The sequence below is a fragment of the Oreochromis aureus genome, linkage group 7 (assembly GCF_013358895.1).
Source record: "Oreochromis aureus strain Israel breed Guangdong linkage group 7, ZZ_aureus, whole genome shotgun sequence".
Lineage (NCBI taxonomy): Eukaryota > Metazoa > Chordata > Actinopteri > Cichliformes > Cichlidae > Oreochromis > Oreochromis aureus.
In genome coordinates, this window is record NC_052948.1 from 59,267,241 (window position 1) to 59,495,272 (window position 228,032).

At 40.5% G+C, this 228,032-nt stretch overlaps 12 protein-coding genes across 16 annotated transcripts; 6 read left to right on the forward strand and 6 right to left on the reverse strand.

Annotated features, from left to right (window-relative positions):
• Positions 1 to 824: 824 nt before the first annotated feature.
• On the reverse strand, positions 825 to 17,492 carry ca5a (carbonic anhydrase Va). Of its 2 annotated transcripts, none has more exons than XM_031734214.2 (7): positions 17,014 to 17,492; positions 12,375 to 12,572; positions 11,341 to 11,459; positions 7,818 to 7,913; positions 7,592 to 7,654; positions 5,702 to 5,860; positions 825 to 4,555 (listed from the first exon to the last, which is right to left on the reverse strand). In XM_031734214.2, exons 1-7 carry the CDS (start codon positions 17,153 to 17,155, stop codon positions 4,385 to 4,387), a joined length of 948 nt encoding a protein of 315 aa, XP_031590074.1. In that variant the 5' UTR covers positions 17,156 to 17,492; the 3' UTR covers positions 825 to 4,384. The 2 variants fall into 2 exon arrangements, with proteins under 2 accessions (XP_031590074.1, XP_031590075.1); XM_031734215.2 differs by lacking the exon at positions 17,014 to 17,492 and adding an exon at positions 12,741 to 12,968.
• Positions 17,493 to 20,573: 3,081 nt separating this feature from the next.
• Positions 20,574 to 33,165, reverse strand: uba2 (ubiquitin-like modifier activating enzyme 2). Its single transcript, XM_031734280.2, has 17 exons — positions 33,025 to 33,165; positions 30,286 to 30,369; positions 30,105 to 30,175; positions 29,940 to 30,004; positions 29,749 to 29,849; positions 29,408 to 29,529; positions 28,524 to 28,591; positions 28,243 to 28,364; positions 27,762 to 27,861; positions 27,133 to 27,284; positions 26,149 to 26,242; positions 25,923 to 26,035; positions 25,342 to 25,497; positions 24,551 to 24,647; positions 23,736 to 23,841; positions 23,489 to 23,631; positions 20,574 to 21,902 (listed from the first exon to the last, which is right to left on the reverse strand). The coding sequence occupies exons 1-17, from the start codon at positions 33,163 to 33,165 to the stop codon at positions 21,700 to 21,702; spliced, it is 1,938 nt and encodes a 645-aa protein (XP_031590140.1). The 3' UTR covers positions 20,574 to 21,699.
• Positions 33,166 to 40,506: 7,341 nt separating this feature from the next.
• lcat (lecithin-cholesterol acyltransferase) lies at positions 40,507 to 48,964 on the forward strand. The gene is made up of 7 exons (XM_031734213.2): positions 40,507 to 40,896; positions 44,757 to 44,913; positions 45,140 to 45,255; positions 45,474 to 45,569; positions 47,357 to 47,581; positions 47,658 to 47,853; positions 48,145 to 48,964. Exons 1-7 carry the CDS (start codon positions 40,746 to 40,748, stop codon positions 48,506 to 48,508), a joined length of 1,305 nt encoding a protein of 434 aa, XP_031590073.1. The 5' UTR covers positions 40,507 to 40,745; the 3' UTR covers positions 48,509 to 48,964.
• Positions 48,965 to 54,078: 5,114 nt separating this feature from the next.
• Positions 54,079 to 63,829, forward strand: pla2g15 (phospholipase A2, group XV). Its single transcript, XM_031734211.2, has 7 exons — positions 54,079 to 54,413; positions 56,767 to 56,923; positions 58,066 to 58,184; positions 58,303 to 58,401; positions 59,554 to 59,778; positions 60,967 to 61,079; positions 61,890 to 63,829. Exons 1-7 carry the CDS (start codon positions 54,275 to 54,277, stop codon positions 62,289 to 62,291), a joined length of 1,254 nt encoding a protein of 417 aa, XP_031590071.1. The 5' UTR covers positions 54,079 to 54,274; the 3' UTR covers positions 62,292 to 63,829.
• Positions 63,480 to 69,357, reverse strand: usb1 (U6 snRNA biogenesis 1). The gene is made up of 7 exons (XM_031734212.2): positions 69,044 to 69,357; positions 68,225 to 68,364; positions 67,948 to 68,131; positions 66,800 to 66,853; positions 66,107 to 66,212; positions 65,708 to 65,788; positions 63,480 to 64,693 (listed from the first exon to the last, which is right to left on the reverse strand). Exons 1-7 carry the CDS (start codon positions 69,208 to 69,210, stop codon positions 64,586 to 64,588), a joined length of 840 nt encoding a protein of 279 aa, XP_031590072.1. The 5' UTR covers positions 69,211 to 69,357; the 3' UTR covers positions 63,480 to 64,585.
• A 2,150-nt stretch (positions 69,358 to 71,507) lies between these two features.
• Positions 71,508 to 76,927, forward strand: znf319b (zinc finger protein 319b). Its single transcript, XM_031734210.2, has 2 exons — positions 71,508 to 71,647; positions 71,736 to 76,927. The coding sequence occupies exons 1-2, from the start codon at positions 71,643 to 71,645 to the stop codon at positions 73,606 to 73,608; spliced, it is 1,878 nt and encodes a 625-aa protein (XP_031590070.1). The 5' UTR covers positions 71,508 to 71,642; the 3' UTR covers positions 73,609 to 76,927.
• Positions 76,928 to 79,547: 2,620 nt separating this feature from the next.
• On the forward strand, positions 79,548 to 94,518 carry csnk2a2b (casein kinase 2, alpha prime polypeptide b). 3 transcript variants are annotated; one of them, XR_005613796.1, is made up of 13 exons: positions 79,549 to 80,620; positions 80,994 to 81,105; positions 83,391 to 83,492; positions 85,627 to 85,677; positions 85,803 to 85,862; positions 86,680 to 86,763; positions 90,264 to 90,374; positions 90,465 to 90,566; positions 91,258 to 91,358; positions 91,873 to 92,021; positions 92,135 to 92,218; positions 93,872 to 93,955; positions 94,104 to 94,518. XR_005613796.1 is itself a non-coding variant. In XM_039614910.1 (12 exons), exons 1-11 carry the CDS (start codon positions 80,517 to 80,519, stop codon positions 92,209 to 92,211), a joined length of 1,053 nt encoding a protein of 350 aa, XP_039470844.1. In that variant the 5' UTR covers positions 79,548 to 80,516; the 3' UTR covers positions 92,212 to 92,218; positions 92,714 to 92,865. The 3 variants fall into 3 exon arrangements, 2 of the variants coding, with proteins under 2 accessions (XP_039470844.1, XP_031590069.1); XM_039614910.1 differs by lacking the exons at positions 93,872 to 93,955; positions 94,104 to 94,518 and adding an exon at positions 92,714 to 92,865 and having other exon boundaries at positions 79,548 to 80,620; XM_031734209.2 differs by having other exon boundaries at positions 93,872 to 94,518.
• An 18,636-nt stretch (positions 94,519 to 113,154) lies between these two features.
• Positions 113,155 to 145,382, forward strand: fa2h (fatty acid 2-hydroxylase). Its single transcript, XM_031734208.2, has 7 exons — positions 113,155 to 113,559; positions 134,146 to 134,271; positions 139,093 to 139,235; positions 140,739 to 140,839; positions 140,949 to 141,121; positions 142,507 to 142,759; positions 142,841 to 145,382. The coding sequence occupies exons 1-7, from the start codon at positions 113,281 to 113,283 to the stop codon at positions 142,906 to 142,908; spliced, it is 1,143 nt and encodes a 380-aa protein (XP_031590068.1). The 5' UTR covers positions 113,155 to 113,280; the 3' UTR covers positions 142,909 to 145,382.
• A 2,225-nt stretch (positions 145,383 to 147,607) lies between these two features.
• ano10b (anoctamin 10b) lies at positions 147,608 to 164,687 on the forward strand. Its single transcript, XM_031734206.2, has 16 exons — positions 147,608 to 147,749; positions 147,862 to 147,924; positions 151,306 to 151,568; positions 153,383 to 153,556; positions 154,466 to 154,603; positions 155,079 to 155,195; positions 155,367 to 155,483; positions 158,642 to 158,980; positions 159,073 to 159,255; positions 159,405 to 159,460; positions 159,548 to 159,622; positions 160,343 to 160,507; positions 160,696 to 160,887; positions 160,963 to 161,100; positions 161,180 to 161,296; positions 161,387 to 164,687. The coding sequence occupies exons 3-16, from the start codon at positions 151,313 to 151,315 to the stop codon at positions 161,408 to 161,410; spliced, it is 2,091 nt and encodes a 696-aa protein (XP_031590066.1). The 5' UTR covers positions 147,608 to 147,749; positions 147,862 to 147,924; positions 151,306 to 151,312; the 3' UTR covers positions 161,411 to 164,687.
• A 1,355-nt stretch (positions 164,688 to 166,042) lies between these two features.
• snrkb (SNF related kinase b) lies at positions 166,043 to 185,794 on the reverse strand. Its single transcript, XM_031734205.2, has 5 exons — positions 185,479 to 185,794; positions 182,995 to 183,351; positions 182,485 to 182,879; positions 171,471 to 171,612; positions 166,043 to 169,224 (listed from the first exon to the last, which is right to left on the reverse strand). Exons 2-5 carry the CDS (start codon positions 183,228 to 183,230, stop codon positions 168,102 to 168,104), a joined length of 1,896 nt encoding a protein of 631 aa, XP_031590065.2. The 5' UTR covers positions 183,231 to 183,351; positions 185,479 to 185,794; the 3' UTR covers positions 166,043 to 168,101.
• A 3,239-nt stretch (positions 185,795 to 189,033) lies between these two features.
• LOC116315775 (probable E3 ubiquitin-protein ligase HERC4) lies at positions 189,034 to 198,404 on the reverse strand. Of its 2 annotated transcripts, none has more exons than XM_039615249.1 (23): positions 198,061 to 198,404; positions 197,844 to 197,964; positions 197,530 to 197,606; positions 196,670 to 196,891; positions 196,481 to 196,572; positions 196,105 to 196,235; positions 195,866 to 195,990; positions 195,704 to 195,777; positions 195,510 to 195,625; positions 195,335 to 195,394; positions 194,993 to 195,095; positions 194,201 to 194,396; positions 193,936 to 194,084; positions 193,709 to 193,825; positions 193,423 to 193,521; positions 192,872 to 193,027; positions 192,641 to 192,781; positions 192,367 to 192,536; positions 192,108 to 192,171; positions 191,948 to 192,018; positions 191,668 to 191,851; positions 191,448 to 191,547; positions 189,034 to 189,831 (listed from the first exon to the last, which is right to left on the reverse strand). In XM_039615249.1, exons 1-23 carry the CDS (start codon positions 198,284 to 198,286, stop codon positions 189,614 to 189,616), a joined length of 3,012 nt encoding a protein of 1,003 aa, XP_039471183.1. In that variant the 5' UTR covers positions 198,287 to 198,404; the 3' UTR covers positions 189,034 to 189,613. The 2 variants fall into 2 exon arrangements, with proteins under 2 accessions (XP_039471183.1, XP_031590039.2); XM_031734179.2 differs by having other exon boundaries at positions 194,993 to 195,098.
• A 19,709-nt stretch (positions 198,405 to 218,113) lies between these two features.
• LOC116330526 (probable E3 ubiquitin-protein ligase HERC3) lies at positions 218,114 to 227,376 on the reverse strand. The gene is made up of 20 exons (XM_031752871.2): positions 227,134 to 227,376; positions 226,919 to 227,039; positions 226,718 to 226,794; positions 226,369 to 226,590; positions 226,123 to 226,214; positions 225,443 to 225,573; positions 225,117 to 225,241; positions 224,371 to 224,429; positions 224,098 to 224,212; positions 223,536 to 223,585; positions 223,213 to 223,320; positions 222,974 to 223,072; positions 222,469 to 222,636; positions 222,232 to 222,372; positions 221,958 to 222,127; positions 221,699 to 221,762; positions 221,539 to 221,609; positions 221,259 to 221,442; positions 219,895 to 219,997; positions 218,114 to 218,859 (listed from the first exon to the last, which is right to left on the reverse strand). Exons 1-20 carry the CDS (start codon positions 227,348 to 227,350, stop codon positions 218,642 to 218,644), a joined length of 2,535 nt encoding a protein of 844 aa, XP_031608731.2. The 5' UTR covers positions 227,351 to 227,376; the 3' UTR covers positions 218,114 to 218,641.
• Positions 227,377 to 228,032: the final 656 nt, after the last annotated feature.

Sequence of the window (228,032 nt, forward strand, 5' to 3'; positions counted from 1 at the left end):
AAATCACTTTTCTCCTTTTGGTTTTGATCAGTTGACAAGTTGTGAAATACATATAAGAATCAGATCAAAGTCTTTGTGTTTTTGTGAGTTTATTTGGTCTCATTCTTGTCAATCTTGTTTCATTGCTGTTTCAATAGGTGATTTTCATGGTTCTTCATTTTTATTCTTAGTTTTTTTTCTATTAGGGTTTTACCTTAAGACACTAATTAGCTGTGACAACAAGTCTGTTAACCACTACATCATCCATAAGCTTTAGAATTTCAACAGTGAGCCAAATATCTGGTAGTTAGTGTTGCATATTGGACCAATAAAATCGAAACTGGACCCCAAACTTCACTTGTCAGATATAGCCATTAAAAATTAGAACCAACACTACAAACACTGTGTGGATGAGCGATGGGGTCTAGCAGAGTTTCCAGCTACAGCTACTTGTCAACTAAAGCAACCGTGCTCCTAATTCTAAGTCTCAAAAAATTAAAGTAGTTTATTAAAATTTAAAAAAAAAAAAGGCCCAAACCTTGTGCAGTTATTTATTTATTTATTGTTTGGATCATGCTGTAAACATGCCCGTATCAGTGCTGAAGTTTGTTTTGTTGGAAGCGACTCATTTATGGAGTCATTCTCAAGTGGCTATTGGAGGAACTGCACTTTTTGAACTTTTGCAATTCAGCTGAATTTCATTTATACTGCACGGGAGATTGCTGCTTGTGAACGTCCTGTGACTTTGACAGGCTGTTTAGTATGCAGCTGACTTAAAGAAAAATAATTGAAATCATAAAATAAAATTTAAAAAAATAATAATAATACAAAGGTAGCACAGGAAGCATTTTTACATCACACGATACTTTATTATTTTACCTCATTTATTAACATCAGTCTATCTACAATCATGTTTCCATGCCCATGTTGCCACCTGAGGATCAGGAGGGTCTTCCAACATGCACTGCTGGATGGCCTAGCAGGGCCCCGCAGGGCAGGAATGTGGGCTACACACTCAACAAATAAACAGCTAAAATATGCACTGCATACAGTGTACACATCAGACACCTGCTAAAACATCACAGTGAGCTACAGAAGACTAGGAAAGATGAAGTAAAGGTGCAAAATATTTTTGTACAGCGGGACCTGTAGTATCTCTATGATTAGAAAAGCAGGCAATGATATGGATAAAAACACAAAAAGAGGAAGACTTTATATTCTATTAGATTTAACTGATGCAAAAATACATAAAATTTTTAGCAGTCAATCAAGAAAAGCACCAAAAACAGATTTCTAGTGCCTCAAACTTTGATAGAACAATCCATTTAAATAATCAGTCTGCACTGACTGAGCATGTGCATTGTAATATGTTAATATTGCAATTGCAATTTTTTAAAAAAGGCATAAGAAAGTAACAACATGAGTAAAAAGCCATGAAAAACCAAGGCAGATGATGGTGCACAATTCAAATACATCAATAAAATACAGCTGTACACGATGAAGGCAGCACTGGGTCCCTTGTCTCCCATGTTAGTACAATACACTGAACAAAGAAGAAGAAAAAACTCCAAGCACACCACCTCATCAAATTCCACTTCAACTTCACGCTAAAATCTTTTCTGTCTTCTGCGGGCCCCTCACTGTTTATCTAGCCAGTCTGCAGCCGTCACAACAATTAACATCACCCAGTGCACATCGTATCTTTTCAATACACGTCCACTGAAGTCCAGTCGCTGTGCAGCTTCGTGCTCTGCCTCGACTGGGGGGCCAACAGAGGACCGCTGGGGAGATGGAGCGGGGCGTTAAAGCCTCACGTGAACCTCGGTGCCAGGAGGAGGGCAAGTTTGGATAGTTGCATTGTTACAGAGGGATCATTAAGACAACCATGACCTCTCACCCCACTTCAGTGCAACTGTATGCCATTGGAGAAAACCTTTGCACACAGATGACGTTAGAAGTGGCCAGATATGGTGCGATGTTCCAGTTTGCAGGGCAGTGTTTGCAGTCCTAAAATAAGACCAATCTCAGAGCCAGACAAGTCTCTGCATGCGTGTCTCCTTCTATCGTTCCATCAGTACCCTCCTCTCTCAACTTTACCTCAAACTTCCTTTTAGCTTTCTAACATTGCTGCACAGTCCAATTTCATGCACTGCAGCTGCTGGACATGAGCCAAAGCATGACAACTGCCAAACCTTTCTAGATGATGTAATATTGCATTAAAATCGTTCCCGATTTCCAAACCTTTGTGTCCCTACACTGGATCTGCATATCATTTCAATTTATTCTAGTTTACATCTTTAAAGGGAAACTGCTATGCTTTTGCTCATATTCTGTCATATAATTATGCTAAAATCATGAATCCTCATATTCAGTTTTAAATGGTGCACTGGGAGACAAAAAACAGGTTTATCGCTGCTCTAAATGGCAGATATTTTTGCATAATAGGTCCCCTCTGGATAGGTTACAGGTAAAACTCAAATAGTGGAATCCTGGTATATAAAAATAAAAACATGCTGCAACATTAGAGGTAATTTATCCTCCTGTGACCTGCCCAAGTACATCCTGCAAAAGGTCTTTAGCTTTAAAATATCAATAACAATAATAATAATAATAATAATAATGATAATGTAGATCGGGCATTCTACATTACATTTTATGCTAAATATAACTGTAACTTAAAACCCCTTCCAATCCAAAAACAGCAGACTGATTTGTTCTGTCACATTAGTGCGATTAATCTTCTGTTAAAACACAACAACTGCACCACAGAGACTAATAAAGACAGCAGCTTCCTCCCAATTACAACTCGATTCATTCAGATTACCAGACAGGTGTACTATGAAGCAAGTTCAACATAGTCAGGCTTTCTTTGTGTTAGCTGGCTCAACAAAGCCTCAAACTCTGGTTAACCCAGCCTGCTGGCCTGCTTTATTCAGAGGTCAATAAAACAAACAGTGATGTTGCCAATAAGTCATAAGCTCAATGCTGAAGAAAACCTTTAATTCTGGGATTTTATATGCAAATACATATTTAGGTTACCATGACAGCTGCAACTTTAAAGCTTTTACATGTGCGTGCAGGTCTGATGCTGCCACATAGTGTAATGAAAGAGAGATCAGTGGAAATCAGTTTAGTTTTTGGCCAAGGCAAAATTAGCTGAGCTGACAACTGACTCTGCTGCAGACCAGGTTATGAGTTCGCCATAAGCAGGTATAGAGAGCAAAGAGAGCTTCCTTTGTAACACTGAAAACTAACTCCTTGTTTCATAGTACACCTGTCTGGGAGATAAGAGGGGAGCATCACAGTAAATATCAGCTGAGCCCCCACCATTTCTGAGAGTGACCACCAAACACTGTACCCGAGCTATAGCTGGGGGGATGAGATACTTTCCATCCTGTGAGGGGTAAGGGTGAAGCTGCCAAAAGCAGTGAGCCACGCAGAGAACATTTAAAGGCACGGTGGTTATAGTGTCTAATGGAGATCACTGTAAGCCAGAGTAAAGGAAGAGAACTGGGTGCACCAATGTGACACAGGTACACGCACTCTGGGTCAGTCAGGATGTATGTATGTGCTATAGTAACCAGGCATGATTGTGCGTATCAGCAACACAGGTTCTGTGCAGAAGAACCAAAGCTTAGAGTCACTTTTAAGACTCTTTAAATTATAGGATGTCCGAATCAAACAAAGATGTATAAAGTATAATATACAAGTATCTCTTTGTATCAGGAGACGACACTAAAGGTTTAAAATGTGTAGATGGAAAAAAACTAAAAACAAAAACACAAAACAGTAAATCCTACAACTTTAAGAATAAACTCTCTAAGTGGTAAAACATTGATGATTTTAGATATGTTGAGTATTTTACTGGGCAGGCACATTCCCCCTGACGGTTTGGTAAAATCTCCAGGGCATTGTGTTGTAAACTTACAGCAGCTCCTGCCTCCTTATAAGGATAAAAACATCACAGCAAGGAGATCAGAGCACTCTCTGCTGTAGCTGTGACCATGAAGTTTGTACCTGCAGCTCGGTGTGACTCCCTACACACAGCTGTAGCTACAAACTTTACATACAGTAACTGAAAAGACTGTAAATACAGAATAAATACCATTCTTATTAACATTATTTTTTCCCCACAGCAAGCATCCCTTATTGGCTTTTGGTCTGCAACAGTCAAACCAAATTGTAAAAGAAAATAAAAACCGCAACCAATCAGAAACAGGTGCCTACCCACCCCCACCCCCCCAGCCCCACACACGTTGTGCTACACTCTAAAAACCTGCTTCCAGCATCAGATGTTGATGAGCAACAACATGTTCTGACAGCATGAAGAAAGGAAAACAACAGAAGTGTGGACAGTGGTCACTGTGTGAGTTACTCTAAGAGAAGACGAAAGGGTCTAGCAGCATCAGTGGTTGTGCTTGTCGCCTTCAGCGGATGGCGCCTCCTTCAGGAAGGGACTGAAGGAGGAGCGGACGGCGCGTCCCCGGAGAGGCTGCTGCACACGGAAGTTGTTCACCATGCTCTTCTGCATATCTTCCTCGGCTGAGGTGAAAAGAAGGCTCCGGAAGACAGCCAACTATAGGGCGAGAGAGTCAGAGGTAGACAGCAGAGATTTATATCAAACTTCTTCAAAGGATAATCACTTTAGCTTCTGGGCAATTTCAACAAACTGCAAATCCTGATGCTGAAATGTTGCTGTGCTGGTTTTTATGGGTGTGGATGCAAATAAACACACCTTCACATAAACCTCAACTGTCATTGGAAACTACTACTGAAAGTTACCTTGAAAGAACAGTTGTTGCCAAAACACAACAGCACATCTCCAGAGGTTGGTGTGCAACTCAACTTAAAGTTGCACCAGTGATTCGTGCCCACCATGGGTGAGCATTAACTCTCATATAGCCATTCTCCACTAGTACTTGCTCGGGTCAGCTTGACTTATCTTAGTTTTCAGGGTTTCCCATTAGGTGGTACGTACTTTTTTTAGTACCTGCTCAGCTGGGATTCCAATCGATCTGAGGTGATCCGAAAATGTGACGTCAAGAGACTGCATGCCACCGATTGGCTAGTCAGTGGCATCATGAATCATTACAGCATCTCACTCACAAAAATCAAAAACGCCTTTTTTTTTCTTTTTTTTTTTTTTAACCTGGCAACGAGGGAAACAGCTACACAAAAAACACTACTTTGGTAGCAGGTATGCCATTGCCTCAACGTCCTCCACTGTTGTGGTGTTAGTGTCGCATACAAATGACTTCACAGGTCTTTTGCCCACAAGGTTGTTATAACAACCTCAGGCACATTAGGTCATACTCTATTGTAATGCCAAACATCCCAAACTGAGCCATGTTGAGTTGGCTGAGTCGGTACTAGTGGAAAAGGGTTAATAGTAGTCATGGCTAGCTAGTTAGCAACCAGTTCCACACATTTGGAACAGTGCTTATCCTCTATTTTTATCCCCACCCACTCAAACATGTTTTAATACAGTGTTCATTTACGTTTCTGCACTTATTTGTCTGTATTTGGTCTTAGGATGGACCACATCCTAACATGTTAAACCTTTTAACATCTTAGGATTTTAACAGAGGAAGAAGGATTGAAAAAAGGAAACAGACACCAACAATCACACTGCACATGAAAAATCGACCCACTGTTAAAAAGTCTAGCTTTAATAACATTCTTTACTTTTTTGTGGTCTAACTCTTAAAAACATCGTACTCACCTGGTCATGGCTGACTTCTATGTGCTGTTTCATAATGATCCAGGTAACAGACTCTGTCAGAGGAGGCGTGGTCAGAGAGCCATGGTACGTCCAGTAGTCATCTGTGTTGGTGGGTAACAGACAGCCAGGGTCGAACCGGTTAAACTCTACTACACTGTCCTGCAGAAGACCAAAGAAACAAATATTCAGTTAAAGCTTGTGGACTCTACTGGAGTAGCTTTGCATGATTCACACTTCAAATTGATCTTTAGTTCTGCCTGAAACAAGCCGTTTTAGCTCCTGTCCCTGTGAGTCAACATTTTTCTGGGTACATCTCAGATTCACAGCTTCCACTCAAAGCCATGTTGATATGAGCATCCGCAAGTGTAACAGTACACGTATATGACAAAAAATACACAACAGCAGATCTGTGGAAAATTGTAAAATATTTAAAATTGTTACACATTATATACTATATATATATTTATAATGTTATTCCTCTACCCCCCCCCTTTTTGCACATGTCGAGGATCGTGTCAGGATACATTTCACTGTGTGTTATACTTGTATAACTATGCATGTGACAAATAAAGAACCTTGAACCTTGAACCTTGAACACTGATTATAATACAAATATGCTTTTCTTTACTCCAGCTTCATTTCACAGTCAGATAAGTGATGATTCTAAATTGGTCATACATGTGAATGTGTGTGTGAAATGTTGTCTGTCTCTCCGTCTTAACTCTGTGACAGACTGATATCTTTCTGGCGTGTACCCTGTTCTCTAACCCTGTGACAGCTGGGATCAGTTCACTGACAGACTGATAAGTCAAAATATCTAATAAGTACCTCCACTTATCTTAACACTGCAACCATCAAGCTATCCATTATCCACTTTAAAATTTGTTTAATATGTGTTACACAACATCTGTTATCTAGCAAACACTTCTTATTATATTGTTGAACAAACATTGATATCAGACCTTATTAGTGATAGGCTGTGAAGTAGCAGCGATACAAAACAAGAGGAAAATACAATCTCCAATGAGTCACCTTCAAAAACTACAAACACAACTGTGAAAATATAATCACATCTCAGGACAGATCTATAATGACAGATTAACACGTTAAAATCAAGGGAAACACTATATCACACCACCACCATGAGCAGCTTGAACTGTTAACACGCATTGTGGCCCACGGATTTGTCTCATTATCACCAAATTCTGACAATCTGATGTGGGAGCAGAAATCATGATCTGTCAGGACAGTATGTCCTCCTTTCAAAATGAAAACTGTCTAGGTGTGGCAAATGTGTGCCCAATGTAGTCTTGGTTTCCTGTTCTAAGTTAACAGAGTACAGAGTGCTGATGCAACCTCCCACTTTCACATGCCATCCTCTACAGCTTTCCAACCACAGAACTGTAGCTTATTGAGGGTTTGTAATTTTCTGCCCCACTCTCTGAACTAGAATGTTGTTCATGGAAAAAAAGCAGACCAGAAAAAGCATCTCACTAATAATCAATAATTTCTGCATCAATAATCAATCCAAGGTTAAAAGCACTAAGCTCTTGTGTTTCCTCCCTGTTGATTCCTGCATGCGTTCTTTTCATATAGCGAGTTGCTTACATACACTACATTTATTAATGCACAGCTAGTGCAATTTACCTCATCTTCAGGTCCTTAGATGCAGTGAATACACAGCTACTGATTCGGTTTGACTTGGTGAAAAAAAAAATTGAAATTCTCCGTGTGAATGAAGCCTGAACCACTAGAGGGCACCACCTCCCTATAAACTGACAGCTACAGAATTGTTGGTCTGTGATGCTCTTTGTCAAAGGTAAATACACTTTCTCATTAAAGCAGAGAAAAAACACAACAGGTATACGCACATGTGTGTGTGTGACTAACCTTGTGTCTGATTGCAGGCAGAGCGTCCACCAGTTTCTGCAGCCCCTCGTGTCTCTTTCCCACCTATGCAAAGATTAGACCTTAATCTGGATTATCGTCACAGCACAAATCAGCTGGACGGCTGTTACCATTCTCTCACATAAACACACTGCTGAACACAAATCAAAAGTAGACTAAAACATTTTGGTAATTAGTTTAAGGATTTGAAAGACAGTATGTGATGTACCTTCAGAAAAACTCCGATGACCGCCAGCCCGTTATCCTCCATCACTGCCTCCTCAAACAGACTGTACTTGTCAGAGTTCCAGTGGACCAAGTGGAGCTAAAGCGGCACACAAAGCAAAGACATCATGAGTTTGTCTGTATGTGACCCAAACTGTAACAACTATAATCTCTTTGTCTGTTTTCCTGTTAAATCCTTCCTGCCTTCTTATATTTTCATTTGACCTAGTGCAAAATGTACAGCTTTATTAATTGTATTAAAATATGACACAAAAGATCCCATGAAGCTGTGGCTCATAACTGCAACTTGATACACACACACACACACACACACACACACACACACACACACACACACACACACACACCTGTGACGTATACATATTCCCAACACACACACACACACACACACACACACACACACACACACACACACACACTGGAGCTTCTTACATAAGCGTGCTTGAATGTAATGGAACTACATGAAAATAGATGTCCTATACACAGGAAAAATGTACGAGTCTGTAAACTCAGCTGCTGACAGACAAACACAAACTTCATGTTTGAGTCTGACTTTAGTGATATAAAAAGAATTAGAGAAACACAGCTGGATGAAAGAACAACAGCTGTATGCCTTAAACAGTGTAACGAGTTTTGCACAATGCTTAAACATTTGAAGAACAAACAATTCAAACAGGGTACATGAGTACATATAAAAGGACCGCAAACTAAGGCAATATTTGCGCTGTTTCAACAGCACACTGTTGTTTTTTCCATTACTCCTTCTCTCTGTTAACCCCTAAAGGACTAAAAACTGACTTATACTGAAGGAGGCACATGTAAGATTACAATAGTAAGCATAAAATACCTACATGACTAATCTCAGTTTTAGCTATGGGCAGCTGGAATTGTTACAAATATGTTTTTTTAATACTTCTCCGTTAAATCTACGTTCTAGTTACATCGTAAGCACAAAACCCTCTGAAAACCTGCAATGTGGCCTACCCTAACCCAACGCGCACCTCCCCTGGAAATATAACGACACATCCTGCAGCTATCGTGACGGGCCTCTGCAGTACTGTCAGTGTCTCTGATGCATTTGCAGTTACGTTTTTAACAGTTGTTCAATCAACAAAAAAAATCATAATAATTATCACCTCAATATAAGGACAAACAAATGTCAGGTAGTTGTGGGAACTATTGATGTCAGGAAACATATGAAGCAGAAACACCTGTGGGACAAATATATTCGTCTCTAAAAGTTAAAAATAAAATAAACTGAGCACAACAAAGACTGAGGACCCAGGAGGGGAATGAAGTCCCAGGTTTAAATTTGTTTCCCCCATGGGTAGCACCACATAACACAGAAACATGAGCACAAGATAACGGACAACATGTAAAAGTAGATTACGTCGTAGGCATGAATCTCCCAAAGTTTTATTGCAGAAGTTTAAATGAGCTGTTACACTGTCCACATTTTAACAGGTGTCAGAGGTACAGACCCACAGAGGTCAGGCAAAGAGGACTCAGGTGTGCAGACAACTGCTAACTCAGAGCATGACAATAGAAAAAATAAATAAATGTAAATTTAGACCCAAGAAAAACCTGCAAGGGTTAAGTTGAAAATTGTTATTTCACTCGGGGAAAAAATGTCAGAGACTTCATCTCAGTCGCATCTTTTCTTATTGGCCACATGCCACTGTGAGGAGGCTTGTTACTCTCTGTGTGTGTGTGTGTGTGTGTGTGTGTGTGTGTGTGTGTGTGTGTGTGTGTGTGTGTGTGTGTTGTATTAGCGATTAAACATGTGTGTTATGGAGTTTAGCTTTAGTTATAACATTCTTGTGTACTACACTTAGAGGAATGCACTGAATAAGCAGCCTACAACCTGAAAATAAACTGTACCCCTAATGAGCAATTCCACTTTTCTGTGGGAAATCTACATCATAACTTACGACTCCCCCCATACCATCAGAGATGGAGGCTTTGGAACTAAGCACTGATAACAGGCAGGATAGTCCTTCTCCTCTTTAGAAACAAATTTTCCAAAAACAATTTCATAATTTGATTTGTCTGATCAAAGGACAGTTTTCCTCTTTGCCTCAGTCCATTTTAAATGAGATTTGTTCCAAACAAGACAAGCATTTCCAGATCATGCTCATATATGGCTTCTTCTTTGCACGATAGAGCTTTAACCTGTGGATAACAAGGAATCTGAAAATTGTACATTTTCTCAGTTCAAACACATGATATATTGTTCTATTGTGAATAAAGTAGGGGTTTATAAGATTTTAAAATCCCTCTATTCTGTTTTTACATTTTAAAGAGCATCCCAACCTTTTTGGAATTGGGGTTGTAATATTACTTGAGTTGAGGCAAGCATCAATACAATAGTAGGTACAGTGAGGGGTTATGTAAAGATCCAGTGATGCAGAAAGTTATTGCAAATGACTGACAGCGAATTACCCTCCCCCTCCCCTCTCTCTCAATTACCTGCTTCTTAAGTAACATCTATGTGAGTTTCCATTCAGCGGCTCGTTAAACAATAACATACAGTGTGCAGTGCTTCTGCACTTAGCATGCTACATTAATCCAGCAACTGCAAGGTCAGGGCATTTTAAGCGTCAACAGAGTGTGTGCATAGGGGAACACTGCTGTTACAGGTATGAACACACTCATGTACTTGGTGGTGTTTTTATCTCAGGTGATGCTAATTTTGTGGCTTTTGTTAAAAAAAATAAAATAAAATAAAATCTTGTAAATCCAAAATCTGTAAAAAAAAAAAAACAATCTTATTAAAAAGCATCTAACATCTCAATTCACTGCACTGATGCTGAAGTCCATTCAGTTGGTCACTAATAGATGTACAACACACTATTAATAAGAGAGAACTAAAACAGTGCCTTTCAGGCTGACGTTTTAATGGTAAAGAAGTGGAATAATCTGCACTGGCTCAGTCACTTCCCCGATGTCAACCAGATGGAGCTGAACATCACTAAAAGCACAAAGACCCACAAACAACCACTGAAAGCAGCCACAGTGAAGGTTAGCAAAACACCAATAAGGAGGAAAGCCAGTCTTTAGTGACGTCCATGAAAAATAGGCACTTCTGTTATTGTTGTGCGAGTTTATCCTATTAAATTTAAAGCCCAGAAAATAAGGAACTGTGCATAAAAATAGCTGCATTTTGACATATTGTTATTATTGCATATAAATATTATTGTTCAACTGCTTAAATTAAAACCTTAGAGTTTCCAGGTGAGCCTGTCTTAGTTGTGTAACTGCAACTTGTATATGGTCAGCATAAATTACAAATCCCACAACACTAATCCTGTGCATACTTTCCAGTTTAAAGTAATATATAAATGTTACGAGCTCTTACATTGACCAGAGACATATTCAAACAACATTAGTGGAAATTAGTGCACATCAGAAGGGGACTTGGTGAAAATGATGGCTGTGAACATTTATGTGACCCCATGTTTTCCATGTGTTTGTGTTGGTGTATGGAGGTGGTAGCACTGCTGTACCTCAGCGGGGAACAGCTTCTTGTCCACAGTGTGCTCAGAGCCCCAGGCGTTGGTCTCACCCCAGTGGAAGTGGAACTGGCAAAGCCTAAATTTGTCTTCCAGGGGGCCTCCTTGTAGCGCTGCAACCAGAAAGTTCAAGGACATGAAAATCAGTGCATCAAACACGGATTCGTCCAGAGGAAATAGCTCATGTTTCAGGGAATTTTTAATTACTTGTTTCCTCCTTCAAAGGGTGGAAATTATCAGACAAAGACTGACTGTTCAGGAACAGGTTGTTCAGGGAGTAAATCTGACCTCAAACATCCAGGAAACATTAAAGTGAGAACGAGGCTATGAAAGAATAACTTTTTTATTGTCCTCACACTATCTGCGCACTGATAAGGCCTCTCTTTCTCCATATACAGCAGCATAAAGGTTTCTGTTGTCAAAAAAATAAAGGCTAAAGTTCTTCACAAAGTGAAGTTTATAAACCTGTTATTGTTCTCGCAGACTAAGCTTTAAAGCTTTTAATACAAAGACTGGCAGCATGTGACACCCTATAAAGTGTGTTGTTGTAATTTCACCAAAACATGATTTATATTTAGAACCTTAATGGGTAGTAAAGTTAGTGTTTTGGCGCACCCCAGTAATTATGCCAAAATGACACTTTAAGGACAGGGTACGTTCCACTTTTAAGGGTCAGCACAAACATACAAGTCACATGACAGCCCACATGGCACCTTTAAGTGCAGTATTGCTTACTGGATTTTCCTACATACAGAGTGCTCTTTAAGGGGGAGTGGAGGAAAGATAATCCCCTTGTGTAGACCAAAACATGCATTCCTACAGCTGAGATTTCCCTTAAATTCTTTCTGATTTTAATGGAAGCTACAGACCTGCTGCCATCTGAGCAGGCAAAAAAGAGGAACTTACATGGTACAAACTGTAATCTTACTTTCTAGGTTTCTAGGGAGTAATTACCTGAAGAACTTAATGTGTACTGTTCAGAGTATTTTAACTAAATATATACATGCAGATTACAAAAGAGTACTTACTGGACTTGTCTGTAGTGTCATCGTACTCGACCAGAAAGGAGTAACCGTTGTTCCAGATTTGTTGGCAAGTATGCGGGTCGTATTTGGTAACCAGAGGCTTCAGCTTTGAATCAAAGATGCTCTTTCGTACGACAATATCAATTGGAGACTGACGATCCCCTCCTGGTACCGCGAGGGGTCCCTGCCACATGGGATGCACTGAAGGAGATGAGATGAGAAGAAGAAGGAGGAAGAGGAAAATGTAAAAAACAAAAAAAACAAAACACAAGTTAGTGATATTAAAGATTATCGTTTTCCAGTCAGACTTAAAAATTCTTGACAAAGGGAACAGCAGAAAAGATTACCCAAAAAAAACATTAAACCTACTTTTCATGTTGCACTCCGCTGCTTCCTGCATTTTTGTAAAATCCATTATTTTTTTTAAAAATATTAAAAATGCTTCATAAAAAGAAGATTCAAATGGTGACAGTATTAGAAAGACAGGTACAATCCTTCTTCCCCGAGCTCTTAAAAGGAACTGACTGAAAAGTCAGCAAGTAAGCAATCTTACTTCCTTTTAGTCCACTTACTTTTTTTTTCCCTAAAGGAAATTACTAAATAAGAGAGAAGTGGGCCGGCTGTACAGAAAGTGACACGCGGAATGTCTTGGCACGCCCTCAGCTCGCCTCCACAGCAGGAGAACCTGACCAGGACCTCTGGCCAGTCAAACTGCACGCTCAGTCCAACATCTGTCAACAGACCTGACTTCTAATTACTCAAAGCTCTGCTTATTTTCTCTGCCTCCCTATTTATGTGTTATGCCTTTGCCATTGAAATACATCCAAAACTATTTAAAAAAATCTTTTCCTTAGAAGAAGAAAAGCACACACACAGTTTAAAAGACTATTTCACTCTTTTATCTGAACCCAGATCAACAAGAAAAAGAACATGCGCAGTTCATAGGGCACAAAGGCACTTCAGTCTTTTGTTTTCCGTATCATTCATTCTCTCCGGAGCCTAAGGTTTCTGCTGAGAGCCAAGCTCAACAGGTCCGACTGGGACATGACCTTCATCTTCATCGGATTTCAGCGGCTCCTCTTAGGAGAGTTGGCTGCCTGTCTCAGTTATTGCATGGACAATAACTGCTTCCAAAGCCATGCAAGCTCACACACTGCAATTATCAAGTTTATTGTTTATTTGGCCTTGAATCCATAAAAGGGACTCATTTCAGGAGCATATCACAAATCATTTATCCTAATTTAAATCGGGGTGGAGGTACCGAGCAATTGCTCGAGTTTTCCTGGCACAGAACAAGATGTTTATATCTTGCCTTGCAGACATCAGCGAATCTGCCAAGCTCGCATTTCATTTCCTGTAGATGCATCACAATAAAAGCTTCACAAATGCAGAAAAAAAAAAAAAGTCATACCATCCAATATGCAAGACTGGTAACTGTGATATGATAGTGTTGCTCCACATCCTGGACACAGGGACCTGAACCTTTTCAAAGACTTTCACAACAGTCTTGAGTAACCAGCCTAATAACATGTTCTGAGCCAATTAGTGTATTGCACCTCACTGGGGGACCATCACAGCTGAGCTCCAGTAACTCCTGCTACTAAACAGAAGAGTGCGCTCTGAGGCGTTCTTCTTAATTAGCAAATAATCTCTGATATAAGCGAGCTCGTGAAAATAATAGAGAATAATAATCTGAATGTTTTTAACAGGTTCTGGCAAATTAAACTTACAATTAAGGAATTAAAAAAGAATTAGAAATGAATGATTTGAGTAATATGTTACATAAATACTCCTCGCCGACTAAATGATTACTATGTATAATGGTTCTGAAAGAGGGAATGGTTTCAGCAAAAACAGTAAGAAAATACTGTTTTCTCTGTATACTCCAAAGACCTAAGTAACTCCAAACCTCTGCAGAGAAAACTTTGTGCCCTGAGCTGAGGCTTGCAGGTAGAATCTCTTTATGTTCAAGGTTGAGGTCTGGACTGAGCAAACCATCTGAACCCACTGAGGTGAAATTTTTACCCGACAGGCACTACTGAGGGAACAGAGTGCACCATTGTTCTGAAGCTGGCAAGATATCAGTATGCCTCCCTGCTACTTTTGTTAAGAGTATACAAAGAGTGAATGTGCCTTTACACAGAAAAGTACACAGATATCAAACTGAAGACCAAGCAACTAGCAAAAACGAAGAAATAAAAAAAATCCCACTTCAAAAAAACCCAAAGTCTTTTCTTAATGGTTTGTACAGACGCAGGAGGACACAACAAGCTGGTTAAAGTTAAATATAAACTCTAGTTTATTACAATGGTTGAACATAAAAGCTTTGCTGGAACGGACAGTTTTTCTACTCCCAAACAGCCAACTACTCATTTAAGTCTGACCAACAACATTATTTTTCTTCCAATAAGGAAAGAGCTGAGACCGATTTATTTTTATTTTAGGAACAAAAGACTCCACTTCAAGAGACTCGGCAGATAACCACAGCTTTCCACAAAAAAAACAAAACAAAAAAAAAAACCACACAAAATAATTGTGTAAAACAAACAAAATAAGTAAAAGTGTAGCACACCTGGCACATTTTTTAATATACATCCTTGAGCTTCAGCTGGACTTCAGTCAAAATTATAGTAAAAACTTTACCTTTTAAGATTTTTTTCCCTTTGACTATTTTTAAAGCTACTAGGCTGCTGTAGAACTATCACTTTTTAATACTTTCCCAGCTTTTGTGTGTGTGTGTGGGGGGGGGGGATCATCATGGCCTTGCAATATTGGTCCATTTGATTGACCTTTATTATTATTATTATTATCATTATCATTATCATCATTATTATTATTATGTATTTATTTTCAGTTGTTATAGACGGGACAGACATGACTGGGGAAATGAAGGAAGGAAGGAAGGAAGGAGGGAAGGAAGGAAGGAAGGAAGACAGAGGGGAACAGGGGAAGAGGGACAGTGAGAAAGGGCACTTAAAAAAAAAAAAAAATCACCTGGTTCACCTGTTGAGAGAAGAAAAAACAGAAGAGAAAACAAGCAAAAAGGAGAACAACATAATAAACACAACACTATCGCAATAATCTAGCTAACAGTAAATAACAGCAGCCAGCTGCGCCAGAGGGGACCGAGCCCCAGGTCCAGGGGCCAGAGGCCTGAGGGCCCCCCCGAACTGGCCCAACCGAGCCACGGGCACCAGGCCCCGCCAAGCAGCCACCGGGAGTGAGCCGGTACAGGTGACCTGAGCACCCAGCCCTGGACACCAAGAACCACCAACGCACCGACATCTGAGGGCATCAGCCACCGGCAGGGAGTGTGGTGAGGGGACATAGGCCTCCATACCTTGGAGGGCCTCGGACTTACCCAGGTTTAAAGTAGGTATATCTATTAATCCAAAATAATTCATATTCCTGTTCGTATTTTGATACATTTTTTCAAAGAAATTTTTGAGATGTCAAATTTAATTTTGCACAATCAAATAAGAAAAGGTGGCATACGGCTGTGAGAAGTACAGTCACGTGAATTTGATATATTTAATACTTTTAAGTATTTTGACAAATTTAAAAATAAATCATGTTCATATCCTCTCTTAGTAAATCCCCAGAAAACCTTTTATTTGTGACTATAGCACAGGTCACCTACTAACTATAAAAAGTAAGACAGCAGAAATAAATAACAAAAAGGAGAAATATATACAAAACAGAAAATAGAGTGGAGGCTGCGAATCAGGCCAACATCAGAAATTCCAATAAACACTCCTAAACGTTGTAGAAAGCCTACCCAGAAGAGTTTAAGCTGCTATAGCTTCCAAGGGTGGGCTGTCATCATATTAAACCTTATGAATTAATAATGAGATGTCATTCAAGTTTATATGCATGTTAAGGCAATCAAGCAATTACTTTTGCTTACTGCATTTTTAAATGTTGACTCTTGTACTTGGCTGGAGACAGCAAACAAGGCAATATTGACATTACCAGGGCGTGTTAAGGAAATTATTAAAACTGCTCAGACAAGCCTGGGTGGTTTAAAAAGTCTGTGGTCTCATGAAAATAAAAGGTGGTGACTCATTAGTTGTGTAACATGCGAATGTTGCATGTCACACATCTGCCAGGAGCACAAGTACATACTGTAATGTAACACGTGACATTTTTTAGATTTTTATGAGCTCTCAATAGGGATATGCATAGTGGAAATGGCGATGAAGGCGAAATTTCTTTTGTATGTAATGAAGTGCATACAAGTAGAAGGTATATAGGCCAAAGGGCGTCAAAGGACCCCGGTGTTGGGCACACCGATCAGCGGTAATCAATAGGTGTTTGGAAAACCTGGAGTCTGAACACTGCGGAGTCACCAGAGAGGCGACTGATCGAAATCCAGGGATGATCAAAGTCCAGCTCCAGGTTTGCACAGCTCCCCGCGGTGCTGGGGCATGAAAACAAAAGTGACCAACAAACGGTGCTGTGTGTGAGCCGCAATGAATGAAACAAGCCGACCACTGCCGAGCTGACACACACACACACACACACACACACACTGTGAGTGCTGCAGAGATCATCTGTGTGACAATGAGCAGCTGACCGCCGGCTAGCAGGCAGGATGCCCAGCTAACGTTACCACACATGCCTTATAAATAAAAGTACTCACTCTGAGACAGCACATATTTGCTTGAGCACGCAGTCAGGTTACATCCTCTGACAGGCGTTATCCGGTGACTCCTGGCTTGTCTGGCGAGCTGTCGGTGAATCTGTGAACCCAGAGGTCTAACCAGAGCCGAGAAAGTCACCATTTTAACCGAGTTAATGTTACCTGCTTCCCCGCAAACAGTTACGAGTCGAGCCGTTAGCTTTTAAACTCTCCTAAAGTTAGCTAGCCTGCTGAAAACAATATATCGGCTGGCTTCCCTCCTCCTCCTCTCGTGCCCTCCTACCGTTTTTCTGAAGGCGGGGAAAACAACACACACTCAAACTGTGACCGCAGAAAGCAAACAACACTCTATTAGGCTTTACAGTGAAGCAATAGCGCCAGAACAACACGATTAAACACACTTGTTCTCGGCGCACACCTTCGATAACCGATAACAGGGTCGTCGTTTGCGCCTGAGAGGTTGGCTGGGGAGGGGGTGTAGAGCGGACCAATCAGCGACGTCCTTTGATGGGCGTTAACGTGCACGATGACGTCGAGAGGAAGTACAGCCCCCTTTGATTAAATAACATTTCCCACGTGAGGAAATTTTTCTGGGATAAAATTACTTATATCTTTGAGCTTCCCTTTGAAAATGTATTGTTTTGGTTTCTTAAGATTCAGCGCTTGGAAAAGTGTAATTTTTTTCAGCCTCGCGACGTTTTAAAGTTTTGTATCTACAAAACAATTCAATATAATTCACTTTCTTTCTTACTACTATTATATTTATCAAGTCTTAGAGTTTCAGTACGACAAACCTTCATCAGATAGTTGTTTGATGAAGTTTTATATTTAAAAAAAATGTAATTTAAATGTAAAAAACCGAACAAACTATACATCAAGTCTATATTAACAACAGCAAACAACAAAGAAGCTCTTTGAATTTTTAAGTTGTGCTGGGTTTTTTTTTGTTTGTTTGTTTGTTTTTTTACTGTTTTGTATGGTGGCTTGTTTCTGACACCAGTTGTAAAAAAAAAAATAAATGTTTCTTTTGCCATCCATAAGATAAATTTTTGTGTTATTATTTTAACATTTGGATTTGAAATCTAAGATTTTGAGTTATTATCCAAAATTTTGAGTGGTTATTTCAACATTTCAAGATAATAACCTAGTGTTCTGACTCCTTTGGGGGAATATGTTCAAACCTGGCACAAACATTCATGAGGTGGGAGTCAAGTCAAAGGTCACTGACCAAACATGATTTAGGTCATTACTTGAGGATTAATGCACCAGTTATGAAAAAACATTTAATGCATGATTAATGGAATAAAATGAAGTGATGAAGTTTTACTTCTAAAAGGTCAAAGATCAAGTGTGGGCAGACAGTTTTCCGCATGTAAATTTTAATACTAACGGGGGAAGCTACTGTGTTTGCACCTCCATGAGGCTTACAAGGACCTTTTGTGCCACCACCTCAGTGACTGCGACTGTATGATTGCATTCATTGTTTATGCACACAAACCCCAGTTAAAATGCACCACACCACTCAGCACGAACATCAGAGTGCGCCTGAATGGTGTTGTTTTGAGCTTTCCTTGCAACAACAGAGTGGGACATTTTTAGGGATGCTTTCATGAACCTGGAGGAGTATACAGACTGTGACTGGGGATTAAGGATGTCCTCTCACTGACATCATACAGAGCCAAGAGTGGAAAAAGATGTCTGAAACTGAGCATTTAGAGCAGTGTAAGGACTGAGCTTTCAGCTCATATAGAATACTTGAACATTTTATTGACTTTATTTTCTGTCTCTTGAGTCATGGAGCAGTGAACCTTAATCTTCCTGTAGACACATAAATGTCCAATCTCTATTTGTTAGGCATAGTTTTCTTTAAAGTCTAGTTTAAAATAATTTATCCCTATCAACAAATCATACTATATAAACAACACATATTATTGTTTAGTATTTATTTTTTATCCTACATCTTTATATCCTTATCTTCATTTTCTACTGGAAACAGCGACATTTAATAATAATGCATTGGATTTATATAGCGCTTTTCAAGGCACCCAAAGCGCTTTACAATGCCATTATTCATTCATGCTCACATTCATACACTGGTGGAGGCAAGCTACGGTTGTAGCAACAGCTGCCCTGGGGCAGACTGACAGAGGCGAGGCTGCCATATCGCACCATCGGCCCCTCTGGCCAACACCAGTAGGCGGTAGGGTAAAGTGTCTTGCCCAAGGACAGAAAGGCCGGGGATCGAACCGGCGACCTTCCGGTTACAGGTGCGCTTCCCAACCCCCTGAGCCACGGTCGTCTTTGGGGGCGACCGTGGCTCAGGGGGGTCCAAACCCCAACAAGAGCCACAGCTAGAAACATCGACACATCGAGGTCTTCATAGAACAACATCTGTGGTCTTTCAGAGAGACATAACAGTCTTTGTCCCCCAAAACGTAGCGTGATTTGATCTAATCACGCTACGTTTTCTTAAACCTGTTTATAGTAAAGTCTAGTCTCTGTTTTGCATCACAGGAATTTGGCTCATGTATATCTCATTCCTTAAAGACACTGAGTACTTAGCACATATCCTGGAATAAGGGAAGGGTACAAAGCTACAGTCTCTTTATTTCATTTCTTTTATTCCAAATGCTAGTTTAATTTTTTTTTCATAATTCTTTGGGATGCTCCTCTTCAACACCCATACCCCATGGTCTAAATAGTAGTGGACCTATTGTGCTTTTCCAGATTTTCAGTCACATACATACTATTAGAATTATGGATCTCATATTACCACAGCCAAAGTTTGAGTTGATGATCACAATATGTGCCAGACATCCCTGTGAGCGTTTCCTTCACTTGGGCCTGTATGAAGCTATTGAGAGGTTATATCACTAATACAACCAACTCAGGCAACACGGTTATCATAGTTAACTACGATTCAATTCAACTGAATTTTATTTATATAGCACCAAATCACAAGTTGCCTCAAGGTGTTATACAAATGAAACTGAATTGAATTTTATTGCCCTAAAACTAAAAACTAGATGTAAAGAAGTACAACTAGATGTGAAAAATGCAAAGTAAAAACTGGACTTTTGAAAAATAAATAAATAAATAAATAAATGATGTTATCAACTTGGTAAACTAAAACAAAATAAAAAATATCCTTAATAAAGAAGAAATTTCCTCAGTTTTAGCATTTTTTAGTTTGGCAATGTTGTATCAAAGCTTGTCAGAGACTTTCATGGATGTGTTTATTGACACATGGCGAGCCAGCTGCTTTAAAAAGTTGTCTAAATCTTGCTTGTCATACAAACTCCATCTATCTGTTATCTTACACTTGTCCAGTTCAGGGAGTCCACTCCTGGTCTCAAAAAACTGGCCTCTCATTTCCTGAAATCCCTCCCGACATCTTCTGTGCTGTTGTGTTGGCTTATTGATATTTCTGAACCCTACACATATGAAGTGTTTAACCACAGAAAACCTCCTGGTCTGTTTCAGATATACTTTCCCCAATCAGGGTTTCCATTACCAGAAGGCAACAGATTCACATGGACACAAAGACCAGACAAAACAGGAAGCGTCTGCAATTTTTGAGTTTATTGTCTTCATCAAATTGGTCCAAAGGGCTCTCATAGCTTTTCAACAAGTCAGATCACAATAAAACATGAAATTATGGACACCAACACAGGGGTTAGACGGGAGAAGACAGCAGGTCACGAAGTGCCCGTGGCTCTCACGTTATTTAAGTGCAGGACACTGCTGCCAGACAACCCAGTTTAACCTCTGCAGCATCAAACAGGACAAACTGGTCAAACTGCTGCTCCGTTTTTTAACCGTTTCTAGACTTTGCTGCTCAAACAGAGCCAAGAAAAATAAAGAAACTGTAACATGTCTAACATTGAACTACTACTGCCTTTTGAAAGTGTACAGTTCAGTCATTGCCATTTCCCCAGGGAGGCGTGTTGGCTCGTCTCCGTGGCTGTTCGAGTAACTCGTTCTCTAAGAGCTGGACGCCTCACTGCGGTGAAGTGATGGAGGGCATGTTTACCTTCTTGGAGCCTAAACATATCAGTTCTAGAAAAGAGGTAGCTAACAAACACCCCTTGGCACAAATTCGCCATTAGTGCCTCTGTGCTTTACTGACCCGCTGACAGACGCCAACAGCACCTACAGGCCAGCCCCCGTCCACCCCCACCCAGACTGATTCAACACAACCTGCCCCCCCAAACCCCTCTGTCCCCATCTTCACAAAAACTGAGATCAATATTAGAACCCAAGAAAATGTTTTGGTTTTTTAAATCTTATTCCTTTGAAACTTGACATCAAAGCACAAAAACACCCTGACTTGTGTAGCATGAGAAATACAGTACGTTTATAAAAAAATACAAAAAAATGCACTTTTTGTTTATTTAACCAACAAGATAAGCAGAAGTGACATAACAGGAAGTCTATGTATTTTTTTTTCCTCAAAACTTTTTGTTTTTGTAGGATATATTGTAGGATCTATTTACAGCATCATGTCAGAGAGTGGAGGGAGTACGAAAGCACAAACACATTTGAGGGGAAAACTGTTGAAAGAGAAGCCCGGGTTGTAAACGGTTCTTCATGAAGGAGGTGTTCTATTTAAACCTACTGTCTGTCTCGAGTCAAAATGACGAGCAGTTAAAGAGTTTGCAGTCCCTCAGGAGAAGGGGAGGGGAGTTAGTCCAGAGCGATTATGTCATCGTCGTCATTGTTGTCGGCTGCCGATTGATCTGTCCGTGGGCGCTTGGTGGAGGTCTCGCCAGTTTCTGCGTCTGAGTGCTTCCTCTTCGTACCACTGGTTGCTGCTGCTGCTGAGCTGGAAGCTGCCCCATCCTCCTCATCAGAGTCGACTATCATGATGTCGTCATCCTCTGAGGGAGCTGAGATCGAAGAGGAAAAAAAGATACAGGTTTATTTGCACAACAGAGAACAAACTGAAAACAAACAACAATTGCCCTTTTAGACTGTAGTGTTCAAAAACAAGATAAATGCAATCAGTTCAGATTGATGATGAGTCAAAGATAACTGCTTTCACATGCCAACACGTAACCCAGGTTCACAAGCTTTTTCTGACCAAAAGGTGTGTGACTGTTAACCATTTTTATTTTTAAAAAATGAGCAGTTCATTTTGGTTGTTCAGCTACAATATGTCCACTTATCTTCACTAATTACTGCAGTGGTCACCTAAGGTCTGGAGCAGGACACAGCTCTCACATTATGCAATGTTGGAGGTGGATAGTGCTCCAATAGGGCCTGGAACGCCCCAAAAAGTATTGAAACAAAAAAAAAATTTAACTTTCCTTTTGGTGGAGCTGATGAGAGGGACACTTCAGTGTTCATTTTTATTCATAATGTAATTATAGAATCTGTGTGCTGTTTGATTATTTTAAAGTAAAACTAATCCATCACATATTTACAGTAAGGTAGTGACACTGACACTTGGTTGGTCTTTTTTCCATATTTTTAAAAATATGTATATGTATCATAATTTAAAGTCATGTTAGTAATTTACATAAAACTGATTAAGTTGTACATCCCACACATACTATAACCCATTCAGATCATTTAATAGATTGCATGGTTCCTTAAAGGCTGACTGTAGATTCTGTCTTTAAACATCTAACATGTAGGTTTAGCTGTTTTCTTTCCTGGAAACTTTGAGGTGTCATCAAGACCACTGCAAGAAAAACCCTCCACAACTACCAGTTTATTAAGGACTGACCTGTCGGCTTGAGGCTCAATGTCTGATGCAGAACTAAGTCTCTTGTAACTGCTTGTGTCAAAGTACATGTATATATAATTACAAAAGAACAGCAGAAATTTAACCTGAATGTGAGGTGAGCCTTTAGAGCACAAAAATAGCGTTCATGTAGGCAAAGATGTGCTCTGGACGAAGAAACTCAAGAGTTGTTTGGCCATCACAGTGATAGGCATGCTGAATTCATGTTTTCAGGAAAACACCCTCATGCCAACTGTGAGTCATGGTGGTGGAAATGTTACTGTTTGGGGTTGCTTAGCAGCCTCGCTGTGAGACAAACACCCAGAAGTCAATGGACCACCAAGGGTCGACTCAAAAAGAGGAAACCAAAGCTTATGCAATGACTTAGTTCAAGCCAAGAATCTCATCAAAATGTAGAAAAGCATACAGATGATGGCGCACAGGAAAACCCTGAAAGATCCTCAAACTGAAGTAATTTTGAATAAACTGGTCAAAATTCCCACCTTCAGATTCCGAGTTTCCTTCAAAGAACTTTTGGCTTCTCCAAATGTCGCACTATTAATATTTGTCTTGATTTGGACTGAAATATTTCTGAAATCTGTATCTGTAGGCTTTTCTGTAGGAGGATAAACATACTGAAAAAGTCCACAGCACTTCCAGAGGGCGTCACTTTATTAGCATTTTTACAATACTGTATGTTAACGCCTCCAGTCATGGCATTAGCATCGTGACCACTACAATGCTAACCTTTAGAGGATGTTGACGGCTGGGCGGAGTCCTTGTTGCCGTTGGTGATGCTGTTAACCTCTTCTTGGTTAGTCTGAGGGGGTGGAGCCTTATCCGGGGCTTCACCTACTACTTCGAATTCCACATCCCGCTCCAGGTCCTCACTGCCAATAAGGAGAGATGCACACACTTTTCAGCTTTGGTCCCTTAGAGAGACTGACCCTAAACTGTGAATTTCATTCATGCGTTCATGCACACAGGTACATACACGTGCAGGACATTAATGAGGAGTGTGTAGTCTTGGAGGAAGTCGTCAGCTTGGAGCCGGCTGCCGTTACGGATCCCAAAATCAGAAAGAAATTTGCTGTTGTTGGCTGTGAAGAGAAAGAACAAGTATAAATGTAAGGAGAATGCATTCCTGAACCTATAAAGACAGTAAATAACACAATTTCATAATTTAACTACCAACTTGTTAATGAAATTAACAAGTTGTTATCCAGAAGCTACTATATTCAAACAGTAGCTTCTGGATAACACTGTTTGTGGCAGTCAGAAGAGACTAATTTTAATGTTAGAGGGTAGCTTGTTAATGAAATTAACAAGTTACTATAAAACTATTAAAAAGTTATTATACTCTTTTCAAACACTGTATCAGTTTTATCATTAAAGCGGTTACAAATTGCCTACTAACTGAGATGTTTCTGTTTTTGCCCTGGAATGACGTTTACCTACAGACATCCTGACAAATGCTATTAGAGCGCCCTCCTCTGTCCATATGGACACTTTCCACTTACACTAAATGAAAAATAACTGCCATCTGTATCTCTATAGGTAGATATTCTCTTTAGCATACCTTTTTTTGTATTTCTGTCTTAAATGATCTTACTCTTGCCTGTTCCTCTTCTTTTGTTCTGGCCATCCAGTCTTTGCTTTTTACCATCTGTCTCTAGATCTCCTCTGAGATGTGATTACAACCATCACTTTCATCTTTTCTCCTCTGTCTTGCCTTTTCATCTACCCTCTAAAAGCCCGCGGGCTTAAAGTGACAAAGTTTTACATCGCCCCCGCCCCCTTCTTCCTTACCTTCCGTCTCTCCTTCCTCTGAGGAAATGAGGATGGTTCCCTTTCCATCTTCTATCTGAACATCTGGAGCCACCATACCAAACCTCTCCTTCACAATCTGCACAGAAAGACGAGGAACACAAAGTAATAAGTAAAAAAGTAAAACGACATCCAGTCATGAAAAAAACAAAAGACATTTTTGTGACACTTTACAATCCCATGTAAAACTAAATACATCCTTACTGCTTTCATAGGAATTAGAGTATAGTAGCAGCCAGGCGCTGATAATCATATGCACTTAATTGATTATTGACAGCAGTGTTTACTGAGCAGTAATACCTTCTTACTACCACATATATGAGCTTCAGTTCAGGAATAAAAATTTGAGTCTCGCCCAACAGTTGATCGTTTTAAGATATCACAAAGAGATGTCATATTCCATATGTCACATTTCTATGGGCCACTGAATTACAATGGAGGCAGTGAATTAAGGTTCTGGAGCTCTTTAGTTAGAGGCTTTTTCCCCATTACCTACAAATGCACTTAACCTGTTAGATGTAACTGAACTGACTCTAATCAGATTTCTGGGACCAAAAACTTTAAGCACCAGGAAAGATTCATCAGTGGGACAAGGTGTAATCTGTCACGGCAAGATTTTACGATTCTACAAAAGCATAAACTGACACAGTCGATACTGGAAACTGGTGCAGTCTGAACAAGGGAAAGGAAAGGTGTCTGACAGGATAAGCAATGCTCTGGAATGTTATCAATTAATGACATCTTCTTCGATACTGGACGTGCAGTAACATTACCTTGTCTTGCAGAGTGAGCACCATGGTTTTGTGCACGTTGAGTTTGACCGTGACTTCAGGTTTGCTGGCGCAGACGTAACAGTTAGCGCTGGGCGGGTCTAGCACGCAGGGAACCAGCAGCTTCTTCCTGAGATTGGGGCACTTGTTCAGGAAGATCTGATGCAAGAAAAAATAAGATGGACATAAAAAGAGGCTTACTATAGGAGCCGTGCTCTAGTTATGACAAACTCTGGTGTAGTGGCTCTTAACACAAAAAACTAGGCTGCTCTTTGTCGCTTGTGTATGAAAGTTGCACAGGACAATAACAAAAATATGCAGGCATAAAGTCACAACAAATATTCAACAATTTTTTCAACATTACACTTAAATATGCTCCCCATTCTAGGCTACTTTAGCAAATCACACCTTTTAGGAGGGTGAACATACTGGTCTATTACCACCTGTGGGTTGGACAAAATGCTAAAAGACATTTCCATCCAAGAGTGTGCAATAGATTTGGCATCTAAAGCTAAAGGCAGTGCGTACACAAGTGTCAAGAGTCATATATGATCCACTGCTAAAAAACATAACAGCTAACTGACCGTGCGACAGGATTCCAGTTCCCCAGATAAAATCTTGAGCCCCTCCAGCACGATGAGTCCAGCGATAACAGCATTGGTTGTGGCAATAGCTGGGATGATGTTACCTGCCATTGCTGAAGAGAAATTTACAAACACATTTAAATTTTTGGTACTGATTTGTGAATAAAAACTCTGACATGACTGTTTTGTAGCACAAAGGAAGCTCCTTCCTTTGTGCGTGACTTACACTTGACATCAAAGCGACTTTTCATGCTCATGCTGAAGATGTGCATACGCAGGTTGGCTGCTGCAGTAACAAAGTCCATGGCTGGAGGGTCATCCTGACAGGAAGAGGAGAGGGAGGCAGGTATTCATTATCAGTGTGCAACATTTCATTACATCTGCAGCAACTTTCTACTGGAGCACAGTCAGCTGCTTAAAGTAAATCGTATCTGCTGGCTGTCAGTTTGCAAAGCTATTCAGATGAATGTACAAAGTACAATTACTGTACTAACATACCGAATGAAACCTGCCCAGCAAGTGAAGCTCAGCAGCCAGGGATGACTATTAGAATGTGTACTTATTATGGCAGCCAGCAGAGGGCAGCACTACACTCACAACGCATACTCCACTGAGTGAATGGGCTGTTTTATGTCCAACAATTTTCACTCATTGTCTAAATACGTCTTTACTGTTTCTGCAATACAGTCATACTTTGTCATTTATTTAAAACACTGGCTACATGGTATGTTTGAGCATTTCAAAAAAAACATTACACTCAATTATCCTCATAGGTCCTGTTAAGCTCATTTCCAAGGCCGTACTTTTGGACTCTAGAGTAGCTTTGCATGAATAATCATCTACTTCATTGACTAAAACAAACAATTTTATCTCCTTTTCCTTCAAGCCAACCTACTTCTGACTGGCTCACACTACACAAAAATAGATTTGAACAGTAGGTTTGTTAGGCTTTTGTGTGCACTGCCAGAACTGTGTTCCTGGGATTAGGGATAGTCACTCTCATTGACATGACACGGAGCTAAGAGTAGAAAAAAAACAGACTGAGTATCCAGAGCAGTCTGACCTCATTTTCAAAGCTTTGGGCATGTTTCATACAAGCATCCAACATTTTTATAAGGAAAAATTAAGTGAAAAACTAATTAATTAATTAATTAATTAATTAATTAACTAACTAACTAACTAATAATTCACAAGAACGTCTTGTCTTTACCTTATCCCAGACCAGCTCAGCACCCTCACCCTTTTCCTGCAGCTGTGAGCGGAGCGTCTCCACGCTGTGCTGGAACAGCTGGCAGTAACCCCAAACATCCAGAACCTGCTGGTCCTTCAGACCTGAAGCTGGAGTCCCCTCCTTAGGACACTCTAAAGCCAAGAGAAACGCACACAATATTGCGATTAATGAAGCCTTTAAAGCAGCGACCCTTTTTATAATTAATATAAATCTGACATCTCGCAGTTATTTTCCTTGTGTAAGCGAACTGTAAACATGAGTAAATTCCTCCACAGGCTACACGCTGTGCAAACAGCTGTTCTTTATTACATGTGTCATGTGCTTTTGTTATGTTTGTGAGGACACAAAGAATATTTGTTTCATTTAAACTTACAGCTAATGTGCAGCTCAGTATCTTCCCAACAAAAAGAAGCTGGACATGTTCGGTAGTAAAACTTTTACACAAGTAATAAACTCACAATTTAAAATATTTGGAGTTCTTTTCTGTGTCTTCCTGACTCAAACAAAGTTGAAATATGGCCCCTAAACACACATGCACAGGCACAGGTAATGCCAGGTGATGCTGAAAGCCTGGATGGGGTTAAGCTCTGCGTGCATAGAGGACATACCACTGTTCTCTAGCTGGTGCCAGTCCAGAGGTGTAGGAGCTTTCCTCTTCTTCCATAACTTGTCCATGGTCAGAAGGTACATGATATCATCTTTGAACAGCTGGAAAAAAAAAAGTAGCAATCATAAACTACTCCTCTATGTCTGTGGTGATGCTATGCTAAATGACTAAACTCTGGTATTCCCAACATTTTCTGCAGCCCACATAAGGACAGAATGATCGCTTCCTCAACAGTTGTGTTCCTGACGACTAATCTGCTAGTTGCTTAAATGAGAGGGAAAAAAAACTAGAAAATTTAACTAGTCTAAAGGAAAACAAACAAATGTTTGCCAAACAAACTGTGTACTTCAGGTGTTATATGAAACCATTAATTCTTTTCCTCATTAATCTAACGTTTTAAATACGTTGAATAGCAAGGGCAACCACAAGTCTACTCAACATCTCGTGCGCATCCCATTTATACTCTCTTGCTTATTTATTACCTTGTTGAAGAGTTTGACGGGATCGTATCCGGTGGATCGAGCCCATTCCTTGGTGGAGACGCGCTTGATGTCCCCATCCTTATCTGAAGCAGTGGCACGAGCTGCCGTCTCTTCAGGATTCCCTTTTAACAGAATTCACAGCTTTTACACAGCAATTAATTTTAACCTCATCCTGCTGAGTGACCCAACAATCAAAAAGTATCCCCACAAAAACCAAAACAGGGAATTCAAAACTGAACTTATTGTGAATCCACATTAATGCCACCCTCTCTCTCACTTACATGCAGCCTCTGGGTCCGCTGTGTCCGGTGACACCTCTTGATCTGCATCTTCTTCTCCAAACAGTTGACTATAGTGGCAACATACACACAACAGAAGATGACATCATCACACAGCCTAGTATCCTCTAATGATTCTGAAAGATCATCTGATGGTTTAGAAATGGTCATATCTAGACTAGTGATTAACAACTGACAAGGTCCCATCTAATCATAAGACCTCATAGCACCAAGTCACTCCAACAGTGCACTTTGTTCTCAGACTGCTGATTTACTTTTGGTCCCTCAGATATTTGTGTGGGAGGCAGAGCCTTCAGCTTTCTGTCTCCATCCCCTTGCTCCCAGATGGTCACAGCAGAAGGCTGCCCCTCCTTGAGCCTGATTCCACTGGAGGATACTTCCTGTTAAAATTTAGTTTTTCCTTCACACTGTTGCCAGCTGCTTGCTTATAGTGGGTCGTCCGATTATTGGGTTTTCTTTGTATTATTGTAGGCTCTTTATCTTACAGTATAAAGCACCTTATGGGCGACTGTTGTTGTGATTTGGTGCTATATAAATGAAACTGAATTTAATCATTTTCAAACACGTGCATGAACAGTTTAATCGAGATCATTCTCTACTTTACATCCAATCATAACTGGAAAAAAGAAGATAAAACCATGTGCGTCAAAAACTGCATGCAGAAAGTGATCAGATCATGCAGAAAATATTTAGGGGTAGTGAGGCACAGTGAGATCACGTTTCATGATGTGTTTTTCACCTAACCTGTCGACTTCCTGCAAGATCAAGCCTGACAAAAGCCACTAATATTTGCTAAACTAATACGCAGAGTGCAATCAAATGTAACTTGAAGCCGAAGAACGCAGGTATAAAAGAACAAGCCTTACTTGAAGAGATATTTGGCCCAGACGATGCAGTGAATGGGCTCAGATGGCGTGTTTCTTATGGTGCATCCTGGGAAGGTTTTCTGTGCTGGTTTTGGCTGGCACTCGTAGCACTCTGTCATTCCCTGGGTAAGGAGAAGCAGAGAAGACACATGTTCACCGCCCTCCTTATGCTTTGCTCAAAAATCTGCAGCCCATATCAAAATCAAGGCCCTTCATGAATTTTAGTCTGGCCCCCCATTTCCCTTTGGGTTCTTGGCTACCTTACACACAATGTAAAAAAGAGCTGAAAGACATACAGTCATTTTGTTGGTTCTCTGTGTTGAAAAATATCGGTGTGCTACCTTCTTAATGACCGTGACTTGTCCCAGGTATCCAGCAGTGCCACTCTCTATCAGAGGGATATCAGCTGCCAAACACATCCTGTTGACATGGTTACGGGCAGCTGGAGAGGGAACACATGGTTTTATTTAGCTAATTTGAAAGCGTTAGCAGTAAAAGAAGATATTTCTGTATTCCTGTAAGGTGAGGGTACCTCTGTTATCCAGGGCGTTCATCACAAGCATGAATTTTCTGAAGAACTCCACATTGTAATCAGGGCTGTTAAGGAAAAAACAAACCATGATCAGTCCCATATCAGTACATTCTTGAAGGCGCGAACCTCAGACTGACCAAACTGTGAAAAAGAAAAGAAACTTACTTCATGATGCTGTCGTGGTACGCGGTGATGTTGGCACTGGGGCAGAACTGCAAGGCGCTCTCTTTGGCCACCTACAAGACAACAAGAGTAAGGGACAGATGTATAAAGTGCATACAGGACGTTTAAAATAGCAGCTCAGACAGAACTCTGCTGCCTGCAGGACCAGAGGTGAGTTACATACCTGTGCTTTAGACTTGCCTACATGCTTCTTCTGAAAGAGGAACTGACGGTTCAGGTTGCTGACATCAATTGTGTCCAAGTCAATCTGCCAAAATCAACAGGGTTGTAAAGTCAGTCGAGTCCAATCCAACAATCAAACACTTTTCTATTTGTTTGAACGAAAATGCCTGCTAGGTCACAACAAACAGGGACGAGTCAGTGCGACGATCAGAGGACTGCACAAGCATTTTAAACACTAAGAGAAACAAGTAATTCTCTGCTGAATGTCTGTCTTTTCATATAACTATTTTCCTGCATTTTGATTGTTTTAGATTTCCATTCATTTGTTTTGTATGTGCTGCGTTTGGATACAAAGTTAGAGAAGCAAGACTGAGATAGTTTGGACGTATGCAGGGGATAGATAGATATGGATATATTGGACAAAGGATGCTGAATATTGAGCTGCCAGGCAGGTGAGAGGAAGAGGAAGACTGCAGAGGTTCTGCACAAGGTTGGTGTGAGAGAAGAGGATGATAGGGAGAGGGTGAGAGAGTGTGCTGTGTGTGTATAGCACTGCTGCCAATTCAGTCGGTGACAAATAAAAGTTTCACAATGTTATCTCAATTCTAGCCAAGAGATTAATTGAATTATTTAAATAGTAGCTGGTTAACTACTACAGGATTACAGGCACAAGCAGCATAAAAACTTCACACAGGGTGTTTGCAGGTACCACTGAGATGATGACAGTAAAGTAAAAGATAACCAGAAGTTATCTTTTTAAGAGGGAGAGGCTGTAGTAGTCTTAACTAATGAAGTCTGTGCCAGATAACAAAAAAATGAAACTGTTTATGTGAAGAGCAAGGACAGAAAGGATGGATTCTACTTTCATAAATAAAATACTGCAGCGCCGGTTATGTTGGCTGCAGACATTAAAAGCACTCAGTCTCATGTTTGACTCTGGGAGACTGATACCAGCAGATAAGAGAGAAGGCGAGCACAGGCTCAAACAATGTCATCCAGAGTTTCCTGAGACAAACTAGACACTCCTGGCTTTTCTAGTTTACCATGTCAATGTCATTCTCAAATGTCCCCCAAATACAGGACTCCACACTCAAGAGACGGGTAAGCAAACCTGAAATCAATCTGCAGGTTCTTATTTGGTTGTATCAATTATAATGTTACCAAAAATATAATAATTAAATAAAAAAATACAATAGTGTAACCAGTGCAAACTGCTTCTAACAAGAACAGAATAAGGAGTGGGAGCAAACTTGAGACATCAGTCCAGAAGCCTCACAGGTCCTCAATGGTGACAAAGTTCAAGGCAGACCTTGTCACTGTGAAAAGGAAATGTCTGCGTTCCCACCACATTTACCCAGCTTCCTGAAAAGAAAGGCACTTGCCGAGGTCATGGAGGACTCTCAAAACACCGAAACCTACTTTTGGGTACTCTCTTATTCACAAAGGGTTGCCACAGTGGGTCAATCCACATTGTTTGATCAGATCTATCGCTTGTCAGGCAAATGTGTAAACTACTATTCTATGGACAGTGACAAAAGAAACAGAGGTCAGAGGGTGCCCTGACACAGACAAGATCTGTAATAGGCACAGTAATGCAGTAGTTAGAAATGTCCCCTCACAGCATGCAGGCTTCTGGCTGAGGTGACTGTGTTAAGTTTGCATGCTCTTCCTGTTTACTCTGGCTTCACAGTGAAAAGATATGCACATTATGTTAATTTATTATTCTAAACTGCCCATTGATTTGAGGTTGGTAAAGAGTTTTAAGTGTATAGATTATGATGCCCAAAGAATGCATGGTTAAGTGCCCTAAGTGTTAATTAATAACAACTTGATAATATAATAACTACGAGTCAATTAATATGAGATCCTTAATTGGTAGTTGATATAGAAGTAAGCTCTAATTGTTATACATAATGATATAATAAATCCCAACAGTTCCAAAGTGCTCTTGCCATTTCCATTTTCAGTAACACATATTTATTAAATCAATGTGGCGGTTGTGTTTTCACATCTTAGGTACAACAGTGTGATGACGATACAGCTTGGTGTTTTTCTCCTACCAGTGTTGTGAAATTTAAAGCCTCTATTTATTAATGTCAGATAGGCCATTTCTGCATTTTGCAGTTCAAAACTTGGTACAGACACTTTTGAAGGGGGTCCTTTGCCCTAAACCACAGAGTACGTAAGGGAGAATTTAATGCACAATTTAACAGCACTTTTTGAGCACCCATGAACTACTCACGCTCAGCTCCCAACCAGCACACACATACATTCTATGAATAAATGAATAAAGAAACTGAGCGTTCTGCGTTGATAGATACAGTGATGATGGTTTTTTTTTTTCCTATAATACACCCTCCATGGCTAAGCACGGAGATGTCCAAGCACCTCCATGGTAGCACACAGCCAGCGGTGCCCTTACAAAGAAGTTGACTGGCTAACTTAGCAGTGATAATGGCGCCAAACATCCCGGCAACATCGCTACGATCTCGTTCGACTTTTTTCCACCCTCACAGATAGATATCCTTGCCGGTCCACTTGACCCTGTCCACGCGGTGTTAACAAACCACCAGCGAGATAGTAATACAGCTCATCTTTGAATGCCACGTCTCAGGAATTAGCCTGAGCCCACACGTCTCCTCTTGACACCCTCATTGCAGCACAAAGAACCAGTTAGCATGCTAGCCGGCTAGCTACCAAAGACACAGCCACACAAACAAACAGCGTGAACGGGACGGACCACTTCGATGTTTTTGAAGCCGGTGAGTACAAGGTTCTTCAGCAGCTCGCAGCCGATCCCTCCTGCTCCCACTACCAGGATCTTGCAGGTGGAGATGGAATCAGCCAGCTCTTTTCGGAGGGAACCCACCAGTTGGACCATGTTGATGGCTAAAGACAGAACCTGCAGCTCCCGGAGGCTAGCGGTTAGCTTCTTCTTCTACACAACCCAAGACCCACCCACTTCCGGGTCACACACTTTTTCTTTTGTGAGAAAAAGTAGTAGTGTGTCATTTTAGCGCCCTCTTCCAAACGCCACTAGTATTTACGATATATAAGATAAAGCTTGGTTTGCAATTCCAGGCCTCAAGAGCCGGTGTCCTGCAGGTTTTAGATGTGTCCTTGATCCAACACAGTTGATTTAAATGGCTAAATTACCTCCTTAACATGTCTTGAAGTTCTGCAGAGGCCTGGTAATGAACTACCAGGCCTCTGGAGACCCAGAGGCCTGGTAGTTCCAGGGTGATATCTAAAACCTGCAGGATATCAGCCCTTGAGGCCTGGAGTTGCCCATCCCTATTATATAAGATATATATAAGATAAAGCTCCTTGAATAGCATTGTCTAAATCTAATTTCTTGTCATTTCATTATTATTTATACTTAACAGCAATTATCTTCTCTTTCCCCTCAACCCCAAATGCTCACTGCAGGTGGCTGCCCCTCGCTGAGACTAGTTGTGCCAGTGGTTTTTTCCTCTCTACTGTTGCCAAATACTTATTCATAGGGGGTTGTTTGATTGTTAGAGTTTCTTTCTAATATTGTAGGGTCCTTACAATACAGGGAGTGCAGAATTATTAGGCAAGTTGTATTTTTGAGGAATAATTTTATTATTGAACAACAACCATGTTCTCAATGAACCCAAAAAACTCATTAATATCAAAGCTGAATGTTTGTGGAAGTAGTTTTTAGTTTTAGCTATTTTAGGGGGATATCTGTGTGTGCAGGTGACTATTACTGTGCATAATTATTAGGCAATGTTACGTTCCCCCCGAAGGGGTCTAGGCGTGCGAGTGAGGGGACCAGTAACAAATGGGTCCAGAACAGAATGAAAGGAAAACAGACAGGTGTCTTTAGTAAATAAAATAGTCTTTATTATAAATAACCTTAACATAAAGAGCCGGCAACGCCGTTCTACCAATAACCCTTGGAAAAAGGAAAACAAAGGTTACAACAACAAAGAACACTCAAACAAAAACTCCACACCACGAGGAGGCACTTCCAGGGGCCCACAAGCTCGCCCTGTCACTAGCAGCAGCTAGCTTACTGCTGCCGAGGCCCACAAGCCCACACTACTCACTACTCAGAAGGAGGCTGTCTGTCCAAGACCTAGCACAAAACCGTGTAGAGCCACAGAGGGAAAAAGCCACCCTACTCACAGCTCATCCCCAGTTTAAATAGCCTCAGAGGTGATTGCTGCCTGGAGTCAGGTGGCAAACGAGGCTAATCAAAAGCAGCTGTGTCCTGGGGAGAGAGGAGAGTGAGAGAAACAGAGGGGGTAGGAGTGGCAAGAGAGGAGGAGGCGGGGAAAAAACACCACGCCCACACAAGGGCAGTTTCAGGAGGCCCAGCTAGGGCCGTAACAGGCAACTTAACAAAAAACAAATATATACCCATTTCAATTATTTATTTTTACCAGTGAAACCAATATAACATCTCCACATTCATAAATATACATTTCTGACATTCAAAAACAAAAACAAAAACAAATCAGCGACCAATATAGCCACCTTTCTTTGCAAGGACACTCAAAAGCCTGCCATCCATGGATTCTGTCAGTGTTTTGATCTGTTCACCATCAACATTGCGTGCAGCAGCAACCACAGCCTCCCAGACACTGTTCAGAGAGGTGTACTGTTTTCCCTCCTTGTAAATCTCACATTTGATGATGGACCACAGGTTCTCAATGGGGTTCAGATCAGGTGAACAAGGAGGCCATGTCATTAGTTTTTCCTTCTTTTATACCCTTTCTTGCCAGCCACGCTGTGGAGTACTTGGACGCGTGTGATGGAGCATTGTCCTGCATGAAAATCATGTTTTCTTGAAGGATGCAGACTTCTTCCTGTACCACTGCTTGAAGAAGGTGTCTTCCAGAAACTGCAGCAGGACTGGGAGTTGAGCTTGATGCCATCCTCAACCCGAAAAGGCCCCACAAGCTCATCTTTGATGATACCAGCCCAAACCAGTACTCCACCTCCACCTTGCTGGCGTCTGAGTCGGACTGGAGCTCTCTGCCCTTTACCAATCCAGCCACGGGCCCATCCATCTGGCCCATCAAGACTCACTCTCATTTCATCAGTCCATAAAACCTTAGAAAAATCAGTCTTGAGATATTTCTTGGCCCAGTCTTGACATTTCAGCTTGTGTGTCTTGTTCAGTGGTGGTCGTCTTTCAGCCTTTCTTACCTTGGCCATGTCTCTGAGTATTGCACACCTTGTGCTTTTGGGCACTCCAGTGATGTTGCAGCTCTGAAATATGGCCAAACTGGTGGCAAGTGGCATCTTGGCAGCTGCACGCTTGACTTTTCTCAGTTCATGGGCAGTTATTTTGCGCCTTGGTTTTTCCACACGCTTCTTGCGACCCTGTTGACTATTTTGAATGAAACGCTTGATTGTTCGATGATCACGCTTCAGAAGCTTTGCAATTTTAAGACTGCTGCATCCCTCTGCAAGATATCTCACTATTTTTGACTTTTCTGAGCCTGTCAAGTCCTTCTTTTGACCCATTTTGCCAAAGGAAAGGAAGTTGCCTAATAATTATGCACACCTGATATAGGGTGTTGATGTCATTAGACCACACCCCTTCTCATTACAGAGACGCACATCACCTAATATGCTTAATTGGTAGTAGGCTTTCGAGCCTATACAGCTTGGAGTAAGACAACATGCATGAAGAGGATGATGTGGACAAAATACTCATTTGCCTAATAATTCTGCACTCCCTGTATAAAACACTCTGAAATGACTGTGGTTGTGAAATGGTGCTATATCTTTTTCAGACTCCAGAATTGAATCCATTAAAATGGATATACTACTAATTAAAAGTGTAATTCAAACCAATTCAACTTTATGGGACAAAATGTTATCAAGATAAATTGATATAAAACTTTGCGGTCAAAGAAAAGTGGAACTAACTTGTCTTAGAGACTAGAGAGGTGCTGGTGTAATGCATGACACGACTAAGGACAAGGAAGACTTTGATAACACACACACACACACACAAACACACACACACACACACACACACGCACACACACACAGGATAACAAGGAGATGGGAAACAGGTGGGAACACAGCCAAATAACAAAATGACTGTGGAAGAAGTTAAAGTAGACACATGATACAGACAAAAACAGTCACTAAAATAGAACAGTCAGTGAGTCACAACTGAATAGGGAGACAAGACTAACATGACACAAGATAAACACAGAGACGAAGACTAAGTCAGAGATAAGGGAGGTGGGAATAAACAGGGACCCAAGGAATAAAGCGGAAACCAAAACACCAAGAACAGAACTAGACATGAAACTAAATCCTGATTCAGTAAAAGGACTAGATGTTACAATCCCTGCATTGCTTTAAATGGAGAAAATCTTGAGGGATGGCTGTTATGAGGAAAGGCAGCCCAGAAACTTTACCAGCGGCACACATCGTTGTGTGCCTCAACTTTCAATGTTTTACCCAGGCTAATCTGCCTTTTCTCCTTGGTTAGGTTCAGGGATTAGAGATCTGATCTACATTATCATATTAAAATTTGGGACAGATCGTCAGTAGTGGACTTTGGTTTCATCGGGTGTTTCGGCCATTATCACTAGACACCCTCATCCAAGGAGGCCCTGCCAGGTTTGATCAGGCCCCGGAGTGTGTCACTGGTTTATGCTAAATTGTTATTTCTTCTTTCTCCTGTTTAGTTTTCTACAGTTTATTTTCTTCTATCTATTCACTGCAATTTAGAAATAATACTTACCTCTTTAACATTTATGGAGCCTCATTTCTTCAAAGGGATAGAAAAGGTGATAGAGAGAAGTACGACAGGAGGGACAAGATAGAGGAGAGCCGGAAGGGGGGCGCCCAATCTGGCTTCCCACACCTCCCCGCCGGATCGAGCCGTATGCTCTACCTCCCCACTGCCTCCCAGAAAAGGGAAGAAGAGCAGAGGGGAGAAGAGCGGAACATTTTTTTTTCCTAATCTTTCATTCCTCCTGTTGGTTTCACCACCATGAGCTTAACTACAGAATCTGATCTTTCCTACCTTCCATCTTCCTTTCCCTTGCTGGAAGTGGTTGGCTGGACTCAGTGTTGGAAGATTCTGTCGGCTGTTTCTGGATGGGCTCTGGGCTGGAACATGGTGTTGATTGTGGCTGGCTTACATCTATACACAAATCTGTTGCTAGCTGTTGAGGGCTAAACTCCAAGCTAGGGGCTGATATTAAACGGCTGGGCCCTGAGCTAGAATCTAATATTGGGTGTGCCTGGCTAAGCGCTAGACTGGGAACTGCTACTGGCTGGATTTGACTGAGTTCCAACCTGGAGACTATGGGGGAGTCTGTACGACAATGAACTTCGATCAGGGTGCTGATACCCCGAGGACTGTGGGGATTCTCCTGCCTCTGGGCTTCAATCAACGGATTTCACCTACTTCTTAAAAAGTATGTGTCAGTGCGAGGCCCCTTTCTCAGCTCGCTGAGGCACTTCTTCCTGCCTTGGTGGATTTTAAGGCCCATGTCAGTTGTTAGTTTTGACCAGCCACAAATGCAGTTTTGCAGCTTCTTTCCTACCATCATTGATGGTCCATTATTTGCAATGTTGGTTGATCTATTTGGCATTGGTGCCGTTCCGTGGTTCGTTGCCATTAAATCCGTCCGGAAAGGGTCTTCTTCCGCCCTTGCTCTCACTTACCCTAGTGGTATCTTCTCCTTTGAGATTTCCGTAGTAATATTGGGTGTACCCAAGTACGCTAAAAAGCGCTGGGTCCTGCTGCTATGAGGCGCTAACCCACACCAGCCCCATTAGGGTCTATTCCCTCTCTTTCCAGGCTGTCATCTGGTCTTTCCCTGATTGTCAGCTGCCCTTTCGCAGCGGTCACTGGATCACTCCAGAGTTCTGATTCAGTAAAAGGACTAGATGTTATAATCCCTGCATTGCTTCAAATGGAGAAAATCGTGAGGGATGGCTGTTATGAGGAAAGGCAGCCCAGAAACTTTACCAGCGGCACACATCATTGTGTGCCTCCAGTTTCGGTCTTTTACCCAAGCTAAAATATAATTAATCCAGAACCCAGAAATATGATCTAAAGATAGTATTAACTAAAAAAAGAAAAACTAATGCTGGGTCGAATATACAGGGACCATGACACAATTTGTTTTACAAAAATCTGTAATGAATTTGTGTTAGGAATGAATTAGTAGATCCATTCCTACTTCTTCGCAGTTTTTTCTCTTTTTTTGTTTGCTCAAATTCTCATGTTTATGTTGGTGTCAGGGAAATTCCAGGTGGAAGGACATATGAGGATATGACCAGTGTCCTACTTAACGTGCACAAACATTTACAATAATGTACCTTCTGTGGTGACCTGACATGGACAGGTTAACAGTGGGGTGCAGCCTATGAGTGGATTGTGTAACTGACTGAAGCACAGTTAGGTGGACAGAATGTATTGTGACCAGGATGTTGTGATGCTCAGACAAAATTTTTGCTGAAACAAATATTTTTTTGTAATTTATTTTAAACATCTCCAGCTTATGACTGAACAATCAACTCAGCTGTCAGGCTAAAGAAGTTTGTAACTTAAGTGATTATGGAGAGATTTTAAAGTAAGAATCAAGATCTTCAAATTAATGCAATATTTTAGACGAAGCCAGTGAAGCTGTTGAAGGACAGGAGTAGTATATTCTGTGGAAGGGATTCTGGTAATGACACAAGCAGCTAAAGTTATGAAGAAGTTTGTGTGGTAAGCCAGAGATGATAGAATGTCAATAATCAATACTGGATGTAACCAGAGGACGTACAAGAACAGCAATACTGTTACCTGTAAGGCAAGGATGTAGCCGATATATATACAATATACATAATACACATATCAAGTGATATTATTGATATGTGTTTCAAAACTTAAGATGCTTAAAAAACAATACCTAAGCTCTTAACATGGGAGGAAGGCGAGATTTTAGAACATCATACAGAGAGAATTTATCCAGGACAGTTTTGGTTTCTACCCGAATAACTTCTGTTTTGTGTCTGTTTAATTTAAGAAAATTAGTAGACAACCACGATTTAATGTCGAGTAAGCAGTCAGTGAGAAAAGAAGTCGGAAGGGTCAAACTAGGCTTAGTGGATAAAGCTGGATGTCATCAGCATAGGAATGAAAATGAATACCAAAATTCCTAAAAATGTTACCTCAAGGTAAACGATAAATAATAAATATTTGGGGGCCTAAGACAGAACCCTGGGGAACACCACTGACATATGGACAAGCCTGTGAACAAGAAATATTTCCACACAAACGTCCATTTGTTCCTCCAAATACTGGATTTTACAAGGAATGCGAAGGAAGCAGTAGCTGAAAATTTTTTTCTGGGTTGTTGTTTTTTTGTTTGTTCTTTTACACCGACATCTAATATCATGGCTCATACTGATAAATAGACAGTACTCAGCAGGATTTGCGAAGGGAAGTTACCTTTTTTGTAAGTATATTTGACGTTATTCTATCTAAATTATTATCAGCTATTATCATTTGCAGTCCTTTTTTCCAATTAAAATATTTTTATAGAATTGTGATGTCATATTTGTTGCAATTTCTGTCAAAAATGACATTTTTCGGGTCATTGGGACTTTACATCTACTGGGGTTATATAAAAGTCACTTTGCCAAAAAACTGATTGGGGATCTACCTTAAGACTAAAATGTTCTTTCTGGCTCAGAACGACTTATGATTTATTTATCCAGGTTAAACGGCTTGTTGACAGTAAAACTGTGTTTTTTTGAAGAGAGATCTGGCCAAGAGGGTAGCAGAAATTGGAGGACACAGAATAAGTGATTTCATTATTTTAAAAATAACTCCTTAAATCCTGTAGACTATAAGATAATTACCTAAAATAAATAAGGATACTGGACATTTTAAAAATGTAAAACATCAGGAATAACCTTTTGGGGGCAGATGATCATTTTTATATTAAAGTCTTTTGGAAATCTCTCTGTGCATACACTCAAAGCTGGTCTGTGAAGAGAAGTGGGATACGCTCACTTCAGCTTCACGTTGCAGACTTCACATTTGGCTTTGTTTGCTTTAATTATTTTAATTTGAAAAAAAAAAAGATTTCAGAACATTTTCATTAAAAAAAAAAATAAATTCTTTGTCAATCGTTTGCCTTCTGAGGCGTAAATAAACACACGTAGGAGGGATCGATAGGGCAGTGTACCCGTAGTGTACACGTTTTATTTGCTCCTGCATGCCACTCTGACCAGACACTCTTAGTGTAGACCTTGAGAGAATTAAACGTGGTCCCCGCAGCACTCAGCAGTCCAGGACGTGTGGATGCACTTTTACTTCAGAGATGGTAAACACAGGGTTTCCTCTGGTGTGACCTCGCGTGTTTTCTTCCCGGCTGGCCCGCCTCTGCCTCCGCCTCCTGCTGCAGCGCACAGACTGAGCTCCGTCCAGAGCGCCACAGCTGCCCGAAGGAAAAGATGGGATCCGCAGGACACTTGAGCTCAGTGCTGCTGCTTGCATTTCTGCTGGGGCTTCATCACTCCTCAGGTTTCTGGATCGTCAACGTTGTCTTTCCTCCCCCAGCCAAACCTAAAGTACCCAGCAACAGCACTCCTCCGCTTATTATCGGTAAGTACAGGGTCTGTCTGTTTGTAAGATGTATGGAAGATTAAAATATACTGCTGTGACATATTCCCGAGAAATATTGTTGATTTAGCTGGACATCTATGCGGGAACATGCAGCACGAAGGTCCAGTACAGTCGGGGGGTGGGGAGATTGGGGGGTTGCTGATAAGCTGAGTGCTGTGTGTTTTCAGGCCACACACAGCACTCTGTACATTTGACCCTGCAGGCTATTTCACTGTTTCCTCATCAGGAAAGCTTTAGGGACACAAAACGTGATTTAGTGACTGTGCTTTGGATAAACCTCCACGCTCCAGCTGAAAGACTATTAAACCTGTTATTTTCCTACATATAATTTAAAATAAAACGTCCTCTCTACCTCAAGAGTTCTCCATCTTTTTTTTTTCTCATTAAAAATTCTCAGTTTCCAACCAGAACCCTCAAGCCCATCCACTATTTACAAATTTCTTTTAAAATTCAGCTTGCCTTTTTATGAAATCTCAAACATCCAGAGAGAGACATTTTGGCCTCTGCATTTGAAGAAGTGGTATTCTTATTGTCTTTGATATTGATATGATGATGTTTAAACACTGGACTGACCAGATCGTGGAAGAACTGCCGTGTACACCGTGCAAATAGTGTAGCTGCTCCTCCTGTGGGTCAGGGGTCAGTTTTGCAAATTCAGAAACAGATCCAAATATTTGCATTTCACAAAACTGTCTGCTATGTCAAATACACCTTATTTGTGTGAATTCTGGGTAAATTAAGGCTAAAAGAGAACATGTGACCACATCAAGGTAATCATCGTAAATCACCCCGGGATAAAATGTTGCCATTTTGGTAGGTTTTGGGCTATTAGAAATCAGATGATGTTATCCCTTTTAGGCTTACACTGTACCATTTTCCCCTTCCCGCTGCTTGTGACTCACAGTTAGTCAAAAGGTCATGGTCCAATCAGGGATTTGTGCAGTTTACTGCACAGGAACTCCCAGTAACGGACAGGCAAACAAAATGAGGAGATTTTGACTAAAAAGAGATAAAGAAAATGCTTTGAGTTCTACATCGATTGCTTTAAATGAAACAATCGACTGACTCAAAAAGCAATGTGACTAAACAGCACTAACAGTTTTTTGGGTTTTTTTTTTTTTGCCTGTCCCGTTTGGATCTTTAGCCATCAGAATTTATTGTCTGAAGGCCAAGAAAGATGCCAAGTGGATTTACTTTACCAATTGGATCATCATGGCCTTGCCATATTGGTCCATTTGATTGACCTTTATTATAATTATGTATTTATTTGATTTGATTTTTCGGTTGTTACAGACGGGACAGACATGACTGGGGGATAGGACAGGGAGGAAAAAATGAAAGAAAGAGAGGGAGAGACAGAAAAATAGAGGAGAGAAGAGATGGTGAGAAAGGGGGGAAGAGAGAAAAAAAGAAAGAAAAACAAACAAAACACCTGGATCACCTGTATGGGGATAAGAAAAAACAGATGAGAAAACAAACAAAACAGAGCAACATAATAAATACAACACCATCACAATAAACTAGCTAACAGTAGATAACAGTAGATACTAAATATTACATGTCATTGTGCAGTAAGCAGGATCGACAGCGCACAATGTGCTTTGAGGTAGCAGCCAAGAAAGGTGTAGCTTGTGTCTGTGAAAACCCGTGTGTACACCCGTGTGCACACCTGTGTGGACAGGTGCGCTTGTATTCAAAAGATATCTCCATGTAATGATCTGCTAGGGAGTGTGGGGAGCCATAGCCCCATCCCCCAGGGCATGAAGCAGGTATGGAGGAGATCCAAGCACTAACAGTTTTACCCATGACTTCAATATGATTTTGTGAAAATAGTAAGTGAAAGAAGTGAAAGAGATCTCCAAAAGTTGAATCTGTTCATCTGGACGTAGCGTTTTGTGGGAGAAACGTTTCGTCACTCATCCAAGTGACTTCTTCAGTCTCAGCTGACTGCAGGTTTCCCCAAACCTTATAAACAGTACATTTGCATAATGACATTATGTCATTATGCAAACAGATTCAACTTTTGGAGATTTACTTTCCTGGATGATTGAGAATGCATCAAGACGAAGTGAAAGAGATGGTTGTAGAGATGTCCCTACCTATAAAAAAAGGCAGATTACTGTCAGCTCGTTTCAAGAAAGACTGGTAGGTGTCAACCGACAGTTTTGACAAGACCTTAAAAGTGTTCAGCGAGAGTAGAAGTACCAAAGAGTCAAACTGAAACACCTGCAGAAATCTCTGCAACTTCCTGAAATATATCTTTAACACTGAAAAAGAATGGTGGTTATGGAAGGACACATAAGGAAGCAACCACTCAAAATAAAAACAAAAACAAAAAACAAACAAAGAAAAACAAAAAACTATTGCTGAAATTTTAAAGTTTGCAAAATGCCACCTCGATGTTTCACATCACCTATTTAGCAGTGTCTTGTGTGCAAAGATGCTAAGTTTGAAGGAATAACGGCAACACATCATTGCAACTCTAAGGCATGGTGGAGGGAGCATCATGACATGGGCCCTGTACTATGAAGCAAGTTCAACATAGCCAGGGTAACTTTTCTTTCTCTGGCTTCAGCATTAGCAATCAGGCTAAGCTGTCGATCAAAGGTGATTATGAGCTTGATAAGTTAACCCAGGATTTATTGATCTAAGTATGAGTGTGTTCCTATGAAAGGGGCGATATCTGGGAGCAGAGCAACTGATTTTACAAAATCAGGCAAAACTGTTATTATAAGAGGTTAAACACATAATACAGACTAAAGGCAGCGATGTGAGCGTCAGAATCAGACAGTAAATTACAGCACTGAAAACACCTAAAGTATGTGTTCGTGCTATAAGTGCTCTTTCATTAAGTCATAAAAGAATCAGATGTATTATAATTGTTATTGCTAATATTTAGATAAGCAAAAGATAGTTTTAGTTTTTATTATTTTCCGCTGCAGCCCTGGTGATGTTTAAAAGTCTGAGAGCAACCAAAGAATAAACCTCAGACCTTCCCAACTGCAGATGTTTCCTTCTTAAAGTGAAAATGAGATCATTAATATAACAACATTAGATAAATTGGATTACACTGTTTGTTTTTGTTTTGTTTTCTAAATTGTAGTGTGGTTTTTATTTCCAACTTAAATTATACAACTCTTTAATGTGGCAGGAAATTCGCTTATCAACATCTGGTCTCAGGATCCTCCAGAGCAAAGCAGCTGCGCACATTTTTTAATTGCAAAACAGGAGACAGAACATTTACAGGATATCAAGGAGAAACAGAAAAACACAATAAGACAGAGTGTAGCTAGGAGTTATTATAGCTTTGTATTTTCTAATTAGTTTTTATTTTTTATTTTATTTTGACCTTTTGTTTTGAATTCTGGTTAGTTTCAGATGGTTTCCAGACTGAGTTTTCTGAGTTTTCCAAGTTTACAAAATTCTTTTTTAAAAGTGTAGTCTTTATTTTTATTTCCAATGACCAGTGATCTATAGCAGTGGTTCCCAGCTGTCTCAGCTGGTGACTCTTCATAATACAAAAAGTCATTTTGCAAACTCTTATCACAGCTTTAATTAATGAATAATCTCTCTAATCTGATTTCTTTCAGTTTAATGAAATGATTCCTCGGTTTCATATTGTATCCCACCATAGAGCTTCTGACTCCCTCTGGTGACACTCACTCATTTATGACAGCTGTCTGGGAAGTCCATCAGTTCATCAGTTCCTTGATGCACGGTTGATAGAAGTTTGCTGAACTTTGGCAGCAGTTTGCAGTGCTGTGTATTGGTCCCACTTTTTCCTGCAGCATAATTAACATTTGACACAATGTTGTGTTTGCATGTGCCCTCGTGCTCAGTACCGGGGAACCTGGGGAACCGTCTGGAAGCCAAAATAGACAAGCCAACGCTGGTCCACTGGCTGTGCTACAAGAAAACTGAGAAATGGTTCCCGCTGTGGATCGACCTCAACATGTTCATACCCATAGGTGTGGACTGCTGGATCGATAACATCAGGTGAGACCTGCTGTCTGCTCTCACGTCCCACTTTCAAGCAGCTTAACAACACCTTTGATCTACGACTTTGACTTATTGTAGGTGACAGCTGAGGAACAGACTCTCATGCTTTATGTTTACGCTTGTCGGTTTTGTTTATCTTTAGTCCGATTTTTGCATCACTGAATACATTTTTTGCAGAATTTGAAAACTTAGTCATGTGTCTTCACGTTTGTGCGTCCTCCAGACTCGCTTACAACAGGACAACTCGGCGGTCATCCAACTCACCCGGGGTGCAGGTGCGAGTGCCTGGATTTGGGCAGACCTATTCCATTGAATATCTTGACTATAACAGACTGGCTGGTGAGAAAAATACATCTGTGTTGGTAAACTGGTAAATTTGGGGGACTAGTTTCTGACATCTTTTCATGTATTTCTACACTGAGTAACAGAGAAATGTTTAATGGTCATGAAGGCAAAAATATAAAAGAACATACTCAACATGCTGTGTAGCCCAGTGCTTTATTTCCACACTAGATTTGGACTCTTAAACTGACTGAGTCTGCTGCTGTTCTCTGAAGGTTACTTTTACACCATGGTGGAACATCTGGTCAACGTGGGCTACATCCGAAACGAGACCGTCCGCGGAGCACCGTATGATTGGAGATTAGCTCCTAGTAAGTCTGGAAACTGTACGCTCCTCTTCAGTGTCACTGGTTAATAATAGAGCCTTTTTGAGATTATACCCAGCACACATTTAATAACTGTGTTATTTTTATGTTAAGAGAGAAAGCATGGTGCTTTGCATGTGTTTGCTTATGAGTATTCAAAAGATGTTTGCTGAGCAGCTCAGCTTATGCTGTTTTTTTTTTTTTTACTAATTATGTCACGCAGGGGCTTCAATGATAAAAATCTACATTACTAAAGAAGATTAACTTATGCTTTTATTTAATTATATATTGAAGTCACTTTACTTTCTTTGTTTTTAATACGATAGGACCAATTTTGAGATGTGCTTCCTAGTATAGTACAGATAATTGTGATAATTACTCGGACTTTTGATGTCTCCCAACTTCTGAGAAGAAAACTCTTCACTAGAAACTTTAACAACTATATGCTTCACTATGTTCATCAGCAAGTTGCTGACTTTAGTGCTGGAAAGGTGAGTTTGTTATGTCAGTGGGAGAAGCTGGATTGAACCAAGTGATGAAGTTGTGGGTCGAGTTACATTATAAATACTAGTATATGCTGATGCTACAGTATTGTACACCCCATGATTTGGTAGCGTGTAGCAACAATAACTTCAAGTATTTGTTTTCTGTGTGACTTTGTTAGATTCTTACATTGTTGTAGAGGAAGTTTGGCGCACTCTTCACATTATAACAACTCTTCTTGAAGTTTTTGGGCAATTGTTTTTGATGTCCTGCCACATTTTAATCAGGTTGAGGTCAGACAAATGGCTTCACATTTGACTCTAGAATACTTCTATATACAGAGTTCATGGTTGACCCAACTACTGAAAGGTACCCAGGTGCTATGGCTGCAAAACAAGTCCAAATCATCACCTCTCCACCACCACTGGATTCAGTTGTACACATTTAATATGAGGGATTTGTGCTGATATGTTGTATTTGGTTTATGCTACATGTGATGCTGTGCATTATGGTCCATATCTCCACTTTGGTCTTATTTGTCTAAAGGACATTGTTCCTGAGGTCTTTGCTCAGATGCAACTTTGCAAACCTAAGAAGAGGCTTTCTGTTGGCAATCAAGCCACACTTGAACAGCCTTTTTTTAACATGCTGACTGAGACCTGTAGAGTCTGAGATGTAGCTCTTGGGGTAAATTTGCTGGCATGTAGATATCATGAATGTTTTCCTGATGGACTTCAGACTGTATGGAAATGGCCTTATTGATTATTGCTGATATATTTCCTCCTTGTCGTTGTGTTAACACGCATGTGAATGCTGCAGACCAGCAAACTGCCAAAATCTCAATAATCAAATGCTCTGATTAGCAGCACCTGGCTGCTACTTATCCTATTAATTCCTCTGGAAGTAGAATGAGTGTATTTTGTTTTTTGGTTTAGCTTTTTAAAAATATATATTGACGGGTTGCTTTTCATCTGAGGTTGCAGTTACCTCATTTTAATACCCGCTAAGGACCAGGTGATTTTTATTTACCAGCTGGTTCTTAGAGCTAATCCTAGGAGGGGCATGGATTTGCTTTTAGGACACCAAAACTCTAAAACAAACTCACTAGTTTTTATTCACACACTGGCTGTGAGTAAATTTGGTGTTGCATGTCCTGATTGTGGCAGCAGGTTCTCAAGGTATTTTGACCACATGCGGGCAAACTGTAATTATACTACATAATGACGTTTGATGTGCACTTAATCACATGCACTTCTTAAAGTTCTTGCTGTGAGCCTGTAATGTTTTTGTTTCCCCTCGTCCCCCCACAGATGAGAATGCGGAGTACTTAGCAAAGCTGCAAAACCTGGTTGAGGAGATGTACAACCAGTACCAGGAGCCTGTCTACCTGCTGGGACACAGCATGGGATGCCACTATGTCCTCTACTTCCTCAACCAGCAGTCTCAAGCCTGGAAGGACAAATACATCAGAGGCTTCATTTCACTAGGAGCGCCATGGGGGGGTGCAGTAAAAGTACTCAGGGTCCTGGCTTCAGGTAATGATAAAAACGCACAGAACAGAATACAGATGAAGGGGCTAGAAAGTGGATGTGAACCTGAAACTTTTTACAGGAGTAAATGATGGCCTCTCGATGATTTCGAACCTAAAGATCCGGGAGGAGCAGAGGATGGTGACCACCAATGCGTGGATGCTTCCTGTAGAGGGCATCTGGCCAAGTGACCATGTTTTCATCTCCACGCCAACCTTTAACTACACTACAAAGGACTACCAACGGTTTTTCAAAGACATTGATAACGAGGAAGGATGGTAAGAAACAGTTTGGTTGGTTTTTAGAGAGTCTTGATTGCCAAAAGTTAAAAAAGCAGACCAGAGATTGTATAGTACCAGTGGTCATCTGTATTTACTGCTTTACCTCTCCTTTGAGAGCAGAAAGTGTGAAATTTCTGGGCTATTTGTCCTCTACTTCTATTTCTATATAAATTGTAGCATCTTGCTTTTTCTTGAACTATACCTTTTTAGCATATAGATCAAATATTTATCTTTTTGGTGTATTTTTTCTAATAGCAAACAATGATCATGCCCTCTTGTTGGCTCCAGGTATATGTGGGAGGACACCAAGAACCTCACTAGTGATCTCCACCCTCCTGGCGTTGAGGTGTGGTGTATGTATGGCATGGGCCTTCCAACTGCTGTAACAAACATTTATGACGAGGTCTTTCCCAATGGGGACCCAGTGGACTTTGTTTATGCCGATGGAGACGGCACGGTGGACAGGTTCAGCATGAGTCTATGTAAACGCTGGGTGGGGAAGCAGGAGAAGCCCGTCCATATCACGGAGTTCAGAGGGCTGTTCCATCTGGATATGGTGTTTCACGAAAAGGTGCTCGACCAAATCCAGGACATCCTGGAGGGCAAATCGGACACACCCACAGAGGTTGATGTCAGAACTGACACTGAATAGAGGCATTCACAAGTTTGAAGCCATTTACAGTGCTGGATTCTCACATAGGTGACTTTTGAGCCAGATCAAACATCAAGCTTAAAACAAATATCAGTACCTTCTCTTATCTCAAGTAGGTACAACAGCTCAAAACCAATCTGGACTTGGAGAGAATCTATCCCTGACCCCCCCCAGCAAATAGTCCTGACCACTTTATCTTAACTAAACGCTGCTGACTCAACAATGTGGGTTTTAACCCTGACCTGATTATTACTACACTGAGGTCATGTATTTAGTTACCTTAAGTCTGAAACTTGGTGGGAATTATGGAAATATAATAATCACAGTAATTAAAAATGTAGTAAGAAATTTTTATGATGGTTTTAGTTTTCTTGTTTTCATCTATGTCCTCCTGTTACATCATCATTATCATTTTATTATTTTCATGCATAAAGACCCAATAAATATGAGACATTTTGTTGTGTGAGATTATTGGATTATTCCCTCAGAAAATTTATTTTTGATAAGTTATGAGCAATGATCATGAATATTTTTGAAGTGCTGTTGTGTAAGCGGCCGTCTGAATGGTTCACCTTAAAATTACAGCATTTAAGGTAACAAAAGTCCACCTGTGTGGGTCACTTGTTTGGTTCCAGTACAAAAGTCAAGTCTTTATCTCATCTGTTCGACAGCATCTGCTGCTGAGGCCTTTTGACTCGCTGAAGTTGCGTTACAGCATATGGAGGACCACAAGAGCCACGCACATCGAAATAAAGATTTCTGTGCTTAAATAATGAATTGTAGAATAAATTCTGCATTTGTAAATTCATTTTTGAATTCCAATTTAATAAACTGCATTTCAAAATCCTTTTTACAATTGCACTTTAATAAACTGCATTTCAAAATCCATTTCCCTTTCCTGTTCGCTCAGGGATTAACTTCTGGATTAGCTGCTGGATTAGCTGTTGGATTAACAACTTCATTTTAAAAATCGTGCGGCCATTCAAATTAGCCACACCGTGGGATGTAAGGAGCTCTCTGATTGGTTGGACAGACACAGGCTGTCTGCTTGGATTTTTCTAGCTCATAGCTTCGCCCTGCTACGAAGCGTGTGTGCTTGTACAAAGGCCGTTCAGCCTCGGGATTTACACTCGGCTCGACACGGATATGTGATGAATGAAGGGACCCTGCAGCGAAACGGAGAGTTAACCTCTGACTGAGTGCCTGTTTTCACAGTCTGACCACCTGTTGAAGGTAACGTGCTAACATGGCTAACGCTAGCATCACCACACGTAGCCCCATTATTTTAAGGTCATCTTAGCTTATGAAAGTTTTACGTCGCAGCTGTACGAGCTAGCTACGTGTTTTGTAAGCTGCTGTGCTCTTCACAAATAAAGCTGGAAGCAGCTCAGACTGTTAGAACCAGCACTGAGGCCTGTTACATTTATACAGTGTTAGAGCAATGGCTGCAACCTACAGCCTTTAAACTAGCGATTAAAATGCTGACAGTAAACTCGTCAGTCCAGATGTTACCACATTACTTTATGATACTTAGAGTTAAAACAACTGAGACAGGCTGATTAAAATAACAGCTGTCAGTTCTCTCATTCAACATATAAAGACTGGAGATCACACTACTGATTTCAGTTCATTTAATATGTGAGTGCACAGATTCATTCTCAACTGGACATAAATGATAATAATAATAATAATAATACATTTTATTTGAAAGCGCCTTTCAAAACACTCAAGGTCACTGTACACAGTAGAGTAAAAAGCAACATAAAAGCAAAGAGTTTACACAATCATAAAACATAAACAAATTTAAAATAGCCGAATGGAGAGGTTACGTGGGATAAGCTATTTTGAACAAGTGGGTTTTGAGTTGGGACTTAAAGAGAGAGAAGGAAGGTAGAGATATTTCTTAAATCAGGAGGTAGGGAATTCCAGAGTCGAGGAGCAGAGCAGCTGAAAGCCCTGCTCCCCATGGTGACAAGACGGGGAGAGGGGACGGAGAGTGAAAGGGAAGAAGAAGATCTGAGACAACGAGATGGGGCGGTGATGTTAACCAGATCAGAGAGATATGGAGGAGAGAGATGATGAATAGCTTTAAATGCGTACAAGAGTATTTTGAAATTGATACGATACTTGACCGGGAGCCAGTGAAGCTGCTGCAGAACAGGAGTGATGTGCTGGATAGAAGGGGTCCTGGTGATGATACGGGCAGCAGAATTCTGGATGCGTTGAAGCTTATGGATGGATTTTTGAGTAAGACCAAAAAGAAGTGAATTACAATAATCAATCCGGGAAGTAACAAGGCTATGGACAAGAATGGCAGTGGCATGTGGGGTGAGAAAAGGACGGAGACGATTAATGTTGCGCAATTGAAAATATGCAGACCGAGTGACATTATTAATGTGTGAATTGAAAGATGGAGTACTGTCGAGGATGACACCCAAACTTTTCACAGAGGAAGAAACGGAGACCGGCGAGTTATTGATAGTAATAGAGAAACTGTTGGTTCTGGATAATGTTGATTTAGTGCCTACTAAGAGGAGCTCGGATTTATTACTATTGAGTTTAAGAAAATTAGAAGAGAACCATGAATTTAGTTCAGCTAAGCAGAGGGTGAGGGAGGATGGGGGAAGAGCAGAATCAGGTTTAGTGGACAGATAAAGCTGGGTGTCATCGGCATAACAGTGAAAATGGATATTGTATTTACGGAAAATATGTCCAAGCGGTAGAAGGTAGATAATGAAAAGAAGGGGCCTCAGGACAGATCCCTGGGGCACACCAGTGGTCAGAGGAAAGGGCTGAGAAGTAAAGGATTTGAGTTGAATGAACTGAGTGCGATCAGACAGGTATGATTTAAACCAGGCTAGTGGAGTATGGGAGAGACCGATGGAGGCTAGCCTACTGAGAAGAATGGAGTGAGAAATAGTGTCGAAGGCAGCGCTCAGATCAAGGAGGATAAGAATGGAAAGTAAACCGGAGTCAGCTGCCATAAGAAGATCATTGGTTATTTTTATAAGTGCTGTTTCAGTGCTATGGGAGGGGCGAAAACCAGACTGGAACTGTTCATACAGATTATTATTAGTTAAATGTGAGTGGAGTTGTGTGGCAACTATTTTCTCAAGAATTTGATCAAAGGTTGTATATATGATGAATTCATCAAATTCCAGCCTCTAACACAGTGCGCTAAATCTTAGCTTTGAATGTCCAGTATATTCTAATCAGTGCAATTTAAGCATTCACTGAACCTACAGTATCCATACCTGTGTGGCAAATGTGTGGTAAAGACACAGATAATGAAGTTTAATTATTAATGCAATATACATCATGAAAAACGAAAGCTGAAATTGATTCAGTTTAGTACTTTTCTCTGTATGCTCTGTGATTATAAAGGCGTTAAATTCTGCGATATATACTGTAAATGATTTTCACAGAAGTCTTAAAGTACTTAAATCACTGCTGATAGTCTGGTTGTTTATATTTTCACGTTTTTGTGTCTGTAGGGCTGTTTGATGACGATTTGGACTCCTCTGGGAGATGAGGACACACCCACATCTGTTCCATACTGCAGCCATGGATGGTGTTACATCTCTGAGTCAGCTTTGGGCCATCACACACGCTTCGTAGCAAGGTGAAGCTATGAGCTAGAAAAATCCAAGCAGACAGCCCGTGTCTGTCCAACCAATCAGAGAGCTCCTTACATCCCACGGTGTGGCTAATTTGAATAGCCGCACGATTTTTAAAATGAAGTTGTTAATCCAACAGCTAATCCAGCAGCTAATCCAGAAGTTAATCCCTGAGCGAACAGGAAAGGGAAATGGATTTTGAAATGCAGTTTATTAAAGTGCAATTGTAAAAAGGATTTTGAAATGCAGTTTATTAAATTGGAATTCAAAAATGAATTTACAAATGCAGAATTTATTCTACAATTCATTATTTAAGCACAGAAATCTTTATTTTGATGTGCGTGGCTCTTGTGGTCCTCCATACCAACCAGGTGTTGTGCCAAAATAGTTGCCCCCGTCAGAAAGTGCCTTCCCATCCTGCAACTGCAGAATTTTGTAAGGATCACATAATTCTAATCTTTAGATAAAGCTAAGATTCATAGACAAATATATATTATTATTCTTTGTTTTCAGGAGTCATCGTGCATCTATTATGTACAAGCAGTATAAATAAAAGCTTCCTCTGCTGGTGGATATTTTACACTGATGTCACACTGAATCTGTAAAATAATAGTTTAGAGTTAAAATAAGATTTCAAAGGAACTCTAAATAACTTGATGCCAGCATCACACTGTTTTTCCCTGCAGAGGGACATTGATTTGTCTTGTCACATGTTTCACATGTTTTTTAAAAAACAGTTTATACTGTATACTGCACTTATTACTTTACTCAAGACCCCACATTATCATATCACTTCAACAGATAAGTTTACTCTCAGACTGCTGGTTTACTTTACTTGTGGTTCCTACAATAATTAAAAGTAGAATGTATCAGGGTGAGGACACTTGTGGCAAAGACTCCACTTGTGTGGGATGTTTGTGTCACAAACTCCAGCTTGGCATATGTCTCTCTTGTGTTCTGGATCGAGCTCTAAAATGCTTGGGGGGGGGTACAATTTATGAAAGAGAGGGTATGGGCAGGTGTAAAAGTCATGCAATGTTTATTTGCGATTTATAATGTGTTAAAAATAATGAAGTTAACAAAAGAAAAATGTGGGGGAGGAGGACCAGGTGGTTGAGCCAAATCAAAGAAATTAATAGTGCCTACAACTTCTCTAAAGGTCAAGTCAACCAATGCTCAAACAAAAAGGCCCATCTACACAAGGGGTCAGTCAAAACCACACGAGAGGTATCAACCGCACAACCTAGTGTTTCTAATAACTGTTGCTCTGTTACATATCTACAGGGTACCCCCAAGCTTACCTGTCCAGCCTCCTAACACAAACATTCTATTCACACACAAAAACTACTAAGTCACAGAGAGCCAGAAGCAGCCTCAGCTGGCCAGGGAGGTGCCCTTTTGTAATGATCCCTGGCGAGTTGGCTTACTCGCCAGGGATTGGGCTTACTGTGCCCAGATCAGCTAATAGATGTATGCCAATTAAATTTGAATGGGCCAATAGGTGGAAGCTCTACACCTGGAAGACAAGAGAAACAGAACAACAACAGTGCCACTTATTGTGGCATAAAACATAGGCTTTCAAAACCTCAGCTAATTTGAATAACTGACAGGTACAACCACGTGATCTAAGAGGTTGGAGTTGGACTGACTTGTTAAGGAAAAAGATCTTTATTTTTATTTTTAAGTTGTTTTTTAATGTATTTGCTAAATAAAACACATTGTGGTAGAAAAGAGAGGATGGATTATATGGATTATATGGATAGAAAGAGGGGACACATTTTGGTAGTGTATAGTTTAAGGTAAATAATCATCCAAACGGTACAATTAATATATTGATATTAATATTATTATTTCCTCTACTTGTAGGCATATCAGAAATAAGAAGCTTGCAGAACAGTGGACGCTTTTACTTTGAAAGAGGTGGCTCCTCCTACCCCTCCTGAGGATGGCGGGGGGGCACTTTCTTAAAGGCGTAACTGTTTTTTGCTGGACACCGTTTGCTCTTAAAATCCGGAACTCGTGATCATTCCCGTTGAGTGCTCGTCGACAGAGGTAGTTTACCCGCAGCTGTGGGCTTAGCAGCAAACCGCAGCCGGCTCCACACACCGCGGAGGTATTATGCTCTTCAGGCTATGAGATATCAGGAGTCATGGCGGGTTGGCACCGGGTAACTGCCTTCTGTGTCGGGCTTTTATTAATGCTGTTGTCGGCACCCAGCTCCGAGAAACCGGCGGGGAAATGTCTCGGCGAAAAGCCTCGTTCACCCCCCAAACCCCCGGTCGTCCTCAGTAAGTGTTTCCTTCATCAGTTTATTTCTTAGTTTGTCTTCTGTTGCCAAATAGTTGCACAACTTGCTGTCATCTCTCAGTTAGCTAATCGGCAGCTGGCGATTTCGAAAGGAGACCAAACTCCATTTAAAGGGGGTCAGATTTAAGTTCTCCTGATGTTTATCAGCCATCATGTTAACTTAAAAATAATTCTGTATTTATCATTATACTACTTGGCAAGTCTTCAATTCGGCTACAACATATTACACATAAGTCAATTCATTTTGAACTTTTGTAAATGATTGGCCTGTTGTTGTGGTTGTCATCATCTGCCAAAACAGAGAAATCCTCGTGTGTGCATCTCGGATTTCAAGACTCTTATGATCAGATAATATGACGTTTCATTATTATAGCTGTGCATTATCAAAATAAACTCTAAAACACGTTCCCACAATAAATGCCGAGTTAAAATTTGCTTTCAAGCGAGGCGTCCTTAAATTGTTGGATTCTTTAACGAGGGTTGGTTCGATTTACTTAAGAAATAAGAAAGCGGCTATCTTCATCTATCTGAAAACAAAAAAACACATATAACTGCACTGCTGTGGACAAGACTGACTGATTAACGTTATTTGAGGAAAGATTTAAACCTGCCAGCTGTGTGTCTGTGCGTGTGTGTTAAAGTGTAATTGTTTACAGCTCAGTCATCAGGTCATATGACTGAACGCGACTCTTCATCTCAACAGCCAATCAGCTCCTCCAGACGCTGAGGGAGTCTCTCCTCATACCTTTCTGGGCCATGTAACCTTTAGGAGTGACTTTGAAATAAATAAGAATAAAAAACGAAATGGTTTTACTTCAAAATCTTATTTTTTTTTTTCATTTCATGTTTTGTACATGTTTGGCTGTACTGTAGATTTCTTCTTTTTTTTTATACAGCTTACAGAAGGGAAAGCACAGGTGTAGTGACTTGTGTTTTATTCAGCTGAAACCTTCCCTGTCTTCTGAATTTAAGCATAGCTTGTTAAGAGTTGTAATTACACCTGTACACATTACAAGTACTATGTCTGGCATTAAAATGCCACAGCTGACAGACAGGCAGGGGTAGATTAGAAAGAAAAGAGTGCAGTGGGAAAAGGAGAAAGATGAGTGCCAACTGCTGCATTTTTGATTTAAAAACACAAATGGCACTTGAAAGACAGAAGGGGGGAAAAATAAAAATAGATATGATCGTGTGAGTGTCATGAAACACATTTTATGAGGAAGAGAAAAAACCACAATGCCAGAGGCAGAGAGGCCCAGAAGACCGGGGCCATTTGTTCCCCCCTCCTCGCCCTGATGCCAAGGGGCAAGAGCCCCACACTATCGGAGGTAACTGGGAGTTGACTCCTCCAGAGGCCGGCCATGCCGTCACGAGCTGATGACGGTCCCAAGGACGAGGGATTTTCAAGACACATCTGTATCTGCAGCCTCTGGCACCCCAGTAGTTCTTGTTCGGATTTTTGTCAGAAGGGAATTTTTGTTCCTTCACCATATGTATTACAGTTTCACATGATCACTCAGCTTTGCTGTTTCTGATTCAGATTTTGTGCTAATTTGAAGTAGTCCCAGTATCTGTGTGGTTTACAAAATCACTTACTGCAAGCACCGTATTGGCGTTTTGGGGACTTCTCCTGACAGATCATATGTCCTAGCTGACAACTGCTGACATCTGGCTGAAGCCATGAGTTTTTTTTTTTTTTTTTTTGTTTTTTTGCAACTCTGTTTTTAGATTTTATTTTTCCTCATTTATTTAACCAGTGGGTCATCCGCCTTGGTCAGTTGTGGCTTGCTTCACACAGACTGCAGTTTTCCCTCTTAACGTCCACCCGTGTGGAACCTGTGTGCGGAGACTGAGCGTCCCTTTGACACAAGTCTTTAAAGGATATATTTGTATTCTACTTCATGGACTAGTCATGAACTAGAATAAAAGTACAGTTCCCATGATGTCCACCTATAGTTTTGATTAAAGTGTCACTGGGGAAGTTCTGGGAAGGTTTTTGGAGTATGGGAACAGTAATACAAACTCCTCAATTGCTTCAGACCAAAGGCTGAATTGCAGCTGAATGTCTAAAGCATGTTTTTAAAATGATTGTACAGTCAGATGTGATGCATGCATGATGAGACTGACTACTCTGCTGGATCCATGGCTTACTAACTGATGCCTAATGCCAGATTAAATTTCTGTAGTTCATCCACTCCACTGAACAAGGTCTTCTGATTTAGAGTAATTTGCACAGCTTCTATATGGTTACATAAGTGCATGTTAATAGTCTAGAGGCTAAGTGCTGATCAATGTCCCTGATAAGTGAATCATTGCTAATGTTGCTCGTTGCAGTTCCAGGAGATCTGGGAAACCAGCTGGAGGCAAAGCTGGACAAACCCACTGTGGTCCATTACATCTGCTACAAGAAGACTAACACATACTTCACACTGTGGCTCAACCTGGAGCTGCTGGTGCCTGTAGCCATAGACTGCTGGATAGACAACATTAGGTGGGTGTCGATGCCTGAATTTGTCACATGAAGAAGAGAAAAGTACTGTTTGTCAGTCGCTGAATTAATTACCATTAACCAAGTTGCCCCTTTTATTGCTGTTTTTCTTCATTGATTGTAAAAAATATGAAATCTTAATGTGCTGTTTTTTGGTGGAGAAATGCTGAGGTGCCAATACCTGGATAAGATAGTCCTCGGCTTTATCAACAAGGTCTCTAGGATAACAAAGTGCAATCTGCTCAAAAATATCAGGAATTGAGTAAACTTGTACTTTATCATTCTTATGACTGTACTAAAGTAAAACATCTGGAGAGAGACGGTGTAAGAAAAATTCTTACTGTAGTCCTACTTTGGACTCAGATTAACTAATCCGGGTTGGTTAAATCGATCATGGGAATTTTAACCTGACTTTATTTGTGCTGAAATTTATTTTCACAAAGCATGAGCTTTTATTTTGAAATCAAAGCAATGGGAATAGATGATGTAAGCTTCAATCGGTTCTCACGTGACTGAATGATTTTCTCCAAGCAGCACATTTGTACTGCAGCTTGACCAGGTTACCAAGTTTTCAAGGGGTGATTGTATCCCATTATTGTGGCTCTGTGACTTCAGATCATGCCAATACCACTTTCCATCTCTGCTGTAGAGATCCCTGGAGAACAAGTGCTTATATTTGCCAATGTTGTTAGTGATCTTCACTTACTGTCATTCCAGTTTTGTTGGAAAGCATTCCTTATTTACCCACATTTCCAAAAAGGGATGGAAAGTGCTGAAGGAGTCAGCCCTACAGACACATAACAGAATTATTAACTGGAAAGTAAAATGACAGTTGGGGTTACAGCAGGGTACCTCCACTTGTAGCCTCTATAGTACAATGTAATGGCGGATTTCACTCGAATAAGGAACATGACCAAATGTAGCTATAGCATTTAAAGCTTGGCATGTTCCCAGATGCTCATTTCTGCTTTTCATACCAAACATCTTTACTTTCATCTGCGTTGTATATCTACAAACCGCACACATAACGGAGACCTAAAATGGGAAGTGTTTCTGTTGCCTCGTAAAGTGCGTGCGCGTGTGTCTTTGATTGACCGCAGATGCAGAACTGAGATAAATTGAATATTGCAAACTTGTGTGTGCAGGCTGATCTACAACCAGACCACACACACCACCTCTTCCCCACCAGGTGTGGACATCCGCGTCCCTGGGTTCGGGAAGACCTTCTCATTGGAGTACCTGGATCCCAGCAAACGCAGTGTGGGTGGGTTAAACGCCCACATTTTTTTGATGTGCTCTCACTGGGACCAGATTTTGTTGCTGATCAAATTTACTCTAATACCATATTTAATGCTTAATGTTTTCTCGTATGTGTGTTGCAGGAATGTATTTCTTCAGTATAGTGCAGGCACTGGTAGACTGGGGTTACACCAGAGATGATGATGTCAGAGGAGCACCCTATGATTGGAGGAAAGCGCCCAGTAAGCTACCACACTTGCAAAACCAGGCGGAAACATGGCCAGAAGTAGTGCATATATAAATAAATAAAATTAAAAATCACAAAACTGACAAGGGTAACAGGTGTATTTCATATATTTACTGGAACTGCTTTGCTCCAGTTCGCCTTTCAAAAGTTGATTCTTCTACCAGAAACCACTTGAGTTTTGGTTTCCAGCAGTTGTGAAGATAATGATGGGGATTAACATTATTAGTTGTATATTTTCTGCCCTTAAACGGGGTCAAATTTCCTTTTGCATCCATGCCCAGAGTGCTTGAAGTGAGCGTGTCATGCAGACCCACGTCCACTGTTTATTTTTGAGCAGGTGTCTTTAAAAAAGGTGCCTCATTTCTGTCATTCCTCCATAGACCACTTTTGTGGTTGTAGACCATTGTGATATAAGAACAGGCCAAGCATTCACCCCAGGTCGACTGGCGCTCTCGATTTCCAAATTGGCAACTGCAGTCTGCCTTCTTATATTCTAAGTCTAACTGTACCAGAATGGAGTGAAGCCACCACCAGCTCATTCGTATTTCAGTCCACAGTCTGTTAGAAACAAGACTGTTCAGGCGTGATGACCTGTGGTGTCTTGGACATGTGATATTTCAACTAGCTTATTACACAAGCATTAAAGATCTATATGCAGCCAGCTGTTTTGCAGCAACACATGAGTGACTCCTCAACATTTGGTTGGCCGGGACTTTCCTTAGTTTTCTAATTAACTAGTCTTATGAAGTGATTGCATAACTCTTGACATGCGTCTCTTTACTGGAACAGAAGGACATATAAAGCACAGTAGCCAGTATTTTGAAGAACATGTTTGTGCTATAAAGCAGCTGACACATTTGTCATGCACTGCATTTCTGCTTTCATGCCCTGCGCATAAAAAAAGCCTTGGAAGGTTTAAGTCTTCCAGGATGGCTTCGTCTCTTGAAAAAGTAGACTTGTGTAGAAGTGGATGTGAGAAAATGGTTTAAACCGGGAGGCCTGACTGGGATTTCTGCAGTGTGTCAAATTTCTTCTCATACTAAAGATTTGCCGTCTAATTAAAACAGCAAGAATTTTGTTTGTTTTACAGCCAGTGAGTGTCAGAACATTTTGTGTGTGTCATCATCTGCTCTCGTCTCTTCGTCAGATGAGAATAAAGATTATTTCTTGAAGCTGCAAAATATGATTGAAGAGATGGTGGAGAAGGCCGGTGAGCCTGTGGTGCTCATAGCGCACAGCATGGGCAACCTGTACACTCTGTATTTCCTCAACCAGCAGCCACAGGCTTGGAAAGATCGGTACATCAAGGCTTTCGTCTCTCTCGGAGCGCCATGGGCCGGCGTAGTGAAGACCTTGCGTGTGGTCATCTCTGGTAAGAGACGAACTGGCATTGCAAAAACAGTACTGATGTACATGTTGGTGATTACCCAGCACAATCACAAACTCTGTGCCTCGGCACCAGAATACTGTGAACAGAACATTTCTGGATCAGAAATGCTTTAAAAAAAAAAAAAAAAAAAAAGTCTCATAATTGGCTTATTTGTGCATAAAATTAAAACTGAGGTTCACAATGTAAAATCAGTCGTCTCCAGTTAAAATGCTGTACGTTGGTAATGTCTAATATAGAGAGGTTGTTCAACCAGCTCACAGTTGGCCACTAAAGATTAAACATTTACAGATGGGAATATTCAGACATATTAGATATATTTGACTATATATTTAGATATGTTACTGCAACAACTGTCCTGCTAATTGAACCAGCTTCCTCATTCATAGTTAGTTCTATGCAAACTATTTAATATGTATAATTAATGCTGAACTGTAGCATCTTAATCACAATTATCAGACATTTGCTGCTGTAATTGGCCAAAGATTCAGAATGAGAATCCCTGCTGTGCACCAAATTGAGGGCCCTCAAAACTACATCAGCAAAATGTAGTTTGACTGGTTTCTTTCTAATAGTTTAATCATTTACAAGCACAATGCAGTCACTAAACCACAATAGTTCAAAGAGCAGATGCAGTTAGAGGTCTTCAAACTAAAAATGTGTGAAAAATAAAGATGGATAACATTTGTTTTTGCATGTTAATCTACATGTTTTTTGCATTTTTGGAAATTCAATAATCAGCTAGAAATAAATCAGTTAAGACCCTCTTCGTGTAAACTTCAAACATTTATTTGTCAAAGAAATGTCTGGTTTTACAAAGGATATTAGGTTGTAACTGAATTTTACAGGCCAGTGTATTGGTTTATTAATGCCAGTCCAAGTCTAAGATCTACACTGGAGTTTACAGGAATTTAAAATTCTCTGCAACGGCAGTCTTCCACTCTTTGCTCTCCTGCTAGCCTACTCGAGAAATGTTCACCAAACTAAACCTGAAACTGACAACAAATATTTGAAATAAAATATCTTCTGCAAGAGCATCCCGACCAAGAGACTGAGGACTGCGGTGTATATCAGGTGTTTGCCAGGACATGCTTCCTTTTTCTAAGTCACCACTCAACAAAAGCTTTAGCTGTCTTTCAATTCTCCATCCTTTATTTCTGTTCCACTTTCTAGGTGATAATGACCACATCCCAGTGATCAGCCCGCTCAGGATTCGCTCCCAGCAACGTTCTGCTGTCTCCACCAACTGGCTGTTTCCCTTTGTCCGCTCCTGGCCCAAAGATAAGGTGTGTGTTTGTTTAAATGGGAATTAATTTTTCCTTCTATGTCAACATAAAGGTTTTCCTGACACGTTAGAGCAGCTTTACAGTAACGGTTGGTGATGTAGCTTTAGATTTAAGAAAGCTGTTGAACAGTAAGCTGTCACTTCATGCTGAGCTGTACGTCTGTACCCACACAGTAAACACTTCTGTTTGCTGCAGCATTGTGGCGGCTTCACCATTGTATTGGTACAGGGAAGCCAGACAGTCTGATGCAGAAAAGCAGTTTCAGTTTCAACACGCACTACCGCTCATCCCAAAGTCTAGTTTGTCTTATTTGTGCTGGTGACCACTGAACATGACTTTACTTTAGATAATGTGCACAGACGTATCAAAAGTGCCCAGAGGTATTACACGATGGCTGCCCAGTAGTGACACCTCTACAAAGCCTTTGGTTTAAAAGGTAGACGAGGTAAAGGGCTTGTTTCAGGTCATGCATGAGCTGATGGGTTGCATCAGTGTAAATATAAACGTGCAAAGGTATTTGAGCCAAGAGTAAATATGAAGCAGACATGAATATAAGTCCACATTAAACAAAGGGATTTGTCAAGAGATGCATCAGAAGCCTCTGTGTACATTTTTTTTGCAGCGAGCCAAGAGGGAGTGGTGACTATCAGATCAAAAATGGGGTAAATTAAAACTAAAAATTGCTCCAGGAATACTGTTGGTGGTTTTATTGGACTTTTGGCACCATTAAGCTGGCATTGCTAACAGACTGAGTATGATGACTTTGTTGTAATCATCAGAGGTGACCAAATCAAGTGTTTCCACCTCCAGGTCTTGGTCCAGACACCTACCGCCAACTACACTGTGCAGGACTACCATCGACTCTACTCTGACATCAATTTTGAGGATGGCTGGATGATGCAGCAGGACACAGAATCGCTGGTGGCTGACTTTACACCCCCTGGCGTGCCTGTCCACTGTCTGTACGGTGTAGGCATTCCCACCCCTGAAGCATTTCAGTACTCCGAAAAGTTCCCAGACGTGGACCCCACAGTGGTGAGCGGCGAGGGGGACGGGACGGTAAACCTGCACAGCGCCCTCCAGTGCAAACGCTGGATAGGAAAGCAGAAGCAGCCTGTGATGTTGGTCGAACTTCCACAAAATGAGCACGTTAACATGCTGCTCAATGTGACAACTGTGGACTATATTAAGAAAGTGGTGTTTTCTCCGTGATGCTGGCTGGCAGGCAGACTGCTCTGCTCGCCTTACACTGACGCACGGAGCCAGACGGGAACTGACGTCTCACCTGTCTGAACAATGATTGCCAAATATTCTCCGGTTATGCCGCAATGCTCAAGGAAAGTATTAAGGTTCTTTAGGACAAATGCAGGATGATATTTTTTTTCAAATTGATTTTTATAGCTGTTACTCTAAAGTTGTAACTCTACATGCAAAGATTTTAACTAAATTCACATGTGCTTTAATAAATGAGCGATGTTTTGATCTTGAATGAGATTTCTGACCTCCGTTTGACTGTATTGTGGTACAATTGTAACTAACTAAAGCATTACTGTATTTATAGCCTTTTCATTCCAGCTGATTATTATTTTATTTTTTTTTTATAAATCCTGGCTTTTTCAAAATTTCATCTTAGCTGTATATCGCTGGTTGTTAGTATTCATGTTACAAAAAGTGCATGCTGAAGGATTAGAACCATACTCATCCGACTTTTCGTTTTCAAAGATGGTTGAATTTGATGTGTTCTTGGAGTAAAGACTTCTCCTTTCTCCAATTTAAGCCTTCAAACTGTTCCTGAGGAAAGATGACACACTATTGGTCATAAGACAGAGTTAAAATCTACCAAATGTACTTTGGTGTTTTTAAACTTTTTAACTGATTAGTGATTTAAAAAATTGTTTTATCGGTGAAACTTTTCCAATTGGGTCTTATGAGGACAACTTTATTGGCTTACAAAACTCATAAAGTGGCCAAAGCAACATAAAATCTACCCTAAGGCTCAGATTTACCAATCAAAAAACTCTTTGTGAGGCTGCATGTAAGGCAGAAAGTGAACTGAGGGATCAGTGCAGTCTAGAGACCAGCCCGTGTGCTCGTAGGACACATGTTGCTCTTGTCGTCCTGCTAGTATGGGACTGTTTCATCATTTAAAGGTGGCACTTCTGCCTAATACTGAAAGCTTTTCTGGTTTAAACTTTAAATTCATATGAATCAGAGGAGTTTGTACCTCAAGGCACTTCACACTGGAAAGTCAGTAAAATAGAAGTCCAATAATCAGACAATCCTTGATAAGCAAGCATTGGATGACAGTGGAGAGGAAGAAATCCCTGTTTAACAGGAAGAAGGCTCCAGGTTAGGTTTGCAAAAGCCATGATTTGGCTTAAAACTCTTTTTTTTTTTGTAAACCTTCGTTTCCTCAGACAAACACTAGAGGTCTCCCACACATGACACTGACTTTACAACTGATTGTTTACATTTGTGGGTTTAAACTTTACTCTGTGCAGACGTATCAAAAGGTCTGTTTTGGGTTTCTCTCAGAGGGTGAGCCCAACCAGGGCTGGCCAGTCTGGGGAAGAGGGCCCCCTTCTGACTGTGTCTGGTACTGATCACACTGAATGCCATCATTTAAAGAGCTGATGCTTTTTGAAAATCTAAGATGGTTTGTTCAGGACAAAGATTTGATTTTAATAAATCCTAAGACTTTTGTATACATCAGGACAGAATGATTCAATAAATTAGTTCTTGACACTGGATTTCATGCTCTGAAGCTTAATTACAGCCACCAGGGGATGACTCAAGACCATGAGATGGGTTTTTCTTTTGTGGATGTGAAAAGTTAAAAATCAAATAATCTGTTCTGACGTGACTGTATTGTGCCATGCTGCCCCTCACCGGACCAGACCAAGATGATCTACTTATTCACGTGCTGCCTTCTATTCATTAAATTCTTTCAAATATTTGCAGTGAATCCCTGTTGTATACCTTACTCTAAAGCTCTGTTTTATTTTCTCCATGTATGGATGTTGTATAGGAAGATTAGGACTATGTGATTTATATGATCAAGTCAGGCGCCCACACAACCTTTGCTCTAACCACAGGAAGCCCCATTATTTCTGTTTGCCAGGGGGAGCCAATCAAAAATGTACAAAAACATGGAGCTAAAATTTAAAACGTACAGCTGTGACACTTGAGGTTTCTATGCTGACTAAATCCACAACTTCCCTGCAGCGACGCAGTAATGCATATGCCATAATTCTTCAGAGCTCTCACCGCTGTCCCATACGTAATGGAAAAGTACGAAAGAAGTAACAGCTTTATTTAAATACATAAAACATTTCAATACTTTTGCAGTTAGCCGTGATTGTGTTCGTTGGGGTGTTCCAGGAGTTTTTAAAGGACTTTAAAATGTTAGCATTTCAGTGAACACTGGAGTCAGAGCTGAGGTAACGAGTCTTCCTCATAGCTGTGCAAAGACAATATCAGCTTTACTCCATTAGTCACTTCATGTTTTAGGATTCCAGAGGAAAGCGGAAAGTCTTGTTTCCCGTCCTGCAGCGAAGCTCCGAGCAGTCCAGCCTCAACACAAATGGTCTGTCTTCATGGTCGTCTACTAGACTCTACAACATATTAAAAAAATAAAACAAATTCAGTTACATCTACTGCAGCTGGGCTAAAGAACCTGTGCTCTAATTTTGTTAAAACAGAGTTTGATAACTCCAAAATGAAGGAAACTCTGAGTCTTCTGCTCCAGAAAGAGGGTTAACTTTAACTTAAATTCAGTCAGTTACCTCGGGAATCTGTTAACCTAACCTGCTCGCTGTTGGGTTTTCTTCAACCTGAGTCTCTCTGAGCTCCCCTCTCATCGAGCCTGAAGCAGCTGACTAAAGTGTAACACCTTTTCATTCGTATGTTGATACTAAAGCACATACCAGAACACCTTATTTCACGCATGACCAAGGACACACAGATCTTTGGACACGTTTGGATTAATTTTCCAAAACTCTAAAACTCTGTGGCATTACGGCAGCTCAAACAATTACAATACATAACTAAAATATTCCCTGTTTAAATGAAGCATATGTGAAATACAGGATTACACTACAGTATATCCAGTTTTATCTTATCAATAAGTAACTGTGAATGCTCCTTTTATCCGAGCTTCACTGATAACTTGTGAAAAGCCAGACTGCTGACCAATCCTTGTTTAGTAGATCCTTTACAGTGAAAGGCAACGAGCTGACAATAAAGTAACAAAAATGAAGAGAAACTGATTTTGTGTAATTACTGCTTGGCCACTACAGGTTTTCATTTCCCTGTCTGGGTATAAAGTGCCATTTCTCACAGACAGGAAATGAATACGGTATATCAGCACTGATGTGTGACCCACTATTATCATATTTTTAAGAATAATTCAAACACATTTCAGTCAGACTGGTTCTTATCTGAGATATACTGAGTTTATTAATCACACCTGGACTCGCCTTGCTATGACAAGCAGTCTGGGCCCTTAAAATCAACTAAAGACAACTACAAAAGATTAACAAATTAGGAGGGACAAAGAAATCCTATAAAGATAACATAAACAGATGTCAGTGGTGGGATTTAGGAAAAATCACAAGTTGTCCGAGTACCTGCAGCTCCTGCATGCACTCCTCCATCTGCACTGTCTGGTCTCCCACACACCAGGCCAGACTCACGTGGAAGGATGGATCCTATGAAACACATTAAAGAACATTATAGGCTCTTTCAGTGCTTTTTTTCTAAAGATGAGATTATAAAATTATTATTATTATTTTTTTAAATTGGCTGTTTGTTCTCTGATGTGTCATATTAAAATTTCTGCTCGGTATCTGTGTTTAACACCACGCCTGCCCTTCGATCAGAATGAAAAGGCCGGTGCAAATGAGGAACATTGCGCTCAGTAATCAGGATGCTGCATTTAATATGGCATTACTAGTTCTACTACATTCAAAATCATCACACGATAGCTGGTAAAGCTGCAGATTTGTATGTGTGTGTGTTTAACTGACCTTATAGAAAGTCTCCAGGCGAAACTCTGTCATCGTCCTGTCAACAGTTCGGATCAGATCCAACAACTGAGCATGCCCAGTTGACACTTCCATCCCCAGGAATGTCCTGCAGGCAAAACACACACACACAGAAACTGGAGCAGCATACTTTTTGGCAGCAGATCTGAACGTTCTGTGCAACAATGACAGTATGTGTAAAGTATGAGGACCGTTACACATCCAGTTTGATGATATGCTAAATGTTATGTTTTCCCCTAGTTGGCTGATCTGGGGTGGTTTTTATTTCCTTGTTGAGGAATGCAGCTGTGAGCTGCAGCAAAAGTGCCGCTAAGTCACATATTTGACTTTCAGCTGTCCAGGATCGATGTCTATCCACCTTCAAGTTTAGGTGAAGGAACGCTTCTTTGAACATTTGCTTTCACATTCTAATCTTCTTTAGTTGCATGGTCACCTCTTTACTTCTAATGTTCACAGACATCTAAACGTTTATCCTAAAATCTAGATGATCTCACAATCAACATCGAACCACGTGGAAGCGCTTCTGTGCAATTTTGTGGCTTCGTCTCGAACAAAGCTCAGCCAGCATGTTTTATCAGGACACATGACAGTGAGCTGGTGTCAATGTGCTGAAGCTGCGTAACGGTCCAAATACTTACAGTTCGACCTGAGTTCGGATTAAAAACTCAACTGTACCTCGTTTTCTCTGCATTAGAGTACACGCGCAGTCTCCCTGCCGAGCACACGAACCTGGCGATGAGCAATACAACCAAAATGAGTGCGTCACCAGAGTTATAGATAACTGCATTTTTCTGCACGCTGTTTCTTTTATTTTTTCTCTTTTTACCATCTGGTCTTTTGATTTTAGCTTTTTAAATGTTAAAACTCTTTTGCATCTTATAAAATACTGCCACCTTACTTACCACTACATTAGTGTTGTCACAATAGCAGAACTTCTCACTTTGAAAGCTTGACATTTGAAGCAGGAAAAATGCAATAATACTTCAGATTTTTATTAAAATTAAATTTAATATAGCTGTGCCATGACGACAAGGTGCATTTTAATGTATTAGCACCAAGATAACAAACTGCTATTAAACTAAAAATTTGGCAGTCACAAGTCATTAACCCATGAGTGGACTTATTTAATACAGCTGATAATCCTGTATTTGAAACCTAGATTGACCTAGATTTACAAAATCAACAATTTCTTATTCAATCTGAACCAAAATGAGTGACTGAGTCCATAAACTCAGCAGGGAAGTGTTTACAGAAGTATGTTTTCCCATACACTTCTATAGGACCTGAGTCTTTTTTCCCCCACAGTTATCGCCATCTAGTGGCCTAAAGATTGAATGCAGCTTTTTAGGCACTCTGCCTTCACTTTTCCTACACAGAAGTGCATCCATGTTTGTTTGTTTGTTTTTTTTACCATCTGTGATCAAATTCACACAGAAGCTTCTGGGGGATGAAGCCAACACAGAGGTACCAGAAGCTGCAGTTCCTCCAATGGCCACTTGAGGGTGGCTACAAAAGCAAACCAACACCCACTGAGTCCCATGTTAAAATGCCCAACTTCAGAGATCAAATCTAGATGTTTACAGCCTGGTACACAAAATGTTTTTGACTCTATAAATTATATTTTCAATGTATTTAACAAGTCATTCATCTGGGTTTTTGTTAAGGTTTAAAGTTAAGAGTTTGACAAAAACTAAACTGGAGGCTTTGAGAAAAAGCAGAGCTGGACTCTACACATTAAAAAAGAAGCCCTCTTTTTGACATCACTGAAGTAAATAATTAATCCATGTCATTATAAGAAATAAAACAAACAAACAAAAAACAACCTTTTGCAGCCTGTAAGGCTTGACTTGAGGCTCTGTGTGAACGGCTGGATCCAGTGGTGTCTGAGCACCACTGTCTGGGACAGGCTGAGGTGGAACTCATCCTGCGCAGTCAAAACCACACCCCGGGCACCTGCTGCCGAGAGAATCCCATCCAACAGCTCCCCAAACTCTTCCTCAGGATGATCTGAGGAGACAGAGAGCAAAGCAGACACGAGGTGAGAAATCAGGACGTCATCTTCGTTGATCGGTCATCTGCTGTACACAGTGACTGCCTTACATGGGAAATAAACGTAGCTAGCCCAGTTTCCTCTTTCATGCTTGAAGGAGCGGATGCGTCCACCATGAAGAGAGCTGTCTTCAGTCTGTGAGTCCACCTCGTCTGGAAACATGGCCAACACACAGCCAGGGAGAGGCAGTCTGCAGAAAGCACAGCCAGGATGGAGTAATTCTTTTTACCCGACACGCTTTAATATAATTTATATTTTCCTCAGCTGTGACGTAAAGAATTCTGGGTGTCCTGGGAAAAACGGTCACTTTTGTTATTGCTTGATTGAACAATTATTTGCTCCATTTTAAGTTATTTTATCTGAAAATTGTGCCTTATAATGATGCAAAGTTATGTTTTTTGATCTTTTGTCTGCGTGAAAAATCCAAAGAGAGACACCTTAAAATCATGCTTGACAAAGGAAAGCATCAAATCCTCACAATTAAAAAGTGGGAAAATAACAGTTACGTAATTATTTTAAAAAGTTCATAGTCTTCAATTATAAAATCGTTTTGGTTTTTGTTCACTGTTTATGATTTCTATAGATATTATTGACCTTCACAGTTTATGTAGTTAGGTCAGTTTCGTGCCAGTGACGAGAACCTCAGTTTTTATGACTATTCAATTTGAGAAAGTTGCAGGAAAACCAGGTTTTGATGTCTTGGAGGCAAACAAAGAGGCAGGTGGATAGGAGAGGTATGAAATAACATGCCTATACTGATTTATTGTGTTACGTATTTATTTATAGATTGGGCAGGTTTGGTCTTCCGTAGCTCAGCTATATCACCAACGCTAACACCCGAGAGAGGGTTACACAGCCACGAGACACACCTTGATTTGGGGCCCTCTTCCTCAGTTTTGGGTTTCTTCCTCGTTGGCAAACCATCATCTTCCTCTTGGCACTTTCGGCAGGTAGTTTCACTCTGATTTTTGTCTCCTTCAGCTTCACCGCCAGCCTCACCGTCGTCCTCCGAGCTGCTGCTGTAGCCAACCAACATTTTAAACTACCTGATATTCCGCCACATTATTTGAAATAAAAGATCAACTCACGGCAGCACGTATAACTTTTAAACCATGCACATAAGGAAGGTGCCTGCCTTCCAGCGCCTTCTGCGCTTCACTTCCGATATAAACAACCTGTTGTAACCATAAATTAGGTTCCGGTGTAACATAACGCCTGCTGTAAATCAGTTCCCCCTTTCGATGGTTTGTGGATTAAAGAAAATGTGTAGGTATGTAGTGTATCAGCTGTGTGTGTTATGTGTATTAATGCACTGTGAGCTATTCGGAACAAAATATACCAAGTTTAAAAGAGCCATTTATAAAATATCACATTTTTTCTATTCTTTAAAGCATAGATGCGGAACAGGGAGAACAGTTTTTGCTAAATCTTACATTAAAGCCTTTACACACTGGGCTCTATGCTTGTGTGTGTGCGAGCGAGCATGCCAATTAACTCTTGCTTTATTCATGTTCCCGTGCGCGCGGGCAGAGGCTCAGTAGCTAGTCGATAGCAGGCTAGCAACTTCTAACAAAATGCACATCTTTCCGTGAGCCGCGAGGATGCCCTAGGAGTCGGACGCACGTTTACGTGAAATGATGCTGTTTGCGGGGCTGATGGTGAAATCGCGGGAGAATTTCCGCGTGTTTTAATGAGCCGCAAATCACAATTTTTTCGCCCCCTCGGAGCCACAGCGCTTGAACAAGAGAGCATCCGAGCACCTTTTTGCGGATGTGAGGAAGGGACCCAGCGCTATTTATGGGGAGCAGCTAACCTACGACCATACAGAGAATACTCAGCAGGCTTGACTGGACGCTCCGGGTATGTAAACCTGGCATTTTCCCATCGTTGTTTACATGCAGGGCTCGTATAACAAGCGTGTCGCTGTTGCTGCTGCCTGGCTCTTATTTTGCTGTGGCTAGCCTGCTAATCTCCATCTCCTGTGGATGCGTTAGCAAGTGGCTAGGCTAGGTAGCTAAGCTAACCTGGTTACAGTGATCTTTGCCTGGAGACGAGAAACATTATAATGCGCAGACGCTGCTTTCCACTTTTTACCGCGAGTCGTTGGGGATTTAGTTTCGTACATAGAGAGGGGAGGGGACTTCACCGCCACTATAATACCATTTATATATAAGCCGGCTTTAATCTTTGCGATCTAAGTGTGTATGTTAATGAGTTCACTTGCTGCTGCTTTCACAGACGTTGCATATCTTCAAGCACCCTCCTAATTGCGCTGGCCTTTCCCTCACCTTGACCAGTATCATTGATCTCGTTGTCATTTCCATGAATATATGCTTTCTGAAGAATAAATGTGAGTGATGGTCTAATGATGACTGCAATGAAAGAAAGTGCCCACATGTGTAGTTTAGAGGTCTACCCGCACAGTCTGGCATTCACCTGTTTTAAACCTCACATCAACAGCTTTGCTTCTCTTAAATCTACAGTGATTGCTGAAGCTAGTGCAAGAAGCTCACACAAGCAAATGAGCAGTTTTTACTGAGCAGATATTGCCCCATCACAGATGGACTCATAAAGCTCATCCCATTTTCTGCTTGAACATCTACAGTTTGCCAAAGGATTTCACGATCCAAAGTTTGGACATATCTAATGATTGCTGTAAATTTTTAGCTTCATATAGCAAATACTTTAAGATTGCCTCAGATTTCAAAGTGTGAAAATGTTTGAACATAAATAGCTAAAAACTATTGAAGATAAAAGCCTGATATTTTTCCAGCCTTTCTTACCATAAAAGAAAATCAGGAACTGTAATTTGGGACAGTGGTATAAAAAATGTCTCACTAGTTAAATATGAAAACCAATTCAAGCAGACCTGTAAAGTCTCATATTTGAGCCCTTCTCCTCCTCCTTTTGTTTACTCCCTTTCATTTGCCTCCATCTCACCCTCCTCTGTCACAACAACCCTCTGCGTGTTCTCCTTCACTAAATGAACCTCCTTTGAGTTCTTCCTTTCTTCCTGCCTGCAGCTCCATCATCAATGCCCAGTACATCCTCTATCCCTTCTCTGCAGATGTCCAAACCATCTCAGCCTTGCCTCTCTAACTTCTCTCTCCAAACCGCTCAACCCTACCCGTCCCTCTGATGTACTCTGATGATGTACTGGTGTAGGTCTGGCTTTAAATTTTGGTTAAACATATAAAGACTGAACAGATTGTTCAGTCTGGGTGTAGGGCTGGAATCATTAGCTTAAAAACATTATTATCATTACTGAATGTCAGTTGCAGTGTTTGTTATAACCCACTTTAATTCTGTTTTTATACAGATACCACCTGAAGGCAAAGAATAAAGTGAAAGTAGTTGATTTACCTTTACTTCTTCACACACCTGGTCATCTTTTCTCCTTGGCACCTGGCTGTTTTCTCACCTGCATCTTCACCAAGCAGCCTTTGCATTCCGGTGCCAGCTGCAGACATGGAGTGAGTTTATGTTTCATTTCTCCTTCACAAACACAGAAGCTTTTAGCTTGTACTTTGAAATACCTGTTGCTCTCCTCTCTTCCTTCAGTTGGGCCACACCAGCTGCCAAGCTCAATCCTTACACTCGAGCCCGCATGACAGAAGCCTGGCAGCAGCATGCAGTTGCACCACCTCAGGTTGTCCACACCATCCCTCCGGGCGCTGAGAACGCATTGGGCTGTGCTGTGTATGGTATCGTGCTGCAGCCAGACACTACGTCGCTACAGCAGCAGCAACAGCAGAGCCAGCATGGACAGCACAGCCAGCATGGACAGCAACACAGTGGGAGTCAGCAGCATGGAGGTGGGCAGCACAGTCAGCAGCAGCACCCTGCCCAGGCCCAGCAGACGTCCCTTCAGGTTGGGACAGAGGGAGGGCACAAGTGTGGGGCTTGTGGACATGATATCTCCCACCTGGCAAACCCACATGAACATCAGTGCATGGTGACTCAGGACAGGTCATTCCAGTGCACTCAGTGCATGAAGATTTTCCACCAGGCAACAGACTTGCTGGAGCACCAGTGTGTTCAGGTGGAGCAGAAGCCGTTTGTGTGCGGGGTGTGTAAGATGGGCTTCTCCCTGCTCACTTCTCTTGCCCAGCACCACACATCGCACAACAGCACCAACCCAATGAAGTGTTCGATATGCGAGAAGACCTACCGGCCCGGCTCTTCTGGCAGCGCTACACCAAACTCCTCAAGCAGCTCCCAGCAGCCCAGCAGTGACGGGGCGTCAGCCAGCAGCAGCTCGTCCATTCTGCCGTTCCCCTCGGCCCGGGACCGGCCCTACAAATGTTCTGTGTGCCAGAAAGGCTTCAAACACCTCTCAGAACTCACCCGGCACGAGAGGGTTCACACAGGGGAAAAGCCCTTCAAATGTGACACATGTGACAAAGCCTTCAGCCAATCGTCACACCTGCAGCACCACCAGCGAACACACAGCAACGAACGTCCATTCAAGTGTGCTGTCTGTGAAAAGAGCTTCAAGCACCGCTCCCACTTGGTGCGCCACATGTACGTGCACTCGGGTGAGCACTTGTTCAAATGCAACTTATGTGAACTGCACTTCAAAGAGTCTTCAGAGCTCCTTCACCACCCTTGCCACCCGCAGGGTTCTCGGCCGTTTCGCTGTGCCACCTGTGGTAAGGGTTTCAAGCGGCCATCTGACCTTCGCCAGCACGAGCGCACGCACTCAGAGGAGCGTCCGTTCCACTGTGACGAGTGTCAGATGAGTTTCAAGCAGCAGTATGCACTGGTGCGCCACAGCCGCACTCATAAAGACCCCACAGACCGCCCATTCAAATGCAATCTGTGCGACAAGGGTTTCATGCAGCCCTCTCACCTCCTTTACCACCAGCACGTCCACGGCATGGACAACTTGTTCAAGTGCGCCTCATGCCAGAAGGAGTTCAGCCAGTCAGGAGAGCTGCTCAGGCACAAGTGCGGGGAGTCGTCCAACAACTCGCCTGACAAGCCATACAAATGTGACGTTTGCGGCAAAGGCTACAAGAAGAGTTCCACGTTACAGCGTCATCAGAACTCGCACTGCCAGGAGAAGCCCCTCAAGTGCTCGCTCTGCGACCGCCGCTTCCTGTCCTCTTCAGAGTTTGTGCAGCATCGCTGCGACCCATCACGGGAAAAGCCACTGAAGTGCCCTGACTGTGAGAAACGTTTCAAGTACTCATCGGACCTGAACCGACACCGGCGCGTGCATACAGGCGAGAAACCGTACAAGTGTGGTCATTGCAATAAGGGCTTCAAACAGCGCGAGCACTTGACCAAACACCAGAGCACGCACTCCAGAGAGGGTCAGTTCAAGTGTGTTTGGTGCGGAGAGCGTTTCAGTGATTTGGGCTCTTTGCAGGACCACACGGTGCAGCACACGGCAGATGGAGGGGGTTACCCTGTGTCCCAGTGCATATAAACCCGTGACTTCTTAGTTTGAACTTTTGTCTGTCCCTTCTGGGCTATTTATTCAGCCTAACGTTAACCACACTTTCAGGAGAGTCCTGAATTGTTGTATTCATTCCAACAGTGCTACATCAGTTAATGTTACTCCAAGTCTTGTCATTCCAAAAAAAATGAACATCTTCTTAAATCTGGTCCTTATTTTTATAAACCCAACCCTTACCACAACCGCTTAACTCCCAGGAACAAGTGCCATATCACAGGTTGATCTAGCAGATCCACCCTAATTTCCTCCCCTCAGAAATGAGCAGAATCAGAATAAGAAGCATCCCCGTTACATCGGTAAAAAGTCAGACAGCATTTGTTGTTTTTAAAACAGTTTGGTAGGATGTTTAAAAGAGTAGTGAGTGAATTCATCAGGCTGAGTCATCACCTTTAGTATCCACTAAAGTGGAGTCCTCTTGTTTTTCTTCTTCTCCCCTCTTGCTACTATAGCCCTTTTCAAACATGGGATGCAAAGCATTTCATTAATGTGACAAGGTGATAGCAGATTGTCATTCAGGCATAGGTCATATTTACGTTATTGGCGCCCATGGTCTCATTCAGACATGCATCAGACCTATGGTACTCGTGCAAAATCTTTTCATACCTCGAGAAAAAAAAGCTTGAGTGTCATCAGTATTGACTCCAGACTTTTGATTCTTCTCTCTGTGTGCTGCAGCAGAGAGATGTTTCTTCTGAAATTGGAAAAGCAGAAGAGCATCACAGAGGAATTATTTAACTGTAATTCTAGAAACTAGAATCCGACTTAAAGAGATCAAATGTTTTGTACACAATGAACTGAGGAATTCAAGAAGTCACGTGTGTAATCTCAGTTAATGTGTGCACTTGTCTTGTATCAAAACTGATACTTAAGAGTTTACGAGGTCTGATCTTGTAGGATTGCCATTGCGATTTTTACATAAAAGTGACCCGAGTGCTCGTTTACATGAAGTCTACTCATTTCGACGGTGTCAGTTTAATGGAAAAAAGCTGCATGTCTGAAATGGGTTTGTGATGAGTGCTCTTGGCCTCTCTTCAGTTTCTCCCTCTCTCATTATTCCCTACATCTTTCCTCTGCTTCCTGCGCTTCCTGACTCAGCCTGTCACTGTTTAGTATCAGAGGTTTGCAAAGTGTGACTTTCCATACCGCCCTCCAAGACACACATGCACTCACTTTAATATCTTTGGGTAAAGAGTGGTCTGAAATGCTTTGGGTATCCTTAACCTCCATTTTTATTTTTACTCTTCTTATTAAAGAAGTGGCCGGGAAAGCCTCATTTTACACCAATTAGCAATAACACAGCAGCCAAAGGTGTTGACCCAGTGTGTTGGAACAATTTCAATCCACAGAGGCCCCACAGGCCCCCAAAGATCTGCTGCCAAAGTCAGAGCTTTTTTTGGCACCACGAGAGGCTCCGATGCAGTATTAGGCTGGCAGTTTTAATGTTATGGCTGATCGGTGTATGTGAAGTGAAACGGCATTGGGGATTTAGGAATGCATGGTCCTACGGTTAAATAATTCTATGTGTGGACAGTAAAAAGCTACACCCTGTGGTGTGTAGGCTAATCAACCAGCCCAGATTTAAGTCTGTAAAAGCTCCAGCTGTTCTAATCCTTCAATACAGAAAAATATATTTCACACTAATGTACTATTCCTGCAGAGGTCAGTGCTGTCGTGCATTTAAAAACGTCAAAGTCTCTCATCCTCATCCTGTATATAACTCTGGATGTGTGGGTGTGCTTAGCCAGATGAGTTGGAAATGTCTTTCTTATGAAAATAGGTATTGAAGAGCTGTTTTTGTATTCTTGCTACTTTTTACCACGTGAAATGTTATGAAAAATGCTCTTTTTTTTTTTTTTTTTTTTTTTGTATTTCATTGCCATTTTTGTAGTCCATGTAGTGACTGTGCCAGTGTGTCGCGAGGAGTCTCAAAGAGAAACCCGCACATGAGTCTGAATGCGTGAATGTAAACGGTGTTCTGTCAAACAGGGAAATTCAGACTGAAGTGAATTGTAGTAGAATTCTTTCAACCAACCTGCCTTTTTCTAATTTTTTTGTTATTACTGTTGTTATTACTAACTGTACTGGTCTTTGTGAGAGCTGTTTCTGCAGGACTGTCCTGCAGCATGTGTTGAATAATTTCCATGGTTTGAAAGACCTGTTAAATCTGTTTGTCCTGCTACGTACGACGTCGTGTCTGTCAGGGTGGGTTTATTACCAGAGAGAATGGCTCCTTCCTCTCCTCTGAAAGCTATGAGATTGTAGTTGTGCTAAAGTGTCCTGGAACACCAGTTAGTTTACATGTTGGCTGTGAACGCTGTGAATGCTCGATTCATGGTTTGAGTGCAGTATTGAAAAGAACAGAGTACACACTGAGGAGACAGAAGTAACTTTATTTTTTTAAATTCTAGCTTGCAGTTCTTTTCTTTTTGTTTTCGCCTTAAAAGTGGGGCCGCCTCTGCCTCCTCTACTCCTTTCTGTTTCTATCCACCATCATTATTATTATTATTATTATTAATTTTATCATTAAGTATTTTTTTTAATTTTATGAATCTGGCATTGAACGATGTTCAGAACAAGGTGGATTTGAGGTTTAAATAACAAAAGTACTGTAAGTTGTTTGTTTTTGTTTTTGTTTTTTTAATTAATGTTATTTGAATTGATATGAATATCTGTATTCCTGGAGGGAGAGACCAGGGCCTTGGGGTAGGTGTGCCACAGCTTTGGAAATGCAGAATTACTATGACACACACATACACATCAGGAATCACTGGGGCTGGGTTCATATTTTGCCAAGAAACGCAAGTGCGCAAGGACTTGTTAATCGGTGCTGACACATCATTAGATGTGTATAATAGAATATAGTTGCTCAAGTTGCAGAATAAGGACCTCACTTATGTGTATTATTAATAATAATAACAACAACGTACAAATGTATGTTCAAAGCCAAAGATTAACCTAATGCCAGCCAGGCAGCACTGTTACAGTGATTAGCACTCCTGACCTTGGCTGCCTGGATGCATTATTTTATTTCTTTTTTTGTTCACCTTTTTTGTCGTAGAGTACTGTTTGGGTCGGACCAAAAATTACAGTGAGGAAATCTTCAAAATCAAGGGGGGTGGGTGAGTTTTTAAAAATTTGTCATATCTGACGAGCAAAGAGAGGAAAACATTTTGTACAAGCACAAATGATTACCCCCTACCCTCCTGCAGTGAAAGGCCAGTAAAGGCACCAGTTAACCCACCCGTTGTTTTCTGTTCCCTTTTCAGTTCCAATAAATAACCCCGTCAGACCCTGGTGTCTCTTGCTCTCTGCATGCTTGCCGTGTTAGTTCCTGTGTTTCTGTCCTTGGGAACCGGTGTTACCAAGCCCTTCCTCCACACAGCGCCATTCCCTCCGATAGCATTTCTTCTTTCTTTTTTTTCCCCCAACCCCCCCTCCCAAATTGTACTGTAGTTCATGTGAATGATGTTGAAAACAAACCTTTGAAAAGAAAAAAACTTTGTTGCGACATACAGTACGTGTACATTCATGCTAAGATTATCTGTATGTATGTAGCATTCAATTACAAACAGCACTAACAAATAAAACTTTTTTTCCATTTATAAATCTATAAGATTAATGAAGTTATTCAATCAGGAAATCAAGTTAGTTTGGGGAAACTAGTAGCAGAGGGGCAATCATGCTGATACACTTTATTGCCAAAGGTATTCATCATCACTGAATTCAGGTCCACTGCAGTTGTTGAAGTGGAAGGATAAATATGGAAGATTTATATTTATTAGGATTGTCTTGCATAGCCCTCAAAGCCCATCGGTATTTTGGAACTAAAGCTTTCCTGGAATTCGCACGTTCACCTTGTTAGATACCGAGAAGCCCTTTGACTGTGTCAAAACCTGTTTACTTGTCCATCTGAAAATTTCAGTTTTTCTTAGTTAAAATAAAAATCTGAAATCCATTATGTCAAATTATTAGACCATTTCATTTCAATTACCATTCAGACATTACAAATGTTATATAATTCTCAATTTAGTTCAGCACATGCAGCTGCAATCACTGGGGAAACCGCCGACTCGACAGCTGTCCAGATGACGATCATCGATTTGCTGAAACAGCTGCTGTTTGCAGAGTGCTGTACGGAAGCATATTAATAGTATTATGCACCTTCTACCCTATTATGGTAGGAGACACTCCTGAACCAGAGATGTCAGAAACGTCATACCTGGGCCAGGGAGAACAACATCTGGATGTGGACCTCTCAGATGAAGGAACAGAGAGGTGTCATGTGAATGTCCTGCACTCTGTGATAATTTGTGGTGCAGTGTGGTGTTGGTGGTTGGTCAACTCCAAAGTCAATAAAGTGTCTACAAGGACTTTTTTAGAGAAATTAATGCTTTAAAATCTTTGTAAGAGCTTTATGGAGACAGCAATTTCCTTTCAGCTTCTACTCATAATGCCAAAACTGCTACGAAATAGTTTGGTGACCATGTTATTACTGTGCTTGATTGACCAGCCAGTTTACCATCACCTGAACTCCACAGAAACTCTGTGGAGTATTGTCCAGAGAAAAATGAGAAACACCCAACCCAAAAATACAGATGAGCTGAAGGCTCCTATCAAAGTAACCTGTAACACCTCAGCAAAGATTGCCTCCATGCCACACTGCACTGATGCAGTAATTCATGGTAAAGGAACCCCAACCAAGTACTAAGTGACCACACTTTAGAATTGGAACATTTCTTTATCAGGAATCCTTTTTTGATTAATACTGAATTTCTGATTTTCAATCCATAATAATCAAAATTAAAACAAAAGAAGCCTTGATAGGTCTCATGAATATAGAATATATATTCATCCATGAAAATATATGAAATTTACCAGACGTTTTCTGCTTCAGGTGTAAAATACTATTTCATATTACGTTTGAAATAGCTGTTTTTTTTTTTTTTCAATCATGTTCTAATATGTTTCTTTCTTACATGAAAGAAACGCATTAGAAAGCATAGCAAGGTTGTTATTATTACTCATTAATTAACAAAAAATGGAGAATATTATTGTAGAACTATTATAAAATACTATTGTGTAATATTCATATTCTTTAAGAAAATTCATGCTACCAAGTTCAAATTTAAGGCCAGAATTGAACTCAAAAGGGAAAATAGAAACAATGAATTGTATTTCATACTTGAGACAACTCCAATTCATATGAGACAAATTTCATTAAAACAGAGTGAACAGGAAGGGTGGCAATCTGAAAACTGAAGGTTGCTTTTGAAGAACCTCCAGGGGACCTTCAAGAATGTTCCCAGATGTTTCCCTAAAGGTTATAAAAAAAACTTAAGGGAACCTCCAGGGAAAGTCTCCTAAAGGTTCCCCGAAGGTCATATTTTGAAGAATGTTCTAAAAGAGTAATATTAAGGGAACCTCATGGGAACATTCCCTGGAGATTAGTTTTAGAGAACCTTTAGGGGACTTTCTAAAGGTTCCCCCTCAGGTGACCTCCAGGGAATGTTTCCAGATGGTTCCCTAAAGAGTCTACAAAAATAAACTTCAGTGAACTTTTAAACAATGTTCCTAGAATTTTCTCAAAAATTTGACCTTCAGGAAATTAAAGATTGTTTCTTGAAGTTCTCCTGAAGGTTGCGCTTTGCTGGGTGAAACTGTGAAAACTTTACAATTTTACAAGTGCGCTCGGAGAGCATATCTAGTTTTAGGAAAGTGATAGAAGCAACTAAAATCTAACGACTTCTGCCTTAGAGAGGTAGTTTTTGCACCTTGCTTACAAACAGACGAGACGACACCTGTTACATACCGGAGTCAGCTGTTTTTTTTTTTTGTTTGTTTTACTTACTTTTGCCCTCCGTTTTTAAATAGTTGAGAAATCCGTCACATCCTTTTCACCAGGGGGCGCTGTGGCCCGGCTATCCACTGGAAGGTCTCGTTCCTCATTCTCACCCCGGCAGCCAGCGGCTTTCACATCCGGGCGGCTCTCTTGCGCCTCTTCAATCGCAATCCGCTTCCCTTCCCTGCGCTCTCGACTAGGGGAGGTCCGCAGGTGCAGAAGAATCCCCTTGAATCGTGGGGTTTCCGTGAGCGTGTGGCACCGGGCCTCCGAGGCGCTGCTTACCCCGCACAGCCGATCGCACATGACGCTGTCTCCGCCGATGGTGGTGCACGGCGCCGAGCGCTCCCCGTCGGTGCGACATCCTCGCGCTCAAGTAGCATCGCAGGCTACCGTTAGCTAACATCATCGATCTCTCCGCTACTCCACCCCCTGCTCTCCCCGAGATCGATCCCCGCTGTCGATCCATCACATCGGCTTTCGGTTGATAGCGAACACTGGCCCACGGTGGGCACCCCTCATTCCCGGACCAGCGCAGGAAGGCCGCCTGTTTCCCCTCGGATTTGGGGCCCGCAAAGAGCAACGTTAGCCTCGGAGTTTAAACCCGTGATTTTTAGACCACCGACCTCCTTTCCAGCCCCCTCTGTGGCCTTTCAGGGGTCCGGTTCTTCTCTACCTCAGTGCCCCGATGCTTCCCCGTCCCTGTGTGTAACCTCAGCTGCTATTCACTCCGAGCTCCACCACCCCCTCCCCGTCTCTGCTGCTTCTATTAACCCCACCAAGGAGTACTGCTCGGCGGGCAGTGACTGCGGCTTTTCCCGGCGGACATCCCTGGTTTTCTCATCATTCGTGCCTCCACTTTTCTCACTCTGGTTGCTTTTCTCTGCACGATAGCTGGCTGGCCAGCTCCGCTTAACACCCACGCACGTTATCCCCATTCATACAACCCCCCACCCCCCACCCCATATTAGTCTGCCATCCATATCCCAGCAGATCTCCGTGACAGGCGCCCCACGGCACCCGAGCCACGGGTCTCGCCATGCCGGGTCCGGTGGCCGGTAGCAAAGCCCGTGTGTACGCAGACGTCAACACGCTGAAGACCCGCGAGTACTGGGACTACGAGGCCCACGTACCCAACTGGAAGTGAGGACATTTCTGATTACTGCAGCGTGCATGATAATCGTATGATAACGGATATCTGTGGAGGGGAAATGTGGCAGATGGGCGTCTATTATTATACATTTAGCTGTGAGGGTGTGATGACACCATGTCTCCCAACCTTCAAACCTGCTGTTCTTCACTGTCTGACACTTTCCTCCTACTTACCTCCATCTCCTTCACCTATCCAGCCTGACTTGTATAACATTTTGGCTTGGTATCAGAACCAGAAGTCAGCGGGTAGAACATTTAGAATCAGCTTATAGATTGGCTTAATTGCATGCTGAATCTGAAAAATATATATATATATATATTTTCCTCCATCCTCACACTCCTGTTTTTCTGGCTGTCCCTATAGCAACCAGGAGGACTACCAGCTGGTTCGAAAGCTGGGCAGAGGGAAGTACAGCGAAGTGTTCGAGGCTATCAACATCACCAACAATGAGAAGGTGGTGGTCAAAATCCTGAAGGTGAGCAGACTGACTGCGACACCACTGCCATCATGGGCATTTTTATTACATTTTAAAGAATAACTATTATTTAATAATATTTTATTGCCAAATATATCTGCAAACACTGTTACAGAGCCTTACACTTGCAATGCCACCAGTTGTGAAAAGCTATTAGATACATACACAGAATGTATATAAAAGGTGGGGGAATTCTGTGTAATGGTGTATGCATTCGCCTATGCTAAAGATCCTCAGTTCGATCCCAACAGGAAATAAGTCTCTCGGGCATTGCATTAAGTCAGATATGTGGATCTACCTGCCGCAGTGATCCCTTGTGAATAGGGGACCAGCTAAAAGTAGCTTTTAGTACTTAGATACTACACTATACTAAAACTTGTTATAGCACATTTAAATCCATATAAGATCATTCCATTAAAATGCTCCTAAATCAACAGCACAAATGAGGGTGAGATAGCTGTTGGCTACAGCTCTTTGTGTTGGGGTGCATTTCACCCCAACACAAAGAACTGTAGCCAAACTGTCCCCAGCTCACATTAGTTGTTTCTAAAAGGGATTTTAGCTCTTGAGAATAAAACAATCTCCTGTAGCACAAAGCAAACATCCTTATTTTTGCTGTAAAGTTGGGTAATTTAACATGAAAGCCTTTTGGGATTGACTTACTTCTGGAACAGGCCTCAAGTGACCATTTGAGGAACTGTAGTTTTTGGCCATGGAGATTTCTGCTTCAATTAATGTGAATTTTAAGAAAACCTCAAAGCAGAGTGTGACCAGCTGATGATGTATGACCGCATAAATAATTTTTAAATTAATGAATAATGAAGATATAGCTTGTTTTAGTCTTGAGTATTTTCTGAATAATTAGCCTTTTGCTAGGCTAGGCGGGTTATTCCAAACATCCCTTTCCCTGAGTATGTTTCCACCTCCTCCTGGAAGATCCTGAGGTGCTCCCAGACCAGATGAGACGTCCAGTTTCTCCATCAAGTTCTAGGTCAGTTGGGCGTGCCCTGAAAACCACCAAAGGAAGGAGCCTACCAGGCTTGGGGCAACAACTCTTCCCCCATCATTTTCCAGCAGAGAAACCTGGCCTCAGTCTTGGTGTTGCTGACTCTCATCCCAGCTGCTTAAATGAACCTGAAGACATAATTCTTAAAATTCTGGCAGCGTGAAAGGATTATTTGTTTTGTCTTAAACCCTGCTAATGTGCTGAGACCGTGGAAGCTGAAAATAGATGCACCTTAGCTTTCCAGTTTCCCTGCATTTGTCAAGTTTAGATTACATGTTTGTTGAATTAGTGATTTAAAAAAACTCCAACATTAGAGTCCAAAGTGAGATGTTTGATTTTTTTTTTTTTCCCTGACAAACATTTTGCCAGATGGGGAAAAAAACAACTTGGGCTGCTCTGCCCGATCGCCTAAACAGCTAGTGGGCCAGTGATGGCAGCTCTGGGTCACTCAATCACTGCTGATCTGGAGCTAATTGCAGCCCTGCAGTTAAGCCAGCGAGCAAAGCCCCCTGCTGCTTTTGGAAAATCCCAGATGAAGATTAACGAAGTTGGTGCCAGCAGGATGACGACGAGTGGTTACTGTGCTGCAGAGAACTGCCAAACATTTGCATCACATCAGTAATAAATATAATTGACAATAAAGGCAAATACGGGAAATAACCAAACTCCTTAAATCAGGTGCTGACACAAAGCTCCATTTGTAAGACGTAGGAGGTGCTAACACTAAAACCGGCTTGGATTGACTGGCTCTATTACTCCTGCCTCACTACTGGTGGATTAAGCTAATTGAGTACACAACATTCACATATCCAAGTCATTTGAGCCCTGCTTAAAAACAGCCAGTAGAGTCTTCTTTTTTTGCTCGGATCACAGCATAAAAATCTAGATTTTTAGCTGTTGACCCTCCGATTGATTTGTTTTTCTCTTGTCACAGTTAGTAGTCACTATTTAACATGATTACTAAACACCTATATGACTAAGTGCAAGAGGTCTAACCCCTAAAAAACTTGAGTGATGCCTGTGACAGATGAGGATTAGCTGACAGTCACTTAAATGGAAACCTCAGACTGAGTGAAGCTAAGAGATGCTGAAGAATGCAGCAGCAGCGACAGTGCAAGCAGAGTCAGCAGATACGAGGCTGGAGTGAGAAGAAGCAGCAGGGCAGCAAACCTTTCAGATTTTACATCTTTTCTTCTGCTGTTTTCATTTATTCTGAGACTGCTCTGTTAAATCTTTTTATTTAATCTGGCTGTTTTGTTTTTGTTCATGCTTGTTTTAGCCGGTCAAGAAGAAGAAGATCAAGCGAGAGATCAAAATCCTGGAGAACTTGCGAGGCGGGACCAATATCATCCGACTGGTGGACACAGTGAAAGATCCGGTGGTAGGCTTGCTAATAGCATGTTTATGTTTTTATTAAGTGTCAAAATGAATCGAGATGTAAAACTAGGGCTAGAGTATGAGCAGCCACATATGTCAGCCAGAGATGCAGCTACTAGATTAAAGCTCCGTCTTTCTGCCCTCTTTGTTTCCCTCAAGAAAACAAACTGTCCCAAGCTCACAGCATTGTGAATAATTATGTTTATATTAAGTCTTTGATTTAATGTCAGTCAAATAAGGGATGCGCCATTCTCACTGTTACTTTCCCCCAGATTAAAATGAGTAAACTGGGCTGACTGGAACCATTTTTTTCAGCTACAAGTAGGTGTCAGTTTAGAGCCTGCAGTGTTTACCTTGAATACTTCCAAGACAGCCATGTTGTTCTTCCCATTGTATGTTTGGAAAATTGCTGCACTTCTTGGTGAATTGCATTTGCTGACTGTCTGTGAGTGGAGAAGTGTGAAACTAATGGCACACACTGTTGTATAATTATTATAGCCAGTTCCCTCTTGTTTTGTTTTCTTTCGGGGCGGTGTTGAGCCAGAAGGAAGCAAATGCTAGTTGCTTTGGTTAGAAATATGCAACTGTAGGTTTTCTGGTTGCATCACACAGAAATGCATGTAAAGGATGATTTGCTTCGCCTCGTAAGTGCTCCAGCACCACTGAAAAGGTGAAGACGTTCAGTTTAGTGATGAAAATGATCTAAAGTGAGGCTGTTGTGGCGTTTCATTTGCCTCGGAAGATGGATGGTTAAGCTGGGAGTGAATTTACTCTCGAACTGTATTCCAGTAGTGAAGTTGGGAAAAGCAAGGAAAACATGATTTGCTTTGCTCCTTAGTGAGATCAAGCCCTTTGTGCATCAGTAGATATACAACACGGTGCTCTTTTTGTGCTTAAAAATGCGCTGCAGCACATTCACGGATAGTGCCTGTGCCTGATCAATGCTCTGCGTATGGCTCATTTAGCGAGTCACAAATGCGCTGCTCTGACTCGAAATCCGACTTCAGGGGAATTGCAGTTGAAAACTGGGAAGTTACACTTCAGCTGGAACTCAGTGTAGCGTATGAGCTAGTGGCTACAGCTGCCTGTGTCAGCACTGAAAACAACCATGGTCTCTATCATGCTAAATTCTATACATCAGTTTAATTAAAACGCATGAGTTATAAAACAAAATAAATAAATAACGTCCACAGTCGTCATAAAGGGGTAAAGTAGCCATAGAAACCAGCGTCATCGTCATAGCAAGCTTGTTTCCCTGCTGCTGTAAAGTTTGATATTTTAACACGGCTGGCTGTTTGAACTCACTCACTTCTCTTTTGTTTTGTGTTTGCCTCAAGTGGCCATTTGAGGAACTGCAACTTTTCCTTTTAGCACATGGATCGCTGGTTTATTGTGGCATTGTGTGCTCACCTGAGCATTAGTTTGTTCGCATGACAAATACAGCAGGAAGCCACTTACGACATCGTTGTCTTTAGCAGGTGCGATGATAAAGTTAAGAGAAATCCTGGACGTTCTATAAATGATAGACTCTGTGTCGGCACGAGAAACAACATAATCTTATAATTCCAGTTTTGCTGTAATTACCGTGTGATTGTTTTGGTTCTCAGCTTCCCATCGGACCTAAAATTTGTGGCGTTTTAATTTTTGTTTTGCAGTCAACAGAAGTGTTATCTGTTTCTATATTCTGTATTTTCAATCTGAAATCCACCGCGACGACCAGACTGGATATCTCCTTTTTACAATTTTCTGAGCTGGGACACATCAACCGACCAGGAAGGAAGGATATTTTTAGGCAGTGGAAATGCTCTGACTAAGCCAGGAGGCCTTGTTCCAGTGCAGCGGTGGGAACCCTGCGGGTTGTTCCTGTGAACTTCATTGGGTTAGAAAATGATCATTGTATGCACAGCTTTTTGAGTGCATGGCTCAGTATCAGGGATGATTCAAATGGTTGTTTCGTTCATCCTGTTTGGGTTGAAATCACACGGTGGGGGCTGCCAGATCATTGGTAATCAGGTGATTGAATCAGAAATGAGTGTTTTTCTGATTTATATATTTTTCTCTCTGTGGTGTTAATTGGTTTTTTTTTCCTCCTGATTTCTCTCCACACCCTTCTCATGCTCTCTGTGGTGGCTGTATAGTCCAGAACGCCAGCACTCGTCTTTGAATGCATCAATAACACAGACTTCAAGGTACAATCCTCGCCTCTTTCCTTCATTGCTCTGTGCCAAGTCTCTCATAGCTGTGTTGCAATCAGTAAGGCTGAAAGAGCAGCAAACCCCAGTGCTTATTTGTGTTATTTTTTTTCCCCCTGCAGGAGTTGTACCAGAAGTTGACAGATTACGATATCCGTTTCTATATGTATGAACTACTGAAGGTGAGGCCTCTCAGCTTTAGCAAACATCGCAGTTTTGTTTTGGATGCTTACATTATTTTACTTTACAGAAACAAAATTATTTCACAAAAACCAAAAACTACCAGTGTCAATATTGTTAGCCCCTCGTCTCCTGACCAGTTCTGATGGTATTCTGGCACGGGCATTGGTCTTCAGTTCACCCCGCAGATTTCAAGTCAGGGCTTTGTGCAGGCCAGTCTGTAACGTTCACGTCGGTCTTCTGGAAGTGGTTCTTCATCAGGAGCTTCATATGTTTTGGGTTGCTGTTGTGTTGGAAGACAAAGCGACGACCCAGACCAAGTTTCACTCCTGACTGCTTGAGGTTTTCTTTGAAAATCTTCACAGATCCTTCTTCCTTTTCTTGATTCCTTCCACCTTGACGAGATTCCCGGTTCCAGACTCTCCAACCTCCGCTGTGGGGACGGTGCTCTTCCTCCAAATATAAGCAGTGTCTCTGACCAAAGTCTAATCTGACTTGTAGTATACATAATCTCTCTTTAGGTCAGAAAAGTTTTTATATTGTGTGCAAATTGGATGATTAACCTAATTTTACAAGCTTTGAGTATTACCAAGTTAAAGGACGTCATTTCACAGCAGTGTGTTTTGTTATGGCTCAATAAAAGGGTCAATTTTTCAGGGGGCTAATAATATTTCTGTTATTGTGTGCAAATAGAAATAATTAATGCTGTCTAAAGAAAACTCGTGAGTTTAGAAATGCTATCTTGAAAATCTGTTGTTCTGTTTACAAAAAAAAGCACTTTAATACCTTTTTATGGTTGTGTGTATGTGTGTGTGTCAGGCTCTGGACTACTGTCACAGTATGGGAATCATGCATCGTGATGTCAAACCTCACAACGTGATGATCGACCACCAGTTGAGAAAGGTAGGCAGTGCTCTGTGTAGTCTTATTTTGTTCTCCCCTCACACCCCCACGCTCTGTTTTCAGTCCCTCCCCCTCCCTCACTGGTTATTTTCACCGCGGCTTTTCATTCCCATCTTTTGTTATCTCTCCTTTTTCTTTTTTTTCCCGTTTTGAAAAGGAGTTGTTATTGCATTAGCGTGGGCTTTCAAATACGCAGCGTCCCTGCGCGAGTGCATTAGGCATGAGAACCTTAAAATAAACACAGATGTAATTTCCATCTACGTAAATGTCAGGCTCACTGCACACTGTTGGTGCATTTTCATTAGCTATTAGAATCAGATAATTAAAGCGTTTATGATCAGCAGTCTGCGGATGCCTCAGGTCACTTTTTATAGGTTATGATGTTACTTAAAAAACAAGACCTTCCCGACTCTCTTGGTTGCTTCTGACAGCATGTAGTCCTACGTGTATGTGAAGGACTGTGGATCTATTTTCTGTTGAGAGTCGCTCGCTCCCGAGTGCCTTTCTCAGGAGCGAGAAAGACACTCTGTCTCGCTTTTCTCTCTTCCACTTCCAGCCTGTGAGGAGTGAGCAACACTAACAGAAAGGAAATCCACTAATCAGCACATCACAAACACCATAACAAATCAAAAACTGGTCTGTTTTAACTACTCACAGCTTTAGTGACTTAAGGTTAGGCGGCTCGCTGCTACACTGGTTAGAGATTATGTAAATACATGAAGATAGATACTTTGATCCCACAGGGGAAATAATTGTTTAACAGCAGCAGGGTAAATAATAAAAATAGTACAACCTCCAATAATTAAATGTAGTTAAAGTAAAAGTGCTGCGGGCTTATACTGAGAGAGTGCGAAAGCTTTATAGATGGAACAGTGATAAAATGTGGTTAAACTAAAGAAGAGTAAAAAGTAAGACTGAGATTGTGCAAAGTGAATTAATAAATATGTACACGATAATGAAAGAAGCAGTCTAAAGTCTGCCTGGACAAATTTTTGGGCATGCTACAGTCAAGTGTTAAAATGAGTCCTGTGGGAAAAACCAAGTGCGCTCTTACTGCTTCCATATGAATTATGAGGATAAGTAGCAGAATGCACCTGAGTGGTCATCAGCAAATAGCAGCACTTCTATTAAAACAGACATTTTTTGCAGTGTGCTGGTCTGGAGCATTCAGGTGTATGAGTGCACCTGAATGGTCTGTATCAGATCATGCAAACTACATACATAATTACAAACCCACAGGCTACATCTCAGTCTACAGGCCTCAGTCAGCATGTTAAAGGTTAAGGTTCATGACAGCACGATTAGAAAAACATTGACTCAAGTGTGGCTTGTTTGGAAGGGTTACCAGGAGACAGTATGGTGGCCCTGAGAGGTCAAACAGACTGCAACGTAGGAAGACACTAGCAAATAGAAAAACTGCAAAAGCTCACAAACCACAACGGAAAACAACTAAAGAAAAAAACAAAGGTGGGGGCGTGTTTCTGGGGACCCAATAACGTTACGGAACAGTGGGCGAAGTGGCATGCTAACAGTAAACGGCTAATAGCAAACATGTATGTACAGTATTATATGAATAATGTGATTAAAACACACATTGCATCTTTTCTCATTCACAGCACTGTTGAACCTTCTGCTGCCTTTGAGTCTTTTTGTTTCTGTCACTTCTGCCGCTGGTCCGTCAAGTTATTGTGTCCCCAGAAACACTTTCTATTGTGCTAAATTCAACTTGTGTTGTGTTTTGTGTGCTTTCGCAGTGTTTGTCTATTTGCTGTTGGTTTCTTAAGTGGCGGTATATTTGACCTCTCAGGGCCACTGTAAGAAAGGCTGTTGTCTATAAAAAAGAACACGGCAGCATGGTTTAGGTCTGTAAAGTTGAATCAGATGAGATCGAAGTGAAAATGCTTGGTCACAACGTACAGCAACACATTTGGTGAAAACCAAAGCCAACATATCAGCTCAAATACTTCATATGCACTTTGGCGACAGTGGGAAGGAAAAATGTGAAGCGATTTGTCAATTTGGCCCAAATTAGAATAGACCAATGATCTCAAGCACAGCAGAATTGCTGAAAAAGAAAAGAATCAAGGTGCTGCAATGCTCCAGTCAAAGTCCAGACCTCAACCTGATTAAAATGTTGTGGCAGCACCTTAAGAGAGCCATGCATAAACAAATACCTGCAAATGCACTGAACCAACACTGAGAGGAAGAGAGGGCCAAAATTCCTCCACAGCAATGTGAGAGACTGGTGAAGTCATCAAAACATTAAAATTCCTGTATGCTCAGAGCAAAGTGATATTTAACTCTGACACATTTGGCATTTACAAGCCTTCACCGGGAAGTTAAATACATTTAATGCCCCAGAAAGCCTGTTTTCTAATAATGTACTCACAATAGGAATCATTGACTAGTTTGACATTTTTACATTTTAAAGCCAGTAATATCTATATATCAGATAACAAATTACATGTTTTATTTGTTTACATCATGTTTTTTTGTGAAAGCAGTAGCAGATCCTGTTTCCTGATTGAAAACAATTCGGTTTTTAATGTTGCAACTTAACATGTAGGTCGAACCGCAATCTTGAGTTTACTCAGAAACAGCAGCGTCGCGAGAATAAAATCTGATGACAGAAGGAAAAAAATGGGTTGCTGCAGAAGTGACAGAAATCAAATTCATCAAAAAATGTTGCCAACAGTTAACATAACAAAAATATCCAAAGGATGTCATCCTCTGTCAGTCAGGCGTCTCAAAGGCACGCAGGGGCTTCCAGTGATACAACAAGGAAACGAGCAGCAGTGTGAAGCTGAAATGCAGAAATCTGAGTGCAGCAGACGAAAAGCCGACTTCCCCTTGAAACGTGGAGATGCTCGGAACAAGCAGAGTGTGGACTTGAAGCCAAAAAGCCTTTTCTCTGAAATGGCAACAAAGTGCTCAAACTCAGCTATGCACACAAAGCTGGAGAGCAGAAAAATGGCAGCAGGGAGTCAAAATTTGAAGTACTTGGTTTGAACAGACCGCAGTTTGTTCAGTGAGCTGGAGGGCACTACAAGGACGAGTTTCTGCAGGGAACAGTGAAGCTTAGTGGAGGCTACGCTGGGCAGAATAAGTGCTCTGTGGAAGGAAATTCAGATGGCAGGTTTCTGTTTATTACAAGAAAAGAAAAACAGACTGTAAGATGTCCAGTAGGGGGCAGCAGGCTCATATAGATGTGACTTCACCCAATTTACCCTGTAGAGCAGGGGTCCCCAATCCCAGTCCACGAGGGCCGGTGTCCCTGCAGGTTTTAGATGTGTCCTTGATCCATCACAGCTGACTTAAATGGATAAATTACCTTCTCAACATGTCCTGAAGTTCTCCAGAGGCCTGGTAATGAACTAATCATGTGATTCAGGTGTGTTGACCCAGGGTGAGATCTAAAACCGGCAGGGTCGTGGACTGGGATTGGGGACCACTGCTGTAGAGCATTAACAGGATGTGTCTCTGCTGTGTGTGTTTTTTAGCTACGTCTTATAGATTGGGGTTTGGCAGAGTTTTACCACCCGTCCCAGGAGTACAACGTCAGAGTGGCCTCGCGATACTTCAAAGGCCCCGAACTCCTCGTGGACTACCAGGTAACACACACACTGTTTTCTCACATGTGGATAATTGAGATGTCTGTCTTTTCCTCATCTGCAGTGCTGTTTGATGATTGTGTGTTCCAGATGTATGATTACAGTCTAGACATGTGGAGCCTGGGCTGCATGCTGGCCAGTATGATCTTTCAGAAAGAGCCCTTCTTCCACGGACAAGACAACTACGATCAGGTGCCTGTCACACAAATTTTTTACGAGATGAGACAAAAGAGTAAAGATTAAAAACTGATTTCATGCACACTTGCGTTAAAAAACTGAGAGGGTCTGCCTCGGCTCATGGCACAAACACACAGCTGATTGTGGTGTCCTTTTGCTCAGCTAAAGGTACTTTTTGTAATTACTTTTTGTAAAATGTAATTAAAACTTTCACCACCAGGGGTCCTCATTTTACCAGAAAGTTTCAGTGCAGTTGCTCATTCATAGAGTCTGATTTGGCTTCTGTGGGGAACCTTTGTAGGGCCTACGATGTAACCTCCGTCATAGGCGATGTAGTGAGATCGTGTCCTGATGTTTCATATGTGGCACTAACTTATAAACCAATAAAATGCTGGGACTCCTTTTCCCTCTATGGTTTCTGCTTTTTTTGTTGTGGGCAGCTGCAGTGACCCGACACGTAGTTACATTTCTTGGAGGTGTTCGTCATGTTGAAGTGTAGGGTTCAGTGCTTTTTGTTGCTGAAGCATAATTGGGCATAATAAATGCAGTAATGGGTCTGAGTTTCCCACAGTTTGGTAGCATAGACTGTATATTAACAGATGGAGGTAACCACTGTTTTAAAGCTTGTGTGTTACAGTCTTAATGTTTTGGAAAGTGTTAAAAGTCTGCTTTGACGTTTATGCTCTTCCACTGTTGTTTCTTCCAGCTGGTGCGAATTGCCAAAGTCCTGGGGACAGATGAGCTTTTCGGCTACCTGCGTAAATACCACATTGAGCTAGACCCACGCTTCAAGGACCTCCTGGGACAGTAAGTTCACTCAGCTGCTTGGATTCCCTTCACTTGAGAAGCGCTGTCAAGTTTATTTATACATTAAGATGACAGAGTTGACCAAATTGCTGTACATTAAAAGTATATTGTCTCAAGAAAAATGACACGAAAATCTAGAGAAAGACAATCGGTCAAGTCATAAAAGACAATAAAATGAAATAAAACAATAAGGGAAATAAAATGAAAGCAAAACAACAAAAACAATAAATAAATAAAATGTAATTGTGTATAAGGATGCTACACTTGATCCAAATGCCAAGAGGAATAAATGTCTTGTTAATAAAGATTTAAATGTGTGTACCGTCTGAGCTGTACGGATATGGAGAGATGGATTATTCCATAGACCTGGTGGTAAGAGCAACTGGGTAGGTGACCTCAGAGTAGTTACAGGTGTGTGAATGTGACGCAGCTCCAGTCCGTTTAGCTTTAAAAGTTTTTTAAGTGCGTCCTGAGGGGAGGGTTGGAAAAAATGTTTGTCGTAATTTGTCTGCAGGCAGAGCAGGAAGCGCTGGGAACAGTTTGTGCAGACGGAGAATCAGCACTTGGTGAGCCCCGAAGCTCTGGACCTGCTGGACAAGCTGCTACGATACGATCACCAACAGAGACTGACCGCCACAGAGGCCATGGAGCACCCCTACTTCTGTAGGCATAACCTGTGTTTTTTGGGTTTAAAGACTCTAAATCAAAAGGAAATCTATTATTCTCAGAGATATTCTAGATTTTAAACATGGTTCCCTTTCCCCTCGCTCCTGCAGACCCTGTAGTGAAGGAGCAGTCTTTGTCGAATTCTGACAGCAACATGGTTTCCAGTGGCAACACTACAGCGCGATGAAACACAGGTAGCGGCTTAAAGAACATCATCAGAACTCATCAGTGAGGAGTTCAAAGCACACACAGAAGTCCAAACAATAATCAGATGAAGTTTTCATGCGTTAGGTGCTTCCTCGGATTTTAAGTTTAATTTTTTGCTGTAGAAAGAAGTTTTTTTTTTTCCCACGTGGAGTGTACAGCGGATGTTAATGTTTTTGTCACTTTTTACGTAATCAAACTCAAATTAATGTTAGTACTTCCAAGCTTTAAACGCTGCATGGTCGTACTCTCTCCCGCACTCCATATTATACATGTGTCTGTTGCTGCCACGGACGTCGCACGCTGTCATTGTCATGAGACACTCACAAACAAAATCACAGTTTAGTAAGGCAGCATGCTTATGGGAAAGTAACAGTAATCTAATTATTTTTTTTGCAATAATAACCCCTTACTTTACTCGTTACTTGAAAAAAGTAATCAGATTACTGCCCATCTCTTGTCCCTGTGGGGAAATTTAATTTCAGCGAAAGTCACCTGACGTCTGGATACATCGCATAAAAGCAGTCGTCATAAAGCGGACAGAATACAGACACTCTTTGCATCGTAGGCCAGACCAGCTGAGTAGCCTGTCTGTTGCTCTTATTGGCTTCAGTAAAAAATAAATAAATTAAAAAAAGTGAGTTTGGACCTTTTTTTTTCTTTTTTTTTTAATAAGGAGGGACAATAGTACCATGCAGACAGTAGTAGATTTAAGGAAGAGGCAAGTGGATGCCTCACATCACTCACAATATTGTTTGCCTTGCTCCACACACGATCCCTATAGATGCTTTCTAAGCTTGGTAATGCAATTCCCACCAACTTACCAGCTATTGATCCCGTCTGTCTAATTGGCTTTTCTGTGACTCAGAGCAACCTCCAAACCAATAAATGATACAGAAAGTCAACACACTTTCAATAAAAGCACAGTAGAACATGTGCAGCATATTGGAATCCACCTTTCCCGGGCAGACGGTCCAAACTTTTATTAACACATTTTAGATGCTCTCGCGACTCCCAAACATTAAAGCAAACCCACTGTCCGTTTACCGCCATATCCAAAATTAGCTAAAAAGGTGGATGCACATTTTAAATGTGGCCAAAATCTTCAGTAATGAGGTAACGAGGAGTTTGCACAAGGTAATCCCCAGGAGCCAAAAGCTCAGGTTGGCTCTGTGTGATGTCAGTGTCTGAGAAAAGTGGACTAAAACAACTCGTTTGGGGTGGAGGATGACCTGAGGGCCTGCAGTAGGCCCCAGAATCAGATAAATATGGAACTAATTAGAAATTGGTAGCTAGTGGTCGTGGTCAGTATTATCTTACAAAGTGTTTCGGTCAAAAATTCAGGCATTAGCGCTACGGCTGCCAGTCACGAATGAGCAAACTGCCGCGTGCTCTCAGTGTAGTTTTACAAACGATGAAATTCTCGTGTTACTAAATCACATGGCTTTATTATCAGCACAACACCAGTGTGTTCATGTTTGTAATACATCGATAACTCCTTGTTGATATCACAGCCTGATTTTGAGTGTGTCTGTGTCTTCTGCTTTAAAGAAGCCTTGAAGCGAAACGTCCGTGAGTTGCTGCTGTAATTGATTCGACTCCTCTCACCGATGCTCACAGTCGTTCTTTGTCTCTCTTCACAGAAGCAGAAAAAGAAGTTTGTTACCTCAACTTTGTACCCGGTTGTGACAGTGACTTTGACAAGTGTACAGTGACAATGGATCAAAGTAACTCTGACCAGTTACACACTCACAGATACACACATCAGTGCAAGCACACCTCTACATGTACAAACACAGATGCAGACGTGTATACATAAACCCTCCTCCTCTGTATCAGTCTGTGATTGGCTTGTCCTGGTTCCCTGTCCAGCAGACCTGACCAGTGAGCTTGAAGCTGCTCCACCCCCTCCACCCATTGTCCCCCTCAGCTGGTCTCTGTCCTCACAGCTCAGTTTCATGTTGGCCAGTGAAGACAAACTACAATTCAGTCCCTCCTCCTCCTCTTTCTGTCCAGCCCTCCTTTATAGCGCCCCCTCTTTGTTTGCATCAGCATGGAGAATGAACAGGAGCGTGAACCTGTACAGGTCCTGCCCCCGACCCCCAACCTGTCTGTCTCCTCCCTGTTTTTTCCTCCCCATCCTCTTCCCCAGCAGACAGACAGGCGTCTTAGCACTACTCCAGATCTGAAAGTGGCATGGTGGACTCTCTCTAGATAGAATGATGATGATGATGACGATGATAATAATATTAATATTAATGAAAAATAAATGATTTTTATTTAGATGAACTGCACGCGTTGTGAGTGATTTTTACTGCTCATTTGTTTTGAGTTGGGGTGACATTTAGTATGAATATTTTATATTTTGGTTAATAAAGGAAAATGTTAAAGGGTTCCAGTTTACCTAAAACACGCAAGATGGCCTTTAACCAAAGATATTTGGGTATTAAAACAACATGTGGTGAACAACAACTGTGCAGTGCACTTAGTTTTGATGGATAAAAACCAATATTAAGGTATTTTAAAGTTACTTTAGCTCGGGATGTTAAGCTCTACACTGTGTGTCACACAAAGCCCTCTTTGATGTTCAAAGTCAAATATTTGCCAATTGATTAGACTTAATGAAATTTAGTGTTTTTCATTGTACAAAATTACACGGAAAATTTACATGTAATCAAATTACTTCCAAGTCAGCATTTTGGGCCGACTTTCAGGTAGACTCCCTCTGTCCAGCCGCCGCCTCCAACTCTTCTCAGGAGATACCGAGCGTGTCCTGGGTGTGTTAAAGGAAATGGAAACCTGCACTCGGCGTTGTAAGAGGACACAAACTCAAAGTCGGTCAGTTAATCAACAGAAGTGATGAAGACGTTTGTGCAGTTAGCAACACAAACTTTTAGATAATAGAAAAAATGTAATTTGATGCTTGGGGTTGAAAAAAACACCTTCATTGAATTTTTAGTTTTACAACATCTCAAAACATTTTCAGTTCAGTAAAACGCTTTTTGCATGTTCATCATTTCATGTGATCATATTAGAGTATAAAAGTCTTTAACCACCACCCCTCATTTGTTGCATTTTGCTTCCAAAGAGCCAGACTTTGTATTTTTTTTTAAGTGGTTTTGAGCAACTTTTCTTTGGACACTGGCTGCCTTTTCACTCATTTTCAGTCCAGTCCTTATAGCTGATCAAATAACCAATTTTAAAATCTATCTTCAAGCACTTTGTTACTATCAGGTTGTCACAAAATACACAATTTGTTCCCATTTCTTTAGTGAATTTATGAAAAATACCAAAGGTAACCTAGTTTGAAGTTGTGATTCTCAAAGAGCTATTAGCCAAAAACTTTGTATGTCGCAGCATGGGGGGCAGTGTGTCCTTAAAAATTGGAGGAAACCTTTCCTGATGAAGGAAAACAAGGAGAAAAGGTTTAGTGATCCCAAGTTACACCAGAACTGGACTGTAAATCAGTGACAACAGGTCTTATGGAGCGATGTGCTGTATTTCCATATAGGTTTTCAATTTTCCTAGCAAAATATAAAGAAATGAAGGGTAGCTCCAAAGATTTGCACAGTGCTATATGTAGTCCCATTGCTACCGTTTAGCTGATGAGGGGGTATGAGCCTTAATCTTTTGCAGCCTGGTCACTAACTTGTCCTCTGCTGTTGGTGTTGTCCATGAAAGTGTGCGCATTTCTTTGTGTAAAAAAAACAAAAAAAGTCGGAGAAAGTAAAACCAGTACAAGCTGAAAAATACGTAAAGTATTCAAAGCATTGAGGAGGACTGCAGTGGCATTATAAATATTTGCATATTCAACACGTTTGACATTGCAGTCACTCACTCACCATCACAAATCTGAAATGCTGTTATTATTCTTTTCAATACTGTGCTAATAAATTGGTTTGATTAGCCAGCAGAACCCTGATATTGCTTCAAATTCACATGACTTTGTCATAGTTAAAACACATGCTCCGGCAATATGTCTGCTGCCTGTGTCTGAAGGGCTGCAGGGAGTTATGACTTGCAAATTATGCAAATCTCAATTTGGTGCCCAAAACAGGAAAAGTCACGTTTTCCTGCATGTTTCAAGATAACACGGAGACAAAATTTTCTTCTGTTCCTCATCTGTTGGCGTTCACTATATAACATTTTTGAAAACATAACATCAAAAGGTTCTGAGAATCTGGAGAAATCAGGAAGACTTTCAGAAATTACAGTTCACTGTGCCATCCACAAATCCAGGTTATAGCTCTATCATGCAAAGAAGAAGCCATATGTCACAAGTCCAGGAAAGGCACTGTATTCTTCATCCTGATTGTCAACACTCAGTTCAAAACGCCGCATATTTCATGGTATAGGGGTGCAGCTTGCACATCTGGAAAGGCGCCATCATTGCTGAACAGTATATACAGGTTTTAGCATCTCCAAAAGCTGCAGCTCTTGTGGGGTGCAGTGGTCAGTATCTACTCAAAGTGGTCCAAGAAATTAACAGTGCTGATCCAGTGCAGGATCATGTGGGGTCGAAGTTACTGATGCATGTGGTCCAATTGAACAGACAAATAGCAGAAAAAGTTCATGATGGTTCTGATAGAAAGGTATCAGAGTACACAGTGCATCGCAATTTGTCGCATATGAGATGAAGGTGCACCGATGCTGACCCCTGTCCACCACCGAAAGTGGCGACAATGGTCACAACGACAGACAACAACAGGAATGCAAGAAAGTGGCCTGATCTGATGAATAATGTTTTCTTTTACATCCCGTGGATGACTTGGTGGGTTTGCATCGATTACCTGGGCATCACCTGGCACCACGTACGCTGTAGACCACGTACACTTATGGTACCGTACTCCCTGATGGATGCGACCTCTTTCAGCCGGATAATGTGCCCTGCCACAAAACAAAGATGGTTCAGAAACTGACACAACAATGAGTTTGAGATGTTGACTCGGCCTCCAAATTCCCCAGATCCCAGTCCAATCAAGCATTGGTGGGATGTGCTGGACAAAGCAAGTCCAATCCATGGAGGCTCCACATTCACAACTTACAGGACTTAAAGGACTTTATTGGTACGGACTTGGTACCAGATACCCCAGCAAACCTTCAGGGGTCTAGTGGAGTCCATGCTTCCATGGGTCAAGGCTGTTTTGGCAGCAAAAGGTGGACAAATACAATATTAGACAGGTGGTAATAATAAGATGTCTGATTGGTGTATGACAAAAGCATGGCTTCATAGTAAAAAAAAATAAGTCTGCGTTCCCCTGACTGGCCAAACCTTTCACCATTTGGTGCATCAATAAATGCAAAATACATCAAAGAAGAACCAGGACAGTTAAAGCGCTAGAATCCCGAATCAGACAACATTCCTCCCACAAAAGTTCGGCAGCTTGTCTCCTCAGTTCTCAGACTTACACAGACTATTGTTTATTAAAAGATGCTACACAGTGCTAACTTTGAGATATTTGTTGCCATCAAATTCAAAATTACCATTTTTTCTTTAAATTGTACATTTTCTACATGTTTTCTATTGTAAATGAATACCGGTTTTATTTAGCATTGTTTTCAGAGATGAAATATGAGATTGTGGTACAGCACAGTTAGGGGACACCAGTCTATTTGACCTGTTGTTTGTTTATTTAATGTTAAACCTGTACAATGAATGATTGATCTTAATGTATAGCTGTCTTTTACAGGTCACCAGCATTAGCTGCTGTTGTTGTTGTGTCCAGGTCTGAAGTATTGGCTTTCTTCTTATACTGAAAAACGGAAGGCTTCCTGTCCTACAACCTGACTCCTCGCTCACGTTCGGTTACTCTCCAACACCAACACACACATCAAACTTTTAACAGTAGTGTTGTGTGATCAGCGGTGGCCACTGTCCACTCTCTTTGTCCACACACACATGCTCGTGTGCAAATGTACAGGTGACCTGTAGTTTCCACATTATTTAGCCAGCAAATGAATAATTCTGGGCTGTAAACAAACAGCGAGTTCTGAACTTTGTGATCCTTTCACAGTGACTACTTTTCCATCTGACTGCCTTTCTGTTGGTTCACGCGATACCCTTCATCAACATGTTTACTTTTACAAAGAATCTGGTTCTTCTTTTCTTTGAATAATATGAACACTTTAGCCTCTTTAGTCAAAAACATATTGTGGCTTCATATGACACCTTTTGGGGATTGACAGTTTCAAAAAATTCTAGAAATAAGATGCAATTAATAAAGTGAGCAATGGCAGAATTCCATTTATCTACAGCAGTCCTAATATTGTGTAGGTTAGCTCTGTCACATTGTAGAGCCTTACTAGACTCTTTAATAGAACAAAGTCACTGTTAATCTCATTAATTACAGCCATGCTTTTATTGCTAAAATGATACCTCACAGATTTTGTTTCTTTGTGTGTTGTGTTCATAAATTACATATTGCTTCACATCTTTGCTGCAACCCACATTTGCACGTCACTCTTGAACTACTCCGGATGTTATACTGGTCAACAGAGTGCTGAGCGTAAAAGCCAAGCTCTCGATTTACAGGTCGATCTATATCTCTACCCTCAGCTATGGTCACGAGCTCTGGTTAGTGACCACAAGGTAAAGGTTGCGGATGCAAGCAGTAGAAATTAGCTTCCTCTGAAGGGTGGCTGGTCTCTCCCTTAGAGATACAATGAGGAGCTCAGCCGTCCGGGAGGGGCTTAGAGTAGAGCTGCTACTCCTCCACATCGAAAGGAGCCAGTTGAGGTGGTTCGGGCATTGGATTGGGTGCCTCCTGGGTGAGGTGTTCTGGGCATGTCCCACCTGGAGGAGGCTACGGGGCACACCCAAGACATCCTGGAGAGATTATATCTCTTGGCTGGCCTGGGAACGACTCGATTTTCCCCGGATAAGCTAGAGAAGGTGTCCGGAGAGAGGGAGCTCTGGGCTTCTCTGCTTAGGCTACTGCCCCTGCGACCCGGCTCCGGATGAGCAAAAGGAAAAGGATGGACATGAGTGTTTCCCCAAAAGCATCCAATGCTTAAGATCAGTAATTAAGCCGTCTTACTTTAAAGGTGCAATAGGGCGCTGTGTGACAGTCTTGAGTCACTCCTACATCTCTTTTTACTTTGTTTCTTAGAATTCAGACTTCCTGGCTCCTGGCTTTGTGAAGCTCTTTCAAAGTTTTCACTCGTTTTCAGTCCAGTCTGTGTACCTGATCACTTTCAAAGGAATGTTTTTTTTTCTTTGTTTGTTTTTGAGCTGTTAACACTGATCAACACTGATCAAAACTCAAAAGAAAGACGTGGCAGCAGATGAACAATACCTGAAAGTAATTTCTTTAATAAATAGGAAAGAAATGTAGCAAAGACCTGACACAGGACCTTAGAGATCACGATCACTGGATTAAAAAGCAAAAAGTGTTTTCTGGTTAGCACTTCTCTAAGATGACTCTGTATGAGCCTTTCATTCAGCATCATGACAGAATAATTCGAAAAAGACTGAACAAGAGTGGCTTGTTCAAAGGGCTGTTTTTGCACAACAAACATTGCAACAAACATTGCAGCAATCTTTAGGTTTTTAAAGTTGCATCCGAACAATGTCCTTTGGACAGATGAGACCACAGTGGAAGCATTTGGCCATAATCCAATGCCACATTTGCAGAAAACCAAGCACAGCATGTCAGCAGAAACACCTCATACCAGTTGTGAAGCACGGTGGTAGAGGGATGATGATTTGGGCTTGTTTGCAGTTGCATTGACCATGAAATCCTTTGTATAACAAAGCATTCTAGAGTCAAAGTGAGTGAGGCCATCTGTCTGACAGCCTGAAATGCTGTGCATAAAACTGAATGCCCACAAAACTCAATGACCGAAAACATACTGCAGGTGATTCCTGCTAGAGGAGAAACAGCAAATACTTCAAATTCTCTATCTGATCAAAGATAAGAAGACGGCCCACATTTCACAAACGGGACACCATAAGATCCATTTTTATCCTTCGAGGATACGTTACATAGTCTGATTGATGTCATGTTTATTGTTCTTATAGTTTGAACATTTGAATGTAATGACTTTTAATAATATATGACAAAACTAACCAGATGGAGGTGGATGTGAGCGTGTTAATATGCTGTGGAAGTCAAAGGCTACTTTGAAAGCTTTAATTTTAATCTTTTTTCTTTTGTTTTTATTCAAAAGCAAAAAAGTTTATCACTAACTTCTTAAAGCTTTATTGCACAGATAAATAAACACACAAATAAAACACTGCATGTAAAGAACAGCACAGAGGAATCAGCTGCCATTTTACTATTTTAAACTTTAAGATTTCTGAAACGGTTGACTACCATCACATCTGCCAGAGTTGGCTGTGTCAATATTGAAAGAAACATAAAGAACACGCTTTTCTTCAATAAGCAGACAAGGTATAATTGTCAAACTGGTCTAAAGTGTTTGAAAAGAAACAACAAAACACGTCCAGAGGTAAAGTAGAGAATGAGGCAATTTAATAAAAGTCCTGAATTTGGAGACTGAAGGGGACAAAATGAATTAAAAATAAACATCAAACAATCAATCAAATGATTACCACCAACAATAACTGGCTTTAAAAATGGTAGCTTAAAGTATTTTTGTCTTTAAAAAAAATCTTGAGAGGAACTCCGCTTTCTAAACCAGGAGGAGTTTGGGAATAAGACCATTTCATCCTCTCCTAGTGGGCTGCAAGTCAAGTGTCCGCCCCTCCAGCATCATCAGTTAATTCATTAAAGCCTTTTCATTGGAGGAGGACTGAAGTTGATGATCTCCCACGTCACCGTGAATGTGATAGTAAATAGGTTTCTTCTGGGTAATAAGTTTGTCTGAAGTCATCTGGGTGTCACGGGTCAGCTCACACGTTTTATGCCGCGCTTGCGCCTGAGACAGCTGGGGACACATTTCTTCTCTGACTTGGCGCCCGGAGACGCTGGAGCCGGAGCTGCAGAGCCCTGCTTCCTGTGGACACAGAGAGAGAAACCAGACACAGAGAAATGAGAAGAGGAAGTGTGATTGTTTGTTCTGGTGGTGACACGGGAGCATTTAATAATTAACAGCCGGCTCCTGTGGCCTCTGCGGGTAGAATCACTGATGTGATCACTGTCCAGTCTGGGGCAGCCAAGACCAGCACAGACACTGTGGTTATTACCCTCATGTATCAATAATGTAGTAATCATCCTAATGGGTGGACACACGAATCTGCACGCTTTTCATTATCGCTAAAGAAACAGTACTTTCTGAACTTTGCTTCCATCGTACAGATACTGATAGTCAAGGTTGGTCTTTAGGCGCTGCAATGTGAAGCTTTAATAATAAATTACATGCAGCAGCCTTATGTGAGCTATTAACTGGCTCAACCTAACCCAAGCAAAATGGATGGATCCAGCCCAGAATCCATTTATTAATGAATTACTGAGCACTCGTTAGTTAATATTTGTAGCTACATTATCACCACACAGAAAGCTTTAACACCTACATTTGTTTTTCACTTTTATTATGTATTTAACCATAAGTAAAACCACACAACAAATAAATGCTTTTAAAACTTTTTTGTTTTTTTGTTTATTTAAAGGTGACTTGAACATGGTTTGTCTTATATTATTTAAACATAGTCAGTAATATTGCCCTTTAGTAAACTTGGCTGACAGTTTTTAGAGGTAGCAGCATTAGTAAGTACTCAGTTTGTTTTAAAAAGTCTTTTTGTGTTTGTATCCTTTGAAACATTTCTGTTCTGTTTCATGTCTTATAATTAATGAACCTTAATCACAAAAGATGATACTCAGAAACTCCAGGTGACATTATCATTATTATTATTATTATTATTTTTTAAACGTGTGCTACACAGTGGATAAAATGTAATGACCACTAGGCCAAAAGCTTCACTTTGTTTTTAGTGCTAACCAACAGCTGTTGGCAAACTATTATCCCAAAATAAGATAAAGAATGCGATACACACTATGGTAACACTAAAGGTTTTGTAGACTGCTGCTTTAAAGGCTTTTTGGAACTTCAGGACGCTACGCACACCCGTATAGACTCACCCGGCTTTACTATTACTTTACTCTACATGGACAATAACTTACAAAATAAATAATATAATATTTATTAAAACAAACAAACAAACAAACCGTAAAATAGCAATTGAGTTTACTGCAAAATACCCAAAATGTTTACTTTATTAATAATTATCTGAGGATATTTATCTCATAGATTTAGCATAATTTGTCTTTTTTTTTGCAAGCAGCGCACACGCCCCATGCAGGCTATTAGAAAGGACGCAGGCTTCAGGGACTAGTTATTTTATATATAATCCACACACCACATTGGATCAGCTGTGCTATCAAAAACAGAAAAGAAAACACCAATCAAAGAATACAGTCCTTCTCTAGTCCTACCATCAGCTGACTTACAAACTAGTATCAACCTCTTCATTACAAGAGAGCAAAAAGTGGCGCCAACGATTAGGCTAGCCACTTTCTAAGTGATCATTTATGATACTGCAATTAAAAATATCTCCTGCAACAAGAAAAGTGTGAAAGTATTTTTTTTGTAGACATCTATTATGAAGGAGAGGAACTAAAACTGCAAACAATATATATATAGTATATACTATATATATAATATATATAGTATTTAAAGCTACAGTTACATTCATTTGAATTTTTAACTATTTTTCTGTTAATCACAGCCCCGTTATTGATCACAAACTAAAGATGTACGTCACCTGGTGGGAGACGCAGCGGCCGCAGCTTCTCTGTTCCTGATCTGCTTCATCACCTTCAGCATGCGACAGATCTGCCGCAGGGTCATCTTGGGAGCGTGGCATGCCAGGCGGGGACGCGGGGCGCAGCGGGGACCCCGATTTGTGAGAAGCGACAAATAGTTGCCCCCTCTGGGTCCCCTTCCGAATAGCTGCAGGGGCTGAACGCTGGCATAGCAGGACGCAAACTGGGATTCAAGGATGCAGAGTTTGTTATTTTTAGCATATGCACAAAGTATTTTCCTACAAAATCACTGAGTGTATGCATTATAGCAGCTGTGTTCAAGCTGAAATCTGGATTTTTCGAAGCATAGTTCATCTTTATAGATTATACACACATGCATGGAGGAAATGATCTAGTTGAAGTGGAATAGCGTTGGAATTTTTTTTTTTTTTAAGTGCAATAAAATATGCATAAACATGAGAGTCCTTGGGGTGTCTGCTCCCCCTCCTCCTGCATACAAAAAAGCAACTGTAGGCTGTATGTCTGATTAATGCCCTCTACACCACTTCCGAAGATGTTGGGTTGCTGGGTAAAATTTAACTAAAAACAGAATCCAGAGATTTTCAAATAACCTTGTATTTTTACTAAAAATAGAAATTATATTAAATGTTTAAACTTAAAAAAAAATGAACCATTAAAAAGTAAAATAAAACATGACTTCTTATTCAGAAAATTTCCAATTTTCTTCCATGCATGAGGGTAATAACCACAATTTTCTTTAGTGAATCTCTGCCCATCTTTACTCGTGAGAAACTGTGCCTCTCGAAGGTGCTCTTTTTATACCCAATCGTGTCACTGCCTGTTGTTTTACCCATCCCAACACTTTTGAGATGTGATGCTCAACATCAAATTCAAATTAAGGTAACATTTGTCATGAAATAGTAAAATATGTAAGTTAAAACGTGATATATTGTGTGAGATTATTACATTCATGAACTATTGTACCTGCTTTTTATTTACATTCTACACAGAGTCCCAACTTCTTTGGAACTGTATTTGTTATCTTTGTTCTGCCCTATTTTTGCACACCCTGTTATCTAACAAATCATTCAACCGGTGATGCATCATGGGAAATACAGATAAGTATTTAATTGCATCTCCCTATTGTTGGCTTCCCAGCCTGTTAATCCATTGGAGCATAATAGATACTGTAGCTCAGGCAGCAGAACACAATAGGACCACGCAATCTTGCCTCTGACATTCACACTTCAAATGTTACACACCCTCACACACACACACTTTTAATTAGCACAGGAGTGGCTGTCTTCTTGTCACTGACTTGATCGCCCTCTATATCAGAAACCCACACACAAAGGAGGATTGATCTCACAAGGAGAATTCAGCTCTGCAGATTCATTTACAGGACTGATACCTGATCGCTTGCACTGGCCTACCAACAGTTCTTTATTAATGCAGGCACACACACACACACACACACACACACACACACACACACACACACACACACACACTGATCATGCACAAAGAAATCAATACCTTTTCTATTGTCCTACAATATTTAAAATGCTATTACATTTGAATAACATGGAGGATGAAACAAAATTCCCATGCACTAATTCAGCCACTTTCACTGATTCTGCAGCACCACAGTTCATTGACACAATGAAGGATACAGAAATAACAGAACTGACCTATTTCTAATGATTAAGACACCTGCATGGACACACACAGACACACGTAGATACTCACAGGAACGACAGCAGCCATGGAGAACGGTTAATGCAGTCTGCAATAAAGAAATAAGCATGAGTGTGTGTGAGTGGTTTCCTTTTTATACATGGTGGCATGGCCCGGCCACACAACGAGCCAATCATATTTCAGAAACCACAGACTAACTCCACCCACATCGCATCACTTCACATCACAGTGAGGTCACTCTCAAAGCACACACACACACCTGTTGTTTCATGTTACATAGACACTGACATGTGGTCTATTATTGAGGACTCTTTTGTTTTGCAGGATATATTTAGAAGCAGCTGTTGTTCAGAGAAAGATGGGATAAAAACATGTTTTAGAGCGAGAGAGAGAGAGAGGAGGGGTTGGGGAAGAGTGACAGAAAGAAGAAATTATAAAACTGGGAAAAATATAGTGATGGAGACAGACAACTGCTGAATGACAAAAGACTTCGTCAGTGCGAGCAAGTGACGTGGCTTAACAATGGGCTGCACTGGTGCATTACATATCGTCAATCAGTAGGATCCTCATCACTGACAGGAAGTGACAATAGATGATTAGACAGGCACTGCTGCTCTGATGCGGTTTCTAGTTTACAGAGAAACAGAAAACTGTCTCTTACACTTATTGTCTCAGCTCATTGAAATACTGTAAAAAGCAGGAAGAAGTATCACCGCCACCAGATGCTGTGCTGGAGTTGTTTACTACTAAGATAAGAATACTTTTTAACCAGCGTACAGCATCAAGCCAGTTAAAACTGGGATATTGATCTGCTCGGTTAATTAGCAGAGGGGGTTGTTAATCTTTGGTGTTAATGAAATTAACATCAGGTATGGAAGAGGGGCAATAACCCTCAAAATAGGAAGGATTATACAGGTGGAGACCACTGACAGATTTTCCTCAGCTTTCTTTTTTCCACTAGTTTTGTATCAGTGTCTGCAATGCATCCCAGCACACTCTCAGGAGCATGGACTTATTCCAGGTATTTTTTTAATCAACAAATAATACCAAAAAAAAAATTTAATTAATCAATAAAGTACCACCAAAAAATTACATCTGAATTTCTGCCTATTTCATTTGAATAGAATAGAATAGCCTTTATTGTCATTGTACAGGGTACAACGAAATTGGAGTGCAAAATGCAATAATAAATATAAATGTAAAATATAAAAGGTACAATAAAACAAACGTAAGTACTCACAAAAGTAAGCATGATATTTACAGGATAGCAGCATTAATATAATGACAGTATGACAGTATGAATAGCAGCATAATATAATGACAGTGACAGTATGGTATGGCTAAGCAGGTTCAATCGTTTTTGTGCTTATTTACAACGGTGATAGCTCTGGGAAAGAAGCTATCCCTGAATCTGTTTGTCCTGGTTTTATGTGACCTGTATCGTTGGCCTGACGGTAATAGTTCAAACAGTTGATTGCTGGGGTGAGAATGGTCCTTGATGATATTGCCAGCTCTGCTGAGGTACCGGGAGTTTACAATGACCTCCAGGCTGGGCAGAGAGCAGCCAGTGATCTTCTGGGCTGTGTTGCTGTCAGATTGTATGTAAAAATGTACATCCTTTTCATGTTGTGTTCATATGGTGAACATAATGAGGTGAGTGAGTGAGGTGAGTTCCTTATCTCCAGGTGTGCAGGATGCAAAGGCACCCCTGCAACAGAAGATGTGGTTAAACACTAAAAAAAGGAGGAAAAAACGCACATCTTTTACATAGAAAGAAAGAAAAAAAAAATCTCACCTTTCCTTTTCTGAATACAGAAATTTGTTTTTTTTGTTAAATCTTAATTTAAATCTTAAATGTATTCAAAATCTCTGTTTTCAGTGATCCAAAATTACCGTGTACGTGTAGCATTTTACATGTGCCATATAACTGCTATACTAGCGCTGCAGTATTGCATCACACTGGACGCATTTCAACGATTTATCCTGCGAATTTGTTCGCTAGCAAAATAATAATTAAAAAAAATTAACGTTTAACGTATACATACTCGAAAATTATTTACCACTACTATTTATTACTACTACTTGATATCTCTATCTGATAAGAAAACTATTCAGATAGTTATCTGTAGTGAATGAAATACACTCCCAAGCAGTTTTCAAACCTTTAAAAGACAATATTAAAATCCAAGCGTTTTCAAGGATTTCAAGCACCCGTACGAATTTCTGTCCTCCTGTAGACAAACCGCATTATTTTCAGCGGTTTTATTAAACTCCACACTCCAATCCTCCAGTATAACCACCAAACTAAACGCCTCAATATAAGGCTACGTCCACACGTACACGGGTATTTTTGAAAACGGAGATTTTCCGTTTTCGTTTTAAAAAATAATCCCGTCCATACGTAAACGCAGAAATGAAGGAAAACGCTGCTAGGAACATGCCAAAACAACAGGTGGCGATATATTCCTAACCGTGTAGAAATGTTGGCCAATCAGAAGTCTAGAAGCCTCGGTAGGAAATAGTAAACAAAGATGGGGCATAGAAGCAGAACCGAGTCGTATGTGTGGAGGGACAGTAACTGTGTGTGTATATGTAAGCATTTAAACACTGCAGAGAGTACAATTAACAGTAACAGTATTGTCGAAATTCATTTCACCGAAACAATAACGTGGCGCACAGTGTGACGTCAAAAAAAGGCGCACACCTTTGACGCTGCGTTTTCTCCGTTTTCCTCGTCCACACGTAAATGCAAAAACGGAGTTTTCGAAAATATCCACCCTGGCAGGCGTTTTTAGAAATCTCCGTTTTCAGTGACTGAAAACACCGTTTACGTGTGGACGAAAGGTGCAAACGCATAGAAAAATCTGCGTTTTCAAAAATACCCGGGCACGTGTGGACGTAGCGACGCGAAAAGTCGACGCTGCCTGACGCAATGGCGGTTATTTGATCGAATGTGGGCGGGGCTGATTGCTTTAATGTGAGTGACGTCAAGTGCTAACGCTTTGATCTTTAATATTACCTCATTCCTGCAAACACTTAAGTAGAGACTAAACTCCCTGTTAGGATGAGTGTTGGACATTTTCTGAAAACTTAAAACGCAATTTCACTTGAAGCTTAGCACAAACTTAAGCACAAAGATGCTGACAATCTATGACTTTACAATGTACTGTGTTCAGTCTGCCATTGAGAGCTCCTTTGAACTAATTACTTACAGCCAGTGGGAAGATTTATGGGCAGGATCCCCTGATAAATCCACTAAATGTATTTTGAAAGAACTGCTCCAGGAAGTAATAAGGCTTTTAACAAAGTGTATTTTCGAAATGCTTAAAAACAAAAGATCAGTGTCTCAAAAGCAGGTAATGTCCACTATGGGCCACAGTGTTCCTCAATCTTTTGCTGAAGTCCTGTGCTCTTCAGAGAACGTACAATGCAAAATCGCTGAGAAATTCAACCAGCTCATTGCCAAAGAGGTTACAGCTCGTGTGAATTCAGCTATGTCTGCAGGCAAGGAGACCGCAGAGCCTGTAAAGAGCAGGATGGACACTCTGCTCCTCCAAACAATTGCGTTTTTAAGCTATTTAAGTGGACCATTGACAATTATCTGCAAACTTAGAAAGAAAGAAGATTATGTAGTCACAGGATTAACAACCTCTGAATCAGAGGCAACATCTGTGGAAAATATTTCTTCTGATGATTGCGGGAAAAGAAGTTGTGAAAAGAAAACAAATAAGATTCAAAAGACTATCTGCAAAGAAAACACATGTGATGACATTGGAGAAGCTGTATTACCTCAGCTGAATGAGAAATTACCTCAAAAACTTGAACCCTCAAAGATATCCTCTGCAGCTTGCAACCCTAAAATTACAGGTGATTCAGAGGTCAAAGAGTTGACAAATCCCACAAAAGATTCTTCTGCAGATGACAGCGTGTCTCAGCAGATGTTAAAAGCTGAGGTTGAAAGACTCAAAACAGCTGTAGACGTTCTGGCCGGGAGCCTTATTAAGCGGCTCCTCGGCAAAATGGAGATGAAATGTGACAAAGAATTCTACCAGTCACTAAAAAGGTTGTTGTTTGTGAGATTCTGGGCTGAAGTTGAGGGAAAAAACTTAAATATAACCCCAGAAAAGATTATAAACCTGGAAAAGAAAATGTACAGAGCTCTCCGTAAAGATGTGCGCTTGACTCCAGCTTTACTATCAACTCTAACAACGGAGGGTCAAGCACTCTTTGAGGGGGTGCTTAGTTTTTATTTCAAAAAGTATCTTTTACCAAAAAAGAAACCATCTATAATCAAACGGTTTTTCTCCACAATACGCAATGCCATATTTTCCCGTTTCTTACCTAACAGTCACCCTTAAGTAACTGCAGCCATGACTTTCTCTTCATTTTTTGAAGATGAAATTTAGGGCTTCACTTGTTTAAATTCAATTGGACAGAAACAACTGATCACCTCAAATTGGCCAGTAAGTTTTAAATATCACCCCAAAAATAACTGGCTAAAATACAATTTTAAAAAGAACTTCTCCCCCAGCCAGTCGCAGCAGATGGCTGTCCCTTTTTGTGCCTGGTTCTGCTGAAGGTTTCTTCCTATTAGAAGGGAGTTTTTCCTTCCCACCGTTGCCTCGTGCTTGCTCAAAAGGGATTTTTGCTGGGTTTTTTCTCTAATACTGCAGGGTCTTTACCTTTGCAGTATAAAGAAACTTGAGGTGAAAGTTGTATTTGGTATTTTTTTTGTTCAGCTAATAATACCAAACAAATTATTAACTAATCAATAAAATACCACCAAAAAAATTACATCTGAATTTCTGCTTATTTCATTTGCTGTCAGATTGTATGTAAGATTGTATGTATTGTACTTATTCTATTGTATATAATATTTTATTCTATTTTGCATAGTATGTTATTCTATCTTATCTTATGCTACTCTATTGTTTTTTTTTTCTTAATATTTACTGTTCTTAACTTGTACTTTCTGGCGTGACCAAAAAATTACTTGTGGGCCTAATAAAGGCTTATCTTATCTTATTTAAAAAATTTAAAATCAACAAGCCACTGCTGCTGTACTTTGTAGGCAGGAAAAAGAAGTCCAATGTCCAAAACTTGAAAGTTGCATTTTATGATTTATTTATCCAGTTTGGCAAGCAATAAACAAAAGATCAATTTTTATTGTTTCCTGCTGCTTCTGCTGTTCTGGTAAAAAAAAAACATAGACCCACCCCAGTGCATACTGGTCCTATACCAGTCCCTTTACTTATAAAAAATGGCCTTACACTTCTTCCTGGCTGACTTATCAAGATAAACAGCCAAAAAAAAAAAGAGAGAGCAAGTATTAACCCACAAATAAAACTTGTAAATAACCCCAAAATATAAGTAAGCCAACAACAAAATTTCAAAATAATAAAAATAAATAGCTCCAACAGGTAGAAAATAAAGGGGAAAAAATGTCATGGCATTGGAGAGGATTGGACCTGGAATGATCAGGCGTCAAATGAACGATTTCCTCCCTCTGGTGAGTGAGTGAGGTGAGGTCCTTATCTCCAGGTGTGCAGGATGCAAAGGCACCCCTTCAACAGAAGATGTGGTTAAAACACTCACACACTTCAAAAAAAAAGGAGGAAAAAATGCACACCTTTGGTAAAGAAAGAAAAAAATCTCACCTTTCCTTTTCTGAATACAGAAATGTGTGGGGTTTTTTTTGTTTTTGTTTTTATCTTAAATGTATTCAAAATCTCTGTTTTCGGTGATCCAAAATTACCGTGTACGTGTAGCATTGTACATGTGCCATAACTAACTGCTATACTAGCGCTGCAGTATTGCATCACACTGAACGTATTTCAACAATTTATCCTGCGAATTTGCTCGCTAGCAAAATAATAATTTTAAAAATTAGCATGTGTAACGTATACATACACGAAAATTATTTACTAGGACTTACGCAAACTTCCCCATTGTGAAAAGGTGCAAATCCTTATTACAGACTTTTCACGTGGATTTGGTCATTATCTTATCCGTGATTTGTATTTGTCGTTTCCCAGCAAAGCTGACTTGACTTGACCACTAAATAATCAAAGGAACTGATCATAGTTTGAGGAACTATGACCCTTAAAGTGAACAGCATGCTCCTGGGAAACTACCCTTTTCTTCTCATATCTGATGGCGACTTTGCAACCAGTGCAGTAAAACTATGAGTACTAACAGTATTTATGGGTGATTTAAGCCGCAAACATAAGATGTTATTATGTTTTTAGTTATTACACTTTTCAGAGCAGCTGGAAAAATACACTAGTATTAAATAGTACGTATAAAATAGTATGAAATAGTATGGATACTCACATGAGTATCCATACACGAGTACATCCCCCCGCCCCCCGCGATGTTTTCCGCTTTCTTCTGTAATGTTACCTGTGTTCAAAACGTAGCTGACAGTTCACCACCTGTTAAGGAGAGCTTTAAATTACAGTATTAATGATCACGGCATATCTATGTATGTTTTTTTATGTTTCCTAACTTTGCATTGGAGGACCAATATCTATATGGGATATACAGATGTTTTATACAAATTACACAATATATTTGTACATTCGATAGTTGAGTCGAGCATCGAATTGCGTCACACTGCAATGATTGCAGCGTATGCTTTTGTATGCTCCCTTTACACTGGCGCACGATCTTTGCAGATAAGTGTAGATGAAAATGGAAAACAAAATGTGCATTTTAATCACGTGTGAAATGACTGATTGGAAATGTTCATCTGTGGGGTTCGTCGTACAATTTGATGTTTTCCTGCCCCCTGCTGGTATTGCACCCCTCTAACAGGTCGACAAATATGAAGGGTTGTATTCCCTTGTATGATAATGCTCGGATCTGCTTTTTTATGTTCTTATAGCTGGCCATATTATATAGCAGACTTCAGTGTATAATGTCTCCTATATACAGCGACTTATTTTATTCGATTGAAAGATTAAATATGAATGTTATTGTTTTGTCCGCTTGCATGTACATGTGCTCCTGGTCGAACGTCACTGTTGTTGCAGACTGACGCCAACAGCTATGCAGGCAATTTTTCTTTCATTGCCGCCTTTGTGTTTTGGAGATGCTTTTAACTAGGTGGTGTCTAACTCGAATAGAAGTAGTGCAAGTACTCCATCATATATAAAAGGCCTGCATCCACAAAGTTTCTTATTAGGAAAATAGACCTAAAGTATTAAATGATAAAGCATTCAATGCAGAATAACGGCCCCAGATTTTAAAACATTCATTACCAGGGCAGTGCCTGTGTTATGAGATACTTATCATATGACGCCACTATGAGGTCACAGAATAGTATAATTGCACTTCATATTTCGATCACTTTTTCCACCGAGGTTGTGGCACCGTTTTAACTAATATTTAACGAAACACGCAGGTCGGCGCTCTTGGACAAAGACTGGGTCTTACGCCGCCTTCACGCTCATACGTAATTACCGCATCTCGGTCGAATTAAAGCGTAAAAATTCACAACCACATCTGGGTTTTCATTTGGCATCCAAACGTAAATAAGTTAAACAAGTTTGAATATGCCTTATAAACCAAGGTTTCGTCTTTGTTTTAATATTTACATTAAATGGGCTTTTAAATAGCTGCAAAGTAAATGCATAATAATAATCATTATAACAACGATATGTTCTTCTCTCGGTAAACACAAACTACAAACGAGTGTTTTATTTTTAAAAATGGGTTTGTTTATTAAAAGGAGAAGAAGAAGAAGAAGTTATAATTACGATTTCGTAGCACTCCTTAGTACCGGCTTACACTTGGAAAAGCAGTTTTTCCAAAACAACGTGAATGCAACAGCAACCTTAGATGAAATTTCAGAGACGCTTTAAAAACTATAGGCTACCCCTTCAACAGGATACATTCAACGCCTCATGATGTTAGCATGAACATTTCAGGGGTGAATACGATACGTGGTCTATTATAAAAGGAAGGAAATATTTATTTAACGTTGAAAAACTGCGCAGCAATTGCCAGATTTTTATTGATCAGGAAGTGATGACCAGTAACGTGACTCTTCTTTATGAATGTGATGTCATCTGACTGACGTCCATTAACGGTTTAATTTGGAATAATCAACATGAGAGATGTTAATTTATTATATTGTAAAGTAATTTATAATAGTCTTTAGCAGCAGGTTGGGTCGACGGAGCAGACTTCTTAAGCGTTTATGCCGCTTGTATCGGTTTAACAGCAACAGGTGCTTAGGAGAGTTATGCTGCATTCGGGGAGGGTTTGCTTTTGCTATTGTGTAAATATAACGGGTTTTCTGGTTACTGTTATAAGATATTCAAATAAAATATTAAAAATCTGCAATCATAAAAAGAATAAGTAATCACTGTAGCACATTATTCAGACGTTTTTGATGCGCGTATATGCGGATGTGATTGTAATTCAGTTTAAGAGCTACTAACTACGATTTTTCTGAACGCCTCACAAACCCCGCCTCTCTCGTCCGCGTCTTGCGAACACTAGGAGTTTAAGAGCCTCCGGGTATCATTACGAAAGTCAGTTCATTAGTCAGGTCGACTGTCCACTGAGGAGGACTTGGTCTCAGTTTTCAGTTCAGGTGGACCTTTTACATCTCCACTAACAGGATGTCTCCGTCCACGTCCCCTCGCTTCTTCACGGAGAGGGAGGTAGCCCGCCACTGCACCAAGGACTCCTGCTGGGTGCTGATGGGGACCAGAGTTTACGACGTGACAGCCTTCTTGCGGATGCACCCGGGTGGGGAGGCACTAATACGCAGCCGCTCCGGCAAGGACGTGAGCCAGGCGATGGAGGGACCCCCACATCGGCACTCGGAAAACGCCCGGCGGTGGATGGAGCAGTACTACATCGGGGAACTGGACAGAGACAGCGGCACCGAGGCACAGGTACCTCCCTTCCTCCCTAACTAGCTAGGATGATACCGCTGACCTCAGAGTAAGCAACTTAGGAGGAAAAGAAGTAAAACCTTCTGCCCGCATCTTCTGTCGATCTTCTTAAAGCTGTGTTAAAGTGGTATCTTATTTTTGAACCACTCACCTGTTGAAAGGTTAAAGTTTATTGAAGTTTAATATTTTTCTTGTTAACTTAGCTCAGTGGACTTTAGAGGCATAAAAATGTAAAATCAATCCCAGATTTCCGTTTTCAACTTTAAGAAGTTTCTAGCATGTTTGTCATTTGGCGTCTTTAAATCCTGGAGTAGGTATTCCCACCTGCCCTGACAGGTGAGATCAATATTCCTCACACCTTGTTAAAAAGCTGTCAGCAGTGTCACATTTTGTACTGTAAGGAGGTTTAGAAGTGTTTATAGACTTCATTTGATTCCAGACTCAGAATTAGGGGAAGGAAACTAGTCCCGGGCTCTTGGCGCAACAGGTGTATAATCCGCTCTCATTTGACTGTATTGGGCGTTTTCCTTTTTAGGTAACGAGGAAAAAGGAACTAGTATTGATCACTGAGGAAGGGAGTAAGGGGTTGGTGAGGGAAAAGCAATGCTTGTGTAATTCCTATGTGGAGGAGGCAGGGGCTAACAGGTGACATGGGAGACCTGTGGGGTTTTGGTGAGCTCGGGTGGGTGTGGAGGGGTCAGGCGTGTTAATGAATGATTCAAGACCCGTGCCTGTGTGCGTGTTTCTGAAAGAAAGTGAGAGAAGGAAACTGGTTTGTCTTGTCCCGGGAGAGGGGGGCTGCAGACTGGGGGGAAACTTGCCCCCTTCTGTCCCTGTAAAATGAATCCACACCCAGCCAGGTCCTGCGGGTTTCTGTGTTTCTGTGCGTGTGTGAGGAGGGAGTTTGCATAAATCTCTTGCAGACACAGTTCATATTTACATGGCTTGCCCACTCTCACGTGTGTCCCTGCCTGTTGGTTGCATCTCTGCGTAGAAAGTTTACACAACTGCACTAATAAAATGCTTATCCTCTGTGGGACTTCTAGGGTTAGTGACTGATAAGCTGTAACTACAAAAGTAATGACTTTTGGACCCCTTTGTCTGTCAGCTGTGAGATCTGCACATATGTGTGGCTGACAAAGTGTGGGTGATTGTGCTATGACTACAAAGGAGTCAGATTGACCCAAAATATGCCAGGCCCCCCCCCCCTTTTTTTTTTTTTTTATTATTATTTATTTATTTTTTTACTACTACTGGAGCCCCTCACTGTAGAGGCCAAGCGTATGGGTTTTTCCTTTAACTTGTCATTTTTAATGTCTAGTGGCTTATGGGTGATGGAGGATCTGCGTGGCAGTTATGTCAACACACATTTTCACACGTTTCACATGAGCTGTTTGTGATGTTGGTGTTTTTTTTTTTCTTAGCTGCTGTTGTCACTTAAAGAGACAATGTAAAACGTTTTTCAAGACTTTTGATTTAAACTGTGGCTCTTTTGGATGCAGTTCAGGACTGAGGTCAGTGACTGGGTGTATGGAGAACCTGTTTGCATGACTCATACCAAAATAATACGTATTTCATTCGTCTTTTTTGTTGTTGTTTTTTTTGTTTTATTATTATAAAGGAAGCCATATTAACTTGTCATGCCCTTGTGGATGAGACTTAAACCAGCTTTCTTGTGTTCTTGTGGTTGTCCCTCACAAACCAAAAGGGTTAAACAGTATGTGGGAGGGGCTTCTGTGTTCAAAGCCAGATTGGCACAATGTCTGCTCGGTACCAGAATTTGTTCTGCACAAGGGCAAACAAGGCTTCTTCCCATTTCTTTCACAATAGAAGTCCTTGACATATAGATCACTGTGCATGTAAACTGTTTACAGAAGTGCATTGAAGCAATTCACAACAGATTCTAGATAAAAATCAAGAAAAGTGAGAAGAAATCAAGAGTCAGATGAAATGAAACCTGTAGAAACCAAAAAAATGTTAAGTGGGGGTGGGGGGGTATACAATTTTAACAACCGCAATAAATCTATTCCTTTTTTAATTTGAATCATTCATTTAACAGGAAAAAATCAGGCTTGCAGATATTAAGAGCACATATCTTAAAGAGATGTGCTCTTAATATCATATAGGGCCAAGAGTAGATTATGTTGTCACTAGATTACTTTTCTGAATGATGACTAATTATTGATTTACCATGGGTGTGAAATTCTGAAAGTATGAACACGTAGGTCACAAGACAGAACTTTATGACCGACTGACTCAACAGGATATTCCAGTCATTTCAAGATCACATTTGTGTAGTTCGTTCTCTTCCCAATGAAACTGTTGCAAATGTGTTTCTTCTCTTTAATAATTTGCTAAATGGCTTTAACTTGCTTTTTCACATCACCAATGCAGTTATATACACATTTGTGTGGACTGGAGAGAAAAATCAGAAAGAAGTACCACAGTTTGGGCTTCAAACATGGATCTCAATACTAGTATTATTCTTATCAGATGATGTTGTTGTTATTATTATTATTATTGTTATTATTATTATTATTATTGTTATTAGCCATAGGTGGGGGTTTTTTGGTTTCTCTTTTACTGCAAGCAGATTTTCCCACAAAGTTTAGTGCTAAACTGATTTCTTGCTTATTCCATAACTTTAATAAGAAAGAAACAGTGGCTTAATATTTAGAAAACTGTTTTTAGATGCCTTCTAAAAGACTTCCATTAAGACATTTATATTTTTGAGTCATCAGTAAATAAACTAATTGTTCTGCATGTTTGATCCCAGCTTGAGGTCGATGCTCCATAAGAATGCTGCTAGTTTTCTTATTCTAGGAAGAAGCTGTTGAGCAGGTTAACCCCCTGCTAAGTAGAAAGACATACAGTCAGTTCTCTGTCTCAGGGGAGACTGCCTCATAGGGAAACTATAAGACTGCAAGCAAGTCTGTATCTAGAAAGCTGTGAGGTTGTAGAGCGTGCTGTTTGAGGAAGCAGCAGTATTTAAGAAAAACAAAGATTAGAAGCAACGATTTCATAGTAGGAAGCATGCATCCTTGAGTGAGAAGGAAGAATCTAATTGTTTTCAATCTATATTTTTTCTAAACGGCACCTCAGAAACTCAAATGTCAAGATCACCTGAGATTATTGCTCAAGAGATGTTGCCAGTCTTTCTAAGAACTGCCAGTTAAGAGTTGATCTTCAGATGGTAGATGCTGCACTGCAGTCAGAGCAGGAGGGAGGACTCGCTTTTCCCAGGTGTTTGAATGACAGAGGTTGTATGTGTATACGCATTTGGGAGGTTTACTATCAAACACTAGGTAATGTTGACACTATCAGCAAATCGAACTGGTTTGTAGTAGTTGTTCATTCCTCCTATTGACAACTAGTGTTTGAAATGATTTTTTTTTTTTTTTTTTTTTCCCCCCATGAAAAAAAAAAAAAAAAAAAACTAAAACAGGAAGTAGTGCAGTGTCTTTTGAGATAAACTGCTCAGATAATGTGTAACCACAGATTAACATTAAAGGTGCTAGAGTTGACAAAAAAATGTATTTTTGCATACTAGATGATACTAAAACTACCTGTCTTATTAACAGTACTCATTTGCAACAGTGACTCCAACAGTGCGGTCTTTGCCTCCACCAGTGAACACATTGCCCCTCCTTTCATTAGCAGAAGCAGTTGATGTTCACAACATATCTATTGTCAGTTACCCGATAACCACAAATCGGTCTGTTCTAGATTACATCATTGTTTTAGTACGCCTAATCAAATGCCATATACTGTAGTACTTAACTAAACCTTCCTAATAATACTTAAGGCCTGAAAACAACAAATGTCTCCTGTGATTGTTTATACTAGAGGACTAAAGCTGAAGTAGACCAATAAGAAGAGAACAGAGACGTCTATCACTGCATGCATAACAGCTGAGTTCTTTTTCAATAGGTCTGTATTTCAACCCTCTTTTAAGAGCACTTTGAACCTCTCAAAGGTTCAAAGTGCTCTTAACTCCATTCACTTTTATTTTCAGAAAACATCCTGTAGGTGTGTGTGGTGGTGTTGTGTTTTTTGTTTGTTTGTTTGTTTTTTGGAATGTCAGATGATCCGTTTATCCACAAAACCTGCTGACACTCACCATCAATACTTCTGTGATCCACTTTTTTACAATCCTTTTTTCAGTCTTTTAGGCTACTCCAAATTTAGATTTAGAAAATTTGGTCATCTTATCAGACTGGACTCTACACAAGTGCTTGACTACGCTGAGAAGTTCTCCTGTCATTAGTAACTATGCATAAAGTTGTTCCCATGTTATTAAAGCGAACATGTGATGCATATTTTAAGCTCTGTATTGTTGTTCTTACAGCTCTGTCCTGTTGTTCTTCTACTAGAGTAACGTTGTATGGTTCAAAGTAATCCCTCTTTATATTAAACTGGGACTTGTTGAACCTTCAATCTGCCTCCTCCAAAAACATCCTTTCTTTTAAGCCAGCCTTCTTCTGATTGGCTGCTCTTTGTAAACAGAAGGTTTTGAACAGCAGGTGGGTGGGGCTTCTGAGCGTAGTCACCACTGTGAGCTTATCCTGTGCATCATTTAGAGCGAAAAGTAGAAAACGACTCTTAATTGAGTGTTTTCATTGATTACTTGCACGTGCTGATATCATTATTTAAAACTTTTTTTTTTGTTCATTTGTAGCAAAACTAAGTGAAGTACAGGGTAGAAGCACCACTGCAATTGTATAACAATTTCTGTTATGCAAAAGTTGTATAAATTCTCCCACTGATTATCCACTTCAGCACTTTCCACTTCTCTTCATGCATATTTCAGGTCAAGTGAAAACAGAACTGCACATTCATTCCCAGGTGCACCTTTGTTCTGTGACCCTGCCCCTGTTGTCTTGAAGGAACTGAGCCAACACTGCCTGTCAGCCTCTGGACTGTATGTGGAAATACCTGGCCCTAAAGTGCTTGACACATTCCTTCCATTTTTGTATCATTCAGCTTGTTTGTCTCACTTGTTCTTTCTGTAAACTGCAGAAAGAGAACAGAAGCTGGCATGTAAACTTCTGACATATAGGAAAAAGGAGCTGCATAGTCATAAACTTGAGAGCATAGTAGCTGTATTCTTAAATGTGAATATCTAATGAGGGGATTGTGTACATGAATGAAAAACAGAAATGTATGGAAAAGCTGAGCAGAGAGTGACCATATGTGGGAGGGCATTGTTGGAGTACAACAGCTTAGTTCTGTACTCTTTGAGTGGGTGACGATGAATATAAAGTGTAAACTAGGGCGTGCCATGATGGTGGCTGTTAAGTTTTGTGGACTGAATTCTGGAGGGTGTCCAGGTCGAGCCGGTGGATCGTAGGAATGCAGACCTTCGTGTGCACACGTCTTTCCCCACTCAATGACAGGATTGTCTTTTATCAGAGGGCACGGAGAGGAAGATGGAAGGACCTGATCCAAATATTCCCTTTTAATATCAGTATTAAAAGATGCTAACTGCCACGTGTGTGTGGCCTCTAGCTTTCGGAGCAGTGAAATGGTTGTTTATTAAAGACTTTGTCCTTCAGAGCAGGTCTTTCGACCTACATTTTCCTTTTTTTTTTTTTTTTTTTTTTTTTTTTTTTTGTAACTCCTCTCCAGGACCTGTGTCATCACTTCTCCCCCCACCAAGCTGTACAAGTGAATTACCTCTTTTACAACTCTTAAGAGCTGCTCTTCTTTTGTCGCCATGGTGATACATTACCTGTAACATTGTTTACCTTCGCTGCTATAGAGACTGCAGACACAGCAATTAGTGCTCAGGTGCAGGCCTCTGGTGGCTCACGCCATCGCCACAGAAACACCTGAGGAAGGGTGGGGGTCAAGGTGGAGGTGCACTAGGTGGATGGTCAGAGGGGATGAGAACAACCATATGCCTGAAAGATTAAGGTAAAGGTCCCACAGGAGTGATGCCGAAGCCTGCCAGCAGTCTTTTCTCTTATTGATTCATTTCACCACAGCATTCTTTAAATATTAATGTGTTTATGCACACTGTTCTCAGGATATGTGGTTGCCCTTAAAGGTTCAAAACTACTAAAAAAGTTGTTATCCTCAAGTACCCTGACCTTAAAAATAATGTCCTTTTTCATTCTCCACAACTTGGGTGAAGGGTTTAGGGCAGTCTCTGTCAGCCTTTGTCATAAAACAAGACAAAAAAAAACCCCTCAAAAAATAAAAACCTTTGTGGAGCTGCAAACTGCGCCCGAGCATTTCTAATTAAGGTGACGCAGATTATCAATTATATCAACGAACCTGTCAGCATTACTAATAAAAGCTTTTCATTGTCACTGTGTGAGTTCTTTCTTCTGAACAATATATATATTTATTTTTGTTAAACAAATACCACCACATGGTGGGAAAAACTGCAGTTTTATTTGTCATGATTAGCTGAGAGGTATTAGTCATTAAAATTCCTTCCACCCCACCTCTTTCTGTAGCTTTACACAATGATATAAGCACTCTTTTCAGCATGTAGGCCTTGGTGGAGCTATGTGTATACAGATCTGGTGGATGCAACAGGTTGGCTAATAGCTCAGGTGGAGAGCCCAACACATTGAAACACATGTATATGCTCAGAGGTGTGTTGTTGCAGAAAAACAAACAGTTAAAGGTGTGGGAGAAACAGACAAGACTTTCAGTCACACCCAGAGAAGGTACAGAAGATGAAAAGGCCTGAAAGACTTTGCAGTATCGTCTTTAGGGAGAGAGAGTGTTTATTAATGGGGGATAGTTTGTGCACAAACTATGTGGCTGCTCATCAGACTTTAGGTCTCTAGACAAACTTTTCTCTGGGGAATGCTGTGAAATGAGTGCGACATCTTAGTGTAGGGTGAAAAGAGTTGGTTTACAGCAGTGCGCAGTGGGAACCAAAGATAAATGTGTTGGATATCTGGGGAATTTGCTCCTGCCTTTTGGACTTGGGTCTTGGTTATGGTCGCATTATATTATGCACCACAGGCTGGAAACCTGAGTAAAAATACAGGAGAAAGCTGTTAGGCTTTTGGCCCAAGGAGAGTATAGGTAATAATAAGAGGTGTGGTCATAAAATTCCTGGAATTAAAAACTAAAACTTTTCTTGTGCGCATCATTAATGGGTTATGTGCTGTCGGATTTGTTTTGTTTTGTTTTGTTTTGTTCTTAAATTTTTTGTTCTGAGCAGTTTTCTTCTTGCCTCTGTGATTGACACATGAGCGTGTCAAATCAACAGCTCTGCGATTGGCAGAAAGAAGTCAAAGGGAGCCAAATCTTGGTAGTTGGGTGTGACGTGAGGTTTCGGTGTCAGTTGTGAAACAATGTCATGCACTACACTTCAGTTAGAGTTTTTTTTTTTTTTTTTTTTCCCTCAGGATATTAAGACTCCTGGGGTAAAATGTATAGTACACTACCTCATGATTTGGGAATAGGGTGTAAATGACAGTCATGCTACTGGCTGAACATATGCTAATTCCTCCTCTGAAACCTATTTTTTAGTTTGTATTCAAAGACTTGTTTTCTTCATCACCACCACCGTCATGTGACATCCAGCCTCGTCTGACACAAAAATTGATGTCAGCTCTCTGCTGAAGTTCGAGGTCTGGGATAAAGATGCAAAGGAAGTGATCAGAATTTTATAGAGTAATCCTCAAATGGCAACTAGTTTGTCTTCCCAAGTTAATTTGATTTGTACTAGCATGTGCATAGGAATGTATGCATCCATAACTGAACTGTCATGTTATTAAAGTAGACTTACTTTGCTAACCTCAAAGTTTATTTCACACTGTGGCTTAGAAAAGTGTCGCATTCTGATGCTGCTGCATTAGAAAAATGCAATGACTTGGCTGTTTTGTTTTTCATTTCACCATTTCAGTTTTGTCTATTTGAAACTTGGCTTTTTTTTTTTTTTTTTTTTTTTTGGGGGGCAACAGCATGCTCACGCAAAGAGAATGCCAATGTAAAAATAACGCTGTGGGCGGGGGGCGGCATGTAAATTTGATATTGGTTTGATTGGCTTGATCGGCGTCTCTAAAATGTGACGTAGCTCTAGTAAAATAGATTTGAATGTCAGTAAAGCTGAAATCTAATTAAATCAAAGGGTTCATATATGAATACAAATAACCCAAACAGGTGATTAGTGTGTATCTAACCAGGTTATGTCCCCAAATGAATGAGGACAGGAGAATGAATCACACATGTACATGACAACTGAGCAAAAAAGATCTGCAAGGGAATAAATATTTGAAACCCTGAGAGCCTCACCGTGTTCTGATCCATTACCAACTAACTGTAACCTGCTATTGAAATTTGGTTGTCTTTACATGAATGGAGACACTTCCTCTATAGATTTGCTGTCTTCATGGCTGATGTAGCTGAAGGAGTCGAATACCTTCAATTGCCTTAATTTTTGATTCTAATTTTATGATTGACCGAGGGCCTTCAGATTAGGTCTGCTCGTTGCTTATGTTGTTTCATGGTCAAAGTGCATAAAGAGCACAACAGCATAGTGAAGGAGGTTGCATTGTGTCTGTATGACACTTAGCTCACTACTTAACATGTATCGTTGTGGGAATATGACACAATATGGACAAGCTGGCTAGCTACACAGAGCCTTTGGTTCTTGCACAGATAAAAACTCACAACAGCCAGAGAGAGGGAGAGGGTGGAATCTTGAGTCCTGGTCAATCAGGTTTGACTGGTTCTTTTAGTGATCTTGTAATCAATGCGCGCGCACACACATACAGTTATGCGTCATCGCCCTCACCCACCCTCCGTTCCACCGTCATTTTCTGCCCCCTCCCACTGCATGAAGGATATGTGCCCCTCTGTGCAGATGGTCTGACTTTCTAGATTCCTCCATAGTCGCAGCTGATTTGGCATTTAAACAAATAGATACAGGAACAGTACAACACTGTGTTCATTGTACACCTGACATGTTGTTTACATTGTGTCATTTTGAACGAAGGTGATGACAGGGACTTCTTTTTATTTATTTTCTGCTTAGGTCTTCTTGTCAAAGAAAACATTGAGAAAGCAGTGTAGTCAGCAGCCTTACTGCTCCTATTTGCATTTCTCTATTCACTTTTTTCCTAACGAGGTAAAACCAAGATCACAAAGATGTTGTAGATGTAACACCAGATAAATAAACGTTCATTTGACAAAGACAAAAGAACAGCATGTTTTTTCTTTTCCTTTTTAAAGATCCAACTTGCATGCACAAGTTTTTATTTCAGCTTAGTGTGCGAGTCTGTTACGCTTCGCTGCCATTTACAGCTTCTCTCCCCTCCTCTGCTCTCCGTTTCACCAGTCCTGCACCTTCTAAATATACACCAAGGTGCAGCAAACAAGAGGAGAATTCTTTAATCCACTTGACAACAACTAGTTATAACAACTAGTTATATCACTGTAAGAGACCTGGAAACTTTATGGGAAGTGTTAAACGTAACAAGAAAAGAGGCAGAGGAGACTGTAAGGAGCTCTGTCGATGGTCCTTTTTTTTTTTTTTTTTTTTTTTTTTTTTTTTCCCCAATTTTTGTTGTTAAATCAGAACTGAGGACCTTGTGTTTCCTTTCACCTGTATTTCGGCTTTCCTAAATGAAGTAAACCTGGAACGGTAGACAATTTAATCAAATGGATGGATCCATAAATTAGAGAGGCACAGAGCAGATCCACAACCAAAATCAGTGTCTGAGCTATAGACTTTGGATTAAAGATGCATTGAGTCATAAGAGTTTTGACCTACAAACGCACCTGAGGACAAAGGGTTTGCCCACACTTATCCTAATCCTGGTGTGTGTTTGGCTAATTTGGGAGCGGTGAAATATTTCAGCAGTGCATAATGCCTGTTGAGTAATATAAATAATGGGTGCAGGTGCAGCTGTTTCTGTATTCATGGAAGAGGAGAGGTGACTGTGCGCGTCTCTCTGTATGTAGCTATCTCTTCCTCATAGTGTGTGTGTGTGTGTGGTGCGAGAGTGAGATGGAAATGCATTCAACCTTCACAGAAACTCATGTGATCTTCCGGCTGACACTGATGTCATTGTTATTGCATCTAAAAAAGCAGGAAAAGGCCTTTGCTTATGAATGAGCAATAGGCTAATAACGTGTGTTTTTTACCGGATGTGGTGCATTTTGTTCTTCCCCAACCCACACACAGAGCCAGTATGTGAGACTTTGGAATCGCATTGACTTTATTGTTAAGACAAAACACTGACACATGTAGTGATTGGTCACAGGTTTTATCCCGTGTCCCTGATTAAAATCTGACGCATAGATGAGATAATGAAGCTTATCTGACAACATCTTCAGTGGATCCATCGTTCCTATTGGATTATCAAGTAAATAATTTGAGGTTTTCTGTAAAATGTGTGAGTGATTGAATCCTGATGATCACTTATCTGCAGAGCTCACGGCCTTTTCAGTGTTATCAAACCTTCTGCTGAACTTCAGCCTTTACACATGTATTCTACTAGGCAACGGCACCTGACACGCCCTCACATACATGTTCAAACACACGCCCACACAATGGTCACAAAGCTTTTGCACAGGTACAGTTTTTCAGAATAAACTACTCGCTTATCAGGTTCCGCTTCAGGTTTTTCCAGGTTGCCCTCAGATTTTTAGTCCCCATATTGGACATAAAATCTAGTGTATTGTTGTTTGTGAGATATGTGGAGCCCACAGTATTTTACCTACCCTTTAATTCCACAACAATAATTCCCATTTTTATTTTTTTTTCCATGGTTTGTTCAGACTTGCCTGACGTGCAACGCAAACCATAAATGGTACAAGAAAGTGTGTTTTCTGTGCACAGGTTTAGAGTCCTCATCCGGAATCAGGAGAGGTCATACAATTTAAGAAGATACAAAAAAGAATAATAATAAATGTTTGATCTAAATGTTTTATTCTTTTGATGGCAGAGGTTTTCTAGGGTATATCTTGCTTAATCTTTATACTATCTTTATGGACGTAATAAACCCCATCAGCCTCCCCAAGTGTGCTGACTCGCCCTCCTCCTTCTGCTTTGTAACTAGAGACCAGAGTGGTTATAAAAGCTGACCTGTGGATCTGCTGCCTTAAAGGGGACCTATCCTTTTGTTATATATGTATATACTGTTACAGTGGTGCAGGCTCACACTGAAAATGGCCAGTTTCAAATTGTGAGGTCAGTATATGTTCTCAGGCTTCAGAGTGCTCGAAAAACCCTGTTATAAGGTTTGTTTGTTCTGTTGGCTCTATATGATGTCATTGATTTCTGGTTGTTAGCACAGAGGCTCCACCCACTTGTTGTTCTGTTTGCAAAGGGGAGCCAATCTGAAGAAACTTGCCTTAAATGAAAAGGTGCTTTAAACGTATTTTGGACAATAGATAAACTGATTGGCTGCAGCGATGCCCGGTTTAAGATAAATGGGGGTTATTTTGTCCTGTGTGTTGAACAAAGTTACCCTGAAATTAACATGGAGCTGTGATTAAGAATGTCGGGGTCCCTTAAAACTATATTGCCGATGATTTTATAGAAGGTAGCATGAAATTTAACAGCTGGAAATGCAGGATTTGGCAGACAAGGAAAGGCAGATGGGCGATGTTGCCTTCATTGAACTGAACCATAAGTGGTACCAGTTGGTGACTTGTATCTGTTTTTTATGATCAAAGATATTGTTTGGTTCTAAGAAGATGACCTAATCGCTGTTCCAACCATGCCATATCTTGTAATCACAAAATCTCGACTCCACCGGCCAGCAATGATGCTTGCGTAAACGCTCCCAGGGGGAGGACAGAATACAACCTTTGTTCTAAACGTAGTTTTTCCACGCGCACTATCAGCAGCCATAAAATCCACCGTAATAAAACCCAGTGATGGAAACCAGTACGGACAGGTCGATGAGGTGGGCGTGGATCACATTTTTAAATTTGTTGTTCGGGTTTCACCACAAAAGTCACAAAATCAAACCAAATCAATAAAGGGGAAAATGAACGTTTAGACAAAGTGACAGTGACGCTAATTGTTTCAGAGTAATTTTGAGTTTATAGTAAATGTTTAAATGTCTTGTTTAATTGCTTGTATTCCAAGAGGCGACAGGTAATACCAATACCACACCCTAACTGTGTAGTTTTGTAGGTTTGGTTGCAAGGATGCATTCACAGTTTGATCTGCAGGTTGGTGGCATTGTTGCTGTATCCACTCTCACTCTCATACAGAGCCAAGAGTTGGAAAAACTGTCTGAAATCAGACTTGTAAAGGAGGATTTATTTGCACATATGCTGATCTTGTTATCTTTGGCCTTGTGTTAATGTGTGCATCCATTATTGTAACATAAGGGGAGATATAATAAGCCTTTGTGCCCCTTGCAGCCCTCAAAATGTTTAATTCCCTCTTGCCACATTCATTTAACTCATCCACCCACCCATCCTTTCTCCTCCTCCCTCTCTCCCCATGGACCCTGACTATAGTTTCAGTGTTGTGTTGGTACCAGGCCACATTTACACCCCACTCTAAACATCTCCTTTGTTTTTTGTCTGTCATTCTTGCAGATTTCTCCTCCTCCTGTTGGGACAGAGCGCTGCTTATGTGTTACTCCTCTCTCATTCCCTCCATAAAATAACATTATTCAATCTTTCAGTTGTTTTCTCGTTCTGAAGTGTTGAAGCATGGGAACCTTAAAACCAATCTCATCTTATCATGAGAGGCTAGTCTGAGCTGATGATCTTCATGAACTTTGGCTTGAAGGTTGGGGTTTGTGGTTTATGAAGCCCTCTTTTTTTTTTTTTTTTTTAAAAGGATTTCTGGTGGTTTACAGTATATGTTGTGAGTATTTGTAAGTTTGCTGGATGCCCATTGTATAAGCCAGAACGGTAATGAAAGGTCTTAAGTGTCCTGCTTCTTTATAATGCAGTCAATAGGTGTCATTCTTGATGTTCTAATGGGTGAAAGTCATGTCAACATTGCAGACATACCACCCATTGTCTCTCTTCAGGCCTGCGGAGTGTACACAGGCACTCCTGCATCGGCATAGACACAACCGAAGATGGACAATCAGTTACTGACCTCCCACCTCCTCCTTTATGTTTACTTAATTCACCTGCTGTCCATTTTGTTCTTTAGGTTTCTGGCTTTCCATTTAAGAAATAATGCAGAGAAGTGTCAGAATAGGTGAGGGAAAACCGGTGAAATGTATGAAAACGAGTGGAGGAGAAAAGTCACTGAGGTTGAAGTGTTAATCAGGAGAGATGGATGAGGGGAGGAGCACAGCTTTGTTACCAAAGTCCCAACCCTCTTTGAACCTTAACCTGAGTAACACCAATTTGCATTACATACATTTGATTCCTAGAGATAAGCCACAAGTATTTTAACCACAGTGGAAAATCAGTATATACAAAGCAAAGAGGAACTCTCAGCGTAGGCTTGTGACTGCTGTTCCTCTTTGGTTAAACAGTGATCAGCTTCACCACACTCTCATGATGGGGCTTAGCGTTTCTGACATGACTGTATCTGTCCTCATGCAATGACTATAATTTCTAATACTGCCCAGGGGTGCCCACTGGGGATCATCTCCCTCTAGCCTGTGTATATTTAAGAATTGTGTAGTGGATTCTGTGCAGTCTTAGTGCTGTTATGTGAGGTTAACTTTTTGCTGGAGTGCCAAGTTATCAACTAATGGTAGAAAGCTTGTTTAGCAACGCACAGATGCACATAACTGCTAATTAGTGCTAAGTAACAGAGCAATAACGTACTACAATTACACAAGCTTTGAGTCTGTGTCACACAGAGAGCCATATTATTTCTATAGTTCTGCTAAAAACCCAAACATTGTGGAAACGTCCAGCTCGCTGAGACCCTAACTCCAGTATCCAAATGAGAAAGTCAAAGAAAACGGTCTCTTAAATACACATAGTGATGTTTAATTGGACATTTCATTTCAGTTCACTGTGAACTATGCAGTATAGTAAGGTATGTTAAGTACTAATATTTAGATTTGAGCTTTTAGGGCTCTCTGGTATACTGGTTTTACAGCATCCATGGTATGAACATTGGTCTACAAAGAAAAGACGATTCTTGCCATTCAAGTATGCAGTTTCCTCCTTCGCTTCCTGGTTAATGTTGACTTTGCCTTGAAATCATCACCCACCAACACTAAATGGCTCCATTTTTACTTCATGTATTCTTGTCTTTGGATGGGGTTTTGACTTAAACTACTAGGTAAACAGATTTCTTTGTGGATTCAGTGTCGTTAACATTTAAGGTTTTGTGTACCATGAAATTACTACACCTCAGTGTTTGTTAGATGATTTTGTTATGAATATAATAAAACCACAAGCAGGCTCATTATCATGGTCGACAAATGAAAGAACAGAACTGGATTGTATGAGGTTATAGTTTATGACTTGAATGCATTCCCTCCAATGTGTCAAAGTTTGGGTTATTAGAATTTATACGTCTTTCTCAGTGCTGTGGTGCCACATCTAGTTGATAGTTTTTGCTTGCGTGTTGTTTCAGACTAATTTAAAATAGGTCACTGGCAGCCCAGATGGGGGTTTTGTTTATTTGTTTCAGGTAAATGCCACATATGGTTTGACTCAAGCAAAACACATATTTGCTTGCTCAATGGCAACAGGACCTGTGATCTTTTTCAGTCTGCCACGTGAATTAAGGTGATTGATATCAAATACACAACAAAGAGGAAATTGCAGTCTGCACTGAGAGCACTTATCATCTGTGTCCACCTATCAAGTGTGAGGGGCACTCTTGTCAATGTTAAAAGAATAATGCAAAAATCACTTTGTTTTTCTTTCTAAAAGATACAGTGTAAAGGTGAGGTCATTTAGCTATAAATAATAGCGACGACTTGGTCGATTGCTGGATTGCTTCCTGTCTTGGTTATTCCAAGTCAGGTGTGCAAACAAAGCAAAACTTTGGCGACTTATTAGATGAACAGCCGGAGGGACACCTTGTAACCATGGTGCTGTGGCTTTAAATTTCCCTAATAGCTATTGTTTTTGTTTTGTTTTGTTTTACTACGCAAAACCTCAAAAAAGCTCACCTTGGCACAGTCTTACTGTCGCTGCTCTTTCCTGTGTCACAGAAATGTCCTCTGTTGGCTACCATGCTGCCATGTGACACCTCTCAAAGGTGAATATTAAAGTCTTTGATGGCTTCAGTGGCTCACACATTTTGCTTTTGCTATCATAAAAGGTAATCATTAAAGTTGGTTTAGTTAAGTTTTATCCTCATTTACACCTTCAGTGCTTAAAGATTACTGGTGAACGACTCCAGGAACTCATCAGACTATCCATGTTACTGATTTGATGTTTCATGGTTAAACAAGGCAAATTTCATGTCTTGACTTTATTTGTCTCTTAAGCCCAAACACTGTTGTTCTGATCGAAATTAAATTCGTATTTAACAGTAGCAATGGTAAGTATAACTGAACTAAATAGAAGTTATTTACTAGTATAAGGTTGTGTTTCACCTTACAAAAAGAGGAAAAAAACCCACGTCTTGTTTATATAACTGTCACAACTGCCGAATACTTGGGAAGATCCAGTGTTTTCTAGTTCTGCTTTAAATATTACACATTCTTTCACATCCTAAGTAACTTAACATCAAACAGGACAAAAGAACTTGCGACTTTCCACATTATTTTCAAATTTGGTTTGGTAAATCCCTCATTGCACAAATTTAATCGTTTTGTTCTTCAGTTTGACGGTTTTTATCACGCTTGTTCCTGTTCGCCTAGCCTGGTGATACGGTTCCGTTTTATTGCCAAGAAGAAGAAGCAAACAGACACAACATGTATGTAATGTTGTTTGTTGATGACGTTAATAGTCTGTCATCCACTTACTTTGTTTGAGATTAGCATGTACTCACTGTAAGATGGAAGCAGGAAGTTTGATGTTATCTCTTGTTTAACTGCTGGTTTTGAAACAAGCTATTAAACAAACATGAAATGCTGTTATTTTATTCCAAGACTTCTCATATCGAGGGATCAGATGTTTGTAAAAAGCTTAAATTACACTTTTGTAAGAGTAATGATTACTGTTAAATAAATACTATATACGTATCTCTTTTTCAGTATAAAGTTGACTTGGGTTTACTGATCTTACAAAAATGGTGACTTGAATCTAAACTGGAGGACTGAAACTAAAAGATCCTCTGCTGCTCTGTAGTGAGCATTGTTCCTGTGTACTCATTTGTTTCCACGGCTTGCTCCTTGGAGAGTGTGGCTCTGAGTTCCACAGTGGGTATGATTTATTGTTAGGGGGTTATGTAATAGAGGGTTCACATGTAGGGTTTGTGTACTGTCTTTATTTAAAAAATTTACTTTAAAGCGGTATGTGGAAGTTTGAATGTATTTGTCAAGGCAAGAACGTGAGGTGAGTGTTTGCATTACCTGCTGACCGAGACTTGAACAGGTAATATTATATTTATTTAAAAAGCTGGTAAATATTGATGCATATTTAGTGAGGCTTTGCTTAGTAACCAGGTGACTGAGTATCTGTCTGGTTTTTGGGGGGATTTTTAAGCTACTTTCATGAAAAATGCAGGTAGTATTTTCTTACGTTTTGGGGAGCTGGGTGTCATTTATGTTTATCAAGCACAGTTTTTATTTAGTTTTTGGTTTCTTCTTTCACACCAGATGTGGTTAGACGTGGCTTGTTGTCTAAAATCATCTGTAAAAGCCCAGTTGAGTAAAAACTCAACCACTGTTAGTTTCTGCAGACTGGGCGTGACTCTGATCAGCTGTTCTCTGTACTGAGTCCTTCTGCAAGCCGCTTTGCAGCCCACGTCAACCCCAGTTCCTCAATTTCATGCTCTTTGTGACTTGATCATTGTCATGCCTTTTGTTTTTCTTTTTCCCTCTGAGGGTATCCTGGTGCTGATCTCCTTACCTTTTGGCTTTCCATGAATGTACATGAGAGGTTCCCAGAACGGAGCGACACCAAAGCTTTGAACATTTAAAAAAGAAAAGGGGAAAGAATTGTTTATTTCCTGACCTTTTGTATTTGGTTCTAGCACAAACAAATACAGGCTCTGTAGCAGCAGCTTATCTATGATCACTAACCTCATCCTTGCCAAAAATAGGCTACAGATCCTCCCATTTTAAGGAAAATCTGGTGGGAAATTTACATTCCCAGTAATGGCCACCCTCACCCTGAGCTCACCACACCTACCTACAGGGTTCACTGATGGAACAAGGCCTGAGTCACATTTATTCGATCATGTGTATAAAGTGGGACGAGGTAGAGCTCATTAAACACCGCATTGCTCACAGACTCACGTAGGTCATGGCTGCTGCTGATACAGAGGGTGTGTCTGTTTATTGCTTTCACCATTATGAACCTATCTTACTGCTTGTTTTGGGGTGTGTGCATTTATAATAAAAAATGAAATGGAGGCGTGATAGCAGCTTTAAGCCAGTAGTTTCTGCTTCTGATTAGTGTCACGAGGATAAATATTCTGAACCTCATTGGTCATAACCACACAAGTGACGCTATGAACAGCAGCCACACCAACTTCTTTATGAAACCGGCTTAAATGATTTGGCTTGTTTATAATATTTCTGCTGTTTTTAAAAAAACAACAACGAACAAACAACAACTTTGTTTTCATTTTGAATGTTTAATCTTGCTCTAATAATGTGGATGCTCATTAAAATACACGTGATCATTTTTGACCTTTGGACGCAACTGTGGAAGGTTGTTACAGTTGTAAATTCGCAGATATGAGGATTTATTGTAATATACAACAAGGTGCGAGCGAGAGACATGAAGATGAGAACGTGAAAATCAAGTTACAGAAATGTTGAGGTCTGATAGTCCAGGGTGAGCTACAACTTCAACACTATTCTCTCAGGATGAGTATGGTGTGATAATGGGGGGAAGGGATGTAGCGTTGCCTCTGTAGGTGTTGAATTGCCAAGGCGATGTTGGTAACAAACCATAGGAGGCCTTATGTGCGCATCCAGCCAGCTGATAAATATTTCACCTGACTGACGTGGGCTGTTGAACTCAGACGATCAGAACGGGGCGCTAATCTGACAGTTCCCAGAGCTGACTTCATACAAACAGAATGTAACTTGACATGGGTTCTAATTTTTTATGAAGGCCGTGGGGATAATCTGCCCACAGTCTACTGCATGCAGACTTGGCAGGTGGCTTTAAGAGGCCAAGCTGCTCTCATTTTCATGGGAACAAGCTAATGTATCTTTTTGTGGGTTTTAGTTTGTTGCAGTTTTGCATAAATGGATTAGTTTAGCCAACCCAGGCTTTGTTGACCGATCATCAGTCCGTCATAGACTGGCCTTTTTATCCTTGTTGTTTTTTTTTTTTTTTTTTTTTTTTTTTTTTGTTTCTTTGTCACGTGACCTCTTGTTGTTTGCGTTTTGCATCTTCATCAATTTAAAAAAAAAAAAAAAACAAAAAAAAAACAAAAAACTATCAAGCAAGCCTGTCAGTCAATAATTGGCTCCAACTCATATTAGGTAGAAAAGATATCGATATCAGTGGATGATGATGATTATGTGCTGTGTCACATCAATTTGGCTCTGGCAAAATATTCAATAATAGCGTGATGAAGAACGGGACGCTATTTATTCTTTATAATGAAGATTTATTTAAAAGTAAATGATGCACTACATAAAACATCTCTTGTGCTTTAATAAATCTTCAGCACTGTGTGTGTCTGTATTAGCTACAGCTCATCTTTGGATGTCAGTAATCGGAGGACAAATCTGATCAGCAAAACACTCAGATGGTTTTGGACTCTTTGCATATTCACATCACCTGCTGTCATCATTATCCACATGGCTTCTCTCCAGTTGCAACAGCTGTGCCTTCGGTGCCTTTTTTAATAAGAATTATGTAAACATATGTTTGAGTCATTTGTATTGCAAAATACTACATTTATATATTTAGACATACTTTGGAAACCTGGTCTTCTTAGAATCTCTCCCCCTTTCTGTGCAGCAGAACACAAACTAAACGTCACACCAAAATACAGACTGACTGTGAGTGTTCCATAAAGGTGGTAGCATGGTCCTTTGTCGGAGGTGTTCAGCAATCCAAAACGGTTTCAAGGTTGAAAGCATTATGGTATATGTCACATGTGACTGTAACCATTAAAGCCCAGATTATGGGGCCTTTGTCCTTTTACGCTGTTATATGCTATACAAAGTGCAGATGGGCCATAATTGGCAAATAGACTGTGTGACTCCTGTTCTATTTATATACATCTTAACACAGCCGTAGTTTATGTCATAGGTACTATATTGTGCACCTGTCTACCTGTTTTGCATAAGCCACGCACTATAAATATCTGTATCTGTCTTTCTCCATCTGTGGCTGGCTGAGGCCATTTTAATTTCTATTTTACATCAGCGGTCCCCAACCTTTTTTGCTCCACGGTCTGGTTTATGTCCGACAACATTTTCACGGACCTGCCTTTAAGGTGTCGCGGATAAATACAACAAAAATAAAACCAATACCAAAAAAGGAAGATTTATTCATAACACATGAGAAAAGACCCAGGGAAACAGAGTTTAAAAAAAAAAAAAAGAAAAAGGAAAAAAAAAGAAAGATAAAAACCCTGAAAATCATAAATTTCATACCCGAGCCTCAACTCTTGCGGCCCTGTACCAAGCGACTCACGGACCAGTACCGGTCTGTGGCCTGGGGGTTGGACTGCTGTTTTACATGATTTGGATTTAATCACAATCACATTAATATATTCTTGTATGTAGTATTTTTGTTTGGTTTTCTTCAGGTAAGGTTTATACTACAGCTCCTGTAAATTAACTGTACTGGTAATTACAAAAATTTAGTATAATTTTGACTATTTTACGTGTGTGTGTGTGTGTGTGTGTGTGTGTGTGTGTGTGTGTGTGTGTGTGTGTGTGTGTGTGTGTGTGTGTGTGTGTGTGTGTGTGTGTGTGTGTGTGTGTGTGTGTGTGTGTGTGTGTGTGTGTGTGTGTGTGTGTGTGTGTGTGTGTGTGTGATGTCTCTATATAAAAACTTTAGTTTATTTCCCTTACAAATGGTAGTTGTTGTTAGCAGGGTTTTTTCCCCCCCCCCCCTATATTTAAATTAAATGTTGTGCGTGTAAAAGTAGGAACCAGGGTTGGGAATTAGCAAAAGCTATAAACTCTCTGTGCAGCCATGAGTTTCTTTGTGTCAAACATAAAGCCCAGGGACAAAGACAACAATTTCTGAATGATAAAGACCTCCAGCTTGGCCTTCATACTACACCAGAGAAATTAACTACTAGATGTAAACAACTAAAGACACAAAGTTCCTGCTTTTACACTATAAATGTTTGTCAATTAAAAAAAATATTTCTTTTATTATTACAGGACATTCTGGCCAATATGGGAACCGTTTCTCATAATTTTACACATTTAAGTCTTACATTTTAAGCCCAAAGAGGCGCCTTGACAGATATTTAATTTATTTCATTTAATTTATTTAGTATTGATGTTTTTAAAGATATATCAGTGATCTAGAAGTGTAGATAAAAATGTGCATCATCTGTCAAATAATAAATTGTGATACTTGCTAATGGCATCTTTTTTTTCCCCTCTTCTTTTTCCTCAGACTCTGAGAGCAAGAAATAAAGCCAATAAACAGATGGAAGGAGAGAAGGCACAGCAGACGACGGAGGCGAAAGACGAGGATGAGCGTGACCCGTACAGCCTCTGCAGCCCTGTGGACCTCGACAAGGTGTGTGCGTGTTTTGAGACGGGGCTCATATGCGATGAGATGAGATTCTTTTCTGCATGGGGGCATCTTTTAGAGTCAGTGTGTGCGTTTGCTGAAATTATGCAGCAATCGATCAGACACTGGAAACAAAAGGGTGGAGGATGACCTAACGTGTGTGTTTGCTTGCCCGTGACGGTGGGGATGGGATGGGGGGGGTAGGGTGAACAGCCATCTGGTTATTCACCCTGCTTCATTTGTTTGCAGATTGCATGATTTCCCACACTGCCAGACACAAGCATGTACAAGACAGACTCCTAAAACTCCTAAATCTAAGCCAGTTCTGAAAGTCTTGACTCTAAATGGTGCTGGCAGTTTTTATGATGTTCTTACTAGAAGAGTTTGTCCTTACGTGTTGAAATCTACCTTGAAGCACACACAGTCAGACATTCATACATTTAAACTATGCTCATGTGATGGTGCAGTTTGTCAAGTGTTTTTCCACTTTAACAGGTCTTTACACGGCTCAGCGACACAATGACAGATTTAACCAGTCTGTCTCGCTCTCTCTGCTGCCAGGCAACGCTTTATTGAATGAGACCCAAGACTCTTGACTTCACACACGAAGTTTTGCGAGGCACGGTTTCAAACATCAGTGTTTTTGTGACACACGGATCTGTCAGTTTAAGCCCTTCATTCTGAGGGTTTGCTTCTCCCAGTAACTTAAATCCTGAAGCTTGGACACTCCCTTCACAGATCTCCCTCGTGGTCTGATTTCAGTAACTGTACCCATGTGCAACACTCATGCAGTTTCTGCCCTATGCAAAATGTTGTTATTATCACCGGCACACTTGTCATGTGCTAGCCTTCCTCATTTAAAAAAGGAAAAAGGCCCGCTTTTTGTTTCCAAACTGGTTAAGCTGGATCGTAGCCGCTTTAATGTCCTGGTTTCTCGATACTCACCTTTACTCAACCTAAATCAGTCTTTCCACATTTGCAAGCTGCATAACACGCAGGAATTTGAAGCATGTCTTCAGACTTGGTTTATTTCCTTTGTCTTTGTTCACCTGTTATTAAACACAGAAACCGGTTTCTGTATCTTTTCTTATGCAAGCAAAGCACCACTGTAAATTTTTCAGACTTCTTGATATTTAGAGTAAATGTTGAGCTTGGGGTTTTTATATAACCAGCAAATGCTAGCTGGATTGTATTTTTATTTTTTAAAGTTATTCCAGTATATCCATCAGTAGGTTACACTCAGTGACTGTATAAGTATAAAACACAATGTTTTCTACTGTCAGTGGATCTACAATAATATGACGAGTGAAATTTAATGTGATCTTTCAGCTTTTTTTGTGTGAAATCACTTGTTTGTGGGAAGCTCTTGCAGTGGCGTGCTCACTCAGCATGTGACAAACACAATTTCACTTCTCTTTATTTTCCTTTCTTTTTATATACAAGACTGTGTTGTAAAAATGAAACTTTCTCTTTGTATCTCTAAGAGTCTGTCAGCAATCACATTTTCTATTTTAAAGATTTTTGACTTTAACATTTCTTTACTTTATTCTGCACATTTATTATTCATTTTTCATCAATATGGCTTTGGTTAAAGGAACAACCCAACTTTGTTATAGCGAAGATAAGCTTCTATTTTCCGCTGGCATTGTTTAATTGTTCATGTGTGAGAGATGAGAGTAAAATGTGTTTTTTATGTTAATTACTGCAGTGAGAAGTAGCAGAAAAGGCAGATTTCAGTGGCTTGGCAGGTGTTCATAAGTCGATCTGCGCGCGGACAGATTATGTCAACATGTAACGTCAACATGTTGACTGATACTTGTGGCTGGTGTGTTCCCAGCTCTGATGCAACTCTACCAACTAATTTCCCCCCAAAACACGCTGATTTTTAATAAATCCAAACCCAAAGGTGTTCATGTGTAGGGGAGACCGGGAATAGTTGTAATGTGGGTCAGTTGTAACACTTCCAATTTCTCCAATCAGGGCTAAGTTTCAAATGATGTGACTCATCCTGTGCATGCCCAATTCAGTTCTGCTATCACATGTGAAAAATCAGCACATTTTGTCAAACACAGACAATTTAACACGAAAAAAAGTAATTTGTATGCCAAAAAGTAAGTTTTTCTACTTTATTTCAATTTCTAATAGCATTATCTGCTTTGCAGTTAACATAATTTAAGTTTGATGAGTTTATTTGTATGTCTATGGGGATATATTCTGTGTAGGTCTTTAGTGCTAATGTTTTAGCCGTTGGCTGTAATCTTAGCTAGTTCATGGCTATAGGAGTCTGGGTCAGTTGTAACAGCAACAGTCTGGGTTAGTTGTAACAATAATGCAGATGTTACAACTTACCACACTATTACTTTAACTTATATTAAACAAGTTGGGGCAACGACATCAGCAGAGAGAGGTCGCCTTTGTATATGCGGTTAATGCCATTGGCAACACAATTCCTCCACTGTTTGTGTTCCCACACATACATTATGCAGACCACTGTGTCAGAGATGGACCAGTAGGAAGTATTGGTAGTGGAAATGAATCAGGATGGGTGCAAGAAACAGATTTCCTCATCTTTCTGAAGCACTTTGCAAACCACACCAAGGTAAGCCATGATAAAAAGTAATGGAATTGCGATGCTGGTGCACAACTACATTTTTTTTTTCTTTTTTTTTTTCTTTTTTTCAGCTTCATTGTTATGTTCAAAAGTTGGTGCAAGAGTTGTAGGTTATAATGCCCACTGAGCCAATGAGGCCAAACTCAAGGAAGACCAACCAAAATTAATGAAATATTCAGTTGCAGAAAATTCCATCATTTGTCTTTTTTGGGGGGTTGGAAAATGTTCAAAAGCTAGATTTCTGCATTCTGTCACACACACACAGCGCTACATAAATGGCTCTAAGTGCATTCATGTGTTGAATAAAAAAGATTACATGTTAATGTTTTGTCAGTACCCTTATTTCATTGTGTTACATTTCACCCCAGGATATGTTACAACTAACCCAGACTATGGGGTTAATTGTAACATTTCACTCTTTGCATGGTATGGTCTCAAACACAATGGGTAGTTGTGCTGCAGAGAAAATAGCTGCACTATTTAATAGCAAAGACATGTAAATACTTTGCATTAAATTTTCAATCCACTACCTTAAAAGAGCTCCAATTTACAGACAGAAATGTCAAAAATGTTACAACTATCCCCGGTCTCCTCTATATAGTATACCAGAGATGCATAGAATTCATGGGATGTCAGCTTTTTCAATGAGTTAAACTGCCTCAGGTGATGCCAGTGTTGGTTAGGACTTAAGCATACAAATAAATAAAATAAAGATAGATATGCGGAGAAGTGTGGGGATGACTGCAAGTGAGCTTACCAGAACCTCACCCTCGTGAAATCAAGTCAGACGTTTGCTTTTCGGGTAATTTAGAGTTGATGCCAGGAAACTGAAAGCATGCGAGCCAGAAAATGCAGCATCTCTGGTTTTGCGTTGTTTTTGGCTGCTTCCCCCCCTATTTAAAGTTTGTTAGCTGCTGATATGACAGTACTGCAATGCTAAATCAGTGGATGGCTTAAAGCAGCGGTCCCCAACCTTTTTTGCTTTATGGACCAGTTTATGCCCGACAATATTTTTACGGACCGGCCTTTAAGGTGTCGCGGATAAATGCAACAAAATAAAACCAATACCAATAAGATTTATTCATAACACACGTGAAAAGACCCAGGAAAACAGAGTTAACGATAACAAAATAACGTTGAAAACCGATAAAAACCCTGAAAACCATACATTTCACACCTGAGCCTCAACTCTCGCGGCCCGGTACCAAACGACTCACGGACCGGTCCGAGGCCCGGGGGTTGGGGACCGCTGGCTTAAAGTATTTTTATTTTTATTTTTTTGCAGTTCACAGCTGTATTTATGCCTTGAGTGAACAGGGGTAATAAAGGACAGAGAGAGTAGTTTTCCAGGGCAGCGCTTCAGGGTCGCTAGCTCCATAAAAACCATGTGCAGTGTGACCGGTAGCTAAACAATCTGCTGCAGTAAACAGCCACCACATGATTGTCAGCGTGAAAGAATGTTTTACATGCTGTAGGAAATACAATAGCTGCACACTGAGCAGTAAAGTCATCTTTAGATTTCTCAGTCTAAATGAGGTTAGGTGGTAAACACTTTATCACCTGGGCAGTAACCTGTAATTACTTGTATTGAGCCTTGCACTCAGGTGATTGTGCCTGATGTCGTGATAGGGGTGGGTCTCGCACACACAGTCATCATCACATGGGCAATAAGCATAATTTTGTGACTAATTATAGAGAAGTGTCAGGGTTAAGAGAGAAATTAAGATTAAAGAGTGGACTTGCTGCTTCTCTTTCACTCTTCTCAACCCTCTCGAGTGGGGCCATAAGGTCAAGTTCTGACTCAGGAGTCCTTCCCACCCTGTTTCCTTACCAGAATGATTCCACCTGATATTTACAAATGTTAAAGTAGTGTGAAACCTGACAGTCTTCACGTCACACACCATGGCAGCCCATTTCCTGTGTGGCTGTAAACACGGGGGAACTTGTGAAAAGCTTGTAAAAGCAGCTCCATCTGAGGCCTTTGGACTCAGAGAAATGTGCTGGCAGCAGTTCACTTGGACTTAAGTAAACCTGCAAATGCACACGCACACAACAAGCAAATTTCACATGCAACATTTCCTGGTCTGACCAGTCCTTGGAGCGGTATAGTTTTTAGCTCTATGCTCCCACCTGCTGGAGAAGTTGTTTTTTTGTTTTTTTCCTCCGTGTGTCTAAAGAACATGTTTAACTAATTTTGTTTGGTTGTACTTCTGCAGGATTTGGTGGACTGGCGGAAGCCCCTGGCATGGCAGGTGGGCCACCTCAGAGAGAAATATGATGCGTGGGTACACCAACCAGTTGACAGACCTATCAGACTGTTTGGAAACCCCATTATGGAGGCCATCACTAAAACTTCCTGGTAAGAAAGAAAGCTTGAAGGAAATCATGTATCATTTATCAGATAAGAACATGCATTCAGTTTTGCAGTCTTGGCAACCACACATGGAACATTTTTATAGACTATTACTATTATTTATTAAGTTTGTGTTTATATAGCAACCAGCTGGAGGTGAGGCAACCGAGACAGGATAAAAGACACACCGTTGAAGAGAGAGATTAATAATTGCTAATGATTAAATACACTAGCAGTTTATATACAAACAGGGAGTGAAAAGAGAAGCTTGGACCCATTGCAGCATAACTAAGAGAATTCAGGTCCACCTGATCCAACCCTAACTATATGCTTTATCAAAAACGAAAATTTTACCTGGGTTCCACAGAAGAGGGGCCTGAAAGCTCTGGGCTCTGTTTTCCATTCTAATTTTAAATACTCTAGGAACGAGAAATAAGCCCGCAGTCCGATTGTGAAGTGCTCTAGTATAATAATAAGGTACAATGGTCCAGTCTAGAAGTGATAAATGCATGAACTAATTTTTCAGTATTACTCTGAGACAGGATGTTTCTGTGCTTGCAGATAATGCACAAATACAAGAAAAGTGTCCTGCATATTTGTTTGTTGTGGTCTCTGAAGGACACATCCTGGTAAAAAAAAATAACATAAATAAATAAAAAAAATTCAGTTTCCTCAGTTTTACTGGAGGCCAAGGAATTACTGAAGGAAAGTATGTGGAAACATTTATGCAATGGTTTACACAAATCATTGCGTGTAATGGCCACACGATGAGGGATGTAATGTAAAGAGTATTTCCCACCTTGAAAATTCTTGGAAAACCTTGAAAACACACCGGCGTCAGTGGCATCCTCAAAGATGATAAAATTGCACTTTTGATTATCATTCAAATTTATGCAGTTTTAAGCTTGTTCAGCCTACCTGTGCTACTTTGCAACCCACCTTCACCTCAGGTTCTTGGACTTCACCAGGATCAGTGTCACATCCCGCTCTCCTGTGTTTCCTGTTTTGATGCATTTTGCTCCCAGGACAAAGCCATACACCAGGGGTGTCAAACATAAGGCCCAGGGGCCACAAATGGCCCAGCAAAGGCTCCAGTTGGGCCAGCTGGACAGCTTTGTAAAATATGAAGAAGTGCATAGATTTAGTATTTTTAAGAGATTTACAACTTTTTCCTGCTAATGAAGGATCCAGTATTCATACTACACCTAAGTAACAGATTAACAATTAAATGATAAAGTTCCTGTTTTTTTTTTTGTTTTTATTTTTTATTATCTACTACAGAAATCCCTTTCTATACTAGAAGGGGAAATAAAACAATGTACAACAAAAATGTTTTTTGTAATTACCGGAAAGTCTGGACCGAGAACTTTTCCTTTAACTTTACACGTTTATCATGTCGTTTCACTGATCTGGCCCAGTTCAGAGTAATGGCCCACATTGTAAACTGAATACACTGTCCTCTAGACGACTGAGGGCGTGACCTAATGCTTTACACTCTCTTGCTTTCAGGTATTGGGTACCTATTGTGTGGCTCCCTATTGTGTTTTATCTGAGCTGGCACTGCTACACCACCCTGGCACAGGGCACCACCAGGCTAGCCCTCACTTCAGGTAACACACGCACCTGTGTTTGCACTGCAGTCACTTGTGTTTTCATTTTCATTCGTGTGTCCTCATTTCTGTTTGAGCCATCTATAGCCGAGCATATGTGTGTTTCCAGGCTTCTCTATCCCCGTCCACAAGTACTTTTTCCCAGTCCTCTTTATGATGGGCTGGTTCTTGTGGTCGTTCATCGAGTACTGCATCCATCGCTTCGTCTTTCACATGAAACCACCAGCTCATAACTACTACCTCATCACGCTACACTTCCTCCTGCATGGACAGCACCACAAGGTACGAACAGTCCACCGCTGAGGTCACAGCTGTGAGTCATGAAATATTTGTTATGGTTTAATATCCTCCTTTATGGCACCAGACTGAGGTGGTAATTTTATATTGCGGGTAGGAGGGGGACGCAAACTTCCTCCTGTTTCCAAATACTTTTATGAACTGAATACATATCAAGTACTTACGAATGTGCAAATATTTTTTTAAGTTAAATTATTGTAACATTAGTTACAGTATAGTTTAAGCCACAGGGGGAAGCTGATTTAGCTTGAAGATTAATAAGAGTTAAAATAAACAATGCAGAAGCGGTGTGTGGAAAAATGCTGTTCATCTCAGTTTCTGTTTTACTAGGTTATAAAATTAGAGTATTTTTTTTATTAGCTTCTTCTATGTAAAACCATATAATTGATAGCAGGTGTAATTAGGAAATGTGCTGTCTTTCCTATTGAAGCTATGAAGTTTGACTACAAAATCTCACAAACCTCTGATTCCAAAGATTCTGGGACAATGTAAATAACAACACAATACAATGATTTTCAAATCTTACGAACCCATATTTTATTTAAAAAAAACAAACATTAGAAAAATATTCTAATATTCACACTCTAATTTTGGGCTGAGGAAAATGCTGTGAAAGATGTCGCTTCATTACAAAAGCTGGAAAAAGGAAGCTGCAAAATTAATGATCCAAACAGCTGACGATGCAAAGATGGCCCCAAGTTAAAATCGGAACTGTGGTGAACCTTAAATGCACTTTGATCAATTAAACTTTGTGTCAAGATAAAATGCAGATTTTTATCGCGACAGCATAATGTTCAGAGTTCATCTGTTGCTGTGACAGAACCTCCACGAAGGCTCAAAATGTATTTGCAGGTTATGACATCAACTCGAAAAATAAACATTTACATGGTCGGCCACTTACTGATCATTTTTCAATAACTCTCTGATGAATAACCGTGATGGCTTTTTGTTAGGGGGGGGAAAAGGACCTAAAAAGGGCCTTCTCTATTGCTGCTCCTAATCTCTGGAACAATCGGCCCCAGCACATTAGAGAGGCCCCTATACTGTCCACTTTTAAAACACGTCTTAAAACCCACTTTTACTCCTTGGCATATGACACAGTATGACCCTGATTTTATTGATTTAATCTAATGTGCTGATTTTATTGTTTTAAACGTCATTTTAGTTATCTTATTTTTTTACATTTTTATCTTTATTTTTATTTTTTTAACTTATTCAATGTATCATTTCTGGCATGTCAAGTGTACAGCACTTTGTGTTCAGCTGGGAGTTGTTCTGAAAGTGCTGTATAAATAAATTGCTTCCTTGCTTTAATGCTGTCATTATGGCCACTATAAATAAATCTTTTTATTTATTTTCTCTCTCCGCAGTCTCCGTTTGACGGCTCTCGGCTGGTCTTCCCTCCCGGCCTCGCCTCCTTAGTAGTGGCGGTCTTCTACATGTCCATCAATTGCGTGCTCCCAGACATCCTCGGAGTATGCGTGTTTGTCGGCGGGCTGGGCGGCTACGTCGTATACGATATGATCCACTACTACCTTCACTATGGCTCTCCAAAGAAAGGCTCATATCTGTACAGCCTGAAGGCCTACCACGTCAAACACCACTTCGAGCACCAGAGATCAGGTGAGGATTACATTTGCTAACGACCTTAGAATATTGTTTTGTTTTTTCTTTTTCTGATGGGATCTTTATTTTTCTCTGCAGGTTTCGGGATCACCACCACATTCTGGGACCACCCCTTCAACACAACCATCCCTGATGAGAAATTCTGACATGGGAACGGCTCCCCCAAAGGGCCGCAGGACTTGTCACCCACCCTCTTTTAGCCCCCAGCCTGCCTTCTCCAACCATCCCAACTCCTTTAGTTACGTCTCTGCAGCCATATAACTTCCACAGACTAGGAGGAACTTCAGGGCCACTGCATCCAGTCCACCCATACTCTGTGTAACACATTAACCAGCACCACAATATTACCTTAAGCTCAGTCATCTGGGTGTGTGTCAACCTGCCTGCACTATTTGCCCACTGTGATCATTTCCACTCAGATTTGAGGGCTTTCAGTGCCATTTATTCCTTCCACTTCTTCTTTTTTCAATTAAGAAATCTGCCACCTGTACTAACACCAACCTATCACCTGATCACCACTCAGAATGTCGCAGCGTACAGCTGGGATGTGGCCATGGAGAGAAAAATCTGTTTTGTGATGCATGTGGTTAATTTGAATTCAATTTAATCTAAAATCAGACAGGGGGAAAACGGTGATAAAATTACTAATCTGACGGTCCAATGCTCACACAGCTCACCAAAAAGGCACACTGTTCAAGAGGGAACAGAAAGTGATGGATGGTAGGTGAATGTTGAAGACGGGTGGAGCGGAGGGGGGTGAGAGATGCTTAGAAAGGGTGCGTGTGAGAGTGTAAGAGAACAAAAGTGTGACAGAGATTGAGAGCACGCCAACTACTTAATCCCACCAGGTGAATCTACTGAGGAAAAAGGCTTCTTCCCGCCTCTGCATCATCTATAGCTTACATATTGCTCGTCACGGTCACAGCTTTTCTCTGCTACGCTGCTATAAACTGTTGCGCTGCTAACAAATCACAAAAGTTCCCTCCACCACACTTGGGCTCGCTGAAACCTTCAGTTTCACATTTGTTTTTGAACTTGCTGAGATACGTTTAACTTATTAATTATCACCAAATCTGCAGGAGTGAGTTTATACTGTAGGATGCTAATTCCATGTACTGTTAATGTGATGTAAAAGCGGAGTTCAGAATGTCTGAAACCCCTGTGGAGATATATTTTTGCAAGTCTATTGTAATATTTCCATCTTTTTTTTTTTTTTTTTTTTCCTCGTTAATAATTCAACAAAGATGTAAAAATACTATTTTGTATGAAGCTTTGTACAGTAGAGGAGATTCTTTAATCGCACGTCTTCATTTTGTCAGGTTGACTATATGTTAGAGAGCTAGTGTGGTTGTCAGGGTGACGGGAGACAAATCTGAAGGCATGAAGCCGGTCTGTCTGATTTCCTGCTGTGGGGATCTTGGGGTCAAAGTTCACAGATTTTTGGAAGTGTTATTTTCTAAAAGGAATCTCAACATAGAGATTCCTTCCTTTTAAAGGGGACCTATAATGCTAACTTCTAACACCGTGTTTCCAGTGTAGCCGGCATGACTCACACTTCAAACTAATGCTTATTTACATTATACTAACAAGCCATCTTAGCTCTCTTACCTCCTCCTCTTAAAGCCAGCTTTCTTCTGATTGGTTGCCCATCAGAGCTTTGTGCCTTAGTTGACAATATAAGGGATATCTGCTCTCTATGACATCATACAGAGCCAGGAGTAGAGAAAAAACTATCTGAAACTTGAATATTTAGGGTAGTTTGAAGCCTGAGCTTCTGTCTCATGGATCACTTGCACATGGGTATGAACCTCTGTAATGGCACAAATATAACAGAAAATTAGGAAAAGCATAATAGGTCGACTTTAAAGTCTATGGTTTATTTTGGCCCTGCAGACCCCCCCTCCCTAGGATGACGATAAATCAACAAATCTGACTTTACAGCAGGAAGTGTCGACACTGACTGGTGGATCCGCAAATGTCTCCTGCAAACACCCGACGACAACAACGCTGATAAATGAAGTAGAACAAACTTAATTCAGACTCTTTACATGAATAACTGAAGCACAGTAAGAACATACTGCTACTGCAGGAAATTTATTTTGTATCTACTTTTCTAGCTTGAATAAATACTTCCACTTATAGAAGTGTACATACAGCTGTATGTAAACTAATCCATCAGAGTTTTAACCATTCAAGAAGATTTGTAATGCAGAACCTTAACTCCATTTATACTCCTCTTTTTTAAAATTTTCTTTCATTTATTTTTATACAAATTATCTGCAGCAATAACAGTGAAGCGTAAACCTGAAGAGGGCTGAGGGACCCAAAAATGTTTCCACTATGAGGAGTGGATTTATTAACTGATTTAGCACCAAAATGTGTCATTGTCTACAAATATCTGTTGATCTTAAAACCAGAACACTGTCTTTCGCTGTGCACACCACGATGATTATGAATGTTCAAGACTTTTGTGCGGAAAGCATTAACTCATGAAAACTAACCTAAAAAAATGTTTTTAATGTCTGTTATGCTGATGGTTCTAATAAGTTCTAATAATAATGACATGATTGTGCTGGCTGCTTGGCAAAGTGAAATGATTCCACTTGTTGGAGTTAAATTTTTTTTAAAAAAGTATACAGATCTTATTTATGTATATTTATATGATAAGAATGAAAAACACCAAATATGATTCTAACTCGTGAAATTTTTCTCTTGTGCTAAATTTTGCAGCAAAAAAAAAATCCTAAATTTGTTTACTTTAATGTCTTAATAACTTTTGTTTTGGAATTTTTAATGTCCATGCAAATGCAAATGTATTTGTAAATAAATATCTGTATATTTCTGATGTTGGCCTGTCCAGTTTTTTATTTTTATTCGCTGATTGTGGTGGCTTCCAGTCTGCAACCGTGATGCGTCATGATGGATGACTACTTTAATTTGCATTGTAAGAGGATGAGGGATGGGGTATTTGAATCTTTTAATTTTATATTTTAAAAACTGAGGTGTCGCTTTTGCTTCTGAATGTAGAGATGTTTGGGGGGGAACATGGTTGTTCATGTCAGAGGTCACAGGAAAATATCTGGATCCCTTTGAGCTAAAAGAAAAGCAACATTAACTCAAAGTCCTTACAGCTAAGGTTTGCAGGGGAGCATCTTCGAATGCAGAACGCATCAAACCCTGAAGCAGAACAGCACGCAGAGTCTTCTTTCTGTTCCTCCTGTCAGCTGTGAACAGGAAACTGTGGTTATAATTCAGAGGCTCACCAAAGCTGTACACCAAAAGGCTGAAAAAATCTTGCTCTGTCTGATGAGGACAGAATTTGGCGTAAACGACATGAAAAACCAGATCCTTAATCGAAGTTTTAGGGTGGTGGTGTAGTAATGTTTCATTGGTACACTTTGGGGCCTTTAAGTAATGTTCAGTCAGCACTAATCATCTAGTTTAATCATTAATTATTTAATCATTAACTACTTTCCTCAACATGATAAGCACTCAAATGGCCTCGACAGTCAACGCATGTCAATCAAACAGAGCACCTTAGAGATATGGTGGAACAGGAGGTTCACATTAGGGGTTTGCAACCAACAAATCTGCAGCGACCGTGTGATCATCATGCCTTAATCCTTATATGCCAGGAAGACTTGGAAGAAAAAGGCGGTCCAATCGAATACTGTCATTGTGTACCGAATAAAATAACTCGCTGCATGTGTGGATTAATTTGAACACAAGAACCAGGGTGTGCTGCATCAGGGTATTTTCAGACCCTTCATTTCATTATTGACAAAAGTTTATTTTTATTCTTCTGCACTAATTTATTTACTTTTTTTAAAAAAGGTGTTATATAAAAAAAAAAAAAAAAAAAAAAAAAAAAAAAACGATACTCGACAGCAGCTCACAGTTCATGCTGCTGTCCTGTGCACTGAGGCTCTCAGGTACATGTACACCCTAAACAGGTTGCCCATCTGTCACTGGGACATTCACACCAATATAACCCATAATTATGTTATAACCTAATAACAATCTAATTCGAGTAGCACTGTTGTGCGTAAGCAGCTCTTTATTGTTTGTTTGATCAGTGAGGATCATTTTAACTAATCTTTGCAACACTGTAGCCATTGGTTACCGATTAATCTGCTGATAATCTCTCCCCTGTTTTACACGAATACCATTATAAAAATGCAGGTAGCCTCAGTCCACCGCTGCAATCAGAATATTTCACAGAATACAGTTACCTGTCTCCCCCCGTCCACAAGTGGCAGCAGGTGGCTCGCCCTCCCTGAGCCTGGTTCTGGGAGGTTTCTTCCTGTTAAAAGGGAGTGTTTTTTCTTACCACTTTCCCCAATGCAAAGTGATTGTTGGGGTTCTCTGTATCATTGCAGGGTCTTTACCTTACAATATAAAGCACCTGAAGGTGACCGCTGTTGTGATTTGGCGCTATACTGAATTGAATTGACTGGTCCAGGTTGGGAGAATCTGATTGGCTCCAAATTTGCATTAAAACTTTACCCACGCATGCTCTGTGTCTTCAGTGTTATGGTTCTGGTGTTGTAGGAGGACAACAACAATATCTTGTGTCAGCAGCCTACTGTGTACACTGTGTACACTACTGTGTGTGTTGTGTTTCTGTTGCATAAAATCCTGTTGCTGTGTTTTCACAGATTTACTCCCACATTACTTTTTCCAGACTTTATTCTTTGGAATATTTCAAGCCAGCGGCGCTATAGGTTAGCTTCAACCCCCAAACCGTCTGAACATCTGTAGGTTTGTGTGTTTTTAACACAGCGTCAGAGGTGCAGTAGGACCCTGGGGTGCGGCTGCAGCAGTGTAACAGTGAGCAGACAGGAGGGAGGAGCCTGAATAGAAACCAAACAACTCTCCACACCCTGTGGCCTCTGGGAAGTTTCTCCGCATTCCTGCAATAGATTCAGACATACACACCTAAAAATTAATAGACAGGAAGCTGGAAGGAACCTGAAGCTGAGGCTGGGTAAGTGTGTGCAGGCTGAGAGTGTGCTGCTCTTTTTCACAACAGCTCATCAGTTGTTGCCTTCATGTCCACTGTTGTGTGTGTGTGTGTGTTTGTGTGTGTGCTGAAACAGGAGTTTGGAGGGGCTACTGCTGTAGGACTGGAGACCAGAACCTCATCATCCCCGCCCTGCCAGGTGCTGTATTTTCCTGACTCATCCTCTGTTTCATCGCTGAATGCTTCTCTGTCACTTTCCGCGCCTGCACAAACATAACTCAGTCACAGGAAGTGCTCTACCGCTTTCAGTTACGTCCTCACTAAGCGTATCTCTTGGTCATTGTGTCTTCAAGTGCAGATTCAGTGAAAACAGAGGAAGCTATTTTTCTTTAAGTGTTGTTAGAGCTGAAATAACCACAGCTTCCACCCAAGAAAATGCAGCATTTGTAGGAAGTTCGTATTTTAAGTGTTCAGCAAGTAACTGAAATTACAGCTAAAGCATGCAGATTTCTGCAAAATGACGTGGTGAGCCTCACATGCAAATCTAAAACCTCCATTACTATACTGGTAGTTGCCATAATGTAATAGCTGATGCATAAACATACGTTAGTAATAAATAAGCTGTTATATTACTGTACTCATCGTGTAAATAATGCATTGTAAAAAGTCTCAGTGGAGTCATGCTCACACTTTTCATATGATAAATAACACGCCTTCATCTTGCCCTGCATTATAAAAAACGCTGCATTTAACTTTATTTATATTAGTTTTGAAGTATATTTTTAGTTAGATACTTTATTGATCACAGGAGGGAAATATTGTGCTACAGCAGCAGGATAATATTTGTGTGCAATATCATGTCTCACACGTGTGTTCACCTGTCACAGAAACAGGAGTTATGATTCAGTTTTATAGAGAATGGTAGGAATGATTTCCTGAAGCATTTGTTACTGTAGGGCTGGATCAGGTGACCCTGAATCCTTCCTTAGTTATGCTGCAATAAGCCTAGGCTGCTGGGGCTGCTGGGAGTTTCCCATGATGCACTGAGTGTTTCTTCTTCACTCACCTTTTTTTTCAGGTGTTATATGGGTATACACACACTCTGCATTTGATCATTAGTTATTATTCGTCTCTGGTTCTCTTCCACAGTATGCTTTTTGTGCTGTCTTCCTCCCCTTGTTCCTGTTAAAAGGGTGTTTTTCCCTCCCACTGTCGCCATAGACATTTCTCAAAACTATGCGGCTTTACTTTAGAGGTTAAGGTTATTTTGCAACTCTTTTCAGACAAATAAAAGTCTCAAGCCATGCTAGCATCTCTGGGAGGCGGTGCAGTGGTTAGACTAGTCACAGCAGGAATATTCCTGGTTTCAACCCTAGCTTGTGCCTTTATTCAATTAAATTAGATTAAATTTTATTTTATTTAAATAGCACCAAATCACAACAACAGTCGCCTCAAGGCGCTTTATACTCTAAGGTAGATCCTACAATAATACATACAGAGAAAAACCCAACAATCAAATGACCCCCTATGAGCAAGCACTTTGGGGACAGTGGGAAGGAAAAACTCCCTTTTAACAGGAAGAAACCTCCAGCAGAACCAGGATCAGGGAGGGGCGGGGTCATCTGCTGCGACCGGTTGGGGTGAGAGGAGGAAGACAGCATAGAAGAGAGCCAGAGATTAATAACAAGTGTAATTCGATGCAGAGAGGTCTATTAACACACAGTGAGTGAAAAAGGTGACTGAAAAGGAAAACTCAATGCATCATGGGAATCCCCGGCAGCCTACGTCTATTGCACCACAACTAAGGGAGGATTCAGGGTCACCTGGTCCAGCCCTAACTATATGCTTTAGCAAAGAGGAAAGTTTGAAGCCTAATCTTGAAAGTAGAGATAGTGTCTGTCTCCTGAATCCAAACTGGAAGCTGGTTCCACAGAAGAGGGGCCTGAAAACTAAAGGCTCTGCCTCCCATTCTACTTTTAAATACTCTAGGGACAACAAGTAGGCCTGCAGTGCGAGAGCGAAGTGCTCTAATAGGGTGATATGGTACTACAAGGTCATTAAGATAAGATGGGGCCTGATTATTTAAGACCTTGTATGTGAGGAGCAGGATTTTGAATTCAATTCTGGATTTAACAGGGAGCCAATGAAGGGAAGCCAAAACAGGAGAAATATGCTCTCTCTTTCTAGTCCCTGTCAGGACTCTTGCTGCAGCATTTTGGATTAACTGAAGGCTTTTCATGGAGTTTTTGGGACTTCATGATAATAATGAATTACAGTAGTCCAGCCTGGAAGTAATAAATGCATGAACTAGTTTTTCAGCATCACTCTTAGACAGGATATTTCTGTGGAGCTCCATAATTAACCTCAGCGTGTGAAGAGGACTCTCCATTAACATGAACGAATTGGAGTCTATTAGATAGATATGATACAAACCACTGCAGTACAGTACCTGTAATACCTACAGCGTGCTCTAATCGCTCTAATAGGATATTATGGTCAACAGTATCGAACGCAGCGCTGAGGTCTAGCAGGACAAGCACAGAGATGAGTCCACTGTCAGAGGCCATAAGAAGATCATTTGTAACCTTCACTAAAGCTGTTTCTGTGCTGTGATGAGCTCTGAAACCTGACTGAAACTCTTCAAATAAGCCATTCCTCTGCAGATGATCTGTTAGCTGTTTGACAACTACTCTTTCAAGGATGTTTGATATGAAAGGAAGGTTGGAGATTGGCCTATAATTAGCTAAGACTGCTGGGTCTAGAGATGGCTTTTTAAGTAAAGGTTTAACTACAGCCACCTTGAAGGCCTGTGGTACATAGCCGATTATTAGAGATAGGTTGATCATATTTAAGATTGAAGCATTAATTAATGGAAGGACTTCTATGAGCAGTTTTGTGGGAATTGGGTCTAAAGATGTGTGGAGTTTGCATGTTCTCCCTGTGTGAGTTTCCATCATGTATTCTGGCTTTCTCCCATTGTCCAGTTATATGTATGGGGTTAATTATAATTCTAAAGTGCCCATGAATGTGAGGTAAATAAAGTTCTGTATGTATGTGTGGTTAAATGTGACTTGTGCAGTCTCTAAAGTGCTTTGAGTGGTCAGTAAGGCTAGTCTGCTCACAGTGACAGTGGCAGTGTTAACACACAGCTAACACAAGTATAGCTGAGGTTGATACAAATGTCATTAGTTGTGTGTGTGTTTAGTCACCAATCACATCTGAAAAATAACTTTTTGACCTTAAATGAAAAGTTGAGGATCATTATCTGTGAGCTGTCTGTAGCTAACCACAGCCTTGTGATCTTTACAGGATGCACATGCTGAAACTTTAACCTGCTGGCTGTTTTTGTTATAAAGTCATTAGGCATTTATCCTCTGGGTACTGTTAATTTTGCTGTGATCACCATGATCAGTCTTCTTTACCTCTGGGGACTGTGAACAGTCTGTCACAGTTGTCACTACTGACCCTTGAGCCACGATGCTAGTGTGAATAAATAAGGGGAATAAGGTGGTGGTGTTAGCACGGAGGGTAACAGTAACAGCACCAGTTAACATACCGTTTTATTATCATTTGTGTCCAGTCTCATCATGAGTAAGGCAGGCGCTGATGAAGGTGGAGCTGGGGGCTGCGGTGACTCAGCCAGACAGCTGGAGGCTAAAGATGAAAAAGGAGGAACGTTGCTGAGCAAACTGCCTGCTGGACCCGGCTGGACCAAAGTTAGCTGCCCCTGCTGCTTCTCAGAGCGGGTGGAGCCGCTGGTTGTGGTGAAGCTTGGCGGGAAAGTCGGCCCCGAGACGAAGCGCTGGCTCATCAAGATGATTGGAGCTCCTCAGAAAGATGGAGGTGAGGACTCAGATATCAGCAACAGCACAGAGCTCACTTCGGTTTCTGCATCGATTGGAAACTCGCTTTCAAAGAAAAAGCATGCGGATCAAACATTTATGAGGATTTCTCTTGTGCCGGGAATGAACATAATAGGAGAATCATTTCCAGGAAACATTGCTACTCTTTAAACATTTGATTGAATTTGCATTTCCAAGCTACATGTCAGATAAATGCAGTTAAATGACTCCTATGAAAATGTCTGACATGGCTGCACAGAAAGCATATGCCAGCCATAACCCATATGTCATATCAGATAAACACACAGACACAAAGAAACTACTCTTTAAGATAATAATATTGATTTTCTTTCACTTCATTATCGTTGTTATGGCAACTGAAGATGTTTGGAGGACTCGTGTGGATGAAAACTGCTCTGTCCACGACGCTTTGCAGTGTTTTGTGTTAAAGCAATGCTATGCAAACTAGAAAAGTTCAGCCCCACATAACACCTTACTGAAATTGTAGCAGGCAGCTATGTATCTGAATGAAAGGATGAACATTCGTGCTTTATGGTGCAGCTAGAAAAACAGAGACACATGTGACGTGCAGGGTTACAAGTGAGCATGCTCCAATGATCCTGACCAATATTTACAAATAGATGTAATGATTAATTTAATCTAACCTGAAATTTTTTGCAGTGCTGTGAAAAAGTGATTGCCCCCTTCCTGATTTCTTATTTTGTTGCATATTTGTCACACTTACATGTTTCAGATCATCAAACCAATTTTATTATTAGACAAGGACGGCCTGAGTAAGTACAAAGTGCAATTTCTAAATTAATTTATTAAACGTTAAAAGCGGCCATGTGTATAAAAGAACTGCCCTCTAAACCCAGTAACTGGTTGTGCCACCCTTGGCAGCGAGAACTTCAACTCAGCATTTGCGATAAATCTTTCAGATTGCTGAAGGAATTTTTGTCCCAGTCTTCAAAAAGCCTAAAAAAAGTTTGCTTTTGTCTCATCAGTCCACAGAATATTTCCTCAAAAGTGTTGGGAATAATCAAGAAGTTTTTTTAAGCAAATGTGAGATGAGCTTTTGGCTTCTTCATGGTCAACACTGCCATCGATGCCATTTTTGCCCAGTGTCTTTCTTATTGTTGAATCATGAACTCTGACCTTAACTGAGGCAAGTGAGGCCTGCATTTCTTTAAATGTTGTTCTGGCTTCTTTTGTGAGTCGTTGATGTGCTCTTGGAGTGATTCTGGTAGGCTGGTCACTCTTGGAAAGGTTTACACTGCTCCAAGTTTCCTTCCTTCCTCCAAGTTCACTGGAGTCCCAAAGCCTTAGAATTGACTCTGTAACCCTTACCAGTGCCTTCGTTTCTCAACTGTTTATTTAGATCGTGGCATGATGCGTTGCTTTTTTAGATCTTTTAGCTCCTTCACTTTGTCAGACAGGTTCTATTTAAATTATTTCTTGATTCAACAGGTCTGGCAGGCCTGGGCGTGGCTAACGAAAGTGTACTCGGCTTTCCAAGAAATGTGGTTAATCACAGATGATTCGTGATTGACTTTTTTTTAAAGAGATTTTTTAGATTTTTTTCTATCAATGAATAAAATCATCATTTAAAAAGTGCATTTTTTATTGACTCAGGTTATCTTAGTGATCTGAAACATGTAAATGTGACAAATATGCAAAAAACTAAGGACGGGGAGGAGATGCTTCTTCGCAGCACTGCACGTTTTAGACTGATTTCTCTCGTTCCTGGGTTGAAGGATGTTTAAAGTTTTTCAGTTCTTTGTCCCTGTTTAACCATCGCTTCACCGTAAACAGGCGCTGCATTACTGGCCCACCCGGGTGAGGACGCCAGCGGTGATATCATCGTGGTCTCGGCCCCCCGCTGCACGTTACTTCGAGCCGCTGAAGAATTGGGTCTTTGTAAGACTTACCGCAGCGGGGACATGGAGGCCTTCTCCTACAATGACAGAGACAACTTTAAAGATTCAGGTGCAGTGGAGGAGCTTTGAGAGAGCACACTTTACATGGTTAAACAAGACATTAGGAAATACCCCGTAGAGCTTAGGGAGACTTATTAGAGCACTGTATCCCAGAATGATTTAGGAATATGCACGATTATTTATTTTGCATGAATTTCCTCTCTAACAGTAGCATCCTGATCATAAAATGACTTGCACAAACACTCTGGCAGGTGTTCACAGTACAAAGACCAGTCCTGTGTTCTTTCATTACTTGTGTGGGTTCAAAGAGCATTCGAACAGTTCAGTGAGCTTCTTACTACTGTGCTCACTTTGAGCTCCTTATTTTTCTTCGTGGATTCCACTACAGTAGCTTTGTATGATCCACAGCTCAAAATAATCCTCATTTGTCTGCTGTTGCGTCTTGATGTAGCGCTTTCACTTCATCAAGCAGCAAGCAGTTTCAGTTCCTCAGTTTGACAAAGCTGTAACACATGACAGAAAGTCAGGAAAAGCATCACGAGCAAACGTTGAAGCGATTCGGACTGATTTTTGAGAATGCTGATGCAAAGGATAATAATGAAAAACATTCACCAGTCTACTTGAACCAGCTGAACCATTAGAAAACACTGGGTTATTGTGAAAAGGCCAGCTAATGCATTTTTTGGATGTTTTAGCAGGACAGCGAGGGCTTAACCCTCAGTATCTGATGTTACACTCTGAGCGTGACCTTTTGCACAAATCTGCTGTACCTGCTTAGATTGATCTTATATAACACCTTTAAAATTTTGTTAAACTGTGCACTCACTGTGCAAAATAAATGTGGGATTCCATTAAAATCTTCAGTATTTGACCTTTAAACGTTTCTTGGGGTCAAGGAAAAAAAAGATTAATCTCTGTGTGTGCCTGTTTAATGCATCTCTGTTCATGTGTGTGACAGATAACATGGAGGCGTTTCTGACGCTGGCGGAGCGACAGTACATAGTGAAGTATGAGCTGGATGGACTGCGGGCGCAGAAGGACCTGAGGATACCCGGCCTGCCTGAGAGCCGCATGCTGCAAAAAAGAGACAACATCTGTGAGTGCGGACTCGCTGTGTGTTTGTGCGTTTTCAGATGCCATGTTTTCAGTGTGAAGAAACAGGATCCACTTGTGTGTTCAGTCATTTCTTTAAATCGTTTATCATCGCGTGGTGCGTTTGCTAGGATCCCCTTCCAGCTGTGGGTTAATACAGCTGCAACCCTACAAAGGTTTATGGATTTTCAGGGTTATCGTGACTTAATTTGTGGCTGGTCTAATAATTACTTTAGTTTGTAATGAACATCATTTTTGCTTGGGAACTACTTTTAGCTGCGGCTTTATGTGCAGTTATTCTTCTTTGGTTTGTGGGACTGGCATATGAATGGCAAAGTGTCTTGCTGATCTGAACTGCTTCCCTCAGATGTGCTTATATGTACTGTATACGTACAGTTTAGGGATTATGATTATTATTAAGTTTTCAAGTCACCCTGGGTTGAAGAGATTCGATATGATGACACTGAGTGCTGTTGCAGGGCAGAAGCTATCCTCAGCCGGTGTTGTCGTGGACACGTTTCCCCTCCACAACCGAAAAAAACTGAAGGACCTCGGTGAAGCCTGGTACTCGGGGAATCAGCTGGCTCAGCCACTTGGTGGGTGGAAATACAACACACTGCTTTTACACTTGCATGCAGTTTTGTTCATTCAAATAGCCGTAAAAATCTTACATTACATGCATTTGTCACTCCTGGAAGGTACTATGATTCATAATCGATGGCTGCGTGGATGTGCTCACACCAGATATCTCTGTCTAACTTATTTAGATTCAGTCAATGACTATTTTGGAAGCGCTGTGGCGTTTTACTTCAGCTTCCTTGATTTCTACACCTGGTCTCTGCTCACACCTGCAATACTGGGCCTGACCATCTCATACTTCTCAGGTAGGTGTGTGGATTTATCCACATATAACATGCTTATATTCTACTGAGACAGGATATGTACATATTACTGTAAGCATGATTTAAGTTAATATTTCAGTACAGGCCAATTTAAATATATAACTACGGGTCATTTATAATATATAATATTATATATGTACATACAGACTCAAATATATACACGCACCTTCAATAATATTTGGTTAGCAAGTTGGTCTTCAACCACACACTTGTGGTAGCCATCAAGAAGCTTCTACCATAATTTGGGCTGGATGTTTGACCACTTATCTTGGTAGAGTTCATTTAAAATTGGTTTTAATTTTAATTATTTAATTATTATTATTTTTCTTTTTATTTTAAAATATTTTCTAATTTTCAAATTAATTTTATAATTTAATTTTATTTATTTGTTTGTTTTTTATCCATTCCGATGTGTGCTTGGGGTGGTTGTCCTGTTGGAACACCCAATTGTGTCCAAGTTCGACCATATAGCTGTTGATTTTGAAGAATTTGGAGGTCATCCCAATTCTTTCTCCAAAAGTTGATTCTGTTCATCTGGACGTAGCGTTTTGTGGGAGAAACGTTTTGTCACTCATCCAAGTGACTTCTTCAGTCTCAGCTGACTGCAGGTTTTCCCAATCTTATAAACAGTATATTTGCATAATGACTGAAACCAGCCCACTGAAGGAACAATGGGCTGGGAGGTCAGTTCCTTCATCATAATTATGCAAACTCTCATGACCATTGATCAACAATCACTGATCAAAGCCCACTGATCAATGGCCATGAGTACCATTCACAGAGAGTTGGGGAATGGCTGCAATCACAGCATTGTAAGATGGTGACAGATGTACCCTTAGGCCCCCTCCTCGATTCAGAGATGGTCTTTCCCTTTTCACGTAAATGGCCTCCTTGACTCCGCGCTCAAACCAGCGTTCCTCCCTGTCCAGGATGTGTACATCCTCATCCTTGAAAGAGTGTCCACTGACCTGTAGGTGTAAATAAACTGCAGAGTCCTGGCCTGACGAGGTAGCTCTTCTGTGTTGTGCCATCGTCTTAGCCAGAGGTTGTTTGGTTTCCCCGACGTATAAATCCTGGCAATCCTCCTGGCACTTAACAGCGTACACTATGTTACTCTGTTTGTGTCGGGGGACCCGATACTTGGGGTGGACCAATTTTTGGCGCAGCGTATTTTGGGGTTTAAAAGCCACAGAGACCCGGTGTTTAGAAAAAATGCGTCTCAACTGCTCCGATACTCCTGACACATATGGGATCACTACAGGTTTTCGCTTGGGCAGCAGTTGTCCTTCTCTCCTCGATCGGCTGGAGCTTTCTTTTGGCGCCTTCCCAGCTTTGACAAAAGTCCAGCTGGGATAACCACATTTACTCAGGGGCTTCTTGATGTGCTGTCCTTCTGCCTCCCTGCCCGCTGTGTCAGTGGGGATGGTGTTCGCTCTGTGTTGAAGCGTCCTGATGACACCCAATGTATGCTCCAGTGGATGATGAGAGTCAAACCTTAAATACTGATCCGTATGCGTAGGTTTACGGTACACATCAGCTTTTCATATCCTCCCTGGTGAATTTGATGTGTCGGTCCACCGAGTTAATGTGATCCGTGAAATGTGGTACGTCCTGAGATTTGATTTTCACCCAGGTGTCATCCACATATCTGAACCATACTCATGACTTGGTGGTGTTCCAGGGTAGGATAACAAAGCCCTCTTTTCCACTTCTTCCATGTACAAATTGGCCACGATGGGTGAAACTGGGGAACCCATGGCACACCCATGTTTCTGCCATGTTTCTCTTTGAGCGCGGAGTCAAGGAGGCCATTTACGTGAAAAGGGAAAGACCATCTCTGAATCGAGGAGGGGGCCTAAGGGTACATCTTTCATACAATGCTGTGATTGCAGTGTTTGAATGTATATATGAGCCTGTATGTATGAGAAAAAAATAAATTCAAACTTGTGTATCCAATTCTTGTTTTTTAAAGTCATTAAAGATTTGAGCTGTATTGAAAAAGAGCAGTTCAAAGGAAAGATTAAAATCTCCAGATTAGCAGAACATACGTGCTCATAAACCTCTAACTATAACTTTATATAATGGGCCACTTATAATATATGATATACATTTCTTCTTTTTGAGTAATAGAGAGAAACTGTCCAAAATAAAGGACTTTATCTACTATAAAAGAGGTTTCTTCAGTTCTAAAATCAAATGGTGGAGAATCAATGCCCAGGTGGGCGTTGTCCCTTAAGAGGTTTGTTGACCTATTAATCATGTGACTTGTCACTGGAGCGAAGGTGTGAAAAAGGCATGAGTCATTAACAGCAGCGGTTTCGGGTGAAGTCGCTGTGAAACCGTGCTTCACCCTGTCGTGTTACCATTTGGTTTTAGTACTGAAGAAGCCTCTTAGATGAGCTGTGAAACGTCTTCATGAAAGTTCAAGAAGTCCAGTTGCTTCCGTTTCAAGCTCCTTAGACTACCATGAGAACCTAACACAGACAAAACAGTTACGTATGCAGTTCCCACGGCCAGTAATTAAACACAAAGCACAGTGGCAGACCCTTTTTACTACATTTTTTTCTTTTGTTGGAAGTTTGTATTAATATTTCATAGAAACATGTCAAGATGAGAGTTTACCTTTTTAGGAATTATTTCAGAAACCAGCTGTGGAAGTTTTATGGTGATTTTTAGTAGTTGTATTTATAAATTGTAGTTTTCAGGTAAGAAATATGCTATTTTACCATATACAGTATAAAATACTGTGCTGTGCTTCAAAGAAGACAACACCTACACAGAATTGTCTTTTGTTCCTACCCTCATCCCCCTGAGCCTGATTCTGCCCGAGGTTACTTCCTGTTAAAAGGGGTTTTTCCTTCCCACTGTCACTGGAGTGACTTGAATTGACTTAAATTAATTGTAAAATACAACTAATGCTCAAAGTAAATGTTTTCTGTAAGAAGAAGTGAACTTATATGAATTGGAAACAGTCTGAAGCAGGACTGTTGTTGGCTTTTTCCCACCTTTTCATTAAAGTCCTATCTTCTCCCACAAAGACCAGTGATTCCAGACTGTGATTAAATCCAGTTATTAAACATGAGATGCCCGCGTTGTATGGATTTCACTAACAGGACACAAAACTCTTCCTGCCGTCACAGGTGAGGCTCAGAAGGAAATGGTGGATTCGGTCTCGGGATCAAAGGTCATAATTAATGACGATGACTCAGGACCGATGATCAGCGGCCACATGCTTCAGGCGATGTTCAGCATGATCTGGTCCACGGTGTTCATGGAGCTGTGGAAACGTCGGAGCTCCTCGTTGTCGTACCGCTGGGGGACCATGAACCTCGCAGAGCGTTTTGCAGAGCCCCGGCCCAATTTCCATGGTGACCTCGGGGTAAACCCCGTTACAGGTCGCATGGAGCCTCTTTTCCCTGAATGGAAGAGAGACCTGCGTATGGTGCTGGTGTCCGTCCCAGTAGTGGGGCTGTTTCTAGGTAGGTGCAGAAACATTTTCTGCTCTATTTTCTCTGATTCTGCAAAGATTTAGCAGTAAAACATGAAATACCTGTCCCGCCTCCTCCTGCAGGGCTGGTGGTACTCGGTATGATGTGTTTCTACTGGGGGGAGGCCCAGGTGAAACAGCTACACAAAGACTGGGACTCCCTGCTGTCTCAGGCTTTGCTCTACATACCCTCAGTGCTTCACATCGTTTACACAAACATGCTAGGAAATGTTTACAGGAACGTAGCGCAGAGTCTGACTGAATATGGTGAGTGAGACTGAACCGCAGGGAGAATCCAGACCCATGAGTTTGTTAATGCAGTGGAAATATTTCTCATTTGAACCGTATGTGTGTTGGCAATTTTTAGGATAGAAATCCTGCACATTTAATGAAATGCTTTTACTGCGTCCCTCTAGAGAACCACAGAGAGGAGTCAGCCTTCGAGAACCATCTGACAGCCAAGATTTTGGTGGTTAGTTCCTGCTTTCCTCTCCTTTTGAGCCATTATCTTATAAAGTGCAGGGTGTCCTCTTTGACAGGTTCTCCTTTCTTCCTTCAGTTCACCTTCTTCAACAATTTTGCCGTGCTCTTCCACATTGCCTTCTTCAAGCAGGATGTGCCCCTGCTTCGTAAGGTAACCTACGTCTTGTGCATTTTATGGTAGAAGCCAAAAGATTTAAAATTGTCCTTCCATAAGATTTGTGAACCTTCATGACAGTTTCCTTTTAAAAAAAAGGTGCAATAACACAGGACAACCTGCCAGATCATGATCATCACCTGTGCTGATTGCCTCATTTGTGTTAGTTTCTAGCTCCGCCCACCTGTTTTGTAATAAAATCTTTCTGTTGAACATTATATATTTTGTACAGCTATTTCAGTGTCTGCTAAACAGACCAATTTAACAGAGAATAGTGATGCATTCATAAAGAGAAGATTAAAAAAGAAACAGTTGCAGAAATCAAATGTTTCCGCATCTGGAGAGAAAAATCTGATTTTTTTCTTAAAAAGACAATTTAAGTTTCATCTTGGACGCATGGTTTTCGGTGGAAGTGTTAAATAATAAATTCCGATCAATAAAGACAGCTAAATATTTATATGATCAGTTTTATTCCCTCGAGCAGCTTTTATCTGTCAAAGTTTAGATGATAACTGTTTTAAAAATGACATGAAAGCAGACTGTGTAAATAAACTGAAAGAGATAAGCAAGCTATAACTGCAAAAAAAAAATGATTCTATATAGAAAGAAGGGCAGTGGTCCTAATATGAAGCTCTGGGGAACTCCTTTAGATAATCAGTAGAAAAGTGGAAGAAGTAAAGGATGGCAGAATTATATTCCTTGTTTTACTTTCTTTAGCGCCTGGCGTCTTTGTTGATCGTGAGTCAGCTGGTTAACCAGGTGACAGAAGTGGTTATACCTTTCCTGGTGGACAGATTCATCAGCGCCCCCCACAGGACAGAGAGTGAAGATGACCCTCAGGAGGACAAATTCCGGAACCAGAGAACCCTGCCTGTTTTTCCTGTGAGGATATAGAAAACATTAGGCATGCACTGATAGGGTGAAATATTTAAAATATAATCTGGCCAATAGCAACTAAAAATTTTTCAGGCCAGTATCAGTGAATAAAGCCAATAAATACATAACATAAAATTATAAAACACAGTTTGATCATAATACAGTGAGAGTGATAGCTTCCTGTGGTGTCCCAGGGCCTGTTTGCAGAATATATAGAGCTCTTGGTGCAGTTTGGGTATTTGAGTCTTTTCTCCTGCGTGTATCCTCTGACGGCTGTGCTGCTGCTCATCAACAACATAACGGAGATCCGATCGGACGCCTATAAGATCTGCAACCTCTTCCGCAAGCCCTTCTCCCCTCCTGTGGCTAACATGGGCGTGTGGCAGGTCAGCAGGTCAGAACCTTTGTCACGCTTGGCCCGTTTATGAGCAAACAGTTCACGTTGTTGTCTCGTGTCCCAGGTTGCTTTCGAGGTCCTGAGTTTTGTCTCCGTTATTTCTAATTGCTGGTTACTGCTGCTGTCACCACGGTTGCAAGAGCTGTGTCGGGAGGGCGGCCTGACCAGCACGAACGTCCTGCTGTTGGCTGTTTTGGGGGAGGTAAGAAGAGAACTAGACAGCTAATCAAATACATTTCTGTGTATACCCCTGACATGTTTACCTTCGTGTGTGTTTGCAGCACGTGCTGATCTTAATCAAGTTTATTATGGCAGCCCTGATTCCCGATGAACCCGACTGGATCAGGAAGAAGAGAGAGCAAATGGAGTACACATCCATGCAGGCCCTGAAAGAACAGGTTAACGCCATCTCCACCGACTTCATTGTCTAGCATTTTGGTGCACTCCTTCATCCGTATGACATAATTTCGTTGTTTTTCCCCCCTCAGAAGCTGCAGCCTGAAGTGTCCTAGCTGTGTTTCAAGGTTGATGAGATGGTGCTTGATGTCATTGGAGGCCACCATCTTTAGCGTTGTGTGGAACCCAGCAGGAGAAAAGTAGTGGATCTCCAGTGGGTCCACGATGCTTACTGCTGTGCCCCTGTGTGATCCCAAAGTGTTTCTGCAGCTCTTTTCTCACTGATTAAGCCAATGCTTCTGCGATGTGGACACTTTGAAATGCAGCTTCATAATATCCGTACACTCCAAGTGCAATTGAAACAGCAGCTAAATAGTTTATCAGACAGCATAGACAATGTAACTGTTACACTGCAGGTGAAGGCCAAAGGTATTTTTTGCAGAAACCCTCTATAAAATGTAATTAAAACTTTCGCCACAAGGTGGCAGCGATTTATAAGAAAATTTCAGAGTAGTTGTCCAGCCCGACCAGCTTCTTTACCGTTGCTATCTTAAAATTTGACTCCTAATTAATCTAATGTTTTTATTTTTTTAAAGCATGGCCTGTTCTTTTCTAGTTACCAAAATAAGTGGGCAAGTAAGATAGTAACACAAACTGTGTGAATGTTGAGCTAACTCTAGCTTGAATAATTGGATGACACACTAACTCACTGCACCATCTTGTGGTTCAAAGTGGTATTACAATTGAGCGCAGCAAAGCCTAAATTTCACTTTATTTGATATCTCTTCATCGTGATACATATACACAGGGGTTTAAGTGGGCTGGATCGATCCAGAGTGGCATTCTAGCACCTTCAGTTAATGAGTAATGAAATCTAATAGGCAGGTTACTACTGAAATAAGTTAATTTTTAATGTGCTGCAGCCTAGTGCTGCTTTTAGTAATGGGATGGAGACAGATCCCAAAACCTGGTTACACACATCCCTTTCTCTTTCTCATACCATTCATGGTGCGTTCATGGTCCAGATGCAAAGTTGTGGTCACAGTACTTAGATTACATTAAAAGTAATGATTTGTAAGTGGCAGGTAATTTTAAAGCAAACACACAAACTGTTTCTGTGCACTTTGTCACAAAATCAGTCTGTGAGCTAAATTTACAGCTGCTCTATTTCTCACGGGGGGAATTTTGTTTTTTAATGTGCGACACTGAGAGATTGAGAAAGATGTAAGAAAGAGAGGAAAGGAGAGGAAGGCGAGATTGTTTTCAAATGTAACCACTGCTCAGCAAGTGACATTTTATAGAGTGGAAATTGAAGTCGTACATGTAATGTCTTCATTCATTTGAGAGATTTTTAGGGTTTTTTTTACATGATGTTTTGCTGCATTATGTTTTTGTGAAACATGTTGCAAAACAAATTGAAGTATAATAATTTTGTAATTCAAAAGTTGCAGGCGGCTTAGTGCAGGGTAAACTGGTTGGGTTTATGTAATGTGCAGTATAAAAGTGTGCAGTGATGTTGGGCTGGTTACATCTAGGTTACTGTTATTAGTTTACATCAAGGGTAGCAGATATCAGTTGATATTTAAGATGATGATGTTGAACTTTACCTCTTAGCTTTATAATGTGTCGGGGTTGGAAATCAGCCGTATAGCTTATGTAACATCTAACTTGTTGAATTCAGATGGATAAAACCACAATGAGCAGGGAATATCAGAATAGCAGCACAGGACAAAAAAATCTACTGGGACTCACAAGGCAGAATATTATACAACTTATTTCTAATTAAGTCGTTCTTTTTCCCTATGCTGCACTTGATCTTAGGGTTCCCACATCTGCTAAATCCCACTTTAACTCCAGCATACCCATGGACATATAACATCATAGTCTGTTTACACTTTTAATTATTTTTTAAAGGTTTTAAATTCTTTTTAAATTGTTGTATTTTACAAATAGACTACAGTAAAGCGGGTTTTTTAAAGGATAATGTATACAGCATGTATAATCAATATTTGAGAAAGGCCACTAGCAATTCTAAAGATGGGCAGTACACTTAAAAATATTTTCCATGGTTTTCTCTCTGGGGTCTTTTTCTTCTCACTGCTGCCACCTGGTGGTAAGGTGCAGTTCGGGATTCATAGTTTGTGACGGTATCTTCAATGGCGTAAATATCAAAAACCAACAACTGTCCATGAAAAGTTAGCCTTTAAAGCTGCTTGAATCAATACTTTGCATACATGCATGTCTACATGCATGATTTAAATGCTCATCCATGTTTACAGTCCTCTCAAGGCACAATTCTAAATAGATGCTAATGCCACTGTGTGCTTGCTGGATGGGAAACATTTTTTGTGCTGACACCAAAAATTGATTATTGCAGCTTTTAAAACCTCCAGCTTGAACTTACAGCTTGTATTTTTAGGAGTGATGACAGGTGAGTTTAGTGAGTATTGGAAACGAAAAAGCAAAAAACAGTGGTGTACTTTACCCAGTTTTTTATGAATAAGCTGCAGTAATGAGTTTGTCATCCAATATTTTGCTAAATGTACTTTTATGCAAAGGACCAAACAATAGGAAATACTTTGGATACTCCCTTGAAGATACTGTCAACATGACAACTATAATAGCTACTTTCAACTGTTTTCTTGTCATAAGGGGTTACCACAGCAGCTATCTTCACAGCTGATCTCACAGTTTTACACCACATGCACTTCCTGACATTTAGCATGAGCTAAATAGAGTAAACTGTGTGCCAATGTTTGCACTGAAAGCAGTTAGGAGCAACCAAAGGATCGCTATGTGCTTTGCTTTTAGAAATGCGTTATTTTTGTATGTGTGGGTTTTTTACTTGCTTGTTGAAACCTTGTAGTCTGTATCACTATACGAGTGTTATTGCACTGTTTAGTGCAGGTTGATCTGAGATATTATGAGAAATGTGCAGAATGTGAAGCCACTGGGGGAAGCCCACCATCCCCTCCGCACATGCTGAACAGTGGTGTCTTGTTCTTAGATAAGTTATTGTATTATTTTTAGGCGTTAGTAGTCTTTTCTGCCACCAGGGGGCACCACACACATTTTCATTTTACCTACATGCAGCTTTTCAAAAGCCTGGTGCCTGCTGAAGGACTGATTCAGCAAAGGTGCTGATAAATGGTGAGACTTCCTCAAGAGGCTGCAGGTGCACATGTGCAATCCTGACACTAATCGTACCTGTGTGTGTTTGTGTGTGTGTGAAGTGGTCACAAGTTAATGAAAAGAAACTTTTAGACAAGGATCGGGGTTTCAGCTCTGACCACAGCATTTGCTGTCTGTCTCAATAAACTGACAGAAGAAATAACTTGTTGTGAAGTTCTTGTATTTGATTATATTGATCACCAGAAGACTAACGGACAACAATCTGGGCTCATTTGTGCAGTTTTTTTCCTTGTTCCTTTTTCTGGATTGTTTAGAACTAAACAAAATAATGGAAATATTTGATAGATACAATCATACTCTTGCAAGAAAAAGCACAGTATTCTTTGCACGGTGCATTTTCACTGTGAAACAGCTATGTAAAGCTACATGTCCACATGTTTGCAGTAATGACACTAATATAATGCTGACAACATTATGAGCTGCATAATAAATCTTGTATTTTATTATTTTAGTAACTCAGTTGCTTATAACGTGTAATTATAATACTTGAGTTTCCTGGGTGGTACACCGGTTAGCACTGCTCCCTCACAGCAGTCCTGGGTTTGAATCCAGTAAGAGGTCCTTCTGTGTGGAGTCTCCTCGTGTCTGTGTGAGTACTTTCTGGGTAACCTGGGTTCTCTTGATAGTCCAAAAACATGCATGGGGTTTGGTTGCCTGTCTCTTCCCCTGACCCTTAATTGGAAAATTGAAGTTTGACTTATGTCTCTGAATTCAACACCTGAGGAATTGAAAAACAGAGAAAAATCCTGTATTTAAAAGTATTATTGCATATTGTATGTATTGAAGCCTCAGTGGATAACTAGTTGTAGAAGTAGCTTGAACAGTGGCGTCCATCAGGACATGCAAGGCAAGCAGTGCTTGCCTGTCTAAAAATAGCCATAAATGAAAATGTACCAACGTTTCATCTCTGACAGAATATTAACATATTAATATATTTTAATATACTTAAAAAATTTAATATAAAAAATCAAGATGTAGGCCTGTGTTTCTGAGCTCATGAACAACAATTTTTTCAGATAGGTGGTCCACACAGGACGGCCACTACAAACATGATTTGTAGAATATTGTGCTGGAAATTAAACATTACAGAAAGTATTCAAAATGATGTCAGTGTTATCTGCAGCAGTAATATTAAACCATTTAACACTGACGGAGATCATTTACAGTTTTGTGTGTGGCGAGGTGTTTTCATAATGATTCTTTTCCTGAAGGCATGATTCAAAAGTTTCCTCCACCACTTGTCAACTAACAATAAATAAAAATGATTTAAATATAATGAGCTCAGCGTATTTACCAGTACTCCCTGTGATCCAAAAACTGTGGTCACAGAAGCCCTGCCTACCTGCTATTTGCATCTTTTGTTTTCAAGGGGCAACCAATCAGAAGAAAGTTTCATTAAAGGGTGAGAAGCTTGTTTCAGTGGATAGGTAATAAGGATTTTATCAACTGTGAATCAAGTAGAGAATAAAAACATAAAGGTGGAAATGAGTTTTTCGAGAAGAGCATTTTGTTTTCAGTGCACGTTTCTGTGAAATAAACACACTGCACACCATCCATCCTACTCAATCCATTTTAATAAATAAATACAGAAAAATAAGTTCATGGCTCCATAGAGATGTGGTCCTAGTTATAATGCAGGTCAGTAGACAGAGACGCACTGAGGAAAGACAGGCTGCAATCACACAGAAGCAAATAATTTTATCCCTCTACTGCACAGATTTTATGCTTCCACGGCTGATGAAACATGAGCGATAATCAGATTTCACGTGACGGCCGCTCTTTATGTAGGCGGGGAACCGACGATGGCGGGTCCTGATGAAAAATCCAATTTGTTGAGCTCATGAAGCTGCAGTGACTGACAACAGCAAGCTCTGGTTACTGAACTATAGGAGCAAGATGTAGCTTATTGTACAGCTTTGACCTTCTGTTACCCTACAAAACATTACACCTTTGTATCTGCGTCGAAGAGGAAAAAATACAGAACACACAGAGCCATTATATGTCAAATTAATCCCACATGGAGAGACTCCTTGGCTACACAATAACAAGCCATTGTGGTTGGGGCTGAATGACCAACAAATCTAGCCATCCAGTCCCCGGACACTGCTTGTTAAAAGCTGCCAGCTACAGTAGTCGTACTGTGTGCAATTCATTATTCAGTGGGTTACCTCAGGGTAATTACAGTCACACGAGAACATAGAAACAACGAATGTCCCATCAGGTCCAAGACACGTGGAGGTATATTGTGATAAATGACAGTATTAACATGCGCAAAGTCACATATCTCTTTAGAGAATTCATATCTTTGTCACATTATAAAAAAAATAATCAAGGAACATATCTGCTCATCCAAAATAATAAAAAAAATAAAATGTTACTATGTTTAGCAGAATTAAAAAGAAAAATGGAAGACCTGCATCCCAATCAGTGACCAGTGAGTCTAGAAACACTTTTATATGGTAAGTTAGGACAAGCCATTCTATTAATATATATTTATATATATATATATGAAACAAGGATTAAGAGGACAGGAAATCATATCATCTCTGTCCGAGGGTGTTTTTATACAGTATCATATCTGAGCATATCATATCATAACAGTCTCAGTCTTTCTTTACAAGAGCTTATAATAAGAGCTTTCAAACACAGGTAGGATGTGCAAAAGGAAAGAAGTGCTACTCTGCAGCAGAATCAGATTCAAAATAAAGCGCGTAGACGGTAAGTAAATACATCTGTGCATCCCCAAAAAAAGAAAGTATCTGCAGCTATTTTAATAATTATCTGTTTTTCTCGAACAAAAAAATCCAACACTCGATGTTCCAATGATGTCAAATGTGTCTGTTTTTTTTTTAACCTTTTTTTAGTCTCAATTTAAAGTGAATTCAGGTTTTGGTCCACTGGTCAAACACCTTTTCTCACAGTTTTCTCATAAAATAAACAAATCCATCATAATATTTGGCTGATTGACCAATAATAAAAATAACACTTGCAGCTTTAGTTTAAAGGTCCGTCTTATACATATGTAACAAAATAAGGAATCTGTAGAAGATAATCAATTATTGACTTTCAGAGCTTTTGCAGTCGAGACTAAGATGACACCGCTGTGATGTGAAGTATGAATCCATTTTATCCTGTTAGGCACCATCAAACAAATAAAATGGACTTTAGCTTATTCAATAAAAACTGCTTGTGGTTATGAGATCTCTCTCTCTCTCTCTCTCTCTCCGTCGCCTTCTTTCTTCGGTCTCCACACTTCATGTACAGTTAGGTCCAGTAAAGTTTCTAAGCTACACACTGGAAACAGTCTCGTTTAGTTCTGTGGTGGCTCCTGTACACAGCAGCAAAGGGATGAGGTTCTACTAAGTTCGACTACTGTGCTCAGCACCAGCTCTCCGGGTGTTTACCAGACGAGCAAAGTGCTAGAGCGGAGTGTTTGCACGTATGAAGCTGTACACGTTCCTTCATGTACACTCAGCGGCAGAAAGCCTCAGCAGCGAGCTCAGCGGTCTGCTGCTTCACGCGATTTGTTCTCGGTAGCTAGTGACCCGCGGACCGCTAAGCAGCCTTTGTCTCCCAAATGTGGAAGCAGCACAACAAATATCACCCCGGTTTCACTTAGAGCACGTGGCAGCAGTTGTACTGAGCCAGCGGCAGGATCTTGGGTTTGTTGTGTGTCGGTATGTTGAAGGCCAGAGCTTTCTCACACAGTGGAAACTGAAAGAGACGCTCACGAAGCTTCACGCTGTGCCGTTTTCCCTGCTCCGCCCTCGGGGCAGACTCCTCCCGGGTCACCGCTGCACTGTGGGGCTGACACCTGTCTGTTAAGAGGTCATCTCTACCGCTGTCTCCTCCCCTCTCGCCTTCTCGTCCTCCTCGTTGCAGCTGCATCTTGTTCCGCCTGGCGGAGGACACCGGGGAGTGATGGGGGTCAGGTTTAGGGAGAGGAGGACGGGGTTTGTTGGTGTTGTTGTTGGGTTCCACCTCCTCGTCCTTTCCTTCCTCTCGGGCTGTGATGTCATGTTGGCCCTGACAGCACGGCACACCCAAACCCAGCTGGGAGAATGGCGAGACTTCAGGAGTCTGACTGACCAGCCTGTCTCCATGACTGACTGGCTGATCTGAAATCACACACCCACTGTCTTCAGTTTTGATTTCTGTCTCCACTTCTGCTTTGTTCCCCTCCTCCATCACCTCCACTGAGCTTCTTAACTCTTCCTCTTCACTGCTGTCCTGATTGTCTGCTCCATCCTGTGTCTTTTTAGTTTCTCCTTCTGACTCTCCCTGTAGTAAAGAGGCAGAACCTTCCCCCTCTTTTATCATACTTTCATTCTCTTCCTCCTCTTCTTCTTCTTCTTCCTCCTCCTCCTCTTCTTCTTCTTCTTCTTCTTCTTCCTCCTCCTCCTCCTCCTCCTCCTCCTCCTCACAGATCTGCTGAAGTGCTGGAAGGTTCTTGGTGATGGGAGGCTCTTCAGCTGGAGGTGGACGCAGGGTGAAGCTGAGGTTGGGCTGCCACGGAGCAGGGAAGGGCTTTTGAGATGATGGCCTTGCAGCGAGTAGATCCCCGCACTCAGGCACTCCTGAGTGGGGAGAGCTGGGAGAAAGGGCCCCTGAGAGCCAGTGCGGTGGGGCCTCCGGACTGAGGAGGGCGTTATCCAACCCCTGGAGCCAGTGGTGAGCCTCAATCTCATCAAGTGAGGAGCGGCGAGATGGATCCTTCTGCAGCATCCTGGAGATCAAACTGGTGGGAAAGACAGAGAATGTTATTGTTTGATGGAGCTGATGTAAACGCCTGTTATACTTTAAGCGATAAGCTTTTGGAGCGACTGATTTGACACAGAAAACGACCTGATTCTGATCTGATCTAGGCCATCGGCACACTTATTGTAACCCGTATGTCCAGAAGGTTCTTCTGTTCTATTCAGCTCCTCTTCTCAATTCAAACACACCATTGTGTGACCGAGGGCAGAGTCATATGACAAGTGCCGGGTCAGATGTTCGAGGATGTGTTTGCTGCTGCAGATAATCTGACAAAAACCACAGGGCTGAGAGTATTTATGGCTGTCGCGTTTTTAACCTCAGAAGACTGAAGACAAGCTGGAAAAAACCTTAGGGGAGGAAGATGGAGATAAAGCTTCTGTTTTCACACACACACACACACACACACACACACACACACACACACACACACACACACACACACACACACACACACACACACACACACACACACACACACCATCTACTGCTTTTGATAAACTTTACTTTTACAGTTTTTCAACAAATCACTATAAATTGTATTTCCAAGATCCTTCCTTCTCTTTCTTTGGTATTCAAGGCTAAGGCCTTTGACTCCTCATTCCTGATGTAAATAGAAAACATAAATAAATAAACAGGTGAGGTTATTTTCTAAAACAGCTGATCCAGTTAAATATGATTTAAGCATTTTAAATGGTGTATTTCTAATGGTGCCCATGTCGTGTGGAAACAGCTCAATGATGCAAGAATCGTGAAATGACCCTAAAAGTGGCGTGCTGCGATTTGAAGGTCAGATTTAGTGTTGGTTTAATTGCTGGCCAGTAATCTGAACTTCCCTCTTTCATAACACAGAGAACAAAAAAGATTGGTGCTTGCACAGCATTTCAGTCAGGTAGAGGTCTGGACTTTGACACCTTGATTCTTTTCTTTTTCAGTCATTCTGTTGTAGATTTGCTGCTGTGCTGGTAATCTCTGCCCCACTGAATGACCCAATTTTGTCCAAGCTTTAGCTGATGCACAGATGGCCTTACATTTGACTCCACAACACGTTGGTACACAAAGGAGTTCAGTGTGACATGTCGCTCAGACCAAATTTTCATCACATTTTTTTTTAATGACCTTTTTTTCCCCCCCTAACAAAAACACAAGACGATAACTAATAAAAATACTGGCGGCCGCCAATGCTGACCCTCAGACTCCTAGTAGATGCACCTGTGGTAGAAATGTCAAAATCCTATGTGACTTCCTGCTCAAGTTATGAGATTCACAAGTTTTTCAGAAAACTTGACCTTTGACCCTTAGGTCGAGATTATTGAAATTTGAACTCTTATAGGATATTTAGTAGTAGTCAATTTATTAATCCTGTGTTGCCTCGAGTTATCGCGTTCACGCCGCTTGCATGGCTAAGGGGTAAAAATGAATGCACGAGGGCAAAAAAAGAAAAGAAAATTGATGACATGTACTGACACTTTCATTAAGGAATAAAAACAAGATGAAAATATCCTCCAGAGACCAGATCCAAGATCAGAGATCAAACTAATGAAGTTAGGTAGAAAGGTTTGAAAGTGATCCAATCAGAGGTAATCTCCATGTGCAGTGGGGGCGGTACAACTAGTTCCCAATTCCCTCCGTTTCTCATAAAAAAAACACGACAAAATTACATCAATGTGGACAACAGGCAAGAAAATACATTTCTGATTTTTGTAAATTCATGTTGTGTATTTGAATTGATTTATTAGGATTTGAGAACTTCCTGGTTTCTGTTCACAGGACATCGTGCAGAGGTTGTAACTGGGTTTGGAGGTGTTAATGCTGTCCTGATGTTAACCCAGTGTGTGTGTTTTGGTTCAGACTGTGAGGAGTGAAGGTAAGAGTGAGAAGACATGTGTACCTGTGAGCTGTATTTTGTTGCCGGATTGGCAAAACTAAAGACCCAGATGTTTCTGCGTTGCAATGTTTGGGATGATTCTCACACTGTTAGGGAGAACTATATGTGCAGCAGGGTAATGGAGCCTTTGAGAAAACTAGGACACTGAAATTATTCAGTGAAACGCACGCTAATGAGATGATTTTACGGTCAGCAGATTTTTAACTCATCTACATCTACTGAACAGCAGAACCCTCTGGCAGAGAAATCAAGAATAAAGGATTCAGAATAATAAAACCTTTTTTTTTTTTCTGAAGGTCTGGCCCGGGAGGACCTTGATTGTAAGCTGAGACTTTACTCACTCTCTGCACTCGTCAGACACATGTTCAGGAATGGAGTACCGACAGTCCAAAATCATGACCAGAGTCTCGCTGTCGTTGGTTTCCTGGAAGGGAGGGACTCCACACACCAGCATGTAGAGGATCACCCCCAGAGACCAGATATCTGGAACACACACACAAAAATCACAAAAATTAGCCTTAAATAGCAAATCATTTCAGGACTGAAAATAGCCTCCAATCCCTCTGCTCCTCTCATCATAGTTAGAATACTCTGAGCTTCATGGGTCAGAGAGCGTATTTAAAAAATTTGCCTTTTTGAATGTAAGATGAAGACGCCTACAGTCAAGGAGAAAAGATACGTAAAGGTGGATTCAAGAGATGCTGATAGCTCTACTCATTGATCTCCAGTGATCTCCTGTCTGCCTTAGATCAATAGTGAGGTCTAGGGTCAGGGTACACCAACAGAGCAGCTCAGATTAAACTACTGCATTCCTCAATGACGTGAAACAATCTAAGAGGAAAGCTTGTGAGTAACAGCTGGATGTCCGGTTTTTAAGAGTCTAAACTTTGAGCACTAAGCTGTAGACAACTCGGCTAAGCGCTCCTGACCCCGACTGTAAAAACACATTCACACATGCCCGAGCTTCCTGACCGACAGCACTGCTGACAGCGTGCCCTTTTCCCGTCTCCTCCCTTTCCTTCCCCTTTTCCACTTGCCTACCCTCCCTCTCCTGTCCTGATGTAGCAAGAGGAAGTCGATGCACACTCAAAACAGCCTCAGTGAGGCAAGAACACAGCAGCCGGGTCAAGGAAACTCACGCAAGCTGAGGAAAGCGATCTGAGGGCTGAAGGCCATAACAAACAGATGGCTTGTTGTGGTGTTGTGCTATTCTGAGAATGATCTCCCTTCTATCTTTTATGCTTCTTCTCGTGTTGCTTCCCAAACACTGGAAAAAAGAACACTGAACACTCTGTTTGCATTGCGTGCCAGCCCCGATGTAACACTGTAAATATCACAGATCGTAAATCTTCATCGCTAAAACCTGCCTCTGCTGATATCCCGTTTCCTTCGTGTGCGACCTAAAGGGTAATTAAAGTGGTCTGACCTTGATTTTACAGCTTTTCCTGCTAATCTTTTAGTTTTTCTCTCCATTGTGGATTTTTCAGGGAACACTGTGCTCCACATATAAAGTTATTAAAAGTAATTTTTTAAAGCTTATTCACATCTCTTTTTTGTTCTTTCCTGCAGAAGAATTACAGCTGTGAAACCGAGACCGAAACTATGGTACAAACACTTGTCATGCCTGTACTGCGATACCTCTGAGGGGCTGTTAATGCATGGTTAATGCAGGTGAGGTCTGGTAAAAGACGTAACGCTCGTCAGAATTCAAATACCTACATTGAAAAACACTGACCGTTTCCAGGGGCTAAATCCTAAAGACTTTAGTGCCTCAGCTTCTTAACTATCACTCCTTCTTTAACCAGCTCATATTACTTGACCTTTAATTCAGCTTAAGGCTCAACCTGTGACATCAGTGATATCACTACATGGACAATAATGACATCTCGGTTCAAACTAACTGTCCACACCAGTAATAAAATATTAAGCTGTACTCCTGACTGTGAGAAGACCATCATCACCCACTGGTTAATGAGGTTGTGTTATGAGCTAATGAGCTAAGGGGACACAGTGTGCTCATTTAGTAAAATTGTCAGTGACACAACCAGTTTGAGTCTGAAGGGAACTGACGTTTACAAAATGAACATCACGCTGTATCAAAAGAGACTTGATATTACTGAACGAGACCAAAAAGTCATCCGGAAAGATACTTTGTTGCAAAAGCACATAGTTTGATCAAATTTATTTGAATTTAGTTGAAAAATGCCAATAGACATGCATAAAATAGCAGTTTTGCACCTACAGGGTGATTACCAAAGAGGGGTTAGCTGAAAACTCGGCATACTTCAGCAACATACATTTGAGGAAACTGGACAAAAAGAAGAAGTGGCAGTCCCAAAAACCTATCAACAACACAGAGACAGTATCTGAAAATCATGACCTTAAGAACCAGGAAAACAAAAACAAAAAACAAAGACCCGCCTTACACTGTATTTCCATTTATGTTTGCACATGTCAATAAATTGCTGCCTCAATTTCCCTTTTTCTTACTGAAACAAAGAAATGAGTAGAAGTACAACAGTGCTTTTTAGAGTACTGTTGTACTATAATCTGTGTTGTGTTATGTATGACAATAGCTTCTTTTTTTTTAATTAATGAATTTACACATATACCCCAGCTTTTTCAAAACCTTTATTAGTTTACAATAAAAGGGAAAGAGTGGGAGAGAGTGGAGTTGGGCCGTAGGCAGATTGGTTTTTAGATCTGAGACACATTGGACCAATTGGAGAGACTGAGATTACCAAAAAGCTCCACTGAACGACACAAGAAATCATTCCTGCCTGCCTGTGACCATCTCCCTGTACAACTCCTCCATCTAATACACTGTACACACTGCAAGAGTTCCACCCTTTGCACATGCTCTACAGTAACAAATGACAAAGTTTTACAGGTTAGAGTTAAATGTCAATCATATATATATTTCACCTCTATAATATTCTTGATATTTGAGTGATTTGTATATATTAGTGATATTTCTTAAATTTGTAAACTTTGTAATATATCGTATTATTTAATTAGTTTAGTCTGTTACTGTTACTGTCTTAGAGCAACTGTAATCCACATAATTTCCTTAGGGATTACTAAAGTATTCTGATTCTGATTTGAAAGGTTTTTGCATTCAGTGCAAACAGACACATGCTACCACGCTAAACACAAAAAGTTTCCACTGTTAAAAAAAAAAAAAAAAAAATTTCAATGGAACAAACTGCATCAGCAAGCTGCCGATTCGATTTGTTCTATTTAAAGCACCAAATGCACAGGTTTGAACTTTTTACCCTTTGAAATCCTACTAGGAGTAACCGCTGAAGGTTTTTATGAACTGAGTAGTTTCTGTCATATTTCAGGGCTGCTTATAGAACGAAATGTTTGCACCAGAAGTAACGATGGTCTCTGCTTATGCAGCTACCCTATAGGATGTGGTCATCAAACACAGAATTGTCAAACTTTATGCAATAGTTCAATGAAACTGGAGTGCTCTCCCACATTGGTGCTACAAGAAAGACGAGCAGTAACCACAATAAATAACATTTATACGGAAAATGTGGGGGGAGGTTTAGAGTTAATAATATAAATGACACATGTAATACCTGAGACTGCTAGACTGCTAACCATAACCCTGAGATGCTCTTTGTTTCCTAAACATCGACATCCGTTTCTCAGAATTGAAGACCTTGTGGACAAAGCACAGTTGCAGTGCAATCAGTTTTGCAACTAATTTAGTTCACATTAGTTTAAAATAACACATAACAGTGGACATGTTTCAGGGCACAGATAATCCTGAAACTGCAGAGATGCAGTGTGCCTGCAGCTTCACACACCGTTATAATAACACTAAACAAAAACCTCCTTATTAAATCCTGAGCAAGTCAGACATAAAAGGATTTCAAAAATATTTTTAGGAGTATAATAAAACATTGTGGTACATTCAAATCCTCCTCCATCCAGTGATTCTCACATGTACCAGCCCCGTATGTGATCAGACATCCAGCCATTGTCCCACATTGTTCTCATGACGGTCCAAACAACAGCCCTCAGTTCTCACCATACGACTCTCACACGCACGCTCATGCACACACTCATATTGGTCCAGGGACGTATTATGCAACAGGGAGGAGAAACCACTGAGTGCTGGGAGTGTACTTTTCTCTGCTCACTGGGGAATATCACACATTCTTACCATGCATTAGTGGCCTGCTGACAGGACAAAGATCAACAGCAGACACACACATACATCCACACAAAGTAAACACAAACCAGATGTAGATATAGGTTGAATCACATTAGAAAATAAGTTAAACTATAAAACTGTTGCGATACAAAACCTCGTGCACAGAATTCACTGCAGCTTCAAAGAGTTAATGACTGGTCTGTGGTTCTCTACTGGGGCCATCTCCTTTTAAGTACACATTTCGAGGCCAAATACGTCAGAAAGGGTCAGCACAGCTGACGCGTTTCCAACGGGTCCTCAAGTTCAGACTAAATATAAATGCAGCCCTTTTTTGCCCACATTTGGCCAGCATGAAAAATCCTGTTAGATCATCAGTAACCGATTCATACGCAGCATTACAGGAATTTCTCATGATCTTGGGAAATGTTATTATTCTGATATGATTATCCTCTAACTCTTACATAAAAATCGTGATAAGGAAGGAAGTTGTCAATGGATGCAAATATATACTCATCTGGTGTGGTTACTTTGACGTGAAACTGCATTACTTCAAAAGAGATGCAGTAATAAACTTTAAACGATATTAAATAATAACACCAGCCAAAACACAAAACTGAAACAATGATGAAATAATGTGATAGTTTTTATTACATTTTTTGCAGTGCCTATTGAAAATTCAGGCAAATTACATTTAGCTAACTACTTTGGATCAAAGCTGACATTCATACAGATACTTTTCAGGTTGTTCTGGTAAATGTAATATTACTAATATTGCTCCTGAATCATGTGTTCATCCCCTGAAAACAAATTTGAAGCTTACAGTGAGCATTCTGCAGAGTCCACACAAAAGTAGCTGAACCAGTGAGGAAGTACGTTCCCCCCTTACACACGGCAGAAAAGTATTCAAATAAAGTTTTGCTCTGTAGGCACTCTTATGACAAAGTAAGGAAATTATTTTGCTGTGCCACTGATATCTTAAAATAGAGACCAGTTGGTGACCTCCTTGGAAATCTCTGGGAAAAAATGTCTATTCCTCGACTGACTGGTAAATGGCTGCTGCACCAAAACCCTGCTAATGACTGCATTAGTTACTAAATGATTGCTGCTGTTGCCTTCAGTTTGCATGACACGTACCGATTCGTCTGCAAACACTTGCCATTTTCTCACTGAGCTGTAGTGACATTGTAAACACCTTTAAAATAAAAGTTGTACCTTACTGCAGCAACCAACACGTTTGTTTACAATTTCACTACCATATGGTGAGTACAGTTGTCCCTCGCTATAACACGGTTCACCTTTTGTGGCCTCGCTGTTTCGCGGATTTTTTTTGTGCAATTTTGCATGCTTTTTTCCCCCTTTTTTACAGTGCATTGTGTTCTGCGTCCTGATTGGCTGTAGACCATTGTGAATCTTGTGCCGTGGTCCTGTACAGTACAGAATGCGTTCATCTTGCAAAATTTACATAAATCTTCTATCGCTAGCAGAATGACTCTGAAGTGCTGTACTGTATGTTTGTAAGTTTTCCTCACAACAAACACAGCAATGTCGATGAAACGTTTTGCACCCTCAAAGGCAACCGCGGGTGCCTTATTTTTCTATGAAGGTTTGAACTTTGAGAGTGTTTAAACAAGAGGGAAAAGTGTGAAAATGTTCATGCCTGTCTGAGAAAAGTGTATAAAGTGCGTAGTGAGGGGTTTTACTGCTTTAAAACATCTATAATAATTGTAAAAAATAAAGTTGGCTACTTTGCAGATTTCCGCTATTGCGTAACTACCGCAATAAACGAGGGACCACTGTAATGCAAAGTACTGGTGGTGACCATAGCAACCTGCTAGCAACCTAAGCAATTGCAAGACTGTTTTCAGTGCAGCATCGTAAACTTTTTTTGTGACCAATTTCAGGTAGCAATTTCCAGAAATCTCCAGAAACTACTTGCCAACTGGCCATGGCATCAACCAGTAACTGCCAGATATCCCCACCTCAGATAATATACTGGTTGCCAACAGGTCTCCAGGCCTGTGTGACTGAAGCCTTACACTAACCTCTGAAAATTAACACATTCAGAATGTATTGATTTATTCAGAATAGGATGATGCCATTTAAAACACTTCAGCAATCACTTTCATTTATGGATATGCCATCAGTTCATTAAATTAACAGAAAGAATTTCCACTCCGCTATCACAGATTTGCCTAAAGAAGGTCCCTACTGTACACAGCCATACACACCATGTGCCAAATCCAAATTAACTTTATGAGAACGAACAGGTTTCTGTTAATATTATATCCAAAATGTGTCATGTTGCCTTCATGTTGCTCTCTTCTCCAACATGAATTTCTGAAATACTCATAATGGATGCCAAAAAGGATATATAGGAACCTGAAATATTGAATTCTTATTAAAAAGTACATCATTTCCCTGGATTGAGATGGTCAGGTGGGAGGCATTTGCTGACCTGAGGCAGAATAACCCTTTAGCCTACTTTTGGGCAGGTGACAGCAAAGATTTAGTTTAAAAGAGCAAAAAAGTTGAGAAGCATTTCTTGAGTTCTAAGAGAGAGCCTTTACAAATCAGGACATGCTGTGTCCAGAAGGATACATCTGTTTTTGGATTTAGTTGCTAAGAGATAATCTGTTCACTGCACCATTATACTTCCTGGTATTTTTCAGCATTGCTGGTGCTGCGGTTTTCAAGCTTTGGAAAACTTGTTGCTACAAACAGTCCAGCAGCCTTGAGGTTGATATGAAAACACCAACAAAGAGGTTTTGTCTGGAAAGCCTCTCGGTAAAGCAGCTCTTCCTTGGTCTAAAATAGGATGTTCATAGGGGGCTTTCCATGTGCTACTCCCCACTGGGTAATGAGCAGCCATCACCCTCCACCCTAAAGCAGAGAAATGTGTGGTGTGTATGATGTGGCACCCAGATACAAAGACATAACACATTTGTCGACACTGGAGAGCACATCAAAGAGTTTAAAGCCACTGGTAACCCCCAGATTTCATTACTGTTTCTGACTTACTAAGGACTGTATCTAGCGTGTAGGTATGTAGAGAATCTAACTGACACAAAAAACCCATACATTTAATGTTTCAGGCTGTGAAAAAGCAGCTTTTCCTGCATCACATTTGGGGTTTTTTTCCGATTATGCCAGCTTTATAACGTTAGTGCATTTTGCTGAATCTTTCCATGGCAACCAGCTGTCAGAAACACAAACATGTGTAGCTGACTCTCAGAGTAATCAGCCAAATGCAGAAGTTCCTCCTGTACAGAACATACCCGACCACTTTAGCGCTTCCTTTTTTCTTATCTGACATTTTCCGTAACTATATTGCACAGCCCTACTCTTTGTCATAACTCACCTCTTGCTGTCATATTTACATTTGTTCAGGAAGAGCTCTTTCCCACACTGATAAGCTACTATTTGTGTCCTCTTTTATTTATGACAAACTAATTCTCATTAGCCAGTGACCGGGGAAAAAAGTAAAAGACCCACATGTACCATTAACACGATGACCTTGGTCTGTGAAGCCTAACGTTTACACTTAGAGTGCAGAAAGTGTACACACATGCACGCACACGGGGCAGATATTATGTAACTGCAGTGTTTATCTTTTTCAAAGGCAAGAAGTCCTGCAGACATTCCTGCCTCTACTCTAAATCATATGACCGTCATCAAACACCAACACCACGTCTTCAATCAGGCTGCATGTTAACTATTGCTGGCCTGTAGACTTTGGCAGTTTTACAGTATATTCGGGTATTATTATCATTATTATTATTAGTAGTAATATGACTTTTGAACAACAAGTTTTTAAACACAGTCAGCATACAGCACGGCTTATTAGTGTTGCAGCGTTGGAACGATCTCCATTCGGAGTTCTCCAAAACTTTCTGTACACTTGATGATCACTTGATGATCTCGGCCTCACTTGATTCCCTGTCGCTGTGTAAGGAGGAGCTCTCTGAACTCAGAAGCAGAAAAAGCTCTCATCCTTTATCCTCCGTCTTTACAGAATGTTATGCTATCTAGATAGCAAGCATTGCCCGGCATGGTGCATGGTGTCTTCCAAATTATTGCCCCCCTGAAGAGACTTAGTTTCAGATTATTAGCTGTTGCTTTATATTGCTTTTTGTACCAGATAACTAGAACTGTGGGTAAGAAGGCTAAACAGTTAAAATAGGTCCCCTCTCCCCTGCATGTCAGTCCAATATTATAGTACATGTAAGCCCCTTGAAAAACCACAGAAGCTGCTTTGTTGGTTTACTGGTTTGGTGACATCCTGTATAAAGTTATCAGATGTACATACAGTGTACTTTCAGGCTTTAAAGTATAAAACAAAATCCCCATAGCAGCCCGATTATATCAGACTGAAATATCAAACGGACACAGACTGCAGTCTGTGTGTGTGCGCGCAAAGATGGGTTTATGAGTCATCTTACTAAGCTGAGATCACTGAGGGACATCTCTTCTTCTGTGCAGCTCAGGATTACGACAAACATTCATGAATATATAGATGCATGTGTGCACGGAGTGATGGAAGTGTACATTTCTGTCAAAGTGATGACATAAACATGAAATCTACAGGTTGAGTCACTGTAAGACGAGCAAAAATAGAACAGAAAAATGCACTTCGAGTCAAGTGAAGCAGAAAACAGGCTTAAAGGATGTAATAATAATAAATGGATTTAAATGGACGCCCTTCGAGAGGACGCTTTTAGAAACAGGAAGTGACACGAAAAAGGAACTAATGCAACTTGTAAGTCATGCTGCAGTTATGTGTGCGTGTGAAAAGATTCTTCAAACCATAATTCTCATCTTTACAACACCCATAAACAATATAGCAAATTCAAAGCACTGGTTTCTTAAATTACACTTTTTCTTGTTTTGATCCATTTACATGCGCAAATGCCAGTAAATGTCCTTCTGCAAGAGCACAAACTATTTTACATTCCAGACAGATGCATTTGTAGTTGACAGAACGGCAACCAGACCTTGCCGAAATCCAGCCTATTCCAGCTTAGCAGATAAGACCACCGACATCCCTGAAGCACACATGCTGAGTTTGCCCGCACCCCCCCCCCCGGGATGCGTAAGACCAAATCCCTCAATTCTCCTTCTGTTTCTATAAACTCAAATCCCACAATCTATCTGCTGGCTTCACCTCTAAACTCGCACAGATCCCAACAATACAGAGTAGCCTTTCTAGTAAGGATAAACAGTGATGCACAGTAGTTTCTCTTTCTGCTATCTCCTCATCTCCCTCTCACATACATACACACACACACACACAAATGCTTGTTATGCAGAGTGGGGGCACGCTGGTGAGCTGCAGTGGTTGGCTCCTCTGCAGAACGTGCCCAGTTGGCTCATGACTGGCTGGCTTGCTTAGACTGACCCAGATACACACATTAATCCTCAACGGATATACAAACACACACACACACACACACATACACACTTGCATACTAGCACACAAATATGGAAGAGACACACTGAGACACAAGGAAATGCACAGGGATACCTACACAGGGTCAAAGAGACAAATATGGGCACATACTGTTCACCCACACAAACAGTTGTCTCACGGAAAGAGACAATACAGACTTGTTGGTGAATTTTGACCGTGTTAGCAGTTTGTTGCAGCTGCATCAAACACAATCAGTAATTTTTCCACCCCTTTGGCAACAGCACATGACAAAACAGCTTCATCTTATCTTACCTAATCTGCTGACCTTACTGTGTGAACAAAAGATCTTCAACAGCCGTCAACCAGACTTTAAAAAATACGTTTTTCTAAACTACTTAATCTAAGGTTAAGAAAAAGAAATGTTAAAATCCTCAGACGAAAATGTATATTTTAACAACTTTGCTACCATGACAAATGGGTAAAATCTGATGTGGGTGCTGACAATGATAAGGCGTCTGGTAGAAAGCTACTGAATTTACCCTGAGGCAAGTTTACTCCTCTCAGGGTGGAAAATAATTAAATGACATGAAACAGATATTGAAGCCTCGATAGCAAAATTACACATGCTAATCAAAGAAAAGAAAGACTCTGATGCAGCATGCAACCTCTGGGCATCGCTTAAAAGTACAGAGGCCTTTAATCATTTCATTTTTTGAAAAATCTGCAGATTTGTTTCTCTATTAATCGATTCTACGAGAAAAAAATAGGGCACACTGCCTGCTTTAATTTCTCAGTCGTGTGTGTGTTAGAATGCATAACAACAACACAAAACAAAGTTCATTATCACATATTTGAGGAGGTAGAACTGACCAATGTCTGCTATTTACACTTTAAAAATGTTCAAGTTTTATAATACAAACACTCCATTGCAGTTTGTGCTCACCTGTCTACTTATGACCCCCTGTCACTGGTTTTACTGGGCTGCGAGTTTTTCCCACTTTACTTGAGAGGGCCACCCAGATATATTTTGTTTATTATCGATTCTTTATATAACTGAGACAACAACGTGATTAGTTTAATACTGAATAAACACCACATATTACTTTAAAAGCTCAGTCACTCCTAACCACTACCTCCAGTCTTTCCTGGCTATTGTGTCTGTAGAGACATGCAGGTTGCTGTTATGGCGGTCCTTCAGCTGTCTTAAGGCTTTTGTCCAGGAGCCAGATGGACTCCAGCTTCACTTACTTGGAGTGAATAGTCCTTTTTTCTGTTCTGGAGATCTGGGGTAAGCTGGAAGCTTGCAGAGCAGGCCAAGAAGGCAAGCTAGTCCATCCAAAGGATGAGGAACTCACTGTCGAGGCAGCTGACTACTGCCTCATTAAAAGTAGATATAGGATTACTGACTACAATATAATTATTTACTTGGAATTTTTTTAGGAACACAAGGAAGTCCCTTCTCTTGTGCATGCATATATCATCCCCCTGCCAGAAATACTCTTAAATTCTAAGCACTACTACTGTTCAACAGTTTAAGCAAATATTGTTTTTCCCCCTCATAATATTACCATAATAACAGAGTATAAAAAGGTACCCAACAAAGCGGATCTTTCTAAATATGATGATGTTATATAAGACTAATTTGCATTTTCTGTTTGCCTCCCTTTGTCTGGGTCTGCCTGGCAGCTTTAAAATCTCTGATCTCAAGCTCAGGGCTTAAAAACCAAAACAAAATAACAACACATAGATACAAAAAAGAAAATAAATTTTTCTCTCTTACCGACAGCCGGAGCATCATACTCTTCTCCCAGCAGAATCTCCGGAGCAGAATATGCCAGCGACCCACAGCTGGTGGCCAGCATCATCCCGGGCTGGAATAAGTTGCTGAACCCAAAGTCAGTGAGCTTGACGGCGCCTTGCTGAGGGAAGAAAACCACGTTCTCAGGCTTCAGGTCCCGGTGCACTACGTGCAGCTGGTGGCAGTAGGACACAGCACGCACAATCTGGGCGAAGTGACGCTTGGCGGTGACCTCGGCCACACCTCCCTCGTGGCGGAGGATGTAGTCGTAGAGGTCGCCGCCCTCGGCCAGTTCCATCACCAGGTAGAGAGTGGTAGGTGTGTCGATGACCTCGTAAAGGCGAACCACGTTGGGATGCTGCACCCGCCTCATGCACCTGAATAATGGAGGGACAAATTTAAATAAAGATGGTTTCAACCATTCACCTTTAACAACAAGCTTCTTAGTCTGAAATCAGTATCTGTTCAGTCTTTGTTTTTTATAATTCATACCTCACTTCCTGTAAGAGGTGGCTCGTTGCCATTACATCGAGTTTTGTCTTGTCTATCATCTTGACAGCCACCAGTTGCCCCGTGTTGACATTACGGCCCAGTTTAACAACAGCAAAGTGACCCCTGCCCAACGTCCGACCCAGATGGTACAATCCGCTGAGATCAGAGCGACCGGGGCTGCTCCGCAGGTCCAGATGTGCATCCTGGGAAGCAGTTGTACCTCCAGAGGAGTCCATGTTTGAAACTGAGGGGAGCTTCAGAAGGGAGCAGGTGGAAATTGGTTGTGTGAAGGTGTCAGGGCTGAGAAAAGGGAGGGGAGGTGCACAGCAGCGAAGTTCCTCACTACTGAAGAGTCGCCTGGTTGGACAAAGAAACGACAACACAATGAAACTAAATTGACTGTGCTGATTATTTTGGCCTTTGGCCCAAAGGGAAAAGGGCTTTCGATGAGGTCAGCTGCTGCTGCTAATGCCTCATCCCATCAGGCACGGGACCAGAAAGAGGCTGATATTAAACATCGCTTAACAAAAGGCACAGAAAACAGAACACGGTTAAATTAAGTAGCGAGGACTAGATTAGAGTGTAGCAGAATTACAGTCTAAGAATAAGAGCAACAGAGTGTAAAATATTGTGTTATTGTCTGAGGGGCTGTGTTTGGCTCCATCTCAAATAACACCATCAAGCGCAAATGGCACGCTTAATCAATACTGTAACAAGAAACCATAATGTACATCTGTGCGCGTATGCGAGTGTGTTTGTGTGTCATTAGTTCGGTTAAGAGGGTCACAAGGTGGCAATAGACCTGATGATATCATCATCATATCATCCCCAGCTTCACTGCTGCTTTCTTTCAATTTTTATTAGGTTATTTAGTTGGAGGAAAACAGGTAAACACACGGACGGGAGTTCATCTATAAAGGTGAAAAACAGAACAAATAAATTAGATGGTGTTCAAAGTTACTAGAAATTAAATCTTTGCTGTGTGCAGGGAAAACTTTAAACCCAGTAAATTAAAAAAAGTTGTTCTACACCTCTGAAGTCTCCATTGGCAGCTAATAGCCCCTTTGGCTCTTCATGTGTTGATTAATTAATAGATTATGTGCGGCTGGGCCTTATCAGCATCACTTTAGTGAATAAAACCTTGACAAAAATTGTAAAGACTGTTTCTTAGGGGTTGTTTTGCATCTCTGTAGGCACTCTGTATCTGTAGTTATTCCATAATTTTTTACTGGGCTGCGAGTTTTTCCACTTTACTTGAGAGGGCCACCCAGATATATTTTGTTTATTATCGATTCTTTATATAACTGAGACAACAACGTGATTAGTTTAATACTGAATAAACACCACATATTACTTTAAAAGCTCAGTCACTCCTAACCACTACCTCCAGTCTTTCCTGGCTAGTGTGTCTGTAGAGACATGCAGGTTGCTGTTATGGCGGTCCTTCAGCTGTCTTGAGGCTTTTGTCCAGGAGCCAGATGGACTCCAGCTTCACTTTCTTGGAGTGCATAGTCCTTTTTTCTGTTCTTCACGGTGTGATCGTTCTTTTGTGCCTACCTGCAAGTCTTTTTTTTACATTTCTGTTTTCATTTTGATTTAGTTTCAGTTACTTCCCAGAGTGTGCTTGCTTTCAGTTTGGGTTTTAGTGTTTAAAATGTAGCTAATATAGTTTTTTCCACCAAACTTTTAGCTTTTATTTTTCTCACGCCATAATTGTTTTCACAACTTTTTTCTTCCCATAAGCAGAAGAAACTTTTGCATCTCTTTGTATCTCTAAGTGGGCTTTTCTCTGTGACTTTTCTGTTGTTTTGAGTATTTGCAGTCATCGTGCATCTCTTTCCACAGCTGTTTTTCTCTCCTTTTTGTCATGTTGCATCTCTGCAGTTGTTTAACATCTCTTTGCAGTCATTTTCCACTTCTTTGACGTGAGTTTTGAGTGTCTTTGGCATTATCTCTGCTTGTTTTTGTGCCTTCTCTACAACTGTTTTGCATCTCTTTCGAGTTAGCGTTCACTTGATTACAGCCCAGAGGACCCCTTTGAGCTATTCTGAGGCAGACATATGATTTTATCAAAACAGACAACTGTTTTTTTTCATCTACAACCTTTTACACCACGATTTATTTATCACCAGTATATAACGCAGCATCACTATTATCGGCAGCCTATTTAAAGCCCCTCTGAACAGCTTCTCCGGGCAGAATCAGGCCTCCCTGTGTTAGATATGTGCTAATATCCTCGGTTGTACAGTTGTATCACATCCACGGCACCCCGTAATCCTGCCTCGGGGCTGCCACACTTGTGTTAAGGCCAGCTGTTCTCTTCTTGGCCTCAACTGCAGTCCCGAGTTGGCACACACACGCACGCGCATGTAGTCATCCTCCAAAACAACCGTTACCAACAACCTCACGGACACCGACAGAGCTACGGCAGTAAAGTGCCGTTACTGCTGTGAAGATACAGCGGTGGCGGCGGTGCTAACTTACCATTGTCGTGTAAATATCCCGAGTAGCGAGCGGCTCTTTCGGTCACTCCGCGGCTCCACGCTCGGTGTCCCCGCTGAATTCAGCCGTGTGAGTCGGCAGCTTCTTGCTGTCTTTCACAACACTCCCATGTTCCCAGTCCATACTTTTCTCATGACCGCCTGCCTCACTTCGTACCGCTCTCTCCGTGTCCTCGAGCACCGCGACCGCGCGCCCGCTCACCGAGTTGCAGGACGGAACTTGTCGTGCGCGCGCGCGTGTCCGGCTAGCTTTTGACGTCAATGCATATTTCGTCTCGCTCGCTCGCTCGCGCGGAGCAGCCAGCGGTCGCGAGCCTCTTGTACGCAGTGAGGAGAGGAAAATAACTGAATGAACGCTTCGGAAGTCCAAGAATTATGTAACGGCTGAGGTGTTTCTCTCTGTAAACAGGATCAGGGAACAAAGAGCTATAGCATAGCGTACTGACAGGACAGGGGCCCCAGGACAGACGCACACCAGGGCCCTCGACATCGTATCAAAGATGTCATGAGTCTTTGTGCTGGTTTCGTTTTTCTTTGCAGTCGCTCTTTTTCCTTCTGTCTACAGTTTCTTTATGCTTCTCTGTGCTCTTGCCCCCTCTTTGTAATTCTTTCCATTAGTTTCAGTGTTATTTTTTGAAGATTTTACTTGTCTTTTTGGTTGTCTTTTGGATCCTTGATAGGCAGTTACCGGTTCCCATACATCCACTTTATGTTTCAGTGTGACAATTTTTGCATTTGCCGTGTTATCTTTGCTTTTTATATTCTTTCTCTCTTCGTAGTTCAAATGTAAATGCACTATATTGCCAAAAGTCTTCACTCACCAGTCCAAATCCTTGAATTTCTGGTGTTCCAAACACTTCAACAAATGCGTAAATTCAAGCACCTATGCATGCAGACTGCTTCTACAAACATTTGTGAAAGAATGGGTCGCTCTCAGGATCTGAGTGAATTCCAGCATGGTACGATGATAGCAACCATAAATATTCCACAGTAAACTGTCTGATATTATAACAAAGTAGAAGAGGTTTAGAATGGCAGCAACTAAGCCATGATGTACTAATCAACGATCACAGCAAGTACAATCATAGCAGATGCTGAGGTGCATGGTGTACAGAAGTCACCAACTTTCTGCAGAGTCACTCACTACAGAGCTCCAGACTTCATGTAGCCTTCAGATTAGCTCCATAACAGTTCACAGAGAGCTTCATGCAATGGGTGAACCATGGCCGAGCAGCTGCATCCAGGGCTTAGATCATCAAACCCAATTCAAAGCGTTGGATGCAGTGGTGTAAAGCACGCAACCACTGGGCTCTAGGAGTGGAGATGTGTTCTCTGGGGTGATGAATCACACTTCTCTGTCTGGCAGTCCAATGGATGAGTCAGGGTTTGGCGGTTGCCAGGAGAACAGTACTCTCTGACTGCACTGTGCCAAGTATAAAGTTTGGTGAGTGGGGATTATGGTGTGGGGTTGTTATTCAAGAGTTGGGTCCGGCCACTTAGTTCCAGTGAAAGGAACACTTAATGCTTCAGTGTACCAAGACATTTTGGACAATTTGATGCTCCCAGTTTGGGGATGGCCCCTTCCTGTTCCAACATGACTGCGCACCAGTGCACAAAGCAAGGTCCATAAAGACATGGATGAGCATTGGGGTGAAACAGCATTTCGGTGTGCTGTATACTGTGTATATTGTTCTGACAATAAAGTCCTTGAATCTTGAATATGTGTGAATAGTTTTGGAAATATAGTTTACTGATTGTTTAGCTGATGTGTCCTACTGCCTTGGCCCTTCCAACCTAAGATAAGTCAGGATTCTTTGTAATATTTTTGTATTTGCAAAATGCAAAAGGAGAGTTTTGTGTCTTCTTGTGGGGCATTTTAGGTTTCTGTGTGAATTGTTTTGCATTTGTGATCGGGGTTTTTTTGCCTCTTTTTTATGGCATTAGTTTTGTCTTTGTGGTCACTTTCTGTCTCCCTGTAGTCCTTTTTTGTAGCAGATCTGTCCCACTGATCCCCTGACCAGTTGGCTTCCCATGACCATATGACTTTATTCATTTGACCGGAAATCACACAGAGTGACTCAGAAAGCCTCGAGGGAAATCAGGGCTTAAAGTTGACCTATTCTTCTTTTTCTTGTTTTCTGTCATGCGGTACAATAATGGATGATCACATTAAATATGATAGTTAGTTTCAAATAATCAGGTCAGTTTATGTTAAACAATGTGAGGCAAGAGCTCTATTTTTTTCTAGTCTTGGATCTCTTTCATCTTGCTGGGAGCTGGTATTGTCGTCATCTGAGGCACACAGCTTTAACTGTGAGCACTGAGCTGCCATCCATTTGATGTTCAAATTTTCTGTTTGTGAGGAGAAGGCTGTCCCTCAGGAAGGGAAGACCAAAACCTTTAAATGGTTGATGCTCTGAGATTGTAGTTTAACCTAAACAAGGATTATTGTAGAAAAGCTACTGTAGTAAAGTCCAAGAATAGAAACTGTTGCTCACAGTCAACATGAACACTACAGATCCACTGAAATAAAAAAGTCTCAATTTATAATTTTCTTTATTCAGAAAACATTTCTGTGCTGTCTCTTTAAAGAATCAAAATAGTATTATTAATGATGTCATGCATAAATATAAGTTTAAATGTATATGTTAATTTGAACTGATGTGTAAGATATTTTCACTCTCGAATGAAGATTTTATTTGATGTTTTTTTGTTCTGTTTGGTTTTAAATGTGAAGCATTGTTACTCTGCAAAGCTGCATTTGTCTGCAAGATGATCTCATCCTAGCTGTTCTTTGTTTCATCGAACCAGACAGCCAACCAGCAGAATAGTGGGGACATCTAGTGGTTTCTTTCTTTCTTTCTTTCTTTCTTTCTTTCTTTCTTTCTTTCTTTCTTTCTTTCTTTCTTTCTTTCTTTCTTTCAAATGCAAAAACCCCCAAAAGCATGTGATTCAAGCAGCACTATTGTTACATCAGGGTTACACTATTATTACTCTTTCAGAATCATGTGAGATCCTGAGATGCAGTCAATTTGTTTATGTCCTCTGCAATTGACTTAGTGAGCTCCCCTACTAAGTCTCGATGTGCTCGTTAGAGGACACCCTTGCCTTTCCAATTATATCACACGTGTTTCAGGGCCCTCTTTTAGCTCCAAAGAGGCAGGAAATAACAAAAAAGGTTAAACTGAAAGGTATTGCTGTCTTTTTTCATGTAATTTCAGGTGGCTTCAGGTTCCTAGACTCCATAACGATTTTCCTTCAACTTGGATCTGAATTAGCAGCTTATTGGTGCATCTGTTCAAGTCAACAAATAATGTTAAAACAAATGAAGCCACTGGGTTTAACTCTGGATCCATCTGGTGGTTGAATGGCGCTCTAGCAGAGACTCTGGACTGCATAGTAACTTCAACCTTTCTTCTCTTTGACATAAGTATACAGAAACATAGCGTGGGCAACGGTCTGAGATACTAATATTATCAAATAAAATCTGCATTTGATTATAATTTCTACTTTAAATAGTGTGAAGGAAACCTCAGACTGCAGTGTTCAGTGATTTATTGACACTAGGTAAGCAATGTTTAGTGTAAAATACACATTTTTATTGTTCAAACACATAACCAATGTTACATATGTTAAATATTTATAACTGGTAATAATTCAACCCCGCTAGAATTAAGTAAAACACAAAGAATAGAGTGATAAATAATACAGAAGTGATACTTTGGATTGTATTACATATAGTCAGATGTTTATAACAAGTAATAAATTATTCTGTTTATCTTTGTCTGAGCATAAAAATTAGATTTGATTCATAGGAATAATTTAAATTATTGGATAAATTATGACATATTAAGAAAAGTCAGATAATTCTAAAGTGCCTTATGATGCTGATGCTGTTAAACAGCTGTCTTATGTAGGAATGTTAAATTTTTTTTAAAAAGATAACTCTTACAAAGTCAAGTTGTGCATTTGCTATAGTGATATATTAGTGTAGTACACAGTGTTAATTATCCTGAGGTACTACAGGAAAAAAAAAGATGAGTTCCAAGAGTAAAAATAAAACCCATCCCTCCTCCTCAGCACAGACACAGTCCTTTAGAGCTGCATATGATCCACCATCACAGTATGAATTCTGTATCTGCTAGCAGGGCCTCTGTCAGTCTGTCTCGCATGATCTCCTTAGTTGAGTAAAAAGGCAGATACAGAATAGAGTGACATGTCAGGGCCTCAGGGAAGTGCTGATCACAGGTGCCGCTCTGAATTTGCTTAACGCGAACCTTCATGTGGACCTGGTCCATGCCAAGAATCGGAGCTCGTCTATAACCAGTCAGGAACCCTGAAGAACAGCAGTGGAAGGAAAATCTTATTTTGATTATCTTATTTTCTGTCCATCAACATCACCACGAATCAGCATCATCTGATTTGCATCTGAGCATCTTTGCTTTATACAGTTACAACAAGTACATAGGGTTTCTTCTGACCTAGCCACCTCATTCAAATAAGATGACCTTTATTAGTCCCACAAGTGGGAAATTTGTTATAGATTTGTTATAGTCTATAGAAATAGACTAGAATGGTTACAGTATAGAACAGAATAGAATAGACTGTAACCAGAAATGTAAAAATGTTTACAATATGAGTTTAAATAAATTCAATCTGGTTAGTTGGTAATCAATATCAGTGTATTGTGACAATGCTAATCAACATCTAAAAAATTCTCAGAATGTATCAAGAAGATGGAGTTGCTCATCATTTTGGTACAGTCTTTGTAAGGCAGTCTTTTTTCATGTTTGTCTCACTTTTATATAAACTAGTAAATACACAGTTTTTAAATGATTTCATTTTTAAGGGAAAAAATTATTCAGACCTACCGGACCCTATGTGACTGCCCCCTAATCCTAATAACCGGTTGTGCCACCCTTGGCAGCAAGAACTGTGATCAAGTGTTTATGCAGTAACTGGCTGTTAGGGTCTTGGTGTCTATGACCCAGAGTTTTGTCTTTTTACAGCATTTTGTGATTTGTTTCTTTGCATTCATAACTCTGGGTTTTGGTTTCACATCTAGTTCTGTTCATTATATATTGTATTTCTTGTGTCCCTCATGTTCCTGTGTCTGAGCTGGTCTATGTGTTTGTCTTGTATCCCTTTGTGTAAAGTTAGCTGTGATTCCTCAGTGTTTATCTGTTTGATTTTGAGAGCCTTAGTTTTCCTCTTAGTTTAGTGTTTCTAGTTTTACGCCTTCTTTATTTGCTTACTCTGTTTTCAGTTAAAGTTTGTTGTATTCTAGCCTTCGGTTTAGTTATCGTGCTTCCCCTGTTTTTAGTTACTCGCTTTATTACTTTTTTCATTTTGTTAGTCCTTTGCCTCGTTTGCACTGTGTCTCTTCCTGCTGTGTCTCTGAGCTGTTTTCCCCTTCTCTAAATACCTGGTGTAGAAATTGTCTGGATCTTCCTGTGGTCCTTTGTCATGTTGTCATTGCTGTGCATTCCCTTGCTCATTGGTTTTCCTTAGATCGTTAGTGTTTTAATTCATCGCTCCAGCACCTTTATTTTTTGTGATTTTCAAAAGTTTCTTCCATTAAAATTTTTTTGAATGATTTTTTTTTTTTTAGTTTCATGTCCTGCCTCTGGAGTTTTGTATATTGGTTCCAAAACCTGCCTGCCGCACATTGTTACACAATCCTGGAAATGAGTCTTTCACATTGCTGGGGAAGAATTCTGACCCACTCTCTTTTTTGTCAAATTAATTTAAATCTAATCACATTGGAGGGTTTCTAAGCTTCCACGGGCTGTTTTAGATCATGTCAAAGATTTAACTTTGACTATGAAGGAGGCAAATACTTTTACACAGCACTGTACATACCACAAGTCCTTAATATTGCCCACCTTTTAATAACATATCACAGGGAAGATTTCAACAGTGAAAAGCTCAAGAAATTTGGCAAGTACTTACGAAGGAAATCTTTCCTCTGCTCTTCAGTTAGTTCGTCAAACACCTCCCAAAACATCTTTATGGTGGAATGGCGAACATGCTCCAACTCATAAACTGTGTTCTGTAGACAGTGAAAATTATTTTTTTGCAAATGAGTTAATAAAGTCAGGCACATATACAGTACACAGGTATTCTGTTGCAGCTGTGAAACTACAGCCTATTTCTGTTTGGCTGACTGTACCTGTTTAAACTTTTCCCAGTCATACACGTCCTGGCCGACCAGCACTCCCTGCAGCTCCTCTGGTCGAAACAGCCTCACCAAATCCTGGTCACACACCAGGAAGAAGCCTCGCTTGAACTCCTGGAACACACTCTCCACTGATGTGTTGAAGGCATGATTCACATAGGCCTCCACAAACTCCTTCCTGTTTAGTAGGGAAAACTTTAAATCAGCAAACATTTCACCAAGACAGAGGTGCTGCAGATGAACCTTACAAACACTTCATGTTTTACATGCTTACTTATTTTGACTTGTCAGTGGCTTTCCAGGAGTTTGAGGATCCAGGTCAACATCTATCCCATCCCAGTTTATCTGTAAATTAGTTATAAATCAGATGAGTTTAGCTGTGAAACCTGAGAATGAGACAGATTACTGATCATCTTCTATAGTAAAACACATACCCAAAAGTCCATGTAGAGGTTATCCAGAACATCATCTTCATAGTTTAAGATGGTCTGCAGAGTCCTTTAAATAAATTAAAACAAAAAGTAGTATTAAAAGAAGTTCAACCATGTACATTTTACAGCAGTCACAAGTTACTGTAACTTTTGACACACCACAACTTAAAATACGTCCATCCATACATTTTCTTCTGCTTATCTGGGGCCAGGTCGTGGGACCAGTAGCAGCATGTGTTACTGAAGTGAAATGGATACTTACCGTCCAACAGTCGGGCTGAACTCCATCATATCCTCCAGTGTCGGCTCTAAATTGAGTAGCTTCTTGAACAGAACCAGTGGGAACTGTAAGTGTATGATACACTGGTTGTACAAGGCCAAGCCACACAGTAGTCCAAACAGGAAGAAGTTTCTCTTGCTCTCCTCTGTTGCCTGCATTGATAAAAGTTCACTTTGGTTCTATTATTGGTTATCGTTAAAATTTTAATCCTTTAACCAATTTTATACAGTTGGTGGGTTCAGTTTTAAAGTCTTACATTGGAGGGAAACCATGCCAGGGTTTTGGAGTCATTGAGCATGAACATCCCAGATTCTTCTGACACCATTTTACGAAACAGGTGGTGAAAAAGGTCTCGTTTGTAGACATCTTTGATGTTTGGGTCCTCATCAAAATAGACCTGTGAAAATATAAGAGTTGCAGAAGTTTTTGATGAGAACAGTTGCAGAAGAGTCTGGATATACTTTAATCATCAGGTGAAAATATTCACCACAAGTGGCTTCTTGCAGGCGCTGTGAGGAGCAGCTTCCAGCTCTCTGAAGGTGCCTTCGAAAAGTGACGCACGCTGCAGCCGCAGTTCAAAAAAATTTGGATTTGACAGAGGATTCAATTTATCAGGAAAACCAATGGCCATCTGGTGCTGTCTCTACAATAGAGATAAAAAATAAAATATTTTTAAAAATTATTTTTCTCTTTGAATGACATTTTATTGAATACAGTAAGTCTTACTTCTTATAATGGCATTTATTTTGCTGTGCACTGGGGGGCAGCACAGTAATCCATAATAACAATGACTACTGCCTCACAAGATTACTGGGACTAAATTTGCAGATAGTTTCATAATTGAAGAACAATATTGTCAATTGACACACTTCTGGTCACCTGATGAGTAATCTGTCTCATTTAAGCACTACTCAGGTTATCAGGCTGCTGACTAATTAAATAACTCCTCCTGTTTTGTTTTTTAAAATGTTGCCGGGCAGGTAGTGTAATGCAAGTTTGAGGAAGATAAAGCAGTTGCTTGGTTCAGGCTTAAGTTACCTGAGTGCATTCAGAATTCATGTCGAACACTGTTTTCTTTGATTGCAGATCCATCACGATTGGGAACTTGCACAGGATGAGCGGCTCAGCATTTGCATACTGAAATGGACAAATCCACATAGATCCTTTAGGTTTAACAACACATGAAAACCATTTCTTTGTATTATTAATATCAACATTGGGCATTGACTAAAAGTGACAGAATCAAAGATGAGAAGAATGGAATAACAAAGTATGACACAGTAGATTACACACAGACACACTACTTTAGACCAGAACATTTTACCTTTTGTTGTGACTGTAAATGCCAATGTTGCAAATCCTCAAAAAGGAATGCGTCATCAGCTGACACACAAAAATCACTTTCTGGTATCCTTCGAGACTCTGCAACCCTGCTGTTGGCCTTTAAAGGAAACATGTGAATAAAATTTCTTTTTGTTTTCAGGTAAAAAAAATGGACAGATTAAAGCTTAAGAGGGAGTAAAATGACTGTTTTAGGATATTTATACTAACATTGTACATATATTGGAGGACTAGCAGCAGATTTCTGACTCCAGAGTTGCGAGGTACAGGTTTAAAGGACAGGATCTCTGATAGGGCCTGCTTCCACACCTTAACGTGTCGAACCATGGTGGAGGGTGACAGCGAGGACCACCAGTCACCTGAAGAAAAACACAGAACAGATAAAAAGGACATGCCATGAAACTTTGAGCACTTTGTCACCTTCCAGATTAAAAAGAGTATTATTGTGATATCATGTAGACAGCTGTGACAGTACCTATGATCTTAAGACTTTCATTCGACAACCTTGCTACTGCACCAGCTACCGCCTCAGCGAGCTCTGTGCTCTGTTGCCATGTTTGTTTCTGGATTGCATGCAGCAGCTCATTGAGAAGAAGGTAGATTCTCAACCCCTCCACTCCAACTGGTTTCTGATCAAGGGAAGGAAGCAGGTGTAGCACAGCAGCCTCGATCTGTTTGAAGATGATTCCAAAAATCACTGAACAGCAGGTAGCTCCAGGTACATTGCATGTGTCTTTTGTTCAGGACAGTGTTCAGAGGAAAAATGCTAGGACTATTTAGTCATTCTTTAAAAGTCAGGAAGCTTATGTTGTTAACACAGACAAGAGCAGTGCCTGGTCACGGAGAGTGTAACCAGTTACAATCTGAAGTTGTTTAAAGGGTTAGCTATAAGGATACGTTCACTAAATGTGTCATGTGTGCATGACTGTCTGATCAGAATGTGGCCATGCAGAACAAACTGAATATCGGTTGCAGTTTTTTCAAGAACCGCTCATCCGAACACCATGAGTGAGAAAGTGAAGTTCTGATTTGGATGCTCGTCAAATGAAATTCTAGTATTTTATTAGTCTCTCAGTCAACACTTAGAAGATATGTGTGTCTGTGTGACACGTCTGTACAGATTTAGCTTTATATTACTAGGCTTTTATGGACACACACAGATTTCTCAAATTATTAGTAAGATATTTATAAAATAACAAACAAACAAACAAATAAACAAACAAATACAAAACTTTTCTTACAGATTACATGTATTCTAGCAACATACCTTTGCCCGAGCACTTTCCTTTGTTAACAGTTTCTTGAAAGCAAGCTGTGCATGGTTCAGGTTTAAGCCGTGGTACTTTGGTGAAGTTTGGAAATGTTTATCTCTGCTAAGAAGAAGAAGAAAAAAGTCCATATTAAAGCATTGCACTTATCTATCTATCTATCTATGAATTAATATATATCTATATCTATATCTATATCTATATATATATGTATGGAGAGAGAGAGAGAGAGAGAGAGAGAGAGAGAGAGAGAGAGAGAGAGAGCCAGGCCCGAGAGACTAGATATCCCACCTTTGAGATGGGAAAAAGAAAAATGTGGTGCACAGAAACTCTGTATTTACCTTTGCTCAAGGAAGCTTTTATTCAGACAGGATGCAGAGGAAAATGCCCTGTAGACTTCCCTGTGAAGATTTAATATTTTCATTCCATTGCAGAAAAAATGAATAATTTGAGTCTAAGAAGCGATAGAACACCAGGCAAATCAACAAGCTGTGACTGCCAGTGCATCATACTTACTGTTTTTTCTTTTTCCATGGCTTCGAATCACATTCAGAGATCCATTTGTCAACCATGTCATCAAGACAGTGTTGTGATGCAATGCCACAGTCAGTCTTTGAACCCTTGTGAATGCCCTGTAAAGAAAGTAGTGATTGTTTACATATTTACACCTCCTCCATCACGGTCTGTACTTTATGTGTTAGTGTCAGTACCTCATCAGACAAGCATCTTGCAAATGAACAGTTATCTTCGGCGAAGATGTTTCTGATTTGGGGCTCACCGGTGTCTGAAATGGTAGGTAAACACATCATTTCTTTCTCAGATACAGCAAATTCATTGTATCCTTAAATCATTAATACCAGAGATATAGTTACCCTGTGGCAGCCGAACAAGCAGCGGCACAGATGGATTACTCTCCCCTCGATGTCCCAGCTGCCCTTGATCCCCACAACCAAAGGAGTAGACCTGCTTGGATTCTGTCAGCGCTAAAGTGTGATTCCTGTGTAGATGATAATATACAAAATATTTAGACCTAAAAACCATAGTTACACTTGACTAACTGTTTTCTTTGAGCACTGTTTTCATCATGGATTAAACAATATGTGTGCCGTACCTTCCACATGCAATCTTGGTGACCTTTGCCCCCCAGAGCTCTGCAACAAGTCGAGGACGCAGTTCGTTGCGTAGTGAGTTGTGGCCGAGCTGTCCGTGTTGACCGGAGCCAAATGTAAACACTGCGCCATGCTGAGGAGCCAAACACACAACTACAGCGTAAAGTCCCACAGCCATTGTTATTGTTTTTCTTCACTGTAATGTGACAGTAACAGCAGGTAGCAAAAGGCTCAGATAAAGAAACTGGGCCATGCTGTCTTATTACTATCTTACACCAATAGACGAATGGAGTATTTAGCAACCAACCATCCATTAGGAGCTGATAGAAACCAAAGCAGAGTTTAAAGGAGAGCATTAAAAAGCTCCGGTTGTCTAACCTTTGTCAAAATGGCCGTGTGGTACTTTCCACAGGAAATGCGCTGAGCTTTCTTCATATTCAAACACTGAACAGGAGCTGGTGTGTGTCTGTCTATAAGAAAAAGGATTGTCAATGTTATTATGTTACCAGATTATAATGCGCATTAACATACAATAAAGTTAGGACATTTATTTTAATGCCACAGTACCTTTTGTGTCTCCCAGCCCGAGCTGTCCAAAGTCATTACTCCCCCAGCTGAAAACACCTCCAGAGACAGAGAGGGCGAAACTCTGGTCTCCTCCTGCAGCGACCTGGATCAGGGGGATCGCTGACAGTGATGGGACATGCTGAGGTGATCTGCAGACAGACTTCCTCGTACCCAGACCCAGCTGGCCCCTGCAGTCCTGACCCCACGTATACAGCTGACCATCTGTGGGAGTTTATGAGTTTATGATCAATGTTATGACAAGCCTATCAGTTGGATGGTCACAAGCTGAGGGTGTGGAGTAAAAATTTTATATAATAAAATTTTATATCCTGGTGCAGATCCCAAAGTTCCTAAAGATAAATGTAAGTCAGGCTGATGAAAGTTGATTACATTTCTATAAAACAATGCACAAGAAATTTCCATTTCAAATAGAAATGTAGACATGCAGGTGTGCAATGTTAATAATGTGAAAATTCCTGATGGAGAGTCAAGTGTGAAAATCAAGGATAATGTTTATGGAGGACAAAAATTAATCTCAGCTGCAATCCCAATTTATAAGCATATCTTAGTGCCCAACCACATATGCTGACGGTTCAGATGATACTTCAATCCCTTGTTTGTTTGATAGATAGATAGATAAACCATGATACCATGCATGTATTAGGGATACATATCTGTACACACATTTGCACAAGTAACATGAACTACATGAAGACAGACTATGATATAAAATTACATGTGTATGAAGTGTATTATGAAGTGCAACCAAATGTGACTGAATGTAAGCCGGATGGGCTGACTCAGTCTGTCTTAATCATTTTAACTTGTCCATTTGTAGCACTTGCAGAACTCTACTGTACCTTTGGTGAGTGCAACCGAGTGCTGACTCCCACAAGCAACTTGAGAAACGTGTATGTTAGAAAAAGCTTCGAGTGGCCTGAAAAAGACGGAGCAGAAGAAGAAAACAGAGCTGAATGAAGCCATATACATATCTATACAAAATCCAAATCCAAAATCCAAATATAGGCATTGTGGGGTCCTAGGACTAGGAATACTAACAATGGTGCTACCTACCTACCTACCTGCCTACTACTATTACTACTACTACCAATAATAATAGTACATAATATGACATTTTATTGCCAGTCTGTGGAGCATAATCAGTATCTGTTACCTGGGAGTGAAAGATGGGTGTCTCGTGTCCACACAGAGGACTTTGCCGCTCTCAGACAGCAGTGCGACCACATCATCGCCACAACTCACAGCCTCTATCTTCTCTTTGTGTTTCACAAACTCTGCAGATTCAAAAGCCACAAACGCAGCAGGTGTGAGTGGACACAGTTCGGTTAAATGCAGCAGAGAGTGAACTTGTTAGTGACACCGATACTCACTCTGCCTGCCTCTCACTCTTCTGCCATCCTTGCTCTCGTTTATGTGGATAAAAAACGCGTTTCCATTACTTTTAACGAAAGCCAGCACGTTTCGACCTGCCGACAGATCCGCGATGTGATGGCTGATGTTTAAAAAATGAACTCCATCATCAGTGGTCGTGCTGTCGGTACCGGAGCCGTCTTTCACGTAAAACCCGCGCTGACAGTCCTCTCCCCAGGAAAACATGTTGTCTGAGTGTGTTTGGGAGCGACAGCTGATCTTCACTGTGTCACTCTGCAGTCTGTCAGCCAGAAACGAAACTTCACCTGGAAAACAAAACTTAAATATGGCGCTGAACAGCGTGATGAAAGGAAACAATAACACGAGTCAGCTGATCAGTTAAAGTAAGGAAAGCGAAAGTGAAACTGATGATAGATAATTTTATGTCAGATAATGAAAACGAAAATTGTGTAGTTATGTGGGTTTCGTTTCACACGCAGAGAAGGGGGATTCAGGACTGGTGAGGAAGAGGTTGTATTTAAAAAGTGAGTGAAGAAAACTCTAAAATAAATAAACAAATAAATAATAAAAGATCCCAGCAAACTCAGTGGTTAAGAGCATGTTTCTGTGGTACAGTGTGGGAAATATTAATAATGCTGAGAGCTGGGCTCACATTTTTACATATGCTTTTTATATAACGTATTTTATATAACGTATACTATCATGTGAGCGTGAAGTGTATTTTATTTGATTATAACTTTTCCAATCCCCCCACTAAGTAGGCTAAATATAGTAAGTAATACAGTTAAGCTAAAGTGTGTTATTATGCTCATTTGTGTTAGTCTTCATACTGTGTAATCATTTTTAACAGGTGGGGTTGCTGTGATCATAGACTGTGTGCCTGAGATTATTAAGGATTTCAACTTAAATTAAAGTAATACTGAGCCAGGAGTAGGAGAAAACGAAGATTTTGGAACAATCAAAAGCTTTTTGCTCGCATAGCCAGTGCGAGCTGACGTCAGTCCCTGCGAGCTGACGTCAGTATACACTGACGTCATTGTGTGAAACGTTGTCCTTGTTTGATGTGTAGTATCAATGCAGTAGTCATTTGGACATTTGGACTCTGTGGAGGTGGGTAAGTGTAAGACATGCAAATGAGAGCTTAGAAATTAATTCAGGATCAGATATATCGACTGCCATACGAATGGACCATAGAAACAAGGGATATTTCTTGTTTATACACCACTTCGAATTTAACAATCACTTAATTATTAACTCTATCTTTATTTCACAGCTTGTCTTTTGTTCTTTCTACCTACCCTCACCTCAAATGCCCCTGGCCTTGGTTCCCTTGCAACTGCCTGGAAATCAGTGCTATATTAAAGGAGAACTGTTGTACTTTTCCTTGTTTTCTATAACACATATCTTTTCAAAATGCTGGTTCCCCCACCGGAACATAGCCAAAGTCTAAAATAAAAGCCTTGGCTTGGTATGATGTCAGATAGAGCAGATATGGTCAGATATAGAGGCTCCACCCACATACTGCTGAAATGTTTTGTTTGTGGAGGCAAGACACCAAAAGAAAGGGTTTAAAACGAAAGGGTTGGATTATTTTGAACACTGAATCATGCAAAGCTACTTTATCAGAGTCTAGGAATAATGCAGTTTATGTTGAAAACAATATTTTGTTCTTAGAATGTTGACAATTTTTACTTAACATCGCAAACATTAACAATGGCAGTGTTTTATAACTGTTGATGATTATGATTTACTAAATGCAATTAATTTGTATTTTTGCTGAGATGTAATACTTGGATACCTTACTACTTACTACTATTTATTACTAACCTTCCACATACAATCTTGGTGACCTTTGCCCCTCCACCCCCAGAGCTCTGCAACAAGTTGACGATGCAGTTTGCTGCGTTGTGAGTAATGGCCGAGGTGTCGGTGTTGACTGGAGGTAAATGTAAGCACTGCACCATGCTGAGGAGCCGAATGCACAACTACAGTGTAAAGTCCCACTGCCAGTTTTTACTTTCCTCTGGCAACTGTTTGAATTTAATATGTTTTCACAACACAACATTTTTTTCATTATGTAAATGTAAAAACGTGTCTATAGTATCTTTTTATTATTGTTGTCCACACTTGGCCCACACCGGTTCGCATACATACTGTAGCTAATAGATCAACTGAAGACACCATTGTTACACCATTGTTGCAAAGCTCCACAAAGCTGGTAGTCGACTTCAGAAGGAGGAAATCTGTGCTGCAGCCCATCAGCATCAATGGGGAGTGCACGGATAGGCAGTCCAGCTTCTAGTTCCTGGGTGTGCACATAGACACAGACGTCAAATGAGCTCTAACACCTTGTAAAGAAGAAAAATGGACCTGAAGAGGGAGCTGCTGAGCATCCACTACTGTTGCTCCTTTGAAAGTGTGCTAACATACTACATCACTGTGTGGTTCTCCAGCTGCACCATGGCACACTAAAAGGCACTTCAAAGGGTAATTAATATGATTTGGATATGAATGATTTGGATATGAATATAATTTAATAAAAAATCATTGGACATCCTCTTTGCTCCCTGAAGGACCTGTACAGCCCTCGCTGTCTCAAGAGGGCACGCAGCATCCTACAGGATTGCACACACCCAGGACACCGTGCGTTTAAGCTGCTGCTGTCTGTCAGGAGATTCAGGTTGCTGAGGTCACAGACAAACAGACTCAAGGACAGCTTTTACAATGGGGCAATAGCCCTAATCAGTGCTATCAGCTGACCTGATTGGCTACCTCCCTCGAATTATTTTGGGGACAATAATGTGCAATGAACATTCATTCTTTAATTTATTAAGTCGTCCTTTTTTTGCACCTTTCATCCACTTTAAAGTTTACTGTGTTGTGTTTTGTTGTGTTTAGTTGTGCTTAGTGCCAACGTTGGACAGTTTTCCATTTTCGTTATATATTGTACTAAATATGACTGTGCAATGATAATAAACAGTTATCTTATTTTATATGTTTATTATAAACCATTTTTAAAAATAATAGTTTTATATGTCATAAAAATATGACTGACATACATTTTTATTACTTCCTTTTTTACTTTCTCCTGTCATAAATCAGGGTCATAAATCACATCTTTTGACACAAAGTATATGATCATCTCTAATCGTACTTATTAAGTAACACAAAAAGACCTCAGTAAGAATAAAACTTTAAAAACAAAACAAAACAACAACAACACTAGCTGGAGAAATTTTTCTCCATGTCTTGGCGCTTGCGCTGTATTTGTCATGGTCCTGAGGCTGTTTTGTGTTTCCTTATAATATTCTATGTTCTTGTTTATTCTGGTTATGTCTTTAGTTAAGATTTGTCATTTGTTAGGTTTCTAACAAATGCCTGCCCTGGTCCCACTTCTCTGTGTTCCCTCTGTCTGTCCATGATGTCATAGTGTCTGCTCGTGAGTCTGTCTGTTAAGTTCAGTGTCTAGTTTGGATCTCTGTGTCCGTTGTGTATTTCCTGTTTTACTTTGAAGGTCCATGTCTTATGTGAGTGTTTCTAGTTTTGCTTCCCTTTGGTCTTGTCATGTCTGATTACTCCCAGCTGTGCTCTCCTTCTGTGTCTCATTCCCTCGTTATCCCTCTGTGTATTTAAGCCTTGTGTTTGCCTCTGTTAGTTGCTGGTCTGTCTATGTTGTTTCCCTGAGTCTCCCTGTTGTTCCTCTGTGTATCACCCTGAGAGTTTTGACCTAATTTCCATATGTTTAGGTTTTCCCAGTTTTAGTTTATTTCTTAGTTCCTGTCCTCGCCATCTCCACTAAAATAAACTTACTTCTCATATCAACCTCTGCCTGCACTTGGGTCCTTACTTCACCTCCACACGTCTGTTATTGCAGCCGTGACAGTATTTCTCTGTTTTTCTTATTCTGCTCTTTTTCTTTCAATATTTCTGTCATTTGCTGCATTTTTGTCATTTCTGGTGCTGTCTCTGAGATACCTTGATACAAATACTCTGTACAGGATCCAGATCTTTCCAAATTCTTTTCACTTGAACCCAAGTCGCTGCTTCTGACCACATGGCATAGTTTGTGTCATGATCTGGAAATGTGCCTGGAAAATTCCATCAGGTACCTGAGTTCTTTGGTCTCCACCCCTGGGCGGAGCCATCTTTCCTGCAGTCCTGCACACCTGAAGCTGATTCTGGGTAATCAGGTTGAGGATTTATGACCTGACGTTGGTATCGGTTTTCATGCTCTTGCTACTTTTTTTTTGTCGCTTACCTTGTTTTCCTGTGCCACAGTTTCCCTTGACCTTCTTCACCACTGCCTTCAACCTCAGCGCTTCTCGGGTTACCTCTGCATACTGGAAAATGCGGAGAACCTTACCTGCCTGCCCCCCAGCTATCACTCACCACCTCGGACGCAGTGGAACTCAGTCAGCCAGCCTTTGCCAATACTCACCCAGATTCTCGCCGCCTCTTCCTCAAAGCCAAGTTCACCCCAGCTATCAGTAAGCAATATCAGTCATAGCCACCTTCCCTAAGTGTCCTGTGCCCACCACCTTCCTAACCTCATTCTCTTCTCTTCCCAGACTCACCCACTCCATTCCCATCGCACCTGTCACGGCCGCATCACTAGTAAGACTTTGCTACGAATTAATCTGTTTTCTTAATAAAACACTGTAAAATGTACGAGCCGTCTCTGTTGTGGTTCTCTGCGTTTGAGTCCAGTTTAGTTATTGGCCTGTGGCCCTTGTGACAGTTTGCCTGCTCACCCACCAAGCTTGAATTAGTTTCAATATTTAAAAAATGGCTTTCTATTAGCATTACATATTTTTGTCGGCCTAATGTAATTAGAATGGGTTGGATCAACTCAGTTAAGTTGGACTCAACTGCAGTAAGTAAGTTGATTCATCATTAATTAAGTTGGTCCAACTCAAGTACATTAAGTTGGAATAAGAGAACTGTATAATGCTAAAACAAAAATGGAAAGGATTTCTGTGTAATTAAATTGCTTTATGCTCATTCAAAGAGTTATTTTTTTGCTTTGCTAGACATTACCTAATGGCTCTGCATACCACAGTGCAAATGTGCTATTGAGATTAGTTCAGGGAAATGTCCCATACATTAAGAGGAGGATTTCTTCACTGTATGGATATCTTTATTTCCACTGTGATTCAGTATTTCTAGTCAGAACATGGCAGACTAACTGCTGTTGTGTGAAAAAGGTCAGCTTCACACAGTTTCATGAGCTTTTTATTGTTTTCTTCACTGTCCAGAATTAAGTGTGAAAATGGATTTCATGATTTATTTAGAGCATTAAAAAAAACGCCCCACTTCATTATGCTATCTAATGATTGTTTGAGCAGTAATTAAAGGGCTAGAACAGCAGTTTGTTTGCTTTGCTCAATTTATAGAGAAATGACATGTTTTGGGGAACATTTCTTCCCATCTTTGTGGAATCATAAGAAGAACTACACAAAGAGTAATGTAGTACACACACATTTAGTACAAACTTGGTAGCTTAGAGTATTTCTTGGAACTGTGGGGAAATGGATGTAGTGTCTCACTTAGATGGAATAGTGTTGGGAATTATTCCAGCAGAACACTGCTGTGAACATGAGTGCTGACAACAATGATACGAAGATATATGAGGCCTATGAAGACAGTGAAATAGACAAAGCTTATATTCTTACACATATTTCTAAGCATACACTTGAAATGTCCTAACAATGGAGGAATTATTCAGATTTGTCACTTTAGAACAAAGTACTAACATCACACTGTGAATATTATCTGTATTTACATCCTGTATTTGTAGCATTATTATTATGTGAGGACAACGCAATCTGTAAAAAGTGGAATCAAAAAGCTCAGAATTATGTTTAATTTATTTTTGGCAAACTTCATTTAATATTACATTACAGCAAATGTGGTTAACTATTTCTATTCAGTCCTGACACTGGCACAGCCAGTTATTCAAAGCCTTCATCTTTTTATCAGTTTCATACATCGAACAGTGTTCATTTACTACAAAATGAATTCTCCAAGAATTTTTTAAAATTCAATTCAGTTTTATTTATACACCACCAAATCACAGGAACAGTCGTCTCAAGGCCCTTTATATTGTAAGGTAGACCCAACAATTGATGTCACAATAGTGGCAAGTCAGGACCTGAAATTCAGACTGGGCAGACCGTTCCACCACAAAGGTTTGTTTTTTATTCAAACAAAGGCAGTGCAACCGAGGAGTCGGGGTGAGAAAGAAAGAGAGAGAGAAATGATTGATTGACTGATTGATTGAGAGAGAGAGATGGAGAATGATTGATTGATAGAGAGAGATGGAGAATGATTGAGAGCAAGAGAGAGAGAATGACTGAGAGAGAGAGAGAGAGAGAGAGAGAGAGAGAGAGAGAGAATGACTGATTGAGAGAGACAATGACTGGGGGTTTCACAGAATCCGGGTTAACTGTTCCCACAAGATTTACAGAGCTGAGAGGAATTAGTCCGTAAGGTGATCCAGGGAGTGATCGGCGGCCAGCGGCCAGGTGGGTGCGGTTGGAGGGTTTGAAGTTCCAAGATCCATTCAGAGTCGTCAAGGAGAGATGGCTTCAGGTCTTAGAACAGCGGGGTTTACTTCAGCTGACGAACTGGGACGAATAGAGAACTGGTTACCACGTAACAAGAGCTAGAAATACCATCAAATAGGCAGGCCTGATTACCACTGAAGAGGTGAAGCGAATCTGGTGAAGCTCTGTGGTACACGCTGTCCTTAAATACTGCACGCTCCATGAAGCAATCCAGATCAGCAGAAAAGATCGGTGTCCAATTCTTGGACTGTGTCCTAGGGTGGACCCCTCCTCTCCAGAGGAGGGAAGAGAGGGAAAGAACAATTTCCATGAAACAAAGAGAATTCCGTGGTCATGACATTTTAATCACTTTTGAGACCAACTTACTCACAAATATGAAACTTCAGACCCTAAATTAACCAAACGTAATGTTCCTTTCCTCAGCACAGTAATCTTAACCTCTGCTTGTGAGTATAAAGATGTTTGTAGTCATATATTAACCATCTGACATGAAAAACGTGTATTAAGTACCAGAATGTGATTTATTTCAAAACAGCAGTAATTGTTCCTAAAAGTAAGCTTGTGTATGGCGTGCTCATTTTCTCCTATTAGTGGCTCATAGGAGTCTAACTAATGCACTTTATGCATGTTTCCTAATCTGTCACGCTTATCAGTGGCTCATGGTTGCTTAAGGCCTATGCCTGTACTTGACCACAGAGGCAGAGCATCATTCAATCCTGCCAGCTGCCTATCTTGGGAGCTTTACAAGGATGACAGACTCCACTTTCTCTGCAGCAAGACAGCTCATAACTTTTTCACAGTGTCTCCCTGTCCTCATACTTCTATATATTCTTCTGTAATAGATAACTATACACTATCATTGCAATCTACACTACAGCTCAAAAGTTTGAAGTCAATTTTCACCTGCTTTATAACCATGTGATCGGTCCACACAGGAGTGATTGTTACTAAAAATGGGCCCATGTATAAGTGTGTAGACATTTCCTAATGCATCATGGGTGATTTAACATAAATGATTCATTAAACACACATCTGTGAAAACATTACTGATAACCTTTTTGTAATATTACGTTAAAGTAAATGTAAATTATTAATTAAAAGACGACTGTTTGAACTGACCACAAACCTTTGAGCAGTAGTGTGTGTTGTATGCATGTGTCTGTCTGTATCTGATCAGGATTTTGTCATCAGTGTCAACAAAACGCTCATTTTTTTAGCTGTGTCATCAAAATTGAGTTGGAGTGTTTTAACTCTGATGGCAATCTCTCCCTAACAAGTCCACTTTATTGCGTGCTCATTTTCTCCTATTAGAGGCTCATAGGAGTCTAACTAATGCACTTTATGTGTTTCCTTATCTGTCATGCTTATCAGTGGCTCATGGTTGCTTAAGGCCTATGTCTGTACTTGACCACAGAGGCAGAGCATCATTCAATCCTGCCAGCTGCCTATCTTGGGAGCTTTACAAGGATGACAGACTCCACTTTCTCTGCAGCAAGACAGCTCATAACTTTTTCACAGTGTCTCCCTGTCCTCATACTTCTATATAATCTTCTGTAATAGATAAATATACACTATCATTGCAATCAATCTACACTACAGCTCAAAAGTTTGAAGTCAATTTTCACCTGCTTTATAACCATGTGATCGGTCCACACAGGAATAGAATAGAATAGAATAGAATAGCCTTTATTGTCATTGTACAGGGTACAACGAAATTGGAGTGCCACTCCCTTGGTGCAAAAATACAATAATAAATATAAATGTAAAATATAAAAGGTACATTAAAACAAACAATAGTAAGTACAATATATACAGGATAGCACAATATATACAGGATAGCAGCATTAATATAATGACAGTAAGAATAGCAGCATAATAATAATTGACGGTGACAGTATGGTGTAGCTAAGCAGTTTCAATTGTTTTTGTGCTTATTTACTATGGTGATGGCTCTGGGAAAGAAGCTATCCCTGAATCTGTTTGTCCTGGTTTTATGTGACCTGTACCATCGGCCTGATGGTAATAGTTCAAACACTTGATTGCTGGGGTGAGAATGGTCCTTGATGATATTGCCAGCTCTGCTGAGGTACCGAGAGTTTGCAATGACCTCCAGGCTGGGCAGAGAGCAGCCAGTGATCTTCTGGGCTGTGTTGATGACCCTCTGCAGTGCTTTCCTGTCTGCAGCTGAGCACCCTGCATACCATGTTGTTATGCTGTACGTTAGGATGCTCTCTATGGTGGATCTGTAGAATGTCACCAGCAGCCTCTCATCCAGGTTGTTCCTCCTGAGCACTCTCAGAAAGTGGAGACGCTGCTGGGCCTTTTTTACCACCGCAGTGGTATTTGCAGTCCAGGAGAGATCATCAGAGATCTGCACGCCCAGAAACCTCATGGAGTGCACCCTCTCCACACAGCTCCCGTGAATGTACAGTGGGGCCGGGTCTGCTCTGCCCTTCCTGAAGTCGAAGATAAGTTCTTTAGTTTTCGTGGTGTTCAGTTGGAGGTTATTAACTGAACACCACTCAGTCAGTCTGTTGACCTCATCTCTGTAGTCCGACTCATCCCCCCTTGAGATGAGTCCAACCACGGTGGTGTCATCCGCAAACTTTATGATGGTGTTTGAGAGATGGGTAGGGGAGCAGTCGGATGTGTAGAGCGTAAACAGGAGGGGACTCAGAACACATCCTTGTGGAGACCCGGTGCTGAGTGTGATGGTGCTGGACAGGTGGGGGCCGAGTCTGACAGACTGTGGTCTATTTGTCAGGAAGTCCTTAATCCAGAGGCAGATGGGGGTGGAGAGTCCCAGGTGAGACAGTTTCTGGACCAGGATCTCCGGGATGATGTGATTAAATGCTGAGCTGAAGTCCAGGAAGAGCATTCTCACATAGCTTCCTCGGTGCTCCAGGTGACTCAGCGCAGTGTGGAGCGCTATGGTGATAGCGTCCTCGGTGGATCGATTTGTCCTGTAGGCAAATTGGTGGGGGTCCAAAGTGGGAGGCAGACTGGCCCTGATGTGCTGACAGACCAGTCTCTCAAAGCACTTCATCACTACAGGCGTAAGTGCAACAGGCCTGTAGTCATTTGGGCTGTCCACAGCTGTCTTTTTGGCGATGGGGATGATGGTGGAGGTTTTGAGGCAGGGCGGGACGGTGTTTATTGACAAAGAAAGGTTGAAGATTTTAGTGAAGACTCCGGTCAGTTCGTCAGCACATGCTCTGAGAACCTTTCCATGTATTCCATCAGGACCTGCCGCCTTCCTGGGATTCACTGACCTTAGAGCACACCTCACTTGATGCTCCCTAAGTGTTAGTGTGCCGGTGCTGGGGGCGGGTGGAAGTGGTGTGACAGCTGAGGGCCTGGTCGTCTCAAAGCGGGCGAAGAAACGATTTAGATCCTCAGCCAGCGAGGCATCAATCCTAGATGTCGCCTGGTTATTGCTTCTGTAGTTGGTAATGTGATTAATCCCCTGCCACATTTTTCTGGGGTCGTTGTCAGCAAAGTGATCTTCAATCCTCCTCCTATAGGCAGCCTTAGCTTTCCTGATGCCTCTACTCAGGTCTGCCCTGGCCGCCCTATACGCAGCCCTGTCCCCTGACTTGAAGGCAGTGTTGCGGCTTTTTAGGAGGGATTGCACTTCGCTATTCATCCAGGGTTTTTGATTTGGAAACACCCTGACCCTTTTGTTGACGGTGACATTATCAACACAGTTCCTGATGTACGAGAGTACAGTGTCCGTGTACTCCTGGAGGTTGAGGCTGGAGAATAAATCCCATACAGTAGATGAGAAGCAGTCCTGCAGTTGAGAGAGGGCTCCTTCAGGCCAGGTTTTTATTGTCTTTGTCTGGGGCTTTGTTTTTCTCAGCAGGGGGGTGTAGGTGGGGGTGAGGGACATGCAGAGGTGGTCAGATCCAGCCAGGTGGGGGAGGGGTGTCGCTCTGAAAGCATGCCTGATGTTTCAATAGACACAATAGGAGTGATTGTTACTAAAAATGGGCCCATGTATAAGTGTGTAGACATTTCCTAATGCATCATGGGTGATTTAACATAAATGATTCATTAAACAAAAATCTGTGAAAACATTACTGATAACCTTTTTGTAATATTACGGTAAAGTAAATGTAAATTATTAATTAAAAGACGACTGTTTGAACTGACCACAAACCTTTGAGCAGTAGTGTGTGTTGTATGCATGTGTCTGTCTGTATCTGATCAGGATTCTGTCATCAGTGTCAACAAAATACTCATGTTTTTAGCTGTGTCATCAAAATTGAGTTGGAGTGTTTTAACTCTGATGGCAATCTCTCCCTAACAAGTCCACTTTATTGCGTGCTCATTTTCTCCTATTAGTGGCTCACACATATATAATGAGGAAACATGCATTAAGTGGATTTATTTCTCACGCTTATCAGTGGCTCATGGTTGCTTAAGGCCTATGTCTGTACTTGACCACAGAGGCAGAGCATCATTCAATCCTGCCAGCTGCCTATCTTGGGAGCTTTTCAAGGATGACAGACTCCACTTTCTCTGCAGCAAGACAGCTCATAACTTTTTCACAGTGTCTCCCTGTCCTCATACTTCTATATATTCTTCTGTAATAGATAACTATACACTATCATTGCAATCTACACTACAGCTCAAAAGTTTGAAGTCAATTTTCACCTGGTTTATAACCATGTGATCGGTCCACACATCAGTGTCAACAAAACGCTCATTTATTCTTGCTGTGTCTGTCATCAAAAATGGCAATGCCTACCTAACAAGTCCACTTTATTGTGTGCTCATCAATCTACTCTACAGCTCAAAATTTTGAAGTCAGTTAGAAATGTCTTTTTTTCTTAAAAAAACAAGATTTTTCTTTTGTATTTTGTAAATTAGTTGGGAATGCAAATAAATAACATTGCCTAAATCTTGAATTGATCAACAATTATGATTGATGTTTGATAAAATATTAACTGGTGTATGAATTACAACAATAATAGCGAGCGTGCAGATTATATTACCTATCCTCAGTTTATCACATTAAATCTCAGTTTACTAGTGACCCAGTATTTTGACAAATACAGCAGCGCTAACCAACATCATTTTTTCAAGTAATATAAAAATCAATTTTATATTTTACCTTTTTAAACATTCCATTTTTCTTTCTAATGTCATTAAAACAAGTTTGCACATTTGTATAACAGCAGTTGGACCTCCAGATCTTTTAAGCTTTCAGTTTTTTTCTCATTGTCACACATAGATTATTTTTCATCTCTTTCAATAAGAAAGTCAAATCTTCAAACCCTAAAGCAATCTTTGTTTCTTTCAATCATTCCAATATTTTTCATCTCCTGTGATATAATTGCAGTTAACCAGGGCTTAGCTACTCTCATCTACAGTGATTTTGTGGATACCTATTTTTTTCAGAGGTGCAGAGCCTTTTTCTACAAAATTATGATTAAACTGCATTTTTTAAAAGTACCATTAACATTAATGTAGACTGATAAGTAACTCAACATTTAACACAGTGATCAGTAGAGAAGAAAGAAAATAACCCATTTCAAAATTTCTAGTTCAGATCAAAATTATTGTTTTGATTAAGGAAACAGTAAATTTGACCACATTATTGTCCTGATCCTCCAATTTTCCCTTTCCAGTGTGACTAAATAAAATTCAACTTTTTTTAAAATAAAAGCAGATGCACCCAGATATTTCTTACAGTAAGAATCCTCCAACAACCTTTCAAAAGAAACATTTTTTGTCTTTCCTCAATTTTGAGACCAACTGAACCCACAAACCTGAAGCTCCAGACCCCAAACTAACTAAATTTAATGTTTCCTTAATCAGCACAGTAATTTTTAACTCTTTGTGTGTTATGTTTACTCACAGTTTTGATGCTTGCTTCTTCGACTTGATCCACGATTAGCTCTGCACCATCGCTCTGCTGTTTTCTCTCTCCTCATGCTTCTCCTTCATGCGTCCTGTCCTCAGATATAATCCAACCAGCTCCCTCCTTGTTTCCTCCCTGACTTGTATTAGCAAAATTTCCAGTTAAATTCAGAGAAATCCACAAAGGTTTTCCTGCTTCAAAAGCTCTTCCAGTTGCTTGTCTTCTTGTCCTCTAAATGTGCATTTTTGTACATTTGTATTTATTTGACTTCATATTGCCATGACAACATAACACAGAGCATCATGGTAGATTAAAGCAGGGGGTTCTCAGGATGCTTTACTGGAGAGTGTCCTCTGTCCTCTGCAGAAATGCTGGTGTTCCATAGTGTTGTAAAATTATGGTAAATGGTAAATGGCCTGTATTTGTATAGCGCTTTCTAGTCCCTAAGGACCCCAAAGCGCTTTACACAACCTGTCATCCACCCATTCACACACAGGTGATGGCAAGCTACATTGTAGCCACAGCCACCCTGGGGCGCACTGACAGAGGCGAGGCTGCCGGACACTGGTTCCACCGGGCCCTCTGACCACCACCAGTAGGCAACGGGTGAAGTGTCTTGCCCAAGGACACAACGAACGAGACTGTCCAAGCCGGGGATCGAACCGGCAACCTTCTGATTACAAGGCGAACTCCCAACTCTTGAGCCACGATCGATTAAAGATTATGTTCATAATCTTTAATCAGTCACTCACTGATCCTGCAAGAGCAGGAATTTAACTACAAACCCTCATAGTCCCCATCAGTATCATCCATTCTGCTCTGCAGCAATGGTCACAGTGGCTGGTTTAAGTACGTTTGCCCCATAGAAATTCACTGATGTTAAATGAGTCCCTTTGATACATATTTAGTGTTATATCTCCATCTCATCCTGAACATTTTACCAACATGTAAAAGGCACACGTCCACAACAATTTAGAAAAAATTGTCTAATTTGTCCATCTCATCCAAAGCTTACATAACACGGGTATTTTCTTCTTTTTTTTCTTGTTCATTTTAATTGACTGTTTTCTCATGCACAAATCAAAAATGTTGTCAGGTCAATCAAATCTGCAATGTTTTCTTTGATTTCTGATGAACACCTGTCTGTGCTAATTTTTACTGTGTACATTTCATATTGACGTCCCCAAGGACAACATGTGTGTGTGACAACATGTGTGATGGCTCTTAGACATCTATATCCACTTCCAGGTTTTGGTGGCTACTTGTATTAGGGAGTGGCTTGTTTAGAGCAATATTTGTCACCGTGCTTAGTTACTCCACTGAGACTATATATGGACCTCAGCAACCTCAGTTTCTATTGCTCATTCTTCCAGGTCATTTGGGATTATTTGAATTTTATTTGCCTTACACACCCATCCACACACTTCACATATTACAGACATTGACTTTGTTTTTTAAATACATTCATTTTTTCAGTGAGGTGTCCATTTTTGTCTTTCCCTTTCAGCCAGGGGCGTGACATGAATGGTGGATGATGCATGTAATGACAGTCACACATAATTAAGAGTAATCGCTGAACTTAATCACCTGAAATCATCATAAAACTTAGATTTTGTGGCAACAAAGACATTTATTATTTGTATAGTAATTTAAAAATATGTACAGCACCCTCATTTAGTGGAGATATCATCTGAATTTCAGGAGTGGGACCACTCCTTCATGCCCCTTCCATCCTCAGACTAAATGCCCCCCTCTCTCCAATACCCGTTGTGCTCATTTCCATGCCCCACCCTCCCCCCCTTTTTTCCCTCTCTTCTCCTCTTCTCTCTCCCTTCCTTCATTCACCTCTCGTTAGTATATGGGGTTCTGCCCGGCCCGGGAACCGTCGCCAGTCTCCTTCGAGGCCTTCCCCAAACCGCAGCACCAGTTCATACTTCCTCATCCCTCTCCGCTCATCGCTCAGAGGATGTGGTCCCAGCTAGTGAAATGTAATTAAAGGATGAAAGAGAGAGGGATTAGTTAATCCATAATGTTAAAAATTTAGGGGCTTTCACACAGGACAGGTCAACAATTGAATGAATCTATAAAATATATTGAGTCTTTGTATGCTCTAATGAAGCTCTGAGGTGTGCTGGATTTGATCACTGTCAATAGACACAATTCATCTGACTGACGGAGAGAAGGCCAAGACCTCAGGAGGACAGTTCATCATCAATCTTGTTCAGCTTGTTTTAGAACTGAAGATGAAGATGAGAGGTGAAATGTCTTCATGCCCTATGCTGGGAGTGAAACACTTTTACTGACGGTTGGATCTACATCCTGAGTTTGATGCCAAACGCACCATTAAAAGGGAACATGTCTATAGAAGAAGAAGATCTTGTCTTGTCTTGTTAGGAATTTAAATTGTAAATTTCGAGTGTTGGGGCTGTTTGCCTGTCAAACCACAGACCACGAGCATGGAGCAGGAGTCGGGAGCACGTTCACGGAAACCACTTCTTTGAAAACTGTTTCACGATTGTTCACATTTCTCACTGTAAATAAACGCACTGACTCTGATTGGAAAGTCCTGCATTTCGTTACGGTTCTTGCCACGCATCTTGACATAAATAATAAACACTTTGATTTAGAACATGCATTTTGTGTTCACTTGTGTTATCATTGTCTAATGTTTAAATTTGTTTAATGATCTGAAACACTGTAAATACGTAGAAGTTCTGTTCAAAAACTATGAACAGAATCATTCTAACAATGTGAACCAAGATGTCGCTGCAACTGTACTAATGCTCAGTTTGTAAGAACAGACATGATGCCTCATGCTACAAAACAACCCCAAGAGATGCGGTTAATATATTGACCAGTTGGGTAAATTTGTCGACACTGTTCTTCAGAGGATAAAGTGCTGGTGCTGTGTTCCACCACCAGACTTGCACACAATGTTGCAGAGATGTGCCAACCAGGAACGCACAAGAGCCTTAAGGCCATTTCCAGAATTTTTTTTTTAAAGTTAATTGTAATTCTAACAGTCATTTTATTACATGGTGTTTTGGAAATGTAATTAATGATCAAATGATAACTACAACAGCAATAATAATAATGATAATGTTACTAAGAGTTTTATGATTACTGATTATTTACATTTTTAAGACAACCAGACCTTCATCCTTTGTTCTAAATCTGTGTGTAGAACACAAACAGATTCATGTATTAAAATATAGATGAATTTGTCACTGTAAATGAGATATATACTTTGTTGCCTGAAATGTACAGAGTGCCAATGTAGATAAACATGTACAGTGGCAATAAAAAAAAAAAAATATATATATAGATGAATCACTGACTTGTGACGCTATTGTTTCAGTTTCTTTCGTCATATCTCCTCCTGTTTTCCTGCTTTTGTGATGCAGGCGTCTCTCTTACACCATCATCACTTTCTCCACTTCACCTTGAGGTAAACTTGCTTATTTGCAAAGAGAAGTATGGCAGTATATGGATTACCAAACACACAATGGTAAGAACAAAGTTTGCACAGGTTTTCTGTAATTTTGCGTGTGCACTTGTTTTTTGTTTGCACAGGATAACAATGTTTCCATACACATACTGAATGAGGCCCAATGTTTTTGAATGAAAACTGGATCTACTTAGTTCTGCTTGTATTTTCTTCACATGTCTACACTGATATGAATGCACAATTTTAAGAGTTTTACCAGCCATAGAGGGATTGGTGCCACTCCACTTTGGAAGATGAGGACCAATTCAAACTTTTTATATTTTGTGTTTAATATAATTGACAATGACTAGGAAACCTAAAAAAGATGATACAACACATTAACACACAGAGTACATAATAACACAAATAATCATGCTGGCAATGATTGCTGGTATTTGGTCAATTAAAATTCACCAAGAATGCATTTAATGTTTTGTTTCTTTCATTACACTCTCAGTTGACATGTGCTTTTCAAACATTACCTTTAAACTGTTTAATGTAGCGGTCATTCCATCCACTCACCTTTTATCTTTAATAGTTTTTGAGATGTTGGTGAAAAAAGTGTTCATGACAGTGCAGATTTCTGGCATTTTGTGTAAATTTAAACATGTAACAATTCAATTATTCCTAATAATAAAAAAGTGTGAAACTGACGTTAGACTTGTGTTTGGAAATGAACCACCCCATGTTGTGAAGCTTTCTGGATTTTATACTCACTGGTCTATATACTTATTTATTATGTAGGCTATACAGTACATAAAATCAAAATTTGCATGTTTTATGTAACTGAAATGTTTAATCATGTAGATTAAAGAAAATAAGAAAGTTACAAAGTATATTTATATGAAACATGTGTACACTTACTGCATTTGATGTATTTTAACCATATAAAATGCCTATTACGGAATGTAACATCTGAATATGTGTAATTTTGCCACCCTATTTGATTTCCATGCCACCCTAACAAAATTTCTCTAGATTCGCCCCCTTCAGTGTTACAATGTTATATCTTCTGTTCAGTACAGTAAAAAAAATGCCATTTATTGTTGATCACTTATGGATCCACTTATTGTTGCTCAGGGCCTCTGTGAGTTTGGTTTGCATGATCTCCTTAGTTGAGTATAACGGCAGCTCCAAGGTCGAGAAGCACGTGTGAGTCTCAGGATAGTAGAGGTCATAGGAGAGGTCCTCGACTTCTTTAACTTTGACTTGCATCTTGATTTTGTCCATACCAAGAATTAGAGATGGCACGATACCACTTTTTTATGTCCGATACCGATACCGATATCATAAATTTGGATATCTGCCGATACCGATATGAATCCGATATAGTGTGTTTTTTAATCAATAAAACTGTTTTTTTAATATCTTGCTGCATTTTGTATACGTTCATACTCAAGTTTAAATAAACAATAACACTAAAGCTATTCTGTTATACCTGTATGTAAAAATACACTGCACCCAAAATATTTTATAGTTCAGCAACACTGATCAATCTAATAAACTTAAACCTGCTCCATCCTCCCTATTCTGGTATTTTAAAGAGTACTTAGCAGAAATATTAAGCAACCTAACTAATAGGGTTGCAAACTCCCAGCAAAAAAAAAAATAGGGAACCACCCCCACCCTCCACGTCATGATGCTTAATCGATGTAATCAACTTTAATTTGATGCAGGGTGAAAAAAATGCACAGAATTAAATTATTTTTCAAGAATAATTAAATAGATTCAACATCTTTCTTCAACAGAATTGCAGACTGCACAGATGGTATCTTCCCAAAGGAAAAAGTACTATAGCTTACTAGGGTATATTAGACTTAACAGTTACTACATACAGTAATGGACTTCTATACATTTTACATCAGATTAAAACTTTGGGTGTAAGATTCAGATAATTATTTATTAAAAGCTAGACATTTTAAATGAGAATAAGAAAGAAAAGTATGTCTTTGTGCCCCCTTTTCCCTGTTAATGCCCTATCGGCCCCCCTGGCTAAACTTTGCTAGATCCGCTCCTGCACAGTTACCAGCAGTCAGCTACGAGAAAAGGATCCTGGTGTAGAAAGTAATATTAAATAAATTCTAACAACAGCTTATCAAGGTTAAAGGTGCTGCTGTTGTTCCGCCGCTGGTTTCCTCTTTCTGGTGCAAAGTGGGCCAAAAACAAAGAAGAGAGACGGACTCGCGACAGAAAAGCCGATCAGCTGATCGTTAAGCAGTTTCACGATTGAAGTAGCAGCAGGAAGGTGAGGGAGAGAGAGAGAGAGAGGCAGTCGCTCCATATATCGGTTGTTAAGCTTAACATGGGAATGCTTTACAAACATTCAGAGATGAACTTACACACTTGCTTTACTTCTCTCTGGGATAACTTCCTCGGAGATGAAATGCTGGTTTGGTAGCGAGGCTACAAATACACACAGCCGCTCTGTCACGTGAGCACACTGCTCCGACGTGCTACGGTTATGAGCCGAGTTACGCCGTGTCGCAAGTTTTGTGAGGTGTTTTTTTTTATATTTAATGTATCGGATTACATTTTTAATTTCTCACCGATATCCGATCCAGTAATTTACGTCAGTATCGGACCGATACCGATACGTAATATCGGATCGGTCCATCTCTACCAAGAATAGGTACCTGGTCAAATCCTGTCACAAACCCTAGAGGAGGAAAAAAGTCAAACTCAGTGAGGTTTTTTTAATGTGTTAATTTTTGTGCACAACATTTGAAATCAGTCTGTCAACTCAGGCATTAGTGCTCAACCACCTCAGCTGTTGGTCAAATGCTTTTTCCATCAAACTCAGGTCATAAAACCCTAATATTTTACTTTATTAACTCCCTGTGATTCGTTGCTTTGTTGTGACTCTTTGGACATACTGAAGAATAAGACTAGCACTTATTGTTTTATACGTTAACATGAAATACAGTACTTACAAAGGAAAGCTTTCTTCTTGTTTTTAGTCAGTTCATCAAAGACCTCCCAAAACATCTGTATGGTGGGATGGTCTGCGCTGTATTCACCTTCATAATGTGTGTTCTAATCATAGTGAAAGAGGCTGTTAGATATACTAAAGATAATTCATTCACAATAATGGGGTGTGATAAAAGAATTGCAGACAAATTACATCTTTGTGTCACTGACAGCAGTTTACCTGTTTCAGCTTTTCCCAGTCACTGAAGGCTTTGCCCACCATCACTTCTTGCAGCTCCTTTGGCCTGAAGAGTTTCACCAAATCCTGCTCACACACCAGGAAGAAGCCTCTCTTGAACTCCTGAAACACCTTCTCCACTGATGTGTTGAAGGCATGATTCACATAGGCATCCACAAACTCCTTCCTGTTTGGCAGATAAAAGTAGTGATTTAAAAAAACACATCCACACTTTGGTCAAATCATGAACTGTTCTGTTCCATTTTGTTTAAAGAGTGGTTGCTTTATATCTCTGCCACTGATATTTTCCTGTGGTTACTTGCCCAATGGTAATTCATTGTGTAGAAACTTTAAAATCTGTGGTGTACTTCAAGGATATGCATTCGACCTTGCTACTCTTTCTGTTAGATGCTTCCCGTTGGCCACAAAATAGTTTATGTAATAAAGCTTTGTTTCTTTGTAGATGATATGCGGTTATATATTTCTGGAAGCTGACTTTACAGATCAGCTGCATTTGTAGGCTGATCTAGAGTTATTAGATTAGATTAGATCATAATAAGTGATGACTTGTTATTATCTATAGCATCTGTCTGGCTGGACGAAACTATGCTTGCTTTTTTAACATATACTATGAAAAAAAGTTTTCATTGTTCTTGTGTATTTTGCCTTATGACCAACTTTTCAGGATCAAGGTCAATCCCAGCTGATCTGTTGAGGAAAAAAAAATAGATACATACAGATATTACTGTTTTAAAAGCTGCATATCCGAGATCGGATTTTTGAGTAAACGTTATTAACCATGTGTAATGCTCCAGGTGAAAAATATATGTCCCAGCTTTCATCACTTGTGACTCTACTGTACTACTGTACTCTTTCTTCTTCAAACTGTGTTAAGGAAACCTCAGACTGCAGTTATTAGTGATTTACTGACACCAGGTAACCAATGTTTAGTGTAAAATACACATTTTTATTGTTCCAACAAATAACCAATGTTACATATGTTAAACATTTATTATTGGAAATAATTCAACCCCACTAGAATTAAACAAAACACAAAGAATAAAGTGATAAATAATACAGAAGTGCTGTATTGGATTGTATTACATAGTCAGATGTTTATAACAATATAGTAGTTGTAAAGTAATAAATTATCCTGTTCATGTTTGTCTGAGCATAAAAATTTGATTTGGTTCATAAGAATTATAATACAGCAGTAACTTAAATTATTGGATAAATTATGACATATTAAGAAAAGTCAGATAATTCTAAAGTGCCTTATGATGCTGATGTTGTTAAACAGCTGTCTTATGTAGGGATGTTGAATTTGTTTTAAAAAGATAACTCTTACAAAGTCAAGTTGTGCATTTTCTATAGTGATATATTAGTGTAATACACAGTCTAAATTATCCTGAGGTACCACAGGAAAAAAAAGATGAGTTCCCAGAGTAAAAATAAATCCCATCCCTCCTCCTCAGCACAGGCACAGTCCTTTAGAGCTGCATATGATCCACCATCACAGTATGAATTCTGTATCTGCTAGCAGGGCCTCTGTCAGTCTGTCTCGCATGATCTCCTTGGTTGAGTAAAAAGGCAGATCCAGAATAGAGTGACATGTCAGGGCCTCAGGGAAGTGCTGATCACAGGTGCCGCTCTGAATTTGCTTATCCCGAACCTTCATGTGGACCTGGTCCATGCCAAGAATCGGAGCTCGTCTATAACCAGTCAGGAACCCTGAAGAACAGCAGTGGAAGGAAAATCTTATTTTGATTATCTTATTTTCTGTCCATCAACATCACCACGAATTTGAATCTTCACATCTTTTCTATATTTAATTAGTATAACTATGTATTTATACACTTTCTTTTGACATAGCCATGTCACTCAAATAGAAACTGTAACCAGACCTGTATAAATGTTTACAATAACAATTAATGATGAAATTAATGATAGTCAGACAGCTATCAGTGTCAGTATATTGTGAAAAAGCTCATCAATATCCAAAAAATTCTCACAATTTCATAGGAAGATAGCACTGCTCATCATTTTTGGTCATTTGGTTGGCTCACCTAAGATAGCTAATACTAAAAATGTTATCTCATTAAGCAAATAATTAACAACTTTTTAGTAAATTTGAAAACTTTTACATCCATCTTATCATCATCACATCAGAGGAAAAAGTATTTTTGCATATTTGTCACATTTGTCACAAAACACAATTGTTAATTTATAATTTCATTCATTAAGGGAAAAAAATATTCAAGCCTAGCTGGCCCTATGTGAAAAAGCAATTGCCCTCTAAATGTATTAACTGGTGGTAGCATCCTGGCAGCAAGAACTGCATTCAAGTGTTTGTGATAACTGCTAATGAGTCTTTACATAGCTTTGATAAAAACGGAATCAGGGCCCAGTGCAAAAACACATGGCTTTTTTAAATGGCTTCACCAGGCTATGAAGAATCTTTAATTTGACTGAAAGATTGTTATTAAGGTATATTCATCAGATCTGCAATAAGCCAGGTACTGACCTATTCAAATTATAGTAAGAGAGTCACTATGTTGTCATTATACCTGAAATCATCTCTCAGAATTTGAGGTGTTGTATCTCTTTTGCATTTGATGACTAACTCAACCATAAAGCAGCTTTACAGTATATTAATCAGAATAATGCCGCTCTCTAATATATCTTGGCAAAGTGCAGAAAAATGTTTTATGAGATACAGTGAGATTTCAGTAACATATCATAATGGAGGCGTCAGCAAGTACTTACGAAGGAAATCTTTCCTCTGCTCTTCAGTTAGTTCATCAAATACCTCCCAAAACATCTGTATGGTGGGGTGGCGGTCATGATATTTCCCACCATAACTTGTGTTCTGAAAACAGTGAAAATGACTGTTATAACAATAGAGTTTATAAAGTCAGTTATTTATACACTATGTTGCCAAAAGTATTCCCTAACCCATCCAAATCATTGAATTCAGGTATTCCAATCACTTCCATGGACACAGGTGTATTAAATCAAGCACCTAGGCATGTAGACTGCTTCTACAAACATGTGTGAAAGGACGAGTCGCTCTCAGGAACTGACTGAATTCCAGCAAGGTAATGTGATAGGATGCACCAGTGCAACAAGTCCAGTCATGAAATTTCCTTGCTATTAAATATTCCATAGTCAGCTGTTAGTGATATTATAACAAAGTGGAAGTAATTGGAAATGACAGCTAGTCAGCTGATGCTAAGGCTCATAGTGCACTTAAGTCACCAATATCTGTAGTCTGCTATTGTTACAGATCTCCAAACTTCATTGGTTTCCATGGCTGAGCAGCTGCATCCCAGCCTTACATTGCCAAATACAATGCAAAGCGTCAGATGGAGTGATTTAAGCATCTCGCCACTGGACTCTAAAGCAGTGGAGATGTATTCACTGGAGTGACGAATCACACTTCTCTGACTGGCAATCCGATGGATGTGTCAGGGTTTGGTGGTTGCCAGAAGTACTTGTCTGACTGCACTGTGCCAAGTGTAAAGTTTGGTGGAGGGGGGGTTATGTTGTGGGGCTGTTTATCAGGAGTTGGGTTTGCCCCCTTAGTGCCAGTGAAAGGAACTCTTAATGCTTCAGCATACCAAGACAATTTCATGCTTCCAGTTTGGGGATGGCCCCTTTCTGTTCCAACATGGCTGGGCACCAGTGCACAAAACAAGGTCCATAAAGACATGGATGAGTGAGTTTGGTGTAGAAGAACTGGACTAGCCTGCACAGAGTCCTGACCTCAACCTGATAGAACATCTTTGGGATGAATTAGAGCAGCGACTATGAGCCAGGCCTTCTCCTCCAACATCAGTGTCTGACACCACAAATGCACTTCTGGAAGAATAGTCAAAAAATTCCCATAAACACACCTAAACCTTGTGGAAAGCCTTCCCAGAAGAGTTGAAGCAGTTATAGCTGCGAAGGGTAGGCTGCCTATTATATTATACTATCATATAAAAGTCTGGATTAAGACTGAGATGTGACTCAAGTTCATATTTGTGTTAAAGCAGCCGACTGAATGCTTTTGGCAGTATGCAGTACACAGTTATTGTGCTACAGGACAGCTGTGAAACTACAGCCTGTGTCTGTTTGACTCACTGTACCTGTTTAAACTTTTCCCAGTCATACACGTCCTGGCCGACCAGCACTCCCTGCAGCTCCTGTGGTCGAAACAGCCTCACCAAATCCTGGTCACACACCAGGAAGAAGCCTCGCTTGAACTCCTGGAACACACTCTCCACTGATGTGTTGAAGGCATGATTCACACAGGCCTCCACAAACTCCTTCCTGTTTAGTAGGGAAAACTTTAAATCAGCAAAGATTTCACCAAGACAAAGGTGCTACGGATGAACATCACAAACACTTCATGTTTTACATGCTTACTTATTTTGACTTGTCAGTGGCTTTCCAGGAGTTTGAGGATCCAGGTAAACTTTTATCCCATCCCAGATTATCTGTAAATTAGTTATAAATCAGATGAGTTTAGCTGTGAAACCTGAGAATGAGACAGATTACTGATCATCTTCTATAGTAAAACGCATACCCAAAACTCCATGCAGAGGTTATCCACAACATCATCTTCATAGTTTAAGATAGTCTGCAGAATCCTTTAAATAAATTAAAACAAAAAGTTGTATTTAAAGAAGTTCAACCATGTACATTTTACAGCAGTCACAAGTTACTGTAACTTTTGACACACCACAACTTAAAATACGTCCATCCATACATTTTCTTCTGCTTATCTGGGGCCAGGTTGTGGGACCAGTAGCAGCATGTGTTACTGAAATGAAATGGATACTTACCGTCCATCAGTCGGGCTGAACTCCATCATATCCTCCAGTGTCGGCTCTAAATTGAGTAGCTTCTTGAACAGAACCAGTGGGAACTGTAAGTGTATGATACACTGGTTGTACAAGGCCAAGCCACACAGTAGTCCAAACAGGAAGAAGTTTCTCTTGCTCTCCTCTGTTGCCTGCATTGATAAAAGTTCACTTTGGTTCTATTATTGCTTATCGTTAAAATTTCAATCCTTTAACTAATTGTATACAGTTCTTGGGTTCAGTCTTAAAGTCTTACATTGGAGGGAAACCATGCCAGGGTTTTGGAGTCATTGAGCATGAACATCCCAGATTCTTCTGACACCATTTTACAAAACAGGTGGTGAAAAAGGTCTTGTCTGTATACCTGTGTGACCTTTGGGTCCTCATCAAAATGGACCTGAGAAATATAAATATTAGAGATGCTTCTGGTAAGAACAATTGCAGAAGAATGGCTATGCATTTATCATCAGGTGCAAATCAATCAAATATTCACCACAAGTGGCTTCTTGAAGTCGCTGTGAGGAGCAGCTGCCAGCTCTCTGAAGGTGCTTTCGAAAAGTGATGCGCGCTGCAGCTGCAGTTTAAAAAATTCGGGTTTTGACTGGGGAATCCATCCGTGAGGAAAAACAAAAACCATCTGTGGAGGCGCCTGCTGTTCATTCTGCAAGACAAAACAAAGTATCATGATTTTAAAATAAATTCTCTATTTAAATTCCAATTTTGATGTATATAAGGCAGCTGGTGAACCAAGTGAGCTGGACTAGACAACAAAATGTTGGGATCTTTTGCAGCACTGAGGGCAACTGCTGATTTATGATTGTACTCTGTTAGTTTATTTTCTGTTGTGACTCCTTTGTTTGTTATAGATGGTTGTTTTGTCTGTTATATAAAACTGCTGAATAGTGTAGCTTTAAAGTGTGATCACTAATACACACTAATGCAGACTGGAAAATTACAAATTCTGCTATTGTTTTCCTATAACAGAGTGATGAAGTTACCTGAGTGATTGCAGAGTTCATGTCAAAAACCATTTTCTTTGATTTCAGATCCATCACAAATGGGTACTTGCAAAGAATCACAGGCAGATCATCTGCATTCTGGCAAGAAAAAAAGAAAAAAAAGAAACAACCCACATAAACAGTTAGTGAGCTTAACAGTGTGTTAACATGAATAAGTCATTTGGTGGGTTGACAGCCATCTTAGCAGGTTCAAAGTACTTGTTGTCAGCTGACCTCACCTTGAGTTTTGACTTTGCTCGCCAACGTTTGAGATCCTCCGTTAGAAACATCTGGTTAAGCTCAAGGCAAAAAGTTGTTTCTGGGATTTTCTTCTTTATCTCATTGGTCTTAAAACAAGAAGTGGTAGTATATGTTATACTGGCTGTGTGAAAATCCAACTTTTTTTGTTGAAAAGCTGAGCAGTAATACATGTAATTAAATTTTGATCATTTCTGATACTGATGTGGTACATATGCTGGAGGATTAGCAGTATGTTTCTAGCTTGAGAGTTGCAAGAAGCAGACTTAAAGATCGGGATCCACGAGAGGGCCGTCTTCCACACCTGAACATATCTGATCATGTCGGAGGGTGACAGTGAGGACCACCATTCCCCTGAGGATGACAAAGTTACAGTCAGCTCTTCACTGGCTGATATCATGGATAAGAAGTCTAGCGTGTTCGTTAGAATAAAATGCTATCATTTAATATATTGATGCATTTAAACAGTATAGATTAATCCAATAAATACACTTTAATAGACGTGCTGAAGATTTTAAAGTTGTTAAAGTCTACCTAAATATATGCCTGAACAACAGACTTTAAAATTGTTTTAAAAACAATTAAATTATATTAAATAATAATTGATTTGTGACATAATTATGACCTCTAAATCGCAAAGCTTCAGCAAGGTTTTGGACTCATTCCTCAGATTTGTTAAATTAGTTGTTAGTTTAGTGTTTTTTGCATAGGTGAGATTGTGTTATGAGAAGTGCATTAACTGCTTTGAGAACTGTTGGAGTTGGAGAGAATGATGTTCCTGATGTGAGAACTGCACTAAAGGAAAAAAGAAAAAAACACTGTGAAGTCGGGACAGCCAGTAAGCAAAATAGTGGGTGTCACCGTACCTAAAATCTGGACGCTTTCATCGGGGAGTCGTTGCATGGTAGCAGCAATCATGTTATCGATAGAGTGTTCTGTCACGTTGTTCTTTGTGCCACTGCCTGACTCGTTATCAGCGCCCTATGAACAAAGCAAAGGCTCATGTTTGGTTTAGAGACATGACCTCACAAGTAGATATAACTAGTGCAGTAAGGATACCTGTGGGAGGTGTAAACATGGCTTTATGTTTACACTTCCCACAGGTATCCTTCCTGCACTGTATGCATTTGTGCTGGTACCTCATTAGGTGTGCATGTTGCAAATGAAGTGTTTCCTCCTGCATAGATGTTAGAAATGTCTAGAATAAAAACAGATGAGAAATTATCTACCTAAGAGTCAACAGTACTGTATGGGATGGTTTTTCAGTTCCAGAAAGAAATATAAGATATAGCGACATGCTCTTACAGTGGGCTTAATTTGTGACATTTAGGCAGTAAACCTTTTTGTTGTTAACTGTGGTTAACTTGGTTATTTGGATCAAATTCAGGTCCAGTTTTATTTGCGTAATATATTTTTTCATCAGTACTTTAAAAACATACAGCAGAAAACCTAAAACCTTCCGTGAGTCCGTGACAATTATTTTTAGATTATTTTAAGTTTTCCAGTATTTGATGCATTGCCAAACATTTTGTCTATGATTACATTCAAGGCCTTATAGTCAGAATTACTAATTATTTTTAACTAAAGGTATACCCAATTATCTATTGAGCTATTGGCTCATCTGTGTTACACCTGCAGCATTTGCAAAGCCCAACAGTGCAGCTCCTCACTGGTTTCAGAAGACTCAGTACCTCTGAGTAGCACTTTTTATTGCTGCATAGTGAATATATGTGTGTGTCATTGTCAGGTTTATAACCTCTATCTATACAGCTGGATGTGACACACCTTAATTATTACTAATAATAATAAAATTATTTTATTGTTACTGTTATTTTTGTGTAATTGTAAATTGAATCGACTCTTCTGTTCAGATAAATGTATTTACCATGTGGCAGTTGCACAGGTAGTGGCACGAATGCCTGAGTCTCTTCTCCACGTCCCAGCTGCCCTTGTTCATTACACCCAAACGAGTACACCTTCTTGGATTCTGTCAGTACCAGTGTGTGATAGCTGATTGAGAAAAGAGAGCACAAAGAGAAAAGTCCACAATGTAAAACATGCTTTTTCAAAGGTTTTAAACATCTATGTTGTTGGTGGACCTCAGTATGATCACTCTGAAGATAGAAGACAGAAGTTGAAGTTTCCTGTTCGCTCAGCAGTAAACACTTTTCTTTTTCAATTATTTATGATATAATTATAATTAAATGTTACCTCCCACATGCAACCTTTGTGACCTTTGCCCCCCAGAGCTCTGCAACAAGACGAGGACGCTGTTCATTTTGTAACGAGTTGTGGCCAAGCTGTCCATATTGACCAGAGCCAAATGTAAACACTGCACCGTCCTGAGAACCAGACAACAGTCCATATTAATTTTTGCCATGTACATATAGTTATCTTAGGAGTTTGTGGAAAAGCAATCAGAAGCCAAAGAATAAGAAACAAAAAGGCGCTTTCATAATTAATGCAAAATGAACAATGATAGTATGAAATTACTGGAATTTCTTCTTTTAAAAAAACAGACAAATAAAAGAAACCTCAATATAAATAACTGGAGTCAACTTTAAAAAAAAGACACAGATCGAGTGTATATCAAATATCATGCATTCATCTATTATTTCCTCCTGTAAAGCAACCTTAAAATTAAAGTTTGAAGTAATTTGAAAGATGCGCAAAGAAAACAAAAAACAAAGATTATGGCAATAAACAAGGAAACAACGACAAAGACCACAACTGTAATACTGAGTTCAACACTTCACACAACAAAATACATTTTCTGACATCTATCAATGTTTTAATCACAGCTCATTTAAAACATATTCAGCATTTACTTGTTTGGCTGCTTGTTCTGGTGGTATAATTTTATGTGAGCCTGTTAACTGTTGTTGACTCACCTTTGTCAGAGCGGCAGTGTGGTCCTTTCCACAGGAAATGGAAACAGTTTTCTTCATGTTTAGGTAATGAACCAGAGTCGGTGTATGTCTGTCTATGAGAAAAACAAAATACTGAATATTGCATGTATATTTTGATACCTGCACCTTGAGTACATATACTGTACATCAGATTCCTTCTGGGAACCACACTTCAGTGCGATATTGACAGATATTGAGAGTGAGAGATTTAAACTTTCATTGTAGTACCTTGTGTGTCACCCAGTCCAAGCTGTCCACAGTCATTTCTGCCCCAGCTAAACACTCCTCCAGAGACAGAGAGGGCGAAGCTCTGCTCTCCACCTGCAGCGACCTGGACCACTGGGATCGCTGACAAAGATCTGACATGCTGGGGTGAATTCACGTATGGCTCGTTTGTGCCCAGACCCAGCTGCCCCCTGGAGTCCTGGCCCCAAGTATACAACTGACCATCTGCGAGGAAAATCAACATAATACTTTTCTATCATATTAAACCCCTAAATCCACTAAACCTGTGAAAAGGATTCATTTTCATTCAGGTTCACAAGCCAGTTATTGCTTACTACACACTTCACGCTACCTTTTGTCAGAACGACTGTATGCTGGCTCCCACAAGTCACCTGAGACACCTGTTTGTTGCGCAATGCTTCTGGTGTGCTGACAGAACACATACAAGAAGTGATCAAACTCTTCTGTGATTACAACGGCAGGTTATTGTGAATTTAACTGGAAACTGAAGGACGATCCCTTAAAAACTGAAGCTGCAAATCTTTGACCTCACCTGGGACTGAAAGGAGGGCGAGCTTGATCCACACAAAAAACGATGCCACTTTCAGACAGAATCCTCACCACATCTTCACCACAACTCACAGCCTCAATCTTCTCTTCGCATTTCACAATCTCTGCAGATTTACAAGCCACACACAGAGCAGGTCATAGTGGATCAACAGAGGCAGAGAAGTGAAATTGAGACAGAGACATAAGGCTGATACTCACTCTGTTTCCCTCTCACTCTTCCCTCATCTTGGCTCTCAACTGTGTGAATGATGTAAGCATCCCCATTTCTTTTAATGAAGGCAAGCAGTCTGTGACCTGCTGAAAGATCTGTGACTTGAAAACTGAGGTTTAAACAGCGTACTCCATCAGCAGTTGAAATATTTGAGGGTCTTTTCAAGCGAAAGCCCTGCTGCCAGTCCTCTCCCCATGAAAACATGATGCTATAATGACTCTGCAGTACAAGCAGCTGCTTTTTATGACTCGGGTGGAAGTATGAAACGAAACCTGACTGGTTTATTGAGCAAAGTCAGCTGTGAGAAAAGGAAAACAAAACTTACAAACAATAAAAACACCACACCTAGTGAGTCATGGGCACGTGGTTTATTACCTTAGCTGGAAAAGCAAAAACGAAACTGGAGTTGACGTGTGCAGATTTTCCATGACAGCAACATATTTACCTATACTGAGGAAGTCACTCGCATGAGTCACGAAGCGTTTGTCCCACTGAAAATGCTACGCCCACATGAACATATTACCCTGTTTTTTTCTGAGTCCATTAGAGTTCAACTGTTATTTTTAAACGACCTGAACTCTATTATTGTAATAGAATATTGCAGTAATATTGATTAGATTAGATTAGATTAGATTAGATTAGATTAGATTAGATTAGACTGAGCATAAAATGGTCAGCATTGACAATATTTACCATCTTACTAGGAGCAGCTGTGACTCAGGAGGTAGAGCTATTCCTATATAGAGCTTTCCACCATGGTTAAGAATTGCAAAGTACAGTAAATGAAAGCAAGTGTTTTCCACCAGCAACACAGCTCTTTATATTACTTTATATTACTCTGCATTTGGTGTTTTCTGAAGGAGGTGTGGCTTTTACCCTAAATAAA

Excerpts from the sequence above, each read along its gene's own strand:
- ca5a (XM_031734214.2), bottom strand. The coding sequence starts at position 17,155 with ATGGTGACTTTCTCGGCTCTGGTTAGACCTCTGGGTTCACAGATTCAC. Across the intron at positions 12,573-17,013 it reads CAAATATGTGCTGTCTCAGA|TGCATCCCATGTGGCAGGGA; the intron begins GTGAGTACTTTT and ends CATCTCCTTCAG. Across the intron at positions 4,556-5,701 it reads TAGAAGTCAGCCATGACCAG|TTGGCTGTCTTCCGGAGCCT; the intron begins GTGAGTACGATG and ends CTCGCCCTATAG.
- uba2 (XM_031734280.2), bottom strand. The coding sequence starts at position 33,165 with ATGGTCCAACTGGTGGGTTCCCTCCGAAAAGAGCTGGCTGATTCCATC. Across the intron at positions 30,176-30,285 it reads TAGGCAAGTCTAAAGCACAG|GTGGCCAAAGAGAGCGCCTT; the intron begins GTATGTAACTCA and ends GTTGTCTTGTAG. Across the intron at positions 28,592-29,407 it reads TGGGCCAAATATCTCTTCAA|TCAACTGTTTGGAGAAGAAG; the intron begins GTAAGGCTTGTT and ends TTGCCACTATAG.
- lcat (XM_031734213.2), top strand. The coding sequence starts at position 40,746 with ATGGGATCCGCAGGACACTTGAGCTCAGTGCTGCTGCTTGCATTTCTG. Across the intron at positions 44,914-45,139 it reads TGCTGGATCGATAACATCAG|ACTCGCTTACAACAGGACAA; the intron begins GTGAGACCTGCT and ends TGCGTCCTCCAG. Across the intron at positions 47,854-48,144 it reads ATTGATAACGAGGAAGGATG|GTATATGTGGGAGGACACCA; the intron begins GTAAGAAACAGT and ends TGTTGGCTCCAG.
- pla2g15 (XM_031734211.2), top strand. The coding sequence starts at position 54,275 with ATGGCGGGTTGGCACCGGGTAACTGCCTTCTGTGTCGGGCTTTTATTA. Across the intron at positions 56,924-58,065 it reads TGCTGGATAGACAACATTAG|GCTGATCTACAACCAGACCA; the intron begins GTGGGTGTCGAT and ends TTGTGTGTGCAG. Across the intron at positions 58,402-59,553 it reads TGATTGGAGGAAAGCGCCCA|ATGAGAATAAAGATTATTTC; the intron begins GTAAGCTACCAC and ends TCTCTTCGTCAG.
- usb1 (XM_031734212.2), bottom strand. The coding sequence starts at position 69,210 with ATGTTGGTTGGCTACAGCAGCAGCTCGGAGGACGACGGTGAGGCTGGC. Across the intron at positions 66,213-66,799 it reads TCTAATGCAGAGAAAACGAG|GACATTCCTGGGGATGGAAG; the intron begins GTACAGTTGAGT and ends TTTTGCCTGCAG. Across the intron at positions 65,789-66,106 it reads GCCTGGAGACTTTCTATAAG|GATCCATCCTTCCACGTGAG; the intron begins GTCAGTTAAACA and ends TGTGTTTCATAG.
- csnk2a2b (XM_039614910.1), top strand. The coding sequence starts at position 80,517 with ATGCCGGGTCCGGTGGCCGGTAGCAAAGCCCGTGTGTACGCAGACGTC. Across the intron at positions 81,106-83,390 it reads TGGTGGTCAAAATCCTGAAG|CCGGTCAAGAAGAAGAAGAT; the intron begins GTGAGCAGACTG and ends TGCTTGTTTTAG. Across the intron at positions 83,493-85,626 it reads ACACAGTGAAAGATCCGGTG|TCCAGAACGCCAGCACTCGT; the intron begins GTAGGCTTGCTA and ends GTGGCTGTATAG.
- fa2h (XM_031734208.2), top strand. The coding sequence starts at position 113,281 with ATGTCTCCGTCCACGTCCCCTCGCTTCTTCACGGAGAGGGAGGTAGCC. Across the intron at positions 141,122-142,506 it reads TGCATGGACAGCACCACAAG|TCTCCGTTTGACGGCTCTCG; the intron begins GTACGAACAGTC and ends CTCTCTCCGCAG. Across the intron at positions 142,760-142,840 it reads CTTCGAGCACCAGAGATCAG|GTTTCGGGATCACCACCACA; the intron begins GTGAGGATTACA and ends TTTTCTCTGCAG.
- ano10b (XM_031734206.2), top strand. The coding sequence starts at position 151,313 with ATGAGTAAGGCAGGCGCTGATGAAGGTGGAGCTGGGGGCTGCGGTGAC. Across the intron at positions 159,461-159,547 it reads TGACAGCCAAGATTTTGGTG|TTCACCTTCTTCAACAATTT; the intron begins GTTAGTTCCTGC and ends TTCTTCCTTCAG. Across the intron at positions 161,297-161,386 it reads TGCAGGCCCTGAAAGAACAG|AAGCTGCAGCCTGAAGTGTC; the intron begins GTTAACGCCATC and ends TTCCCCCCTCAG.
- snrkb (XM_031734205.2), bottom strand. The coding sequence starts at position 183,230 with ATGGACTCCTCTGGAGGTACAACTGCTTCCCAGGATGCACATCTGGAC. Across the intron at positions 171,613-182,484 it reads GTATGATGCTCCGGCTGTCG|ATATCTGGTCTCTGGGGGTG; the intron begins GTAAGAGAGAAA and ends TGTGTGTTCCAG. Across the intron at positions 169,225-171,470 it reads GTGTCTGACGAGTGCAGAGA|TTTGATCTCCAGGATGCTGC; the intron begins GTGAGTAAAGTC and ends CTTTCCCACCAG.
- LOC116315775 (XM_031734179.2), bottom strand. The coding sequence starts at position 198,286 with ATGTTTTCCTGGGGAGAGGACTGTCAGCGCGGGTTTTACGTGAAAGAC. Across the intron at positions 195,626-195,703 it reads CAAGATGCTTGTCTGATGAG|GGCATTCACAAGGGTTCAAA; the intron begins GTACTGACACTA and ends CTTTCTTTACAG. Across the intron at positions 193,522-193,708 it reads ATTTACAGTCACAACAAAAG|TATGCAAATGCTGAGCCGCT; the intron begins GTAAAATGTTCT and ends TGTCCATTTCAG.
- LOC116330526 (XM_031752871.2), bottom strand. The coding sequence starts at position 227,350 with ATGTTTTCATGGGGAGAGGACTGGCAGCAGGGCTTTCGCTTGAAAAGA. Across the intron at positions 224,430-225,116 it reads ACCTGTGCAACTGCCACATG|ACATTTCTAACATCTATGCA; the intron begins GTAAATACATTT and ends TTTTTATTCTAG. Across the intron at positions 222,373-222,468 it reads ACTTCAAGAAGCCACTTGTG|GTCCATTTTGATGAGGACCC; the intron begins GTGAATATTTGA and ends TATATTTCTCAG.